General features: G+C 40.4%; 7 protein-coding genes and 1 non-coding gene across 36 annotated transcripts; 4 read left to right on the top strand and 4 right to left on the bottom strand.

The window, feature by feature from the left end:
• Positions 1-1,092: 1,092 nt before the first annotated feature.
• On the bottom strand, positions 1,093-10,007 carry METTL21C (methyltransferase 21C, AARS1 lysine). The gene is made up of 4 exons (XM_055244373.2): positions 9,524-10,007; positions 6,002-6,153; positions 2,122-2,239; positions 1,093-1,613 (listed from the first exon to the last, which is right to left on the bottom strand). The coding sequence occupies exons 1-4, from the start codon at positions 9,711-9,713 to the stop codon at positions 1,219-1,221; spliced, it is 855 nt and encodes a 284-aa protein (XP_055100348.1). The 5' UTR covers positions 9,714-10,007; the 3' UTR covers positions 1,093-1,218.
• A 28,269-nt stretch (positions 10,008-38,276) lies between these two features.
• On the top strand, positions 38,277-38,380 carry LOC129464270 (small nucleolar RNA U13). The gene has a single exon (XR_008651509.1). It is a non-coding gene; the product is annotated as a small nucleolar RNA U13 (small nucleolar RNA).
• A 7,543-nt stretch (positions 38,381-45,923) lies between these two features.
• Positions 45,924-73,339, bottom strand: CCDC168 (coiled-coil domain containing 168). The gene is made up of 4 exons (XM_055244636.2): positions 72,848-73,339; positions 72,691-72,724; positions 72,558-72,600; positions 45,924-64,263 (listed from the first exon to the last, which is right to left on the bottom strand). Exons 1-4 carry the CDS (start codon positions 73,076-73,078, stop codon positions 46,008-46,010), a joined length of 18,564 nt encoding a protein of 6,187 aa, XP_055100611.2. The 5' UTR covers positions 73,079-73,339; the 3' UTR covers positions 45,924-46,007.
• A 6,893-nt stretch (positions 73,340-80,232) lies between these two features.
• Positions 80,233-88,271, bottom strand: TEX30 (testis expressed 30). Of its 5 annotated transcripts, none has more exons than XM_055244430.2 (6): positions 88,138-88,242; positions 84,469-84,543; positions 83,768-83,998; positions 82,406-82,457; positions 81,396-81,601; positions 80,233-80,701 (listed from the first exon to the last, which is right to left on the bottom strand). In XM_055244430.2, the coding sequence occupies exons 2-6, from the start codon at positions 84,481-84,483 to the stop codon at positions 80,522-80,524; spliced, it is 684 nt and encodes a 227-aa protein (XP_055100405.1). In that variant the 5' UTR covers positions 84,484-84,543; positions 88,138-88,242; the 3' UTR covers positions 80,233-80,521. The 5 variants fall into 5 exon arrangements, with proteins under 5 accessions (XP_055100405.1, XP_063474735.1, XP_055100407.1 ...); XM_063618665.1 differs by lacking the exon at positions 88,138-88,242 and adding an exon at positions 86,316-86,624; XM_055244432.2 differs by lacking the exon at positions 84,469-84,543 and having other exon boundaries at positions 88,138-88,271.
• Positions 88,272-99,251: 10,980 nt separating this feature from the next.
• POGLUT2 (protein O-glucosyltransferase 2) lies at positions 99,252-114,049 on the bottom strand. Of its 5 annotated transcripts, none has more exons than XM_055244427.2 (10): positions 113,395-114,049; positions 111,695-111,900; positions 108,528-108,733; positions 108,267-108,344; positions 106,183-106,355; positions 105,826-106,063; positions 103,950-104,159; positions 102,786-102,875; positions 101,199-101,306; positions 99,252-99,484 (listed from the first exon to the last, which is right to left on the bottom strand). In XM_055244427.2, exons 1-10 carry the CDS (start codon positions 113,574-113,576, stop codon positions 99,467-99,469), a joined length of 1,509 nt encoding a protein of 502 aa, XP_055100402.1. In that variant the 5' UTR covers positions 113,577-114,049; the 3' UTR covers positions 99,252-99,466. The 5 variants fall into 5 exon arrangements, with proteins under 5 accessions (XP_055100402.1, XP_063474720.1, XP_055100403.1 ...); XM_055244425.2 differs by lacking the exon at positions 99,252-99,484 and adding an exon at positions 99,491-100,092; XM_063618650.1 differs by lacking the exon at positions 102,786-102,875.
• Positions 113,883-156,027, top strand: BIVM (basic, immunoglobulin-like variable motif containing). Of its 13 annotated transcripts, none has more exons than XM_063618656.1 (12): positions 114,023-114,057; positions 116,320-116,651; positions 120,200-120,283; positions 122,039-122,638; positions 131,249-131,375; positions 135,804-135,899; positions 136,510-136,614; positions 136,831-136,925; positions 145,999-146,131; positions 148,974-149,060; positions 153,149-153,245; positions 154,076-156,027. In XM_063618656.1, the coding sequence occupies exons 4-12, from the start codon at positions 122,161-122,163 to the stop codon at positions 154,367-154,369; spliced, it is 1,512 nt and encodes a 503-aa protein (XP_063474726.1). In that variant the 5' UTR covers positions 114,023-114,057; positions 116,320-116,651; positions 120,200-120,283; positions 122,039-122,160; the 3' UTR covers positions 154,370-156,027. The 13 variants fall into 13 exon arrangements, with proteins under 13 accessions (XP_063474725.1, XP_063474731.1, XP_063474726.1 ...); XM_063618653.1 differs by lacking the exon at positions 114,023-114,057 and adding an exon at positions 114,078-114,427; XM_063618659.1 differs by lacking the exon at positions 114,023-114,057 and adding an exon at positions 114,787-115,619.
• A 4,292-nt stretch (positions 156,028-160,319) lies between these two features.
• On the top strand, positions 160,320-191,144 carry ERCC5 (ERCC excision repair 5, endonuclease). Of its 4 annotated transcripts, none has more exons than XM_063618647.1 (15): positions 160,320-160,857; positions 166,666-166,841; positions 168,290-168,405; positions 168,820-168,906; positions 170,883-170,943; positions 173,142-173,285; positions 176,682-176,889; positions 177,204-178,277; positions 180,802-181,046; positions 181,399-181,518; positions 181,769-181,982; positions 183,258-183,402; positions 187,346-187,546; positions 188,398-188,482; positions 190,459-191,144. In XM_063618647.1, the coding sequence occupies exons 1-15, from the start codon at positions 160,770-160,772 to the stop codon at positions 191,050-191,052; spliced, it is 3,558 nt and encodes a 1,185-aa protein (XP_063474717.1). In that variant the 5' UTR covers positions 160,320-160,769; the 3' UTR covers positions 191,053-191,144. The 4 variants fall into 4 exon arrangements, with proteins under 4 accessions (XP_063474717.1, XP_055101094.1, XP_063474718.1 ...); XM_055245119.2 differs by having other exon boundaries at positions 187,346-187,548; positions 188,400-188,522; positions 190,459-190,626; XM_063618648.1 differs by lacking the exon at positions 160,320-160,857 and having other exon boundaries at positions 166,821-166,841; positions 168,290-168,906; positions 187,346-187,548; positions 188,400-188,482.
• A 103-nt stretch (positions 191,145-191,247) lies between these two features.
• Positions 191,248-257,459, top strand: LOC129464126 (putative methyltransferase-like protein 21E). Of its 6 annotated transcripts, none has more exons than XM_063618663.1 (5): positions 191,248-194,054; positions 196,339-196,418; positions 206,884-207,050; positions 208,126-208,243; positions 210,817-212,162. In XM_063618663.1, exons 2-5 carry the CDS (start codon positions 196,352-196,354, stop codon positions 211,218-211,220), a joined length of 756 nt encoding a protein of 251 aa, XP_063474733.1. In that variant the 5' UTR covers positions 191,248-194,054; positions 196,339-196,351; the 3' UTR covers positions 211,221-212,162. The 6 variants fall into 6 exon arrangements, 3 of the variants coding, with proteins under 3 accessions (XP_063474733.1, XP_063474734.1, XP_055101097.2); XM_063618664.1 differs by having other exon boundaries at positions 191,248-195,465; XR_010115905.1 differs by lacking the exons at positions 191,248-194,054; positions 196,339-196,418 and adding exons at positions 196,434-206,521; positions 212,585-212,731; positions 226,489-226,588; positions 256,987-257,459 and having other exon boundaries at positions 206,884-210,914.
• Positions 257,460-288,358: the final 30,899 nt, after the last annotated feature.

Raw genomic sequence — 288,358 nt, 5'->3', positions numbered from 1 at the left:
CACCAGGTTCTTCAGGAGCATCTTGATTCTTCTTGGCCTTTTTATTTTCACATGATTTTAGACTTAGCTTGACAAATTCCACAGGAAAGTATATTGGGATTTTTACAATGATTTCACGTAACTGTTGATCAATTTGGAGAAAATTGACATATTTACAATGTCTTCCAATGCACAAACTTGGTGTCTCCCCATTTACTTACGTTAGTTTTAATTTGTCTCAGTAATGCTAGATACATTTGCATCAATTTCTTGCCCATCTTTTGTTAGATTGATTCCTAAGTCTTCAATATTGCAATTGTAAGTGGTATCTTCATTTAAATTTCATTTTCTAACTATTTGTAGTTAGAATTTACAAATAAGATTGAGCTTTCACTATTGACATTTGGCAACCCTGCTAAACTCTTACAAATTCCAATAATTTCACTGTGGATTGCCTGCAGTTCCAGCGGTTGGTAAACTGTGAGCTGTGAACCAAATCTAACTCAAGGCCTGTTTGGGCAGGCTAAGAAGGTTCTTACCTTTTCATAAATGGTTGTCAAAGCAAAAAAAAAAAAAATTATATATATATATAATGTAGAACAGTATGTGACTGGAGAGCCTAAAATACTTATTGTGAAAAAAGCAGACAATACAGAAATTAACTAGAAATTATTAAGATAATTGACACAGAGGGAGAGTCTTTGTAAATTAAGAAGTTCTTAAGACAACATTGTTCTCATTCCGACAGTTTTTTCACTTTTAATCAACTTTAAGCCTATTAACTGTTTTCTATCATTCAATATCCTCTTTTTGCTGCAGTTAAAAATCTGCAAAAGTAGATTCTTCAAACTAAGATATAGTGGCTCTGTCGAGCCCAGTTTCAAAAATCATGTGACAAGACTATATTGCCAAGTTTAAACATATGCTCTATAGCAGAAATAGGGAAGAAATGCACTTATTAATTTATCCATGTAAGATTTATTAAACATGTAACTTCTTTGGAACCAACAAAGCTACTTTCATGTTTTTATGTTGTTCTTTTTAGATATTTAGATTAACCAGATAATCTTATCTTAGAAATTAGAAAGTTTCTGCAGTATTGTTAACATTTGTTCCGATATACAAGTTGTTTCTATGCACTACCTTCTCAATCCTATAAAAGAAGTCTTTATTACCAAAGCAATTTCTAACACACTGCTCAAAAGACACACTAACCTTGTGAAAGGCATTTTGTTGGATTTAGTCCCATTTTAGTATCCCCTTAAAAAGTTTGACTGATGACTCTGGATATTCAGCCAACAGTGTTGTGTCAAAAACTTGCTTGAATTTATCTAAAAATTCATAGTCGGTGCTGAACCTGAATTTGTTTGCCCAAAGCAGCACCGTCCCTGGCTGGGAAAGGTACACCATGGTGGCAAGCAGCTTGTCCAGGAAGTAGTGATGGTAGACCACATCCGAGGCTAGGACGTAATCGTAGTAAAAAGCTGACTTGGGAAAGTTTTTGTCCAGGTCTTCCCCCCATACCAGTTCTCTCACTTCAGGCAGATGTGCTGTACATTGTAGTGTGTTTTTTAAAAGATTGTATTGAAGGTTTCCCAGAACATCAGGCAAATCTGTTGCTGTGACTTGAGCTCCTGAGAGAAAAAGAAAAATTGCAACAATGACCTGGAAACATCTGGGCAGCCACAGTGTACATATACCCAGGGAGAAACACAAGAAACAACTGGATTCCTTAGCCTTGGCTCTATTGGTGGGTGGGCTGGACATGTTTGACCTAATGTGGGCTGGCTCATTCTTTCTTGTGGGTGGTCTTGTCCTGTGCACTGTAAGATGATGAGCAGCTTCCCTGGCCTCCAACCACCTGATGTCAGTAGCTCCCTCACCTCACCCCACCCCTGGGATTGACAACAGAGATTCAGAGTCATGCCTCTGGACTCAACCTCGTCCCATGGAAACTGGTTGATTGGAGTTTATTAACCTCTCCGAGACTCAATTATCTCTGTGGATAACAGCAGTAATTCCTGCCGCATGACATTCTGGGTCAGGGCCAGGCACCTAAACCACAGCCTGTCATAGAGTAAGCACTTGCTATTGTTGCTACAGTAAAGGTCTGGATACTAGGTCAGGAATAAATAAACAAACCTAAAATACTGGCCACAATGGAAACAAGGCCTGGTCCAGCACCAATTTCAAGTATTTTTGCATCTTGGAAATTCAATTCCTCAGCATGTTCCTCCAAATATTGACACAAAGCCGTAGCCTAAAAAATAATTATAACTTTTCATGTGGGCATTAGAACATTGGAAGCCAGTAGCAACCCTTTCTGGCACCCAAATTTAAATACTAAAAGACATGTTATTACATATGTTCAGTTTATATTCATAAGAACCCAAATGTACACTCAATGCCATATTTAGACCTCTGAAATAAAGAAGTTACAATAAATTGCATCTAAGAAACTGGGGAAAAAGATTTGTTAAACTGCCTCTTAAATCTCCAAAGAATAGGAAGAACAGTAGATCAGCTTAGCTCTTTCAAATCAGGGCAATGTTGAGCTAAAAAAACAGCAACTTCTTCCACTGGTTTAATCATGTTGGGTCTCCAACTGCTTTAAGAATGTTGTTTTATGTTAGAATTCTTTCTTGTAAGAGAGTTTTTTTAATTATAGAAATAATTTTTTAAAATGTCATTTTATAAACTTGAACACCTCTTTCCTGGCTCCTTTACCAAAATTCCGGTTGGCGAGCGCTTTGCCGTATTGAACAACGGGTTAGTGACTTTTATTGAAGTGGTTCGTCTAAGAAACAGACTGTTCAGAAACTGCTTCTCAGACTTCAGTGTGCAAACAGATCCCCTGGATAGCTTGTTAAAGATGCAGATCCTCATTCAGTAGGTCGAGAGTGGGGCTCAAGATCCTGCACGTCTAAACAAGCCCTGACATGATGCTCATCTGCTGGCGCATGGGCCCACTTTGAGTAGTAGCAAGGAGATATTTTTTAATGTTTCATATATCAACAAATATTGTTAGTTTTTTATACAGGAAATCAAACATCCCTTTTTTCTTTATTCATTCTCTTCTGCCTCCACCTTCCTCTAACCTTCCCACAAAGAGTAAAGGGTATTTGATTTGCATTGATTGCTGAGGTGTTTTCATGTATGGCAATGAGGCATCAACTAGCAGTGCCTTGGATTGGAGAGATTAGGAAGAGTTATGAGAAGAAATGACAAAAAGTTACTTAAATTTGAGTATAAATAGCCCAGAGTGAGGAATGTGAACACTGAGATTTAAAAATCAATGAACTCTATAATTTACTTATACATTTAGGCCCTAGCTAAAGATATGCCCCCATCTTCCTCTGGACTCTACTTTCTATTTGGGGCCCAGTTTGGAGTGGGGACAGCCAGGATGATTGGAGACGTGTCACTCTTAGGATTATGAGTGGTAGGTTTAGTAGCCAACCTGACCCTGTACATCACTCCATTTCATCCTCATCTCTTCATGTTGAACTGCCACGGGCAAAGATGAATATGACGCAGTCACCTCTGCTGTCTGGGAACTCAGTGGTGGGGCTTAGGGGCCATGTCAGCCAATTACAAACTGAATTCTGGGGAGGTAAGTGCTGTAGAGGAGGCAGACAGCAGGTTGAGGGGAGAGGGGTCACCACAGAGCCGCCGAGGAGTCAGGGCCGACTTCATGGGGCTGGGGAGAAGCCAGCTGGTGTGGAAGGCCAGGGCGGTGGGTAAAATAGCAACATGGGTGTGACGTAAATAGCACCAACTGCAGCACACTGCAGGGAGCTCCAGAGTTTAGAAGGGAAGTTTTGAAGAAAGGAGTTCTTTGGTCCTTAAGGAGAGAAGAGAAGTATTCGCTCTGGGGGCTGGGAGGAGGGGGTCAATATCAGGAAAAGAGTGTCACCTAGAGCCATTCAGAGGGCAGCTCTGAGGAACTTCCTGGAGATGCCTGCAGGGGTCCTTCCTGGTGCCCTGCCCTGAGAGGGGCTGGCCCCAGGGTGTCATCTGGAGACAAAGCTTTTCTCGGGGACAGCTATGTCTTTTGACATTGCAAACACTCCCCCCAGCCCCTAGTCCTGTTAGCAAACTCTGAAGAGATCTTTTCACAGAGTTGCACCTGAAGTCTCACAGGAAAAGGGTGCCATCCCGCTCTAGACACCCTTCTTGTGCAGCTTTCAGGAAGCAGGTTTCGTGAGAGGCTAGTGTTTGGTGCATGCGTGATACCTTGTTCAGAACAAAACAGTCAGGTGGACAAATATTCTTTTTTCAATTTCTGATCTCTTTTTTTTATTATTATTATTTTAAAAGAGAGATGGGGTCTCACTGTGTTGCCCAGGCTGGTCTCAAACTCCTGAGCTCAAGCGATCCTCTTGCTTCAGCTTCCGAAAGTGCTGGGATTACAGGCGTAAGCCAAATGCCCAGCCTCTGATCTCTTACTATACCACTTTCTCACTACACCACTGCTGTCGTCTATTTGCCGAATGTGTTACAGTAGGAAGCTGTGAATAGTTTGGTGATTTTCAAACTTGTTTTTAAGGCAAAGAAAAGCCTTTGGTGGAAGGAAATTATGTGCATAAGGTGTGAAAATAGAGCTCCGTGTTTGGGAGTGACTGAAGGTCGACACCTGAGAGCCTGAAGCCCTTTGTCTACCCTTCTCCCCATCCTGTGCCATCGCCAGATGACCTGAGGGAGCCCCGTGGAACCACTAACCAGGACTACTCAATGTGGGGGCCCTGGCCCAGCAGATATGCATCACCCCGGAATGTGTAAGACCTCCTGAATCAGAATCCGCATTTTAACAAGACTGCAGATTGGGAACTTCTGATCTGGAGCCCTTCTAATCACTGACAACATCTGCAGTGGGAAAAGCAACCACGCTGGCTCTGAGGGCCACTGTCTATCTTGGCTCTGCCCTGAACCCCAGTCGGGAGCTTTACCACGCCAGCAGGCTGGCCTGCGTTCCCGTTTCCTCAGCTGAAAGGTGGAAAGAATATTACATTAATGAGGACAGCTCATGTGAGCTTACGCTAGGACTTCATTTAATCTCGCAACCTGAAATTAATTCTCACAATTCTGACAACCATGTCAGGAGCGCTGCAGACATTACTACCACCCTAGGTTTTAAATATGGAAATGAAGGCAAACAGAGGTGAGGTGAACATTTGTGACTACCCAGCCCTGAAATGGCAGCTTTTCTGACTCAAAATCCAGAGGACTTCCCCCATTTCAGCACCATCCTCTCAGGGCTATGGCAGGAGTGACATGCCATGAAGTCATGCTTCCTAAACATCCCTACCGACACAGCCCCCGTGGAAAAGAGATGAATGGCTGCCCGGCCGGGCGTGGTGGTTCACGCTTGTAATCCCAACACTTTGGGAGGCCGAGGTGGGCAGATCACTTGAGGCCGGGAGTTCAAGACCAACCTGGCCAATATGGTGAAACCCTATCTCTACTAAAAATACAAAAATTAGCTGGGCGTGGTGGTGCACACCTGTAGTCCCAGCTACTCAGGAGGCTGAGGCAGGAGAATTGCATGAACCCAGGAGGTGGAGGTTGCAGTGAGCCAAGATCATGTCACTGCACTCCAGCCTGGACAACACTGTGAGACTCCATCTCAAAAGTAAAAAAGGGAGAGAGAAAGAGATGAATGGCTGAGGGTCGATGGGCATGGCTCGGAGATGCCCACTGCAAAATCTGAACTCTAAATCCCTGGATTTTTTCTTAACAATTTATACAAGTTTTGCATTCACTTCCTCATATAGCTGAGTTTATTTAATATAAAAATAATGTTTCAAGAAACAGAGCTTAAAGCAAAACCAGTGTTTCTGAAAGAAACACTGTTTTTGCTGATCCCAAGCACACCACCAACACCCTCCGGGGGCGAGCAATTGAACCTCAAATTGAGAAGCACTGGATATGAAGGAACTTGACAAATTGTCCAAGGCAACTCAGAAGTATGGACTTGTTATCTCCAGAAATCCTGACATCACAAACGTGACAGTTCTCTCACCCCTGGCCACACCACCGCTCCGTAACTCTCTATGGATTCTTGGATGACAATCTCCTTTCCTGCAAACCGATAATGCTCCTGAGTGTAGCTGGCGTAATCTGTAGGAACAAATTTCTGGAGGCTATGAAGAGATAGTTCTATCTTGTTGGATTCTGTGAAGCAGAAAAATAAAATGGAGTTCATGATTTGTTCAAATCCAGTGCAAAGACACACTTGGTATAATTGCTAAGATGGCATTAGATTGAACAACCTTTCCATAAACAGAGGGGATGATGCTATCAAGGAGAACGGCTGCAGATTGGCACAAAATTGAATTATGTGGGGTGATGGGGACATGAAATTTGGATGTGACAGTTTTATCAGATGACAAAATGCCAAAGAATGCTCTGGGCCTTTTCTTTATTTAGGGGAGGACAGAAGGTGTGTGGATCGGTCCCCACCCTACATTTTGCTGATGGAAAAATGGTGAACTTACCAGCAAAATTGCACAAATGAGCTGTCTGGATACAGAGGAACTAGGTAAACACAAACCTGCCTTTCTTTTTTCCTTTTGAGACAGAGTCTCACTCTGTTGCCCAGGCTAGAGTACAGTGGTGCAATCTCAGCTCACCGCAACCTCTGCTTCCCGGGTTCAAGCGATTCTCCTGCCTCAGCCTCCTGAGTAACTGGGATTACAGGCATGCGCCACCACGCCCAGCTAATTTTTGTATTTTTAGTAGACACGGGGTTTCACCATGTTGGTCAGGCTGGTCTCAAACTCCTGACCTCGTGATCCACTCACCCTAGCCTCCCAAAGCACTGGGATTACAGGCGTGAGCCACCACACCTGGCCAGACCTGCCTATTTTTAGGTCTTGAAGTGAAGTAACATCCCCACATGTTGGCTGGAGCATGTTCCTTCAATCTTTCCTACAATTGCTGCTCAAAAGGTAGATGCCCAGCCAGCCCCACAGCCCTGGGGGAGGATGTCAGCTGAGCTCTGGCTATTAAGTTACTATTGCTTTAAATACTCCTTTAAACCCATGACCCACGCTAGCAGCTCTCAAATGGCACATAAAATGAGAGGAAAAGAGCACCTGATCGAGCTGACATCAAGGGATCACAAGTGTTTGCAGGTTTTCTAGAGTGTTTAGGAATAAAAGAGCAGTGAGGCAAAGTGTGTGGAAGAAGGATCAGGAACAGAGAAAAAGGTGTTGGTCCCAGCGGTGGGAAAGAATTAACAGTGCGGAGAGTAGCGGGGAGGAAGTTCAGTTTTGTTTGCATGAAACCTGCCTTTGTGGCCTGGGATATGACTGTAAAATGTTTAACCAGGGATAAAATATGGGCTCTGGACAAAGGTAGAAGGGGCAGCCGGTGAACATTGGAAGTGTTTTAATCTGAAATAGGCACTCAGGGTGGAAGGCAGGAGGAGGTGAATACGAGGCAAAGGGAAGTGGGTCTTGGAAGAAACCTGGTCAGCAGGGCATCCCTCAGGTCGAGGGCAGGGCCTCGGGGTGTTTCAGGTCTCACTCATTCCATACATACTGGAAGAGTTCCATGCCACTGCTCTGCAAAGGCTGGTAACAGCTCCACAGTAAGTAGAGGGATTTGGAGTGAGCCTTTAAAAATAGTCACAACCATTTGACAATGCCTGTTGAATCTAACTACGAACAAAACCCGGAGCTTGTATTTTATATGTCTCTATATATTTTCATTTAATTTCTGTAGAAATTCATTTTTGTTGTATATTACAAAAGCATCAGTGTGCAGCACACTAAAAAAAAAAATGTGAATGAAGTGACTCATTTGTAAATTAGCATCATGGGTGCCTTCAGCTCTTCAGAGTGCTGTTTTAGCCTGTGACTTTGATTTAGTATTTTCTACCACTTTGAAGGAGAATTCTCTGCCCTGACAAAAAAGGCGAGCTTCCAGAAACCTGGGACCTCAGTGAACCTGCAAGACCCCTCTAATAAAGGTAACCAATTCAGTCCTGAGACCTTGTCCTTACCTGCCCTGGTAGGAGGCTGTAGGGAGATTGTAGGGGAAGGGGGGAGCACTGTAGCTTTCCCCACCTCTTTTGGGAAGCCACTGACATCTAACAGAACCCCAGCTCCTACCACAGGGCTGAGAGACTGGCTCTGAATTCTGGTTTAGACGCAGGAGGAAGGCCGAAGAATAGAGTGATTAATGTTTAATTACTAGTTCAGCAAGAGGTGATTGACAGTGTTTGACGATTGCTCTGGAGTAAATACTCCCACCGTGCCGATTTCAGAGAAGCAGCATGACATCGCTGGGGAAAGACGTGCAGTACCTCGCCACTGTGTAGTGTTCCTACCGTACAGACACCACAGACACGATTAACCTTGAGGGCATAGATATTAGGAAGAGGTAATAGAATAATTGATGATGAGTTTTGAGTATTTATCAACTTCGCTTTTAATATATCTTTGTCTTTAATACAATCTATTTAATCATAAGATTCTAACTTAAATTTGAATGATGGTTATATATAACAACCAGCTACAAAAATTGCTGAAATTCAGGTGCCAGTACAAACCATCTCCAGCGCACCGCTGGGTGGTGGCTCAGAGCATCAGGGACCTGTACCAGCCCCTGCCAGCTTCCCTGTCCTGCCCCACTCTCATCCAGGCCATGCCTGTCCTTCCTTCCATATGTCACCATCTGGGGACTTATTTTTCTCTAGAGACTAGGAAGAGTAAGTAGGCTGATTTTGAATGGCTCATCATTTCACAGGTAAATAAACTGACAAATACTAAGCTTGACAGCTACACTTTTCCAATCAACATTGTAAGGAAACATAGACATACACATATTCTCTCATAAGACCCTGTGAGGTTCTACAATGATAAAGAAATGTATGTTTTTGTGCCTGAAATATTTTCATTTATTCTGTCTGTGCTATTCTGACAGTTTTAGAGAGATCAGATTTTCAGATAAGGTAGAGTTGCATTTTTATGTAAACAATTCAGTAAAAATTAAAGTTGGGATATATTTTTACCACCTTTAATTATAAACACTGTAAATGCTGCATCTTGGCTTTTATTAGATCATTTGTTATGTCTATTATTTATTTACACTGAATCCATGCCCAGAAATGTAACCCTAAACTGTTACATTGTCCTAATGGGGAAATACAGTTTGATTTATAAAGATTCACTGTATGACAAAGCTGCCAAGAATGTATTTTGGTGAAAAGCAGAAATGAACCTAGATTTTTTTTTTCTTCTTTTTAAGTTCTTGTTACAAAAATACAGCAAGCTTAGATCTATACATACAGTAAAAACAAATGTGTGAACTTTGATAAGTAAATAATGAAAAAACAGGAATTACTTTCAATAAGTAAATAATGAAAAAACAGAAATTATGTTTATGCTTGCAAAACATTTTTCTGCTAAGCTTCATTATAGTAAAAAATCTAATGTTAAAAGGAAATGGAAATTCTTGTCACTGAAATTTACTTGAAAATGTCATCGCCAGGAAAGCAACTGAGGAAAACTGTTGAAGTGATGAAGAAGGAGGTTACCTTCTAGGACTCCCCCGGTGCTGTCTTTCTGCGGAGCCGCCTTCTTCTCGGCCTCTAACCAGCCACCCCGGGAGCTGAGTCCTTCCCTCTGGCGCCCGGGCTGCTGCGCGGAGCTCAGACACACGTCCATAGCCGGAGCCTGCTGAGAGGAAAGAGCTGGACAAGGCCGGAGTCGCTCGGCCCAAGACATTCCCGAAGAGCTCCGAAAGGTGTAGGTTATCTGAGCTAAAAAGAACGCCTGCTTTTCAGCTTAGTTCCCTGAGTGAGCAAAGCAGCCACCCAAGGAGCTGTTACCCTGGCTTTGCTGAGCAAGATGCGGAGAAACCATTACACATTACTGAACCTATGTGCGTGAAGAAATGCAAAAACAGCACCTTTGGCCTGAAAACCAGTTTTATGTTGCTCAGGGGCCTAGAGCAAGTTTTTGTTCTTTTGAAAAGTTATTCTTTGCCATCCTCCTCCCCACTCCAAATATTGCAGCCCATCACTAAGTTCTGGGACTCTGTACTGTATCTCTAATAACTTTTGGAACTGAATCCTAAAATCTATCCAGACTTGCATACCACTGGGGGTACGTGTGGATTCTGGGGTTAATGACATCATGGATGAGAAGCTGGGATTTGGAGCAAACACAAGGCTACTCTGCTTTCCTCCGAGGCTCTATTGCAAGACAGTAGAAAGCACTGGGCCGGGGCCAGGAGCTCGCCTTGGCTCCCACTCCAACACTGGGCAACGCACTCAGTCCCTCAGAGCGCATTTCCTCATCAGCGAAAAGGCGATCCCAATATCCGCCTACCTCCTAAGGCTGCCGTGAGAAACGGAAGAGTGAACGTGACTATTAAAGTGCAGGAAATGGTACCTGGTCCAGAACAAGACACCTAGATATTGGGATCATTGATTGGTCTCAAGATAACGATGCCTGACGTTGCTGGAGGAATTCTCACATTGTTGTGAGTTCTTGAAGGGCTTGGTGTGTATTCATTGAATCCTCACAAAAACCCTATGGGGTAGACACTGGCATGACGCCTTGCCTCAGATGAGAGAAATTCAGGCTCAGAGAGATTAAAAACCAGCGCAAGACCAGGCGCAGCTGGCCAGGGACGATGCCAGGAGTCAGAGCCAGGATGGGCCATCCAGCTGCAGTCTCCATTCGTACTCAGCAGGCAGGATGCAGCCCGCGTTGCCTTGGTTCTGACTTGGTTTTCCAGCCTCTTTGTCCTGAAACGTCTCATCATGTTTTGTGTATCTGAAGTCTACGCTGTCAGAGTGACATTTTGTGGTCCCTTTTACAAAATGTAAATGGTTCTCATCTGTGCTTACTGTCCTGGGTTTATTCCTCACACACACGAGTTGCTGCCCATCACATTGAGGTTCCATCCAACTGAGGATGGAAGCTGGAAACGCCGGTCACACCACAACTGACTAGCTCACCCAAGACCAGCACTAAATCCAGTCGTGCAGGCACGAAATTGCCCTCAGGGAACAAAGCATAAGACAGAGCGCCAGGCCCCCACCATGTGGGTAATTCTGTCTACACCTGGGAGAGGCTGCGTGCCCCACACATGTCTACACAACAGATTTCAAAGCAATGAGATGGTGGTGGAAGTAATGTGGCATGTTCATTGACTCTGGAATCAGGTCATCAACTATTTGATACAATTTTCCAGCTCACCAAGCCAGCCGAGAATGCTCTACCAGGCTCTGATTCACAGGAGAATTTGTTTCTCTTACAGGCGCTCACTTGCTGCTTCTTTCCAACTTTCTCACAACTGCAGGAAGTGAATTGTTCCCCTAGGAAATAGCAGACTGGGTGTTAGAAACTACCTAGAGGGTCCACGATGTAGACGTCTCAGCGCTGTGGTGAGAAACGAGCCTGCCTTTGACTCTTGGCTGTGCCATGTACAATCCAAGTAAATAATGTAGATGATGGTGACACCTGCTTCATTCTATGGTTGTGGGAATTAAGAGGGGTCGCCCGTGCAAAGCCTCCTGCACATACAATATCAACTGTTGTTATTGTCTTCAAAGTTGCAGAGGAGACACATAGTGTGACATTGTATACGGAATTTCAACCTGTCACCATGGGACCCTGCACACTAAATCCAAGACATCTTCATTTTACATGCAAGAAAAGAACTATTTTCAGTCAAATACCAGTGACAGTGTTCCTTGTGCAATGAAATGATAACCTCCCCATCATTGTAGACATGATAAATTAATTTTTCCCAAAGATAGCTGTGCATTGAAAAGCAATCTACAAAAGAACGACTATAATCTACTGACTGACTGTTATTAGTTCAGCACATCTATGATCTACATCACATGTTCGTACTTAATAAAGAATTAGAAATGACTCCTTGTTAGTATGCCCAAAATAATTTTGAATTGTTACACATATCTTTACCTTATGCAGCAGAAGAGATTTGAGGCTTCTGTGCACTCTTTAATCCCCAATGTTTTATATAGGTCTACACCTGAAAGGATTAGCATTTTATGAACAAAAGCCAGCCAGTGGAAGCCCAAGTTATTTAGGGTAGCATTATCTACCAGTCCTCATAGACACATTACTTTGCTAGAATTCTCTCTCTTTCTCTCTCTCTCTCTCTCTCACTCACAAACACACACACACACACACACGCACGCACAGTCCTAGCAACATTAAATGGAATTCCCTTTAAAAGTTTCAGGAATATCACTGGAATAGAACAGAGGCTGCCCCTGTGGCATCCAGTTGCTGTGATGTGGTTGGAAACGTTAGACATCCAGTTCACTTTTCAAAGAAGTGGGTGGTGGACAGTTGCACAGACTTGCAAATTTTGTGCTCATTTGCCAAATTCCAGTAGCCACAGGGAGGGCATGCCCACCCAGCCTCTGCCTAGGACCCGTATCCAGGCAGCCAGAAAGAACACAAGGATCTACCAAGAGGAAGGGAATGCTTTTAGGAGGAAGAAAGGAGAACGTCTACCCATGAGAGGGGACGGGAGTGAAAGGCTTAACGTTGAATTCGGAGGATTTAGAAAGAGCAGAGGGAAGAGGAAATCAGAAAAACTCTTCCAAGAAAAAGTAAGCCATTGTGATTTATTTAATTGAAATAAGGGATAGTCAAAAGGGAAGGAGGAAAATCATGTGCTCATTTGTGAAGCTCAGAAACCCTTAAAATAGAATATAGGTCATGTAAAGTAAAGCCTCAGACAAATGGGAATGAAAGAATCACTTGTGATAGGCTACATTCAGCCAGGGAGTTGGATGAATGGTGTTTTCACTTGAGTAGATATAAAGCCCATTTTTGTTTTTGTACCCACCCTTGGTACTCGTTTCTCTGGTGTCACTATTTTGTGTTCTTTATGTCAGTTTCTTTTCACTCAGGATGTTCATCCAGATGTGCTGTGGTCCTGTGTAAATCGCCTTTCCCACTTTCTTAAATGATGGGGGATGAGCCGGCATTTGTTTCAGCTCTATTGTTCTAATGCTTTCTTATTCCCCAAATGCATCTAGTTCTATGATTGCATTCTACATCTCTGTGACTTATTTCTTCCAGGTGTCATCAGTCCCTATGAGAAATAGCAAAAAGATAGTCATCAGCACAATTTTACAAAAACCTTTTAAAAACTGATTGCAGTGTATGTGAATATATGTGTGTATATTTATATACATATAGACACACACAGACACACATATGTATTCATTCTACAAGCTTTAAAATGAAGCAAAGGACAAAGGAAAAAATGTTGATCTCCTTTAATTCTGCTATCTAGAGAAAGAAACCTCACTAATATTTTTTTTGTATCAACTTCTAGGCTTTTTTTTTTGTATAAACTTTTTAAAAGCTATTTTACTGAAAATGTGACTTGATAGAAACATGTACCTCTTTAACCTAGCATCTTATTAAGAGTTCCTTTTTAGGATGATTTCATGTCCTTTGCAGGGACATGGATGAAGCTGGAAACCATCATTCTCGGCAAAATAACACAGGAACAGAAAACCAAGCACCACATGTTCTCACTCATAAGTGGGAGTTGAACAATAACACATGGACACAGGGAGGGGAACATCACACACCAGGGCTTGTCGGGGGACGGGGGACTAGGGGAGGGAGAGCATTAGGAGAAATACCTAATGTAGATGATGGGTTGATGGGTGCAACAAACCACCATGGCACGTGTATACCTATGTAACAAACCTGCACATTCTGCATGTGTACCCCAGAAATTAAAGTATAATAAAAATAAATAAATAAATAATTTTAAAAAGAGTTCCTTTTTAACACGTTCTTCAAAGCCATCTTTTAGATAGCTGCTTTAAGATATACATCAGAGCTCTATTGCCTGGAGCTAGACCACGGTAGATCAAAGGCTCTTAAATGCTGGACTTATCTGTAGGCAGAGGCTATGTCTAAACTGCCCGGAAGCTTTAACATGCGTGAACTCCAGGCTCTGGCAATTCTTGTTTGCAGGTGTGAGAGGGAACCAAGAAGTTTGAATTCCCTGACTGAGAATTGTTCCCTGACATATAGTAGCACCTGGCACATAGTAGGCATTGTAGTTGCTGAATTTGTTATTGAGCGAACCTCTGAGTGCCCAAGCAGCCATGGGAAGACTCCAAAGTTTCAGGGAGGGATTGGCGGGGGACATGGCAGGGAGAGAACAGGGCAGGGACACACAAGTTGTTTTCAAATAGTTGAAGTGCAGCCCATGAAAAGGATTAGTCCTCCTGCATGGCTTCAGAGGGCACGTTGATGAAGTCAGTTACTGGGAAGCAGATTTGGGCTCAACAGGAAAGAACTTTCTAACAAGTAGAACAATGGAACAATTGATCCCAAGAAGCCTACATAATGGAAAGTGGGCCAGATTTGGAGTCAGAAGATACAAGATTGAATCAAAGGCTCAATAAGGAGGCTATTCATGTGCTGTCACTCGCCTCTCTACGTCAGGATGGGCACTGCCCTTTTTCCTACAGAATCTGGCTCTCTTGGGCTGTTGTTCTCAAGGGGGAGTCCTCCCCTCTTGCCAAGGGGACATTCAGCAATGTGGGGGAGACATTTTTAGTTATCGCAATAGGGGATGGGATGCTCCTGGGATCTAGTGCATAGAGGTTGCTGCAAAACCTCCTACGATGCACAGAACAGCCCCGCAGAGCAAAGAATTACCCGGCTCAGAATGTCTACAGTGCAAAGGTCAAGCCACCCTGGGCCAGGCAAAGGATCAGCATTGCCATGAAGGGTAAACCACAATTGCCATCCTAGGTGTCTACTGACTGAGTGATGTCAGGTGAGTTGCTCCCTCCTCCCCTGTGTCTCAGTGTTCTCATCTATACGGTGGAGGTGGATTCGCATTGACAGAGGGATTAACACAGGACCAACCCTGAGCTGCATCTTTCAAGCATCCCAGAAGCCCCCATCTTACTTAGTCTGGTTTCTCAAAGAAGCAGACACAAAGGCAGGGATTTGAGTGAAAGTATTTTATTTGGGGAGTGTGAATAACACAGCAAGGAAAGTGGACGCAACCCAGGGAAAGGGTGACATCCTGCCACGTGTGTACCACAAGACCAGCAACAGAAGCAGGCGACCAGAGCTTAACCCCATGGGGACACACTGGGAAAGGAGGCAAAACACACACTTCAGAATTATTCCACTCCAGCTTCAGAGAGATCCGGTGGTATTTTTCCACCAGGACCTCAGCTACACATGCAGAGCAGCAGCCGGGGCACTCCAACACATCTGACAGACATGAGCGAGGCAGGACAGCATCTGCTACAGCTTCATAAGATGCCGTTGTTCCTTTCCAGAATCATCAGGAGCAAGTGAAATTTTATATATCTGAAAGAATCTGGCACAGTGCCAGGTGCTCAGAAGGTCCTCAATAAATAAACGTCTCATATTATCTTGTATGTTGTTCAAACAGAGGGTTGAGTCCACAGGGCTCTTTGGAAGGGTTCTGGATCACTCACCTAATCACATGGAAAAGCTGAGCATCTGAAACCATCCCAATAAACTTTATTAAAGTAATCAGGGAAGAAGGGAGAGAAATGAGACTAAAACAAGCTTGCAGCACACCCAGCATGGATCATGAGGTCGGCCTGTTCTCTGACGTGCTTCCTTGCTGTTGTTTGTTGTCCTAGAATCACATAGACCCTGTTACAAGATTATAGATCCCCTTATCTACTCTAGAGATAACAACTGGAACCTTATGAAATGTTGTTTTCCTTTAAGATATTCTTTCCCGTCCTGCATGCCACTAAAACCACCCACATCAGCAGGTCTGAAGGACTCCACAAGAAGCTGACTCACCAAAGCACGCAGGCCCCACATCCTGATGATTTCATCCTCCTCACCCTGACCAATCAATGACCCCAATTTTCCAGCCCCTCACCCTCCAAGATCCCCTTTAAAACCCCAACTCAGAACTCTCGGGGAGATGGATTTGAGGGTCTCCTCCCATCTCCTTGCTAGGAGCCCTGCAATCATCAAACTCTTTCTCTGCTGCCTCCTGGCTGTCTCAGTGCATTGGCCTGTTACTACACAGTGGGCATACGAACCTGTTGGTCCTATAACACATCCGGCCTTGAGATATAAAGGGTCCAGGGCTGCTCTGGTTCCAGAGATCTCAGCAGCAGGAGTTCATGGACCTTCTGTTTAAACATTGCCATTGAAGGTCACAACTGCAGTCACCATCCATCACTGTGTATCTATGGTCAAGATTCAATGTCTAGGGAAAAAGATTCTGAGTGCTCTAACTTAGTTCTAAGTTCACCCCTATAGTCAGGGGTGGGTTGTGTGGGAAGCCTTCCACCAAATCACAAAGAGCAGGCTGGCAACTCAAAGAAGGGATGCAGGGCCATAACCCATAAAAAGCAAGGGTTATAATAGCCCTCCTACCCTTCTTCTCACCCAGTGCATACATACTTCCTTATTTCCATAAATACAACTTCACAACGGAGACCCACCCTTTCTACAATGGAAAATAACCTGAAGTCTCTTCCAGCTATTGCAACTAAAGTCAATGGAGTTGCACTTCCCAAGTCCAAACCTCTAGATGATGTCCATTTCTTCCCTGGCTCCATTGCTTCTTCCATAACAGGCACATGATCCCAGGGGACCACTGACAACAACTTGATTGGCTGTTTCACCACAGCTCGCCCTGGGCTGCTATTCCTGTTCCCATCCCAGAATATGAATAGGAGGCTCATTGATTTCCACACTGATCTTTCCTAAAGGTCCACAAAGGAAGAGATACTGATCAGACAAATGCAAGACATACCCACCTTGCCTACTTATAAGGGAGACTCAGTGGGAATTCCCTCCCAGAGAAGTGAGGGTTTCATTGGAGACACAGACGTTCTTCAAGAACCCTGGGAACCACTGATATTCAATGTGTGTGATTTCCAGTGTGTAATGGAGAAAAGGTCAAAGTGAAATCATGCAATTTTATAACTTCTGGTCCCTCAATTAGCTGGTAACACAGTGGCCCAAAGGTCAGAACCCTGTCTGTCAAATGGTCCAGGGCTGCTGCAATGCCCCCCGACCCAGCCCTGCATTGGCCAGACTTCTGGGGAAGTCCCCCGAGAGCAGCCGCTGAGACTGCCAGCTGCTTCTATATGGGATGCAAAGATCGAGGCCACTTAGAACACCTGTGCCTCAGGATTTTAAGACGGGATTCTTCCTGCTTTGGATTTGGCTCTGGTAACAATTAAATCCTGTACCCACTCAGGTACAATGTCAAATCTCCACCTGCAGAGAAAGGAATTTTGTAAACTAAAATTTGTCAGACTTGTGAACATGGAAAATTTTACTTCTGTTTCATCTTAGATGACCAACATTACCAGTGAAGAAGGAAATAAAGCATAGGAGTAAAATAATCCAATAGGTTTGGAAACAGCAGTGAAATTATAGTCTTTTTATTTTAAAAATAGCACATGCCTGTCCCTAAGCATTCGAGCCCCAGGCTTCACTGCAGGGGATGGCCTGGCTGTCCATAAATCACCTGCCTTGTAAAGTGGCTCTGATCAAAGGCCAATGTGTTGCCTTGATAGACTTATATGCACTTTGGAGAACAGACATACTTAGTTGTTCATTTCTATTTTTTATTTTCTTTCCCCAATCTAGTCCTTAAAACAGATTTCCCCTCAAATAAATTTTATTGTAATTTTAGAAAAATCTCCAACTGCAACCATGTGTAAATCACAACGGGTAACTGCCGGGTTTCATGTTATCAAAATAGCCAAGAATGCTTTGCAGCTGAGCTATAAGCATGTGATATTAATTACATGGAGGAATGCCGTGCTTGGGAAACAAGTTTGGATGAGAAAATCTGACACTGAAAATGTGCTCGAAATAAGGCATACTCTGGCAACGACATTTATTCTATTTTCCACTTTAATAAATGATACCTTTCTGCAGCTCACTTTAATCCTCAAATAAATGAAGTGAAATAAATGTATCAGTGTGGAAACACCATATCTTCCCAGTGATTCAGCTTTGAAGCTGAGGAGGGGCAAGGATGCCTCGGTTCCTGTTTTACTGTGAGGCCTGGGAAGCAGCAGGAGAGGCTGCCCCATGACTCTGACACCCTACGACTCCCAGCCAGGAGCAGATGCCTCCAACGCTGTCCGTTCTTTCCATAGCGCCGTCCACTGCTTGGACATGACACTTTTGAGAGGGGACTTAGTTGTCACTAATCATGCTCCGATTTTAGCAACAGCAGTTGACCACTGTTCACAAAGATCATTTTTTCCCAACAGATTTCTATTAGGAAAGAATGTGTTTACCTGATGGAACTATTCTGGGATGTGGCACAACGCGGAATTCCTTTCATTCCTTCCCCTGTTCTAGGGGAAGGAATGGACTCGATTGGAGAGACATGTTCTCCCATGAGGCCATGCTGTCAAGGTTTGGGTGGAAATACTCTGAATTATTTAAATATCTATCCAGGTGAGAAGCAACAGAGAGCCTGTTCCTTGGAAGCTGAGCCCTCCCCCTTTCCAAATAAGTGGCCTAGATGCGCCTCTTCAGCTCTGGGTTCTGTTTGCTTCGTCTCTGACATAACACCTTTCACATACCAACTCCACCAGGTTCTGGAAGGAAAAGCCTCTGGGAACTTCTCCAATCTGCTACTCCCCCATTCTCTAGTAAAAAGCAAAGTCTTTGGGTGGAGAAATAATGAAGCCATTCAAGGAAGCTGCCTCCATAGCTGCACCTTCTCATGGACAACCACTGCCCCTTGCGTGCAGATCTTATATGACCAAGACAAACTTTTAGGGGACAAACCACTGAGATGCTGGGGGTTTGTTATCACACATACTTCTAGTCTAGCCTGATAGTGTGTGTGTGTGTGTGTGTGTGTGCGTGCATGTGTGGCTGTGTGCATACTCTTGTCAAATGATTATTCTACAAGCATGAAAAAAAGTACAGGGCACATCCTGCAATATTAGTGGGAGCTGATAAAAAGGGAATTTGTGTGTAATTCCTCCCTTTAACAGACTAAAGAAGAAAAGCTATATGATAACCTTGAAAGATATATAAAAAAGGTTTGGCACAAGTCAACATCATTCATGGTCTTTTAAAACCAACATAAATATTAGGTGACTTTGGCAGGGCCCAGTGGCTCATGCTATAATTCCAGCACTTTGGGAGGCTGAGGCAGGCAGATCACTTGAGGTCAGGAGTTTGAGACCAGCCTAAACAACATGGTGAAACTCGTCTCTACTAACAATACAAAAATTAGTCTGGTGTGGTGGCGGGTGCCTGTAGTCCCATCTCCTCTGGAGGCTGAGGCTGGAGAATCACTTGAACCTGGGAGGCGGAGGTTGTAGTGAGCTGAGATCATGCCCTTGCATTCCAGTCTAGGTGACAGAGCAAGACTCTGTCTCAAAAAAAAAAATGTGTGTATATGTGTATACATATAAATATATATATATATATATAGAGAGAGAGAGAGAGAGAGACTTCATAAACATGACAACATGTGTCCACTGAAAGCCCACATTAAATATATTCATTATTTATACATAATACACACATTAAATGGAGGAAAATTACAAAGACAGGAAAAAGACAACAATATCCACTATCACTGTTCCTATTTAGCATTGTACAGAAGTCTGGACAGTATGATAAAAGCAAGGAAATGAAATAAGAGCTGTAACAATTGGAAACGAATAAACGAAGTTTCATGTTTGTAGATGACATGATTTTCTACATAGAATATGCAATCAATTCTATAGACAAACTATTTGGAAATAATGAAGGAGTTTATCAACTGCGTGTAAGTGTAAGATCCTGTACAAAAACAGCATTCTTTTTTTTTTTTTTTTTGAGATAGAGTCTCGCTCTTGTTGCCCAGGCTGGAGTGCAATGGCACGATTTCCACTCACTAAAGCAACCTCCGCTTCCTGGGTTCAAGTGATTCTCCTGCCTCAGCCTCCCAAGTAGCTGGGATTACAGGCATGTGCCACCATGCCCGGCTAATTTTTGTATTTTTAGTAGAGACAGGGTTTCACCATGTTAGCCAGCCTGGTCTCGAACTCCTGACCTCAGGTGATCCACCCACCTCGGCCTCCCAAAGTGCTAGGATTACAGCCATGAGCCACTGCAACCAACCCCAAAAACAGCATTCTTATATATGAACAACAAAAATTTAGAAAGGGTAATTTTTAAAATATGCCATTTGCTATATAAAATAATTCTAAAGTACCATGGAATAAAATATATTGAAAAATGTTACATGAAATTGTCTTTCTCTCAAGATCTTTCCCTGTAATTGATGGAGAGACAGCTTCAAATAAATACTCTCATTACAGTGGGATAGAGGTAACATGAGCTATCATAAACCACCTGGTTATGACATTTACCAATGACACCTTTCTTTCTATAGCTGATGACTAGATCTTCAGCAAAATAAATCAGAAGCTTTTAGAGCTTCACGTGCTGCCCTTCTCCTTTCCCCTCCCCACCCTCTTCTGCTCCTTCCTCTCCTTTCCTAGAGCTTAGTCAATGGGCAGCTGGAACTTCTAGCCCTGAGGGTGCTGGGTGCCCCGTAGCCAGGCCTGTAGGCCAGAAAACATCAAATCGCATGGTGCTGCCACAGTTAATTCATTGGTGTTCTTTTTCTCTCTCCGTCTCCAGCTCTGTTTGCTTTTTGTTGTCTTTCATTACTCAGTTAAAGTTAACTGCAAGTTTCATTCAGTTTTGTCAAAATAAATGGAAAGAAAACCCTGAAGCAGGAGATGAATGTAAACTGGGAAAATCTTGCAAAATCGCAAAGATAGTTCTTGGCACTTGTGTTAAAGAAAACATTATTCAGCGATGCTCGTTACAGCACAGTGAAGGAGACGTTATTCAGGATCATCAGGGTTGGGGGAGGAACCACGGCAGTGAGGTTTTGTGGTGGGGGGAGACGGGGCTTGTGAAAATAAGTAATTCAAAATCGAAGCTGTTGGAACTTTAAATTATTTTAACCCTTAAAGGAACGTGATTATGGGGCCTGAGTCAGGTAAGCAGGCAGACATAACCCAGGCAACTGAAACCTGTGTTTCTCTGATTAGAGATTAGCCTTCTTCCTTCCCTACATTGTTCTATTAAATGTAAATGACTTAAGGGCCCCAGGGAAGACCTCCTCCCTATTCACTGTGGATCTTCATTATAGATTAGCTTTCTCCCTACCTTTCTCACACAAAGACTTTATGGCTATCACATTGTCTTCAGATGCAATACTAAATATACTGTTTTAAATTGGAAAGAAAATGAAAACAAACAGAAAACAAACTGTCACCATTTAAATTGCTGTAACTCATAAACCAGCTTTGTACAGAAAATGTTATAATCCAACTAAATTTCTCTGTTTTCTGCCTATATAAGCAAAACTTAATTTTTAACATCAGAGCACCCACCTCATTTCTCTGGAGTCTGTGTTTCCCAGATGGATATTCTCAGCTTTTCAAAGCTTCAACAACTTCTTTCAAGCTAGGTTCTAATTCTTTGGTTATCTCAAGTTGACAGGGTCAAGTTCTACCACAGCAGGGGCAAGTAAGAACTTATAGTCAAGGAGCAGGGAGGGGGTCAGTGGATAGAAAATTACTATGAGGTAACATCTGGGTAAGGAGGATTCTGGCTAAACCGACCTAACAGGATTCTTGTTGAAGACAAGTCGGGGGTATGAGACATCACCTAGGGGATGGTGGAGGATGAGGAACCTTACCCTGAAGATGAGGAAGATGGAAGATGATCAGATATCAAGGGTTCTGGCCAAACTGACTTAGCAAGCTTCTTGCTAAAACTAGATTTCACAAAGAAGTGCACAGATAGACTAAGAAGTGGCATGAGGAACCTGGGTCATGCAAGAATTTTTGTCCCTTCCAGAAACAGAGGGCACTGAAATAGATACACTTCTCCCTGACACAGAGAAAGTTAACCTTCTAAAACCTCTAGAATGAAAGATGACATTTACAGCTTCTTATCTCTTAGATTTCAAATGCTATTGTCAAGTGTAATACAAAAAAAAAAAAATGGTCTCTCTCTGTCTTCTCTCTTTTGAACAGGTTGGGGTCTTGCTTGCTCTGTTGCCCAGCCTGGTTTGCAGTGGTGCAATCATGGCGCATTGCAGCCTTGATCTCCTGGGCTGAAATGATCCTTCTGCCTCAGCCTCCCAAGTCTTTGGGATTATAGATGTGAACTACTGCACCTGACTAAAAATGGTCTCTTTATTACATTTTTCTTTTCTTTTTTTTTTTTTAAAGAAAGATGGTCTCTTTTTCATTGGTATAATGAATACTACCCACTGGCCAAAGAAGAAAGAAATAAAAGCATGTGGATATATATGTGCATGTGGTGTGTGTGTGTGTGTGTGTGTGTGTGTGTACTGTCAAGAGACTAGTAATGTCACCTGATAGGTGTACTGCTGCTTTTCAGTTTAAAAACCCCATCTATAAACACCATCTCATTTGATGCCCATGGCAATTGTGTAGGATCCATAGAAATGGCATAATCAATACTGGGGCACAGAAAGAGGAGGAGAGGTCCCTATTAGTCATCAAGGGCAGTGAGAAGGAAAATAATGAGTCAAATAAAAACAAACTAGCCATGAAAGAAAACATTGATATCCTGGACTTCATTAAAGCTTAAACTTCTGCTCTGCAAAAGACACCACCAAGAGAATAAGACACATCACAGACTGGGAGAATATATTTGCAAAAGACATATCTGATAAAGGATTTTTATTCAAAATATGCAAAAAAAACCTCTTAAAACCCAACGATAAGCAAATGAATAACTCAATCAAAAATGGGCGAAAGATCTGAACAGAAACCTCTCCAAACAAGACACACAGATGGCAAATAACCAGAGGAAAAGATGCTCAACATCATATGTCATCAGGAAAATGCAAATTAAAACAAGATACCACTATATACCTATTAGAATGGCCAAAAGCCAGAACACTGACAATACCAAATGCTGGTGAGGATACAAAGCAATAGGAAGTCTCTTTCATTGCTGGTGAGAATGCAAAAATGGTTATAGCAACTTTGGAAGAGAGTTTGGTGATTTTTTTTTTTTTTTTTTTTTGAGACAGAGTTTCGCTCTTGTTGCCCAGGCTGGAGTGCAATGGCGTGATCTCAACTCACTGCAACCTCCACCTCCCGGGTTCAAGCGATTCTCCTGTCTCAGCCTCCTGAGTAGCTGGGATTACAGGTGCCCACCACTACGCCTGGCTAATTTTTGGTATTTTTAGTAGAGAGAGGGTTTCACCATGTTGGCCAGGATGGTCTCAATCTCCTGACCTCGTAATGCACCCTCCTTGGCCTCCCAAAGTTCTGGGATTACAGGCGAGAGCCACCACGCCCAGCCCAGCTCGGTGGTTTCTTACCAAACTAAATAAATGTACTCTTATTATACAATCCAGCAAACAAGGTTTTTGGTATTTACCTAAATGAGCCGAAAACTTATGGAACCCTAAGTTTATGTCCACAAAAACCCTGTGCATGGATATTTATAGTAACTTTATTTTAAAATTTTTTTTGTTTTCGTTTAAGTTCCAAGATACGTGTGCAGAATGTGCATGTTTGTTACATAGGTATACATGTGCCATGGTGGTTTGCTGCACCCATCAACCAGTCCCTAGGTTTTAAACCCCACATGCATTAGGTATTTGTCCTAACGCTATCCCTCCCCTAGTCTCCCACCCCCCGACAGGCCCTGGTGTGTATTGTTCCCCTCCCCGTGTCCATGTATTCTCATTGTTCAACTCCCACTTATGAGTGAGAACAGGCGGTGTTTGGTTTTCTGTTCCTGTGTTAGTTTGCTTAGAATGATGGTTTCCAGCTTCATCTGTGTTCCCTGAAAAGAACATTATCTCATTTTCCTTTTATGGCTGCATAGTATTCTATGGTGTATATGTGCCACATTTTCTTTATCCAGTCTATCACTGATGGACATTTGGGTTGGTTCCAAAGCGACTTTATTTGTAATTGCCAAAACTTCAAAGAAACCCTGATGCCTTTCAGTAGGTGAATGGATAAGTAAACTGTAGAACATCCAGGCAATGAATTATTATTCAGCACTAAAAAGAAATGATCAAGCCATGGAAAGACATGGAGGAATCTTAAACACATATTACTAGTCTGGAAAGGCTGCATTCTGTATGATTCCAACTATATGGCATTCTGGGAAATGCAAAACAATGGAGACAGTAGAAGGATCAGTGGTTTCCAGGAGGTGGGGTTGAGGGGGATGAAAAGGTAGAGCCCAGAGGACTTTGAGGGTGGTGTAACTACCCTATATGAGAGGATAATGGTGAGTGCATGTCATATATTTGTCTTAATGTACATTAAGAGTGAACCCTAATGTAAACTATAGACTTTGGGTGATAAGTGTCAAAGTAGGTTGATCAACTGTGACAAATGTACCGCTCTGGTGTGAGATACTGATAGTGGGGGAGGCTGGGGAGAGATGAGTGGCATATGGGGTGTATGAAAATTCTCTGTGTTTTCTGCTCAATTTTGCTGTGAGCCTAAAACTACTCTAAAAACGTGTTTTAAATAACTTCGCACATAATAAAAGTAAATAGCAGCAATATTCAAGATTTAACTTTTTAGTTAAGAGACTTTATTTGCAATAACAGGTTAGCTTCTGTTTCGGTTCTCCCAGAACAAAATTCCATAAGTCAATATTTTACTAATCCTTTCTCACAATGTTAATAGAAAACCCTGAGTGGAAATCAGAATTCAATCGTCAAGTCTGTGCAAGTTGAAACCCTGAATTGCGGGGTAGCTTAAGTGCTTTACACACATTGAAGATCAGCTGATCTAGTTACTAGTCTTGGATCTCTTCCCAGCACAGCAATAACGATGGCATTATCAGTGGCTCCAATATGGGATCGTCTTGTCATTCCAGACATATGAATCATTCTAGATATTGGAATAACAACACAGGGATTTCTCCCAAAAGAAAGAATTGCAGCATGCCTTAATACAGAGACAATAAAATCAGAAATACTCAGTTACACATGCATAGAAAACCTCAAGTTTATCTTGCAGTATCTCTTTAAGAAGCCCAGGATGAATAGGAGAGAGCAAGGAAATGTCACGCTCCTCTCACTTTAGAGAAGATGAATGTGATAAAAGGCTCATCTCATGAAAGCTGTCTATGTCACCTGTCCCAGAATGTGTTGATTCTAGTCTGAAACGCATGCCAAGTTATCTCAACCACTTAAAACCATCAACATTAGCAGATAGCCAGGAAACTGACTGAGGCCCAAATATAACCTCTCTTTTTTTAGCTTTCCTGGCACAATAGGAGCTGTAGGCTTGTAGATCATTTATAAAAACTTCGACTCCGTCAAACTTATTAATCATTTTATTTAAAATAGAGCTCATCTCTACAGACGTTCCTTATTTAGAGTGTAACCTTTTTCATTCTCTTGGTTTAATTATTTTGTAAGTGACAAGCTGGGCTAGATGTTTTCCTTCCTAGACATTTATTCTCTGGAAAATATTTCCTGCCTCTCTTTACCTAGATAATTCTTACTATTTCCTGCATCACATCTAGGCATCATCTGCATCAGGTCCACTTTAATTATCTGAGAATCTGCCTCTGCCTCCTACCCACTGGACTGTAAGGAACTTGAGGGTTGAGACCTTGTACCTGGTCTGATTACTGGCATAGAAAAAATGCTCATTAAATGTTTAAAGAGTAAATGAATGTACGAATGAACACTGGCAACAACTTCTTTTTATTTCTTCAACAGAATTTAGGTCACGCAAGTTTTAAAAATTCATGCAGATCAGTTTCTTTTTAAGTAGAGAGATGCTTAATACTCTTATACTCACTACTTTAGAAAGATTGAACTACTGTACACCAATCACTTTTTCTCACCAAGATTTTTCTTTGCTAAATTTAAAACATATAGAAAGTTATAAAACTAATACGATAAATACCAAACTTCCCACCACATAGAATTTTAACTTAATATTTTCTCCTATTTGCTTCCAGTTATTTTTTAAAGATACAGATACAAGTAGAGGTCCCTTCCAACAGATACACTGTGTCAATCATGCACTTACCACCTTTCAGCTCCAAATTCACCCTTTCTGCCTGCTCTATGCAAATGGATGTGGGCCCTTTCAATACTTTGCCAGCTGGAACAATGCTAAACTTTGTCAGTAGACTAGACAGAAGGAGGGGGTTTTGCCCCTTGGTTCAGGTGTGCTCCTGCAGACTGGCAGCTTCCCCAGTGTCCAGCTCCTTTAGAGCACATGGTTTCCCCAGGACCCAGCTCCTGCAGAGCTCATAACCTCTCTAGTTCTCAGCCTCTGCAAGGCATGGCAGCCAGCAGCACCCAGCAGCAGCAACTCACCTCCCTACCAGCATCCTTGAGTAGTTTTGTAGCTCAGCCCTTCCCTACAAACAGCTTTCCCAGAACCCTCTGGGGTAGATTTCTGACTAATGTGACTAGCACAGCACCACAGCGACTTCTCCACAATCCAGTGAGCCATGGCCACGCCCTCTCAACAGGCTCTGGATCTCAGCCCTTTTGAGGGGAGAGGCAACTTCTTTCTCAGCCTTAAGCATAGAGGCTGCTGCTTATATTTGTTATTTCTACATTTTTTAGGGTTCTTGTTTTACTAGTCAATGCCTCATTATTCCAATCCCTTGTTATACTTAATTCTTTTACATTCAACTTTCCCTGTTTAAATTACTGGCTGGTTTCTTTCTCCTGATTGGACCCAAGCAGAAATAAATACAAAGGGTCCTTTCAACAGGAATATAAAATTTATATTTTTCTTGTAAGGTATAAAATTAATCAGTATAGCTGCTGTAGCTTCTTCTACATCTAGAGGTATGATAGGAACTGATATGCCTGTACTCTCTGTCCTGCAAGTGCCAGAGGGGATGATTCTGATTGGGAAGAGCCACATGTAGAGACATGCTGGCGCCCTTGGAGATTCACACACTCCTGGTTCCTTTGAGCTTCAGGTCATGGTGACCAATGATTATGCCAAATGGGGTCCCTGGCAATGGGAGACACCCTCCACTCAAACACACACCCAGAAGTGTTGAACTTGTCACTTCCCTGTTGTGACCACCAGGCATACTCCTTCTGAATATCAGCTGTCAGCTTGGTCTTGTCCTCTGGTTGAAACTGCACACCTGACCTATAAAGGCCTTGTGACTCTCTGGTCTCTTTAAACTCAGACTCAGTCGCTAACATGGTGAGAAGGGTACAACAAGCCTAGGCTGGAAAATGGAATTTGGACAGCCTGGCCCCAGCAGCATCTTGGCTGTACACAAAACAGTGGACACAAGCCCTCTGAGGGAAATTTTATCTCCTATTCACCACCTGAGGCAAAGCTGTGGCTTCCTGGGGCCCTCACTTTACAGAGGTTCCCCTAAATGCATGGGCCTGGGTCACTGATGGTTTTTCCAAGCTGAACCCCAGTGGTGTCCCCTGAGCTGCTGTGACTACACAGATCCAAAAACAGATGTGAGCTGTCTGCCCAGAAGGCAGAATGCATGGCTGTTCTTGCAGGTCCGGCCAAGACTGCCCTTGATGCAACTTGCCCTATTTTTAGTCATTCTTGGGCGCTTGTCAACTGCTAAGTGTTTGGTCAGCCACTTGGAAAACTACAGATTCTAGATTAACAGCATCCCGTTTGCAGGTCACAAACTGTGGAAACAAATCGTGACTGCTGAGAGAAACATCTGGGTCACTCACATAGATGGAAATGGTCAGGGCCCCTTCTCTGATGAGACCGATTAGAGCCAAGCTGCCGGTGGAGCCTGCACTAAGCAGATGGCCACGTTGCTCTCTGGACCCATCGTCGTGCTGGATGTGGGAACGCACCCACCACTGTGGATGGCACAACGTGCAGGACTCCACGTTTATGATGCGGGGGCTCCCACTGGAGCTCCTGCCACAAGTTGACTTACTTGTCTCACGATGGGGCGGCCTCATGGCAGGGGATGCTGTCCCTGCTGTCCCCCGCAGCCTGACCTTTGGGCCCTTCATGGGACTATGGTGGTGCCTTGCTACTCTTGGCACCTTTTCAGGTTATGGTGTTATTGTTCCAGTTCCATTAACCAACTCTGGCCACATCATTGTGGCCCTTGAAGTTAATCTTTGCCATATTTTCAGCTCTGTGAACCATCAGCAAATATTTACTTGATGGCCCTTTCTCTCCCTACCACCCACAGGCATCTGATATTGGTGATCATTGGAGCAGCCTCCTAAAAACTTGATTTAAAAGATTTCTTACCCTATCTCCTTCATCTCTTCCTGGTCCACACTCCTTAGTCAGGTAGTTTGGTCATGTACGCGGCTCATTACTGACTGAAATGCCATTATAGGGCATACTAATAAAAGACACAAAGTTGACTTAAACAATTGGAAAAACATAATATGTTCTTGATAAGCGGACTTAATTCCTTAAGATGTAATTTCCCCCTTACTATATAAATTTAATGCAATTCCATTAAAAACGCTGATTTTGCCCTCTGGAGCTAGATTATAGGGTTTGTATTAAAAAAAAATTAATAGACTAGGCAAGGTGGCTCATGTTTATAATCCCAGCACTTTGGGAGGCCAAGGCAGGCGTATCACTTGAAGTCAGGAGTTCAAGATCAGCCTGGCCAACATGGTGAAACCCTGTCTCTACTGAAAATACAAAAATTAGCTGGGCATGGTGGTGCACGCCTATAACCCCAGATACTTGGGAGGCTGAGGCAGGAGAATCACTTGAGCCTGGGAGGCAGAGTCTGCAGTGAGCCAGGATCGTGCCACTGCACTGCATCCTAGACGACAGAGCGAGACTTTGTCTCAATAAATAAATGAATAAATAAGTAAAATTAATAAACAAGACTATCAAAGAAAATTCTGGAAAAAGCACAATGTGGGAGGCTAATCCCATCAGATATTTAAAACGTTATAAAACTTCTATATTCAAAGCTTCATGGCATTGATATGTTATAGAAAAACAGGCCAAAGTTCGCATTTGAATAGGACAACCGGAAACAGACATATATGGTTATGGAAGTTTCATAAATAGTGAAGGTATTATCTCAAGTTATGGGGAAGTTTTGAATTATTTAATAAATAATATTGAGCTATGTGGGAAAAAATACACAGGAATAAATTCCAAATTGATGAAATCTAAATGTAAATAATGTAACTGTGAGTACTAGAAGGCATGTGTTAATTTCTTTATGACTTGAGAATTAAGAAAGCTTTTTAAACCATGATTAAAAATCCAAAACCAATGTCTAAACGATGTACAAATTTTGGCTGAGCATGGTGGCTTACACCTGTAATCCCAACACTTTTGGAGGCCAAGGCAGGATAATCCACTGAGCCCAGAAGCTGGAGACCAGCCTGGGCAACATGGCGAGACCTTATCTCTACTAAAAATTATAAAATTAGCCAGGAGTGGTGGCATGCACCCATAGTCCCAGCTACTCAGGAGGCCGGCACAAGAGGATTGCTTGAGCCCAGGAGTTTGAGGTTGCAGTGAGCTATGATTACCCCACTGCACTCCAGTCTAGGCAATGGAGCAAGATTCTCTCTCAAAAACAGGTATAAATTTGACCACATAAAATTTAAATAATACTGTATGACAAAAAATTCTGTGCAAGCCTGGGCACAGTGGCTCACGCCTGTAATTGCAGCACTTTGGGAGGCCAAGGAGGGTGGATCACCTGAGGTCAGGAGTTTGAGACCAGCCTGGCCAACATGGTGAAACCCCGTCTCTACTCAAAATACAAAAATTAGGCAGGTGTGGTGGCATACACCTGCAATCCCAGCTACTCAGGAGTCTGAGACAGAAGAATGGCTTGAACCCGGGAGGTAGAGATTGCAGTGAGCCAAGATCGTGCCACCGCACTCCTGCCTGGGTGACAGAGTGAGATTCCATCTAAAAAAACAATTCAGATGCAAGATCACAAGATAAATTAACAAACTAGGAAAAGATATTTGCAATTTAAGTCTCTGATAAAGGGCTAGATCTCTGTTCAAGGTGAGATTTGGGTGGGGACACAGAGCCAAACCGTATCAGTCTCTGAAAATTTGTTTAAAAAATGTACATCGAGACCTTCCTGGCTAACACAGTGAAACCCCATCTCTACTAAAAATACAAAAAATTAGCCAGGCGTGCTGGTGGGCGCCAGTAGTCCCAGCTACTCGGGAGGCTGAGGCAGGAGAATGGCGTGAACCCGGGAGGCAAAGGTTGCAGAGAGCCGAGATCGCGCCACTGCACTCCAGCCTGGGCGACAGAACGAGACTCAGTCTCAAAAAAAAAAAAAGAAAAAATGTACAAATTAACTTACAGTAAACAATGTACAAAAATATAAAGTTCAAAGAAAAATAAAAATGGCCTTGAACATATGAAAAAATGCTCAATTGCATGCAGGTAAAATAAATGTAAGTCAAATTACATTGAGATTTCATTTTAATCTGTTTTTTTTCCCCCCAAGACGGAGTTTCACCCTTTCAGCCAGGCTGGAAGGCAGTGGTGTGATCTCGGCTCACTGCAACCTCTGCCTTCCAGTTTCAAGCGATTCTCTTGCGTCAGCCTCTCGAGTAACTGGGATTACAGGTGCCTGCCACCACGCCCAGCTAATTTTTGTATTTTTAGTAAAGATGGAGTTTCACTGTGTTGGTCAGGCTGGTCTTGAACTCCTGACCTCGTGATCTGCCAGCCTTGGCCTCCCAGAGTGCTGGGATTGCAGGTGTGAGCCACTGCGCCCAACTTTAATCTGTCATAGTAACAAAAATTGACAATAAGTTTTATCGACAAGACACTGGAGAAACAGACACTCTAAAACTGGTAGCAATGCAAAATGGAGAATAATTTGTCAATGTCTAGGAAAAATTATATGCATTTATACTTTGACCCAGCAATTCTATTTCCCAAAGGCACACTAGCAAAAATATAAAATGATTTATGCATCTAATTAGGGGACTGGTTACATAAACTATGACGCATTTTCCCAATGTAATGCCATGTAGCAGTAAAAGAGGCATGAGGAGGGCCACCACATGCTGCTGTGGAGTGAGTGGTGGATATATTGCTAAATGAAGAAAGTACACTGAAAATAGCATATATAGCATGCAACCAGCTGGGCACAGTGGCCACGCCTATAATCCTAGCACTTTGGGAGGCTGAGGCAGGTAGACCATTTGGGCTCAGAAATTGGAGACCAGCCTGGACAACATGGCAAAACCCCACCTCTACCAAAAATACAAAAATTAGCCACGTGTAGTGGCACACACCTGTGGTCCCAGCTACTTGGGAAGCTGAGGTGGGAGGATTGCTTGAGCCTGGGAGGTCGAGGCTGCAGTGAGCTGTGATCGTGCCACTGCACTCCAGCCTGGGTGATGGAGTGAGACCATGTCTCAATATAAATAAGTAAATAAAAAATATATAGTATGCAACCCAGTGTGCAAGCAAGCAAGGAGAATGCAAGTACGGCTTATATTTGTTAAAAGAAAGACTAGAAAGATAAAATTAAAGCTAACAAAAATAGCTGCTTTTATGGAGAGGGAGGAAGTAGAATGAACGGGACAGGAGTATAAGCAGGACTCTCTTGAGAGTCATTTGCTATATAGCTTTGATTTCAGAGACAATTCAAAAATAAAATAGAAGTTTAAAAACTAGGCTGGGTGCGGTGGCTCACGCCTGTAATCCCAGCACTTTGGGAGGCCAAGGCAGGTGGATCATGAGGTCAGGAGCTCGAGACCATCCTGGCTAGCATGGTGAAACGCCGTCTCTACTAAAAATACAAAAAATTAGCTGGGTGTGGTGGCGGGCACCTGTAGTCCCAGCTACTTGGGAGGCTGAGGCAGGAGAATAGCGTGCACCCAGGAGGCAGAGCTTGCAATGAGCTGAGATCGCGCCACTGCACTCCAGCCTGGGTGACAGAGTGAGACTCCATCTCAAAAAAAAAAAAAAAAAAAGTTTAAAAACTAAAAATTAAATTCAAACAACAGTAAATGAGTCAATGTGTATGACATACAGACAAAAGAGTTGTTTCAAGTGATTTTAGAAAATAATATTTTGACTATGTGTGCTTATAGAGATATATTCTAAGGGCAAATAGAAGTGCAGGTAAATGTTAGAGTTGACTGGGTAGTCTAATTTTAAGTAGGTATACTGTATTACTAGTATTTTGAAATTTTTACATAGTGTAGGATAATAAAAATAGATAATTAGGCTGATGTTATTAATAACCAAAATTTTCAGTATGACAAAAGAGAAACAAGTATAAAGTCATAGCCAAAAGTGCACAATTTGGGCATTAATAAGAAAAATATATTCATTCAATTAAATGAACACATTGAACATATGAGAGAAAGAGAGCTCCAGCTAATTGGACACCATTGCAAATACCAGGACAGCAATTCCTTACTCTGAAAATTTACAATTAAAAGAGATGAATTAAGCACTCATCTTGTCTTTCAGGATAATTAAATAGCTCTAATTGGAGAGAGAAAATTATTATTTACTGAGGAATTCCAGTTAATAAATGAATAAGGAATGACAGAATCAGAAAACCATCACTTTGCCACCCCTAGTGAAACAATTGAGTCACACAGCAATCACCAGAGGATAACATTACTTCGTGATTAGTTGGTGGGGAAGGAGAATGGAGGGGTCTGGCTGTCACTACTTGAATTCTTTGATCAATCTCAGCATCACTAAAAATGGAAACTGATCATTTAGTGCCTCCTGACGTAATGTGATATGAAGCACACAGCACCAACTGTAACGTATTCTTGCCAAAAAAAAAAAAAAAAAAAAAAAAATGTTAAGCCTGAATCTAACTAAGCCTCTAGGGAAACACAAGAGATAAAGAAGGAAGTTAAAACCACAAGGAAGCAAAAAAGAAATAAAAATATGGGACATTCTATAGGACAGCTTGTCTGGCTTCTTAAATAAGCCAACATCAGAAAGCAAGGGAGAGAGAGAGGAATCAATTTGATTAAAAGAGACTTAGAAATTACAATATGCAAATGAAATGAATGGACTTTGATTTGATCTGAATTTGAATAAACAGTCTGTACAAGTATTTTTTTTTTTTAAGATGGAGTTTCACTCTCATTGCACAGGCTGGAGTGCAATGGTGCCATCTTGGCTCACTGAAACCTCTGCCTCCCAGGTTCAAGCGAATCTCCTGCATCAGCCTCCCAAGTAGCTGGGATTACAGGCATATGCCACCATGCCTGGATTACAGGCATGAGCCACTGTGCCCGACCCTGTACAAGTATTTTTGAGACAACTGGAAGAATCTAATCATGGTCTGATTATAAAATGTCTCTGAAGAATTATTGCTAATTTTATTAGGTGTGATAACATTGGGATTAAGGAAGATAATGCTGTTATACTTTAGGGGCTAAAGTATGCAGTAGAGAAAGGACATGTTGTCTAGGATTTTCTTTAAAATACTTTTAACAAAGAAAAAGAAAATAGACATGGGTTGGTAAGTATGGAAAACTCTTGAGAACTGTTGAATCTGGGGAGTGGTGTGCAAGAGTCCATGTGCTATTCCCTGCAATCTTGTGCATGTTTAAAATTTGTATAATAAAATAAAGCCTTTTACATAACAGATTAAATAATAAACCAAAAGAGAAATTATAAACTAGTGATTTATCAGCTGAAAAGCTGAAAATCTTCTGGAATGAAAATAAGAAACTTACTAAAGCAAAAGATTTGGAGTGATGTTGAATGCCTTGTCTGTCATCACTGGAAGCTAGGAAACAGTTGGACTGCATATATTAACTAGTGCTAGAAAAAGATTACAAGCTAAGGTTTCCATACCCAGCCAAAGTATCCTTCATCCAGGTAGCAACAGAAACATACACGTGGATGTACACGGTTTCAGAGAGTATAGCTCTCATATTCTATGTGATGAATATGCTGGAGAAATCTATTTACAGTAAACCACAAATGAATTAAAAGATTGACTTAAAGATGAAGAAACACTAAGCAAAGAAATACTTTATAGCTATGACCCTTGTGATAGACAGTTAAATCTAAATGGTTGATTATTGATTGTTTAGGTTTCTAGAACTCTGTATAAATGCTAAATAAAGATCCTTGTAACAGAAAAGGCATTCTGCAGAGGAAAACCTGACAATAGCCTGAAAGTAAAATATTCAATTATTTATTGTTATGGACTCAATGTGCACTTCCCCCTCCAAATTTATGTGTTGAAATCTCTCATGAGGATGGTATAATGAGGCGGGAAATTTAGGAAGTGATTAGGTCATGAGGGTGAAGTCCTCATGAATGGGATTAATGGCCTTAGTGGGGAGATCCCAGACAGCTCTCCTGCCCTGTTTCCACCATGTGAGGATACAACGGGAAGACCACAGTTTGCAACCCAGGAGAGGGCCCTCACCAGACCCCCAACCATGCTGGCACCCTGATCTTGGGCTTCCAGCCCCCAGAACTGTGAGAAGTAAATGTCTATTGTTTACAAACCACCCAGTCTGTGGTATTTTGTTAAAGCAGCCTGAACTGATTAAGACACTTATCCATCCCTGATAGTTAGGGAAAGGCTGGGACTCATAGGAAGCAGAGCTTTCTCGAGATCGTATCTGACAAGAGGAAAGTAGGTGAGGTAAAGGTAAGAAAGGATGAAAGTCATGTCAGGAAGTTAGTGCTGCCTTCACACTCCAAAAACAGGGTCCCCTGCTCTGCACACACATCTTCAAAAGCCTGGCTTTTTTTCCATCCAAAGGCCACCTTCCAAGCAAGGAATGCATGGTGTGTGCGAGAGGGGTGAGGGGAGGCAGGAAGTAAGGGGCCACCCACCTTCTTCTGGACCCTACTCTGTGCTCCTGGGATTCTAGAATACCCAGTCCAAAAAGTCCTGAGCCAACTCTAAGCCACGTCTGGGAAGAGGCACAACTCCTGAACATGCCTCTTTTCGGATCTGTTCTCCAAGGAACCCAGTGGTAGGCAAGAGACAGCTGTGTGTGTGTGTGTGTGTGTGTGTGTGTGTGTGTGTGTGTGTGTGTGTGTGTGTGTGAAGGTTGATGGCATGTGTGTGTGTACTGGTGTGTCCACACCTGGGACCCCTCTTCTTGCTGTGGAAACAGAGCCAGGTTGGAGATAAAGTTGGGAGGGCTGCAGGCCAGAGTCCTAGACCAAGAGTGGCTCTGTGTTCACTGTCACTTTCCAGAACAGGCCTCCGGGAGCTCTGAGGATGCTAAACTCAAGCCTGGGTTTTCAGTGCATTCCGAAGATGATTTTGACAAGGTACAAGAACAGAGCATATATGACAGCTAATTAGTTTGATTTATAAATTTTACATATTTAGATAAATGGTACCTGGTTCTCCCTTTATATTCTTGCCCCAGCCCCGCTAAATGTTGGGGCAGCATTTTATATGGCAAGGATGAGTCATGAATTCAGAGCAGAAAGAGATCTCAGTGGGCTGGGTGAGCTATGAAGGAAGGCTTCGTGAGAAATCACTGCAAACTATGGCATTTTAGGGTAGAAAGAGACTGTTGAGATTAAGCTAACTAAAAAGTCAGGTGTCTTTTATTTGGGTTTGGATATAGCACAGCTGAAATCAAGGATCTAGTACAATCCTCTTACTTTGCAAAAGAAAGCCCAGGAAGCTCTGGCTGATAGTAACAGAGCTGGGCCTGACCCCAGGCCTCTTGGTTGCCATCTCAGGGTCCTGCCACTTCCCCATGTGCTTCTGCTGACCTGAGAGGAGCAACAGCTCTGGAAAAGCAGGAGTGTGTTCAAGGACAGGAAAAGAGCCTGGAGCTCCTGAAACTTTTCAGATGGGAAGCGAGTGATTGGCTCTTCTCTACATCTGGAAGCGCGGCCTGAAGTAACTGCCTTTGAAATCTCACCCCGATCTTTAAAGGTGATGTGAATTGTACATTCTGTTCTCTAGTGAGGCTTTGGAATTAGACCAAGGGTGGAACTGAGATGCTGCCCCTTAATTGGTAAATTTGGGAAAGTTATTTGACCTTTGAGCCTCAGTCTCCATGTCTATAAAATGGGAGTAATAATAGCAGGGCTGCTGTAAGGATTAGATGACATCATGTGTATCAAGAGTTCTTTGGTGGCAGCTCACACCTGTAATCCCCGGGCTTTGGGAGGCCAAGGAAGGGGGATCCCTTGAGCCTAGGAGTTCAATACCAGCCTGGGCAACATAGGAAGACTCTGTCCCTACAAAAATAAAAAATTGGCCAGGTGTGGTGACATGCACCTGCAGTCCCAGCTACTTAGTAGGCTGAGGTGGAAGAATCATTTGAACCCTAGAGTTTGAGGCTGCAGTGAGCTATGACTGCACCACTGTACTCCAGCCTGGGCAACAGAGTAAGACCCTGTCTGGAAAAAGAAAAAAAAAAGAGTGCCTTGTGCTCAACACAAGTGGGCTGATGAGCCTCCCAGCTGTGTGGGCGGTCAGCTATCCCTAATGAATGGTCACTCTCGGTATGGTTACTTAGCTTTGCTATGTACATCAAGATGGTATTATTTAGTGCTTAGAATGGATGTTGCAACTTATCTTCTCCCTTTGGAAAATGATATGCCAGCAGCAGCTGAGTTTTGAAGAATTGATGACATGTTAACTTAGAATGGACACAGGGTAATGCTGAGGCCTGGTAAATTTCCTGTGCAGCAGCTCATAATCAGTGCAGATTCTTGGATCAAGGGGAAGCTTCCCTTTCCAGAGTTCCAGTCTATTTCTGTCAGCAAGGAGAGGTGATATGGCTTATTTTGTAATAATTCTTGCAATCCTATGATGATATGCATGATCTAAATAGACCAATGAGCCAGTCGCAGTGGCTCACGCCTGTAATCGCAGCACTTTTGGAGGCCAAGGCAGGTGGATTGCTTGAGCCCAGGAGTTCAAGAACAGCCTGGGCAACATGGCAAGACATTGTCTCTACAAAAATCAAAATTAGCTGGGCATGGTGGTGTGCACCTGTAGTCCCAGCTACTTGGGAGGCTGAAGTGGGAGGATCACTTGAGCCCGGAAGGTGGAGGCTGCAGTGAGCTGAGATTGCGCCACTGTACTCCAGCCTGGGTGACAGGGTGAGACCTGTCATCGTATCATGCTTTTATACATATTTAGGGGAAACATTTAAGTTGCTAGAAAAGTCATGGATATGTTCATATGGTGCACAAAAGGAACCAGGAATACATATTTGACAGTGTTTTAGTAAAACCAGTAATAATCTTAAATATGAAATGTATATGAGTCTCAAAATGAAATTAGAAAAAATGGCTTTGGTGGTATGCTCTCCCTGCGGGGAACTGTGAATTCTAGGAAGAAACTGAATGTTAAATTGTGTAGCTCTATCGCTAGGTTGCTGCAAAGTAACCGAATTGCTCTCCTATGTTTCACCCCCTTTGGATTTTAAGATGGGACTGGGACTGGCCCACCAATAAGGTAAAGATGAACACACACACACACACACACACACACACACACACACACAGAGACAATACTTACATACAGTTAGCCCATAAACCAATACTTCTGACCCTCTCTCCACTCTAACCATCAAGTCAAATTGGGAGAGTTGGTTGGATGATGAGACCAAAGTACCTCTCACTTCGAAAATGATGTGATTCTTTGGCAAGTCAGTGACTTGCCTGTCTTCATGTCAGAACATTAATTCTAGGATTTTACTAGGATTCTTCCAAGTATAAGATAAAGAATAGGGTCTTCAGTCCCAGGCTCCCCCACCCCTACATGTACTTGGTGGCCTTGGTTTTCTGATCATCCCTGAGACTGCTTTGGTTTCAAGATGCCACTGATAAATTGGTAATAAGAACCAAATTCTGCCTTGTCTGACTCAAAAGCTGTGTTAATTTCATTGCACTAGTATTACAGGTTTTCCAAATCTTTCCTTTGAGTATTTTATCTACGATATATTACTCATATTTTAAATGTTCTATTAAAATACTATGGTATCTGGTACAAGAGAGTAAGTACTCTTTATCATCTTGGATAAAAAGGATAAATAATTATTGGGGAAATAATTAAAGAGAGAATTTTGCACCTATCAATTTACTCAGAGGTTATCTGCCCCTGTTTATGTTTCTTTTTTTTTTTTTTTTTTTTTTTACAAAAGAGAGGGAGATAGTAATAGCTTCCACCCCTTGAAGACTCTGAGTTGGCCTAACAGAATATTTTAAACAACCTTTTATTTCAAAGTTGACTTTTCGATATTGATATAAGTCTCAGTGTTTTCAAAATATTTTAAAAGTTGAGATTCTTATTTAAAGGTATATTGAGATCCTTTTGTGGTTCATACATGTGATGATTGGGTTTTCACACTCACATGTGAGATGTGCCTCCCTCCAACCCTGTTATGATGTCAGCACATTACCCATCTGACATGAAGGAGAAAAAAAAGGAAAAAAAATTCAACATTATGCAATCAAGTCATGTCCTGTCAATGGGCAAGCAAAATTTGTTTCCATGTGCTGGTCAGCTCTGCTAACCTCTCTGCTCAGTTGACCAGTCGCCTTTCAGAGCTTTGCCATTGTGTTTGCTCATCCTGTTCCAAAATATCCAAGTGTTTATGTACCAGATGTCTGGGCACAGTGATGACTGTATCATCCACATTTAGACTGAGACACTGGTCTATAATATATTCTTTTCAGCACCATTAATTTGGGATGCAGTTAACATTTCAGTTCTATTTGTAAGGATCCATTATTTATGTTGGTTGTTGATGGAACAGAACATTCTTTGAGCTCCATCGATTTCTGCCACTATTTGGTGTTTTTCAAAGTGCTCTGAGGAGCTCTGTTGCTTCAGTGAAGAAAGAAGAGAGGGTAGAGAGCCAAGTCACCAGGGTCCCATGCCACTTTCCCTTTACCAAGAGCAGTTCTTCTACTCATGTGCCTGGAGAATATCTTGAGAGGTTCATTTCTAGGATTTTTCTTCTTTTCCATGTAATTTCCTCTTTTCCTTCCACCACTCAAGGAAGTATTCAGCTTAATTTTACTCCTTCCATAGAAATGTGTTTTAGGGCTAAAAAGCAAATCCACCTGTAAAACTGTCTGAATTTTGTTTCAAAAGATTACGTCCATGGGAGAGCATAAGAGGCTGGTGGTGGAGGCTGATAGCAGAGAAGGATTTTCTAATAGAGGCAGAATGTCCAGAAGATGCAGAAGGGAGCATGAGGATTCCCCTCTGATTAAAAAGAATGCTTTTTAATCAAACCTTGTGGTTTGGCTAAAAAGAACAGTCTTTTCTTGGGGCATTTCTTTTGTCAGCTATTTGCATGGTGTTTCCAGATTCTGAGATTCCCCAGTCCAGAATATATAAGTGAAAAAGTTAAATAGGAAACTAACCTCCATATCCTTTTTTGAATCCTAAAGTATCTAGCTAATTTTCCATATTTTCTCCACCTTTCAGTCTTCTGATATTTATTTTATGTGTTTTGTCCAGGGTTTTTAGCTGCAGCTGAAGGAAGAGATATGGTAGAATGTGTTTACTACTACTTGTGTGGAACACACACACCCTTGGGTTTTTGACCTGAACAACTGGAAGGATGGATTTACCATCAACCGAGATGGGAAAGACTACGAGTAGAACAGGTTTGCTCACGAAGATCGACACTCCGGTTTGATTATGTTAAGTTTGAAATATCTACTATTCAAACGAGGGGGGATATTGAGTAGGGCAATCACACGTGTCTAGATTTTAGGAGAGAATTTTGGGGATGGGGATGTAAATTTGGTTGTAATCCAGTAGATAGAATGCCTTCCAAATCATGGTATTGAATGAGGTCACCAAAGGTGGAGAAAGAAAAAGAAAAAAACCCAGCACATGCAACTGAGATGTAGGAGCCGATGACGGAGGTCTGTGGTATCCTGGAAGCCAACTGAATAAAAATATTTCAAGAAAAAAGCAGCAGTCACCTGTGTCAAATACTGCTAATCAAAAATAGTATTTTGGAATTAGATCTAGCATTGAATTTCACAACGTAGAGTCTACTGGAGACTTTGATAAGGAAAGTGTAAGTGGAATGGTAGGAGAAAGAAAGATTGGTGTGGATTTATGGGACAACAGGAATAGAGGAATTGGACTGTGAGTACAGATAATTCTTTTGAGGACTTTTGTTGCAAAGAGGAGAAAATAAATGGGGAAGTTGTTGGCAGGGGAAGAAGGGTTAACGGACGATTTTAATTTTATTTATTTATTTTTTAGTTGAAGGAAATAACAGCATGTATGCTCTTGGAAATGATCTGGTAGAGGGTGAAAAAATGCTAATGTAGCAGAGAGAGAGGAGAAATGTTGAAGTGATTCCACGAGTGTATGAGTGCTCTGGTTTGAATGTTTGTGTTCCTTCAAAATTCATGTTGAAATGTAATCCCCAGTGCAAGAGTATTAAGCGGTGGGGCCTTTAGGAAGCTACTAGGTGAATGGGATTAGTACCCTGAAAAAATAAAATGGCTTGAGGGAGCCTTTTTGGCTCTTTCTACTCTTCCACCATGTGAGCACACAGCAAGAAGCTGCGAGTGAGGAACAGGCCCTCACCAGACACTGAATCTGCTGGTGCCTAGATCTTGGATTTCCCAGCCTCCAGATCTGTAAGAAATAAATTCTTGTTCTTTAGTAATTATCCAGTCTAAGGCAGTTTGTTATAGCAGCCCTAGTGAACTAAGACAATGAGAAAGAATGAGATTTGGCACGCAAATGGAGGCATTGACTTGAGATGGTTTTGTTCATCTGTGGTAATAGGTGAAGAGGCAAGTTATGTAGGTGGAGATGTGATGAAGAGAGTCTGTGAAGTCTCTTCTCAGTGAAGTATGAAGCAAGATCATCTGCTTTTGAGTGTGGGTAGAAGGTGTTCAAAGTTTGAGAAGAGAAGCAAAGGTATAAAATAGCTAAGAAGGCCAAGTTCTGTGGCTCGTTCCTGTAATCCCAGCACTTTGGGAGGCCGAGGCGGACAGGATCATTTGAGGTCAGGAGTTCGAAACCAGCCTGGCCAACATGGCAAAACCCTGTCTCTACTAAAAATACAAAAAAAAAAAAAAAAAAAAAAAAAAAAAAAATTAGCTGGGCATGGTGGCAGGCACCTGTAGTCCCAACTACTCGGGAGGCTAAAGCAGGAGAATCACTTGAGCCTGGGAGGCAGACGTTGCAGGGAGCTGAGATCATGCCATTGTACTCCAGCCTGGGCAACAGAGCAAGACTCTGTCTCAAAATAAATAAATAAATAAAATAGTTAAGAGGGTTGGGGAGAGAACGGACTATGGGAATGTACTAAGGCCCACCAGAGTTTTGTCACAAATGTAAAGTGATTCCAATTAGAGTGGCTGTGTGTATGTGGGGTAACCTGGTGGCAGAATGCCATAAATCCAGCTTGAGTCTCTCACTGCTTTCAGTTGTCCCCTTCCCTCACTCATATCACCTCTCATCATCCCATTGTTCTGAACAAGCTACAGAAAACAAAGCATGGCAACAAATTTGAGACAGCAGTTCCAAACATGGAACTGCGCTCTGCAGTGACATGGAGTATTTTTAAGCTGTGAACATAGCGGCATCTGTTGGACACTGTATGAATTATTAGCTCAAGGGAGTTCACAGTTTTATTATTGCATGGTGCTACATTCCTTTCCATTACGTACTTTCTTTGTCGAGCTGAGTTTTCAGCCGTTGCTGAAATAAAAGCAAGTATTGCACAAGAATCAGTGTGGTGTTCCATCCAATTCCAAAGTTTGAGTTGTGTCATGCCCAACAGGCACACACACCTCACTCAGTAATCGTGGTTAAGAATGAAATAGGCCAGGTGCAGTGGCTCACGCCTGTAATCCCAACACTTTGGGAGGCCGAGGCAGGCAGATCACGAGGTCAACCGATTGCGACCATCCTGGCCAACATGGTGAAACCCTGTTTCTACAAAAAATACAAAAATTAGCTGGATGTGGTGGCATGTGCCTGTAGTCCCAGCTACTTGGGAGGCTGAGGCAGGGGAATCACTTGAACCTGGAAGGCGGAGGTTGCAGTGAGCAGAGATCAAGCCACTACACTCCAGCCTGGCGACAGAGCGAAACTCAGTCTCAGAAAAAAAAGAAAACAAAAAGAAAAAGAAATAAAAATATTTTTATTTCAATTTATATGTACTATTCTTTAAGCAACAACTAAGTTGTTAAGATATGAGTAAGGCCGGGCACAGTGGCTCATGTCTGTAAACCCAGCACTTTGGGAAGCCGAGGTGGTTGGTTTGTCTGAGGTCAAGAGTTTGAGACCAGTCGAGCCAACATGGTGAAACCTCATGTCTACCAAAAATACAAAAAATTAGCCAGGCATGGTGGCGGGTGCCTGTAATCCCAGCTACTCGGGAGGCTGAGGCAGGGGAATTGCTTGAACCAGGGAGGTGGAGGTTGCAGTGAACCGAGATCACGCCACTGCACTCCAACCTGGGCGACAGAGCAAGACTCAAAAAAAAAAAAAAAAGATATGAGTAATAATTAAGTTGTTTAGACCTAAGCTACTTTTAGTGCTATTGTTAGCAATTTATTTTGACCTAGAGGTGCAGTGGAAAAATTAGAGATGCTAAGGGCACCTAATTAACTGAGAAAATGTGGGGGAACCTCTGACTTAAAAATGAATTCCTGCTGCTTTCTCTATTTCTTCCATGTGCTAGGTCAAGGCCTCATAAAGTGCAGTTGTATGCAGTAGAACTAAGAAATTCTCATGCCAAAGTCTAAATCTTGCAGGGAAATCGCTTATGACAAACGCTGTCTCCACCCTACTCCACCACGTTCCCTCATTACCTTAAAACTTGAGCCTAAATATCTCTCCCTAGTTTTAATGGCATATGGCTACACCATGACCATCTGTTATAATATGGGAATTTAAAGCCAAGAGCAAACATGTGCCTTTTAGCTCCCCTAGGGACTTACATCTCTAAAAGAAGCCAGAACATGTGGGTCACCAGAAGACTTGGCTTGGACGTTTATCATTTTGTCAACATCTACTTCAAATAGGTAATTCTTGATAGATGACTTAGGCCAAATAATTGTGGCCTCAGGACTGCTTTCTTTTTGCCAACAGAGATACCAGTAATATACGCGTGTGTGTTGGGGAAATGAGATGCCACCAGATGGTGTTTGTTCATATGTCTATGTGTCTATGTGTGTTATGGGCCTTTCAAGAGACTATCTCTCTTCCCTGACCTGACACTGTGAATTTTGCACGTCAAGACTGTGCTTTGCAGCAAAAGAAACTCTCAACAGAGTAAACAAACAATCTACAGAAAGAGAAAATATTTGCAAATCATGCATCCAACAGAGGATTAATATCCAGAATTTATAAGGAACCTAAATAAACCCAGAAGAAAAAGCAACTCCATTAAAAAGTGGGCAAAGGACATGAACAGACACTTTTCAAAAGGAGACAGACAAGCAGCCAACAAACATAAGAAAAAATACTCAACATCAGTAATCGTCAGAGAAATGCACAATGAGATACTACTATCTCACACCAGTCAGAATGGCTATTATCAAAAAGTCAAAAAATAATAGATGTTGGTGAGGTTGTAGAGAAAAAGCAACACTTATACACTGTTAGTGGGGATGCAAATTAGTTCAGCCACTATGAAAAGCAGTTTGAAGAGCTCTCAAAGAACCAAAAATAGAACAACCATTTGACCCAGCAATCCCGTTACTGGGTATATACCCAATGGAAAAATAAATCATTCTTCCAAAAAGACATGTACTCGTATGTTCATCACAGCACTATTCACAGTAGCAGAAATGGAATCAACATAGGTGTCCATTAACAGTGGATTGGATAAAGAAAAATGTGGTACATACACACCATGGAATACTGTGCAGCCATAAAAAAGAACAAAATCATGTCCTTTGTTGTAACATAGATGCAGATGGAAGCAGTTATCCTAAATGAACCAATGGAGAAACAGGCAACCAAATATCACATGTTCTTCTTGGTAAGTGGGAGCTAAATCTTGGGTTCACTTGGACCTGAAGATGGGAACAATAGACACTGGGGACCCCAAAAGAAAGAAGGGAGGGAGGGAGGGATGGAGGAAGGGCTGAAAAACTTCCTATCGGGTACTATGTTCACTATCTGGGTGATGGGAGCAATAGAAGCCCAAATTTCAGCACCATGCAATATACTCTTGTAAAAAACCTGCACGTATACCCCGAGTCTAAAATAAAAATGGAAATTAAAAAATAGATTGTGCTGGCCATGCATGGTGGCTCACACCTGTAATCCCAATGCTTTGAGAGGCTGAGGCGGGTGGATCACGAAGTCAAGAGATTGAGACCATCCTGGCCAACACGGTGAAATCCCATCTCTACTAAAAATATAAAAATTAGCTGGGCATGGTGGTGTGTGCCTGTAGTCCCAGCTACTCAGGAGGCTGAGGCAGGAGAATTGCTTGAACCTGGGAAGCAGAGGTTGCAGTGAGCCCGAGATCATGCCACTGCACTCCAGCCTGGTGACAGATCGGGACTCTATCTCAAAAAAAAATAAAAATAAAAATAAATAAATAAATAAATAAGTATGCTTTGTTAATCCAGGTGTGGTGTCACGCACCTATAATCCCAGTTACTTGGCTTGAGCCCAGGAGTTCAAGACCAGCCTGGGTAACACAGTGAGACCTAGTCTCAAAAACGATAGTTTAAAAAATAATAAATGCTTTAGGTAACAGATACCCTAATTACCCTGATTTGATCATTACACATTGTATGCTTGTATCATAATATCACATCAACCCCATAAATATGTACAGCCAATATGTACTCATAATAATTAAAATTTAAAAAAAAATTTTAAGACTGTGCTTTGTTAATTTTTGTTACATTCAGTACCCAGGACAAGGCGTGGTATATGGCATGCTTACAATATGGAAAATAATTGATATTTGTTGCTTACAATATGGAAAATAATTGATATTTGTTGCTTACAATATGGAAAATAATTGATATTTGTTGCTTACAATATGGAAAATAATTGATGTTATCTGCATAAGCAGATAAACTATAAAAGCTGAAAAAGCTTGAGCTTCAGGGCCTCAGAGATTTGTAAAAGTAAGACAGGTTTTCTGCAATTAGTTAAAAATGTTATTTCCACTTTGACTTACCCTCCATCACATCTGACTTCAAGTCAGTGAGATTGGATAGGTTACCAATATTTTGGGGACTGGATTTAGGGGAAGTTGAGTTAGGATGCATTTAGACTGGGTTATATATTTTTGTGATTGACATTCACTTTGATATATATTTCTGTCAAAGTGTAGGAATAACTTCCAGGAATCCTTCTGCCCACTTTAAAGGACATATCCTAGGTGGTGAAATAAGGGTGCAAAGTCAGGGGCTACATCCCAACACGAAAGCCTCCTACAGTGTCCAGGACCAAAGGATTGTGCAAAGAGAGGAGAAACAGGACTTGAAATGTACAGTATGAGAAACTGGTAGGCAGAAAAAGGCTTCTTTTCATCAGGTGTGTACAATTATAAGCAGGTAAATCTTTCTGTACAGCATCTAGTCAAAAAGGATGTTCCTTTCTGTCAAGAATATACTCAAAAGAGCAGAGCATGAACTATCCATTTACTAGTCTTTCTTTTTTGATGGGAATTGCATGACATAAGGTTCACCAGAGTTTTTGTGTTTGCGCAGTATAAACCCATACCAATATCACAAACAGCAAGGACATCTGTATGTGAAGTCACACATTTTATGCATCCCAACCTATTGGTTTGCACCTTACCGTATCTGATGTATCCCTTTCTGATGAAGTCTGGTGGTTCCTGATGAAATGGTATGCAAAATTGCCAGAATCAGTAAAAGTGCCTGAACTTTCTAAATTGCTAATGATAAATAACAAATTTCAATCTATCACTGGAAGATTGGATGACTTTCTATCTTTATATAAAAACACTTCACGAGGAAGCCATTGGACGTTATATGATTTTATTTTTCACAGAATATCATAATAGCGACCAGCTGTCCACTTCAGAGGAGTTTAGCTATGGTAATGTCAGCTGTGAAAAATGGTAGTAAGGGACCCCGAGAGCGACCCCAACAACTTTTTGGAGGAACTCCATATATTCCGAGAACTTGAAATCTTTGCCACTAGGGGAATTCTGAAGTTTCTTTTCCTTAAGGTTTCAGGGGGAATAGTCCAGCGAATGGTTTGGGGTGTAACCTCCAGTGAGTCTGCTGGTACACAGGCAAAAAAAAAGGGCCGGTTTTGTTTTCTTCCAGAATAGAAGTTGATATCGTCATGATGAGGTTTTGATGCTGATTTATGTTTGACTTGGAAACAATCCAATCTTTCTGACTCATAATCATACACTCTCTTCTTTCTGTCACATTTCTCTTTACTGTGTATACAACTGTAATCGTGGTCCCAATGACTGTTGTCCTTCCAAAATAAATCAGATCTGGCCTTCTTTCTTTCTTGGCTTTCTGGGTGCACGTGAGACTTGCCTTGGTTTTTTGCAAGATGTGATTTAATATTTGATTGAGTTAAGGGAGCTGAAGAGTAACTTGTTCTGCTCATGGTAGTACATGAAAGCTTCTCTTCACTGAATGATACACTAGATGACCTAGACTGAATTTCCACAGTATTTGATGAACTATGACACAACCAGTCAGGAGATTTCATTTTGGAAGATGATTTATATTTCCTGCTTTTGTGGGACTTACAGGAAGGTGGTGTAATAATTAAGGTTTCCTTTCTGCACTCTCTAGTACAATGGGAACCTGAATCTTCACTGTAAAATGATTTCAAATCAGTTGTGATTTTGTAGAGATTTTCCAAAGGAATGCCTGTCTGTAATTCAAATAGATTTTTTTCTGATTCCTGACTTAAATAAGAGTTGGCTTCCAGAAACACACATTCCTCACTCTCACTTACTTCAAGACATGAACATTTGTCCAAGTCAGCTGGACTCTCAATATCTGTCTGAATATCAGTAAAATCTTCAGAAATCTGAGTTTCATATGAAACAGCTGAACAAGTAGCATTTCTCTGGGTCCTTAAATCGACAGATTCGTATGTATTTCTTTCTTGAAACCATACATGGTATTGTTTGTTTTTTTCTGGAGTCACATGGAATTCTGACTCTGAAAGAACTTGAGTATCTTTCTTCCTCGGGCTGTGCAGATCATGGTCAGAAGCACACACAAGTGTTGGCTCTGGGAATTTTCTGATGAGTGACGAGTTTTCGTGGGGACTTTGCTTTTTGAAAGAAATATGTTGTTCTAACAGTTCTGTATCAATGGAAAGACTACCACTTTCTCCACCAGCATCTACATTTTTACACATTGCAATTGTGTTTAACTTATTATGTTTGGGAAGTACATTTGGCTTAGGTAACATGCTTCCAGCTGGAAGCCCCAGGAGAAAATGAAGGTATTTGTATTGTAAATCAAGATCTATTTGATGGAGAGGTTTTTCCTCAAAAAGTAACAAAAGTCTGTTTTGTTGTTTTGGTCCTGTGAAACCAGGATGAATACAGTTAGATAAGGGTTTCTTTCTCTCATGAGCACTGGTCATTGCATAAGATTCTCTTACAATTCTGGGAAAGGCTTTCATTTGTATCTCCAATGTTTTCACAGAAAAGTGCATGAGGAGTTTGCCTTTTTCTTTTACTGAGAGGTTTTGGAGGGTATGAGGCAATAGCATCTCACTAGCAGAAGTCACTGAAGATGTTCCATTTTCTAGCTTATTAATACTCTGTAGCTTTGTGATCGTCTCCTCACTGCCTCTTGAAACATCAACAATCAGTGTCTTCATATTGCTGACAAGAGGTGAATCTTTTTGGTATTTATGTTTGGAGTTAGGTTCTATGGTATCAGTCCCTTCTAGAGACATAAAGCTCATTGTTTTATGTCTCGAATAGAACCTCCAACTGTTATCTTTTGAAATAGTCCCTTTTGGATAAAAGTTGAACATTTGTAAAGATTTTCTTGCCATCTCTGGTATCAGATTCAGTTGTATTTCAAGTGCTTTTGACTCTAAATGATTAGTAAGCTTATTTTTTTCTTTGGCAGTAAACTGTTCTAAAAGGGATTTGTGCTGCATTTGGGGATATATTGCTGTTGATATTGTATCTAGACCCTCTGGAAGAGGTGGTGACTTCAAGTCGTCAGGCTTATAGGCTTGTATGTTATCCAGTTTATGAGAAGAAACTTTGTCTTGAATCATATTTTTAACCTGAGATTCAGAAATAGCTTTGGTTGCTTCACAAATGGGAAGTAAATGTTCTGCATTTGTACTGTCTGCAACTATTTTGACTTCACTACTTTTAACTTGAAGCGGTATGGGCACAGTTCCTGGGAAAGCTTTTTGTTGCTGAACCTTTTGTGTGGTCATGTCCCATACTGGTTCACTCTGATCCCTTTGCTTGGGTAACTTTGGATCTTCAAGCCTAGATGGACACTCTGTGGGTGTCAGAATGCGTTTTAGAATCTTTTCATCCTGTTTGATGATATGTAAGTCTGGTTTTTTAATGATCCTTGAGACATCATGCCCTGGAACAATCCGTTCTTTTGTTTGTGCCTTTAAGTATTTTTTATTCATTTCACTTCTGAGGTTTGCTTGTGATTTGACATTAGGAAGTTTCTGCATTTGTTGTTTGTCCACTGCAAGTGGCTGGGGATCTTGTGGAACTGTGTTTGTGAAATTCTGTTCCCCTTTTACAATTGTTAAAGTGTCTCTCTTAGACATTCCACTAGTGTTTGGTGATTTTTCCTGGAATTTAGGAAGACAGATTCTGTTTTCTCTTTCTAGGTTTGTCTTAGAGTCAGTGTGAGGTGAACGCATGATGGAAATAGAAAGACTTCTGATAAATATTCCTGAGACATCTTTACTCCATGAAACTATGTTCTTTAACTTAACATCATACTCTAATTTCTTTCTATTGCTTGGTGTCCCACGCCCTGTGATATTAAGCATCTGTGGAATTGGGTGATTCTGGATTTTCATAGTTAAATATTTGGTGCTCAATTCTCTTTTCAGATCTCTTATTGTTAATCTGCCTTTCTGGTCTTTACATTTGGGAGAAAGAGGAACATATGAATAAAATGAATCCAGAACATTTCTTTGAAATAATTTTTGTAGTTGAATGCTTTGTTTTGCTTTAGATGTTTCTAGTTCTTTTTTCTGCTTTTGCATGATTAGGCGGCTGTTCTCCCTATGATTGATGACCTGAGTCTTCATTTGAGATTTCTCTGCCTTTAGAGATGAAAGATGCAGGTGTGCACTACTGCTTGTGTCCATTCTTCCTCTCTCCTTCTCCAGATTGGCAGTCCCGGCCTTGTGCATCTCTGTTTTCTCTTCTTGCAGATGTAAAGCTCTGTTTGAGCCTATTTTTAATTTCCCTTCTTTCTGATTCACAGTACTATCATTGTCCATTTCTAATTTTTTCTGCTCTAGATTTATATTGGTGTTTGCGTCTGTTTGATCTTTTTCCTCCAGATCCCCTGGTTGAAATTGAAAAGTCCAGGGAGGGAATAGGGACTTCGGAAGCAATTCCAGAAAACCTTCCTCTTGTTCTGAAATGAGCAATGCCTTCTCCTTTCCCCCTTTTGCAGGGTCAATCTCTGTCATATCCATGTGTATTCCTGGTAGCATCTGTAGGCTGAGGTGCGCTGTTGTTTTCTTGTCCACATCTGTTTCCGACGGTGTCTTCTGCTTTCCACTTTGAAGGAGAAACTTAGAAAGGATAGTGTTTGGCCTGGTCTTGTGCCCATGTTCACACCGTCGGATCACTTGCTTTTTCACGACAATATCTTGTTCTTCTATATTTTGGGGGTCATTCCAATTGGTGACGATACTTATTTTTTTGAGTGATCCCTTTGTCTTTGGTGCTAACACTTTGGGAGAAAACATTTTGCTGATTTTATCATTACTTTGTACACCTTCCTTTGGCTTATCAAATTTACATGAACCTGCAAGTTCTGGAGATACTTTCGATGGAGTTTCTTGCTGGTGAGCATATCTCTCTGAAACAGAAAATCCTTTTGAACTTGCAGGGGTGCCAAGTGTGACATACAGTTCCTCAGATATTTTCCTTATCGGTGAAACTGAAGCCTGAGGACTGATGTTATGGTTTAAGTTATCCATTATTTCAGTTTCTTCTTCCAGACCTCCCATTTTAGTTGCATCCATTGTGGGATAGGAAAGAAACGCAGTAAAAGTGTCTGTTTTGTATTTTTTGGGCTGAGCCTTTTTCCCTGTAAAGAGCCGTTCCAGCCTTTTCCCACCTCTTGTGGTACCAAACCCTGTGAAATAAATGTCCTCATCCTGGGAATTTAAAACTAACTGATTCAAATCTCCTTCTGACCTGACTCGTGAAGGTTCATTCCTTTGCTGGATGCTGATCATGAAGTTTGAGGTCAACTGTTGCTCTGCCTCTGGGCGGGGCACATACTGTTCTGTTTGCTTAATAGCGTTTTTATCATCACCTTCAACTGAGTCTCTGTTTGTTATTTTCTGGGTATTTGAGGGTACATGGAGAGTTCGCTGTGGACAAGATGATCCTGTAATTCCTGGAGTGTCTTTGTCTATTTTGTTCCCTGAATGCAGATAAAGAGGAGGTGCTGATGGTATAGAAAGAAAAGTTCTTGACAGAACCACACATGCTTCGTCTTTATCTTCGTGTACTTTTTTCTCCAGTTTGTTAATATTCAACACTAATTCCTTTGCATTAAGGATATGTGACGTTGGTGAAATCCTTGCCTCTTGGCAGTGTATCCTGACCCTCATATCTACCGTTTTCACTTCATGCCTGTTTTCTTTCTGTGACCTATGTGGTTTTCCTTTTCTTACATCACCATTCCTTGCCTCTGCATCTGCTGTTTTCTCTGTATCTGGTAATGCTGATGGCATTAGTGGAAGTATAAAGGATGTCTTACCTCCAAGCCTCTCTTCATCTGCATGTGTAGCTCTCTCCAGTTTAAAGTTAGATGGCAAAGGTTTGGAAAAGAGTATGCACATTTTTCTTTGAATCATACCTGGTGGTTTATCTTGACCTTCATGTTCCTTTCGTCCTTGCCCTCCAATGTTCACGTGCAGTTCTGTTCTGTGGAGCATACAGGAACGAGGTGACTTCTTTGACTTCAAAGTTATATCTGTGCCTCTCGTATCAATTATTTTTTCTTGGTTCCTCTCTTCTTTTTGAGGGATATGTTGCTTTTCATTTTTAACATCTTTTGAGATATTACCAACAATGGACTCACTATGTACAGTTTCCCCTATGTGTGATATTCTCCGCAAAATAGGTCTTTTAAGCCTTAGCATTTCATTATCTAAATGTGTTTCTTTATCCAATTCTAGTTGAGATAGATTTGGCAATGAAGTAGATTTGGTCAGAACCACACCTGGTTCACCTTCATATTCCTGCATCTTCTCTTCCTGATGTTTGGGGAATATTACGATGCTTACTATTTGCATGTCATCCTCTTCCTTGTTCTGCGACATATGTTTTCCTTTTTGTAGATAGATTAAAATATCACCAGCAATTGGCCTTATATATGTGCCTCCCTCAGTATCTGGTGATACCTGGTGTTTTACTAGGGGAAAAGAGGATCTTGTTAATATCGGTATGCTTTCCTCCTGGAACCCAGTATTCACGTTAAGGTGAAGTGGGGAGGATCTAGAAGGACTCTTAGACCACATGACACCTGGCCCACTTTTAACTTTCTGGACCTTTTCCTCCTCTTGTTCTCTAGTTTTCCACTGAAGATCACTTAAACTGTGTGTATGTGAGACAGGCGATTTCTTTGCCTTCAAATACATTTTGTTGGGATCCAGTTCACTGGTCATATCTGCAACTTTTTCTCTATCCTTCTCTTCTTTCTGTAGCAGGTGTGCTTTTAATTGCTTTACATCAGTTGAAAGTTCTCCATGGGTTGCTTCTGGACATGCTATTCTCCCTGCATCTGATGATTCCTTGGACCGTGACTGTGGGAGAGACACTTTTGCAATTCTTATCATGTTCTCCTGTCCTTCTGTTGTATCAAACTTAAGATATGGTGGAGTAAGTAAAGAAGTATTAATGCTTGTCAGACCTGTAACTTGTTTATTTTTATCTTCCTGAATCTTTCTCTTTTGTTCTTTACTTTTCCACTGCAATTTTTTGGTATTGAGTATATCTGAGAGTAGTAATTGCTTTGCCTTCAGGTCTGTACATTTGGGGAGCATTTTGTCTTCCATATCTATTCTGAGTCCACCTTTCTCTTCTCCCCATGCTATGGGTTGCACTGGTCCTTTTGAGTTGCTTAACGTGTAACCATGCAGTGACTCAGTATATGCTTTTTTGCCTGAATCTGATGAATCCTGAATCTTTAATGGTGGAAAACTGAATTGTGTTTTTCCTAATGTGCCTTCCTTTTCACTCCTTCTAGTGTCACAATTCAGGTAAAATGGAGGAGGAGGGAATGAAGCAGAAGATTTCCTCGGAACCACTCCAGGTTCCTTTTTGCTTTCCTGTACTCCTTCCCCTTGCTCTTCAATGTGCAAAGGGTAGTTCTTTCCATTGCATAGAAGTGCAAGTGGGAATGCCTCTGTTCTCAAATGTATCCTTTTGGGGAGTATTCTACCTTCCCTGCCTTCTATTTTTACTCTGGCCTTTGCCTCTTTATATGGCATTTGTTGATTTGCTTTTAGTATTACTTTATGTGAGCTAATCCCTTCATTTGAATTTGCACGTCTGCTTTTTCCTGCACCTGATGATACAGGAAGCTTTAGTTGTGAAGGAGAGAATCTATGGTGAGAGAGAGAAGGCATGAACGGATGAGTTTTTGTCAGAATCACATGAGGACGTCCTGTCCTGTCCTGCTTCTGTCCTGCTCTTTCTTTCATGCCCCACTGTGGCTCCTTTCTCTTGCTCAGGGGACTGTGCTCAGTGATGCTGAACACTTGTGGAGGTGCTGATGTCTTTGACTTGAAAACGGCACCATTGGGGTGCATTAGGCCATGCATGGATACTGCTTGTACTCTGTCTTCTTTCTGTGGGAGGAGTTGTTTCTCTTTCTTTACAAGGCTCTCTGTTGGCTTTGTAGGTGCTGTTTGCCCTGAAGGCAGTGACTCCTGGATCTCAAGATGTAGCATAAAGCTTTTTGCTATTCCTGGTTCGCCTTCCTCTTCTTTTATTGAGTCTAACTCAAGGAAAGCTGAAGAAGTGACAAAAGGACAAGTTTTGCTCAGAAGCACAACTGTTTCCACCTCACCTTCTTGTGCCTTTTCCCCTTGTTGACTGATGTTCACCTGCAGTTCCTTTGTTTTTAGTATATGGGAAAGGGGTGATTTCTCTGCCTTCATAGCTATGTGCTTGGGATGCATTACACTTTTCTCTGAAATACTTGCTTTATCCTTTTGGATCTTGGCCATGTATTTTGTTCTTTTTGAATCACCTGTGATATCATTCAAATATGACAATGTATATTTTAATTTCCCTGTATCTGATGATGCCGTGTGCCATGAGGGTGGGAGAAAAGATCTTGTTACTCCTTGTTCCTCTTTTTTGCCTGCTGTTCCTTTGTCTAATTTACAGTGAGGTAGAGAAGGTATTGTCAGACACGCATCTAGTTCACTTTTTCTTTCCTGTACATGTCTCAATTTTTCTTTTATGTTTGTTGGTACTTCTCTAGTTTTTGAGCCACTGCTGCCAGGAATATTGAGTGTCTGTGGAAGCGATAATTGCTCTGCCTCAAACATTGTGCCTTCAGGTTGTATTACATAATCCACACTTACTGTTTTTCCTCCATCTACTTCTTTCTGTGGCTTGTATTCTTGTACTGTTTTTACGTCATTTGAGCTATCCACCCCAAATGACTTTGTATGTGCTATTTTCCCTGCATCAAATGATTTCTGCTGCCTTAGTTGCAAAGTAGCAGATTTTATTATTCCTTGTAAGTCTTCCTCTCCTTCTTTTCTTGTGTTCAGTTCATAACGAGTTAGAGAAGACTCTGAAGGCAAATGTAGGAAGAGAACTGTTTCCTGTTTACTCTTGTGTCCATCCCTTTTCCCTTGCTCTGTGCCTACTCCATCTGCTTGCTGTTGCTCTACAGTTTCTCCATCCCTTTTCCCTTGCTCCTCACCTTCTCTGTCCTCTTTCCCTTGCTCCTGGCCTTCTCCATCCCTTTTCCCTGGCTCTTTAGGATTCAGTGGTAGGTTCTGTGAAAGTGCCTTCTTTCCTTTCAGATCTTTGTCTTCTGGATGCATTAAGTCTTTCTCAGCTGATAATTTTACTTCATCCTCTTCTTTCTGTTGCATGTAATCTTTTGCTTTTTGTACTTCACTTGCGATATCACCCTCACTGGGCACCCCATTTGCTTTTTTCCCTGTCTCTGATGATTTCTGGTGCCTTAGTTGTGAAACACCAGGTCTGATTATTCCTCGTTGGTCTTCCTCTCCTTCTATTCTTGTGTCCAATTTATAATGGGTTAGAGAAGAACTGGAAGGCAAATATAGGAACAGAACTGTTTCCTGTTCACTCTTGTCTCCATCCATTTTCCCTTGCTCTGTGCCTTCTCCATCTGCTTTCTGTTGCTCTTCAACTTCGTGATCCATTTTCCCTTGCTCTTTGTCTTCTCTATCAACCTTTTCTTGTCCTGCACCTCTTCTGTCCTCTTTCCCTTGCTCCTCACCTTCTCTGTCCTCTTTCCCTTGCTCCTGAGCTTCTTGATCCATTTTCCCTGGCTCTTTAGTATTCAATGGTAGGTCCTGTGAAATTGCCTTCTTTCCTTTCAGACCTTTGTCTTCTGGATGCATTATGTCTTTCTTAGCTGATATTTTTACTTCATCCTCTTCTTTCTGTTGCACGTAATCTTTTGCTTTTTGTACTTCTATTGTGATATCACCCTTACTGGCCACTCCATCTGCTTTTTCCCCTGCCTCTGGTGATTTTTGGTGTGATAGTTCTGGAAGATAGTATCTTGTTATTTCAGTGACATACTCTGCTTTTTCTCTGCTTGTATCCAGTTGTAAATGAGAAGGAGAAGGAATGGAAGCGCAGGCATTCATCAGAAGCACACTTGGTTCACCTGTAATATGTTCTATCGTTTTCTCTTGCTCTTTGATGTCCAACTGAATTCCCTGTGAAATTGATGATTTCATTTTCTTCAAAGCCCTAATTTTTTCCATTTTTCGCCTCTCCTGTTCTTTTTGCAACATAGATTCTAGGGCCTTTTTTACACTGTTTGAGATCTTATCAGAAATACACTTTTCATATGCTATTTTCTCTGTATCTGATGACTCTTGGAGATTTGGTTGTGAAAAAGAGGATCTCATTTTTATTCCCGTGGCTTCCTCTCCTTCTACTGTGCCCACTTTAGAGTAAGGTGGAAAAGAGATGGAAGCAAAAGGTGTGCTCCAAATCTCAACTTGTTTATCTTCCTGAATCTTTCCTCCTTTTTCTTTGATGTTCAGCTCTAATTCTTGGAATACTGAAGGCTGCTTCACCTCCAGAGCTATTCTTTTGGAATGCATGATTTTTTCCAAAGCGTTTTCCACTCTGTCTTCGTCTTTCTGCGGCATATGTTTTGCTTTTTCGATACTGCTTAAACTATCATCAATTGGCTGCTCACATTTTTCCATTGTATCTGATAATTCCTGGTGTGTTGATGATGAAAGACAGAATCTTGTTATTCCTCTCATGTATACCTCTTTTATTCTAGGATTCCATTCCGAGTGAAGTGGAGAAAGAATAGAAGCACAGAGTTTATTCTGAACTACATTTAGATTACTTTCATCTTCCTGCGTCATTTTCTCTAGTTTTTTATTGCTCCGTTGTGGTTCCTTTCCATGCAGTAAATGTTTAAAAAGTGATTTATTTCCTTTCAAAGTGATACATATGAGGTCCATTATATCTTTCACATCTACTATATTTTCTCTATCTTCCTTCTTTTTCTGTGGAAAACACTTTGATTCTATTACATTACTTAAACTCTGTCTATTAATTGACTCTGCAGATGATACTCTTCTGACATTTGATGATGCCTGGAGCTTTAGTGGTGGAAGGCAGCCCTTTAGAGTTCCTGACTTATCTTTACCTGCTTTTGTTCTTGAATTTGAATTACTATGTGATAGAGATGGTAAAGCAGTACACAAGTTTGTCAGTTTCATACTTGATTTACCTTTACCTTCTTGCATCTTGCCCTCTTGTATTGTAATGTCCAACGGCAAAGGAAATTCCTTTATACTGAGTGTATGTGACAGTGATGACTTCCTTGGCTTCAAAGGACCAGGCTCTCTCATTTGATCTGCTCCAAACTCAGATGGCTGGATACACTGTGGAGCTGTTTGAAACAAAACCTGTTGTCCATATTCTTCCTTCTCCCTCACTTTTGCTTTGTTTAGGGAATTTCTTGTTTCAGAAGATTGTTCATATGTATCCCAGGTACTAGGTGATTGCTCCATATTTATGCATAGTAGACTAGGTATAGAAACACATATAGATTTTGGCTTTGCATTTAATGCAGCTTTATGTCTCTCTACTTCTGTCTTCTGGGCTTTAAAGTTCTGTTTCTGCTCCTTATTAATGCTTACAACAGCATAACTTGCAGTATCAGGTGATTGTGAAACTGCTGATTGCTTTGCCTGCAAAGGTCCACCTTGGGGACTTGACCTGTCAGCCATTTTAAGGCTGCCATTCTGTCTTTTCATTTCTTCTGAAGCAGGCGAATGCCTGCCAACAGAATCTGGGACAATTGCTGCCAAATTACAGAAAGCATTTTCTTTTAAAACAGAATGGCCAATGTTCTGTTTATCATATTTATTTGATATGGCATCATCTGTTGCCTCACTCAGTTCTGCACAATTATCTAATTTCTCCATCCTTGGGAGCCCAACTTTGAGACTTTCTTTTCCATTTTTGGTTTTTTCTATTTTTACATTTTTTTCTGAATTCCCTTTGTAAATCTGACTTTTTGAGAAAAAGGTTTCTCCCAAAAGCACATCTTCTGATTTACCAAGATGACGATCCTTTCTAAGATACGTATTTGCCATGAAGTTTTCTGCACAGAATGGATCCATTTCTGTAAGATGTTCTTGCTTCTCTTCCCCATTTTCTCTATCATGTAGTTTTGCTCCCTTTACCAAGTTGGAAGTCCTTCTCTTGTCAATGGAATCAGAATACCTTGCTATCCCTTCAGCTAGTGACTCTATTTGTGTTGGTTGTGTGTGACTTAACCCTGATATTCTCACATCTATCTCTGTTTGGAATCCACTTTGCCTTTTAATGTCAGAGGAATCTGGAGTGAAGGAAATAGTATTTGGAAATGTATCAGCCACATTTTCACCTTGCCACATTGCTTTCAGTTTGGTTTTTAAATTGGATTCAAGTTTCTTCCTATGTTTTGTAGTAAACTGTCTATTGATTTTATGTATCTGTGAAATTGGTGATTTCTTTTCCTTCATAGTTAAACATTTGGGATTCAATATAATTTTCCTTTCTGATAACTGTATTGTGTTTTTCTGGTTTTTAGAGTCAGATAAAACAGGCATGAAGAAATCTAAAGGACTCAAGAAAGTTGCAGCTAAGTTTTCTTGTACTTCTTCCTCTTCCTCTGTAATATGACCATGATTTTCTTGGCGCATTCTGTTGGATACAGTTTTTAAATAGGATTTAAGTTTCTTCCTACGTTTTCTGGTACACTGTCTATTGATTTTACATATCTGTGAAATTGACAACTTCTTTTCCTTCATACTTAAACATTTGGGATTCAATATAACTTCTTTTTCTGGTAACTGTGATGTGTTCATCTGGTTTTTAGAGTCAGATAAAACAGGCATGAGGAAATCTAAAGGACCCAAGAAACTTGCAGCTACATTTTCTTGTACCTCTTCCTTTTCTTCTGTAATATGACCATCCAGATTTTGTCGGCGTGTTCTGTTAGACAGAATGCCCCTCGCTGCTGTATTGAGTAAGAGTTTATCAATCATTGATTTGGATGGTGGACTCTTAGCATATTCAGTGGCACTAAATAATGCCTCTCCTATACTTGTGCACCATTGCCTCCCTTTCATCTTGTACGTAAAGCGGTGTTGCTTTTTCTTTCTGTGGTTTTCTGTAGAATATCTTATGATATTAAACAACTGCGAAATTCGTAGTTGCTTTGCCTTCAAAGTTACACATTTGGGACCCATTATACTTTTCTTGCCTATAAACTCTAATGTATAGCTCTGGCTTTCGTATTCAGATGACATGAGCCTGGAGAAATCTAAAGGTTTTAAGACTGTTCGTAAGTTTTTTTGATTCCATGCAGTTTTCTCAGAAATAGAACTACCCCATTTCCTTCTGGGATTTTCATCCCAAGGGGTATCACGTGGTATTGAACCAATCTTTGATTTCCCTGTTGTGGGAAATGAAGTCTTTAGACCTTCCATACTTTTTATTGCTTCTTGCATATGAGGACTTTGTTTCATCATGTATCCAGAAATAGGCTCTAAAACAGTTTCTCTAAAGCGTGTTTCTTGCTTTGTTTTTTGCACTATGTGAGACAAATTCCAAGATCTGCCTTCGGGACTCTTCAGTTCAGATCCTGGTTTGCAAGGGTCAGGATCTTTCATTTGATGTGTACTGAAACTGAGGTGTTGACTATAGCGTGGAACTGATTCTGATAACATTTTTTGAATATTTTTATCTTCCCTTTCATGTTGTACATTCATGTTCATTGCATTACTAGATCCACTTTCCATGTCAGTCAAATTTGCCTTCTGTGCCTCCCCACCATGTGGTGATTTCTGTAACTCCAGGACAGTTGCTTGTAGATCTTTATTAAACTCTGCCTTTTCCCCTTTACCTGAATTGTGCTGTTCCCCCATACATTTCCTATCAGTTGGTACACCACATTTTATTGCACCAATTAAAACTTCACCGTTTACTGAGTCCTCTGATTTTAGAGGAAGAAGTTTTGAATTTACTGTACATATTGTGCCATTTTGGGTCTGGAGGCATTTCTTTGTCTCCTCTCCTTGTATTGGCTCTGCAGGCTGAAGTTGCTGTGGGACATCTTGTTTGGTAACAAACAGAATTTTCCTACTTCCTTGGTTTTCTAATTTGTGAAAGTCAAGATCCTTCCCCTGACCTGAACGGAATATGAAATGTTGCAGGTGCTGTGGAATTACTTTTAACAATGCCTCCTGTTTCCTTTCTTCTTGCTCTTCATCTTGAAGACGGGTTTCTTTAATGTCATGTGAAGTAACACTCTCTTCACGTGGAGATGTATCTTGCTTTACTTGAGTAGGACTGAGTCTTTTTTCTCTTAGCGTGTCTTTTTCTGTTTCTGCCTTGCCATACTTGTTAATGTCAGGTGTCATAGTCAGGAAAGCATATGTTTCATCTGCCCCCTTTTTGCCTTGATGCACTTCTTTCATTTTGGTTGTCAAGTTAGAGCTCAGTTCTTTTCTATGGTTGGGACCAGCACCAGCCTTGATATTGAGCATGTATGAAATTGTTGGCTTCTTTGCCTTTATAATTCCACATTTGGGATTCACTAAAGTTTTCATGTCTGAAAATTGTTTTAAGTTTCTCTTCGTTTTAGGTGTAGATAAAGCAGGCATGCAGGAATCAAAAATCACTGTCTCTTTCTTTCCACTACCACCAGCCTGTTCCTTTTGATGGCTAGAATCAGAGGAGATACCACCTTCTCTTGCATAAAATATGATTTCATCAACCTTTGCTTCCCCAGACTTTAGAGGTGAAAACCTAACATGACTCTCTACCTTTTCAAATGGAAATTGATCCAGTGTAGGGCATGAAGTAGGCTCCAAAATAGTTTGTGTAAAATGTGTTTGTGGTTGTACCTGAATATTTGTATTTCCTGGTTGGTTCAGTTCCTCATCTGATTTGACAAGCTCATTATCCTTCTGATATGCATTGAGTATGAAGCCATGGCTGTTCTCCAGAGCCTGTAAAGCTTTGGGAGGTGGAATCTTAGGACCCACAGGGACTTTTATGTCATTTTCTGTTTTGTTGGCTTTTTGTAGTTCTTCAGCTTCTAAAGGACCCATTTGGAGACTAGTCTCTAAAGCAGTTTGTTTAAAACCTGTTTGGTGCTGCAAACGTTGTCCATTAATAGGTAGCTCCAGTGTTAAACAGTTCAGCACTGGGTCTGATTCAAGATGGATTTCCTTCATTTGACCTGCCTCAGACCCCAGGTGCTGGCTCAGCTGTGGCACTGCTTCTAATAAAACTTTATGTTCCTCTTCCTTTCCATCTTCCAGTTTTTCCTCTCTGTCATGGGATATACTATTCTTAGCAAAGACATCAATGTATGTCTTATCTGCTGTTCCTCCTTGCTTTAATTGAGACGCAGGGAGACAGAACTCTCTCTGCAATCTGCTATGCATTGGAGAGCAAAGGGTATTTAGACATTCAGGTACCAATCCTTTAGTTTGGTTTATCTTTTTAAACTTAGTCATAAAGTCTAATTCTGATTTCTTTCTGTGGCTTGTGACACTGACTGTCTCTGAGATTGATGGCTTCACAGCTTTTGTATTTACACATTTGGGCTTTGCTGTACTTGTTGTGAGTGCAAATGTTACTCTCTTTTTCATCACTTTAGAACAAGATAAAACAGGCGTGCAATAATTGAAAGTCTCTGGCGAAGTTGCTGATAAATCTTTTGGTATTTCTGTCTTTTTTTCTGCAAAACAGTAACCCATTTCTCTTGTATCACTTCCATTACTTGGAATATCACTTTCTCCTGTTTGGTTTAAAGGGTCTCCAATCAGTGATTTTCCTGATACTGGAGAAGGCGTCTCTGAATCTGCAGTGCATTTGCAGTCTGTTTGTGTGTTTTGAGTACTCTTCACATTCTCAGCATGAGATAGTTCCATTATGGGAGAGACAACAGACTCCATAATAGTTTCTGTGAATGGGATTGCTTGATGCATTTCTTTCTCTGTTTTAATCTCCTTCTCTAGATGCACATCAGGTCCAAGGTTCCAGCTATCATGCAGGACTGCTTTTGGTAGAGTTTCTTTGATGCCTTGTACTTCATCTTGCAATTTAGCATCTAGTGTGTTTTGGGATTCATTTCCCTCATTAATGAAATATGGATACTTTTCTTCCCTTTCAATTTGGGATTCCTCTTGGACTAGCTTGATATGACTGTGATTCTCTGCATTTAACCTGCTATACATTCTAGTATTAGGCAAAACAGACATGGGAGGGTAAATAACATTCAGAAGCATACCTGCCGCAATTTTATCTTGCAGTATCTGTTTAATTATAATTTCAAAATTGCCTCTGATTTTTTTCCTGTGGTTTGGAGTACCACATATATTGATATAAGGCATCAGTGAGATTGCTGGCTTCTTTACTTTCATAATTACATATTTGACACTGAGTACACTTTTTGTTTCTGATAATTTTTTTTTAATTTCCTGCCTTTTAAAATATGGTAAAGTAAGCAAGTGGTTATTGAAAGACCCCAGGGCAACTGCAGGTAAATATCTTTTCATGTCTTCCTTTTCTTCTACAATATGACTATCCATTGTCTTTTGGAGGTTTCCACCAAATGGGACACTATACTCTGTTGTTTCAATTAAAAGTTCACCAACTGGCAAGTTCTCTGGCATTGTAAGTGGATTCTTTGGATCTCCGGCACTCTCTCTGTCTGTAGGTCTATCTGTGCTTTGCTTCACCTTCTCAACTTGAAATGGATCCATCCTGGGGCATGGACTAGTCTCCAAAACAGTTTGTGTAGAAAGAGTTTGTAGTTGGACCTCTTGCTCTTTATTTGGGGCTTTACTACTTCCTGAACTGATCTGTCCCGTTTCGAATTTGACATACTTGGGCTTTTGCTTTAGATGTATGCTGAAACTGAAGCCTTGTTTCAGCTCTGAATTTGCTTCTTTCTCCTGTTCCTCTCTATCACATTGTTGTGGCTTTTTAAATGTAGAGCTCTTATCAATGTATTCTGCATTCTGTGTTTCCTTCTCATTTAGTAATGTCTCTTGCTTTGATGCTGAATGACTGAGCCTTATTATTCTTAACGTGTCCGTCTTGGCTTTTAATCTGCTATGTGTTTCTGTATCGGGTAGTTGAGAAATGGTATAAGTGGCACTGTGAAATGCATCAGACCTTTCTTTATCTTGATGCATATTTGTTATGTTACTTCCAGTGCTGCATTCCAGTTCCTCACTTTCACGTAGGTCACTGTCTTCTGTAACATTAAGTATCAACGGTTTATTTTCCTTCAGATTTCCACTTTCTGTACGCACTTGAATTTTTATGGCTTCTAATTCTTCACTGCTTTTATGCATTTTGCTTCCTAGGGAAATGAGCAAAGGGACATTTGACAACTCCAGAACAAGTTCCAAAAAATCTTTTTGTTTCTGTGTATTTTCCCTTGGAAAGCACCTTTGCATTTTTGGTGTGCTGGTTGGTAACTTCTCTCCATTTGAAAGTTGAAGATGGGAATTCTCTGAACTTTGTAGGTCCTCCTGTATTTTCATTCTATTGTTCGATTCCATTTCGGGAGAGGACACAAGTTTCTGCATAGGTTTTGACATAGCTTCTTCTAAAGATGTCTTGTGCTTTGGAATATGGAGATCAAATGGTTTTTTTACATGAAATTCTGTAATACCAGTTCCCTTTGCTTGTGTAATTGAGTCTTTAAGAGATTCTTTACTCTTCCCATTTGTTTCTACTAGTAAACAAGGTGCTTTTAGTTGAACAGTGTTGACCATGAGGGATTGTTCTAGCTGAGGTAACATTTTTGGTGAAATGTTTTTTAGTCCTTTGTTTTCTTTGTCATACGCCTTTTCCTTTTTAGTAATACCTGAGATTCCTGTCTCCTCAAGAGGACCTACAGGATTGATTTTCTCTGTATCTGGTGACTTATTTTGCTTCTGCAGAAAATGTCCACATTTTATTAAACCCGGCATGACTTTCACTAGTTGTTTTCTGGAATATTTTTTAACATAAGGCAGAATAAGCTTGGAAACAGAAATAAGATGCAAAGCTATATCTGATATATCTTTCCTTTCATGTAATTCTTTCTTCTCAGTGTTATTCTTGCATCCTAACTCATTCCTATTTTTTAAAGTGCGACATACTGTGATTTGAAATACTTGTGAAGTTGGTGTTTTTTTGGCTTTTAGAGATGGAATGTTAAGACTGAGTTTGCTTTTACTGTCTGGTGTTTTTCTTCTATTTTTCCGCCCTTTAATGGTAGACAAAAGAGGCACTGAGCTATATGCAGAATCCTGGTTCAATTCTGATGAAACAGTGTGTTGTTGGCCATGTGGTTCTACACTCCTTAGTTGTGGCATATCTTCAGTAGCTAAATTTGGATTCGGAGTTAAAACTAGAAGTTCAGCATTCTTAAAAATAGTGTCTTGCCCCTTAATTGAATATTTAATCTTGTTTGAATTTATAAACCAAACAGAATGTTGGTCCTCACCTAAGTGTTCATCAGACTCCAGGCCCTTTACTGAATATTGTGCCTCAACAATTGATGGAACTTCAACAAAATGTTGGTTCCTATCCAAATCTTGGGACTGGAAGGAGTCTTGTGTGCTGCTAGAAAATGGCTTCCTCATCACATCTTCAGTCTGGGCAAAGTTGCTGGCCTTGCTATCAGGCTGGCTGTTAATTGATGCTTGGTTGTGATTTATATATTGGGCTTTACTAGTAAATTGGGCTTCATAAAGACCTTGATTCTGAAAAGCATTTTGTCCTGGAAAAGAATCCTGTGCTTGGACAGAAATAACCATTCTAACAGAAGGTTGATTCTGATTCAAGGGCTCTTGAGATCTTGAGCATTGATAAGTAGTTCTACTCCCTAACTTAGTTCTGGGTTTTGAAAGAATTTTATTTCTCACATTTTCTTCCAGAAGTCTAACTTGATCTCTAGAAAGAAATAAGTGGGCAAGAGGGCAACGTGCCACATCTAGATCTTCATTTTCTACAGTGAATCTAGATGCTGAAAAGCTAAGATCAGAAGAAAATCCTGAATTTTTGTTTTTGTTGGTTTCCATCATTGAAAACAATTTCTTGGAGGAAAATTGTATTGTTTCATATTCTTTGTCTGGATGCTGTGTATGGCTTAGACACATTTCCTCTACTTCTGAATAAAACAATGACAAAGATGAGCTGATTCCATTTGAAGATGGCACATGACTTTCACTAGAGTCACTTACTTGATCTTCACTTACACTAGTACCTGACCATATTATTTCATGTGAGAATAAAATTCTATCTTCAAAGTTACATTCCTTTTCTTCAGATGTAAGTGATGAAGTAATTCTTTTTTCTAAAAAGGTGCCAACTCTGAAATATAAGAAAACAGTGTACAAATGAATACTAGAATATATTTATTCTAGGAATCTAGAATTACCTTTCAGATTTAAGAAAATGCAGCAGTGTATGAAAACAGATCAGCATAGAGATAAATTGGAAAATCATTATCCATATTAAAAAACAATTCATTACTTAGTTCTTCTCACTTAATAAACTAATCAACTGAAAAAGTGAAGTAAATCAATTATATATCTCAGAGACTATATCTCAGCATCTCTAAAAGTCTATTTTTGACAGGATTGGGTCACAGTTGCTGGATTAAGATTATATTATTTTACAAGGAATATCTTTTCTGTTCTCTATATGAAAGTTTTCACAAAAAGAAAACATTCTTATGGAAATGTAATAGGTACAACAGAAGAATACCAATAGTGTAAACTAGCTGTCTATAGATAAACCCAGATTATGTTAACAGTTCTTTGAGATCAACAGAAAAGCCTACATTTTAGGGAAGCACATCTCAGTACAATTTTGGGCTGGAGTACTGATCATGGATGATGTGAACTTGCCAACAGCCATGTACCTCAAATGACCCTAGTCTCAGTCTAAGAAGTGCTCAGACCAACGGCATCAGCATCATCTGGTGTGATGGTTAATTTTATTTGTCAATTTGACTGGGCAGTGATGCCCAGAGATATGGTCAAACATTATTCTGGATGTTTCTCTGAGGGTGTTTTGGATGAGATTAACATTTATATCAGTGAACTGTGAGAAAAGCAGATTGTTCTTCCTAATGTGGGTGGGCATGATCCAATCAGTTAAAGGCCTGGATAGAACAAAAGACTGATACCTCAACCCCCTGACATACTCCAGCAAGAGGAAATTCTGTCAGCAGACAGCCTTTTGACTTAAACTGCACATTTTAGGCTTGCAAGTCACCATAATTGCTTAAGCCAATTCTTTAAAATAAATCTCTCTCTCTCTCTCTCTCTCTCTGTATACAGACACACACACACACACACACATACACATATCCTACTGGTTCTGTTTCTCTGGAGAACCCTGACAATACACCTGGAAACTTATTTGAAATGCATATTCTTTGGTCCCATCCCAGCACGGTGGAATCTGACGTTTTGAAGGTGGGGTCAAAAAATCTGAGCTTTAATAAGCTCTCCAGCTGATTCTGATACATGATAAATTTTGATAGTCACTGTTCGATGCATGAGCAAACCTAAAATCAAAAACTGGAATGCATATAAACTAGGTCAGATAATTCTAGTAGCTATTTGTTTGGAGAACACAGATTACCTCTTACTTTACTGTATGTGTGACTTTACTTTTAAATAACCCTCAATCAAAGTAGTGAAGGCAGTATATGAAATCCATCATGATCTACCCAACCACAAAAATTATTTGTGCTAAATGATTACTTATAGAACTGAGAAATAAAAATGAAATGCTAAGTCCCACAAATGACTGAATTGACATCCTCTTGACCAAGGGGACCCCAAAGAAATCTTGAAAAATGAATTCCTGACCATGATGGGATGGGAGGTCAGACAGGCCTTATTATACCACCTCCCTCCCTCACTACCATTAGGCTTTCTTTCCTAAGGGTAAACAGAACAGTCCTTTGGAAAGGCTTGCACCACCCTTGGTATCAACCAATGACCTGATGCTGCCCCTCCCTTTTGCTTTCAACAAAACAACCAGCTAGCATTCCTTCCTGATAAGAGACCACCAACCACAGAGTGGTTCTGCCCAGTCTAGGGAGGATGTGCAGTGGGGGTTTTCATGTCCCCTGCTTCACCTTTTGATGTCAGAGGGCCAAAAACTCCACCCTCAGATCATGCTAAAGCTGCCATTTTTTGAACATGAGTTCCATGGAGAGGAATGAAGCTCAATTGCTCATGCACACATTTCTCCTTTCATAAATATTCATGACTCCTCCTACGGCTTATTGACTATGAGTATTATCCACCTCATTCAGCACGATTTCCTGTCTTATTCTTCCTGCCCTCCAATGGCCTGTTTCTGGCTTCTGACAGGAGGCTACACTTCCCAGTCTGTCAGAATGGCTACCCTGCAGGCTGCAACCCTTTATGAACACCATCATTCTTTTCAAAACACCATCATTCTTCAGTTGACACAATGAAATCTCATTAATCTGGATTTGGGTAGTTAGAATTTGGGATATTTTAGGCTATACCAATGATTTTGTTTTTTCATAGATAACACAAAAATATTAGGTAAATATTTAAAATATGTTAGTTTTCAAGTTCTCTCAATTTTTAGAGCACTTATTAACCTCTAATGTATAGGCTATTTTATGGGCTGAATTGTGTTTCTCTAAAATTCATATGTTGAGGTCCTAACCCTAGTACCTCAGAATGTGACCATATTTGTAGATGTGGCCTTTAAATAGATTATTAAAGTTAAATGAGGTCATATGGGTAGGCCTTAATCCATATTTGGAGATAAGGCCATCAAAAGGTGATTAACTGCTGTCTTTATTTAGCGTAGGGCCCTAATCCAATATGACTGGTGCCCTTGTAAGAAGAGGAAATTTGGACACAGAGACACCATGGACATGCATATACAGAGAAAAGAGCATGTGATGCACATGTGTGTTTATTGTGGCACTATTTATAATAGCAAAGACATGGCATCAACCTAAATGCCCATCAATGATAGACTAGATGAAGAAAATGTGGCACATATACACCATGGAATACTATGCAGGCATAAAAAAGAATGAGTTAATGCCCTTTGCAGGGACATGGATGAAGCTGGAAACCATCATTCTCAGCAAACTAACATAGGAACAGAAAACCAAACACTGCATGTTCTCACTCCTAAGTGGGAGTCGAACAATGAGAACACATGGACACAAGGAGGGGAACATCACACACTGGGGCCTGTCAGGGAGGTGAGGGGCACTGGGAGGGAGAGCATTAGGACAGACAAATACCTAAAGCATGCTGGGCTTAAAACCTAGATGATGGGTTGATAGGTGCAGCAAACCACCATGGCACATATATACCTATGTAACAAACCTGCACATGCTGCACATGGATCCCAGAACTTAAAGTAAAATTAAAAAAAAAAAAAAGAAAAGAAAAGAGCGTGTGAGGACACAGCAAGAAAGTGGCCATCTGCAAGTCAAGGAGAAACACCTCAGGAGAAACCACGCCTTTCAGCCTCCAGAACCATGAGAAAAGAAATTTCTGTTCTTGAATGCCACTTAATTTGTGATACGTTGTTATGGAAGCCCCAGCAATCGAATACAGACTGTATACACATCTTTGTTATCTGCCCATTACTTTTAGTATATAGTCTTTGGTAGTAAAGTCTATTCTTCAACTAAGACAAAATTTTGGGTTGGATGATCATGATGTCTACTCTCTAGCGCCTGTTCTACCTCAGATTATTAGGCTCAGTCTAATACAGTAATCCCATTTCTGAGTGATTAGTTTAGGAATGGGCATGATCTAATCCTAATATAAGAAAATGCTGAAGCAGGCTGGGCAGGGTGGCTCACGCCTGTAATCCCAGGTCTCTGGGAGGCCGAAGCAGGTGGATCACTTGACATCGGAGTTTGAAACCAGCCTAGCCAACATGGTGAAACCCCAATTCTACTAAAAATACAAAAAGTAGCTGGGTGTGGTGGCAGGCACCTGTAGACCCAGCTACTCAGGAGGCTGAGGCAGGAGAGTTGCTTGAACCCAGGAGATGGAGGTTGCAGTGAGCCAAGATTGTGCCATTGCACTCTAGCCTGGGCAACAGAATGAGAATCCATCTCCAAAAAAAAAAAAACAAAAAAAAAACCCTGAAGCAAACCATTTCCCAAAATCCAGTAATCCAATGGAAGATCAGCAGTTTGCTTTGCTCATTGAGACTATGCCTGGTCAGCAGAGTTCTCTCTAATTTCTCATGTCACCTCCTGACATATAATTTATTTATTATGTTGTCATTTATTGTCTGACCCTCTCTCACCCCCACACCCTGTTTTGTTTGCTGATGAGTCTCAAGGGCCTACAGCAACGCCTGACACAGAGTAGGCGATCAATAAGTATTTGCTGAATGACCATCTCCACCACCAGGCTTCTGATTGCTAACAACAAACTGACCCAACTCTTTCCTCAATTTCAGTGAGAAAAAAATCCCTCATTCACAAACCATTCATATGTGTTTAAAATCATGTGACTGATTTTAGTTAAGACTTGGAGGCAGAAGCAGGAGAGAGTTGACTACAGCCATGCAAAGGGCTCCCATTTAAACATTAGGTACGTCTTCTCATTTGTGAGATGTCCTTTGGCCTCTCCCCACCAAGGAATCTTAATTGGCCTTTGAGATTTTAAAAAGAACTCCTCATTCTCTAGGAAAAGAGGGACAGTTCTAGAGCCATGGTAACCAGTAGCAGAACCATTTGTAAATCAATCAATGGCAATCCTATAGTCATAGTAACAAATAAACACAGAGTCTGCTTTTAAACTGTTTCATCTATCAACGACAACTCCCTTTAGGAAATGCACTTCTGAAACCAACCAGTCAGTGACAAGTTTAAGCTTTGAAAGTCAGGTGGTTGGTGGCAGACTCTCACTCAAGCATGCATCTATGGGTAAGGCCAACCCTAAAACAAACCGTTCCTCAAAATCTGATATAAGGTCAGCCATTTGCTTTGCTTACTGAGACGATACCTGGCCAGCTCGGGTCCCCGGATTTCAGATACTAAGTGGTGATCTCATCCTTTACGCCACTCAGTCCTAAGCCTCACACCACTACACTTGCAACTCCCTCTGTTCTGCTCCCCTCTGCCCCCCAGCTACCCCCTTTCTCCTTTGTCTCATTTCATAAGCAAGATAAAATCCACTCCATCTCTAATGCAGTACATTTTAACCATTCTGATGCTTAGGCTTCGGCCAGTATACCCTTCTATTTCAAAATAATTTATTAAGATGCTGTCCCACTATTTCCAAAAGCAAAGACATGGAACCAACCCAAATGCTCATCAATGATAGACTGGATAAAGAAAATGTGGTACATATACACCATGGAATACCATGCAACCATAAAAAAACGAGATAATGGCCTTTGCAGGGACATGGATGGATGAAGCTGGAAGCCATCATTCTCAGCAAACTAACACAGGAACAGAAAACCAAACACCACATGTTCTCACTCCTAAGTGGGAGCTGAACAATGAGAACACATGGACACAGGGAGGGGAACAACATATACCAGGGCCTTTTCGGGGATGGGGGACGAGGGGAGGAAACTTAGAGGACAGGTCAATAGGTGCAGTAAACCACCATGGCACACGTGTCCCTAAGTAACAAACCTACACGTTCTGCATATATATCCCGGTTTTTTTTTTAGAAGAAATTTTAAAAAATTAAATGAAATAGGCCAGGCGCGGTGGCTCGCGCCTGTAATCCCAGCACTTTGGGAGGCCGAGGTGGGCGGATCACGAGGTCAGGAGATCGAGACCATCTTGGCTAACATGGTGAAACCCCAACTCTACTGAAAATACAAAAAATTAGCCGGGCACGGTGGCGAGCGCCTGTAGTCCCAGCTACTCAGGAGGCTGAGGCAGGAGAATGGCGTGAACCCGGGAGGCGGAGCTTGCAGTGAACCGAGATCACGCCACTGCAGTCTGGCCTGGGCAAAGGAGCGAGACTCCGTCTCAAAAAAAAAAAAAAAAAAAAAAAAAAAAATTAAATGAAATAAAATTATTTGAAGGTGTCAATGGTTAAAAAAAAAATGCTGTTCCAAACATAGTTCTTTTCCAAAAAAAAAGAGTTTATAGATCTGTGTGCGTATATATATATATATATATATATATATTTTTTTTTTTTTTTTTCCCTTTTGAGCTGGAGTCACTTTGTCTTCCAGGCTGGAGTGCAGTGGTGCGATCTCGTCTCACTGCAACCTCTGCCTCCCGGGTTCAAGCCATTCTCAGCCTCCCAAGTCATTGGGATTACAGGCGCATGCCACCACAGCCAGTTAATTTTTGTATTTTTAGTAGAGATGGGGTTTCACCATGTTGGCCAGGCTGGTTTCGAACTCCTGACCTCAAGTGATCTGCCCACCTTGGCTTCCCAAAGTGCTGGGATTACAGGCATGAGCCACCATGTTACACATATTATTTCAACTAATCTTCATGATATTCCTAAGAGGTAATTCTTCTAATCCTTAGTTCGAAAATCAAAAAATAAAAATAAAAAATGGAGGTACAGTGAGTTTAAGTCATTAGCCCAAGGCCATGCCATCAGTAAGAGGTAGAACTACAGGGCCGGGTGCGGTGGCTCACGACTGTAATCCCAGCACTTTGAAAGGCCCAGGTGGGTGGATGACCTGAGGTCAGGTGTTCGAGACCAGCCTGGCCAACATGGTGAAACCCCATCTCTACTAGAAACACAAAAAATTAGCCAGGTGTGATGGTGGGTGCCTGTAATCCCAGCTTCTATGGAGGCTGAGGCAGGAGAATCACTTGAACCCAGGAGGTGGAGTTTGCAGTGAGCTGAGGTCGTGCCATTGCCCTCCAGCCTGGGCAAAAAGAGCAAAACTCTGTCTAAAAAAAAAAAAAAGAGGCAGAACTAGAACTATGATACATAAAGCTAGACCTTTTTTAACTTCAAAATTTATGTTTTTTCACCATAATATGCTGCTGCCATAGGAGCCATATATTTTCTCTAATCCTTTTTCTTCAACACCACCCCCTAACCTCTTCTTCTCCATGAATTTCCCTTAACGCCCCCTAGAAAGATGCCACCCAAGGATTAACTTCTGTCTAGGCTGGAAGGGAATAATAGGACACGGGGATGGAAAATCTTTAAAGTGTCCTTGATTCTGAAGCTGAAAATCCTTTTTTTCTCCATGTCTTCTTGTGAATTCCTCTTGCCTGTTAATCCTCTGGTTTTGAATTACATGTGAACCTTGGGTCACCATGCACACCTAACCCCTCTAATATCTCAAATGCTGACTCTTGGTCTGTCCATTTGGACTTATTCTGATTGCACTACTGACATGCTGTAGCTTGTACTGGCATTCCTGTTCCCAACTGGACCTCACAAGGGTTCCACCTACTCACACCTCCAGATATTGTTACAGCTTCCCAAGACACTCACCTGAGAACTAGAGTTGCTAGTACCCAATACGACAATATAGCAACCGGATTAAATGAATAAAGCCCTTTTATACCCGACAAATGAAAGAAATTAGACGAACATCAAGTAATCCTCTGATTCACACAGCGACTAGTCACACAGTGACTAGTGATCTAGCTGAAACACAAAACTGTGCCACTCTTATGTGTAACCACCACTAGTGGTTATTATCTACAGAATTGAATCCAGGTCTTAACATGGTATAGAAAGCCGTTTATGACCTGACTCCTACCTACCTCTTCACATTCATCTTCCACTACTTCCTGATTCAACCTCAACATTCTAGCAACTCTGAAATAATAGTAATTTCTTCCACATTGCTGCTGTTTCTGTTCATGCCCTGGAATGTCTTTCTTATCCTTCTAAACCTGTGTCCTTTTCGGGCTAATGTTCATTCATCCTTTAAAATTCAGCTCCAGCGTAACATTCTTCGTGAAGCCATTCCCAATGCCCTAGGCTGGCTTAGGTATCTCCTAAATGTTTTAATATTTCTGTCACTGTGTCACCATCTCACAAGGCAACTTTCCTGTATGTATACATCTTCTCCACAAGAATATAAGCTTCTTGAGAACAGAGACTATTTTATGGTTTGAATCCCAGTATTGGCGTCCACTATATAGCAGATATCTAATAATTGTTGAATGGATTTCAATTAAAACAATTAAAATATTGATAGCATCAAGAGTTGTGATTATGTCAGTATTTAATCCCTAGCACGGAGATAACTTTACAATTCTGATAAATTCTGATTTTACAAACTCCTTTCATGTCACTCATGCAGCACCTAGCTCAGTGTTTGCTTGGTCCACAGTAAGTGCTAAATAAATATCTTTTCAGTGGAATTATAAGAACTGGTGTATTGGAGAGAGAGAGTAGGAAAGAAAGTCACTTATCCTCTTCAAGCTTTATTTTCCTCATCTGTAAAAACAATAATAATACTACCTACCTCGAAGGATAATTTCAATAATATACGAAAAGTCCTTAACACAGCTTGGAGCATAGCAACCATTTAAAGTAAATGTTAGATTGAATCATGACGTTGAACAGCTAGGAAAACCCTTCTCTGAAATTCAGAAGTAAAGGCAATTTTGAATAGAGCACAGCCAACCTATTTCATTTAGCTTCAAAATATATATGTGATATATCACATACCTTTCTCTTGAAGATGACTTAATAACTGACCAATTGTCTGGAGCTGAATAGGAATAAAAAAGTCACAGTATCAATGAGAAAAGCTCAGGATGAACAAGTTTTATATTAAAATATGAAATTGTATAATACATACCAAATTTCCTGCTTTTCGGGCAACTGTCTTCCCTCTATTTTAATGGAAAAAAATTGTTAGAGGAGTAATCCGAGTATCAAAGTTCAAAAGTTTTAAAGTTATTCTTATGTCTGATTTTGAAAACTAGGAAAAGGGGAAATCAAACATTTATTCTTACCTCCTGGACATCTGAACTACCCTTTTCAGGAAGTGTGGGCTTCTTCCAAAAGGATGCACAAGCTTTCATGAGTATTATCTCAAAAAGAGTTCCCAGTAAAATTATAAAGAAAATTGCCACCCAATCATTTTGAATAATCCAGGACTCTAGAAAGTCCAATAATGTCATGAATGTATTATCTTCCAGTCCACTCCCTACCCCGTTTTTAAAGGAATAATATTGCTTTGACATTTTAATGTAATATGTGAAAGAGACTGGTGTCTCATTCAGAAGTCCTTGATTTCAGAGGCTCTGAAATATAAAACGTTGGTATGTCCAGCTCATAGCCATGTGCAACATTTGGCCAGTGCTGCTGGTGTCTTATCAAGTGCAGCAGTGGTTCCTCTGGGCCTAAGTTAGGTGAGGTACGTGTCATAGTGGGTATTTAACTGAGCTCATATTAACTTTGGCAATAATGAAAGTTCATAGGTAAGATATGTACACTGTATAAGTAGTTTTTTACTAAAATTCAAAAAATTACCTTCTCTTAACTTCATAGATAGTAACATAATTCTATCATGGATTGTCGCTGCCCTATTATAAATATAGAATTAATTTGGATTGGTAGAAAACATTTGACATAACCATTTCTATTAACACCAGGAACAATGTATTTTATGCTTCTTTGTGGTAACGAAAATATAGTCCTTTCTTAGAATGAATATAGATAAGGTTGACAGGTTTAGCAAATAAAAACAGTAGATGCCCAATTTAATTTGAATTTCGGAGAAATGTCAAATAATTTTTTTGGTCTAAGTATGTCCCATTGCAACTATGTAGAATGTATGATGACTTGTCTTTTATGGGTCTGATTTTTTCTTAAAATAGAACACATTTTATATTTCTTTTTGCTAGCAAGGTCTGTTGGCACCATTTCCCTTCAACAATCTATTGATATGCTGAAAACTAAAGTGTCTTTGGAATAACCTCCTGGTGAATTTCCTTTTCACCCTGTCTACAGTGATTTCAAAGAGCTACTTGTGATGTCCTTTCCGATGTCAGAATTAAGGGTGGGGCAGAGGCAGATGTAAGTACAGTACTGCCCACTCCCCTTCAAAGTCTAGTGGGTAGGCCTGGAAGCTTATTGAGAAAATACAATTTTAGTCACAAGTAGACAGGATAGTCTGGACTAGTAATGAAAAATGTTAACACTACCTTGGATTTAGAGTACTCTTCCTTTGAAGGTGTAATTAATTAATACTTCCTTTGCAGTTGTAATTCATTAATGCTTCACTTTTGTTTTGTTTTTAGTACTTCACTTATCCAAGGTAGGTTAAGCAAAGAAGTATCATTCATTACACTGAAGTATTATTCACTACACTGAAGTGAACCGTTCAGGCCTCTTCTGTCACATCAGTTTAAATAAGTGCAACAAAGATTTACGACTTCAGCTGGGCGAAGTGGCTCCTGCCCGTAATCCCAGCACTTTGGAAGGCTGAGGTGGGTGGATGGCTTGAGCCCAGGAGTTTGAGACCAGTACTGGGCAACATAGGTGGCCCTCCGTCTTTACCAAAAATTTAAAAATTAGCCAGGCATGGTGGTGTGCACCTGTAGTTAGTTTCAGCTACTTGGGAGTCTGAGGTGGGAGGATTGCCTGAGCCTGGGAGGTGAAGGCTGCAGTGAGACATGATCCTGCCACTGCACTCCCGTCCTGGACAACAAAGCAAGAGAGTGTCGCAAAAAAAAAAAAAAAAAAAAAAAAAAAAAAGAAACGAAAAGAAAAAGAGAAAAGAATTATCAGCTCTTACTCTCCCTGAACATTGGAGATCAAGAGATCAATGACATTCTAAATGTTGGAATTTACAATCTTCCAGTCTCCTAGACCACAATGTACAGGTATTTATAATCTTTATTTAAGTATAACTCTTGTCTTGAATTTTGTCTTCGCAAAGAATCGCCCTTTAGAATGCTTGGTAGGTCTTCACTGGCTCTGAAAGAAACTTCAGCAATTCCTCTTGATTTTTCTAGAACTACAGTAAAGTACACCTTCCCCGTATTCCCCTGCCCACAAAGACAATTGAGGTGATTTTAGTCTCCTGGGTTTCTCCATAAAATTCAAGCAGCTGGGCCAGGCACAGTGGCTCATGCCTATAATCCCAGCACTTTGGGAGGCCGAGGCAGGTGGATCACCTGAGGTGAGGAATTCAAGACCAGCCTGGCCAATGTGGTGAAACCCCGTCTCTACCTAAAAATACAAAAATTAGCTGGGCATGGTGGCAGGTGCCTGTAATCCCAGGGAGGCTGAGGCTAGAGAATCGCTTGAACCTGGGGAGGCGGAGGTTGCGGTGAACCGAGATCGCGCCATTGCACTCCAGCCTGGGCAACAACAGCAAAACTCTGTCTCAGGGGAAAAAAAAAAAAAATTAAGCAGTTGGAAAAATACTCAGTTACTCTCACCTACTTGCAGAAATTCTCTAAATCATTTAATGGTAACTATCTTAAAAGGGACTCATTGTTTCAACATTTTCTTCTCTCTAGTTCCTAGATCTTTCCAACATTTATGGTACTGAATCCCTAATTAGTATTCCACTGAAGAGCTCTTAAGGAACTGAAAAGGAACTGCTGCTTACCACTCCTGCCGATGGGTAGGTTTACATAGGGGTAAGTATTATCCCTCTCCAGGGCTTTGTCATGTTTGTTATTTATGTACTTACTACTAACAAAAGTATAATTATCTATTTTTCAGCATAAATGCTTCTGTCCTTTGGACTAGAAACCTCTTAGACCAATGTCAAGTGAACAGCATCAAAAGTAAATGCTAAGCAAGATTTACTTGCTTACAGAGTAAAAAGAAAAAGAGTATCAGAGAAAGCCTATTACAGTAATAAAACATAGACACTACAAGAAAACACAAGGAAATTCTATTAAAGTTTTTTTAAAAACTTCCTATTATATTTACCAATGTTACCATCTTTGAACTATTTTGACATTATGAACTTGGTTTTTGTTCTTAACAGGAAAAAGTCCCAATATTAGACATATAAAACAGCAACATAAAGCCAGAGATTGTTCAAAATTGTTAGCAATTCTTTCTGTAAATATCTTAGTTTAATACATGTGTTGAATAATAAATGTGTAAAGCACTGAACAAGGAACTAAAACGTGCTTTAACACGTTTTGTTAACGTTTTGTTAACATCTTTGTTGACATTTAACAATGATGAGGAAAAAAAATCCCAAACTTGAAGGAATTTGTAATGTAAGTGAGATGGAGATATCAATAACTTAATGAGAAGGTAGAGTTCGGTCAACACAGAAAGGAGGAAGATATTACAGGGGTTTGAGGAGAGATACTTGGTTTGGGGTAATTTCAAGGAAATCTGCAAAGAGGGGAAAAAATTTTTTCCCCCTACTCATTTGGATTTGGTAGCAGGCAAAGATGAACAAAGAAAGTAGGAAGAAGAGTACTTCTTCCATTTTATAAACATTTATTCAGTCCATGTTAGCTATAGCACGGTTAAAGGTGTGAAGTCTGGGAAAAGAAGGCTAAAATGTTGACAGAGCCCTACTGTGGAGCCACCTTCGGAGATCTAACAGTTTTTGAGTTGGAAGTATCAACCGGTGTATCAAAGCAAGGAGACAATAAAATTGCAAAATCAATTAGGCTACTGCACTGATAGATGAGAATTGATAAGGGTCTGAATTAGAGTGATGGTAGTTTAACAAGAAGAGTAAGAGACTAAAACCCAGGATTTAGCAACTAAAAGAAAGCAAATGCCTGGGTGCGGTGGCTCATGCCTGTAATCCCAGCACTTTGGGAGGCTGAGTTAGATTGCTCGAGCCCTGGAGTTCGAGACCAGCCTCGCAACAAAGCAGGACCCTGTTCTCTACAAAAATATTTGAGACCCTGTGTCTCTAAAAAAAGATAATTTTAAAAAGTAGCCAGGTGCAGTGGCAAGTGCCTGTAGTCCCAGCTACTTGGGAGGCTGAGGTAGGACGATCCCTTGAGTCCAGGAGTTCAAGGTTGCAGTGAAGTATGATAATGCCATTGCATTCCAGTCTCCGTGACAGAGTGAAATTCTGTCTCAAAAAAATAAAACTAGGCTGGGCGCGGTGGCTCGCGCCTGTAACCCCAGCATTTTGGGAGGCCGAGGCGGTCGGATCACTTGAGATCAGGAATTCGAGACCAACCTGGCCAACATGACGAAACCTGTCTCTACTAAAAATACAAAAATTAGCCGGGCGTGGTGGCACACACATGTAATCCCAGCTACTCAGGAGGCTGAGGCACAAGAATCGCTTGAACCTGGGAGGCGGAGATCGCACCACTGCACTCCAGTCTCAAAAAAAACACAAAACAAAAAACAACAACAACAAAAAAACTAACATAATTTAAAAAAAGCAAATGGATCAAGGAGGGGGATGGAAGAGTTAATGGTGAGGGAGAAAGGACTTACAGATAATCCCAAATCTGGTTTGTCTAAGATGAGGTTTCCCAATGTGAGCACTATTGACATTTTGGACAGGATATTTCTTTGTTGTGGCTGCAGTACTGTGCATTGTAGGATACTTAGCAACATCCCTATCTTCTACCTACAGAATGCTGGTAGCACCCCAACCCTAGTCGTGACAATCAAACATATTTCCAGACATTGCCAAATATCCCCTAAGACAGGGGTCCCCAACCCCTGGGCTGCAGACCAGTACTGGTCTGTGGCCTACTATGAACCAACAGCAGGCAAGCCAGCATTACTGCCTGAGCTCTGCCTCCTGTCACATCAGCTGTGACATTAGATTCTTATAGGAGCAGGGAACCTTATTATGAACTTTGCACATGGGGGATCTATAGGTTGTGCGCTTCTTATGAGAATCGAATGACTGATGATCTGAGATGGCACAGTTTCATCCAGAAAACATCCCTACCCCCACCACTCCCACCCCAGTCAGGTGGAAAAATTGTCTTCCATGAAATGGGTCCCTGGTGCCAAAAAGGTTGGGGACCACTGCCCTAAGGGGTAAAGGTCCCCCCTGGGTGGGGAGCATTAGTCTAGGTGAGTGTTTATGAGGCAGGAGAATAGGGTCTAGAGGCAGGGAACCTAAGACCGATTCACCCTGGCTTCCTACAACTAAGTTGATAGGAAAACCTCAACTTTCCACGCCTAAGTAACAAAAAGACCAGAGGCTACTTCCTTTGCAAACCCCCACCTTTTCTGTGCAGCAGATGGAAAATTGAAAGTTGGTTGCAAAATTGGTTGCTTTCTGCAAACAGACATTTGCATGGGAGTGTAACTTTGTAACTTCACTTCAGCCTCTGACTGGTTGCTTTCTGCAACCAATCAGACTGATTGTGGACCACCACTTCATTTACATGGGGTGAACACCAAGTAGACAATGGGAAATCTCTAGAGGGTGTTTGGGTCCCAGAAGATTCCTTCTCCAGGGCCCTTGAGCCGCTGCTTGGGCCCACTCCCACACTGTGAAGTGTACTATCATTTTCAATAAATCTATGCTTTCTTTGCTTCACTCTTTCCTTGCTTTGCTGTGCATTTTGTCCAATTCTTTATTCAAAACGTCAAGAAACTGGACAACTTGCAGTCAAGACCCTCTACCAGTAACAGCTATGTCATTAATTAGGGCCTACCAGAAGAGGTGCCAGAATGGCTCTTTGATTATAATCTCAAACTTGAAGGGGCTGAACATTTTCCTGCAAGGCATGGTAAATCTATGGAGCAGAGCAGATGTGACCTTTTTCTAAATGTTCGTTTCAGCTGTAGATATTCGTATCTTTCTCTAGGAGTTCTGTGTTCCCCAAATATGGCTAGCTATACAGTCCTCAAATGTCAAGCCATTACATCAATAAGGAACAGTAGTTTCTTATAGAAAACTCAGGGGAAAATCAACTTTAAATGATCATCTACCTACATTACCCCTATATTTGATGTAGTATCTTTGGTCATCATATTATGCCTATAGTTTAATTTTGCAAACACAAATATTGTAAATTGTATAGCCTGGTCAGTAGCCTTTTAAATGTTTTGTTGTACTCTAACATTATGTAGTAAGTTGTCTTTTGTGTTTTCCTTGTCCCATTAGTATTTTGGTTCACAATACTTACACTCCTCAATGACATAGTGGTTAATAGACGAGTGATTCTATCTTCTTGATAGCTTTGGATATTTTTTATGTTTATAATCTTTTGATACTAGTAGTGTTTTAAAATTTCAAATATTAATTATTGTTTACTTATACAACATTCTTAAAAATTTAGGTTCAGGAAATGACTTAGTCAAAAATATCTATTATAAATAGTAACAGGAATTTTAAATTTATAGTTATACATCACTTTATTCTATAATGTGAAAGATTTGGACATTATTACCTCGGCTTTCATTCTTTTTGTCACATTTAGAAAAATACTATTTTAAATCTACTGATTCCATCAGGGCAGGGGGAATAAGGGGCCTCAAAAATCTGCAAGCTGCCCAGGCCACTTGAGGCTATTTTAATGGCCTAACGTTAAGAGCAGTAGGGAGGATATGCAAAAAATTTACTGTAAAGAAACATTTCTTACTACAAAATTCTATTTAAATTTAACATTAGCCTCATCACCTTTTGTGAATTTTACAGGAAATACAGAAACTATGTTCTTTATATATAACTCAATACCATTCAAGCTCGAGATCAGGTGATAGCTGAACTTTCCAAGGCAAAATTAAGTGCCCCAACTGCATAGATGATATAGCAAAGATGTTAGTACTACAATTTAGCAATTATTTCTCTCTTTAATCAGAGTGGTCTATTGATTTTACATACTATGTTGTGTTTCTGAGACACAGTCTCACGCTGTCGCCCAGGCTGGAGTCTAGTGGTGTGTTCTGGGCTCACTACAGCCCCCACTTCCTGGGTTCAAGCAATTCTTCCACCTCATCCTTCAAGTAGATGGGACTATAGATGCGAGCCACCATACTTGGCTAATTTTCATATTTTTAGTAGAGACAGGGCTTTGCCATGTTGGCCAGGATGGTCTCAAACTCCTGGCCTCAAGTGATCCGCCCGCCTCAGCCTCCCAAAATGCTTGGATTACTGGCGTGAGCCACCATGCCCAGCCTCACACACTATGTTGTAAGCTCCAAGTTTTTATTCATCTTTGCAAACCCAATGAGGTTTGCCTGTAATAAGTCTTCAGTGAACACTTCTTGAATTAAAGATCTTTATTTCATTCTAAAAAGTCTTCAGGGTCCCCATATTTGAAACATATGTCCACTCCTATCCTTTCATTGAGATTAAAAGGTGAAGAGATGTGTGCATTCTATAAATCTGACTAGATTAACCATAATGTTTTCCTTTTCTGAAGATAACGCTGCTCTGCAAAATTTCTCAGTTGCATATCAATAAGACAAAAGCACCTCTGTAACAAAATTCAGATGTTTAATTTTTTTCAAAACTTAACTATACTAATGAAAATAAATTATATGTAGACCACCTTCAATATTTTTACATCATCTTTATACAACTGTAACAGTGCTTTCAAAAGACATTTTGTGAAGGACATTAATTTCACATTTAAAACGTGTTTCAAAAATAAGGGAACATTAAAGAACATCAAATTAGTCTGAAATATATCTCACAATGCTGAGAGGCATACTCTTCTTTATCAAATTAGCTGTATGTGGACTCAAGATAACATGGCTTTTAACTAATGACATTTCTTGTCCATTTCAGTAATTTCTTGGATCCAAAACAAAATCTGTGTATTTATTTCTTTGAAAACATCATTTGTCGACCGTCCTTTCACTGCCATGGAATGATTTGCCTTCTCAATCCAGTGGATTTTATGGGGAGCTTGCATTTTCTGTGCCACTTTCTCCAACAAGTTCTAAAGAGAAAAAGAAGAGGATACTAGACTAATGTTCTGTTGATATTTAATAAAAGGTCCTCTCTCCCCTGCCTATACTGGCATTCATTCCCAAGTATTCATTAAATGCTTTCTCACAGACAACTTTCTAGGCAATAGAATGTGTGAGGAAATGTCCATAGAAGTGGCAGTCCACTTCTCTCAGCTGTAGCAATATCAGATCAAGCATTCATTACTAATAAAATGTTAAATAAATTGGAATAAAAAAATTTCTTCCCCCAAAAATCTTTTTCCCAAGCAAATTATACGCTCTGGGAAATACAAAGTTGTTTCATAATATTGGGCTAATATTTAGTAATGTGTAGACATTGCCAACCCTTTCTCAAGAATGTATTTTATAACAAATAATCTGCCTGAATGTTGAAATGATTAAAAAAATCTACAGTGTAGTAATCCCGAAATCAGATGATTCAGATATTAATCCTTCATTTTCCAAGAAAGGGTCACATTTACCAACTCTATTTCCAGGGAGACAAATTTTGTCACTATACTTATATTTTTAGGTTCTCAAAAGTAACAGAGTAACCAGGACACAAAACTAGCATTAGTCAAATAAGCAATTTTTAAAAGAGACTGTTGCCAGAAGTACCTTGCTCCCAAGATATTTCTGCCTTTCATTCTCTTTCATTCATACAAACATTGAGTTATAATTCACCTTTTCACACATTTCATCTGCTGAGCCTGACACAAACAGTACAGGATCTTTTAAACGAAAGAGGTCTTCATCTCTGAGTTTATGCTGCTGCTTTGGATGGTGCAGTGGGTAAGAAATACAAATGAGACCCCGAACAAAATCATCACCATCATCTGGCTCAATGTGACACATTACAGAAGCAGCTGCTCTTGAGCCCATTGAACGACCTAAAATCAATTAAAATTAAGTTCAGTTTGAAATATAAACTTTCACATAAAGTAGCAGTGATGGTGTAGGCAAATTGGATCTTTTACTGTTCATCATATCTGTTTACCAACAAATTAACTCCAAAAGGCAGCAATTAACAAGTTGCAATACCAGGCCAGGCGCGGTGGCTCACACCTGTAATCCCAGCACTTTGGGAGGCCTAGGTGGGCAGACCGCCTGAGGTCAAGAGTTTGAGACCAGCCTGACCAACACGGCAAAACCCTATCTCTACTAAAAACACAAAAATTAGCTGGGCATGGTGGTGCACACCTATAGTCCCAGCTACTTGGGAGGCTGAGGCAGGAGAATCACTTGAATCCCGGAGGTGGAGGCTGCAGTGAGCCAAGATGGCGCCACTGCACTCCAGCCTGGGTGACAGAGCAAGACTCCATCTCAAAAAAAAAAAAAAAAAAAAAAAAAAAGCTAAAAATTGACCTTAAGTCAAATGCTAAAAAAAAAAAGGCAATTATTTTTCTGAAGAACACTTAAAAGGACAAGGACAATCATTATAAAGGAATCATCATATGCAAGAGGATGATTCAGGGATATGAATAAAAGGAGAGAAGCTCAGATTATAATACATATACATGAGGTTCAAGTTTGCTCTAAGTATATAAAGTGCTTTTAACATTAAAAAGGTGACTTACCAAAACAACAAAAAAATCCTTAAATTAGCTCCCTATGATCAACTAATTTTAATTCTCCATTACCTATTCCTATATTAAAACAGGTAATTAACAAGTATTCACAAGTATTGCACTTACCTCCAAGAAAAACACCTGCAAGTTTGTATTCTCCTGATGTCTTCAGGTAATTCTAGAAAAATAAAAGAAATCATCAGTTCTTCACCTATAAAATATTCCACTGGAAAGGCAAGATATATTGTTTCTCATCATTACTGAAATGTATGAATATCTATGCAAAGATAACCAGAAAATCTTAAGGGATTTTTCTTAAAAGAAGTAAGCAGTCCTTCCTCTTCTGGTCATGCCTTCACTATTAAATCACATGTTACGTAATACAGGCAAATATGTGAGAAAAAAGTCAATCTACCTTTACTAAAATATTTAAGCACTAAACTATTTTTTAGAGAATAAATTATTTTTTAAAAAGGCCAGCAAAGGCTTCCAACTAATACCAAATTTGATAATGTTAACATCTAAAGTTCTTTTTTTTTTTTTTTTTTTTGAGACGTAGTCTCGCTGTTGCCCAGGTTGGAGTGCAGTGGTGCCATCTCAGCTCACTGCAAGCTCCGCCTCCCGGGTTCACGCCATTCTCCTGCCTCAGCCTCTCCGAGTAGCTGGGACTACAGGCGCCCGCCACCACGCCCGGCTAATTTTTTTGTATTTTTAGTAGAGACGGGGTTTTCACCGTGGTCTCAATCTCCTGACCTCGTGATCCACCCGCCTCGGCCTCCCCAAGTGCTGGGATTACAAGCGTGAGCCACCGCGCCCGGCCAACATCTAAAGTTCTAAAAAACTTATTAGTAAGCTTGAAATTATGTAGATCAGGGGTGTTCAATCTTTTGGTTTCTCTGGGCCACAGTGGAAGAACTGTCTTGTGCCACACATAAAATACACTAACACTCATGACACCTGATGAGCTTAAAAAAAAATTGCAAAAAAAATCTCATAATGTTTTAAGTAAGTTTACAAACTTGTGTTGGGCCACGTTCAAAGCTGTGCTGGGCCATATGTGGCCCATGGGTTGGACGAGCTTGATTTAGAGAAACTGCAGTGTTATCCAGGATTTTAAGCAAGGTTTCTAAATAACATACACAGAAAACAGTATCATATTTATACATGCATAATATGGTAGATGAAATATTCTAGAATGCCAAAATGATGTGCTAAAGTTACATAATTCCAGTGAGAAAAATCATAAGTAGCTTCCTTGGCAATATCACGGAGGAACATTTATGATGTAAGCATTCATCTCCATGGAAACTGATGACAAGGGAAATCTGACGACTAAAAAGTTTTCATGTACTGATGCGTTTTCTAAGAATATACTCATTCAAAGATTTTTTAAATTAAACTAGATGAGTACTAATAAAATTTATCTTATATTTATTAAAGATTTCAAACAGAATTCTGTTATAAGTAAATATAAAGAAATTTTCTTACCAAAACTGATTTATACGCCTTAATTCTATGTACAATATTAAGGCCTTTACAGGTAAATCTCAGGCAGAAAAACCCATGAGATGCAAGATGGGATGCCAGTGACATCAAATGAGGAAGATTCATATCTCCTGATGCTCCATGTGTAAGAATTATTCCATATGTTAAGCTCTTGTTAGGTACCAAACAAACGGCATCTAGTAATTTATTTCCAAAAGGTATTTTTAATTTAACCTGGAATTCAAGAGAATAAAGGGATCAAAAATTACTTTCTTGCCTATTAAGACAACTGAACAGCTATATATATGTTTGCTCTGTGAGGCTCATATTTCAAGTCATAGCCTCCAAATAAAAAGTAGTGATATTAATAACAGTATTTAAGTGCTTACTGTGTCGGGTATTATTATAAGTGCTTTATATGTATTAACTTATTTCACCTTTCTAACAATTCTATGAGGCAAGCACTACCATTATCCCCATTTTATAGATAAGGCACAGCAGATTAAGTAACTTGCCCAAGGTTATATAGCCGCTAGCTAGGATTTAAACTCAGGGTAGTCTGCTCTAGATTCCTCGCTCTTAACCACTTATGCTATACTGCCTCCCACAGTGAAAGTTGAAAATAAGATTACTCTGAAGCCACATAATTACAAACAAACAAAAAACCAGGAACCCTGAAGATGCAGAACATACGAAAATATTACCTCTGTATGACTCATTTTCACTGTTGAATAACAAACTTAAAGTGCATTTACATCTGAGAAGCAAAGGACATCTCCCTGAAAAGAAGATTCTGTTGTGAAAGGTGAGTTGGCAGACATGGATATGACACAAAAACTATGAGTGAACACATTCAGTAGCTAAAATAAACATTTAGAATTACTTCCCTAAAATCTGGTGTCTTTACATGTACATTTTTCTATGGGCATTCAGAATTGGTTAGAGGGCCAGGTGCAGGGTTGGTAGATGTTATAGAAGATAAAACAAAGGTGGTACTTTGACATGGAAACTTGTAAGGTAATTCATATCAAAGTAGGATGCTGTATCTTGGCAAAAAATGATAATGTAAAAATGTATAAATACACATTTTTGTAAGAATCTTCATTCTAAACCAACTATCCTAAACTTAATTTTTCAGCATCTTTCCATTAACCCATCTTCTTCATCATTACAGTTCCCAAGCCTACCCATCCACATCTTGTCATGGAACTTCACAGTGCTGCCAGAAGGCAGAGTATGTATGTCTTCACTCTGTTTACTTTGGACTTGGCTATGTAACTTGTTTTAACTAATGGAATGTAGGTAGACATTTCAATGTGTGACTTCTGAGCTGAGGCATGGCAAACTTCCAGAAGCCCTTTTGAACTTTCACCCTCAGCCATGAGAAAAACATGCTCTAGGTGGTTTTGCATTTTCAGCCTGGGTCTCAAAATGAAGACACATGGAACAGATCTGAACCCAAAACTGGTCTGGAGTCCAGACTAGTCTAACCAAGATCTGAACACCAGCTGATCTGAAGATCCATGAGCATGAAATGTAAGCCACTGAAATTTTGGGGTTGTTTTGTAGCATTCCTTCCTATGTTAAGAGCTCTTGTATTGTTTAGGATATTACCAACATCAGGATCTCCATTACCCATTTTTCCCATGAACATTTATTTATTCATTCATTCAATAGGTAACAATAACATGGTTTAAAGTTCAAAAGGTACCAACAATATGTAGTGAAAAAGTCTCACTCATTCCAGTCTTGACTTGCCATCAGATTTCCCTCTCCAAAGGTAATCAATATTATCTGCTTCTTACTTATCCTTCCATATAGCACTGTACTTATTTTCACACGAGTGTATTTATAAGATAAATTCCCGGGGAAGGAATCGCTGTGTCAAAGGGTTTATTCATAATTTTTTACAGAATTTTTTCATAGAACTTCCTGAGGTGAATACATTTCATTTTTGAATAGGTATCATGTGCACACGGTACATTAAAAAAATGTAAACAGAAGTCAAAGTATTTGTTCATAATTTACATAATTTTTTTTTCATAGATCTTCCTGAGGTGAAGAATACATTTCATTTTTGAATAGGTATCGTGTGTACACAGTACATTTTAAAAGACAATGTAAACAGAAGTTTCCTCACACTCTTCCCCCAGTCACCAAGTTCCTTTCACTTCCTAGAAACCACCATAACCAACTTATTATGTACCTCTCCCCATCTGTGTGTGTGAGCGTGCAGAGTTCTCTTATTTCAGCCTGGAGAGCATTAGTCTGATCTGACTGCAAAAGTTTTGGAAGTTGAGTGAGATAAAGGAGATGAAAGACTTCAAGCTTCAATGTCCCTATCTTCATACATGCAGCCCCATAATTATGCCTGGGTTTCTCAGTTCAAAGATCCTCTGTTTTACTTTCTCAAGAGAATAAGCCTCCATCCAGTCTTCTAACAAGGGGAAAGGCAGTCACCCAACAGCGTGAAATGGGGAAGGGGATCTGGATATCCAATTGCTTCTCAGATTTCACCTAAATCATCTTTCTTTAAGCTCCTTACACCCACCTTCTGCACCACACCACCTTCATTCCCAGTACCACAGCTGTCCAGTGCTGCCAGTTTCCGTGCAGTTTGAAGATTCTGTGGTTAATACAGGGTTTGCTAAGACATACATGTTTTAGAGCCCGCTATTTGATTGCCAGCGTTTCCTTTCCTATTTTCCCATTGCTGGAGGTTTATGTTTGTTTTTAAATAACCTTAATGTAAGTTTAGTGAGAAACTTTATGAAGCAGTAAATTTAGATGCATGTAAACAACCACCATCTTAATTTAGAATGCTTCACTATTTTTTTTTTTGAGACAGGTTCTCGCTCCGGCAGACAGGCCGGAAAATTGAGTGGCGCAATCATAAGCTCACTGAATCCTCGAACTCCTGAGCTCAAGCGATCCTCTCGCCTCAGCCTCTTGGGTAGATGGGACTACAGACGCTCACCACCACGCCCGCTAATTATTTGTAAATGTTTTTGTAGAGGCGAGGGTCTCCCTATGTTTCGCAGGCTGGTCTTGAACTCCCGGGCTCAAGAGATACCCCCTGCCTTGGCCTCCCAAACCGTTGGGATCCCAAGGCGTTTGCCACCTCTCCCGGTCTGCTTTACTACTTTTCAGACTTCACGATGCACAGTGTGTTCTTCACGGCTGGTGCACACATGCTGGTTTTCTTCAGAAACATGGAAAATGCCCCATAAGACAATCCCCAAGCAACCTGCTCTAGGTCATCTGGGTTTGTTTTTTTGAGACAGTCTTGCTCCGTCCCTGAGGCAGGAGTGCAGTGGCGCAATCTCGGCTCACTGCAACCTCTGCCTCCCGGGTTCAAGAGATTCTCCAGCCTCAGCCTCCCGAGTAGCTGAGATTACAGGCGTCCGCCACCGCGCCCGGCTAATTTTTGTATTTTTAGTAGAGCCGGGGTTTCACCATGTTGGCTAGGCTGGTTTTGAACTCCTGACCTCAGGTGATCTACCCGCTTTGGCCTCCCATCGTGCTGGGATTACAGGCGTGAGCCACCACGCCAGGCCACTGTCGTCTGGGTTTTCATCTCTGGCTTTAGGTTCAGAGAGGGCAGGGTTTGAAGCCTGGCCCGGCCTCAGTGCCCTCAACGGCGATGGTGAAGATGACCGGCCAGAGGTGCTGCGCCCACGAAACGCCAGCGCTAGTGGCATCCGGAGCGCCGGCTCCACCAGCTGGGCGGTCGGCGGAGTTCTAGGACAACTCCTACTCACAAGGGCTGGGCGATCACCTCCCACGCCACGGGACGGAGACGCCACAGCCCCTTCAACTTTCAGTTACAAACGTTCGTGCCCTGTTAGGTCCACAGCATTACGCTGGCTGTCGTGGGGCAAACAAAAACGTTGAGTCCGAGTCTTACAGGGGGTCGGGTCAACAACCCCAGCGAACATGGACAGAAAATTCAAAGCGGGTCTCACGGGCGTGCGGGGCTCGGCGGCGCTCGGGCACGGGATCCGTTCTCTCCGCAAACGCGCGCTGCCGGGGCTACGCCGCGGGCCGCCCCCGACGACCCCTCTCAACTCCGAGGCTGCTTCGAGCCAGTCACCCGGGACTGGCTGACGTGGTCCAGGTTGGCCCCGTCTGGCTCTCCCCGCCCGAACCAACCCCACATTACGCCCTCCTACTCGGCAAAGCGGACGAAGCCCCCACCGGCTGGTGCCCACGGGCACCGAACTTAGCGGAACGCCTCCCGGCTCGGACCAGACGCCCCTGAGGAGTGACGCCCGCGAGCCTCAAACGCCTCAGGCGGGCCTGCCGGGTACTCTCCCCGTCTCCCAGGAAGCCGCCCGTCAGCCGGCAGCGCCAACCGCCACCGCCGCACTTACCCGGGAAGGCAAAAGTGGCCGCGGGCACCCAATCGCCGTCACTCCCTTCAGGGAGCTAACTAGCGCGCTCGAAGCCACCGCCTTGCCTGCCCCGCCACAGCGTTTGGCTACGACGCACGCGCGCGCAGGCCACGCCCCCGGGTGCGCGGGCCGGGCCGCAGAGCATGCCGGGAGCGTGAGTCTCCCAGCCCGCCACATCCCTGGGCTGTACGCGCGGACGAGCGGAGCTAGGGGAAGGTGCCAGGGTGGCCGCCGCCTCAGTAGCACGCAGACGGCTGGAAAGTCAGCTCCCGTTTCCGCCTCACCCAGGATTGCTCCACTCGGGGCCTTTCCGCATCCCAGCCACCACTCCATTCCGAGGCGCGATCAGCTCTGACCAGTCTCTTCCTCACACCCATAGTCGATTCGTTAGTCCCGTTAAGGTCAAACGCTGACAGAATCCAACCGCTTCGCACACTTCTACATGGGGTCAAGCCCCCCGTTATCTTTGCGGGGATGATTGTAACAATCACTTAAATGGTCGCCTCGTACCATCTTGCCCCCGCCTGGGCCTTGTCTGCGACGCCGCAGCCACGTGGATGCTGTGGAAGCCTATCCCCCCGGATCTTCCAAAGGCTCTGCGCTCATTGCCAAAGCCAGCGGCCGGCAGTGGCCTGTGCTGTGGCACGCGATCGGACCCCACATCTCCCCTCTCCATCTGGCTCCTTTCCCTGGAGGCCCAGGGCAGCCCACACTTCGCTGTCCTCACCACCACCCACCAGGCGGGACCCCACGACGACCGGCTTTTGTCCTGGCTGCTCCCTCCCAGCGTGGGCCGCGTCTCCTGGGGGTTGGCAGGGCGCGTGGTTTTCACAGCGAGGCCTCCCCTGATCGCCTCCCTGCTCTTCCTGTCCTTGCCCGGTCACCTCACGAGCTATGGATGTATCTGTGTCTCCTCACTGCGCTATAAGCTCCCAGGTGAAGACAGGGTTGCTTTTTGTAAATTTTTGTTTTAACCGTGAACCTCTTGTGTATTAATAATGCTCAGAAAAAAAAAAATTTCTTAAATGAATGAATCTTCCCCAAGCCCAGTGCAGTTGGCACCTGCCCTCTTTTCTGTCACGGTACATACAAGGAAATACATTCCACAAAACCACATAGTCACTGTCATTTATAACAAGTGTTTCCCCAAATTACAAAGTCTTAATACTTCTTTGTCTCCTAATTTTTTAGCTGTGTTTTTAAAAAAAATTTCTTTACATGCCATAACATTCACTCATTTGAAGTGTACCATTCAATGATTTTCAGTAATTTTAAAACCATTTGCAACCATCACTATAATTGAAGAACATTAGAACACTTCCATTATCCCCCTGAAAAGTATGTGCATAGTTACAGTTGAGGTAGGAGATCAGCAGGACTTTCCAAACACTGATCACCACCCGCTGAGCAAAACAACATCCAGTCAGAACAGGATGCCCTAAAAAAAGGCCAAAACTGCTCTAAAGAAACAGGCCCAAGCCAGCTAAAACCAGGACAGCGACCGAAGTGACCTCTAGTGCCCTCACTGCTCATTATACACTAATTATAATACATGAACATGCTACCACACTTCCACCAGCACCCTGACAGTTTACGAATGCCATGGCAATGCCCAGACCTTACCTTATATGGTTTAAAAACGGAAGAATCCTCAGTTCCAGGGGAACTCCCCACCCCTTTTCTAGAAAATTCATGAATAACCCACCCCTTATTTAGCGTACGATGAAGGAGTAGGTATAAATATAGTCAGCCAGTGGCCAGGCGCCCTGGCTCATGCCTGTAATCCCAGCACTTTGGGAGACCAAGGCGGGTGGATCACCTGAAGTCAGGAGTTGGAGACCAGCCTGGCCAACATGGTGAAACCCGACATGTACCAAAAATACAAAAATTAGCCAGGCGTAGTGGCAGGCACCTGTAGTCCCAGCTACTCGGGAGCTGAGGCAGGAGAATTGCTTGAACCTTGGAGGCAGAGGTTGCAAAGCCGAGAAGAGCACACCACTGCACTCCAGGCTGGGCAACAAAGCGAGACTCCGTCTCTCTCTCTCTCTCTATACACACACACACACACACACACGTGTATATGTGTGTATATATACATATATGTATATATGTATACATGTGTCTATATACATATATGATATATGTATATATAATATGTATATATGATATATGTGTATATAATGTGTATATATGATATATGTGTATATAATATGTATATATGATATATGTGTATATGTATATATATTATATGTATATATGTATATATATTATATATGTATATATAATATATAATATGTGTACATATATTATATATACATATATTATATGTACATATATTATATATACATATAATATATATAATATATGTATATATGATATATAATATATGCATATATAATATATGCATATATGATATATGCATATATTATATAATATATAATATATGATATATCATATATTATATAATATATGATATATGCATATATTATATAATATATAATATATGTATATATGTATATATAATATATAATATATGTATATATGTATATATTATATATGTATATATGTACATATTATATATGTACATATATATACATACATATTATATATGTACATATATATATTATATATGTATATATAATATGTACATATATTATATATGTATATATAATATGTACATATATTATATATGTATATATAATATGTACATATATTATATATGTATATATAATATGTACATATATTATATATGTATATATAATATGTACATATATTATATATGTATATATAATATGTACATATATTATATATGTATATATAATATGTACATATATGTATATATAATATGTATATATAATATGTACATATATGTATATATAATATGTACATATATGTATATATAATATGTATATATAATATATGTATATATGTATATATAGTATATGTATATATTATATATGTATATATTATATGTATATACATATATATGTATGTATATGCATATATATATTATATATATATATATATATACACACACACATATATATATATAGCTAGCCAGCAATCCATGAGTGTTACTCTGCCTGTGGGGTAGCCCTGCTCAGTTTACCAGAAGCAATTTTCCTGTGCTTTGTTGCTCTAATGTACTTGCTTTGCTTTCATTTTACTGTCAGTTTGCTCTTGAATTCTTTCCTGTGCAAAGTCAAGAACCCTCTCAGGCTGAGCTCCAATTTTGGGATTCACTGGCATTACAGCCATTCTCTGTTCCTACCCCTATCCCCGGGCAACCACTAACATACTTTCTGTCTCTCTGGATTTGCCTTTTCTGGACAGTTCATATAAATGGAGTCCTACACTGTATGGTCGTGTGCCTCTAGCCTCTTGCACTTAATGTTTTCAAGGTTTATCCATGCTGTGACATGCATCAGTACTTTGTACCTTGTTACAACTCATATATTTTTATTGCCAAATAGTATTCAGCATTTTCGAGTATCCATTCACCAGTTGGTGGACATTTGAATTGTTTATACTTTTTGGTTATTATGAATAATTCTGCTGTGCCATTCAGAGGAACAGAAGGCGATGTGATGACAGAAGCGGAGAGATTTGAAGATGCCAAGGTGCTGGCTAAGAAGATGGAAGAGGGGCCTCAAGACAAGAAATATAAGGACTGCAGCTCTAGAAGCTGGAAATAGCAAGGAAAAGTTTTCCCCTCTCAGAGACTCCAGAAGGAATCAGCCCTGCCAATACCTTGACATGAGCTCTGTGAAACTGGTTTCAGACTCTGACCTCCAAAACTGTGAAAGAATAATTTATGTTGTTTTCAACCACATAAGTTTGTGGTAATTTACCATAGCAACAATAGGAAACTAATACAAAGGCTTTATTTATGAACCAAAAATTGAATTTCATATATGCTTCACATGTAATGAGATACTCTTCTTTTTATTTTTTTCAGCCACTTAGCAATGTTGAAATCATTCTTAGTTTGCAGGCTGTACAAACACTGGTGGTGGCTCAGATTTGGCCTGTGGGCTATAGTTTGAAATATCCTAAATTAAATATTAGTGCAATTAATTCAGCCATGTATTAAAATAATAATATGTAATAACCCTGGGTTTTTTTTTTAAACCCTGGGGTTTTATAATGTTTCAAAAATTAGAATGCTATTAATGTAATCCATTACAGATTAATGCAGCAAAAACAAAGCCAAATAAAACATGAGCATTTCAATAGATGCCTTAAAAACATTTAATAAAATTTAATGCCTTTCCTATTGAAAAAGGAAATAAGTCAGTATTAGATTGGAAATGTATTGTTTTAATAGTGGTTGTTTATCATAAACTATACCAAACATTTTACTCAACATTGAAAAATCTGTAGTATCTTTGATGATCCAATCTAAAGTAGCCACCACTATCTACCCCACTTTTTCTCTATAATATCCTGTTTTTATTTATGACAATCCATAATTATCTTGATTAGTTTTTACTTGTTAATTTTCATTCTTTTTCAGAATAGACAGCAGTTGTTCACTTCTCTATCCTTAGAGCACAGTACAATGTCTGGCACATATAAGGTGCTCAAGACTTGTTGAACGAATTCCCATTTGTAATGCTAACTTTATGTGTCAAGTTGGCTGATCCAGGGTGCCTAGATAAGTGGTCACACATTATTCTGCATGTTTTGATGAGGGTGTTTTGGGATAAGATTACCATTTAAATCAGTGAACTGTGAGTAAAGCAGATTGCCCTCTGTAACGTGGGGGAGCCTCATCCAGTTAACTGAAGGAGTGAGTAGAACAAAAGACTAGCCTCCCTTGAGCAAGAGGGAATTCTGTCAGCAGACAGCCTTCAGGCTTGAACTGCAATACTAATCTCTCCTGGGTTTCTAGCCTAATTAATGGTCTTTGGACTTTAACTGCAGATTTTGGACTTCCTAGCCTCCATAATTGTGTGAACCAATTTCTTAAAATAAATCTTTATGAACACACACACACACACACACACACCCTTCTATTGGTCATATTTATCTGGAGAATCCTGACTAATGATATACCACTGGAGTCTGAAAGACAATGGGAATGCTTGCTGTCACCACAATCATTCAACATTATGCTAGAACTTCCAGCCAATGCAGTAAGGACAGAAAATAAGTAAGATTATAAATATGGTAAAAAGATACACTGTCAGTTTCAAATATGATTGTATTTGAGAAAAAAACAAGTGAAATGTATTAGAGCTAATAAAATCGTTCGTTAAGGGGTTGGGTACAGAACATATATAAAAATCTATAGTTTTCTTAGCTACATTAAATAACCAGCTAGTGACACCCTGTCTCTACAAAAAAAAAAAAAACCAAAAAACAAAAAACATAATCTTTTGAGCATTAAAAGACACTGAAATGACAGTCTAAGACATATCATAAAGTAGGATGTATGCAGCATATACCACAAAGTACTAACTCCAAAATATATGTCTATGAATCCAGCAGGAAGTTGAACAACTTAGTAGGAAAATAAGTAAAAATTTAAAAAGATTAAAAATTTTACAGGAAAGGCAACACAAAATGGTCAGCTTCATTAATAATCAGAGAAATGAAAAAACATAATGTGTTACCATTGTGTACCAATCGGATTGGCAAAAAATTTGTAAGTCTGATAGTATCAACTGTTAGCAAGAAAGTAAAACAACTGCAAATTCTGTGGAGCCCTGGAAAGAGCATAAACTGGGACAACCAATTTGGAGTCATTTAACATTATCTAGTGAAATGACAGATGTACATTACTTATAACCCAATAATTCCACTTCTAATCAAATGTGGCCAAGAAACATGAATAGGAATGTTCGCTGTAGCACTGATTGACATTTCCCCCAAATGAGAGGAATCCAAATGTCCATCTGCAATGGAATGGTAAAATAAAGTGATCATATTTATATAGTGAAGTACTGTCCACATATAAAAAATGAATAAGGCTGGGTGTGGTGGCACACGCCTGTAATCCTAGCACTTTGGGAGGCCGAGGCTGGCATAGCACTTGAGTTCAGGAATTTGAGACAACCTTGGGCAACATGCTGAAACCCTGTCTCTACTAAAAATACAAAACATTAGCCGGGCAAGGCAGGCACCTATAATCCCAGCTACTCAGGAGACTGAGGCAGGAGAATCGCATGAACTTGGGAGGTGGAGGTTGTAGTGAGCCAAGATCGTGCCACTGCCCTCCAGCCTGAGTGACAGAGTGTGACTCTGTCTAAAAAAAAAAAAATATAGGCAAGTAACAACAACAAAAATTTGATATAATTCCATTTATATCAATTTCAAAATAGGCAAGAGTAAACTCTACTGCTTAGGGAAGTATATGTAGGTGGTAAAACTAAAAAGCAAGAAAAAGATTATCACAGCCATCATGTTTGTGGTTACCTGGGAGCAGAGAGGAAATGTGATAAGGGGAGGCACTGTGGTCACCTCTAAGCAATGTTCTATTTCTGAACCCGAGTGGAAATGTCGAAGAAAAACAAGAGCTGGACAATAGTTAAAGTGGTAAAAAAACAGATGTTATTCAGGACTATTGCAACAGGGGAAAAGAAACTTCAGTATAGGATTGGACTCAGTTCTGAATACAGCATGGTTAAATGGGCATTTATAGCCAAGGAGCAGGGTAGGGAGTCAGTGGATGGAAAATTACTAAGAGGAAATGCATCAGGGTAACAGAGATTCTGGTTAAATGGACCAAATGGGATTCTAGCTGAAAACAGGCCAGCATGATCAGACATGACCTGGGGGATGGTAGAGGATGAGGAAGCAGATTAGATTCAAAGTGTGGTACATATGGAGGACGGGAGATTTTTGTGAAACTGACTTAGCAGGGTTCTTGCTAAAATTGAATTTTATAAGGCAGTGCACAGATAGGCCCATGACAAGGTTCAGGAGACTGATGAAAGGATGGTGATATGGTTTGGCTGTGTCCCTACCGAAATCTCACCTTGTGGCAGGCCAGGTCTCACTAACACAGGCCTCCATACAACTGTTTCAGTACTGACTGAGTGGTTAAATTAAATGTTAAAAGCCAGTGTCCTTATACAAAGGCTGGAATGTAACAACAGCCCACCAAGAGTTTTGCCTAGGTCTTTCCTGAACCTTAAGGCATGATTAAACAAGTTTTACTGGGGGCCTGAATAAACTCCCAAGGCCTCCACAAACAAGTTTATTGGGAGTCCGAAGGAATTCCCTAAACCTTCGTGATTTAGCAGGAGACAAGATAAGGGTAATCACCCCAGCACCTGGACTCATTTAGATTAAGTACATTTACTGAGGCTCCAGAGGAAGGTCTTCAAGACTCAGACCTTAGTTATAGATTAAAAGAAGTTAATCACTTATGTATTTAGATGAATGCATACTTACACATAGACATATAGCTTGGAAGGTATATAGGCTCTGGAAAACTTTCTAATTTTCAGTTGGTCTGGTGATAATTTCCAGGCCTTCTCCCTGTAGTTGGTTACAGAAATAAAAACTCTCTTCCTCTCCAGTTCATCTGCATCTTGTTATTGGGCCACGAGAAATAGTAGCCTGACTCTCAGTTTGGTCTGGGAACAATCTTGCATTGTAGTTCTTGTATGTGTCATGGGATGGACCCAGTGGGAGGTAATTGAATCACGGGGGCAGTTACCCCTATGCTGCTGTTCTGGTGATAGTGAGTGAGTTCTCACAAGATCTGATGGTTTTATAAGAGGCTTTTCTCCCTTTGTTCAGCACTTCTCCTTCCAGCTGGCATGTGAAGAAGGATGTATTCACTTCCCCTTCCACCATGATTGTAAATTTCCTGAGGCCTCCCAGCCCTGTGGAACTATGAGTCAATTAAACCTCTTTCCCTTATAAATTACCCAGTTGTGGGTATGTCTTTATTAGCAGCGTGGGAATGGACTAATACAGTAAATTGGTACTGCAGAGAGTGAGGTGCTGCTGTAAAGATACCCAAAGAATGTGGAAGTGACTTTGGAATTGGGTAATGGGCAGAGGCTAGAACAGTTTGGAGGGCTCAGAAGAAGACAGGAAAATGTGGAAAAGTTTGGAACTTCCTAGAGACTTGGAGGGCTTAGAAGACAGAAAGATGTGGGAAAGTCTGGAACTTCCTAGAGACTTGCAGAATGGCTTTGACCAAAATGCTGATCGTGGATGGACAATGAAGTCCAGGCTGAGGTAGTGTCAGATGGAGATGAGAAACTTGTTGGGAACTGGAATAAAGATTATGCTTGATATACTTTAGTGAAGAGGCTGGCAGCATTTGGCCCCTGCCTTAGAGATCTATGGAACTTTGAACTTGAGAGAGATGATTTAAGGTATCTGGCAGAAGAAATTTCTACATGGCAAAGCGTTCAAGAGGAAGCGGAGCATAAAAGTTTGGAAAATTTTCAGTTTGACAATGTAACAGAAAAGAAAAACCCATTTTCTGGGGAGAAATCCAAGCTTGCTACAGAAATTTGCATAAACAAAAAGCCCAATGTTAATCATTAAGACAATGGGGAAATGTCTCCAGGGCATGTCAGACCTTCAAGGCAGCCTCTCCCATCACAGGCCCAGAGGTCTAGGAGGGAAAAATGGTTCTGGGGCCAGGCCCAGGGCCCCCTGCTGTGTGCAGCCTAGGGACTTGGTGGCTTGTGTCCTAGCCACTCTAGCTGTGGATAAAAGGGACCAAGGTACAGCTTGGGCCATGGCTTCAGAGGGTGCAAGCCCCAAGCCTTGGCAGCTTCCATATGGTGTTGAGCCTGTGGGTACACAGAAGTCAATAATTGAAGTTTGGGAACCTCTGCTTAGATTTTAGAGGATGTATGGAAACACCTGGATGTCCAGGCTGGTTTGCTGAGGGGGTAGAGCCCTCACTGCTAGGGCACTGTGGAAGGGAAATGTGGCGCTGGGCCCCACACAAGAGTCTCCACTGGGGTACTGCCGAGTGGAGCTGAAGAGGGGCACTGTCCTCCGGACCCAGAATGAGAGATCTACCGACAGCTTGCAGCTTGCACCTGGAAAAGCTGCAGACACTCAATGCCAGCTGTGGAAGCAGCTGGGGTGAGGGGCTGTGGCCTGCAAAGCCACAGGGGTAGAGCTGCCCAAGGCTGTGGGAGCCCACCTTTTGCATCAGTGTGACCTGGATGTGAGACATGGAGTCAAAGATTATTTTGGAGCTTTAAGATTTAATTACTGCCTTGTTGGATTTGGGGCTTGCAAGAGGCCTATAGCCCCTTTGTTTTGGCCAATTTCTCCCATTTGGAACAGGTATATTTACCCAATGCCTGTACCTCCATTTTATCTAGGAAGTAACTAACTTGTGTTTTATTTTACAGGCTCAGAGGTGGAAGAGACTTGCCTTGTCTCAAATGAAACTGTGGACTTGGACTTTTGGGTTAATGCTGAAATAAGACTTTGGGGAACTGTTGGGAAGGCATGATTGTGTTTTGAAATGTGAGATGTGAGATTTGGGAGGGGCCAGGGGTGGAATGATATGGTTTGGCTGTGTCCCCACCCAAATCTCATCTTGTAGTTCCCATAATCCCCACGTGTTGTGGGAGAGACCTGGTGGGAGGCAAATGATTTATGGGGACAGTTACCTTCATGCTGTTCTTGTGATAGTGAGTGAGTTCTCACAAGATCCGATGGTTTTATAAGAGGCTTTTTCCTCTTTGCTTGGTGCTTCTCCTTGCCGCCATGTGAAGAAAGACTTGTTTGCTTCCCCTTCAGCCATGATTCCAAGTTTCCTGAGGTCTCCTCAGCCCTGTGGAACTGTGAGTCAATTAAACCTCTTTTCTTTATAAATTACCCAGTCTCGGGTATGTCTTTATTAGCAGCGAGAGAATGGACTAATACAGGTGGTCAAGCAAAGAATCTTTGTCAGTGATTACATGGATGTTTTCTTGTAATTAAATTGTGGCTATATGTTTAAATTGCAGATATATGTTTTATATTCTTCTGTATGTCTATTTCAAGATTCAAAATAATTTAGAAAAAATTATTTGACTGGAAGATGAATGGAAGAGAGAATATTAGGTAAAGGAATTTGTAGAATATGATATATGGTTTAGTGTTCAGATTTTTAGTTCTTTTTAAATTCTTGTAACTGCATTTCAAAGTGATTTTCATTCATTCATTTACTCATTGTGTTAATGCCATTTTTGTGTTGCTATAAAGAAATACCTGAGGCTGGGTAACTTCTAAAGAAAAGAGATTTATTTTGGTTCATGGTTCTGCAGGCTGTATAGGAAGTGTGGTGCCAGCATCTGCTTCTGGAGAGGGCTTCAGGAAGCCTCCAATCATGGTGGAAGGCAAAGGGGAGCCAGGGTATTAGGTGGCAAGAGAGGGAGCAACACAGAGAGAGGGGGAGGTGCCACACCTTTTAAAACCACCAGATCATGTGAACTCACAGTGAGAACTCACTTGTCACTGCAAGGATGGTGCCGGGCCATTCATGAGGGATCCACCCCTAAGATACAAACATCTCCCACCAGGCCCCACCTTCACCACTCAGAATTACATTTCAACATAAGATTTGGAAGGGACAAACATCAAAACCATATCACCCATTAGATATTTATTCAGTCTTTCTAGTTGCTGGCACTCTATTAGACGTTAGGACTACCCAGAAGAAAGGTCTGGTCTCTGAGGTCATGGCACTTAAAATCTAGTAAGGGTAAACTATGTACTGAAGGATGTCTAAGCCGGATGAAGAAGAGAGGGCCAAGACATTCCAGGACAAGGGAAGGGCAAGAGCCAGGAAGGTAAGGACACAGGCACTGACAGAACTGGGAGAGGACTCGTTCTTCCAGAGGACAGGATTGATATTAGAAAGTGCTGAGAGATTTGACTAAAGATTCGGGTAGAGGCCCTATAATGACTGACCTTGTATGAAGTATTAGCTAGAATTAAGTTTGGCTGAATACCCACAATAATATGGGCTTAAAAGGAGACAGGGGTTCATTGCTTTGTCATTTAAAACCAGTCTGGGCAGGTGGTCTGGGCTGCTGTGCACCAAGGACCCAGATTCCCTCTGTTTTTACTGCTCCCTGTTCCAAACACAGCTAATAATTAGTACAACATAGGCCTTTAAAATAAAGGTGGTTTTATTATAAAATTCTAAAAATGTACTTTAAAGTACAGTCATGAGAATACTGCATAATAAGTAGAAACGTGTCTTCATACTGCAAACAATCACACAGATTTTATATTGTTCATGGAATTAATACTTTAAAAAAATTCTTCTTTTTAGTTAAGAAGAGTCTTCAGAGCACCATTATTTTAATAGAAGTTATTTTGCATATCAGAGTTCATCTTTGGTCTGCAATTAAGAAGCAAAATATTTAGAGCTATCAAGAAGTCTTACACAAGTGAAGAAGACTTACATTCATTTGCTAATTATTTTCCTGTAAAGATGAGAGGGAGCCAAGCTGCTGCTAGAGGCTTTTAGGGCTTGGGACTATTTCCAGAGGCCCAGAGTCAGCTAAGGGTAAAATCACATTGTGTTTCATAGCCTACTGATAAGGAAGCCAAACATCCACGGGCTGTACTACTGTAAAGGCCTCGTGTTATGAACAGTAGTGGTGAAAGGCTAGGAGAGACAATGAGCAAAAAATAAACGAAGCTATCATCTCGCCCCTAACTTCTACTGCTCAGTGGAAGAAACTGGCTGGGTACCTCCACTCAATCACATAGATGAAGATAAATAATTGAGCAGGAGTGCAGCAAGGAAGCTGCCTAGTCTCACTTAGAGCCAAAGTGAGAAGTGTTCTGATACCAAATCACGGATTGGTGAGGGGGAACCTTTTGATTTGGCAATTCTTGTTTTATCATTGGTTTTAACTTATTTTTATGGCCTTGGAGCACTGACAGAGTTAACAATGATGACGAACCACCTCTGAGGGCCAGTTGGTTAGTGGTTAATGAGTTCTATAAAAAACAAAGACAAAAATAAAACAACCAAAATTCTGTCTGTAGCATGGGCTGATTGTCATGGTGTAAATACTCCTATCAGGATGATTCCAAGCTACCAAAAATTTAACCAGTATGCAAAATTCCTGAATATTTATCAATGGGTGAGCTCATATAAGCTGGTTCTGTCACATCACTGGGGCCAGTCTCACCTTAATTCCTTTTACATCCCCTTGAGAGGTAGACATAATGATTGCCAAATCTGACTTCTTGTCTTTAGTTATAATACCACAATTTTGAACTTGTCCATTCAGAAACTTAATTATGTTGCTTAAAATGTCAAGTCAGCATATGTTATACACACACATACACACACACATACACTCTAGTTTATGCAATTTACATTCCTTCAAACAAACAAAAATCATAATCAAAGCAACAGTCCCTTGCCACACTACATCTTTATATACAAACACACACAATCACAATCTGATGATGAGAGATTGGTTTTTGCTTTGCCATAATCCAGCTAGATGATTTTCAGCACAAGTCCTTTTTGGGCTCAGTTTTGTTAACCATAAAATGAAGGCATTTACTGGATGACTTCTAAGGTCCTTTCTACCTTAAAAATCCAGATGTGAATCTGACTTTCATTTTTATCAATGAGATCCTTATGTAGTGGTATCAGCTGAGATGACTTTCAAAGGAAGGATTGGAAAACATCAATAATCGTGGTTACATATTTTTCCTTCTCTAAACTGGGATGATGAACTTTGCCAAACTTATCTCATGAGGAGATGAGGGCATCAGATGATACACATGAAAATATTTTTCAGACTGTAAGCATCCATTCAAATAGGGTACGAGCTGGATTCTCACATTATAAAAGACTTCCCACCACTCTGCCAGGGAGCTACCATGTCTTCTCAATTAACTGCATGGTAGCATCCTTTCTTGAGCACTGCTATCTTTTATACCTATCGCTCTAGCAGACTGAATTGCTTGGAGACCTCGAGAGGTACTCAAATATTTGCTGCCTGATTGAATGACTATAGGAATAAAGGCAAGTTTGGATCAATGTTAGTTTTTACTCTGACACTGGCCATAAGCTCAGTTCCGGTTACCTTTTTCCTGTGGCAAGTACAAGGGAAGAGGTCGTCCTCAGTCTGTGCTTCTACCCTTTTCATGCCCTCTCGGATTTGGGGCTCACTCACTTGTAAATTGGCATATTCCTGTTTAAGCAACAACATAAAAGCATTCCTTATAAAACACTTTATATCCACCCAATGAGACAGGCTAGAATATATGAAGACTATGATTCATTTAACTTATGTCTGTCAAACTGTGATCTGCATAGTCTGTCATATATACCAATTCTGAGAGCATCTGAGAGGAGGCCATCCTTTGAACACTGGCTGCCCGTTCCTAACAGACATCTCTTTATTCTATCCTAAATTTCCATGACTTTTTTTTTAACCATCTTCTGTCTCACAGTAAAAATAATTTTGCACACAATCTTCCCTAGACTGAGAATGTGAAGACAGAGACTATTCTGCTTTCCTTATTATGGTTTGCACAAGCCTCCATCATCATCATCTTCATTTATCATGTGCTTACTCTGAGTGAGGCACTGTGCTAAGTACCTATGCTAAACGAAGGAACACTGCCCCATGGATCCTTAGAAATTCACATGGTAAATCCCCCCAGTTTATTCATTTTACACGGTTTGTCCTCTGCTTCCCTCCATCAAGGGAAGGTTACAAAATCGGGAGGGGCCAGTACAGGCCAGAAATACACCAACTTTGATCTGTAGCAGAGCCTCAGATATGGGGCTCAGTACCTGCAACTGTAGGATAAAAATCTTACTCTAGATCTAGTACTATTATTAGCCAAGAACTTGTTTACTACCTCTTTTTTTTTTTTTTGAGACAGAATCTCACTCTTGTCACCCAGGCTGGAGTGCAGTGGTGTGATCTCAGCTCACTGCAACTTCCACCTCCCGGGTTCAAGTGATTCTCCTGCCTTAGCCTCCTGAGTAGCTGGGATTACAGGTGTGCACCACCACACCTGGCTAATTTTTGTATTTTTAGTAGAGACGGGGTTTCACCATGTTGGCCAGGCTGGTATCAAACTCCTGATCTCAGGTGATCTGTCCGCCTCAGCCTCCCAAAGTGCTGGGATTGCAGGTGTGAGCAACCGCACCTGGCCTACTACCACATTTTTAAAAGAGTCCTTTAAATCATCGGATATGCTTGATTACAATCTCTAAATGCTTGGGTCCATGGAAATAATTTCTAAGGGAAGGCATGGCTCATACGGAGTCAAGACAAGAGGCCCAAACACACCTGGCACTGTTTAGACAAAGAAATGGTGAGGCAGCAGCGATGTAACACAAAGAGAACATATAAATCCATGCACCGTAACTTTGTAGGATCAGAGGCCAATTTCTTAGTCAAATATCACATAGTTCTAATATTAATACTTTTCACTTAATATTGTAACATTTTCCATTAGCTAATCTTTGGTTTTCAACTATTTTTTTATGATTACTTAATATTTGTCTCTGATTTTCATCCACAGAAGTGTATATACATATATATATATATATATCCCTATAGTAACATATGTTTAGAAATTGTTAAGTAAAATATTATTTGTTCTTAACATGTCTACTTATAAGTTATGTGATGATTTTCTTGGAAAATACTGACCTGGAAAAGTTTGAAATAATAACAGAATATGTCATCGCCCATGAGATTATTTCTTGCAAATTCTTGTCCTGCTTTTGCTATCTTTTTGGCCTACAGGAAGAACAACGACAAAGTCCTGTAATAGAATCCATTTTTCCCATGCAGCCATCTGCGAACTGCTCTTCAGAGTATGTATACATTGGGGCAACTGTGGGAAATAATATCTTTGGGGGTAGTCTCACGGTAAAACAGAACATTTAACAAGAGTATGTTTGTTTAAATCAGAGGGAGGTTTCTAAGACTTAAAAGTTTGAGAACTCATATTGGACCTTCTAGAATTAAGCCTCTCTTGGAGAGGCAAGGTTGTACACCAAGCAAACTGACAACTTTGTAAACTCAAGATGAAGCTTAGCGAGCTGCCTTCACAAATTTCAGGAGACAATTAGCTTAAAGTTTATTGCATTCCATCCCTCTTTATTTCTCTATTTATGGCTGCATCTACTTCTGAATCAATCCCTCATTTTAACCTGTAGCCTGTTAGTGACTCCTGCCAGACTGGCCATCCTACAATTTTCACATTGCCAGTGGAGGCAATGCTTGTGGCTCAGAGCAACCTACTGAAAGAGAAAGTGTAATCAAGGCCACAGTTTAGCTTGTTGTTGTTGTTGTTGTTGTTTGAGATGGAGTTTTGCTCTTGTTGCCCAGGCTGGAGTGCAATGGTGTGGTCTCGGCTCACTGCAACCTCCGCCTCCCAGGTTCAAGTGATTCTCCTGCCTCAGCCTCCCCAGTAGCTGGGATTACAGGCACCCATCACCACGCCAGCTTATTTTTGTATTTTTAGTAGAGATGGAGTTTGACCATGTTAGCCAGGCTGGTCTTGAACTCCTGACCTCAGGTGATCTGCCTGCCTCAGCCTTCCAAAGTGCTGGGATTACAGGCACGAGCCACCACACCCAGCCTCGCTTTTTGTTTCACATGCAGAGTGGAGAGCTAATGTAAGATGCAGTGCCCGCTGTGTTCAGCCTAGGGGAACTGCCGTGCCATCTATGGGCAGGCAGCTTCCCATTTACAGGCCAAAGTCTATTATGTGAACATCCTGGATGCTCTCCAGGTACAATACATTTCAAAAGGACCCATGATATTGGGAAACAAGTAGAAATAAGCCTTCATGGAGACTAACCTTACCTCTTCATCGTGATCTTTTGCCCATTTAAGTTTTTCTAGCAGATCGCTCAGGTTGCTCTTAACTGGAATGTAGTGTTTCCAGGGCTGCAGCTCATTGTAAAAATGTTCATAGTAGATGGAGTCCTGCTTCAGCACAACACTGTCACCAACTAGCAAATATGGCAGGCGATAAGCTGCTACAGTGCCATCGATATTTATTTGATACTTATGCTGCAAAACAATGGTAAAGTCTAAGAACCTCCATTAAATTTCCTTTTCTCCACTCTATTCTCCTTCCCATCCCACATATAAACCTTTGCAATCCTCAGACACAATTTGGCCAGGTTCCACACTCTGCCTTTGCCGTTTAGTAAGTGTTATTAAACAACAGGTTGATCTAGAGCTAAATGCTCCTTTTGATGTGCTCCTAAATTTTACAAAGGATACAAATCTAGTGTTGAAGCAGCGAATACAATCATACTGTTGTCCTAAGGCTGCAACATAAGGAAGGATGGATTCACTTGTGACTTTTTGTAATTCTCCTACTACTTTATTGATTGCAAATGTGCCCCTAATAATGGCACATTCTGAGCCATGTTAACCGTATTATTTATGTATTTATTTTGAGGCAGAGTCTCACTCTGTCACTCAGGCTGGAGTGTAGTGGCATGATCTCAGCTCAGTGCAACTTCCACCTCCCGGGTTCAAGTGATTCTTGTGCCTCAGCATCCCAAGTCGCTGGGATTAGAGGCACGCACCACCACGCCCAGCTAATTCTTGTATTTTTAGTAGAGATGGGGTTTCACCACGTTGGCCAGGCTGGTCTCGAACCCTGGACCTCAGGTGATCTGCCTACCTCAGCCTCCCAAAATGCTGGGATTACAGGCGTGAGCCATCACATCTGGCTAACCGTATTTGTTAAACACCCAGACATATGTCTTAAAGAAATTAGCAAGCTCTGGAGCAAGAACACCTATGAATAAAAATATTCATAGAACTGTGGTAATCTATCATCTTTAGTTGCAGAAAATTCAACAGGCAGGAATAAAGCCAAGGCAGGATGCAGCACCCCTCCACTGAGAAAGTTGGCTAGTACCCTTTCACTTCGGTTATAATCATTTCTTTCAAAAATCTTTGGGATATGCATATAGAAAAATACTGACAATTCAACTTTAACATTCTTTAGGTCAACCTGCCTCAACACAACCCATCAAAAGAAAATTTGGTCATCTACAGGGCAGACAGAACTCGTTAATCACTTGTCTTCCCACATACAGAGGACAGATGATGACCTTTTCCCCCCTCTCTCTCTCTACCATGGGGGACTTCAGAAACAACTCCATGGTCTAAAGAGCAGGATGCTGCCCACTGCCTTAAAAAGGGAGTTGTTAGAAAAAGGACTACTCCCCAGGAAACATGGGGAATCCACATTCTAGACACAGAGAGCAAACCCTAATTCCCAGGCAGAACATTTGGATGAGTTTCATGTCATTCCCCACCAGAAGGCCTGATAAGAAACAAGTAGTTTATATCTTCCTTATTCTGTTGTGATAACATGGCTCTGGGGAAAAGTATTTGTAAAATGACTTCCATGTAAGTATTAATAAAAACATATTTGGAGGTGACATGTGCTTATCTGAAGGGTTAGCTGGAAAAAAATTATAGCTCTATCCAGGCTCCAAACTCCCTTGATGCACATTTAATATCAAGACTGGGCAGTGAGGGCAGACCCTGGTTGCCAAAACAGTCTCCAGCACCCCCATGCCTCGATATTCACTCAATTTTGTGCTAACTTCTCGCACCTCTTGTAATTCGCAGGCCTCAATTTCCCTTCCCAAAGCACTATGTACAAATACATTAGAAAAACAAAAAAGATTAGCTACTGATTAAGTCGTACCTTGAAGAAATCAAAAAATGAAATGTGTTTCACAATGGGACCATACAGGCTTTCATCGTGTTTAAAGAAGAAAAAGTTGGTGAAAGCAGCGTCTATGAGTTCCGGGTGTTTTCTACTGAGTTTAACCAGCTCGAGTCTCTCTTTGCGGCTGTCTCGCCCTCTCCAGACAGCAGTGGAATTTTTGCTTTCCCAGGGAGGACCCGTGTTAGCTTGCACGGACATCATATCCAGACTTACCCTAGAAGACAAAGTGCAACAGATTTTCCTCCCAAATCATCATCTCACAAAGGCTGTTGCAAAAGAACTCACCAAAGAAAGAAAACCAAGGCTCTGGGCCAACCCTGACTTATCTCTCACCGGCCCATGGTTTCCAGAACAGAATCAGTCAAGTCGTATGTAGGCATCACGATATCCCTGGAATCTGTGGAGCCACACCAGGAAAAGATTGGATGGATGTTTGAATTGGATTTCTTTTTTTCCAAAGGCCAGTCTCCCAAATTAACAAAGAACTCCACATCTGGCATCTTCACCTAGAAAAAACAAAACGAGGAGCTTATTCACATTTCCTGCATTGGATAATACATTGTATTTATCAATTTAAATTTGAAATTGCATTAATGAAAGGCCAATGTTACATGTTTCAGGTAATGATAATTACCTTGGTTTGAATAGTAGGCAATGTTTCAGAATATGGTCACATGTATAAGTATTCTATGCTCCCTACGAAAGGGATGAAATGGCAAAAGTAATCTCTGTTCTAATACTGCGAACAGCCTCTAAGATGATCAAAGAGAAAGAGAATTATTGGAAACTAATTTAAAAAATAGCACTTGGGACTCTAACCCTAGTTTCTTGCTAGTGAGCCAGATGGTTCCATTTTAAAAAACATATACCAGGTAGGTGGTGGGACCAGGATTTGAACTCAGGAAGCCCAACACCAACAGCAACATAGTAAGTTTCAAGCTATGCTTCCTTCCTCTACTGGCAAATGGCATGAATATGTAAAGAGGGTATGTTTTATCTAGTCACAGAAAATGTTTAGAGTATTTACAAAACAACAGATATACATTTTTAAGGCCAGAACAGCACTGATCAGTCTGAGAAGCATCTTGAGAAACCGAAGTCCTGAAGAACATTCTCATTTTCCCATGGATTGACAAAGAGGAGCAAGAGAAGTATGACGGTACCCTGATGTCTTAGTTTAAAGGAGGCTTAATATTGATGCTATATAACTACCTACATTCAGAATTAACAGACTGTAAGTGCTTTGAAATCTTGAAAAAAAGGCATTATGATTTTCCATGAGTAGTTTAATCAAGATATACATGCAAATTATTCAATAAATAAATATTATAATAGATTATAAATAAATATACATTTGGTAAAAATGTTGGTAGAGTCTTTCACATCCACCATTTTAACATTACTTTCAAACCATTCCACTAGAACCCAACAAAAGCCCACTATCCCAAGGAATGGGATTCAGTACAAGGCAAGTCATCTTTGGACTCAAAGTTAGTTTAGTACCAAAATCATTTTATGATAAGGCATTTTTCTTTCCTCTATAAAATATTGTGTCCCTGCAAAAGATATGCTGAAGTCTTAAATCCCAGTGTCTCAGAATGACTTTATTTGGAAATAGGGTTGTTGCAGCTATTAGTTAGCATAAGGTCATACTGGAGTAGGCTGGGCCATTAATCCACCATGCTGTGTCCTTATAAGAAGAGACCCAGAGACATGAGGGGAGAAGCCCACGTGATGACAGAGGCAGAGATGGGAGGATGCAGCTGCAAACCAGGGAACACCAAAGATGGAGAGCCACTGCCAGCAGCCAGGAAGAGGCAGGAAAGGAAAGGATCATCTCAGAGGGAGCTGGCCCTCCTGACAATTTTTTTTTTTTTTTTTTTTTGAGACAGGATCTCACTCTGTCACCCAGGCCTTGGGAGTGCAGTGGTGTGATCTTGGCTCAAGCAGCCTCGACCTCCTAGGTTCAAGCGATCTTCCTGCCTCAGCTCCCCATTAGCTGAAACTACTACAGGCTAATTTTTGTATTTTTGTGGAGACAGGGCTTCACCATGTTACCCAGCCTGGTCTCGAGCTCCTGGGCTCAAGTGATCCATCCGCTTTGGCCTCCTAAAGTGCTGGGATTACAGGCATGAGCCATGGCACCTGGCTGACATTTTGATTTTGGACATCTGGCCTCCATAACTGCCAGAGAATACATTTCTATTATTTTAAGCCTTCCAGTTTGTAGCACTTTGTTATGGCAGCCCTAGGAAACAAACGCAGGTACCTGAAATAACAGAAAGCTTCAGAATAGTATTATCATAAGGCTCCAGAAGAGAATACCCTGATAGTGTTATAATTTGTATTTTGAAAAATTATCCTGTAAAATCTGGGCTTAAATTATCTATTACAGCTAAGAGAAAATACATACTTACCTTTCTAGTCAAAGAAAGTAGTATGGCATCCATGAAAATTCTAAAACCTACATGTTCACCGTGAGTCTTGATATAAACCTAAAAGAGAATTTACCATTTATTATGTTAGTCTAAAAACACTGGCAGATTTCACTGAGGAAAAGCTTGTCACAGTGCTCATTCGAATGATGTTTATAAAATGATTTCGCTAATTGTAGCCAAATGTTCAAAACAAGAAAAAAAAATCACTAAAACAAACAAGCAAAAAATCATGTGTTGTACCTTGTTATCCTTTAAGGTGTAGTGACATAGGCTCTGCCTCTGTCCAAATCTTTTTGGGATTTCTACTGCAATCTTTTCTGGATCCACAGCAGGGAAATGTGCCAGATCTCTCTGAATCTGAGCAATGGTTTCAGGGCAGTTCATCTCCTGTAGCCAGGCTGCACTATCTTGCAAAGGACAGTCACAATTCTCATGGTAAACCGGCCCTATTTACATAAGAATATGAAAGTACAACAGTGATCATTTCACTCAGCATTTGAAACTTGTAATAAATATCTACAACGTGGCTTCATGAGTATTGCCTAGTTACATAGGAAGAGCATTTTCATTGAAAACACATTTTAAGAGAATTACAGGCCAGCAAGGTCGGCTCATGTCTGTAATCCCAGCACTTTGGGAGGCTGAGGCAGGAGGACAGCCTGAGCCCAGGAGTTCGGGACCAGCCTGGGCAACACAGGGAGACCCTGTCTCTACAAAAAATAAAAATTTAGCTGGGTGTGTTGGCATGCACCTGTGGTTTCAGCTACTTGGGAGGCTGACGTGGGAGGATCACTTGAGCCCAGGAGGTTGAAGCTGCAGTGAGCCATGTTTGCACCACTCCACCCTGGGCAAGACAGTGAGACCCTGTTTCAAAGAAAAAAAAAAAAAAGTAATACATTTTTACTATACTGGGGCATTGCAAGTAAGTCAGCCTTCTACTCTGACAGCTCTTCACAGTGAAGTTTTGTGATATTTTCATAATAAGGTCTACTTTGCATGAGTTCAAAAGAAAGCAAATAGAGGCTGGGTGCAGTGGCTCACGTCTGTAATCCCAGCACTTTGGGAGGCTGAGGTGGGTGGATAACTTGAGGTCAGGAGTTTGAGACCAGCCTGGCCAACATGGTGAAACCCCATCTCTACTAAAAATACAAAAAAGTTTAGCTGGGTATGGTGGCGTGTGCCTGAAATCTCAGCTACTCAGGAGGTTGAGGCATGACAATAGTTTGAACTTGGGAGGTGAAGGTTGCAGTGAGCAGAGATTGTGCCACTGCACTCCAGCCTGGGGGACAGAGCGAGACTCTTGTTTCAAAAAGTAAAAGAAAACCAACAGATACTTGGTTTATGTCTATGGTATGTATTACAGCTCATTATTCCTTATGTTTTGTAGACTGAAGAATAACCAAATACTGGTAAAAGGGTATCAGAGGAGCATACCTATTTTAATGAAAGACAAAAGTGATATGATTTAATATTTTGATGGTCTGTTATACAAACAGGTTCTTAAAGTGTCTAAGGTACTTTTCTCAATAAGTAAATTATCAATAACAGCAAAAATAAACAAGGAGCTCCTATTCTGTTTTTTTGTTTTTTTGTTTTAAGAATTATTAAGGAGCAAAAGTAGGCTGGGTACCCTGGCTCATGCCTGTAATCCCAGCACTTTGGGAGGCCGAGGCGGGCAGATCATGAGGTCAGGAGATCGAGACCATCCTGGTCAACGTGGTGAAACCCCGTCTCTACTAAAAATACAAAAATTAGCCAGGTGTTGTGGCACGTGCCTGTAGTCCCAGCTATTTGGGAGGCTGAGGCAGGAGAATTGCTTGAACCGGGGAGGCAGAGCTTGCAGTGAGCCGAGATTGCGCCACTGCACTCCAGGCTGGTGACAGAGCGAGACACCATCTCAAAAAGAAAAAAAAAAAAAAACCAAAGTAGCTGGGTACAGTGGCTCACGCCTGTAATCCTAGCATTTTGGGAGACCAAGGTGGGCAGATCACTTGAGCTCCAGGGTTCGGGACCAGCCTGAGCAACATGGCAAAACCCTGTTTCTACAAAAAATACAAAAATTAGTGGGGCATGGTGGTGAGTGCCTGTAGTCCCAGCTACTCATGCAGCTGAGGTGGGAGGATTGCTTGAACCCAGGAGGTCGAGGCTGCAGTAAGCAGTGATTGCACCACTGCACTCCAGACTGGGCAACAGAGCGAGACCCTGTCTCAACAACAACAGCAACAAAAAAAAGCAAAAGTAATTCTCAAAACAGTCCACTTCACTAATTTTATAACAAATTAATTTCAGTCTGCACTGAGGTGTTTACTGTTACTCGTTTTTATAACTCTCAGATCCCACCTAACCCAGGCAGTGGCTAACAACGGAGTATCTTTTTAAGGTTTAGTGGCTGATACTGTACCAGGCGGTACCGGCAGAACGTAGGAAAGGAACCTAGACACTCTTAAAAAGTGTTTACCTTTTCTTACTTCTCTGCAGAGTTCACAAAAATAAAAAAAAAGTTTACTTTTCTTGGGGTTATTAAGGGGGACAAGATTTCTGCCTTTGTATATACATGGCTTCCCTACCGTCTTGTGGTACTGTCGCCTGTAAGAGGGAAGGAGATGGCTCTAGGTAACAAAATTGTACTCTCATCCTATATAAGAAACATCAGAATGGCCGAGCATGGTGGCTCATGCCTGTAATCCCAGAACTTTGGGAGGCTGAGGTGGGCAGATCATGAGGTCAAGAGATCGAAACCAGCCTGGCCAACGTGGTGTAATCCTGTCTCTATTAAAAATAGAAAAATTAGCCGGACATGGTGGTGCGTGCCTGTAATCCCAGCTACTTGGGAGGCTGAGGCAGGATAATCGCTTGAACCCAGAAGGCGGAGCTTGCAGTGAGCCAAGATTGTGCCATCGCACTCCAGCCTGGCGACAGAACGAGACTCTGTCTCAAAAAAAAAAAAAAAAAAGTCAGAGAATTTCTCTGGGAAAATGGCATTGGAACAAAGACAAAAAACAACCATCAGTGCCCTCCTTCTCTTTCGAGCTATCTCCCTTCCTGAAGTGATCTACCTAATTTCAATAACACTTACCAGTTACTTAAGTCATATATTTCCAAACAAGAAAGTATCATACATGAGCATGCACACAGCTTGGTTATTCTTCCTAATGTATGTCTTCATGGAGTAAATTCTCTACTAATATGTTCCTTGCTCTTTAGCAAATCAGAATTTCCGTTCAAATCTTGAATGTCGTTTTACCAGGACTCATAACTTAGCTTTCAAGTAGGAAGTCTTTATTTTTTTTCTTTCAGTAAAAAAAAAAAAATATATATATATATATATCACGCCAAGTTGTTTTTGTTGATGGAATAACATATATTTTATTCAAATACTGCTGTTATAAAATTATATTCCAAATTACCTTTTAAAATATATGGGGATTTGGCCACATGTTGACCTTGGAATTTAACTTCCACCTTCAGATTTTTGTAGCTTGCATACATTCTGTATCTTACTATGAAGGACCCATCTTTTCGGTCTAAAACCTGGACTCCAACTCTAGTGAATTGCTCCTCTGGTGCTGAGACTTTCACCTGGAAGACGTTTTCGCCTGGAGAAGATGTGAATCTGTGATGAAACGGCAATGGGGGAGATAAACAGATTTTAACGAACAAACACACAAAGGTTATGCTCTTCAGTCTGGAAACTTGATTATTCTCCTCCACATTCTTCCTCTAACATATGATTGCTTCTTTTTCTCTTATGCTTTTAGTACCAGAATGAATATGATGGATCAGAGATTTAAAAAAACGAGGATGACAATGGCCAAGATAACATGAAACAACCTCATTAAACAATCACAATGGAATATGTTAAGACTATTAATCTATATAAGCATAGAACATACTCATGCATTCCATATAGAAACATATTCTTACCAACTTATTTATTTCATACCATCACATCTGGATATTTGTGATCAAATGGTGCTCCCAAAGATAATGAACTTATTTTGAAAAATCTCTGCCAATGAATCTTTACAATATCAGTACTATAAATCATGCTCAGGCCTGGCACTGTGGCCCATGTCTACCATCCCAGCACCTTGAGAGGCCAAGGAGGGAAGATTGCTTGAGGCCAGGAGTTTGAGATCAGCCTGGGCAACAAGGTGAGATCCTGTCTCTACAAAAATAATAATAATAATAATAATAATAAAAAATCAATAGCCAGGCGAAGTGGCACACGCCTGTAGTCCCAACTACTAGGGAGGCTGAGGTGGGAGGATAGCTTCAGCCTGGGAGGTTGAGGGTACAGTGAGCTGTGATTGCACCACTGCACTCCAGACTGGGCTAGAAAGTGAAACCCTGTCTTTAAAAAAAAAAAAAAATCACGCTCAGCCATGGGCAAAAGCAAAGTAGTAGGTAGTGTATCATCTTTTGCCAAATAACAAAATGTACAACCTGCCTTTTACTTGACAACCTTTTATTCCAGTACTTTTTTCCGTATGAAATACACACAGTCAGCATCCACCAATAATAGAGACAATCATTTCAGAAGTATATGAATTATAAAAATAAGTTTTAAGTATGATGTTAAAGTATTAAATTCATTGGAACAAAATATTTGTTGCAATCATATAGGAGATTAATACTTCGATACTTTCCTTCCGAACCCTAAAGTTTCAAATAGTACTTCATTTTTCTTTTTCAGTTTCAAAACATGCTTACCTGCAGTTGTCTCCTTGAAAATTGAGGGCCGCACCAGAGAAAGATGAAGCCCATCAAGTCTCTAACAACTAGGTTTAAATCCCTTATAACAGCTTATGCGAAAAGTAGTTAGAAACAGTATTTCCAGCAAAGTGGAGGGACTTTGTCTTGCCCTGATAATGTGGGAATCTGAATCAAAATTGCTAGGAGATTATTTTATATGTTATATACAATACATTACATTGCATATATTATAATTCGGAACAATTTCTACAGCTACAGAGGAAAATTGGTAACCAAATATCCTGGAATTTAAACTGCTGTGGAGAAACGTGTTCTTGGAAAGAAAAATCTTAAAGGGAGAAACAGATTTAACCGCCATCCAAAATAGGTAAGGAGCCGTTTCTCGACTTACTTATTCCCTGATGTATCCACTGCCTGAATATAGAAATAGCGGGCGGGAAGGACGACGTCTGCTTTTAGCCCGGGTCCCCATATTTCGCTCTTCTCCGGGCTCAGCTGCCTTTCTCCGCCGTTCTCGGCGAGTGCTGGAACTGTCGCCAGAAAGAAGCAATAAAGTAGCAAAGTGCCAAACATTTACAAGACGGACTCTCGAAATGATCCACGGATAAATGAAGAAGTGTAAGAGGTGGTCAGAAGCAGCCGAGGCTTCGGTAGGGACACGCCGGCCGATCGCAGCAGCCAACGCGACTGCAAAGGGTGCCGCCCGGCGTGCAGGGCAGGCGCGCGGGTCTCCGCGACCCCAGGACAATCAAAGCCCGTGCCCCGGCGCGCCCAGGTGAGGGTCCCCTGGCGTTCTTCTGTTCCGACCCAGAACCGCGCTGCTCCTCTCTCTCAGGACAATGATGAACTTGAGTTGCTCCTGCCACTGGAGCATCATTTGGGAGCGAATCCGTCTCAGGTTCCAGCCAAGGTGTAGGGCGAGGGGATTGGCCCGTGCGTCGGGCCAGGCTGAGTAACGCCTTCTCCAAGTGGATGGCGGGGTGCACACGCGTCCCGGCGCCCCGGGCTCCCTGGGATATGTAGTTCGCGACAGGACGAGCGGAAATACTGCCAGGTTTTTACCACCTCTCGCCCATTTATTTACTTTTCGGTCACCGCTTTCAGGGGACAGATAAACACCACAGATGCCCATCAAAGGGGCGCACGGGTCTGGAGGCGCAGCTCAGGTTTTTGCGTTGGTCACCTTGCCCTCCGCACGTGCAGAGGCCAGGCATAAAGCACCTTGAAAGGAAGGTGCTGTCAATGCTATCCGACGACCTGTCGCCGGGCACCGCAGCATCCTCGCGCGCTCCGATGGAACGAGGGACGCCGGCCCCAGGGTAACCGGAGGCGCCTCGCGGGCCGCGCGCTGGATGCTGTGATCCAGGTCCGGTGACGGGTTCCGCCGCGGCCGCAGCGACCCGACCCCACCCGACAGGCCAGAGGTACCCCGGGGCGGGGGGCAGGGGCCGAGGTGGCGGCCGGCTGTGCGCCCTGAGCGCTTGGCCCTCCGCTGGGCACCTGGGCGCCGCCAGCCCGGCCTGCTGCCACTCTACGCGCAGCCACCTGGGCATTCAAAATTTTTACTTAATTCGATACCGGCCTGGGCTGCCAGGGGTCATCGCCTCTCCGGAGCCCCGTGGCGTCCAGATGGAGGCCACTGCATGGGTGCCCGCTCTCCCGGGAAGGAGTAGGGGGAAGAGCTGGGTCGCAGGGGGAACAGAAGCGCCAGGGAGAGAAGGGCCTAGCCCTCTGGTGAACAAAGCTCGATTAGGAGGTGTCCATGTGGATACCGGTGACCTCTGTGCGGCCGTCGGTCCCCACGCGACGCTGGGCAGGGTCCGGGAACCAGCGCGCGGCGGCCGTCTCCTTCCCCTGCACGCCAGCACCCGGGTCCGGGCCGCCGCCAGGAGTCACGTGCTCACCGCCCTGGTCAGCTCGGGAGTCGGACCCGGAGCCGCCTCCTCTGCCTGCCTCCCTCTTGCCAGCTGCCCAGAAAACCCAGAAGAGCCGGTGGCTCCGAGTCAAGGCGGGCCTGGTCCGGCGCCAGGAGAGGGGGTTTCTTTCCTATTTTCTTTTGTGCAATTGTCATTATTAATGATATCGACTCGTTTACTCAAACAGTCGAATCGGAGCCCCAGCTCTTAGCCCGGAAGCAGCAATTGCCCGTGGGCCCCCTTTAACACCGACAGCGTCCCCGGGGCCCGGGGCAAGCATGTTCTAGGCGGTCACCCCCGGGCCTCGGCGCGCTCCCCCTGGCGGAGAGCCTCGTCTTCCGGCCGGTGAGGGAAGGTAGAGGCGCGGAGTAGGGGCGAGGAGGCCTCGGCGGCCCTTGGGCTCTGCGGGCTGGGGACTCGGGGTGCCCGCGACACGCGCGGAGGCGCGGGCTGGGGTGGCCGCGGGCAGGGGGCGCAGCCGCGCTCCTTCCTCTCTGCCCGCGTCGCCTCCGCGCGCACTGGTTCTGCGCGGCGGGGCTTGGCCTGCGCGACTGTCTCCTCCGTCCCGGCGGCCTCCGAGCCCGGCCGAGCAGCGAGCTTGTCAGAGGACGGTGGTGGAAACGCTCCCGGCCTACCCAGGGGCGCGGAGGACTCCCGGTATCTTTTGACAGGCTGGCGCCTCGGCTCTGGGGACCCGCAGGTCTGAAGGGGAGGAAAGGGCCTGGAGGGCGCGGGAGGACACCGGGTGGGAAGGGTGGCATTAGCTCGGCCGGGGGCTATGCGCCTCTGGTTTCGCCTTCCCGCACATATTCGACCCTTACGAGGTCACCGGAATGCCCCTGCTCCTCAGTTGCCTTCTATACAGGATATCAGTCAGGTTATTGTGTTATATGAAAAAGCTTTACTGAAAAGGTTTTTAGAGATGTTTGGTTCTCTCATAAACTTGATACTTGAGAATACAGACAAAATATAACCTGAAAAGACTATAACCTAGGCGATGAAGATTGGCTTTACAAATGGACTTTTATTTTACAGAACACTTCGTTCAGTGACTTTGAACAATCATGACTCTGGCGGTGCTTTTAAAGCTTGCCGTTTGATAAATTATTGCTTTGCATACGAGCAAACCATATTTCTATTGCTTATGACGTGATTTTATGAGTAAGCTATTGGTTGAGCCTGAGGTCATGCAGTCATTCTTAGTAGTAAATCTTTTTTTTTTTTTTTGAGACGGAGTTTTGCTCTTATCGACCAGGCTGGAGTGCAGTGGTGCAACTGCAGCCTCTGCCTCTGGTGTTCAAGCGATTCTCCAGCCTTGCCTCCTGAGTAGCTGGGCCTACAGGCATGCGCCACCACGCGCGACTAATTTTGGACCTTTTTTTTTTTTTTTTTTTTTTTAGTAGAAACGGGTCTCACCATGTTGGCCGGGCTGGCCTCAAACTCCTGACCTCAGATGATCCACCCGCCTCAGCCTCCCAAAGTGCTGGGATAACAGGCGTGAGCCACCGCGCCGGCTTAGTAAATCTTAATATAGCAACACCTCGCTTGCCTGGAAGAGGGAACCGCAATCAATCAAAATGAGGGCCTACAGTAATGCCTGGCATGATGCAAACACTTAAAAATTATCTGTTGAATGAGACGTCTACAAATGCTAGGCCCTGGGGATACAATAATCCAGAAAACCAGACTTGCAGGATGCAGACATTGATCGTATAAACAGATACACACAGAAGTAAGTGTAAAATTGCCACCTGGTAAGACCTGTGTGAGGAAGGTATTGGAGTCTGTACCGGGTGACCTGGCCTAGTTTGAGAAGCCAAGAAAGTTTCCCCCAGAAAGTGACATTTGAGCTCACTTTGTTAAGATGAATGGGAGTGAGCTAAGTAAGGGAGACAGTATTGGGAGAACCAAAAAGTAACGTGGAGCTTGGGGGGTGGGGGAAGGGAATGAGATGGAGCTAACCAGATAGATCTAGAGACCATCAGGAGTTGGCCTTTTGTTCTAAGAGCAGAGGCTTTCAGGCAGAGGAGTTCTGTGAACATATATATGTAGCAAACTTTATTTTCTAATATCTCTGCACAGGTCAGGTTAGAAGTGTCAACTCACTGGGAATAGTTTATAAATAGAGAAAAGGAGATACAAGATGAGTCAAAACAGTGACAGCTGCAGCCTATAAAGTGGAGGGACAGACTGCCTCTCTATAGCTCAGTATTGTCCATAATGATTCTGTTATTAGTATTATCAGTAATAAATTGTGCTTAGTGTACTTTAAGAAAGCTAGAATCTGAGCATGCAATAATAGAAGCCCCCTTGGCCTCTTGGGGCTACTATAGTGAGAGAATAGACGTGAGACACAGTGTGGAAAGAAAGTAAACACTAGCAGTGTTTGGGTTGTGGGATTTGGGTAATTTCCATTTTCCTGTAATTTCTTTTAGTACTTTGCATTTTTTGTAATGTTTTACTTATAAAATCTATGAATATTACATTTTCACAGAGAAATGTACATAAATATAGTTTCCAATGAGAGTGTTTCCTGCCCTTGGATTTTAGTGACGGTCGATACAAAATGCATCCTTATGTTGATGATCTTCATTTTATTTTTGCTAAAACTTTGACCAAAGAGATCATCTTATTCCGTGACCATTATTTAAAAGCAAACAAACCAAAAACACAAACAAACAAAACCAGACTGTTACTTTTTTCTCTCTTTCCTTTTTTTTTTTTTTTTTTTTTTTGAGATAGAGTCTTGCTTTGTTGCCCAGGCTGGAGTGCAGTGGTGTGATCATAGCTCACTGCAGCCTCAAACTCCTGGCCTCAAGCGATTCTTTTGCCTCAGCCTCCCAAAGCACAGATATTACAGGTATCAGCCATTGTGCCTGGCCCACACTGTTACACTTTTTATTAATCAAGTGCTGTGTTCTATCTTTAGCTTTCAGGAAGCTTACCCCCAACTTTTGTGCTTAAATGCAGTCATTTCCCTTTGCCTATGTTTTTCATAAGAATATTCTCCATGGCTGGGCATGGTGGCTTGTGCCTGTAATGCCAGCAATTTGGGAGGCTGAGGTGGGAGGATTGCTTGAAGCCAAGAAGTCAAGACCAGCCTAGGCAACATAGCAAGACCCTGTTTCTTAAAAAAGAAAAAAATTATTCTATATATGTTCCAAATGAGCATACTTTTACAATCCCTGCTGGGTGCAGTGGCTCATTCCTATAATCCCAGCACTTTGGGAGGCCGAGGCCGGCAGATCACCCGAGGTCAGGAGTTCCAGACCAGCCTGGCCAACATGGTGAAACCCCATCTCTACTAAAAATACAAAAATTAGCCAGGCATGGTGGCACCTGCCTGTAATTCCAGCTACTCCAGAGGCTGAGGCAGGAGAATCTCTTGAACCCAGGAGGCAGAGGTTGCAGTGAGCTGAGATCCCGCCATTGCACTCCAGCCTGGGCAACAGAGCAAGATTCCATCTCAAAAAAATCAAATCAAATCAAATCCCTACACTGTCACACAGAGAGCTGGTCCCACAGGCAAAATTCCATTCAGTGTGAGGAAGGAAGCCCTGGGAAAGTGGAAGCCAAGTCTGAGATAAGGATATAAAAGGGGCAGGGCGTGGAACATTTCCGTCTCCCCACCAAACTCACTCTAATAACCTTTCTCTATTGCCTCTCACCAAGACCATATGCTCTTTCGTTCCTCACCTCACACAGCCCACCCCCACGACCCCAATACCACAAATACCTACCTCTCTGTCCAACACACTGATGTAGAGAAAGGCATGAAAGTCACAGATGAGAAGTAGAAAATGCTATGTTAGGACACCTGCTAAGAATCAGAGCAGCTCTGTCTTCCAAAAAGACAAGAGTTTGGTCTGAACAATGCCAGGTACTGAGCTTCCCTCTGCCATCACCGTTGCACGACCAGATGAATAAGGAGAGGAGAGAGCACCACTTCCACTTGAGGACCCACTACACCTACTCCAAGAATTTTTTTTACCAAAAGAAAGCGAAAGTTTTCAAAGTGAAACCACGGGAGGTTCCACCTTTCGTGGTAATATTCCTATCCAACTGACCCTCCTGCAAACAACTATAAACTCTGCACAAATTATTTTAAAACTGAAGAATTTTTTTGTTTCTTTGTTTGTTTTGAGACAGGATGGAGTGCAGGTCATCCAGGCTGGAGTGCAGTGGCGCGATCTTGGCTCAACGCAACCTCTGCCTTCGAGGCTCAGGCAATTCTCCTGCCTCAGCCTCCCGAGTAGCTGGGATTACAGGCACGCGTCACTACCGCCTGGCTAATTTTTATCTTTTTTTTGAGATGGAGTGTCACTCTGTCACCCAGGTTGGAGTGCAATGGCACGATCTCAGCTCACTGCAACCTCCACCTCCTGGGTTCAAGCAGTTCTCCTGCCTCAGCCTCCCAAGTAGGTGCGATTACAGGTGCGTGCCACCATGCCCAGCTAATTTTTTTGTACTTTTTAGTAGAGACGGGGGTTTCACCATGTGTGCCAGGCTGGTCTCGAACTCCTGACCTCGTGATCCACCCGCCTCGGCCTCCCAAAGTGCTGGGATTACAGGTGTGAGCCACCGCACCCAGCCCTTACTGTCTGGCTAATTTTTAAATTTTCAGTCGAGATGGGGTTTTACCATATTGGCCAGGCTAGTCTCGAACTCCTGACCTCAAATGATCCACCCGCTTCAGCCTCCCAAAGTGCTGGGATTACAGGCACGGGCCACCACACCAGGCCTAAAAACTGAAGGTTCGAATAGAGAAAAAGCATGCTTTAAAAGTAAAGAAAATGGAATTTTGCCTAGCACATGTGGAGTCCTAATACGCAGCTCTATTTCCTTAAATTCCGTGAAAGCCATGCAGTACCTTTGCTAGTTTCTCCTCACAGATCAGGATAACCTAGAGGGCTCTTATGTGAATCGTCTTCTATTTCTTGCGGCCTAACTCATAGGCTTTTGTTGTTCAATATTTGTATGATGGTTTTGATACTATTTTTTTGTAACCCATGACAGTTATTTTTATTTCTAATTTTTTAAGTAAGCAAATGGGCAGAGATATTAACTGTTAAAAGTCCAACTGATCACCTAGGGTGGATTGAATCTCTTGACTGATGCTCTGTTGCCGGAGCCCTGAGAAACCCTCATGGCACCTGCCTGGGGTTGTCTGCTGCGTGTCCTGGGATGGTTCAATTCACCAAGGACTTCCTCTGGTATAAATCTTCAGCTTTCTTGCATGCCCTCAGTTGCTATTTAAGCTTTCTGTTTTCTTCCCTAAAGGAATCAGTTTAGACTTGAAATTCAGTTTTTCCTGAAACTGATCAGAAGTTAGTGACACCTTGATTGGATCCGTTTGTCTGTCAGGTGATGAATCTTTGAAAAATTTACTTTCTGTATTCTGTGTTGATTTAAATCTGTGGCCATTATTCATCATGTATCCCTTATGCCTATGTACGTAAAAAATTGTGCTAATGCATTATTTTTTAGACAACTTTATGGAGGTATAATTCACACACCATATAATTTACCCATTAAGTTATGCAATTCATTGGCTTTTAGTGTATTTACAAAGTTGTATGTTCATTGCCACAATCATTTATAGAATATTATCATTATTACAAAAAGAAACTCCATCACCCCTAAACCCCAAGCCCTAGGCAACCATGAATCTACTTTCTGTCTGCATAGATTTGCCTGTTCTGGACATGTTATATAAATAGAATAATACACTATCTGGTCCTTTGTGATGATCTTCTTTTACTCACTATAATGTTTTCAGGGTTCATCCATGTTGTAGCCTGGGTCAGTACTTCATTTCTTTTTATTGCCAAATAATATTCCATTGTATGGATATACCACATTTTATTTATACATTCTTCAGTTGGTGGACATTTGGGTTGTTTCCATTTTTTTGGCCATTATGAATAATGCTGGTATTAACATTTGTATGAAGATGTATTTTCGTCTGTCATGGATATATACCTAGGCATGAAATTGCTGGACCATATGGTAACTCTGTTTAATTGTTGGAAGAACTGTTTTCCAAAGCAACTGGACCATTTTACATTTCCACTAGCAGTGTATGAGGGTTATGATTTCTCCACGTCCTCACCAACCTTTTTGATTACAGCCATTCTAGTGGGTGTGAGGTGTTATCTCATTGTGGTTTTGATTTGTATTTCCATGATGGCTAATTATACTGAGCATCTTTTCATGTGCCTATTGGCCATTTATTTTTATTTTTGAGACAGTCTCACTCTGTTGCCCAGGCTAGAGTGTAGTGGTGCGATCTCGGCTCATTGGTTCGAGCGATTCTTATGTCTCAGCCTCCCGAGTAGCTGGGACTACAGGCACGTGCCACCACACCTGGCTAATTTTTGTATTTTTAGAAGAGATGGGGTTTCACCATGTTGGCCAGGCTGGTCTCGAACTCTTGACCTCAAGTGATCCACCTGCCTTGGCCTCCCAAAGTGCTAGATTACAGGTGTGAGTGACTGCACCTGGCCTTACTGGCTATTTCTATACTGATTTTGGAGAAGACACTATTCAGATACTTTGCCCATTTTTAAAAATTGGGCTATTTGCTGGCCGGGCGCGGTGGCTCACACCTGTAATTCCAGCACTTTGGGAGGCAGAGGTGGGCAGATCACTTGAGGTCAGGATTTTGAGACCAGCCTGACCAAGATGGAGAAACCCCGTCTCTACTAAAAATACAAAATTAGCCGGGCATGGTGGCGCATGCCTGTAATCCCAGCTACTTGGGAGGCTGAGGCAGGAGAATCACTTGAACCCGGGAGGCGGAGGTTGCAGTGAGCCGAGATCACGCCATTGCACTCCAGCCTGGGCAACAAGAGTGAAACTCCATCTCAAAAAAAAAAAAAATGGGCTATTTGCTTTTTAATTAATTATTGGGCTATTTGCTTTTTAATTATTTAAAAATAATTTAATGCATATTTTAGACTAATTTAAAAAATAAGGTAGTGATTGTGACTCCAGTCATATAGTAGTTGTAAAATTAATATAGAATGAAGGCATATGTATGCATAAAACTTGCTATGCTTTTTAGTGGCTCTTTGTGTATCTGGTGGATTGTTGATCATTCTTTTTCCTTCCTCTTAGGAGCTCATTTTGCAGCTCTCAAGCTTTTATAGCATGCTGTAAACAATTGTCAAAGTTGTTTATCAAGAAACAGATAGAGTTGCAACTTCTTTCTAGTAATAGAAACTTTTACACTGCATTCAATGCCTAACGTTGCAGAAACAGAAAGGTCAAATGATTCTGGAAATGGTGAGCACAAATCTGAGAGAAAGTCACCTGAAGAGAATCTACAAGGTGCTGTAAAATCTTGCTGCACAAGTGCCTCAGGAGCACCCTTGGGTCCCAAAGGAGATGGTCATTATCCATGGAGTTGTCCAGTGACTCATACACGGGAAAAAATTTATGCCATCTGTTCGGACTATGCCTTTCTCAACCAGGCGACCTCAATCTATAAAACTCCAAATCCATCCCGCTCTTCTTGCCTCCCTGATAGTACCTCTTTATCTGCTGGAAATAATTCATCAAGATACATTGGTATCCCGACTAGTACATCGGAAATCATCTACAATGAAGAAAATAGCTTGGAAAACTTATCCAACAGCCTGGGCAAGCTACCTCTCGCATGGGAAATTGATAAATCTGAATTTGATGGGGTGACCACAAATTCGAAACACAAATCAGGTAAGGAGGGAGCCATGAAGTTCATATGTGAAAATAATGAGAAACCAAACACTATGTCTTGTTTAATCTTCCCATTACACATAGTTTCCTTGTATAATACTAGATAAGGAACATGGCTATCATCTTGTCTGTCATTGTAGTTTTAGGAAAGTAACCTTGACATAGGGCATGTAGTTCATTACGGGGCTTCCCCTGGAAACTTCAAGCATAGCCTTTGTATTAACTATTTTGAGAGCTTTGAAAATCTTATAATGTTGTAAAATATTATAAACAGATGGTAGCTTAGAAAAGGTTAATAACATGGCTAGAATAACTTACTACTATTTCATAGTTTTATAGGCACATGAAGTCACATTTCCTGACCAGACATCTCTTTTTCCTACTATATAGTGTTTTAGCTTTTTTTCTTGTTAAATTTTTTTAGGCACCCAGCAAAGCCTCCATGTACCACCAAGTGGGTTGTGTGCTGCTCAATTTAAGAGGATGCCGTTTACCTAGGTTGTGCATAACTTTCACAGTTGCAATGGGGTGGTCCTATGGCAGATAGAAATACTTTACACTTCTTTCTTTTGAATTCAAAGTAATACAGGAATTTTAAGGTACTGTTAGCCCCATTTGTAGGTGAAGAAATTGAGGCTTAGAGGGGATAAATCTCTAGAGCGAAGTTGCAGAGTTAATAAGAGGTCAAACTAGGATTTGTATTTTACTTCTAGGCTTCTCTGATGATTTTGTAAAACCTTAATGCTTCTGCTTGTTCATCTGCAAAATCAATTTGTTTCATAGAATGTTATGTAAATTTGTAATTCTCAAGGGTAGGAGGGGGATTTTGCTTTTTTGTCTAAATTTGTAGGTAATGAGTCTGCAATTTTCTTTTTGTCTAATGCCTTTGTCCAGTTTTGGAATTAGGGCTATGCAAATCTTCTAAGAAAAGTTGGGAAGTGTTTTTTCCTCCTGTTTTCTGAGAATTTTCAGAGAGATTTAAAAATCTCTATTTATAATTATGGAGTTGTCTTGATTTCTGTTAATTTCTGACAAATTTTAATTTGTCCATGTCATTTAAGTTGTCAAATTTGGGGACTTAATGTTATCCCTCTAACATCTAAGGAATCTTTATTGACAACTCCTTTTGCATCCTAATACTGGTAATTAATTTCTTTTCTCTATTTTTTTTAAGCTGATCAGTCTAGCTAGGAGTTTATCAATTTTGTTAATCTTTTCAAATAACCAGGTTTTAGTGTTGTTAATTTTCTCAATTGTTTGTTTTCTATTTCATTGGTTTCTGCTCTTTATTATTTGCTTCCTCTGACTTACTTTGGGTTTACTTTGTTCTTCATTTTCTGACTTCTTAAGATGGAAGCTTAGATCATTGATTTTAGACTTTTCTACCATAAGCATATAATACTCCAAATTGCTCTCTAAGTACTGCTTTAGCTGCAGCTCACAAATTTTGATATGCTTATTATTATTATTTAATTGGAAACATTTTCTAATTTCCTTTGCAATTTATTTGTTGATACATGTATTACTTAGATGTATGCTGTTTAATTTCTAGATATTAATCGTTTTTCTAAATATTGATTTCTAGTTTAGTTCCATTGTGGACAGAGGACATATGCTCTCAGTCTTTTTAAATTTACTGAGACTTGTTTTATGACCCAACATATGGTCTATCTTGGTGAATGTACCATGTGTACTTGAAAAGAATGTGCATTCTGCAGTCATTGGGAGTATCTATAAATATTAATTATGTCAAAGTGTTTGAAATTGTCATTCACATCTTTTGTGTCTCTGCTTAACTTGTGCCTTGTTGTATCAATTACCAAAAGAAGGGTGTTAAAAATCTTCAACTATGATTGTGAAGTTGTCTTTTCTCCATTTAATTTCTTTTTTAAAAACGAATACATGTCTAATAACAGAAAATTTACCGTCTTAACCATTTTTACGTGTACAGTTTAGTGGCATTAAGTACATTTACGTTGTTGTGCAACCATCATCACTATTCATCTCCAAATCTCTTTTCTTTTCTTTTTTGTTTGTTTTTTTGAGACAGAGTCTCGCTCTGTCGCCCAGGCTGGAGTGCAGTGGCGCGATCTCGGCTCACTGCAAGCTCCGCCTCCCGGGTTCACGCCATTCTCCTGCCTCAGCCTCCCAAGTATCTGGGACTATAGGCGCTCGTCACCGCGCCGAGCTCCTTTTTTGTATTTTTAGTAGGGACGGGGTTTCACCGTGGTCTCGACCTCCTGACCTTGTGATCCGCCCGCCTCGGCCACCCAAAGTGCTGGGATTACAGGCGTGAGCCACCGCACCTGGCCCTTCTTTTCATCTTACAAAGTAAACTTTGTACCCATTTAACAATAAATCCTCATTCCTTCTCCTCACAGTCCCTGGAAACCACAATTTTACTTTTTGTCACTGTGAATTTGACTATTCTAGGTACCTTATGTAAGTGAAATCATAAAGTATTTGTCTTTTTATGACTGGTTTATTTATAGCCACCCCTGCTCTCTTCTGGGTACTATTTGCTTTGGAATACTTATTTCCATCCTTTTACTTTCAGCCTATTTGTATCTCTAGATCTAGAGTGAGTGTTTAAGAGACAGCATATAGTTAGCTAATTTTTTCTGTTTCTATTTTTGTATGTGAACCCACTTATACAAAAACATTTTTAAAAAATCCATTCTGCCAATCTCTGCGTTTTGAGTGGGGAATTTAATCCATTTACATTTAAAGTAATCACTGATACGGAGAGACTTTTGTCATTTTACTACTTGTTATTTATATGTAAAAACTGTTCCTATACTGCTTCATCCCCACTCACTTTCAGTTATTGATGTTATAAAATTACATATTTATATATTGTCTGTCTGAAGACATAAACTAGTAATTTTTATGTATTAATCTCTTAAATAATATGGAAAACAAAATGTGGAGTTACAAACCAAAGTTATTATAATAATAACTTTTTTATTTTTATTTTTTATTTTGAAATAGGGTCTCACTCTCTTGCCCAGACTGGAGTGCAGTGGCACGACCATGGCTTACTGCAGCCTTGACCTCCCAGGCTTAAGCAATCCTCCCACTTCAGCCTCCTGAGTAGCTGGGACTACAGGTGCACATCACCACGCCTGGCTAATTTTTTTAATTTTTTTGTAGAGATAGAATCTCACTATGTTGCCAGGGCTGGTCTTGAACTCCTGGGCTCAAGCAATCCTCCTGCCTCGGCCTTCCAAAGTGCTGGGAATACAGGCTTGGGCCACTGCTCCTGGCCTACTACTAGCTTTTAAACTAATAATGATTTTTAAAAAATGTATTAGTCTCATAAATCATATAGAATACAAAAACTGGAGTTGCAAACTAACAAAATAACACTGGTTTTTATAATTGTTCATGTATTACCTGCATTGAAGTAAATTTATTTCTTCCTATGGCTTTGAGGTACTAGCTAACGTCCTTTCATTTCAACCAGCAGGAATCCTTTTAGCATTCCTTACAGGGCAAGTCTAGTGGTAATAAACTCCCTCAGTTTTTGTTTGTCTGGGAATGTCTGAGTTTCTTCTTCACTTCTGAAGGACAGTTTTGCTGGATTTAGAATTCTTGTTTGAATTTTTTTTTTTTATTTTAGCACTTTGAATATATCAGCCCACTTCCTTCTGGCTTCCAAAGTTTCTGATGAGAAATCTGTTGATATTCTTATTAACAGTCCATTGTATGTGATGAGTTGCTTCTCTTGTGTTGCTTTTAAGAGTCTGTCTTTGTCTTTTTGCAATTTTTAAATTTTTTATTTGAGACGGAGTTTTGTTCTTGTTGCCCAGGTTGGAGTGCAATGGCACGATCTTGGCTCACCACAACCTCCACCTTCTGGGTTCAAGCGATTCTCCTGCCACAGCCTCCCAAGCAGCTGGGATTACAGGCATGTGCCACTATGCCTGGCTAATTTTGTATTTTTAGTAGAGATGGAGTTTCTCCATGTTGGTCAGGCTGTTCTTGAACTCCTGACCTCAGGTCATCCACCTGCCTCAGCCTCCCAAAGTGCTGGGATTACAGGCGTGAGCCACTGTGCCCGGCCTTACAATTTTATTATAATGTATATGGGTGTGGGTCTTTCTAAGTTCATCCTACTTGGAAATTGTTGAGTTTCTTGGATGTTTACATTCCAGTTTTTTAAATCAAATTTGGAAAGTTTTTAGCCATTATTTGTTTGGATAATCTCTCTACTCCTTTTTCAGTGGCTTCTCCTTCTGGAACTTCTACAATGCATAGGTTGGTCTACTTGATGGTGTCCCCAGGTCCCTTAAGGTCTGTTCACTTTTCTTCAGACCTTTTTCTTTCTGTTCCTCATACTCAATTATTTCAGTTTTCCCATCTTCAAGGTCACTAATTTTTCTGCCTGCTCAAAACTGCCTTTGAATCACTCTAGTGAGTTTTTCATTTCAGTTATTACATTTTTCAGCCCAATAATTTATTTTTGGTTTTAAGTTTTCTATCTCTTCATTGATATTTCCATGTTCTTCATACATACATCTTTCGTTAGTTCTTTTAGCATCTTTAAGATAGTGGTTTTAAAGTCCTTGTCTAGCAAGTCTACCATTTGGTCTTTCCAGAGATGCTTTCTATTGGTTTATATATTTTTTTGTTTCTTTGAATGGGCCTTATTCTGTTTCTTGTTATTTTTTGTTGTTGTTGTTGGAAACTAGACATTCAAATATTATTTAATAATGTAACTCTGGAAATCAATACCCCTCTTTCCCAGAGTTTGTTGATTTTAGTTTTTGTTTTTTTATTGCCATAGGCTGTTTCTATGCTGGTAATCAACCTGAGGTATACATTTAAGGGCTTCTCAGGGAAAAGCCCCTGCCTTTCTCCGAGTGTGTACAGTGATGTTCTACATTTCCCTGTATAAGTGATTGCTTTTGAATATACTGTTTTGGAAATGTCTGGCTCCCCAAAGGGAAAATGGAGAGAAAAGAAACAGAACAAAAAAACCACACCAAAGGTGCTGGCCCCTTAAGTCCTCTGGAAATTGCTTCAGTTGTAGTGGCAGGGGCTTGCAACATTGGAGGGAGAGTTGCAACAATGGCTGCCCCCCTGTATCTGTGCTTTCAAGATCAGAAGCAGCAGTCAGCAATCAGAACACAGATTTCCAATTGTCATAGGACCTTTTTGCCCACCATGGTTCCCACAAACTGCCTGGAGCTTCTCCAGGAACATATGCACAGTTGCCTGGACTTGGGGATAGGTAGTTGTACCTTGCTATGTGCTGAAATTGACCAAAATTTGCATTTACTGTTCAGGACTTCCTCTGAAAGTTGCAATCCTTTGAATAGACTCTGGAATTCCAAAATAATTACATCAGACAGTTTCTGCCAGTGCAGTTGTCTAGGTGGGGAGACAGATTCCTGGTGCCTCCTACACTGCACTTAATTCTGTTAATTTTTTTAAAAATGTAATTTGAAGCTTTGTTGTTCACATACATTTATGAGATTTATGCCTTCTTCCTGAATTGACCCTTTTATCATTATAAAATATATTTCGTTATTCCTGGAAGTATTTCTTGTTCTGAAAGTTACTTTGTTTGATATTAATAAATCTCCTCAGCTTTATTTTGATTATATTTGCATGGTTTATATTTTTCCATCTATTTATTTTAGTTCTAGAATTTACATTTTTATAGCTTCTATTTCTCATCTGAGATTTGCTGTATTTTTCACTTATTACAACAGCATGTTATCTATGTCATAATGCATAGTTATAATATCTACTTTAATTTCTTATCTGCGAATTTCAAAATCTGGCTAATCTCAGAGTAGGCTTTATCTTTTTTGTTGAGAATGAGTCATATTTTTCACTTTCCTTACATGTTCTATAATTTTGCATTGTATCCTAGCTAGTCGGACTATTATGTTATGGCAACTCTGGTATATTCCTTCAAAGTGTTGATTTTTTTTTGGTTTTGGGAGGCAGTTAATTTGGTTGAACTAAAACTGTAAATTCTGTCTCCTTGGTACAGCTCCAACCATCTCAGTTCAGTTCTTTTAGCTGTGTTGCTTGAATTTGCTCCTTGCATACATGGTCCAGGGGTCAGTCCAAGATTTGGGCCAAATTTATACACAGAATTTGGGCCCCCTCTTCTCTGTGGCTCTCTTCTTTCTGGGTTCCCTCTCACCTCACTTTCAGTGATGGTGTTTGCACAGGACTCTGTCCTTTGGTTCTTCCAGTAAAAAAAGACAGTGGATTTTCTGCTTTTGTTTGCTCTTCTCATACCTTTTTCTAAAAGTCAGTGTGTGGATACATATATCTGTGTGTGTGTGTGTGTGTGTGTGTATTTGGTGTTGAGGCTGTGTGTGTGTGCTGTGGGTAGGGTGAGGAATGGAAGAAGGAACTCAGTAATGAGAAGGAGCAGTGGGCGAAGGTTCTTGAAGCTGATGTGATGGGAGGCAGAAGATGCAGGTGTTACTCTTCTATGTTCCCATCTCAAATGGAGCTTTCACTTTGATGTGGCTTCTTTCCCTCAAATCGAGTCAACTTTTGCCTGTGGGACCAGCTCTTTCTGTGGCAGTGTGGGGATTTTATGAAGTATGCTCATTTGGACCTTATATGCTCATTGATCCCAGGGGCAATCCTAGATTCAACAAAAAGAGAATGGGGGCAAGGTCATGGAACCCTAGAGGAAAGTGTGAGTACAGACTGTTTGCAGAGTCTGTCAAGGTCATACATTTCCATGTTTCATTAGCCTTAAAATTTTAAGTGGCTGGGAAAACTACTTGGGGAATTAAGTCATTGTTAGGCAGTGAAGACATCTCAAGAAATGTTAGAAACTCATTCTTCTGTTATCTGACTAAGAGTCATTTTACCAGTCAAGGAAATTTGGCACCATTAATGAGATTTGGCACAATTGCTCACCTTTGCCAGTGATGTTCAGCTCTGTGAAAAGTGTGTTCTCTGTAAAAACTAAGAAAAAATAATTAAAAGGGTCGAGCACGGTGGCTCACACTTGTAATCCCAGCATTTTGTGAGGCTGAGACAGGTGGATTGTTTGAGCTGAGTTTGAGACCAACCTGGGCAACATAGCGAGACCCTGACTTTATTAAAAATACAAAAATTGACTGGGCCTGGTCGCACACACTCGTGGTCCCAGGTACTCCTGAGGCTGATGTAGGAGGATTGCTTGAGCCCCGGAGGCAGAGGTTGCAATGCGTGGAGATTGCGTCACTGCACTCTTGTCTGGGCAACAAAGCAAGACCTTGTCTCAAAACAAACAAACAAACAAACAAACATAAAGAATAATTAAAAGGAAGGTGAAACATTGTTTCTTGACTTTATAGTCTTCATTATTATTACATTTTTACAGAAATTCCCTGTGTAATAATAGTTCCTGAGTTCTGGCTGTTCGTAGGTGTCAAATGGTTTCCGTGTATAGTATCTTGAAGGAATAAAACCGATCTCTTTCCATGTTTGCTTACTAGGCATATATGTATATAATCTATTTTGTAATTTATGAATGACTCATAAAAATGAAATATTAGCCTTCAGTTAATTTTTATAACAGAACTGTTGTAAAATAGAATATGTATGAAAGATTAAAGTATTTGAGCATAGCTATCTGAAATCTTAATAGTATTTTAATGAAATGAGGCTTGGATGTTATTTATTGATATTTTACTTTATATAATTTTTACTAGATACTTCACTAAAAATTTAGAAATAAAACATATAAAAAATAAAAAGTATAGGGATGGATACCCCATTCTCCATGATGTGGTTATGTCACATTGCATGCTTGTATCAAAACATCTCCATGTGCACCTACTATGTACTCTCAAAAATTAAAAAGTACAAATTTTCACTCTTACTTTTGGCTCCCTTTTGTCTGGCTCCCAATTCTCCTTTCCCCAGTAGTAACCACTGTTGTTTGTCTTGAGGGTCTTTTGGAGAATGTATGTATTTGTGTGCATGTATGAGTGTGTGTGTGTGTACATGCATACATACATGCATACATGCACACAGGAGGCTTGCTTTTCATTCTAGTTTCTGTGCTAAAGTTGCATCTTAGTAATGTACATGTGTGCATCATTCTTCATTCATTCCGTCGTCTCTGTAGGTCCAGAGATATTTTTAAACATCACATCATCACATTAATGGATCCAGTGCTTTTACTTTCTTAACAGAGTTGCATTAATTTGGTTTTGTTGTTTTATAGAAAGCCTTCATTTTCTGGAAAGTGATCTAGTTAAATTTTTTTGCTGTCGATAATTTGATTTTCTGGATATGGCTAAAGATTTAGTGATTGTTTCACCAGCTAAGTGACTAGCTCTGGAATTGGAGTATAAGAACCTGACACAAAATAGGATTCATGGTTGTTTAAATTTGTTTTTATTCCCTCTTTCTCTTTAAGGTAGGGGACTATTATTGAAAATACATGTATTACTTCACTGTGTTTGCAAATATCATTTTTAGAACCTGTGGCAGTTATTTATTTATTATTTTTTCTTTGCACTTTCTCAGCAGAATTATTAAGGCAGTTACTTCTTAATTTTGGTGCATAATTACTTTTTGTCGTTTCAGTTTACTTCATCTTAAGCATTTTGCTTATTTTATACTCTTGTATTCTAGGCAATGCAAAGAAACAAGTTTCCAAGAGAAAAACTTCAGATAAAAAGGGAAGATATCAGAAGGAATGTCCTCAGCATTCTCCTCTTGAAGATATTAAACAGCGGAAAGTATTAGACCTCAGACGATGGTGACGTTATCAGTTTTTATTTTTTTATTTTTGAAATATGGAATATATGTTGGCAGTAACTTAGCAGTTTACAAATTAGTACATTATATGTATCATAAATATTTTTATTTCTAAAATTATTACCAGGATTTCTGAATATTTAAAGTCTACCACAAATGTTTGAAGTAGATTAATAATGAGCTATGCTGGTCTTTCCCAAACTCGGCTGATCATTAGAGTTATCTGTGTGACTCCACATAACTGCCATCTAGATTTAACAATGATTAACCTTTTGATGTAGTTACATACTTAGCTTTTCATTGCTGAAGAATTTTCAAGTAAGTGACTGATTTTTATCGTATTTCATCTAAAGTTACTTAAGTATGCATCTCTAAAAAATGACTTTTTTCTACTTAACCACAATACTTTTGTCATTCCTCATAAGATTAACAATATTTCCCTAGGCTAAATTCACATTTCCTAGATTGTTTCGAAAAGGTCTTCACATCTGTTTGTTCAAAGTGGGACCCAGTTGTGAACCACGTGTTTGCTTGTCATGACCCATAATTCTCTCAATCTAGGACAGTCTCCACCCCTCTTTCCCCCTTGTCTTTTAAAAATTCTATTATTTTAATCGACAAATGAGAATTGTAAAGATTGGCTTATTGAAGAGACTTGGCCAGATATTTTGTAGAATGTCCTACATTCCAGATTTGTTTTTTCCTTTTAGTTTCCTAAATTATTCATCTAACCTCAATATTTCCTGTAAACTGGAAGTTGAATATAAAGACTTGATTAAATTCCAGTACAACTTTTTGTGCAAGAACACTGCTTAAGTGGGCCCTCATACTTCAAACGTTTCACATCAGAAGGCACATGGTATCTGATTATCCAGTATTAGCAATTCTAAGTGATTACTGGGTTAAGGTGGTGACAGCTGTATTCTACATTGACGAGTTCTTTCTTTCTCCTTTGCTACCCTCAAGTAATCCGTAGGGTGACAGAGTGGCATTAGGTAATAGCCAGGTTCCATCAACTTTTTACCTTATGGTTTTAGCCAAATGTATTGACAGCCCAAACCCATTGATGATCCTTGTCTGAATATTTGTTGCAAAATGGTTATATTTCAAAATTCCATTTTTTTTTAACTTTTATTATCCAGCCTTCTTCTGTAGCTTTCATTGATCAACTGGGGCTATTTGGTTATCTTAAAATACAGTTCCTAGTCTAATGAAAACAAGTTTAATTCATGACAACTTTTATGTATTACTGACCCTGATTTGGGTTTTTAAAATTCCTTTGTACGACATTTTAGAAATATATTTTTATCACTTCTTTAATAAATATTGGACCCTTTGCTGTAGGCTGAGAAACAGAGATGCACACAACATGGTTTTTGTTTTCCCAAGGTTTACAATCCAGCTGAGGTGAGGGGACTAAACAGAAAAATGTTAAATATCTTAGGCAGTTTGTCACGTGATGGGTATGAATCACTAATTAACCGTGAAAGGAGGTAATGATCACCAAAATGCTTTACTAAGGTCCTGGGTCTTAAGGGAGGAAATATGAAGGATTGGAGGGGTGAAGGGTCTTTGAAAGGATTACAGCATAGTGTCTCTGAAATGTGGGTAATGAAGAGTAGAATAGCTTGTCTAAAGTGAGGCTTAGAGAAGCCAAGAAACCTGCCAATGTCACATGGCTAATAAGTAGAAGACCTTGTGTTGAAGCCGAAGAGTCAGACCAACATTCATGCTGTTTGCGTATAATACGCGTCATGATCTGTTTCTTAGATATCAGGGCTCAATATTTAGATGTTTTTTTTCTGAGTTAAAGATAAGCCATGGACGATTTCTTAACAAAAGGAACTTTTATAAAGATAAATTTGGAATAGTTAGTATGTAGGGAATAATGGAGAAGAGACATTAAAGTCAGAAACATTCATTTTAGTTTCTTTGAAAAGAAGGCTCTGCTCCTTTGTGCTTCTAATCACTTAGATTTACGCTTTGTTTCAACAACAAATAGTATAACATGTGAGGCCATGAAGGCTGGGACTGGGAAGGATAGATGGGAGAAATGCCCTGAGGGGAAAACATCACCAGGACTATAAGCCTGTTTTCCACTGAGAATATTACAAGATTAGGTTAGAATGGAAAGTCCCATAGAAGATAGTAGAATGTTGGTAAACATTTTAACCTGGTCATAAACAAGACTAGGAAACAAGTTTAGATTGATGAAAAAGTATGAAAAATCTTAAGAGAAATTCCCCTTTCCCTCTCCTTTTTAAAAATTCTTTCAGGCCAAATTTAGTGTTATGAGAAAAAATATACACATGCATGTAATACTTTGTTAGTAAATATATGTAAACATAAATGTTATAAAACAGTGTTAGTATTGGACTTGTAAAATAATACCCAAAATTGAACTCTGGCAAAAATATTCACAGCAGAAAAGAAAAAAATCAGTAAATGAGTGAGTTGCTTGTGTTTTATCAGCATGGGCCATATAGCTTATGATGACAGAGCTGTTAATAATCACTTGTCCACAAAGATCTCCTAGGTTGGAGTTCACGCTCATATTTAAACAACTAGGGCAGATTACTTGAATAAGGACATTAGTAAATTGCTCATATGTTTCCAGGGATGGGGGAAAGAGGAAAAAGGGAGTTGTGTTGTTCACTGGGTAAAGAGTTTCATTTTTGCAAGATGAAAAAGTTCTGTTGCCTAACAATTTGCATATAGTTGACACTACTGACCTGTACACTTAAAAATGGTGTACGTGATAAATTTGATGTTTTATGTTTCTTACCACAATTAAATAACAAAGCAAAACTGAGGGAGGACTCAATAGATTTGACAATGAGGTGTTGAAGACAGCACTTAGTATGTTAAGTGACAGTTATTAGCTTTTGTGTGTCATTTTGTGTAGTTGAGTGTACAGATTTAGGGCTCATGGCACACATTCTCACTTATAAGTGGGAGCCAAACAATGTGAACACATGGACACAGGGAGGGAACACCACACACTGGGCCCTGTCAGGGGGTGGGAACCAGGGACAGGAGAGTATCAGGAAAAATAGCTAATGCACACAGAGTGTAATACCTAGGTGATGGGTTGATAGATGCAGCAAACCACCATCACACACATTTATCTATGTAATAAAGCTGCACATCCTGCACGTGTACCCTGGAACTTAAAAAAAAGAGATTTAAGGGTCATGGTTAACTTGTATGTGTGCCAATATGCATAGTATATATACATATACAAATGCATATATGTACACATGCATATGTCTAATTTTTCATTTTGTAATTAATTTTCAGATGACACTAAAGTTGCTCTTAGTGATGATAGGTCTTGTTTCTTTGTTTCATTGTGGCTACTTCTTAGCACCTTCTTTAGAAAGCAGTTAGGAGAAGATCATTTGAAAGCCAACGAGTGTTGTGGGTTATTGTTAAGCTGATTTAACATTGTCTCCCCCCACAACCACGCATGACTAGCTTCTTGTTTGGCCAGGTGCAGTGGCTCATGCCTGTAATCCAGCCGAGGTGGGAGGATCACAAGGTCAAGAGATCGAGACCATCCTGGCCAACATAGTGAAACCCTGTCTCTACTAAAAATACAAAAATTAGCTGGTTGTGGTGGTGCACGCCTGTCGTCCCAGCTACTTGGGAGGCTGAGGCAGGAGAATTGCTTGAACCTGGGAGACGGAGGTTGCAATGAGCTGAGATTGCGCCACTGCACTCCAGCCTGGGCGACAGAGTGAGACTCCATCTCAAAAAAAAAAAAAAGAAAGAAAGCTAACGTATTTCTTCTTAAAACAGAATAAATAAATAGTCTGTCTCTTTCTCCTTCTGTTCACATTCACCCCAGTTTCTTCTCTTGAATCATGACGGTTTGGAAAATTGTCTGGGTTGCTTAGTGCCACTGAATCATGCCATGGAAGGATTTTGTATTTCACTTTTAAAATTCTCTGTGACAGGAGAAGCACTGCTTTGTGGCTTCTTGCCCAAGGATTCTAGATGGACACAGTGGGTAATAAATGGATGATTTTTAGTTTGGGTTGAAGAATCTCTCTGAGAAGTTGACACATGGGGGCAATGGTTTGTTTCTCCTGTATTTCTGAAGTTGCAAATAATCATGTAAGCAATTCAACCAGGAGTTTACACCAAACTTTTAATAGGTGATATATCATTACTTTTTCCCCATTGGTTTGGATAACATCCACTTTAACTGGTAGTTAGTCATACTTAGCTATTTTTATTAAAGCAGGTGATTTATGGTTACTTTATATTATGACATGATTAATAAGTGAATATGGAAGATTTTACATTGACTTAGGGGATCAAAGTTTTCATTATATTAACACCTTTAATTGCCATGAGTTTTCTATTTCTAGCATGCATATTTTATATTCATTCAAGTGAAGAAAACAGTCTTTTGTTTTCTCAGGTACTGCATAAGCCGACCACAGTATAAGACTTCTTGTGGCATCTCCTCATTAATTTCTTGTTGGAATTTCCTATACAGCACAATGGGAGCTGGAAAGTAAGTATGTCAATTTATCAGTATCCCCAAACTCCAAAGTAATTCAATGTTGCTTTTTCTATAACAGAAAAAAATTTAAGAATAGATTTTTTATAAATTTAAAAAAACCCTGCTGTATTTTAGTGTAAGTCTTTTAGCTTAAAATATATACATGTATTATTTTCAGTGAAATAAAAGTGGCCTGGGTACAGTGGCTCACACTTGTAATGTCAGCACTTTGGGAGGCCAAGGTGGGAGTATTGCTTGAAGCCAAGGAGTTTGAGACTAGCCTGGGCAACAAAGCAAGACCCCATCTCTACAAAGTAAAAAAATAAAAACAACTAGCCAGGGACAATGGCATGTACTTGTATTTCTAGCCTCTTAGGAGACTGAGGCAAGAGGATCACTTGAGCCCAGGAGTTTAAGGCTGCAGTGAGCTATGATCACGCCACTGCACTCCAGCCTGGGCCACAGAGTGAGACCCTGTCTCTAAAAAAATAAATAAAATAAAATAATGAAAAATATTACTAAAATTATTTGCAAATCAGACAAACATATTAACATTGCGATAGGTTGTATTTGCGTATGATTGGAATTGAAAAATGAAAGGCAATGAATATTTCTTTTGTAGTCTTCCACCTATTACTCAAGAAGAAGCTTTACATATTCTGGGCTTTCAACCTCCATTTGAAGATATTAGGTTTGGTCCTTTCACGGGAAATACAACACTTATGAGGTATGAAGACCCTCTTAGAGGCAATACCGTGTTTCTAGTTTTGCAAAATAATAATGATGTAGATGTGTGTTGATAGTAAACCATGTATCCAGCTGCTGGGCTTCAACCTCTCATAGGTATACCAACTTTGGGCTATGCCTGAATTTCTTTAGAATTGGAATAATGCCATCTTTTTGTAGAATTGTTGTCATGAGCAAATCTTCTTGTTATTTTCAGGTGGTTTAGACAAATTAATGACCACTTCCATGTAAAAGGATGCTCTTATGTTCTATATAAGCCTCATGGGAAGAACAAAACAGCAGGAGAAACTGGTAGGTAAACATATAGAAGATTTACACACACACATACACATATGCACACACACACACACACATACACACACACGGTTTAGAATTCATCTCAAAGACTGGCTGTTTAGCTTCCTGGGACATTATGTAAACCCTCAACACAGTCTGTTACTTGCATGTAATCTGTAGGGCACTTTTTAATATGCAGTTTAATATTTTATCTCTTCTAACCTTTTTATGTAGAACCTTTAGAACTTTAAGGTATATCACAAACACTACTCTAACACATTGTATTGTTTGGGTCCATGGTGTGTGTGTGTGTTTGTGTGTGTATGTATGTGCACGTGCACATGCTAGTAAAACTCTAAGGAAGTAGCATGGAGTTAGCAGTTTTTCTTTCTAAGAAGGAATGTAAGGATTTGAGAATATTTGATGTTAGACCTGTGTGGTAACATATAATGGCAGGAAAATAGACTGTTGAAGTGACAAAGTTCTGCTATAAAATAGTCTTGTTTATAACAGAAATATTAATGGAGTTGATCTCAATCATTATTTTAGTTATGTGCTAATTAAATAATTTGTACTATTTAGCAATTTCCACTTTTAAAATTGTTAGTCTTTTGACTGTATAAATCAGAAAATCGTAATACATTGTTAAAGAAAAAATTATTCTGACACTTGTTAAAAGGGTGAGAAGACTTTATTTAAGACTTGTGAAAGGCCTACCGTAGTAGGAATGAGAGATCAGGCTCAACTCTGAATACAGCAAAGACAACAAAGACAACTGTGACTTTATAGCCAAGGGACACAGTGAGGGGTTTGGGGGTGGGAAATTACTAAGAGGGTCAAGGGTATGGGGATTCTTGCTAAACTGGCCTAACAGACTTCTTGCTAAAGCCAGGTCAAGGGCTGAGACATCAGGAGTTGGTAGGGGAGGCCCATGAGGAACTTGATTAGATATTAAGGGTTATGGGTTCTCTCTAAACTGACTTAGCAGGATTCATGCTAAAACTGGACACAGAAGTCTAAGGTCCAGGCCTGTTTGAGAAGAGGACTCAAGGATTAATCAGGAAGAGAATTGTTATCAATAGAGGGTATATGGTTTACCAAGGTAAAAGACTGAGCACAAAGGCAGATATATTTCTGTTGATCTATATTGGGCATATCAAGTTGGTTACTTGGAGGCAGGCTTGGAGATTACATGTTGCTTTCTACACATACTAGTTTTGTGACCTTGAACAAGTCACTTGCTGAGCCTTGATGCAGACCTTTTATCTTTCTGTATTTGTGTAGGGTCAGTGTGAGGATAAAAGGAGACATATTTGTAATGTACTTAGCACGCTGTGTTACAGAGTAAGGACTCAGTAAGTGCTAGCATTTATTCCTACTGACTAAATTCTATGCATTCACATGGGGCCTGTCTATCCCTCTGGAAAACATGGCTTTAAATGCTGTGTTGCTATTTATTTCTGTTTCTAGTGAGACTGTCACTACACTACTCTCAGTAAGTGATCAGGCAACAAAAAACTAAGAAAGGATATATTATCCTGTTTGGTAATTTTCTCTTTAGCTGTGTCTAGTTTGCTTTTTATACTGCCTATTGAGTTTGAGTTTTTTAAAAGAGGTTTTCAATCATTTTTATTCTAAAATATGTAGTTCTTTTAAAAATTGGTTTTTAAAAATAACCTCATTCCTTACTCATATTTTCATACCCTTTTATTTTTTAAATCTATTGAAACTTTTTTCCTCCATATTTGGTGTAATTTAGGAAATGTGTATATATCTGATTTTGCTGTCTCTTGTTTCTTCTGGATCTTATTTGAGGTGCCTTCGTGTGCCATGAAAAGAAAATGCATAATTTGGCATTGTCTTTTATAGTTCTTGAATGTGTACTTCCACAGGATGTGCCAAACCTTTTTCTGGTCCAAAAGATTTTCACAGTCATTCTCCAGTTATTAGAAGGTATAATAATGATTCTGTCAGTTGTGTTCATTAAAAGTTTTATAAAATGTCTGCCAATGACATTTTGCACCCTGTAAACTGAATACATAGCAGTTCAGTGAAAGCAAGTGAAAGGGTAAGAGGTGTCAAGGCATAGTAATTAGCAATCTGAGCCGGCACCACCATGTGGAGTTCCTGCCCTTCTCTCAGGATAGCACATGTGTGACCTGGGACCTTTGGATGTAGGGTTGTATAGTGTAGACAGCATCCACACTCAATCTACAGAATAAATACTAGTAAAGCTTAATTTCTTTTTAAAATACGAGGATCACTATAAACAAATGTTCTAATATTTTGTTTCTGTGCCCACAAAGGGGGTCATCTTGTATAACCACCTGGATGTGTCAGTACTGAAAATCATTAACCTAGAGGAGCAGTAGTTGGCAAATGTTTTTAAATAAAAGACTTGATAGTAAATATTCTTGGCTTTGAGAGACACATGGTTCTGGGGTAGTCACAGCTGCTTGATGCAGCTGCTTGGATCTTGAAGGCAGCCATAGACAACATGTAAACAAATGGATATGGTAGTGTCCTGGGAAAACCTTACTGATGGACCTGAAATTTGAATATCACATAATTTTCACATGTCACAAAATATTATTTTTCTTTTGAACTTTTAAAAATTTTATTTTTTATTTTTTAGAGATGAGGGTCTCATTCCATCCACTAGGCTGGAATGCAGTGGCTGTGATCATGGCTCACTGCGGCCTTGAACTCCTAGGCTCAAGTGATCCTTTCCCCTTAGCCTCCCAAGTAGCTAGGACTACAGGTTCATGGCACTGCACCTGGCTAATTTTTAATTTAATTAATTAATTAATTATTTTTCTGAGACGGAGTCTCGCTCTGTTGCCCAGGCTGGAGTGCAGTGGCGCTATCTCGGCTCACTGCAAGCTCCACCTCCCGGGTTTGTGCCATTCTCCTGCCTCAGCCTCCCAAGTAGCTGGGACTACAGGCGCTCGCCACCACGCCCGGCTAATTTTTTGTATTTTTTTTAATAGAGATGGGGTTTCACCATGTTAGCTAGGATGATCTCGATCTCCTGACCTTGTGATCCGCCTGCCTCGCCCTCCCAAAGTGCTGGGATTACAGGCGTGAACCACTGTGCTTGGCCTAATTTTATTTTATAATTTTTTTCGATTAAAAAAATTTTTAGAGATGGGGTCTCACTATATTGCCCAGGCTAGTCTTGAACTCCTGGCCTTAAGTGATCCTCCTACCTCGGCCTCCCAAAGTGCTGGGATTACAGGCATGAGCTACTGTGCCGGGCCCATTTTTCTTTTGATTTTTAACAATGTAAAAACCATTTTAGCTTGCTGCCCATTTCAACACAGGCCGCAGTCTGGAGACTGGATTTACCTGTTGGTGGGAGTTTGCCAAACCCTGACCTAGAGGATGAAGCCTAAATTCCTGAGCATGGTGTTTGAGGGACTGGCTTTTGAGTATCCTGCTCCAGCCTACCTCCCCTGGTGTTCAGCCATGCTGGGCTCCTTGATGTCTCCCTGTTCTTCACAAGGTACGGGTCATCCTTAGGCCTGTGTGTCTCACTGATGGGATGTCCTGCTGGGGAGCATGTGGAATGTGGGATTTCGTATCTTTGTGATTGGTGGATTCCTATTTATTTGTCCATCCTGGGCTTCAACATAACAGATAGATATGGTGGTATCCCAGGAAAACCTGGGGGGATGGCTTTTTCTTCTGCTTGCCAGGCAGGATTCAATCCCTTCCTCTCCTGGGTTGTCACAGCACCACGTGTGCCTCTGGTAGAACTTTGATTTCGTTGCGAGGTAATTCTTGGTGCACCATATAGTTTCATGCAGAAAAACTAGAGTTGCCTTTCTTGAGGATTAGGCCAAGTTCTTACTTATTTGTGCATCACAGTGCCTGATACTTAGGTGCTCAATAGGAGTTAATTTAATGAATTCTCAATTGAGGAAATGAGGCAGGAGGAATTCAGGAGATTGGGGTTAGGAAACTTATAGGAGATAATTTTGTTGTCCATTCCAAAGCTGGCATTCTTCTTTTGCAAGAGTTCTCTCTTGTGATGTGGAAAGGAAAATGTTTTCAAAATGTTTTCTTTTTCCCTTTGTGTAGCTCATCTTTCCTTCTGGCTCCTACCTGCTCTCCCCTCCCCACACTCCCAGACACACACTCACCTGCACCTGTGTGCTAGTTCTGCCCTGCTTTCCATCAGAACCTAGTGTGTCCTCCTTCTGTCTTCTGGAGTCCCTCAGTTGACAGTTTTTCACTTGTTCCTAAGGACAGGAAATGAGCCAATTCATTGAATCTGATGTTTTCAACTTTACATCTTAGCAGTGCCTTGAACATTGCCTTTTACATTATAAAAAGAGATTAAGACTGTCTCAGAATAACTTCTTAACCGATTCACAGGGTGGCTTTATATCTCTTTTAATGGGGTGTGGACCAAAATGCATGTCTGGGATTATAGAAATGATCACTGGAGTGAATGTCATACTTACGTGTCGGATATAATGGAAAACTATTACAATACAGTTCTCAGTCTTGTGTCCCAAGACTGCATTATGAGTAGGGCCCTGGGAGACACCAGAACAAGACTCATAATTCCTTTTATTTGTTTTCTTTTTGCCTGCTGATTAGAAGAGGACTTCATTTGAGTAGTTAATGGCTTTCTATTAATATCAGCAGTATCTAGATGGAGTGAGAGGATAGATGAAGAGATGGGTCAGTCAAAGTAAAGGAAATTAGGGGAAGCAGGAAGACCCAGAGAAATTAGAATAAGAGAGAAAATCTATCAAAGAAACTCTGGGTATCAAGGAAACATCAGCTATATAAATTTAATCAAATTCCCGAAGTAAGAACATATAATTTTTAAATTAATGGAATGGAATAAAACACTAAAAGGGCCATGGAGAGAGTTGACTTAGGAACCACTATTCTGGAATTTTAAAAGATTTTTATCAACTGTCCTGTCCAATTTTAAGATTTTATACTATAATTTTGCTAGAAATTCTCATTTGTAGATCTTTTGAATATCTGTACTTTATTTATTTTATTTTCCAATAGTCTGGCACCTCCCAAGTTCTTTGTGACTTATTTAAATGTAATGATTTGGTGCATGTGTTAACCAGTTCCCTTAATAATCTAGGATGTGTAGCATTGGGTCCCAATGACTTTTTTTTTTTTAACCTATTTGTTTAAATTTCCTCCAGCATACATCCTCGCTTTTCATTGAGGAATGGGATAAACTACCTATTTTCCTTAAATTTGTTTTCTTTTATTTTGTTAGGGGGTTGAGGTGGTTACTATAATTTCTTTGGGTAAGTTTTAATATATTTTTCAAGTTTTATTCCTACTTTCAATTTTTTTTCCAGAATATTCAACTTCTTAGTGCTTTTCTGTGTCATTTCCTGAAGGATAATTAATCTTCCTACGCCTCCTGGAATATTTTTGTCTTTACCTTTGCTAATTGGGGGACCCAATTAAGCCCTGCTTCATCTCTGATATGTTCCTTGGCCACCTTAGCCCTGGATTCCTCTAAATTCCTGTAGTACTGATTATTCACACCCATCATTTTCCATTTGCTATGTGCTATGTTTTATAATGTTTCAGGGACTCCCCGGTGCTTATTTCCAGTGGGCTCTCAGTAACTGTAAACTAAGCACACTAATGGAATAAAAGTGAAGTCCAGGGATTTTGATAAGACTTAGCTGTTAATATTAGTGTTGTTTTCAGAGATGTCACTAGTCACAATGAAAATTTATTCTAGGAGTTGCCAACATTAGGTCTCTGTTCAGATAACTTCAAAGTATGGGTTCACTTAGCCACCAACATTTGTGCCAAGCAAGTCCAGATTCATTCTTTTTAATCAGCTAGCTTGAAAATTGCATTTATATTCATGTATTTAGTTTTTTCTAGTGGGTATTGCAGTTCATAACTTTTGCTTAACAGAGAAGACCCGTCTCTGGCCTCATTCCTATATAACTCACACATCCCTTCACCATGATTGTTGTTACCAGCTTACTGCAGCACCTCAGTACATCTCAGGTGGACAATGCATTAGTATTCTGTTTTCCTCATGTACTGGTTTTCTCCAATTCATATTAGACACAAATAATAAATCTCTTGAACATGCAGTGCTAATATACCCCTTTCCTCTTTAGGAGCTGTCTGGTGCTTGCTTACAGCATAAACTGCTTAGTGTCTTTCCAAGCTGACACAAATTGGCCTTCCCCTGCTGTCCTCCATGTACGGTTGTATTTAAAAGATGCCAGGGGAGGCTGGCATAGTGGCTCACGCCTGTAATCCCAGCAGGTTGGGAGGCCGAAGTGGGTGGATTCCTTGAGGCCAGGAGTTTGAGACCACCCTGGCCAACATAGTGGAACCCCATCTCTAAGAATACAAAAAATTACCTGGGCATGGTGACGTGCACCTGTAATCCCAGCTACTCGGGAGGCTGAGGCACGAGAATGCTTGAACCCAGGAGGTGGAGGTTGCAGTAAGCTGAGATTGTGCCATGCACTCCAGCCTGGGCATCTTTTTTTTTTTTTTTTTTTTTTTAATTAAAAAAGATGTGAGGGGAATAAGGACCTTGCAGAGTAATGTTAGGGTGCTGGATTACCTGTCAGAGTTTCAGAAGCTATTCTTGTCTTTGAAGGTGTAAAAATATACTCTAGTAAGTTCTTCTGGAGTTATCTAACATTCCTCTATAGATGATCAGGGTCTACAGGACAAGCTCATACTAAGCAAACTCAGAATGTCAGAATGTTAACGGAGTAACTTGAAGTAAGAAACATAATCTCAAAGGGACCAGAATTCTCTTGTTGGCTGCTCAGGATACCTGCTCTTCTCCATGCAGCAGGCCAGTGAATTCCTGTAGTTTTGTTCTCCTTTCTCTATGCCGTGCAGATCATGGCTCTGCATTTGGTGGTGGTTGCTTTGTTGCTTAAGTTTCAGATTTTAAAGATATACTGAAGTACAGACTCAACTTCATTCTGAATTTAGCTTCCTTCAGTAACACATTTGTGTCTTCTCATACACAGAATTACTTTCTTGGACGACTACCTTAATGTGTTAAATGCTGTATTTACTGGCTTGGCACAGTGGCTCACACCTGTAATCCCAGCACTTTGGGAGGCTGAGAGGGGTGGAACACTTGATGTTGGTAATTTGAGACCAGCCTGGCCAACATAGTCAAACGCTGTCTCTACTAAAAATACAAAAATTAGCTGGGCATGGTGGTGAGTGCCTGGAATCCCAATTACTTGGGAGGCTGAGGCATGAGGATCATTTGAACCCGGGAGGTAGAGGTTGCAGTGAGCTGAGATTATGCCACTGCACTCCAGCCTTGGCGACAGAGCAAGGCCCTGTCTCAAAAAATAAAAAAATAAAAATATATAAATAAATAAATGCCGTGTTCACTATCTTTTATTTCAGAGGGTGATCTTTTTCTGATTTTGGCCTGAAATTGTTGGGTTGTCCACAGTAGGCTTCTCTATACCATCGTACCCTGTATGCTATAAACTAGATCATGGGCTGTTCCCTGAGTATATTCCTACTTCCCCAGTGGTTTATTCTCCTAATGCTCTTTCCTCTGTCTAGATTGTTGAAATCCTGACACTTCATTAAGTTTCATCTTGAATACTACTTCTTCTTGACTCCTCAAACCTGATGTGCTCTTTCTCCTTTGAATTCTATGCCCCTTTTGTGGCACTACCGTATTTCACCTTATATAAAAGTTACTTGTTCCATCTTCCCTACTAATGCACTTGAGGGACCATGTATCACTCCTTGGCTCTCTGCTACGGCCGTGGACCTGCTGTTCCTAGTGGTCTTCAGCTATTTCAGTGGCCAGAAAGTCGATCATTGAAACTATGACTTGCAAGCTTTCATCTGCTTCATCTATTTTTAGGATTTCTAGTTTTAATGGGCTGTTTATGAATAAATAATTTAGCTTCTTCTAGGACATGCCAGTTAATGAAACCTCAGTTAATGGCTTTGAGTACTAAGTGCTGGTGAAAAGTCATTTCTTATGGTAATACTTTTGAAATTGACCACTATTATAGTTATGGCAAATGTCCAAGGAAGAGTGGGTATAAGAGGTTGTGGTGGTACTACCAGCCTGTCTCTGTAGAGATGTTATCTTGTCACTTGGCTTGTGAAGGCTACTCCTCTAGCCTCCATAACTTTTGTGTAAAGATTAAAGTGTGTGTTAGTGTTGTAGAAAAATCTGGGTTCTTATCACACAACAAGGAAAGATTAGGCTCACAGATACTTTGAAGGGTGAGAGGGAACAGAATTTATTGAGTGAAAAGGAAAAAACTCAGCAAAGCGAGAAGAGTTCCTGCTAACAGGCCCCCATCTCACAGACTGAATCCCAGGTTACCACACAGGGACAGGAGAGGCCAGGCTCCTCCCCACTGCAAACAACGGGCACTTCCCGAGGCCCAACCCCATCCTCCCACCACGCAGGCCAGGTGGAGATTCTCCAGGAAGCCCTTTTTACTTGACTGTCTCATTAGTAGGAGAAGTTTGCATTTTTAGAACTTGTTTATTACCTGGAGCTTATTTTTATTTATATACACCAGTAGTCTTTTAAGTTGGGGTGTGTGTACTGCATATACATTAGAACCTCTATATTTTAACCTAATTTTAAATTCCAACTTTTTGTATATCTTTTATAAAGACATATTAGTACAGTGGTATATGTATATACTTTATAAATGCATGTGCTAACATTGGGCATGCTTGTTCAGAATTTTAAGTGATAGCTGTGTACAACCAGAAAAGTTGAAACCATTGCTGAATACACTAGGTATTAGGTTTTAGACAAATTAAATTTCATAGACAACTATGTGTGTTATTAGAAGGTTTTGGTAAGCAAGGACATATTTTAGTTCTTTAGTTTGCTAATGAGCTTGCCTGAATTTCAGTTTAAAGAGTAAAACAGAATACATTTAACATTTTTTGTACCTATCAATAGCTTCTTGTTTTTCCCCAGCAGTGTCAGTGTGTTCCAAGTCATGTCTTTTCTGTCCTTAAGCCCTTAACCGGTCCTTTGTGCAAAGCAAGGACACTGCTTTATGGGCTTTCAGTTTGTTTGTTTGTTTGTTTTTAATAGCTTCAGGGGCCCTGTCAAAGTTAACCCGTGGATTGAAAGACGAATCGCTGGCTTATATCTATCATTGCCAAAATCATTATTTTTGTCCAATTGGCTTCGAAGCAACCCCTGTTAAAGCTAATAAGGCATTCAGGTAAGCATTGACATGTTTTAGAAAGTGCATTTTAAGAAATATTAAAAAATAGATGGGCGCGGTAGCTCACGCCTGTCATCCCAGCACTTTGGGAGGCTGAGGTGGGCGGATCACGAGGTCAGAAGATGGAGATCATCCTGGCTAACATGGTGAAACCCCGTGTCTACTAAAAATACAAAAAAAAAAAAAAATTAGCCGGGCGTGGTGGCGGGCGCCTGTAGTCCCAGCTACTCAGGAGACTGAGGCAGGAGAATATCGTGAACCTGGGAGGCAGAGCTTGCAGTAAGCTGAGATCGTGCCACTGCACTCCAGCCTGGGTGACAGAGCAAGACTCTGTCTCAAAAAAAAAAAAAAAAAAAAAATTAAAAAATATTTGAAGTCTCTGAAATTGGAAGGCTTGGTGATCTGCTTTCCTGACATCAAGCTAGACTATTCTTTAAACATTATGACTTATTCTTCTGCAGAATTGCATTTAGTTAATTGTGCTGTTGAAAATATTCATTTAGATACTTTTGTTCAGCCATTATAGGAAAAAGTCATTGAAAAGTCACTTGTTTTTCCCTTAGAGACAGGGTCTCACTCTGTCATCCAGGCTGGAGTGCATAGGTCACTGCTGCCTCAAACTCCTGGCCTCAAGCAATCCTCCTGCCTTAGCCTCCTGAGTAGCTAGCACTACAGGCATGCACCACCATGCCCAGCTCATTAAATTTTTAAATTTGTGTTTTCTATAGAGACAGGGTCTTGCTATGTTGTGCAGGCTGGTCTCAAACTCCTGGCCTCAAGTGGTCCTCCTTCCTGGGCCTCCCAAAGTGCTGGGATTACAGGTGTGAGCCACCACACCCTTCCTGAAAAGTAATTTTTACATTTATTATAAAACAGTTGCAAAGGATTTTACAGACTATGTCACAGTGCCTCATCCAACGTCTCCCGTGAACAATATATTACAGAATCTAATGTCAAGAAGATTGTCACAACTGAGTAAATTAAAAAGCATCTTCTTTTCTTAAAGTGAAGAACATGGAATTTATCTGGGTTCCCCCTTTGTCCTGATTGCAAGGAAGCTCTGAGCCAATTTTTATTTCCAATGTCAGAAACTACATGACTTTCATGGCTATATTTCTTTTTTGCCTAATCTAGAGTTTCTGTTTTATTAACTATATAACTTTACTGGTAAACTTGCATCTTTTTGGAAGAGATGATCCCTAAGAAAGAGAAGGTGATTAAGTTTTAATGGTTTTTTTCCTGCTTAGCCACTTTTCCTTATGATGGGTTGAGATAATACCAGGATGGTTCAAAGCCAAGGGAGAAGTATCTAGTTAAGAATTGGTGAGTGGGGTGCAGTGGTGTAATCCTAGCATTTTGGGAGGCTGAGGCAGGCAGATTGCTTGCACCCAGGAGTTCAAGACCAGCCTGGGCAACATAGTGAGACCCTGTCTCTAAAAAAACTACAAAAATTAGCTGAGTGTGTTGGTATGCACCTGTAGTCCTAGCTACTTGGGAGGCTGAGGTGGGAGGATCTCCTGAGCTGAGATCATGCCACTGCACTCCAGCCTGGGCAACAGAGCAAGACCCTTTCTGTAAAAAAAAAAAAAAAAAAAAGAAAGAGTTGGTGAAAACACAAGCCATGACTACTTTGAGCAAAGGGATTGGCTTGGTCATGGGGATAGGATGGGTTTTTTTGTTTGTTGTTTTTTGTTGTTGTTTTTTGAGACAAGGCCTTGCTGTGTTGCCCAGACTGGAGTGCAGTGGTGAGATCATAGCTCACTGCAGCCTCGACCTCCTGGGCTTAAGTGATCCTCCCACCTCAGCCTCCTGAGTAGCTGGGACCACAGGTACACACCACCATACCTGGCTAATTTTTCTATTTTTTTTTTTTTTAGAGACAGGGTTTCAGGGTTTCACCATGTTGCCCAGGCTGTTCTTGAACTCCTGGGCTCCAGTGATCCGACCACTTCAGTCTCCCAAAGTGCTTGGATTATAGGCGTGAGCTACCACACCCAGCCAGGATGGGTTATTTGGGGCTGGAGGCCATGTGGCCTTGGAGTCCTACTCAAAGGCCCCTCGGGTTTGGGGAAGAGAGGGATTCTGAGACAGGTTGGAATGACCTGGGAGAACTAGGAAGCTGGAAGTTGTGTTTTGTGAATAGGGAGCAAGAGGGAACTCTCTTGTTCTCTCCAAATGCTGAAATGCTTTATTCATCTTTCTGGAGGTGGAATTTCTTGTAAGTGAGGTATACTGTGTGTTTCTTTTATGATTTCATCCTGCAGCTTCAACTTATTTCAGACATTTATCAAATATAAATCATGGTTTGAAACCAACTTTGTACCCTTTAAAAGAGAGTTCCTCACTTCTGCCTGTACCTAAGAATCATGTGAGATTTTTTAAAAAAAACTATACAAATCCCCAGGCTCTACTCCAGACCTATTTGAATTAGAATGTCCAGGGATGGGTTTAGGATATCAGTGTGTTTAAAGACTTCATTGCTTTAGGGTTTTATTTTTAGGAGGCCTTTTGAGATGTCTTGAATTCATAGTGAAAGAAGAGTAGTGGAAAAATGCAGATAGCATTCCAGCATTTTTTTTCCTCCTAGAATTTTAGAGGTGGTATATTAAAACATTTTATAGCCCTGGATTTTGAATAGAGGATTAAGGCTGAAATTTAATTTGTGAGTTCTCTTTAATGGCCTGTAGAAATTTGCCCTCACCTAAGCTCTAATGTCTATTCTTGATGAATGAATGCCGGGTTTGAATACACTCTAGTATGCCTTTTATTAATATATAGTTGAAGCAGTATACTCAAGGAAGTAACTATTAAACTTACTGTGAATGTATTTTATATTTAGCAGGGGACCTCTCTCACCACAGGAAGTTGAATATTGGATCTTAATTGGAGAATCAAGTAGAAAACATCCTGCCATTCACTGTAAAAAGTATGTTAACTTCCCTTTATTTTCTTTAATTGAGGTAACATTTAGATACAGTGAAATGCACAGATCTTAGTTGTATATAATTAGTTTGATAAATGAATGCACCTGTATAATCACCACCCAAATAGGATATGGTACACATTCATTGCCATGGAAAATACTCTCACTCTCTACTCCTATCAATCTCCGTAGAAAGCCCCTCTTCTGATTTCTGTCACCACAGATTTGCTTTGCCTCTTCTTGAATTCCATGTAAAGAGAATCATACAATATTATTTTTGCATCAATATCTTAAGTAACATTTTTGAGATTCCTCCATTGTGTCACGTGTATCAAGAGTTCATTATTTTTTTATTGCTGAGTAGTATTCTGTTGCATAAGTATGCTGTAATTTGTTTTCCATTTTCCTGTTGATGGGCATTTGGATTGCTTTGAAGTTTGGTCTCTTGTGAATGAAGCTCTTAGGAACATTCATGTACGAGCCTTGAAACAAATTATATAAAAATTTTATTAAAATATAATTCACATACCATAAAGTTCACCGTACCCACCATGCACGGTGGCTCATGCCTGTAATCCCAGCACTTTGGGAGACTGAGGTGGGAGGATCGCTTGAGCCCAGGAGTTCGAGACCAACCTGGGCAACATAGTGAGACCATGTCTCTACAAAAAAATTAAAAAATGAGGCAAGAGGATTGCTTGAGCCTAGGAGATTGAGGCCGCAATAAGCTGTGATCGTACCACTGCACTCTCGTCTGGGTGACAGAACGAGATCCTGCCTCAAAAAAAGGGAAAAAAATGTACAATTCCATAGATTTTATTATAGTTACAGGGTTCTTCACCAATCACCACTATATAATTGCAGAACATTTTCATCATTCCAGAAAGAAACCCCATACCCCTTGGCAGTCACTCCGTATTCCCTGAGCCCTGGCAACCACTGATCTACTTTCTGTCTCTAGGGATTTGCCTATTCGTTTTTGTTTGTTTGTTTGTTTTGAGACAGAGTCTCTTTCTGTTGCTTAGGTTGGAGTGCAGTGGTGTGATGTCAGCTCACTGAACCTCTACCTCCCAGGTTCAAGAGATTCTCCTGCCTTAGCCTCCTGAGTAGCTGGGATTACAGGCGCCCGCTACCACGCCCAGCTAATTTTTGTATTTTTTGTAGAGATGGGGTTTCACCATGTTGGCCAGGCTGGTCTCAATCTACTGATCTCAAGTAATCCACCCCCCTCAGCCTCCCAAAGTGTTGGGATTATAGGCGTGAGCCACCACGCCTGGCTGGGATTTGCCTGTTCTTGACATTTTGTGTAAATGGTGTCATACAGTATGTAGCGTTTTGTACCTGGCTTCTTTCACTTAATACAGTGTGTTCAATGTCATCCATGTTTTAGCATGGATTAGAACTTCATTCCTTTTATATGGCCAAATCATTTCTTTTGTATGGAGAAGTCGCTTTTGTTGTACAAGTCTTTTAGAGGACATATGTTTTGTTCTCCTGGAAGATACCTAGGACTAGAATTGCTGATTCATAGTATAGATGTATATTTAAGAAACTGTGAGAAAATTCTCCAAAGTGGTTGTAAACCTTCTGATGAACAGAAGTTCTGATTCTAATTAATTTTAATCAAATTTATTTTATCAGTTTTGTTCTTTTATATGTTTTGTGCCTCTATAAGAAACTTTTGCCTACTCCACGACCTCAAAGATGCTTTCCTGTTTTTTTCTAGAAGCTTTATAGATTTTATGTTTAGATTTCTGATCCATTTCTATTATTGTTTTGAGACAGGGTCTCTCTCTATCACCCAGTCCAGAAAACAGTGGTGTGATCATGGCTCACTAAAGCCTCGACCGCCTGGGTTCAAGTGATCCTCCCACCTCAGTCTCCTGAGTAGCTGAGACCACAGATGTGTGCCCCCATGCCCTACTAATTTTAAAATTTTTTTGTAGAGACAGAGTCTTGCTGTGTTGCCCAGTCTGGTTTCAGACTCCTGGACTCAAGTGATCCTACCTCCTTGGCCTTCCAAAGGGCTGGGATTACAGATGTGAGCCACCATGCCTGGCCTTAATTACCTTTTGTGTGTGGTATGTGGTAGAGCTCAACTTTGATTTTTTTCCCCCAGTGCTTATCTAGTTATTCTAGCACTATTTGTTTACAAGGATTTTCCTTTCCTTATTTAACTTCTTTGGTGCCTCTGCTGAAAACTGTATGTGTGGGCTGTTTCTGGACTCTGTCCTACTACTCTGTCTGTCCTTTTACTGATGCCACACTCTCAATTGTTGTTTATACTAAATCCTGAAATTAGACAGCACGAATTCTCTGAATTTTTCTTTTTCTTAAAAATTGTTTTGGCTCTTCTAGGACCTTGGCTTTTCCATAAGAATTTTAGAATTTTTCTTTTTAATTACAGCCTGTAAAGATTTTGATGAGGATAGAATCTATAGAATTCATAATTTCGGCTGGGCACGGTGGCTCACGCCCGTAATCCCAGCACTTAGGTGGGAGGATCACTTCAGCTCAGGAGTTCGAGACCAGCCTTGGCAATATGGCGAAACCCCATCTCTACGAAAACTACAAAAATTAGCCAGACATGGTGGCATGTGCATGTAGTCTCAGCTACTTGGGAGGCTGAGGTGGGAGGATCAACTGAGCCTGGGAGGTTGAGGCTGCAGTGAGCTGAGATTGCACCACTGCACTCTTCCCTAAGTGACAAGGTGAGACCCTGTCTCATAAATAAGGAAAGAATTCACAGTTTAGTTTTGGGAGAATTGACATCATAACAACATGGACTATATCTTTACTTAATTAGAGCTTTAATTTCAACTTTTTTTAAAAAAATTTTTCAGTATGGAGTTTTCTGTCTTTTGTTAAACATTTTTTCTCAATGTGTTCTTTTATACTGCTGGTGGGAATGTAAATTAGTACAATCACTATGGCAAACAGCATGGAGATTCCTTAAAGAACTAAAAGTAGATCTACCATTTGATCCAGCAATCCCACTACTGAGTATCTGCCCAAAGGAAAATAAGTCATATGAAAAACACACAGGCACACACGTTTATAGTGGCACCATTCGCAATTGCAAAGATGGAGAATCAACCTAAGTGCCCATCAACCAATGAGTGGATAAAGAAAATGTGGTATGTATATACCACGGAATACTACTCAGCCATAAAAAGGAATGAAATGATGTCATTTGCAACAACTTGGATGGAGCTGGAGGCCATTATTCTAAGTGAAGTAACTCAGGAATGGAAAACCAAATATCATATGCTCTCGCTTTAAGTGGGAGCTAAGCTATGAGGATGCAAAGGCATAAGAATGATATAATGGACTTTGGGGACTCCTGAGGGCAGTCTGGGAGGGGGGTGAGGGATAAAGACTACATATTGGATTCAGTGTACACTGCTTGGATGATGAGTACACTAAAATCTCAGAAATCACCACCAAAGAACTTATTCATGTAACCAAAACCCAGCTGTACCCCAAAAACAATTGAAGTAAAACTTAAAAAAGATATTGCAATAAAAAGGTTTTCCTCAGTGTGTTATACTTTTTGATGCTATTGTAAATTGATTTTTAAAAAAATTTCATTTCCTCATTATTTGCTGGTTGAATACAAAAATACAATTGATTTTCCTACGTAGACCTTGAATCTTACATCTTTACCAAATCCTGTTAGTTCTAGTAGTTGTTTTGTAATTCCCTTGAATTTTCTGTACAATTGTGTTGTCTCCTAATAGAGACATATTAACCTTACATTCTTTTAAAAGTGGACTTGACTGTAATTGAAAAGGAAATGTAGCATATTGCTGCTTCAGCCTGAAGGATGTCATCTAACATGTTGGTATTTATTTATTCTGTAGGAAGGGTAACCAATTGTATACTGAAAACCTTGGCAATGGTTGGATGAACAGAATTGTCATAAAACTAGAAGTTATTACAGTTTAGTGGATGAAACAATGTTGAGATAAGAGAATTACTGCCAATTATTGCTGTGATAATATTGCAGCAACTTGCTCATGAAAAATTCCATTGCAGTGATACTTTGGACCTAAAGAAAATTGTGCTTTATCCTTTCTTCTTAACTATAGATGGGCAGATATTGTTACTGATCTAAACACTCAAAATCCAGAATACTTGGATATCCGGCACTTAGAGAGGGGACTGCAGTATAGGAAAACAAAGAAGGTAAGAAGAACACCATTGTGTTTGAAGGCATTTCCCAGCTGACCAAAATGCAGTGTTTTACTTAGCACTCTTTAGGTTGTAAGTAACAGAAACCTATATTTGATAGAGGAGTGAAAATTATTTTAAGGACACAGGGCTGTCTTTAAAACCCAAGGGCAAGGAGTATAACCTGGAATCTTAAAGGAATGGTAGATGGTAGCAGGTATTGGAATGATAGCAAGGGCCAAGTAGCTGATAGTCTGCTTCACTCTTTTGGGGGCTATATATTGTTCTTAGCTCTCCTTTTGTCTGATTACTTTCTTCTTAAGATCATCATCTTTCAATTTATGTATCTATTTTGGATGAAGTCTAGACTGAGACTGACCTGTCTTGGATTCAGTTCCATAGTCTTAGCCCAGCTTGGGCCAGGTTAACTGTGGCCTTGTGGCAGAGTCATGTGTACAAACAAGGCTTTGGGAGAGGCTCTCAGGAAATGATATCCCATTGATGCAATCTTACTCATATAACTATATGAAGAATAGGAGAGAGAGCAAAAGGAATGATCTTGGTGTTTGAATTAGGCAGATGGGGAAGTTCTCTAGTATGTGTTGGGAGTGAGTAGTAGAGAGGCACGGGGAGGAAGGTGTTTTGGCTCCGGTGGGCATTGTTATATTTTGTAAAGGCAGCTGTTAGAAAAGGTGCAGGATAAGGTGCTCTGATGGTGCCTGGAAGGAAAGTACCATTTTGAGGCAGGTGAAGTAAAAAAAGAAACAAGGGAGTTCATAGGGACCTACAGATTAGTACAATTAATTTCCCTTTATTTTCTTCACCCAACTTTTTTTTCTTCTCAGGTTGGGGGAAATTTGCATTGTATCATAGCATTCCAGAGACTTAATTGGCAAAGATTTGGCCTTTGGAACTTTCCATTTGGAACCATTAGACAAGAATCACAACCTCCAACACATGCCCAGGGAATTGCCAAATCTGAGAGTGAAGACAATATTTCCAAGAAGCAGCATGGGCGTCTGGGCCGGTCTTTCAGTGCTAGTTTCCATCAGGACTCGGCATGGAAAAAGATGTCTAGTATCCATGAGAGAAGGAACAGTGGTTACCAGGGTTACAGTGATTACGATGGGAATGATTGACTATGCTTGGTACTGAACAGCTGGCATTATATATGAAACTGCTATATACAGGACTGTATAAAGACAGTAGAAGATTTTAGTAAGCCTACATTAAATAGGAGCAGATCTTGTGGTATAAAAAATAACCTTGTAGTTCTCCAGATACTAAGGGTGTATATGATTATGATGGGTGATTTCAGATATATAAGCAGATAAGCACAGATTATTGTCCTTTCAAGTTAAGAGTATATAATCTGGACAGAAATTTTCACAAAATTCAATAAAATTACAACGGTTGTTTAAATAAGTGAAACACAAATTCACTTAATAGCATCAAGATTTGAAATACTTAAGCATGAAGTAACTTTTTTAATGACTCGATCCCTAGACATTTGTTACAGATAGTTTTATTCCTAAGACCAAGATGTAAAGTACCATCTGCCCTTAAAAAAAAAAATTGGGGCTGTCAATTTCTAGTTTTCACTCATGGTTAACGCGCATTTAAAATTATTTCATGAGTCTAGTAGTTCTTTGATTTATAGCAGGATCTTGCTTGCCTCATTTGTTTCCTGGTTACGTTCTTAGGATTCTGACTAAGAGGCAAAAGAAAAGACTCAAGAAACTGATCCTGGAGATCGAGACCATCCTGGCTAACACGGTGAAACCCCGTCTCTACTAAACATGCCGGGCGTGGTGGCGGGCACCCGTAGTCCCAGCTACTCGGGAGGCTGAGGCAGGAGAATGACGTGAACCCGGGAGGCGGAGCTTGCAGTGAGTGGAGATCGCGCCACTGCACTCCAGCCTGGGCGACAGGGCAAGACTCTGTCTCAAAAAAAAAAAAAAAAAGAAACTGATCCTTTTTTTTTTGGTGCAAATGGGTGACTTATTGCATTGATTTAGATTTTTTGACTTTCTTGATGTAGTTTGTAATAATCAAATATTGACAAGAACCTTAGATCTCGAAAGGCTTTTGTAAGTCTAGATGACGTTTGCCTTAGGGATAAAGTAAAAGAACAATTGGCACCTTAAGTTTCTATACCCAAGGTTATCTGTGAAATGAGATTTCCTGATATTTGATTGTTCTCTCAATATGGAGTCATATGTTGATAACAGTACTGAAGATGCATAAGAAATGCCCAAGTCACTCAGAGGACAACTACCCATATTCCAGACTCTGAGCTGTTTCCTTTTTTAAATCATATAGACAATTAGCTGTTTGAAGTGAGTATTAAATATTTCAGAAGTGTGAATTTCATGTATTTGAGCTCTTCTAGTTGCTGTCGGTTTTTCTTCTGCTGCCAACCTGTGACTCACAAATGACTAGGATCTCTTGTTCTTTAATTTTAGGGTCTTGATCCAGGACTCAAATCAGTAACTTGGTGATTACAAGGTGCTGAATGTGTTGGTAACCATATCGCAATACACCTCAAGGAAAAGGTTCAGATTTTTATTTTTAAAATATTTTCATTTTTTTCTTGAATTTTATATCCACTTGTTCACTCATACATGCCTAGCCTACAGAAGGGGATATATATTATGAAATGGTCATTTTTCTGAAGAGAATATTTTGCTTGAAATGCAAAGGACTGAAAGAGATTTGTAGGTTGTTGATTTTGTTACTTCATACTGGAACTTTTAAAAAAGTTTTCATCAAATAAAGTTTTGTTTTCTACTTTTAATTATATGAATGTTTTTAAACCTTTGTTTTAGGTAGAAAGTACCGTTATGTCTTTGAAGTACATGATAATTTGTCAATTCTGCTCAACTGGTACATTATAAGAAACCATCTTGAGTCTTTTATAATTAATGAAACAATATGCATTATGATGACTGTAATTTTAGATTTCTAATTTAATAGGAAATAGAAAATTTGATTCTTTTATTAGCTTGAACCAAATGAAGTTGTCATCTTTGTAGGTCAAAAATGGTTGAATATCAGCAATTTCATACAGTTCAACTGAATATTTCAGAGAAGAGGTAGGTAGGAAGAACCAAGAGGAAAGGAGAAAAATGCAAAATAAAATAAGAAATTAATGGATAGGGAGACACCTAGTAGAAGAGGATGAGTTATTTAGACTATTGACCATAATCAATTTTTATAAAAGTCTTGACCTGTTCTAAGTTTGGCTTCCAAGTTTGGCTTTCCAGTTATTAAGAGCACAATGAGGTTTGAGTTTAGTGAGATTATCTTTCCCGCAGAAGCTGTAAGCAAGAGTTACTGCATACTTCTCTTAGAAGATTAGTAAAATTCCCTTGATATTTGATTTCTTGGTCAGCTGTTAGGAATCCCCATAGATACAATGAAAGTTCAAATACTGGCTCTGCACTTACAAGCTGTATCACCTGTAGTGATATAGGCAAGTTATGGTTAATTTTTTTTTCTGTGCCTATTTCGTCATTAGTAAAGTGGGGGTAATAGTATCTACTTTATAAATGATTTTGAAGAATAAGCTAATACATGTAGTGTTCAGAACAGTGCTTTGTAGATAGAAAGTGCTATTTAAGAGCTTGCTATTATTCCAAAAGATGTGAATTTTACTATTCAGAGTCTTTAGAGAGAGCCCTTTAGATAGCATCTTAAGGAGCTAATTCCTTTTAAATCACATATGCACCCCTTAGTTGCTGTTTCTTCAAAAGAATATTTCATATTCAAGAATGTTGCTTTATTTTTTTGAGACAGAGTCTCGCTCTATCGCCAAGGCTGGAGTGCAGTGGTGCTCTCTGCAACCTCCGTCTCCCGGGTTCAAGTGGTTCTCCTGCTTCAGCCTCCCGAGTAGCTGGGATTACAGGCATGCACCACCATGCCCGGCTAATTTTTGTATTTTTAGTAGAGACTGGGTTTCACCATGTTGGCCAGGGTGGTCTCGAGCTCCCGGCCTCAAATGATCTGCCTGCCTTGGCCTCCCAAAGTGCTGGGATTATAGGCATGAGCCACCATGCCCAGCCTTTGCTTTGGTTTTAAAAGTCACTTACAATACTCAAATGCCTATGTTGGCTATTTATTTTTACCCAGCTTACGGGCAGAAAAAAATAAAAGTTTATTTAGATCAAATTCTGCAGCAGTTCCTTTCCCTACTGCTATTACTGTTAAAGAACCGTGTGCCATCATTAGGCCAAGTTGGTGCAGCACCTACAATACTTCCCAAATTGTCTTCTCCCAGACTGGAGGGGCTCAGGCAGCTCTTCTAGGATCCATCACATTCTGCATCTCAACTTTACCCATAACACTCCTACCCTTCTTGTACCAGCGATTCACTCAACAAACTAAATAATACACCATTACCAGGTCAATTCTTCAATAGCTCAACAATAACAACAACAACAACAACAAGATGTTGGTGGCATTCTCATTTTACTGGCAGAAACTGAGGCTTTCATTGGTGAAGAAACTTGCCTAGGATCACAGGGTCTTAGTTTCTCAGGGCTACCATAACAAAACACCACAGACAGGGTGGCGTAAACAACAGAAATTTATTTTCTCATGGTTCTGGAAACTGGAAGTCCAGGAGCAGGCAGGTTTGGTTTCTTCTGAGGCCTATCTCCTTCACCTGCAGAGGGCCGCCTTCTCACTGTGTCCTCACATGGCCTTTCCTCTGTGCCTATCATCCCTGGAGTCTCTCCCTGTGGCCCAATTTCCTCTTTCTACAAAGACACCAGTCAAATTGGATTTAGGGCCTATCCTAATGGCCTCATTTCAATTTAATCATTTTTAAACGCTGTGTCTTCAGATAGTGACATTCTGAGGTACTCAGGCTTCCACAAGTGAATTTTGGAGGACACAATTCAGACCACAACACAAGGCAACATATGTCTCGGATGAGCTCTGAACGAATTATCAGCCTAACCTCCAAGCAGATTCTTTCAGCAGACTGCAAGGTGCACTGGAGAGCTTTAGACTAGAGGCTTAAGAGGTCATTTAGGCAATATTTACAGAACTGCTAAGTGCCAGGAGTGGGGGATGTAGCAGTCAACAAAATCGTTCTTCGTTTCACTAAGTTTACAGTCTACCATGGGGAAGAGACAAATACTGAACAGTATTTGTCATATTACTCTCAGTAAATGACAACTGGGAACGGTTTCTGGGGATTACTTTACATATGGAGGAAATGCAAAAAACACTTTGTCAGGATCATTCCTGTAGCAAATTAGCTGTGACTAGGTCAACCAAACATGGCCACTGTGAATCATCTTGTTGGGCATAGAAATGGTTTTGCTAAAAATGGATTTCTCCACAGAGCATGGTGGCTCATGTCTGTAACTCCAGCACTTTGGGAGACTGAGGCAGGAGGATTGTTTGACACCAGTTTGGGCAACAAAGCAAGACCCTGCCTCAAAAAAAAAAAAAAAAAAAATCAGGGCGTAGTGGTGGGGGCCTGTAATCTCAACTACTCCGGAGGCTGAGGCAGGAATATCACTTGAGCCCGAGAGGTGGAAGTTGCAGTAAGCTGAGATTGCACTACTGCACTCCAGCCTGGGCGACAGAGTGAGACCCTGTCAAAAAAAATAAAATTAACAATCAATCTCCCATATACTTCTGTTATAAAGAAGTCTTAAAAAATTGCTCCCTTAAATCAGCCTTTTCACTGAGTTTAAATTTAGTTCAAATTCGTACAAATATGCATGCTAATAGTATTTATTGAGTAGTTACTAGTGCGTTGCATGTAACACCTTGAATCCTTACTCAAGTCTGCAAGGTTGGTTTTATGCCCTGATTACTGATGGAGACACAAATTCTGAACAAATGTGACTTCAGGAATGCTAAACACCATAGTGAGGCACGATGGGGGGATTTGAATCTTGGCCTGAGGGTTCCAGAGCTGTGGCCTTTCCTGGGGTTACTCTGTTAATTGATTTCTAGTCGTTTCTGATCTACAAGCCGTGGCATTATAAATTTTAGATGCTGAAGAAAACTAAACTATATGTCAAGGATTAAGGCTTGTGAACCCCCAAAATTTGAGACAGGTCTCAGTTAATTTAGAAAGTTTATTTTGCCAACGTTAGGGATGCGCACCAGTGACACAGCCTCAGGAAGTCCAGATGACATGTGCCCAAGGTGGTCGGGGCACAGCTTGGTTTTATACATTTTAGGGAGACAGGAGACATCAATCAATATATGTAAGTACACTGGTTCCTTCCAGAAAGGTGGGGACAACTCGGAAGCAGGGAGGGCTTCTAGGTCACAGGCAGATGACAGACAAATGGCTGAATACAAGTTTCTGATAAACCTTTCCAAAGGAGGCAATCAGAATATGCATCTATCTCAGTGAGCAGAGGGATGACTGACTAGAATGGGAGGCAGGTTTTGCCCTGAGCAGTTCCCAGCTTGACTTTTCCCTTTCGCTTAGTAATTTTGGGACCCCAACATTTTCACAGGCTTTAAATTTTATTATTCTTTAGTTACTACGTGCTAGCATACAAATAAATAGCACAAAACCAAGAAGGCATCCACCTTTCGGTTGTCTCTTCACGTGTAAAACAACACTTTAAGCATCTTCACAACTGGCGGCGCAAAGGTGAGAACCGATACTAAAAAAACGCATAGAAAATCGTCACCTCCCAGCCTGGGCAACACAGGGAGACCTCATTGCTACAAAAATAATTCGCCGAGCATAGTGGTGCGCGCCTGCGGTCCCAGCTACTTGAGAGGCTGAGATGGGAGAATCCCTTGAGCTCGGGCAGCAGGAGTTCCGGGCAGCAGGAGTTCCAGGCAGCAGTGAGCTAAGAAGGCGCCGCTGCACTCCAGTATGGGCGACAGCGTGAGACCCTGTCTCAAACAAAAACAAAAACCCGTTACCCCACCAAGAAGGCGCTTTTGCGCGTTGTTTTAATGCTTAATGCCTTCAGGATGCCAGCGTGGCGGAAGCAGGTAACCACCAAGAGCTCAACACTAGGGCTAAACCTCTCACTTCCGGAGTGCTGCGAGCGCAGAAAATATACGTCATGTGCGGAGGCGGGGCTTCCGCCCTACGCGTCGTATTAGACGGACACCGAGCGGGCCCATTTTTCGTGGGTTTGCGGACCCACCAGCGAAGGGGAGCGTTGTCGCAGGGACATCTTCTGGCTGTTTCCGTCGCCTGCGTGGCCCTTGCATCCCGGTCGTCCATTAGAGGCGCAGACGTTTGGGCCTAAGCGCTGGGTGAGGCGACGCCCTGCCCCTCCCCGCCAACGGCCATTCTCTGGACCTTTCTTCCGGGAGGAGGTGACAGCTGCTGGGACGTGCTGCAGCCGGAGTCTCTCCGCTTTAATGCGCTCCCATTAGTGCCGTCCCCGCTTGGAAAACCGTGGCTTCTGTATTATTTGCCATCTTTGTTGTGTAGGAGCAGGGAGGGCTTCCTCCCGGCGTCCTAGGCGGCGGTGCAGCCCGTCGTAGAAGAATTAGAGTAGAAGTTGTCGGGGTCCGCTCTGAGGACGCAGCCGCCTCATGGGGGTCCAGGGGCTCTGGAAGCTGCTGGAGTGCTCCGGGCGGCAGGTCAGCCCCGAGGCGCTGGAAGGGAAGATCCTGGCTATTGGTATCCTTAACGCCGCGTTGGGACTTGGGGTGCACGGATTCGGGGCTGGATTCCTCGTGGGGCTCTGCCTTGGGCACAATGGCATCTGCAGGATGGTGGTCTTGGGTCGGGGTCTGGGTCACTGTAGAATCTCTGTCACTAGGTTTTCTAAGTACAGTCTTCCCTCGGTATCCCTGGGGCTTTGATTCCACCCCCCCTCCGCATACCACGATGGTCAAGTTCCTTCAAGTCCCTTATATAATGGCGTGGTATTTGCATATAAACTACGCACTCCTGTAATCTTTTAAAAAGTTTTTAGCTTACTTGTAATGCCGAATGCAATGTAAGTGATCTGTAAATAGTTGTTATACTGTATTTTAAATTTTTCCTAGTTTTTATTGGTATGTTTTATTTATTTTTTTCCACCGCAAATATTTTTGATCCGTGGTAGGTTGAGTGCGGAATCGGGTGATGAGGAGGGCCGCCGTGTCTGCTTTCCCCAGCTTTGCAGTCTTAGCGGCCTGTGCATCCTGGTTTGTCACTTTGTGGCAGTGCTTTATGTTCCTCTCTGCTTTAGTTCTCTCATCTGCAAAGTAGAGGTGGTGATAGTATCTACACACAGGATTGGAATGAGGAATAAAGAAATTACCTAAATGAGAGAAGTTTAGCGCGATTAATACAGTAAATCTTAAAGTTATTATCCCGTCCGGGAGGTCAGTAAGGAGAGAAGAGTAGACTTCGACCATTAGTTTTGCTTGAGTCTTGCCCCATTTATGTTTCTTAGAGGAAGGATAGTGTGGACAGGTGTTTTACCAATTTTTTTTAATTGACTTTTTAAGGACTGTTGTTTCTGTACATGTTTGGCTGGTTTTGTTTGTCATTGGAATTAAATTCTTTTTTCATTAGCAAAACGTGATATTGCTTTTGAAATTTTTATCTTTTTCTTTGTTACGTAGTCATTTTTTTTTGAGTATTCTGGCGCAGAGTCTGGTGATACCTTACACCAATTTCCTAAATGGGGATCTATGAGTCTAGGGGCTCGTGGGCTTGTGGAAGGAGTCCTGTAAATGATTGCGGGGGGATTGGGGACGGGAAATGGAGTGCAAGAGTGTGTGGGCGTTCAGCAAAGGAGTCCATGACTGTGGAGCCCTAATTCTTCAGTAGGTACAAAACTTATAAATAAAACTACATTGATAAGTTTTAAAACATAATGAGATTGTTATCATTTTTTGCAAGTGAATAATCTTTAAATACATCTGTAATTGATTTTTGGCTTAAAAGTTTTTATACAGGGTACTTTGAATTGGGGAAAGCCAAAGGGTTTTTTGTTTTGTTTTGTTTTTTGTTTTTTGTTTTTTAGAGCATATGCGCTGTTGCTGCCCTCAAGCGGTTCGTCAGTATCATTGCAGTCTAGATTTTCTCAGAAATAAAGGGTAAAGGTTAGTTTTCAATGACAAGAACCCTTAAAACTTCAGCAAAGATTTAGATCATTTTATGTAGCAGCCCTTGTGAAGAATTACTAAAGAGGACTGTGGCCAGGCTCAGTGGCTCAGGCCTGTCATCCCAGCACTTTGGGAGGTCAAGGCAGGAGGATCATTTGAGTCCAGGGGTTCAAGACCAGCCTGGGCAACGTAGTGAATCCCTGTCTCTACACACAGTTAAAAAATTAGCTGGACGTGGTGGCCTGCACCTGTTGTCCCAGCTACACGGAAGGCTGAGGCAGGAAGATTGCTTGGGCCCAGAAGGTCAAGGCTGCAATGAGCCGTGTTCATGCCTGTCTCTGAATAAATAAATAAAGAGGACTGTGAAAGACATTCTAGTCATAATGACAACCTCATATATTTATAATAACCTCGTTTATGTCAAAGGAGTATATCTGATTACTTGTTCTACAATTGGTTTTGCTTTATTTCATTTTCATGGGAGTTCAGACACCTGAAATTATTTAGATTTTATTCTATTGTTTGTTAATGACAAACTTACCCGTTATTATACTAGTTTCATAATTTACTCTTGTATCTCTATAATAAATTGTTTGGTCTTTAAACCATCTATATAGCTTAGTGTCTTATTTATACCGTCTAAATATCTGTGTCAAATAATGCAGAATTAAGTTACACTTTTGTCTCTTAACAGATTTTAATGTTTGTAAGATGCATTTAAGTGTATTAGCAAGATATTACCATCTCTTTAGGCTATGTATACTAATGGAGATTAATTACATTTTAAGTCACCTAACTAAAGAACTAAAGAAATTTATTTTTTGTATTGAAATGTTATTGGTCTTTGGGTCTTATACCTAAAGTGATTTTTGGCTTTGCTGCAGATTTTAACTTTTCTGTCCGCAGAAATTTAATTTTGCATATATAAACTTACTGAAATTAGACAAGTCAAATTATCCAAATATTTTCAGATTGTCTCATTTTTCATATCTCTTGTCTAACAATTTATGTGAATATTTTCAGATCGTCTGATTTTACATATTTCATCTCTAAGAATTCAAGCCAAAATTCTCAACCCTAGCTGAGAATTGGCACTACCTGTAGTTAATTGAAAAATAAAAAATAAAAGAAGACCTACCTCAGTCTCTATGATTTAGAATTTTAGGCCCATGGGGTTTAATAATCCGTATGTTTCAGAAGCTTCATATCCTATTCTAATGGATAGCAGGGATGAGAGCCACTGATCTGGAACTAGATTTCCTCACTTAAGTTAAAGTTTAAAGTACTAGGCCAAGTAGAAACTAATTTAATCCTATGTAATAGTGAGCTCCATGGCTTTTCCAGACTATACTTGTAGCAAGCAGAAACATCAATCTAATACAAGACAGATGTGCATCAACACCAAGTTCTACCTCTGAGATGTATCTTTTATCCGACCTCTTCTCATGGTCTCCACCACTACTGTCTGCGTTAACTTGGGCTATTGTAACTCATTTTAGAACTGGTTTCCGTATAATCTGTTCTTCACATGTTCATCAAAGTTATCCTTAAATCACATTCTAGAAACTTCCCAGTGGCTGTATCACCTCCTGCCATTCCTTTTGTCCTGCTGCACTGGCTTCGTGGAGATAGGGACTATCTCTGTTTTGTTCATGGCTGAATTGTTTGGTGCCTATCCCTAGGGTCTTGGATATGCCTGGCCCATGGTATTGCTAAATATTATAGAAATAAGCATAGCAGTAGCTTGCTTTCCACTAGGTATTTTGTTACATAATGTTTTGTAAGTTAATTGTTGATGGGCCTACTTTTTTTTATGTTAGTAAAAGTTAGGCTATGTACATTCATTTAAATACTAAACTGTTCAACTTATTTAATAGCAGATATTTATTGTGTGTAAGAGTCCCTGTGAAAGCGAGTGCGGTGCACAAATTGCCTGGGCAAGCCATGGAGCACACAGGCTGCGTTTTTTCTCTGCTAGAGTATAACCTCCATAGGGCCAATACTGTGTTTTGTTCAGTGCATTGGATATGCCAGTGCATAGAAAAATTGCTGCCACATAATAAAAACAGAAATAACTTGATAGGGATTCCTTCAATGTTCTTTCCTGTATTAGAAATTTACCTGCAAATATTAGTATCAGTCCAGGTTTCTCTCTGTTTTTTTTTTTTTTTTCTTTTCTTTTTTGTTTTTTTGTTTTTTTTAAGACAGAGTCTCCCTCTGTCGCCCAGGCTCGAGTGCAGTGGCATGATCTCGGCTCACTGCAACCTTCGCCTCCCGGGTTCAAGCGATTCTCCTGCCTCAGCCTTATAGGTGCACACCACCATGCCTGGCTAATTTTTGTATTTTTAGTAGAGACAGGATTTCACCATGTTGGCCAGGATGGTCTTGGTCTCCTGACCTCAGGTGGTCTGCCTGCCTCGGCCTCCCAAAGTGCTGGGATTACAAGCGTGAGCCACCACACTCGGCCTCAATGTATTTTTTAAATAGGAATGTATATAAGGAGGAGGTCTTCATCTAGACTGAGGAAGGGACCCATGGACTGAGACCTTAGAGTAGGAGAGAACTAGGCGGAGAGAGGGAGAAACTGTTCAGGCAGAGGAAGCAGCATGTGAGAGGAACCTGGAGGCAGGAAGGAGCTTAGTGATTTCCAGGGTTTGAGGAAAGCCCAGGGGCAGAAAGTGAGCAGAGGCCAGATCATTCAGGGCTTCCTAGACCAGGAGAAGAAGTTTTAGATAGTATCTTGAAGGCAGTGGGAAGCTTTGGACGGTTTTCACCAAAGATACCTTGGTGAAATCTAGTATATACCTTCAAGATATATTAGAAGGTAGAATTGATAGACCTGGTAATAGCTATAGGGGGCGATACCTTGCATTCTGCCTCGGGTGAATGGCAGGGACATTCACTGAGATGGGGGCATGAGCAGCTGAGTGGAGAAGACATGGAGTTCAGTTTTGATCATGTTAAGTTTGAAATGTCTGTGAGGCATGGGGTAGAGATGTCATCTGGGCTCTCTGTTCTGGGGTCAGGAGAGCACTCTGGGCCAGACATACACATGGAGTCAGTGCGTGGTGTATGTGGAGGGGAGTGGAGGTTGATAGTTCAGACAGGAGGAAAGAAGACCTGAGAAAGATCACTGACGAAGTGAATACTTTAACAGTGTTACAGGAGCTGGCAAGTAGTCTGAGAGCAGGAAAACCAGCAGAGCGTGGTGTCACTCTTTCTTTTGTACAAATATAAAATTTTTTGAGAAGCACCTTTTAGAAAAGTTAAAAAATGTAAGAAAACTTCAAGATGAAAATATAAATTATGTTTAATCTCAGCAGACATAATATCTTAATATTTTGGTGTGCGAACTTCTAGTTTTTTTATATTTAACATATATACTGTATCAGAAAATGGAGTTATACTTTATATATTTTTACAACCTGTTTTACTATCTTTAATAATATTTAATGACTGTCTTCCTTATCATACATGTTCCTGCAACTTCCATTTTTAAGGGCTTTTTGGTATTCTAGCAAATAGGTCTCCCATAATTCGTTTTTTTTTTTTTTTTTGAAACGGAGTCTGTCGCCAGGCTGGGGTGCAGTGGCACGATCTCGGCTCACTACAACCTCTGCCTCCTGAGTGATTCTTCAAGTGATTCTTCTGCCTCAGCCTCCTGAGTAGCTGGGACTATAGGCATGCACCACCATGTCCAGCTAATTTTTGTATTTTTAGTAGAGAGAGGGTTTCACTATGTTGGCCAGATGGTCTTGATTTCTTGACCTTGTGATCCACCTGCCTCGGCCTCCCAGAGTGCTGGGATTACAGGTGTGAGCCACTGCGCCCGGCCTATGATTAGTTTTTTAAAAAGACCTGCTGTAAAACTTTTAAGTTGATTTTTATATTTTCATTATTATAAACAAGCATTCTGTAAATAACTCTCATTATATATCCATGATGATTTTCTGAGGATCGATGTCTGGAAGTGGTAAAATAGACTGCAAATTTTTAAAAAGTTTTTTTCACCTTTTAAATTGTGAATTGACAATTCACAATTTGAATTGTCAAATTGTCCTCCAGAAAATTTGTGCTAATTCATGAAAATTCTTCAGCAATCACTTATTTTTTTTAAAGAAGCAATTCTTTGCAATGAGACTTCTTAAAAGGATGTGTCTGTCTTTGTATGATTTTCAAATTCTGTATGTGAATAGGGGTAACAAGAGCTCAACTAAAGTTAACTGACTTTAGGTAGATCCCATGAGAGCTAAATGTTTTTCAATTTTAAATGAATAGTGATAAATATTTAGTGTTCAACGTTTGGATAATATCAGTTATTAGGAAATTGAAGTTGTGAGGATGAACAGAAAAATTCCAGAGTTTTTTCCATTAACAATTCTCCCAGATATTAGCATTTGGTTAAACCAAGCACTTAAAGGAGTTCGGGATCGCCATGGGGACCCAATAGAAAATCCTCATCTTCTCACTTTGTTTCATCGGCTCTGCAAACTCTTATTTTTTCGAATTCGTCCTATTTTTGTGTTTGATGGGGATGCTCCACTATTGAAGAAACAGACTTTGGTAAGTGTCATAGAGTTTTTGGTGTCAAATAATTTTTTTCTTTCTGCATTCTTAGAAAAGTTCACATAAAATTTTTGTTTTCTCTTTAGAATTTTAGAAACAGACTTATTTTGACACATAATTTAATTACATCTACTTTTTTATCTTGAACAATTAATTTTTCTTTTAAAAAGTTTTATGAGAGTTCATCATGGGTACAATGACAAAATTTAACTTTTAAATAAAACTAACTACTAAAAACCTTGCCGTTGAGGGTTTTGCCCTTAGAGGATCTTGTTAAGTGTTCTATATTTATTTCAAGGATGCGGCCATCACTCAGAACACTGTGGAAACCCTCTTTGGGAAGTGCCTCCCTGAATCTGAGATCAAGTATCCTCCGTGATAGCAAGCCTTCTTTTAAGGGGAATTGGATTTTAGGAGTAAGCAATGTTATGTGGTGCGAAGTGGTAACTAAAGTGGATTATCTAGGAAGGAAATTGACCATGATATAGAAGAGTGAGAATGAGTTGCTGCTTTATTGTTCTGGAAGTAGTTTTTAAAAATGTTTTCGGAAGGCCGGGGGCAGGAGGATTGCTTGAGCCCAAGTCCAGCCTGGGCAACACAGGGAGACCCCATCTCTAAAAAAATGACATAAAATAATGTTTAAACAGTCCAAATGACAGCACCCATTTGGATATATGACTTTTATTTGTTGAAAATACCAAAGTAATGAAGTGATGACTTTGTAATCATACCAGACAGATACTCTCTAATTAAGTGAGGATATGGGATAAAAGTAAGGTTTTATAAATGCTGGGGGACCTTTGTTGCCTCAGTAAGTGTGTCTAGTCTTGAATGTTGCAGTTTTCAGTTACCTGAGGCATACTGTAAATCAGGTACTTTGTGGAAGGATTAGAAAGGAAAAGAGAATATCTTGGTTATTTTCATCCGATATTCAGCCATAAGCACAGGGACTATCCATTTGTCACTACTTGAGAATTTCTTACAAGATATTTCTATACATTTTAGAATTTCTTATGATATATAATCTTGAATATTGAAGGGCCGAATTACATGTAAGTAATGCATGTTTATAAAAAGCAATATTAGAAATTGTTTTTGGTGTCACTGTGACATTTTATAGAATAAATAAATAATTCCTTTTGGGAAGCATTTAAGCTTTCCACTTCTGGGGCATATTAAAGGATATTTAAAAGAAACTGAAAGTAAATTAATAGTTTCCCAAATATATTGTATAGTAGCCCATTAAGTAATAGATGGAAACTCTGGGTGTCCATTATGTAGCAGCAACCTGAAGATATTCGTTGATATGGCAATTAGGAGGAAATGCTAAAGCAGCCATAGTCTGAAAACTCAGACAAACCAAATTCTCTGGGAAATAAAATCACAGCAATGTTTCTAGTGGTCTAATATCCTGAAGTGAGATCTTACATTCTTTCTTCTCATAGGCGAAGAGAAGGCAGAGAAAGGACTCAGCATCCAGTGACTCCAGGAAAACGACAGAGAAGCTTCTGAAAACATTTTTGAAAAGACAAGCCATCAAAACTGCCTTCAGAAGCAAAAGGCAAGAGGAAAATTATAGTCATGTTAGAGATGAAGTTTTAAAAAAGTGATTTTTGTCTTGATTTCCTGCGATTCTCTTTCCCTATCTAATTTTGACTCTCAACAGAAAATAGAGAGTGAAATGAGACAAGTAGGCTGCCATTTGACCTGGTAATTTGGAGTTGTGGCAATTCTCCGTTCTGTGAGAATCAACTTTGCTAATGAGAAAAAAAAGCTGTCGTGTTGCATCATGTACACTTTTTACTTTGATTATGCTGTTCTTGACTCTAGGTGAGCAGCCCCGCCACGGTTCCTTCCTTTCTCTCGGCTGCATTTATTTTCCACAGCAGTGGCCTGAGGGCAGCCAGGTCAGGTCCCTGTTCACCATCCTGAGCAGGGTCTGCATAATCTGTTTAAAGATTTGTGTACTTTCCAGAGATGAAACACTACCCAGTCTTACGCAAGTTCGAAGAGAAAACGATATCTATGTTTTGCCTCCTTTACAAGAGGAAGAAAAACACAGGTAAATGTTTAACTACTTAAGAATATTATTTTAGTCATTGCCATATTCAGACACATTTAAACCTTGATGTGTTATCTGCATGATAAGGCGTGTGAACATTTCTTAATGCATCTGAAATAGGCATGCTCTATACCTTTCAGAATATTTTTCAAAGACTAAGTTTTTTATTTACTATTCTTTGTGTTTTGGTGATTCATGATTCTTATTCCTCTTCATTCTAAAGAACTTCTGCCAGGGCTGTGGATTTAAAATTCTCCAAGGCATGAATTTTAGTTTTGCTTACACTTTGGTTACACATGCTGTCTGTAGCTGCTTTTCAATCCAATATGGTCTCTCTCACCATGATGCGAAAATACCACAACCCATGACATTCTTGTTGCTAAATCTAGCAGACGCTTTGCACTTCTTAGTGTGCTCAACTTCTCTGCCCTAAACACCATGCCACACTGCCCCGCTCCCCCGGCATCTCTCTGGCCCTTTCTGCTCAGCCTCTCTCTGGACTCCACTTCCTCTGTCTGTCTCTTAATGGTTGGTGGCTTCTGTGTTTGAAGTGAAGGTGGAGAACCAGAAGCTTGACAAGAACCAGAAGCCTTTGTCTCCTGTCCTTCCCTCCACCTCTTCCTTTCCCAGGAGTTCCCAAGAGCAAACTTAGCTTTTGTATCAGCTCAGTTCTATTTGTCTCCATTGCTACCACCGTTATTTTTTCTCCAGGTTACATTATTAGCTTTTAAACTTCTTTCTGTCTTTGTTTTTGATCTTACCCTCTTTGTAATAACTCCTCCCACCAAGCCCAATCTCTGTTTTGTGTTATAGTCTGTTTAAAATCCAAATCTGATATTGTCATTTCCTTACTTTAAACACTTTCTAGCTTTTCATTTCTTTCTTTTTTTTTTTTTTTTTTTTTTGAGATGGAGTCTCTGTTGCCCAGACTGGAGTGCAGTGGCACAATCTCAGCTCACTGCAACTCCCGCCTCCTGGGTTTAAGCGATTCTCCTGCCTCAGCCTTCGGAGTAGCTGGGATTACAGGCACCTCCACCACACCTGGCTAATTTTTTGTATTTTTAGTAGAGATGAGGTTTCACCATGTTGTCCAGGCTGGTCTCGAACTCCTGACCTCAAGTGATCCACCTGCCTGGGATTACAGGCATGAGCCACCACACTCAGCTTAGCTTCTCATTTCTTTTTTTTTTTTTTTTTTTTTTTTTTGAGACGGAGTCTCGCTCTGTCACCCAGGCTGGAGTGCAGTGGCGCAATCTCGGCTCACTGCAAGCTCCGCCTCCCGGGTTCACGCCATTCTCCTGCCTCGGCCTCTCCAAGTAGCTGGGACTACAGGCGCCCGCCACCACGCCCGGCTAATTTTTTGTATTTTTAGTAGAGACGGGGTTTCACCGTGCTGTCGATCTCCTGACCTCGTGATCCACCCGCCTCGGCCTCCCAAAGTGCTGGGATTACAAGCGTGAGCCACCGCGCCCGGCCAGCTTCTCATTTCTTTAGGGTAAAACTTTAACTCCTTAATTACACTTTCCAGTCTTATCCCTTCCTTTCTTCACATCATCCACAGGCAGGCTTTCTTTTCCTTGTTTCTATATGGTTATAAAACTTAGTTCTTTTGCCTGGAACACTCTTCTCCATGAACCTCCCACTCCCTACAACTAGACTTCTCACTTATTCATGGCTAACTCCAACCAGTGTAATTGCAGGAGATCCTGAAGCTTTCGTGACTCCTAAACTGGGTGAGGTGACTCCCTATTGCATCTCTAGCGACCTGCCCTTCCCTTGTGGTGGAAGTTATTAGATCCCTCTCTAATTGCTTACTTACACGTGTCCCCTGCCAGACTGTGAGACCGGTAGTGGCACAGATCTTGCTGTTTTATTCACCATTGTAGCCCCTATAACGAGCAGCACCTTGCATACAAGTATTTTTGTAAGGAGTCATTAAAAATCATAGATATTGTAAAAGTATGTTTGACTTTCAGTTCAGAAGAGGAAGATGAAAAAGAATGGCAAGAAAGAATGAATCAAAAACAAGCATTACAGGTATTTAGATCATTTTTGAATTCAGAATGTATTCTGTTATTTGAGATGAATGACATGAAAATGAATATTAATGAGGCATATCAAACTATGAAAGTTCCTGATAAAAAGTAAAGACAGATGGCTTTTTTTTTTTTTTTTTTTTGAGACGGAGTCTCGCTCTGTCGCCCAGGCTGGAGTGCAGTGGCGCAATCTCCGCTCACTGCAAGCTCCGCCTCCTGGGCTCACGCCATTTTTTGTGCACATATATATGTGTACAGGTATGTATACAAATACTCACCTATACATGTGTGTGTGTGTGTGTATATATATATATATGGAATTTGCCATTATGCACATCTATATATTCAAAATAAGCCATTTTTCTTTTACAACCAACCAACCAACCAACCAATAGTAATGTGTGCTTACATAGAAAATATAGAAAACATATCATTCATAAATAACTTGTAGTAACATTTTGATATATTTTCATCCATTCTTCACCTGCCCCATATAGTTGAATACCTCTGTATTTGTATATATGTATCAAAGATATATATGTGTACACATATGTGTGTATGTTCTAGTTATCTGTTGCTGTGTAACTTAGTGGTTAAAACATCATTTGTTATCATCATCTGTCTGGGTTCCAGGGGTTGATGAGCACAGCCAGGCAGTTCTCTCTGGGGTCTCTTGTGTAGATGCAGCCAGTCTGTAGCTGGTGCTGGAGTGACTTAACAAGGCTTCCTTGCTGCCGTGGGCAGTGGTTGATGCTGGCTGTCAGCCAGTCTTCCATGTGGCCGGTGCCAGAGCACCTACTTGTGGCCTCTCCACGTGGCCTGGGCTTTTTCCCAGCATGGTGACTGTGTTCTGAGGGTGGGCATCCCAAGAGAACGTTCTAAGCAGAAGCCTTGTTGCCTTTCTGACCTAGCTGTGGAAGTTGTGTAGCATCCTTCCCACCACATCCTGTTCCTCAGAAGCTAGTTACTAAGGCCAGTCCCTATGGAAGGGGCAGAGAGTTAGACAAGAAGAGTGTCCCACACATATTTTCATGAGTAACATTTTTACAAATTGAGATTATGCTGTATATATATGTTTTTTTATAGACATTTTTCAAGTTTCTTAGTGTCACAGATAGCATTTTTTGATTCCCAAATTCACTATTTCTTGTTTGTTCATATTGTTTTGTTATATCAGGTAGAAGACTTTTGAGCTAAAACCTCGAGATCCTTCAGGTTGTGGAGGTGCTGTGCTGTTAATGCAGCTAGTGAGAGCAATCTTAGTTAAGACCATGGGCCTCGTGGTCAGAAAGACCTGCATTCAATCCAAGCTCCACTGTTCACTAGCTGTGTGATCTTACACAGATTAAATTCTCTAAGGCTTTATTTTTTTTTTGTAAAACGAAATTGATATCAATGCCTTCCTGATAGGGGTGATGGGAGCATTAGTGAGGGAAAGCACAGGAAACCCTGAGTGCAGTGGCAGGTCTGTCCTACATGTTTGCTGGTTGGTACGTACACATGTAACATACAGACATGCAGGACAACAGGTTGTATTAGCTTATCTTTTTTACTAATGAAAGATTTTAAAGTACTTTTGATAATGAGTTAAAGTTGAGAAAAGTTGAATTCCTAAGGCTCATTCTGTCTTGGCTTCTTGCATTTTCTGTTGTCTCAGCCTGAAATGCTCTGTCCTCAGTGAGGCTCTTTGATTTCTTCCAAGTCCCTGCTCACACATCCTCTTTTTAGTGGGGTCTTCTTTATCTATCACATAAATCTTTTTTTCCACTTTCTGTTCATGTAATCACTCTCATATCAGATAAATCTGCTTTATTTTACCATTATCTTGTTTGTTTGTTTGTTTATTTATTTATTTATTTATTTATTTATTGTCTTCTCTCCTCTACTCCTAAGAGCAGGGACCTTATCTGGCACCTCATCTGATCTCACAGTACCTTAGCACCTAGAACGGTGCCTGGTGCCTTAGAGGTACCTGCTAAGTATTTTTTTCTTTTGAATGAATTAAAGAGTGAATGGCTACATTCCCTAATTTGCCTCCTCACTTTGTTGCCTGTCACAGATTATATGCAACTGTGTTTAGCCAATTGTTGATTATGTAGAACTGTGTTTATTATATAAACATAATACATATCCCTAATGGTGAATAGAACTAAGTGTGCGAAATGTAAATTTCATGGTGCTGTGTTTTTATCTTTACAGGAAGAGTTCTTTCATAATCCTCAAGCGATAGATATTGAGTCTGAGGACTTCAGCAGCCTGCCTCCTGAAGTAAAGCATGAAATCTTGACTGATATGAAAGAGTTCACCAAGCGCAGAAGAACATTATTTGAAGCAATGCCAGAGGTGAAATACACAACAGTACATTCATGCTTAGAATTAAGAACTTCAGCAAAACTTTTTATTAGGAAGAAGAGAAAATTGATAAGCAATACTTTTTTTTTTTTTTTTTTGAGACAGTCTCGCTGTCGCCCAGGCTAGAGTGCAGTGGCGCGATCTCGGCTCACTGCAGGCTCCGCCCCCCGGGGTTCACGCCATTCTCCTGCCTCAGCCTCCCGAGTAGCTGGGACTATAGGCGCCCGCCATCTCGCCTGGCTAATTTTTTGTATTTTTAGTAGAGACGGGGTTTCACTGTGTTAGCCAGGATGATCTCAATCTCCTGACCTTGTGATCCGCCCACCTCGGCCTCCCAAAGTGCTGGGATTACAGGCGTGAGCCACCGCGCCCGGCCGATAAGCAATACTTACATGATATCTCAGTTAACTGTAAACAGCATTTCTGTATCTCAGAGATTCTAAGAAGCATCGTATATTTATATGTTCGAGCCTATAAACATTTACTCTAAGAAGTTTTTCTTGACTTTTGACCCACGACTAGGTCTTTTCTCCTGGTCTTTGTTCTCCCAGCACCCTGTAATGTCACTTTATAGTTCTTAGCTCCAAAACATGCTTATCTTGCTCACCTCTGTATTTTCAGTGCCTAGCTCAGTATTTTTCACATGGTATGTGTCCAGTAGATGCTTACTGACTCAATTCTTAGGTTAGGTCATAAAATTTATTGTAACCTATAATATACATTGTCTATAAAAACTGATAGTAATATAGAATCTAATCACAGTGGAAAAATAAGTTCTAAATTGAAATTCCAGGTATGTCTTCCTCTGCTGCAACCCTAGAGATGCCATTGGCTCTCCACATTCCCTCCCCCTCTTCCTGGACAGTGGGAATGGGGCTTCTTCACCTTGGAACATCTTGTAGCTCGGCAGGCCCAGAAAGCTAGAGTGGAGGTGGTGTGTGTGGTTGGGTGCTAGCAAATATGTCTCCTGATCATGCTACCGTTGATACTTAATGCATGTTACTATTGATGACTCCCTGTCTTAGTTGCCAGTGAGTGAGTTCTTCTTCTCTTTCTATTGCTACTACCTGTTATTTCTACCATAGTTCTCCTTTCACCCACTGTAGGACAGAATAGAAGTTTCGCAGCATCATTGGTCTTAGTGCATAGATGGAGTGTTTTTTTATTTTCTACAATTTTTGAATATTGCTTAAATTGTTAGCGGAAATATGAAAAAGGAAGGGTACATTTCTTTTCTCATCACTCCCTGTGTTGCCCACAAAGAATGTGAAGTAGCACACACTAAGGTGCACAGAAGTGACATTCTTGGGTCTTTGGATATACAAAGGACAGAAGTAAATTGATTTTTATTTCAGGAGAAAAATCCAGGCTCAGTCTGTCTATCAGGCATTTTATTTCTTGAGTATGAAAGGATCTCTGGGTGGCAGTTGAGGAAGTAGAATTTTGGTTGTGTAAACACTAATAGGAAGAAATGGGAGAAAGAGAGACAGTCCCTAATGATTTACTCTTCTTTATTTTCTTTCTGCAACCATGAAGTCCCTGGAAGTGGTGGACTATAGGGTGGTGTGGAGTAGCAGCTTATTGGATCTGTAATTTTGATAGAGATGTTCTAAGTCATCCACGTTGGGCCTTTGTATCATCTGTACGTCTTGCAAATGTAATGTTGATAATAGTAGTGATGGTAGGTAATAATAGCAGTAGTAATAATCATAATACCATAGTTCCATCTTACTCAGGGTTTTGGTTTCTGCAGTTTTCCGTGACCCGTGGTAAACTGTGGTCTGAAAATATTAAATGGAAACTTTCAGAAATAAACAATTCATAAGTTTTAAGTTGCACACCATTCTGAGTAGAGTGATGAAATCTCACACCCTCCTGCTCCATCTTGCCTGGAACGTGAATCCTCCCTTTGTCTAGCATCTCCGTACTGTAGACGCTTCCTGCCTGTTAATCACTGAGTAGCTGTCGCGGTGAACAGATCGACCGTTGCGATATTGCAGTGCTTCTCCTCAAGTCACTCTTACTTGACTTAATGATGGCACAACAGTGCAAGAGTATGATGCTGGCAATTTGAATATGCCAAAGAAAAGCTGTAAAGTGCCTCCTTTAAATGAAAAGGTGAAAGTTCTTGAATTAATAAGGAAAGAAAAAAATCGTATGCTGGCTGAGGTTGCTCAGATCTATATAAAAATGACTTTTCTATCTGTGAAATTGTGAAGAAGGAAAAAGAAATTGGTGCAAGTTTTGCTGTCGTACCATAAACTGCAAAAGTCATGACCTCAGCATGTGATAAGTGCTCAGTTAAGATGGAAAAGCCATTACTTTTTGGGGTAGAAGACATGGAGAGGAACATGTTCTGATTGATGACAATCAGGTTTGGTACTTCTGCAGTTTCAGGCATCCTCTGGGGGTCTTGGAACATACCCCAGGGATGCGGGGGCTGTCTACTATGTTAATAGAATCAATTATAGTAAATCGACATGCTTTTGATCCCAGATCTACCACTTATTAGCCCTGTGACTCTAGGGAGGCCTAACCTATTTAAGTCCCGATTTCTTCATTTATAAAATGGAGGTGATATCTGTTTCATAGGATGATTGTGAGAATAAAATAAGGTATTATATGTAAAAGCACTTAGAAAAATGCCCTCCATGGGAAATGCCTTATAATGTTAAGTATTACTATTAATAACTGTGATTACTATGATTTATTGTGTCTTTTATGGGATAAGGTTGTGCAGGGCACTTCACTTGCATATTTACCTGCATGCTAGAAGATTGTTTGTTAAGCCACAATCAAATGTCGTAGTGACTGCTATGCATTACATGCTCAATGCATGTTTATCGAATAATGATTAAATCATAAATAGTATTCATGATTTTTTTTTTTTGAGAGGAAGTCTCGCTCTTATCCCTCAGGCTAGAGTGCAGTGGCACAATCTCGGCTCACTGCAACCTCCGCCTCCCCGGTTCAAGTGATTCTCCTGCCTCAGTCTCCTGGGTAGCTGGGATTACAGGCGCCTGCCACCACACCTGGCTAATTTTTGTATTTTTAGTAGAGACAGGGTTTCACCACGTTGGCCAGGCTGGTCTTGAACTCCTGACCTCCGGTGATTCACCCACCTTGGCCTCCCAAAGTGCTGGGATTACAGGCATGAACCACCGCACCTGGCCATAGTATTCATGATTTTTTTTTGCCCAACTCTTTCGAAGATTTTTTTTTAAAAGGAAGCTGTAGTTTTTCTTGTTATTCAACTTTTATAATATGAAACTACCATCAATGAAAAAAGCCAATTGTTCTTTGTTCCCTGTTGGGGAAAGGGTGGAAATATGATAATATCTGTATTTAATATAAAACAGTAATTTTGTTTGTTTATTTTGCCTTTAGGAGTCCAATGACTTTTCACAGTACCAACTGAAAGGCTTGCTTAAAAAAAACTATCTGAACCAGCACATAGAACATGTCCAAAAGGAAATGAATCAGCAACATTCAGGACACATCCGAAGGCAGTATGAAGATGAAGGGGGCTTTCTGAAGGAGGTAGAGTCAAGGAGAGTGGTCTCTGAAGACACTTCACATTACATCTTGATAAAAGGTATCAGGCACCATCATTTATATATTTACATTAAAAATCAAAGATATGTCATGACTCTGAATTCTATAAACTAGCACCCCTGGATAATATTAATGAAATTCTATTTATGTAATAACTGTATACTGCCATTAATGGATTAACTACTATAGTGCCAAACCACTTTAAAATTAGCTAATGAATTAACTCCTAGTTGCCGATTAAATGAAAATGTATATAGTTATTTATGAGAACCAGTGTTCTCTTATTCATCTTACTAGAAGTGTATTGTCACACTGTAAAACTGCATGGTGAGAAGTGTTTTAATTCTTCTTAAGGTATTCAAGCTAAGACAGTTGCAGAAGTGGATTCAGAGTCTCTTCCTTCTTCCAGCAAAATGCACAGCATGTCTTTTGACATGAAGTCATCTCCATGTGAAAAACTGAAGACAGAGAAAGAGCCTGATGCTACCCCTCCTTCTCCAAGAACTTTACTAGCTATGCAAGCTGCCCTGCTGGGAAGTAGCTCAGAAGAGGAGCTGGAGAGTGAAAATCGAAGGCAGGCCCGTGAGAGGAACGCACCTGCTGCTGTAGACGAAGGCTCCATATCACCCCAGACTCTTTCAGCCATTCAGAGAGTGCTTCATGTTGATGAAGATGTAAAAGCGTGTGCTGGGGATGATGTGCAGACGGGAGGGCCAGGAGCAGAAGAAATGCGTATAAACAGCTCCACCGAGAACAGTGATGAAGGACTTAAAGTGAGAGATGGAAAAGGAATACCGTTTACTGCAACACTTGCGTCATCTAGTGTGAACTCTGCAGAGGAGCATGTAGCCAGCACTAATGAGGGGAGAGAGCCCACAGACTCAGTTCCAAAAGAACAAATGTCACTTGTTCACGTGGGGACTGAAGCCTTTCCGATAAGTGATGAGTCTATGGTTAAGGACAGAGAAGATCGGCTGCCTCTGGAGAGTGCAGTGGTTAGACATAGTGATGCGCTTGGGCTCCCGAATGGAAGGGAACTGACACCGGCATCTCCAACTTGTACAAATTCTATGTCAAAGAATGAAACACATGCTGAAGTGCTTGAGCAACAGAAAGAACTTTGCCCATGTGACAGCAAATTCGATTCTTCTGTTCTTTCAAGTGATGGTGAAACAAAATGTAAACCAAATTCTGCTTCTGAAGTCACTGGCCCTGTCAGTTTGCAAGAAACAAGTAGCATAGTAAGTGTCCTTTCAGAGGCAGTAGATAATATAGAAAATGTGGTGTCATTTAGTGCTAAAGAGCATGAGAATTTTGTGGAAACCATCCAAGAACAGCAGACCACTGAATCTGCAGGCCAGGATTTAATTTCCATTCCAAAGGCCGTGGAACCAATGGAAATGGACTCAGAAGAAAGTGAATCTGATGGTACGTGTCTGTGCTTTTGTACAAATTTGGAACGGTAGCATTTCCCGTCTGTAGGAATTCAGAGATCCTTTAGTGTAGTCCCGTTTTAACTTTTTACAGATGAGGAACGAGAGACGTAGAAAGAAAGGTGAAATGACCTTCCCAGGGACTCAGAGCTAGTCATGAAATCTTGACCTTCCCTGTGTTGCTCTGCTTTTTGTTATCATTTTTAAAGGCATGAAGTGCCTTAGTTGGGGAAGGTAAAGTTGAGTTTCCCTCTAGTTTTTAGGAACTTTTTATTTTGAAATAATTATGAACTTTAAAAGGTTGGAAGAATATTATAAAACACTGCTTCCTTCATCCAGTACCTCAGTGGCTAGCATGTTACCACATTAGCTTATAATTTCTCTTGGTCTGTCTGTGGCCCTCTATATGTATATCATATATCTCCAAATCTGTATACATATGTATACCGTTGATCCTCATTATTTGTAGATTCCATATTTGCAAAATTGCCTGATCACTAAAATTTATTTATAACTCCAAAATCAGTACTCACTGCAATGTCTTTGTGGTCATTTGTGGACATTTGCAGAGTTGGGGAAAAGCTTGAGTTGCCACACTGTCCCCTGCTGAGGTTAAGCAAGGTGACACTCTGCCTTGTTCCCATGCTCTGAAAGAGATGACCAGAGGGTGGGGACAGTAGGGGATTATGCAATGGAGAGAGAGCCAGAAGCTCCGGCCCCTGGCCAGTTGGACCAGATTTGAATCCCTATTCTGGCACCTGTTAGTGTGGCAGCTTCAGGCAGGTCACTAATTTGTTTCTTGAACTTTGTTTCTTGTTTATAAAATAAATGGAATCTATTAAGATGGTGGTTTTTTAGGATTTAAGATAGTATATATGAAATATGTTCATATATATGTTATATATGTGTATGTGTGTATATGCACATATATATGTTTAGGAGCAATGACTCAGTATTGGCTAATTTAGTGTTCACAGAGACTTCATAGATGATGGCCATTTTGAATAATGAGAATCAACCACACACACACAATTTGTTCCTGGTATCTGCTAGTTTTCTTCATTCGAAAGTTACTATTTCCCTTTTGTAATTAATAAGTATTTTATGGAAAAGGAATTTTTGGAACTATGTAAATATGATGTTCCTGAACAAACTTCCACCCACTTGTTAGCATCCATTGATGTTTACCTGAATAATTTGTTACTACATGGGTTGCCAAATGATGGTTTTTCTAACTCCATCATTCCTTATATATTATCACTTGACATCCTCCTATGAGGAAGATCTTTTCCTTCTCCCCATTTATTTTTATTATTTTTAATCAGTGTACACTCCTGTATTCCTATTTTATTCAGTGAGTTATAATCCAATACTGTCATAATTTACTTTGTTACTCAAATTGTCACAGCTTTGGCCAGTGGGGGCTCCTTCTAATGGCTTTTGGCAGTTTTTTCATTATATTTTGAGCTTTTCCTTGCTTTCTGGCCAAGCTGTTCCAGGCATATCTTGTACTCACTCTGCCCTGGTCCTGGAACCAGCCATTTCACCAGGGAGCTCTGGTTCCTTTCAGTGGAGCATGGGGTTTAGACACCACAAGCTGGATGTGAGTGTGCTTATGGATCCTGAGGTGTAACTGTCTCAGGCCCTTTCAGCAACAGTGCCAGGAAGTATATTTATGTATACATATACATGCACACACACAACTATATTTCTATGTCTATCTGTACTAAAATCCATGAGTTTATACTGATATCTGCAATTCCATGGAGTTCAGTCTAGCCTCCTGCTTCTTTATAGTTCCCTAACAATGAGAAACATTGCTCCCCTTATCCTCAATATATTTACATCTGCTTATTCTCCCTTTATTTGTAACCATATCCCCCTCCCACTGGCCTCCTCCTTGGCCCTGCTCTCTTCTTTGCTTCAGCTGTGTCCTTGGTGCCAGCTCCCAGTCCCTGAGAGCCCTCTCTGTTCCAATTGTCTCCTTAAACCCAGCTGGACAGGCCTTGCCAGCCCTCTCCACCTACAGGGAAGGAAGGGAACCAATAAATATATTTTATGGAGAAGGAAAGACAGTAAGAGAGGAGAGAAGGGAAGTGGAAGAGGAAGAACTATTTCTTACTCACAGCTTTATTCTGTGCTGTGTGAATAGCATAAAAACATATTGAACAACTTCCATGATTGTTTATATACTTCGATAATTCTCCTTTTTGAATTTGTAAAACAATGTCAGTTAACTTAGAACATATTTATATAAAGCGAATATGCAAATCTTAAGAGTTTCCCACTTTCAAAGACAGTGCCAGTTTACCTAATTGAAAAGGCTTGTTTTGAAGTTACAGGCATTTGTGATTACATGTATTTAATAATAACGCTACTATTACATGTATTCTGTTATAGTCATATCTTTCCTTTTTAGGATGTAGCATTTTTCAGGTTCCTCCAGAAAGCTCTTGATGATTGCAGGATCATTTTAATGTTTTGGTTGTAGATGAAGTGACCTTTTAATTTTGGTACAGGAAGTTTCATTGAAGTGCAAAGCGTGATTAGTGATCAGGAACTTCAAGCAGAATTGCATGAAATTTCCAAACCTCCCTCAGAACAAGGCGAAGAGGAACTGATGGGAACTAGGGAGGAAGAAGCCCCTGCTGAGTCCGAGAGCCTCCCAAGGGACAACTCTGAGAGGGAGGACGTGGATGACGAGCCACAGGAAGCTGAGAAAGATGCGGAAGATTCACTCCATGAATGGCAAGATATTAATTTGGTAATACTGTAACATTGTGCTTTGACTTCTTGCTGAGGAAGCCGGGTTAAGTAGGTTTTGAGTTTTAAGGAGTTGCTGGATGAGTATTTAGTAGCTATTTGCAGTACAACTTGTGGTTGCTGATGGCTTCGTTTTTGTGTAGGTTACTGACTGGGATAGACTCTGTTTTCTATGTGGTTTAGTGATGGATCTCTAAAGATATTGCAGAGTCTTGGTTAGAAATCCAGTGGAGTACTTCCTAAGGAGAAAGAGCTTATTGGTAATTTCAGTCAGACTAAATGCAGGCTTTTTGTAACAGATGAACTCATTTGGATTATTAATATAAATCTATAAATGAAAAAAAATTTTATAGGAGGAGTTGGAAACTCTGGAGAGCAACCTCTTAGCACAACAGAATTCACTGAAAGCTCAAAAACAGCAGCAAGAACGGACTGCTGCTACTGTCACCGGACAGATGTTCCTGGAAAGCCAGGTGGGTGCAGACAGCTTGGGCTTCCTTTACCACCTTCCTCAGACCACGGGGGGAATGCATTGCATGAAGTGGGTATGCACTGCGCCCCCTGGTGCTCAGGGCCTGGTGATGCCCCTCCCTGGGTGTCACTGTGTGTCCCTAACTCTGCAGGAATGAATGCATTACGTGAAGTGGTAGGCACTGCTCCCCCTGTGCTCAGGGCCTGGCGGTACCCTTCCCTGGGGGTCACTGTGTACCCCTCACTCTGCAGGAACTCCTGCGCCTGTTCGGCATTCCCTACATCCAGGCTCCCATGGAAGCAGAGGCGCAGTGTGCCATCCTGGACCTGACTGATCAGACTTCCGGAACCATCACTGATGACAGTGATATCTGGCTGTTTGGAGCGCGGCATGTCTATAAAAACTTTTTTAATAAAAACAAGTTTGTAGAATATTATCAATATGTGGACTTTCACAATCAATTAGGTAAGACTTCAGAGTCTTTTTGATCACTTTCTGACACTTACCTTCAGAATTTGTCCTAGAAATTTTTCTTTCCACGGAACTAGTTTGATGCATTGATGGAAATCGCAGGTCTACGCAAATTTTCATATAAGTGATCTTTGGCTTATATAGAGGAATAGGATTTTAAACATTTGAATTAAGGAATTAAAGTCCTAGTATGTTTAGGTAGTTAATCATCTGACTTAGTTAAACTTTGACTAGTTACCCAAGATCTCCAGAATGAACCAAAGATGGTGGAGAGCGGAAGCAGGGGGAGTCACTCCTTCGCCTGGGCCTGTATTCGGGTTTCTGGCACTGATCGTCTTCTGTTCATCCAGCAAATATATGTTTGGTGACTCCTATATGCCAGTTGTTCTTAACAAGGGGGAAAGAGCAGAGAGTAAAATAGGAGAAACAGATGATAAGCAGATACAGAAATCATAATTTGACAGTTGGTGGTATGTGCCGTATAGAAAAATATAGCAGTAAAGGAGAGAGTGAACTTCAGGCATCGAGAGTGCGGGTGCTGTTTCAGAGAGAGTTGTTGGGAAAGGCTTTACTCACGTAACTTCATTCCTGCAGGGGCCTGCAGGAAATAGGAAGCAAGCACTGTAGATAGATGCCTCGGGACTAGTGTGTGAAAGGGGCTGAGGCAGAAGCTTGTGGGCTGTGTTCTAGGGAAGCAAGGAGGCCAGTGTGAGAGGAGGAGGGAGGAAATGGCAAGGGCTAATGTTAGAGAATAGGAAGACCCTGAAACCCACCAGGGTCTGGTGTGCTAGGGTGTGCAGGCAGATTGAATGTGGGGCGGGAGAAGAATGAAGTTGAGGAGGATTCCAGATACTGAGCAGCTGGTCGAGTGGACCTGCCTTCAGTAAGACAAGGAAGGAGCACAGTGGAGGAGGAGAAACGAAGCGTTCGGGTTTGGATATGATAAATTGGAGGTGCTCATTGGATACCCAGTGGAGGTGTTGAGTTGATAGTTGAATATATGTGACTGTGGTTCAGAGAGACCCAGGCTAGATAGCTGACTTTGGGGGTCAGCGTATAGAGGGTATTTAAAGCTATGAGAATGGATGGCACTTTAAAAATATTAACAGAATGCCATTGAATAAAATAATTTATTTTCAAATAATAAGATATTTGTGGTTGTTGGATATAGATATAGATATACACACATATATAATTTATATAATAAAATGTTTATAAATGTTATATAAGAAATCTTAATAAAAATTTAAAAATATTGTTACTCTTTAGGATTGGACCGGAATAAGTTAATAAATTTGGCCTATTTGCTTGGAAGTGATTATACCGAAGGAATACCAACTGTAGGTTGTGTAACCGCCATGGAAATTCTCAATGAATTCCCTGGGCATGGCCTGGAACCTCTCCTAAAATTCTCGTAAGGTCTTTTATTTCTTTAATTTGGATAATTGTGTAAATACCCAAATAAGCAAATAGAACTATTATTTACAGCATGAACTGTCACAAATCATCGTTCACTGAGAAAGCAGCAGGAAGTATTGGTTGTTTTCCGTTTTCTAGAGATGATGAAATCAGAGTCAGTTCTTAGTGGTACTGGGCTTATCCTAGTTCAAGGGTACAAAGCCAGTCCTGTGGATTTCACAGGAATGTAGAAGTTGCGTTTTCATTCATTGACATATTTATAGAGCAGCTATGATGTGTCAGACACTGTGCTGGCCCTGGGGAAAGGAGAGATGAGTAAGGCATAGGCCATACCCTCAAGGACTCCCCCATATTCTGGAGGTGATGGAGAAGCAAAGCAAATTGTACTTGTCTGTGTGTTTGGTGTCCTGAGAGAGGTCAGCCAGGAAGCGACTTGGAAATATAATGCCAGGAATGTTACCTCCAGCACTCCTGTCCTGTTTCTCACTGTGTGAATCCCGTGACGTGTTCAGTGGTGAAGTCTTGCTCCATTCAGAACCCAGAGTCGTGCTATACTCAGGGTACATTTATCATTTTGAAGATTCTGAGATGGTAGGAGTTATGAGTATGTCTGGGAAAGTAGTTTTTTCTTTGTCCTTGATGGCATCTTTTTAAAAAGTTGAAATATAGTCACATACCACAGAGTTCACCGATTTAAAGTATACAGTTCACTGGTTTTTAGTATATTCACAAGATTGTGGTGGCATCTTTTAACCATCACTGTGTCGTGAGATGCTGTTTGGTGGTGGCTGATTTAATGATCCTTGAGTGTTCTCTCCAGTTACATATCCTGTGTTTGAAAGATGCTAGGATGCTCTGGTCTGAAGAGTCAGTGATTGGAATCACTGAAATGAACGGCAAAACTGTTGTAGTGATTGCAATCTTCCAGTCATAGCACACTTACCAATGTGTTGTATTTTATGCTTTCTTCATTTATCTTTTTCTGATTTTCTTATTGTTGAGGAAATTTATATACCGGGAATGAGTTATGAGGTAGACATACATTATGGTAGGTAAATAACTTGAAAACCTACAGATAATTTTATTATACAAATAAAGTAAATACATCATAGAAAATTATAAATATGTATTAAAAAGATGATTACAGCTTACAATTTGTTTATGTAGTTTTAGACTTCTCTTCACACATATATATGTATATACATTGCATATATATGTATACTCATTTGAGTGTGTGTATTATATTTTTTTACAAGAATGGGATGATGCTATATACTTTTTATTTTACCTGTAGCCCATTTGGTATTAGAACAAGGCCTATTATCAACGATGATATAGATTTATATCGTTTTAAATGGCTCCAAGTAGTCTCTTTTTGGGTCTGTCAGGACTAATTTAATCAAATGTCTTTTGTTATTTCTATTTTTAAAAAGGTATTAACAGACATTGATTTGAGTGTCCTTAATCTTCGGGTTCTTATCTAATGATTATTTCAGGATAAGTGAAATAGTATCTGACTTTTCCATTTGGTTTCTTGATAACTACTGAGAGTGAATTTTTTATGTTTATAGATGGTTTGTGTTTCTGATTTAGCGAATGACCTGTTTATGCTGCGCCACGTTTCTTTGTTCAGCAGTTTTTGCTCATTTGTTGCCTGCTGAATCATTTTCATATTTGAGCAGTTTCTGCCTTTGGTCCTTCAGCTCCTTGATGCCAGATAGGAGCAGCCTTCTCTCTGCCTGGCTCAGGATATTTAGGATGAATACAGAGTAAAGAGCAGGAAGGATGGTGGGAAACCAGTAAAATCAGAATGTGGCCTCACTTTCTTTTCTGTTCTCCTCTCCTGAGGGCACCCTGGCTGGTGAGTCATTCTTAGAGTGGGGCTGCATTGGGCCTGCAGGTTGAATTCAGCTGTAGTCACATTTGGTTTGGACTTCACGGTGTATTCTTCTCTTGAGTTTAATTTTCAATTGGCTACCAACACTTACCTTTAGGAGATTTTACACAAAATTATGGATTCTGTTGGGGGAAAAAGGAGATCTGAAAATACTGGGCCTAAATTTCTGGATAGCCCCAAAATAGCTGGCATGGAGCAACAGCAGTTCCCCTCCTCTACCCCAAGGCCTTGGACCGGGCATGAATCCTTCAGTTTCATCACAGTTGCCTCCACTCCCCCAGCTCAGCTGATTGACAGACACCTTCCTCCTTTCATCTTTATGTGAAGTGCCTGGCCCTCCTGCTTGAAGGAGTAACCATAGCTTTGGCTTGATGAGCTCACAAGTGCGCTGATTCTAACTGGCAGTCACGATTACAGTTTCAAAAACGAAAATCTGCAAGTAAAGTAGAGGAGAATTATCGGTATTCTCTCAGTGCACTCCTGGAAAGAATGTTGTAAAAGTAATGAAGAAAAATTATTTTTTCCTTTTTGCATTTTGTTGCTATAATACAATGAAGACCGCAATTAGTCATTTCCAACGCTAGATGGCACTCCTGCATCGGTGAGGCAGACCCTGGCCCTGACAGCCGGTCTGGGTGGGTTCCTAATGTTGCACTAGCAAGCTTGTGAAGCCGGGGAGCCTGAGCTGCAGGCGTTTTTTCAGGTTCCATTGAGTACATGGATTGGTGAGGATTATGTTAGTAACTTTGATGGCATTTATTTTTTCCTAATTGTATAAATGTTTCTGGTCAGCTGTTACTGCATTACAAACTACCTTCAGCCTTAGTGGCTTCACACACCAGTAGTCACTGATTTTGCACATGCCTCTGAAGCTCGCTCAGGCCTCGTGAGGGTGTCTTGTCTCTGTTCCATGTCGGCTAGGACAGCTCGGCTGGGCTAGGACCCCTTAAGATGGCTCGCAGGGCTGATGAGGTGGCTTCTGCCTCGGGGCCTCTCCGACCTGGATGGACAGTTTGTGAGCTTGGCTTCCTCGCAGCATGTTGGAGCCAAGAGCAGGAGGTCCAGGGGACAGGAAGTGGCGAGGGCCTCCCTAGGCCTGGACGGCTTGAGTCACACTGGTCAGCCATGGCCGCCCTGCTCAAGAGGAGGCCACAGGGACCCCCTTCGTGATGGGAGGAGGGTCCAAGAGTGTGTCACTGTCTTTATCCGGCCGATTTAGGCTTAGAATGGAAAACATTGAAAAATGAATAAAATATAAAGAAGAAACTGAATGGCTGTGTTCTCACGTAGAATATTGCCTAGCACACAGCCAAATAATAGTTGTTACTGTTATTTATTTTAAATATCTGTTTACTTTTCTCATATATGTGTTTTTTCCAAAACTGGAATCATACTTTAAGTAGAGTTATCTCTGTTTTTATATATATTTATCTGTTTTACATACATATATATTTATACATATAAAATGTTAAATTTTAAAAACAGATACATATATCTGTTTTTACAGATTTGTTAAATTTAACATTTTCTTGGCATATTTACATTTTATTAAATATTCTTCGATCCATTATTGTATTTGATTTGAGGTAAATAATACAGATACATTACTTCCATTTTACTGCTGAGAAAGAGACCCAGAGAAGTTGTAACTTCTGTGGTATAATTACGAGTGTGGGCTCTAGAGGAAGACTGTACCAAGTCCAGCTGTGAAATCTTGAGCCAGTTACTTATTTTTGAGTTCAGTTTCCTCCTCTGTGAGGTGAGGGTAACGATAGGACATGGCTTGTGTGATGATTGGGCATGTGAAATATTTAACACAGTGCCGAGCACAGAGGAAGCCTTCCATAAATGTTTGCTAATAGTACTAAATAGTTTGCTAATAGTACTATTGTGGCTAATAGTACTAAAATTAATAAAATATTCTATATATCATATAATTTCAGTTAGAACTTGAGTTTACATGTTCTAAGTTTAGTTCTTCATCCATAGTGCATGAACTGTAATGTCTTATTGCTGTGTAAGTGTTTCCTTTACTTTACAGAGAATGGTGGCATGAAGCTCAAAAAAATCCAAAGATAAGACCTAATCCTCATGACACCAAAGTGAAAAAAAAATTACGGACATTGCAACTCACCCCTGGCTTTCCTAACCCAGCTATTGCCGAGGCCTACCTCAAACCTGTGGTGGATGACTCGAAGGGATCCTTTCTGTGGGGGAAACCTGATCTCGACAAAATTAGAGAATATCCTTTGCTTTTAAAAGAGAAGGAAACACCTTGTCAAATATATGTTTGGTTTGAAACTTACGGAAGAGAAACTTGGATCGTTTTTTTCTTAATATCCCATTAATCGCATTTTCTTAATATCCCGTTCTTCTTTTCACTCCTTTTTTCCTCTCCTTAGTTGTTGTTTTTTGTTTGTTTGTTTGTTTTAAAGGAACAGTGTATCACTCTGTCACCCAGCCTGGAGTGCAGTGGTGCAATCATAGCTCACTGCAGCCCACTTCCTGGGCTCAAGGGATCCTTCTGCTTCAGCCTCCTAAGTAGCGCAAGCCACTGCATCTGGCCCCTCTCCTTAGTTTTAAAGAGGGTCTTTGTTTGAATAAGCAGTGATAAGCATTCATAGATATAACCACATACTTAAATATTATTGATTCTGAAAGAAAGAAAGATGACTAATCTTGTCCTTTTTATTACTGGTTGTCCTTTCTGTGTATATTTAAGTAATCATTTAGATAGATGTTTCAAAACTTGCACTAGAATTAATCCAACTACATTTTATTTTTTCTTTTAATGAAGTAGGTAAGATATCTGAAACTTGTTTTTATTCCAGTTAACCTTTTTTCATAGTCACAAGTCTTTGATGTCCTAAAGTGAGAGCTAAGTGTGTTTTATTTTAGAGAATTGAAAAGAACATAGTCCCAGATGATTATGCTGGAGTCATTTATTTTGTTTCTTTTAGCACTCTAATCTTTATAAATAGGAAAATCTTAGGAGATACGGGGAATTGAATCAAGAATGGGTTCTTTGGACCTTTTTATTTATCAATTGTTTAAATATCTTTCAAAATATTTATAAGTCTTAACTGCATGCATATTTTGTCAGCGGTATTTCGGCTGGAACAGAACGAAGACAGATGAATCTCTGTTTCCTGTATTAAAGCAACTTGATGCGCAGCAGGTAATCATGGTGGACCCTTCTCCTAAGTTCAGGATGAAGGGTAGGCTGTGGTTGACAGCTGTTAAAGACCAGTTAACTCTTTTATTTTAGGGCACAGAGCAGACATTTTGATGTTAGGATAATTTAGATGAGAGAAGAGAAGAAAATAGAAAAAGAAAAGTTAGACTTTGGCTTCATTTTTTATGATCACTCTTAAGGCTGAACTTTGGAGTCCTTTCATATTCATTTTTTTTCTTTGAAAAAACCAGTCTAATAACTGATTTCACACTAAGGTGTTTCTGACTAAATACGTTACCCCTTGGGCATTACTTTCATTTTTTAATGAAAGGAAGTGTTCAATCCAAAGCAATTCTGATCATTTAAGTTTTTATAAGTACTAATATTTTTAAAGTCTATAAATGAATCTTGAAAGGTAGAAGTTCAGTCATTATCGTGTATCAGTAGGAGAGGTTTTTGTGGGGAAGGAGCCCTTTTGTATGATCTTTAGTTCCTCTAGGTACGTACTTCTTGCTTTATCTGTATGTTCTGACTCACACAAAACAAGCTTTTGCCCACACTAGAAACAACCCACAAAACATACGTACAAATAAACCACTTAGCAGAAATGAGAGTGTAGCTTTCGTGATAATATATTTAAATTAAACCTGTTTTCATTAGGCTTGGATAATTTTGAAAAACATGAACAAAACTGAGACAACATTTCTACAAGTTTCTCTTTGTTTTTTGGATGACTATCTACTGGAAACATTATAAACCAACCAAAAAGGAAAGCTGTTTGGCTTAGTGTCTAGTGACTTCTTAATTTCAGATAAATTTGGTTGTAATATTTATCTCCCTTTTCATTCTAAAACTTAATGTGTTTATTTTTCCAAAATTAGAAAATGAAGAAAATGAATTAAAACTACTCATTAGTTACCTCCTCTAATACAGATGTTAACATTTAGGTTAAAAAATTTTCCTACATTTATTTGTGACCATACTAGATGTAACTTAATAGATCTAATCCTCCCCCCAACTTATTAGCGTATTTTCTTCTATGTATTGTGTGGTTTTCTTAATTCCAGATGACTAGATTATATTTCGTGAAAGAGATTTAAATAATTAGTTCAGTTTATTTGTTGGACCTTTAATTTTCAAGTTTTTATAGTAATGCTGTGATGAACATTGGGCATATAGGTTTACCCATATATATATATATATATTTTTTTGAGACGGAGTCTCACTCTGTCGCCCTGGCTGGAGTGCAGTGGTGAGATCTCGGCTCACTGCAAGCTCTGCCTTCCGGGTTCACGCCATTCTCCTGCCTCAGCCTCCCGAGTACCCGGGACTACAGGCGCCTGCCACCATGCCTGGCTAATGTTTTGTATTTTTTTAGTAGAGACGGGTTTCACTGTGTTAGCCAGAATGGTCTCCATCTGACCTCGTGATCCCCCCCCTTGGCCTCCCAGAGTGCTGGGATTACAGGTTTGAGCCACCGTGCCCGGTGGCCAGAGAATATCTTCTTAAAAGTGAATTTGCTGAATAAAAGGCAAGAATATTTCTTACAATTGCTAATATATACTGTGAACTTGCCTCTCAAAAGTATTGTATGATGATAATGTTTTTAAAAGAAAGATATAGTGGGACTTAGAAACAGGCCCCATGAAGTTGTGTCGCTCCTGAGGAAGATGAAATGTTTAGCTACAGAAAAATATTTAACGCTCTTTAAGTATCTTAAGAAGAGATTTCTCATTTGAGATGTGGACTAAAGATTTAGTTGACAGAGATGGTACAAGTACTGCTTTAGGTATGATTTAGGAAGTGAAAATTACTATCAGTAATTCATTAGGAGAGAACTGGGTTTTGGGAGATAATGAATTAATATTTTCTGACCTAGTAATCCAATGTGAGTGATCAAGGTTGAGCTTGTTGATTTGGTTTAGAAACTTGACTTACTTCTCTGATTTATTATTGTTATTCTTTTGTTATTTTTTTAGACACAGCTCCGAATCGATTCCTTCTTTAGATTAGCACAACAGGAGAAAGAAGATGCTAAACGTATTAAGAGCCAGAGACTAAACAGAGCTGTGACATGTATGCTAAGGAAAGAGAGAGAAGCAGCAGCCAGTGAAATAGAAGCAGTTTCTGTTGCTATGGAGAAAGAATTTGAGCTACTTGATAAGGCAAAAGGAAAAACCCAGAAGAGAGGCAGAACAAATACATTGGAAGAGTCATCAAGCCTGAAAAGAAAGAGGCTTTCAGATTCTAAAGGAAAGAATACATGTGGTGGATTTTTGGGGGAGACCTACCTCTCAGAATCATCTGATGGATCTTCAAGTGAGGATGCTGAAAGTTCATCTTTAATGAATGTACAAAGGAGAAGAGCTGCGAAAGAGCCAAAAACCAGTGCTTCAGATTTGCAGAACTCAGTGAAGGAAGCTCCTGTGAAGAATGGAGGTGCGACCACCAGCAGCTCTAGTGATAGTGATGATGATGGAGGGAAAGAGACGGTCCTCGTGACCGCCAGATCTGTGTTTGGGAAGAAAAGAGGGAAACTAAGATGTGCAAGGGGAAGAAAAAGGAAAACCTGATTAAAAAATATGTATCCTCTATAATTAGTTACGACAGCCATTTGTAATGAATTTGCCGCGAAGACATAATAAAATTAACTATTTGCACGGTCTTTGTATTTAGTGTGTGGTTCTTAAAAATACAAATGCTAATTTCACATTTGTTTTTTAATGTTTTACTTTTCTAGTATTTTTTAGTTGAATATTTCAAGTATCATTGGATATTATCTTGTATTCACAGGCTTTGTCTTTTCATGTTTTCATTATCTTACAATGTCTGATCCTTCCTGGCCACATGTAAAAAAAATGAAAAAGATTTCTATTGATCAGCACTCACTCTCAATAGGCATTCCCTCTGACATTCAGACGTAGCTGAGAAGAAACACGTGCATGTTTCTAATTCCACAATAGTGGCAGTTTTACACAACTGTTTAGCCCTGCTGCCCACGGCTTTGCGTTTTCCCTCAGGTTCCACTTAAAAGCATAGCAGGAGGGAGCCTCACTGCTGGAACATATTTGAATATGTTTGCTGTGGTTTTAGCAAACAATTAGGAAACCTAAATGGTGTGCATCATTCTACCTGTGAGCATTAAGTGTATGGGAACCTCTGTACCATTGTTTGGCTTTTAAATGAGACTTCACTTATCAGAAGCTGACTTCTGTGTAAATGGATTTGGAGGCTCAGGGCTGGAGTTGAACTGGGGTAGGTGGGTCAGCTTTAGGAGGGGCCTGCAGGAGTTGATTGTTGTTGACACAGTGTTTGTTCAGAGTGGACAGGGAAGGTTATTTTAAGACTGCTCCTGTGGAGACCTCTCCCAAGAACAACCCCCAAGCTCCTATTTGCTTCGAGTTAAGAACGATTGGAGGAGAGTACTACCAATTACTTTGAGCGTGGGTCCTCTGCCTTCAGAGCTACCTTCCCAAGTCTGTGTCTTTTTGGCATCTTTAGTATTTCCATCTTTCCTGACTTTTTCCTTCAGCCTTCAAATTGAAAATCTTCACCAATGAAAACAAAATCCAAATAGATAATCTCCAGCAGTCTTTCAACGACTCCTAGATGTGTTGTTTTTTAGGTTCCCATTTATGTTGACTTGCCAGCCAAACTTCTCCAGTACTTGGACTACAGCAGCTGCTTTTCTTTGCACACTATCTTTTCCTAATTTCAAATAACGTCTTCTGCATCCATCATTCTTCTCCAGCAGCTTCCTTCTAAAGTCAACAATGATTTCCACATAAACTCAGATCTTTTCTTCATGCTTTTCTCTGGAGGTACTTGGAGCAGAACATTTTTGGAGGCAAGGGGAGGGGAAAATTAACTTTTTTTGTGTTTTTCTCATTTCTCAGAATTACTCGTCACTGGGAGTTTTCTGCGTATATATTTGCAGGTAGAATAACAATCTTGCTAACAAATTTAATTTGATGCCTTTAGTAGATATTTACATTTGTTTTTCACTGCGTTAGCTGGGGGAAAGGATAAGCCACTGTAACAAAAGATGCTCATATACAATGGTCCGAATAAGCTAGAATATTACTTCTCTCTTACTCAACATGTCTGGCCAGTCTGAGCTGATGAAGCAGTTGTGCACCTTGAGGTCATTCAGTCCTGTGTTCAGCCAACCCCTAGGGTGCCATCTTGCCTGAGTGGTCTGTACTGGGTGATTACTTCATCTGCATTGCATCCTGCCAGAAGGGGTAAGAACCAAAGTCCGGGGCAAGCAGAATATCATGTTAAGGGTGACTAGGAACATCGCTTTTCTCCCATCTTGTCGACCTGGGCTGAGCATATGGCCACAGCTGGATACGCTCAGAAATGGAATTTCTACCCCGTCTATGTGCCTAGGAAGAAGGGGAAATAGATGGTCAGGACCATGAGAAACCTGTTCTGTAACACTATTTATATAACAGTTTGATATATCTTTTTCTCTTAACCCTGTGACCAAGACATAATGCTTTTACAAGGGGAGAAACACGTTTAAAGACATTAACTAGTTTTGCCAAATTTACCCATGTAGTAGGTAAAACTTCTTGCCTGAACCAAAATCTTCTAACTCAAAATTCCAGGGTGCTATTTTACCTATAAAAGAGGTTGCCTGTTTAAAATAATCAGCAGCTGAACAAATTTTTTATTGTTCACATCAAGTTGGTGTACCTGGACTTATTTAGGATGATGACCATCATATGCCTTTTCGATTATCTTCCAACTCATTAATATTTTGTTTAGCTTCATCTATACTTGCTGTTAAACCCATATATTGAGTATTTTATTTCATTGATTGTTATTTTTCAGTTTTATTTGACTTTTTTTTTCAATTTGACTCATTTTTATAGATTCCAGTTCTCTGGTGTACTTCTTGTCATCTGTTTTTGAGCATCTTAATCACAGTTACTTTAAAGTCTGTCGAATAACTCCAATATCTAAGTCACCTACGAGTTTATTTCTGTTGTCTGTTTCTTGGTATGCTTGGGTAAATTTTGACTGAATGTTGGACAGTCTATGTGAAAAATTATAGGTACCCTGTATCTTCCTCTAGAGAGGATTCCAGAATGTATTTGGACAGGCAGCAGAGGGGAAGATCACCTCAATGCATCCAGCGAGGACCAAGTGGATTGAAGGCTAGTTTGCAGTTTTTTCTGTAAGACTCCAGCTTCTAGTTTCACCCGTATTCCAGGAAAGTCACTTTCCACGAGTGCCCTCATGTTTCTTCTTTTGCGCTTGGATCTGCTTTTGCCACTGAATGCTTCAAAAATTAGCCTCTTGCCCTAAACAGCTTAATCTGTCAATTCTTCAACTGAATGGTCAGCACTAAGTGTCAGGCTTCTCTGTCCCTTTTTTCTGGGATCTTGGGCCCACAAATCTGGCTGTCTCGGTAGCCACAAACACTTCTTTTGTCTCCACGGTTCTGTGAGATTGCCTGATGCGCCGCTGCCATCCTTACATGCGGTCTTCTCTCTTTGGCTTCAAGAAACAGCAATGCCTGGAATTCGTGGCTGCCTTGACAGCTCTCTGATACTTTATAACAGAGGTATGTTTGTGTGGGGTGTGTGTGTGTTTAAAAATCTGCTTTTCTCATTCTTAATAGAAGCTGAGGTTTGCTATAAGCTATTTACAGCTGGAGGCAGAAGTCAGTATGTAGTTGCTCAACAGTCATGTTGGTTAAGATGCTTGATTTAGGGATTCTGCCTCTTAAGAGATGTAACAGTGAGGATTGCATGATCTTTCAAAAAAATCCTTAAAAAAGACAATGGTTTTTATTCGTCATTTATTTTGTTTTTAAAAAAGCCCCAAAGAGAGAGTATTCTCTGCCCCAAATTAACTGCTTACGAATAATAGTTCGCATTGCTTAGGATTTTGAACTTTCCAGAATGTTTTTACCTATAATATTCACCCCACAAATATATGTTGTATGACCTTTGTATCATTTTTAAAAGACATTTATATTTTTTTGAGACAGGGTCTTGCTCTGCTACCCAGGCGGGAGTTTGGCGGTGTGACCACGGCTCACTGCAGCCTCCATTTCCTGGGCTGAGTGGTCCTCCTGCCTTAGCCTCCCAAAGGCTAAGGCACCCTGCCGATATATCCTTGTTTTATAGATGATGAAACCAAGAAACATACTAAGTAAATGGCTTAAAATCACAATCTAATTATAGGCAGGAATAACTAAAATCAGGCTTCCCAACTCCTAGCCCTTCCAATACATTCAAGTGACCTCGATTCATCTGTGTATACATCATGGACCTGTAGTCACACTCCTAAGTTTAACTGCCCAATATTGCTTCATCTTAACTCTGTAACTTTCTATCAGGGAGCTTTCCAGTGGCATGGGAAATGTGTATGTCCTCTGAGAGGCACATGTACATGCACTTGGGCAGGTGCACAGGTGGATCTATATTCTCAGCCTGCCCATTCAGTCTGAATAAAAAGGAATCATGGTAGTTTGATTCCTGAGTGCAGAGCAATGCTACACATATTCTAGTATGGTTGTTGGAATCTAAAAACAGTGTTCCAATGCAGATAGGTGCCATGAAAAATATGTAGCGTTCATTTCCTGGAATGTCATAGCCACGGAGTCTTAGAATAACTCTTGGCATCCAAGATAAAAGCTGGATCACTTCCTCCAAATAGTCTTCACTCACTTCCAGGAGTGGGTTGTATTCACCTTTAGCTCTGTTCATGAGACATTCACGTGGGATATTCCTAGCCTTCTGCCCCCTTAGTTACGGGCATTGCAGCTTCACTGCTGTATAACCAGAGGCATGGCAGCTGCAGCTGTCAGAATCCTAATCCTTTCTGCTTGGACTCATTACCAGTGTGTGTAGTACTAAACTGTGTGCTGTGATGCTAGCCTTTCAGTTACTACCAGAGGTCTCAGCAGCAAAAACAAAAATTGTGGATGATACATTTTAACCTTCTAGAAACTCAGCTAACTCGTTTAGGTATGTCCAGGCTTTCCATTTAAATATCAGCCTTAAGGCAGACACGTCTTTCTTTAATGGAAGAGATCTAAATTGGGAGCAAAACATGTGACCACTTTTGCTATCGTTTTAGCTGTGTAGCCTCAGTGACATAATTTAACCTTGGTTTTCCTGATTTGCAAACTGTAGGGAGAATAATGTCTTCTAACTTGCTGAAGTATGCTGTTAAAGAAAATGTGGTGGCTGTAAAAAGTGCTTTCAGATTCTCGGAAGAAAGGAGTGCTATATTAATTCACAGTACTGCAATTGTTATTTTACCCCAGATTGAGAAGTAAAATATCAAATTGTTATTTTCTAGTTTGAATAACTGTTAAATTTATTCAGATAATCTGCTCTATTCAAGAGGCATAGTTTCTTCAGTTTTAAATATATCGGCTGTGATAGTATGGACTCCTTAAGGTAGACGCTGCTCAAAAGATTATCTGGCAGTGAGGCTGTTTGACATTGCATAGGTGCTAATGATGCATTGATGGTAACAAGTGAACTTTCAATGTTTTAATCGCCTCTTAAATTTTAGGATTGCAATCTTACTAGTCAATATGAAGATGATGCCTTTCTTTGTTACAACTGAGGTAGTCTCTGGTGAAGAATATGTTTTCTTTCTGTAGTAGCTTTTTAAAATTTCTAACTCAGAAGCCTTTGTTCTCATTTTAATTTCTTCTAGATAGTGTTTAGATGGTCTTTCTTAAGTCATGCTTCGTTAATATATGATATTTTAATATAATTTTGTCTGCTGTATTTGAAGTTAAACTTTATTAAGAAAATATTAAAGCACTCCATACATATTTTGAATTAATTATTACCATTTGATATTTTAATGTATTATCTGTCTAGTTTTCAAGAAATAATGAAGAAAACATCAATATATCACCTACCATCATTTCATTACTTGATGGATTCAGAAGCTCAAGAAGGTAAGTCATTTTATGTTTATGTAGCTTACCAATTCTAAGAAGACAAATAACTAATAGAATATAAAGTGTCACCTTTGCAGTATTCATTAATGTCTTAAATGGAGCTGGGACTTTTATCAATGGCATATTATGTCTTGGTTTATATTTGCGAGCCTGCAAACATCTTGAATAATGTTTAAGTCTATTACTATAGCATGATCTTGATGATATGTTAAAGATACTTTTGACAGATTAAATTAAATATATAGACTTACTAAGCATGTACAGGGTTTTTGATCTTCAAATAAGGAATACATTTTTTTCTCAAGTGCTGTACACTAAATGTATGATGTGATTTCTAAGCAAATTTTATTTCAGATAAGAAGCTTGTAAGAAAGATAAAAATAGTTTTATGTAAAAACTATAAGTTTTTACTAGTAGTTGGATGAAAGGTGAATTTAGGCTATACAAACATCTGTAGCCTGAGTTTATGGTTCCTCTAACTATTTATTAGAGGCAAATACATAATGTAATTTGACCTCTGGATGTAAGGAGATTAAGTTTGAATTCTACTATCAGTGTGGTTATTTGAAATTGAACCATCATTTTTATATAGTCTTAAGTATCAAACGTGACTTTGCATGGGTTATGTAATATAACTGTCCTCATTGTCTTGAGATCAAAAGTACAGACATACACTCTTGACAGACTAGAAAAATTACCATATTTTTGTAGAGCGGTTGTAATACAAATCTAACTATCTTGATTTCTTTTGTTCTGTCCTTATCTGCACACACTGTAGATGTTTTCTGAACACTATAGTCCTGGTTTTTCTGTTTTTGGCCATTCCAGGTGGCTTCTACCTAGGAGAGCACATCTTTAGGCCAAGAGAGCTGGGTGTATGCCCAGTGTTGGCAGCCTACCTGGCTTAAACACAAATAGTTTAACCAAGCGATTCTTGCAAACCTAACCATTTAAGTTGATCACTTAGAGAACCTAGCCATTTAGATGATTTGAATGAAGATGCAATTTCTGTGTGGTTTATGAATAAAATTATATCATTATCATTACCATTAGTAACAATTCTTGGTTTCAACTGTGTAGAAGATAATTTGGCAAATTACAAAGGAAATGGAAGAAGTTCAAGGTAAGGTTGAGACGGAACTAGCATTACAATGTTTTACAACACAAACAAACACACTCTGTAATCATCTATATAGCCAATTAAAGCTTTAAAAATGTGTTCACACACACAGAGCTAAGGGAATTAAGGATGTGTCCTTGGAGAGATCAGGTGGCATTTGCTTGGAAAGGCATCACCAAGTAGAGGAACACTCAGTTCTCAAGTACTGAAGGATACTGACTTTTCCTGCGCTAACTCTTTTATACTTAGAATCCTGTGCTTGGAAAGGATGGAGCAAACCCATAGCTCAGTGCTCATATTTCAACACTGGCATGAAGATCCAAGAATTATAGGATGTCACTTATTTATACACAGATTAAAATTAGGGCTATGGTGGGTGCTAAAAAATTCTTCTATATGTGTTTCTAAGGCTGTATTATAATCTAAGGTGACTAAAACCTTACCCACATTAACTATTCTAAATATCCTATGTTGCCTGCCTCATGCCAACAGCCTCTCTCCAGCTGTTAGTACAGGTAGCAATCTGTTATAGAACAGTAGGGTCACCTAAGGACCTGCAGCCTTGGGGCAGATTCATCCTTGCCCAAGGCTCAGTGATTCTGGCTCGCAATGACCCTCAAGTCTGTCATGTCAGCTGCTTACTTGACATCCTACTTACTACCTCTTGTCAGTTTAGGGCCTTCAAGACATAGATGCCAAAATGGGGCTAAGCATGTAAGGGATTTACTGGGGGAAATGTTTGTGGAGGATAAGGAAGAAAACAGAAGTAGGCAAGGGGAGCCTTCAGAGCCCAATGTGGGTCCAGTGCCCGTAAGAGGAGAGAGAGGACAGATTGGGTGGGAAGAGTCTCCAGTTGCAACACAATTCTGAGACAGTCTCAGGTGGGCTGATGAAAATCCCTGAGCAGGAGTTGCCCACTAGAGGAGTGTCCTATATGGAACAGGAACCGGCTGGCTTGAGTAGGCAGCCCCAGGAGGAACATGGTCTCCCAGGAGCCACAGGTGCAGCAGTGGGCAGTGTTGGGCAACTCTGCTCCTTGTGGCAGGTTCCCTTAATCTGAGTGGCACACCCAGAGTAATATGTATTTAAAATAATTTTCCTTTACAGGTTTGCCCTTCCACCTATATTTTCGATCTCAGTCAATGGCAACATCACGCCCCAGGCTACCCAGAAACCTGGAATCATCCTGATTTTCTCCCTTTCCTTCACACCCTTCATCATTACATCTCATTGACTTTACATTCCTGATACATTGCCCTACCCCTTGTTCCATTTCCACCATCACTTGCCTTGATTCAGGTCTTCATTATCTCTGCTCCTGACTGCTGTTAGCCACCTTCTAATTGGCTGTCTCACTCCGGGCCAACTCCCTTTCTTTACCCTCACTAGTTCTTTTTCCATACTGTAACCTGCACTGCATGATCTTTTAAAAATCCAAATCTTGTCACATTTGTCTTCTGCTTAAAATTCTTCAGTGCCTCATTATTTCTTATAGGATAAAATCAAGGCTACTTAGTATGGTGTAATGTGTTTTACCTTGTGCTACTACTATCCTCATTTATCCTGTATTCTGGTTCTCAGGATTTCCAAAGTTGGTCAGGAGACTTTTTGCCAGTGGGCTTTTGCACATGTCATTTCCTGTGTATGACAGGTCTTCCCTTCTCCTATTTGACAAACTCATAATTAGGAAGGCTCAGATAATTCTTTCCTGAGCTCTCTGAGAGGTAGAACTTCCTATTTTTGAGTTGCCTACTGAAGCCTCTGTTATAGCACTTTTACTGAACCTCTGTTATATAGCACTTGGTCTGCCTTCATAGTGCCCAGGTACTTAATAAATGAGTGAATGAATGAATGAATTAGCTATAACATAACCCTATTGGCTGACTTAAATTTGCTCATTAGCGATGATGTTGTATTTCTGATCATCAGTCAGTTGACTCCCTTCAGGACCTAATATAATGTTCTATTCAAGGTATCACATTAAAAATTTTCAGGAGCATCTTCATGAATCTTTGCAGAATTGGATTAATGGGTAATATGGTTTTTATAAACAGTATTGCATTAATATATATGGAAATTTGTGTAATTCTACCACTGTTTTAAGAAACCTATCAAACTACAGTCTGAGGCAATATATTTAATATACTAGTTGGAGTACTACAGCACATATAATTACTAATGTGAGAATAACTTATTAACACATTTTAAACATTTTACAAGTAACATGAATAATTTTCTTCCAGATAAGACTAATAAATTTTCTACATGTTGAATAAAAATAACTCTTGAATATACCAGTCTACTTCAGATGTCTTCAAAATTCAGATTTGAATGTCAAGTTTGAATGTCATTTGTTGCCCCTAGGGGAGGCATACCACCACTTCGAAAGCACACAAGTTCATACTTGGCTCCTTGACCCAAGGCCTTCATTTAGACTCTTGTCATTTTTCATCTAGATTGTTCCAATAATCTTCTAATTAGCTTGTAAGGTCACCAGTTCTTCAGCTACTGCTGTCAGATGTAGTTCTTAAATATCAAATCTGATCATGTCAATTCCTGTTCTAATAATCTTTATTAGCTCCTCCTCACCTTATAGAACAAAGGTCAATGTTGCACATAAATTTAATTCCAACCTACTTCTTCAGGCTTATTTTCTATAGTTCCCCTGCGTGCACCTTGTGTAATGCTGATTATAATCCCTAAAGACACAATCCCAAATGCATGATCCTGAATGTTGAAATCTCCAAAGAACAAACTCCCTTACATCTAACTGAATTTCCAAACCATAATGATAGATTTGGAATTAGGTGCCATCAAAACTTCTAAAGGTGGATTTCAAGGTGTTACCAACAGTTTCCTTTTCCATTCAGCTCAATACATTTGCCGGAAAAGTCAGATGAATGGATTGCCTGTAGAATATAGTAACATGGAAAACTTCAGTTTATAATGCATTATTTGTCTGCATTGGCATTCCTTCTAGCTGATGAAATTCTAGGAGCTCTTCATGAGTTAAAGCTGAATTTGCCTGATGAAGCCAGCAAAGTTACTGACTCTAAAATAACTATGTGCACGGTAGGATAAGAAGGCACCCAATGATGTTGCTGTTCGATCACCAATATTGTTTCAGCCAAATCTGTGGTCTGTATATGAGTACATGAGCAAAGGATTTCCGTGTGCCCAAAACAACATAGAAGCATGACACAGAAGATAGGAAATTTAATAGGAAATGCTCATGTGAGTGTATATTGAATCAAACTAGAATTTCAAAAAGAGCAGCATCATGTAGAAAATCAGTGTGAATGTATTCTTCAAGAAGAGCCATGTCCTAAAAGAAAAGAAACAGTTACTCATCTCCATGCAAGACTTCAGAATAGAGTTAATTATTATGGAAGTCGGCCAGCTCTTATGGGCTACCTCCGTGCAGTTACCCATAATTTATCCCTGTAATACACTTTTTCATATGTTGAATTTTCTTTTTAGTTTCTTTGGGAAGGTTTTGTTTTTCTTTTTCCTTTTTTAAAGTTTTTTTCCTCACCATTTTAAATCATCAGCATTATTTTTTACAATTCACTATGGTATGCTACATGTTTCATCTTTACACTTCCAAATCTAGAGGTATAAATTGTATGAGCTTTTAGAGAGTTCTAATTTGTTTTATGCACTTTTTTTTTTGCAAATTTGACTCCATGGAAGCACATTTTAATAACACTGACTTTGTGTGTAAGCATTGTGTATATATATGTAAAAACCTTAAAACTTCCTCAATGAATAAAGGGATGTCCTTTTTCTGCATGTGCATTTGTGAAAGATAACATTTTTCAAGATCTCAGCTCTTTAGGCAACTGTATATGTGGTGGTGACTCATTGTTGGTATTTAATTTTAATTTTTTTAGCAAGGGGTGTCTCACTATGTTGCCCAGGCTGGGCTCTAACCATCCTTCCACCTCAGCTTCCTGAGTAGCGGGGACTACAGGCATGAGCCACTGCATCCAGCTCCACTGTAGGTTTGGATCAGTTTCATCAAAAGACTTAGGTTGTTCATCAGGATATTTCAAGTGACCAAACTATATAAGTGATTTCTTTATGAACACAATTTTTCTACTCATAACTGTTATGCCCGTGTAACTGTGGGTAGCACACCTGAGTGCTTATCATTGCAAAATTATGTATATTATTATTGCCAATTTTATTGTATAAAGTAGCCCACAAAGTGTTCTGTTGTGTTTTTATGTTTCTAAACTCTTTTAAAAATGTAAATATGTTTTAAAGAACTTTTAGAATTATTTTTATCAGAATTATGTATTTGGGGTTTTGATCTTTCAGGATTCAACACTGGGGATTATGGCGTCAGAAACTGTGTCTTTTGGGATTCTGGCCCAAACCCCTAGCCTTGTACCCTCGCTCCATAGATCTTCTAACAGCTCCTGGGCTTACATATCTCATCTTTTATGATACTTCTCCTGATTCAACCAACCAGTGGTGCTTCCCATAGCATTTTAGAAAGACCTGTTTTATAGCATTTATCAAGGTATTGACATTTGTTTAGTTGTCTGCCCCTTCCGTGATCCCAGTAGCAAACTTGTAGTACAACTAATTTAGGTTCTTTGTTTTTCCACTTGCATCCTAAGCAATCTCAATAAAAGATGCATTTTCTTTCTTTTGTAAAGACAAAATGTAGCATTGTTTGGTTTACTTGATTAGAGTTACAACCTCCGTACATTCTTGAAACTAAGAAGACCAGCAGTCAGAGAATATTTGTAGAATCTTCTCAAGAATTGGTTTCAACATAAGGGTCCAAGACCTTGGCATTGCTAAGATTTTCAGAATTCTGTCTTTTAAGTTAAGCCTGTGACTATTTACTAATTTGAAAATATCTTTAACTTCTTTTTTTTAATCTGTAGGCATTTCTAAGAAGCACATGACATTCATCTTTGAATAGAAGATTCATTTGAATGACAGTTTCTTTCATTTAGTAGAGGGGATTTTACTTTAAATTTTGCTGACAGGTTTTCATGACAGCCCTCAAATGGAAGCTTGAATTCACTTGTCATAGCTATTAAAGAGTTGTTTTTTTGTTTTTGTTTTTGTTTTTTTTTGGTGGGGGATGCATTTCCGTGATCTGGTCCTTCCACTTATTATTGCTATTATTGACCTTAAAGGTATAGAAGAGAAGAATATAGACAAAGCCTCTATTTTTGAAGGCTTGCTGAAGGCCAGCATTGAAGTTAATTCACTGTTGAATTTTCCTCTTAAAATTCATCATCATAATGTGGCAGAATCTTGCTACTTTTCACTTTATACTTGAAACCCCTTTAATTCTCAGGAGAACAAGAGCATCTGGTAGATTGTATTCACTATCAGCAAAGACTGAATAGCAGGAAAATGGTGTTAAGACTTTTTTTGTATCAAAAGCATTAAAATAGATAAGCCCAAGATAGCAACATAATTGTAATACTCTGTCTTGACTGTGTTTTATTTACAATCTATTTTAATATTTGTGTTTTTTTTTTTTTTTTTTTTTTTTTTTTTGAGACAGAGTCTCGCTCTGTCGCCCAGGCTGGAGTGCAGTGGCGCAATCTTGGCTCACTGCAAGCTCCGCCTCCCGGGTTCACGCCATTCTCCTGCCTCAGCCTTTCTGAGTAGCTGGGACTACAGGCGCCCGCCACCACGCCCGGCTAATTTTTTTGTATTTTTAGTAGAGACGGGGTTTCACCGTGGTCTCGATCTCCTGACCTCGTGATCCACCCACCTTGGCCTCCCAAAGTGCTAGGATTAGAGGCGTGAGCCACCGCGCCCAGCCAATATTTGTGTTTTAATATTAAATTCACCAATAAAATAGTGTTCTAAAACTATAGTAGATAGCTTTTATCTGAAGATACAGTTATCAGAGTTTTCTGCTTTTCATATAGGGAAGTCGATGTACAGAATCTTGTATAATATTATCTGGTTTTTGTTATTTTCCTGGGGGCTAAGTGCTAGATAATGAGGAAAGAATATATGTGGAAAAATTATTCTTGAGAAATATATATTAAAATTCCATTGTATGACAATGCTATTAATTTTTGTAGGAATTGCTCTTCAAATCTTAAAAACCAGAGTATCTACTAATTCACCAGTCTTCTCAATATTTGGCTCATATTCAACAACTAAATAAGCATGCAGTTTAAGGGGCATGTTCTTTGTAAATTATTTGGAGCATAGATTTTTTCCTTTTTATTACAACAAGGCTGCTGTAGGGATGCCTTTATAATAGGGCAGCTCTTTCCATTACATTCTAATTTGGAGATTCTTATTATCAACCTTGAAATGGGTGGTGTTATTGTTAGAGCTTAATATTAAACATGTCTTGATTTACATACATAATTACCATTAAAACTATCACCTCAAGGCCGGGTGCAGTGGCTCACGTCTGTAATCCCAGGACTTTGGGAGGCTGAGGTGGGTGAATCAATTGAGCTCAGGAGTTGGAGACCAGCCTGGGCAACATGGTGAAACCCCGTCTCTACGAAAAAAATAACAAAAATTAGCCAGGCGTGGTGGCGCATGGCTGTAGACCCAGCCACTCAGGAGGCTGAGTCACGAGAATTGCTTGAACCCAGGAGGCGGAGGTTGCAGTGAGCCGGGATTGCGCCACTGCACTTCAGCCTGGGTGACAGAACCAGACTCTGTCAAAACAAAACAAAACAAACAAGAAAGACAAAACCCTCAAAAAACAAAACAACAACAAAAAAACCAAAAAAACTATTACCTCAAAATCTTTAAATAGAAGTTCACACTGGAAAACAGCAACCAATGTTTTAAGATGGAAATAATTGTGTGTTTATGTGTATATGTTTGCTTTTAAAATTTTACACTTTTAGACAAATTATTTTTTTCCTTGTCATAAAGAAATTGCATTTTAATCGTCATTCTTCTAAAAGAATTTTTTATGATTTTATCAGCATGATACTTACAAAGAGCATATCCCCCTTTAGACAAATTATTTTAGGCAGCCAAGTTTAGTTTATTTGGGTTTCATGCTATAAATTATGCTAATTTATGAAGGTTACTTCTTGTTGGATGCTTGTATTATTCATATAATATTTAAATGCAAAAGAGAATATTAATATAAAGCATTATCAATTAAATTTTATTCAACCAGATGTTTTCTGTGATACATGATCATCTTAGGTGTATAACTAATTTTGCATTACCATTTATGAGTGATATAGTTGTGTTCTTTTTAAAGTGTATATGCAATTAGTAGTGGTTATATTCATTTCATGAAATCTCTTTGAAGGTCGTTTGTTTTAGGAGTATAAGTAATTTTCATTATAATATATTCATATATTTTTAAATCTCATTTCCATATGAAGGTAAAGATGGGGTCATTCTTAGAATGAAATAACTCCTTTTCAGAAGGACACAGTCAAAAGCTAGGAATTCATTTGTTATCCCTCTGCAGTTGTTAGGACAGGAACACTAATCTGGCCAACTTACCTTTAAAAGAGCATACAAAGTCAAAGATGTCGGGTTGTACCAGTAAATATTCACCAGCAAAGTTTTTATATCAAAGACTGGAACTTTCGAAGATGCTCCTGGGACTTAGTGTACTCTAACATCTATTAATTCCTGATACCTTAAGTGACTTGTCATAGAAGTGCTACATTTACAAGTAGTATACAAGGAGGCCCAAGAGAACAAATTCAGTTAAAGGCCAAGGAAGCAATTAACGTTCTCTACTTTTCCCTAAAGAACTTCCATAGCAAATGTTGCCCTCCCCCTGCACCCCCAATCTTAGCAAGGCAAGTGCATATAGTGAAATGGAAGTTAAAGTTCAAATAAAACATGTTTCCAATATTATTTGGTTCTTAGAGCTCTTCCTGAATGTGAATGCATACAGTTGTTTAAGGTGAAGTACAGTGAAAAATATTAGAAGAGATGGCTCTTGCTGAAAAATACCAAATTTCTATTTCTTTGTTTCCCCTGCATCTCTGTCAAGGGTCAGTGTTTGCAGTAGTGGTAGAAGTGGGTGGTAGGCTGGGTCCTTCCTGTGTATATGGTTAAATTGGAGTGCTTTTGAGGAGCACATGATTCTGTTTGTATTTTAAGCAGGACACACACACACACACACAGACACACACACACGCATGCACCCCAACCTTCTATTTTCTAGTCCTTCAAATTTTGAAAACTCTTGTGTTCACTCAGGTCTTTTCTTCTTTTTGATGAACATGTTGAACTCCCCGAAACTGTCCTTATAAGGCCAAGTTTCAAGATTTCTCACCTCCCAGTTGCTACAGTTTCTAAGTGTCCCTCTAAAGTGGGCCTTCCCTAATTGGATGTACAAGTATAATCTGACTGGTGTAAAATAAAGCCTCTACCTCCCTGATTTTGGAAATTATATTTTTAATGTGGGCTAGGTGCACTGATTTTTTGATGGTCATATTAAACTTTTGACTTATATTGAGCTTGTGGCCAAATAAATGTATCTGTCTGTCCCCACCCCCTACACAGTGCTGCTAAACTCAGGCTGAATATGGTCTTTAGACTTATCTTTATTAAATTTCACATTGTTAAGACCAATCCATTGTTATAACTGAAGACATTTTCCTTCACATTTAGTTTTCTGTTATACTTGTTGTCCCCATCACGTTTATATATTCTGAAAATTTTATTATACTTGTAATGTCATCAGTTAGTCAAACCATTGACAAAACTGTTCATCAAGGCAAAGCTGAGAACACACCATTTATTAGAAATGTCTATCCAGGTGGGCACCAAAGCCAAGAGCCTTGGGAGTACTGTGGAAAAGCACTTTCATCCAATCCAACAATTCTTCATAGGGATGCCATGAGATACCACATGTTTGTGTCTATGGATTTCCAATTTTTCCAAGGGCAGGGACCATGTCTATTTGGCTAGCTACTATACTCATCACTCAGCACCGTGCCTGGGACACAGAACAACTAGAATTGCACTGGGACGCCAATATGAAGAGGTGGGTTCTTATATTCCATCACCAATCTCTCTCTTATTCTATAGGAACTGATTGGTGGCTCTTAAAATATATTGCTTTAAAAAAGTACATCAATTATTATTTGTTGCGTGTAGCATTGCAGAAGTAGATAATGGTGGTTTGAACTCCCATGAAGATAAGAAAGATGTTGCCACCCTGAGGAATGGAAATATTAGCTTATATTGAGAGTCATTTGCAAATAGTTTACCTCATTATTTCTCACCTAAAGTCACTGAATATTCAAAAGTTCCTTAGACTAAGCAGAAATGCTGTATTTCCATCAAGTTCTTTTCTCTTTTCATGGATTTACTTATACAACCATTACCTTTTTCTTTTCCTTTCAGAGACCAGAGAAGACTATGATGACAAGCAGGTGGTCACAGAGATCGTGGCAAGATGTTTTATTCCGACTCTGATAACAACTACTTCCTGGGAAAGTTTTCATTTTATTGGTCATGAGATTCGAATTACTGAGGCCATGGATTGTTATGGTGCTGTTGTTTGGCCATCGGTATAATTTCATACAGAATTTGTTACATTCCAATTATTTTTCCAGTCAGTTTTGTTCATTATTATGTTCTATTTGGAAGAAGAAAACAGATTCCATATTCCTTCTTTGTGACCTCAAATAGTACTATGTTTTAGAAATTGTGTGACTGGGAAATTATGTCTCCCAATTAATTCTGTAATTCTATTTCTTTCTTTTTTTTTTTTTTTTGAGACAGAGTCTTGCTCTGTCACCTAGGCTGGAGTGCTGGGCTTGATCTCAGCTCACTGCAACCTCTGCCTCCTGGGTTTAAACGATTCTCCTGCTGCAGCCTCCTGAGTAGCTTGACTACAGGCGTGCACCACCACGCCAAGCTAATTTTTGTAATTTTAGTAGGAATGGGGTTTCACCATGTTGGCCAGGCTGGTTTTGAACTCCTTGCCTCAAGTGATCCATCCACCTCTGCCTCCCAAGGTGCTGGGATTACAGGCATAAGCTACCACGCTGGGCCTCAATTAATTCTATTTCTGACTTTCTTGAAATTTGTAGGATTAATACAGGATGTTGTTTACTTCTTCAGTTTTTAAAATAAGAGTTTAGAGCAGTAAACTTTTTTATTTCCCCTTTTATTAGCTCCATTTGAGTTAAACGATTACAATGAAATCTATATGAGTCTCACATGTAGAATGTCCTCAAAGACCCTCAATCCTTTACCAACTGTCCCATGAAGAGTAGTGGACCCACCACCCCACCTGCCCCAATCGCACACACCACTTGGAAATGACTAGTATTATCAGAAGTTGCTTCCTTTAAAAATGATCAAACCTAAGCGATTGAACTCCACATTTTTAGTTATTTCTCTTTCCCTCTCAATAATCCCCAAGGAATTTTTCTAGCAGAAATGTTGAACCTCTCAGAGGATGCACTTTGGTTGATATTTTTTGGAGTGATGTACAGGTACACACATGGGTACTCTCACGTACTCATGTGCACGCATACATATCATATTATTAGCAGCATATTTATCCAATAAAGTTTAATTTTACTTTCTGTTATTACTTGCCAAGTATCCCTTTTTTCTTTTTTCTAACTTTCATAGGCCCTTGTTCTATGCTATTTCCTGGAAACAAATGCAAAGCAGTATAATATGGTTGACAAAAACGTGATTGAAATTGGAGCTGGAACAGGGCTAGTCTCCATTGTGGCAAGTTTACTTGGTAAGCAGATATTTTTGATTGAATAGAGGGAGTGTCAGAGAATTTAATGATCAAATATTAGTTGTTTTACTATCCAGTGTACTATGACCTGCGCCTATCTGTGACTCCTTAACTGTTTGAATGGCCTTCATCTAGAAACTACAGATTTTAAAGTCTCCTTACCAGTTTCTTTCATAGTTTTCTGCATTAAGTTGTGTTAATTCCGGTCTCTTTCATAGTTTTCTGCATTAAGTTGTGTTAATTCTTCTTGTGGAATACTGTGACAAGCCTCAGATGAAGTGTTCTAAATAAGAGGTGCACGGAAGCATTCTGGTTGCAAGAGGAGAAATGTGAAATACCAGGCAGAGGCAGATTCTATTGCTGCTGATTCAGATGCACTTTAGATTTTAGCGCCATTTCAGTGTTCCCATGTAGCTGTAGATTCCTTTTGAGTTTTGAAGTGCTATGCTTTTATGAAAAAGCACGTGTCAGAATAGGGAGATAATATTAGAAATCACATAAAAATCACACGTCTGCTTCTATTTTCAGGTGTTTGTCCTTGAATTTGTTTTCTCAGTTCATTCAATTCTTTTTTTTTCCCTCTGTCGCCCAGGCTGGAGTGCAGTGGCGCGATCTCCGCTCACTTAAACCTCTGCCTCCTGGGTTCAAGCAGTTTTCCTGCCTCAGCCTCCCCGAGTAGCTGGGACTACAGACATGCACCACCATGCCCAGCTAATTTTTTGTATTTTTAGTAGAGACAAGGTTTCGCCATGTTGGCTAGGCTGGTTTCGAACCCCTGACCACAGGTGATCCGCCCACCTGGGCCTCCCAAAGTGCTGGGATTACAGGCGTGAGCCACTGCGCCTGGCCTATCTCCATTCTTTTTTATTGTGACCCTGAGTTCTCTCACCAGCATCTTTTCCAACTGAGCATGTGATAGTTTTTAATGTATGCCTGAGCCTGTTTCAGTTCAGTCTTTTTGTTATTGTTATGTATCTCATTGCCTTAGTTTAGCTCCTTCTCTGATGTGTGCTACCCAGATCCATCCTGATTTCCTTGATCTTCAGAAGTGCACGCCTGCCACTCTAAAATCTTGAGAGGAATTGAACATTTAGCAATTTATGACTTTCAAATACTAGAGATTTATAAGACTCTTGGAGTCTTCCCAAATATATTTTTTAGAAGTTGCTGTGTCCTGATATTGTTTTCCAAAGTCACTATTCCATTTAGTAAGGATAAGTCAGAGTCACTATTCGATTTATACCTGAAAGCCTTACTTAGGAGCAGAATTTGTGCTTTGGGGAGTCATTTGTTTTTTTAAAAAGAATTGGTCCCTTGAGTCCGCTTGTCTAACTTGAAACAAATATTAAAATATAGAAACTTTGTTTAGTCAGTATTCTGAAAGTGGCAGTGTTTATCTCTCTAGGCACAAAGATATTAAGTATAAGGGAGAGTTTACATTCAATATGGGCAAAGGTATATTCCTTACTCTGAGATTTAAGAAAGATTTGTTGAAAATGATAGACCCACCCATAGTAGAATGTAAAGGCTTATATCTCTGTGAGTGTACCAATATGATAGGCATATTCCCCTCCCATTTTAATATTTTCACAAAATACAATTGATGCCAAGAGACTTGTGATATTGCAGCTGAGGAGTGGCTTCTGATTTGGTCTGAGCTGAACTAGACTTCTCTTCCATTTCTGCTTTCTTGTTCTTTACCTGGTCTGTGCTTTTCTGATGCTGTAGAATTGGACAATCTTAGATTATTTGCAGATTATTTTTAGCCTTTGCTACTGCTCAAAGTTTACTTTAGTGACCAAATTTCTACAAATTTGCTTCTGCCGTATTTCTTCCTCAAAAACCCATCACTATTCACTTCTATCTGGAAATTGTTTACATCTTCATCTATGAGTGGTAGCTTTATGAGCACTATACACACGTTGTGACTAGGTTTTTAGCATGTTTTGGTGGGAAGATTTACACTTGTGATGGGCCAAGTTGAAAACCTGGGCATAGCATGGATGTCATAATACTTTTCAGTGAATGCCATTGAAAGGTCTTCTTTCTTCCCTCCACTTCTCACATGAGCACTTCCTGTTCAACTATAGGATGTCTGATGTTACATACACTCATTTGGTCTCACATGACTGAGGCTCAGAATTCTTTTAGGGAGGTACCTATTCTTCCATCAATGACTTCTCATTGGTCCAATGAGGGTGCCAAATATTTTGACTTTCTCTTTCTCTCGATTATTTTTCTCCTGGTATGTAGTAGATAAATAGCAAACAAAAGCAATAGTAACAGCAAAACATACCAGAACAAAAACCAGGAGAACATAAAAAATGCAATGGTGCGCAAAAGTACCATGGGTCTCTCTCTCTCTCTCTTTTTTTTTTCTTTAAGCAGAGGCATATAGCTGCTCTGCATCCATTTGAATGGGATTCCCTTTTTGTGTAGAGGTACTGATGAGTGTTTTTTTAGGGGTGGATGAAGAACTGTGCAGAATTGCAAAGTGCATGTTGGCTTGAAACTTTTGATTGTTCTACCTTATCTCATGAGGGTTACTTTCTCTACTATCCTTTGCTTCACAGGTGCTCACGTGACGGCCACAGATTTACCCGAATTACTTGGAAACCTGCAATATAATATTTCCCGAAACACCAAAATGAAAAGCAAGCATTTGCCTCAGGTTAAAGAACTCTCCTGGGGAGTAGCTTTAGATACAAACTTCCCCAGGTCTTCTAATAATTTTGACTATATTTTGGCAGCAGATGTGGTCTACGCTCATCCTTTCTTGGAAGAGCTCCTCATTACCTTTGACCATCTGTGCAAAGAAACCACCATCATCCTGTGGGCCATGAAATTCAGGCTGGAGAAGGAAAATAGATTTGTAGATAGATTTAAGGAGTTGTTTGACCTGGAGGAAATTTCCAATTTCCCTAGCCTGAATATTAAGTTGTATAAAGCTGTGAAGAAAAACCGGAGGAGTGTATGACATCCTCGATCCGACGTGGAAATGCTAAGGCAATTTTTAGCAAATAATCACTTTAAAGGAAACCCTGAATAACTTTATGTGCCACTGAGTTTCCCAAGGGGAAATACACACACAGATGCACGCACACACACACACACACACACACACACACCACTGCAAGAATAGAAGATATTTTCCTAAATTTGCCTCACCCCAGGCAGTAATTTTTCCAGGTACTGCATGTGAGTCTGTAGGATTGGGGGTAACTTGTTCCTAGTTTGTCTCTATCAGCACCAGGCCCTGGGCCTGCCTTCTACTCATGCGGTAATAGAAGCTCTTGGCAAAGTCACACTGTGCCGTCATTGTCTGCTCTCCTTATTCCTTATGTCATCGTTTATTATTATTTTAATAATGGTGCAATTATTATTTTTAATGTATAATCACAAAATGATAGTTTTTAATAGTATCTCTTCAGTGAAACTTGTTATTCTTTTAAACATAAGCGTATATGATTCTCTCTTTAGAAATAATGAAATTGACTACAGTGGGATCTGCAAATAAATCTGAATAGGCAGATACATAATGTAATGGTAAATCTCAGACTTTTGTGGTTTTCATTAGTGCCAGCTTATAGGTGGTCTATCATTTCCGCCTGGCAGAGTAGACCTCTGATATAACCTCTGATGAAATCAGTCAAACTTGTGGATTTGAGGTCATGGATGAGGACATTTTATTCTACCAAATGAAAAATGAATGAACGTAAGCAAAAATTATTGAGACTTTGGAGAAGTTACTGTTTTAAGCCAACTGTCATTATTTTGTATCACAAAAACAGAAATAAGTATAAACGCTTTGGGTTAAAAATATATATGAAAAGATTTAGGTCTCTAATCTCAGATAATCAGACATATAGCTGGTTTTAAAGTTTAAAGCTCTTCTGACGAACATATATATATATATATCTAGATACTTGAAATATTATGTGATTTTTTCACATATGCTTTCCTTAGAGACTAGAATAAAGTCTGTAGTAATTCAAGTCAGTGCAAAAAGAGCAAAGAATTAGGATTTTGTACTATGTAACTGCCTAGACGACACTGGTTGGCAATTATTCTGCCATGTCCCCAGTAACATTTTTTAGGCTGTTGCTGTGCCCTCGGGGTGATACTTTCCTTCCTAGAATCAGTCCTTTCTGCTTTGCTGAAAGTTTTCTGTCTACTCCAGGTTGAGTATAGTTGAAAAGAATATTTTCTAGGACTCTGATCAGTAAGTCAGGATACAAATATACTCCAGTGTATTTTATTTTATTTTTTTAGTACATGTGGTTCATAGGACCATCTCTCAATAATTCCCAATATTTACATGGATCTTTGTCATTTTCACAGTCTTTACTTACATAAAGTCATTTAATCCTCACTACCTTTCTAAGAGGTGGAAACTATGCTATCCCTACTTCACGGATAAAGAAACTGAGGCTGAGATGTCCCCTGGCTACACATCTGCAGAGTGGCAGTCAGGACATTCAAGTCCAGGTCTGTATGAGCCCAAAGCCTGTATTAACCACTGCACTGTCTTTATGTATTTAAAAGAATAATTTTCAAACTTTTAAAAACAGGTAAAGTCATTTCTTTAAAATGTAATAAATATCCAGAAAGAAAAACAAATACATTAGAAAAAAAATGACAACTGTTCCATTTTAAAACTTTTATTTCCTATATGAGTAGGTCAGGGTAGGCTTGTTTTGAAGGTGATATTTAGGTGAAGCTGACAGGAGGTAGCAGTGCAGGTGTCTGGGGAAGGGTGTTGCAGGCAGAAGGAACAACCACACAGGGATCTGGAGGCAGGAGCCAGCCGATCCTCTGGAAATATCAAAGGCCAGAGTGCTTGGCACAGAGTGAGCAGGAGAGGCTGGTGCAGAGTGAGCAGGAATTCAGAGAGGCTACAGGGAGCTAGATCACGTTGGACTGTGTTGCAGGCTGGGTTCTCTAGAAACAAGACTCTGAGAGGGAATTGGGTGAGCAGGTCATTTTTTAGGGAGTGCCGTTGAAATGAAGACCTGTGGAAAGGAATGGAAGGAAGTAGGGCAGAAACAGGTCGAGCTGCAATGCAGGCCCAGTAACAGTCTGAGGTGACCCCCACATGGAGCACTGGCCCAAGAGTGGCCTCTGGAGTTGTCCTGACTGGGGAGATATGTCTGGGCCTTTATGACCCCGTGTGGCCCAGTCATTGGATATGTGCTGCCCTGGGAAGACTCTGTGACCTTGGATGAGGTGACTCCATTTGAACATGTTGACAGCTGTGGGCTGCCTGCCACCAGCTCCAGCAGCAGGGGTTAGGTCACCCTCAGGATCTGGGTGGCTTATCACAGGGTCCAGCATGATCTTTAGGCCTCAGAAAGAGCTCTGGTTTGTCTTCTGGTGGAACGGAGAATCTCTGAATGGTTTTGTGAGTAGAGGAGTGAAATAAACTTTCCTCATGTAAGGACCACTGTGGCTGGCATTTTGAGACTAGAATGGGCTGATGTGGCAGCCTGCGTTGGGGTGGCGAGAAGTGGCCAGTTCTAGACGTGTTTGGCTGCCAGAGCCAAGAGACCTTCCCACCAAGTACAGTGTAGAGTGTGTGGGAGAGAGTCAGGGCTGAGCCACTGTGCATACATTTAGAGTCAACAGCTTAGAGATAGTTTGTGAAGCTCCCTCAGGGAACAAAAAGACTAGACAGGGAGTAAAACAAGGACTAGGCCCCAAGTCCTTAAGAGATCACATATGGGTGTATATACTGAGATGATTTTGAAGGTTCTACACACTCTCCCCCACTCCAGTTATATGAGTATCTGTTGACTCTGAGCAACATGAATTTAATACCACAGTGGTTTTTGAACTGGTCAGTAGAGTTCCAAGGTTCCTGAAAGCTGCCTCTAGAGGCTTCTAGGAGCCTGAGAGTTGTAAATGCAGCAGGAACCTTGGGGTAACAAATGAAAAAATGGCTCCTCTGCTAAGAAAATTTTCGAATATCATTACTAAGTTATTTTTAGGTAGAATACATAAGGTGTCCTTTCAAAGACAGCATTAGGACCAAACCAACCATACAATTCTATAAAGTTCCTCTTTCTCTATGTGCCAATCTGTCAAACGCAGTGTTCCAGATTCATTGTTTTATTCTGTTTATAGCATTCACACCCAAAGTTTAACACCCAGCCACACACATCATGTCCCTCTTTTCCACTTCATTCTATTATCCACTTCGTTCTTTTATTCTTTTGTCTTTTTGCTGGAGTTTCTCCATACTTTTTAGATCCAATTTTACAATAATTTAATTTCAAAAGATGTAATTAGAGTAGGCCTTTTCTACCTAACTTTTTTTTTTTTTTTTTTTGGACTGGGAATTGATTTGTTAACTTCCATCCAAGGGAGTTATACTGTGAATTTTCGCACCTTTTTATCTGGCTTTTTGACAAGTTAGACTATGTTATTAAAAACCTTAGTCCAATTCTTTCAGTAACTTTCTGGATTTTCAATAGAATGAACTTACTTATCGTCAAGGTTTTAATATAGGTTAATACAGAATAGCTATCACTCAACAGAAGACGCCCCAACCTGCAGGAGATTCTCTGCAGCTTAAAATTACACACAGGTAACCATGAGAGTTCTGTTCCCTAGACCGTATCAACTGTCTTTGGAAACTAAGTACTGCACTAAAACCTTCTATCTTGGAATGTAATGATATATCCTCTTTTATTTGTACCAATTTTTGTCTACCAGAATTTATAAAAAAAGTTTTTTTCATTCCATATTCATACTCTGTTCCCTTTCTTTTGGATAAAGAATTGGTGACATTGGGTAACTTCCTAACATATCTGCAGCCAAATAGGATGCTCATTATATTGTGGAAGAGATGAGGAAGCATAACAGAATGGACTGTTCCTTTTCTTCATTAAGGCCTCAGAGTCTAGGAGCTTGGCCTTCTCAGTGAAAGCCTGGTCTTCATAGACAGAGACCATGTCTCATTTGTTTAGGTAGCACCATTTGCACATGAGCAGACAAATAATTTCTAAATATCATTTGGAAGTGAAACACATCCACTGAGTAGAATTTTGATACAAGAAGAGATTTCCAGGTATTAAATTTGAAAACTAGCTGGTGACCTTGGGTTGTAGATATAAAAGAATTAAAGTCAACCATAAGTAAATCAGACAAGTAAGCTTATTGATAAGGCTAAAATAAATTTAATATACTGTGCTTCTTCATACTTCATTTTAATTTAGTTTTCATGGAAATTGTAGGTGAAGAAAATAAAAATGGTCAAAAATATGTATTTTTAAGTCATATATAAATTATAAGGTGATAATAGGAAATAAAATTGGGAATGGAGCAAGTGAATAATTTGCAAAAGTGTTAATAGGAATACAGGCACAGCAAAATTTAAAAATTATAGGCATTTGTGTTAGTGTGTATGTGTGTGGACCCAGTTCCTTCTATCTTCCTTATGAAGCCTGGAAGTGGTTTGCGAATGAGTTCCACACCCAGGTATCACTGTGTTTGAGTTTGTGATGTGAAATTAAGTCTAGGATATTACCTGCAAGTCCAGTGTCAATATTTGCTTTGCTTTGAAGTTCCATACAAAATCAAAGACAGCGTTCTGTATAATTATACTGTAGTATTAACAGGATAGTTGTGTCTTAGGTGCCTCGGTTAGCATCAGTTAGTTCTGTGGTCATATTAACTCCTTTTTGAAGGATTCCTGAGCTGGACATTTGTGTTTACTCAGTTCGCATATGGCTGTGTGGTACTTAGATTGCTGGGCATACACTGTTGGCTGCTTATTCTGTTGAACTAACCTTTGGTCTCTATCATAAGCAATGCTTTTACTCTCAAAAGTCCTGCTCAAAGGCAGGATTTTTCCTCTCTATTCCTTGTTTGTTTCTTTATTTCTAAGGCAATTGTCTTTTCCTGAAATCCAATCAAGTTTTAGAATTGGCATTTACCATCAAGCAATTTCAAGGGATTACTAAAAACAATAACAGATAATCCAGGTCAGTTTTGTGATAAATGGTATTTTTTTTTTTTTTTTTTTTTTTTTTGAGACGGAGTCTCGCTCTGTTGCCCAGGCTGGAGTGCAGTGGCGCAATCTCGGCTCACTGCAAGCTCCGCCTCCTGGGTTCACGCCATTCTCCTGCCTCAGCCTCTCCGAGTAGCTGGGACTACAGGCGCCCGCCACCACGCCCGGCTAATTTTTTGTATTTTTAGTAGAGACGGGGTTTCACCGTGGTCTCGATCTCCTGACCTCGTGATCCGCCCGCCTCGGCCTCCCAAAGTGCTGGGATTACAAGCGTGAGCCACCGCGCCCGGCCGATAAATGGTATTAATGGAAAAAACATAGAAAAATATTGAATATCTTCTGCCAACAACGAACACTTTACCAAATCAAAAAATATTGCCTGGTGTTTCAAACAAAAGCACAAACAGAATAAGATTAAAACATGCCATTAAAAATATTTTAATAGCTGGGCATTATTTCATGATGCTACAAATATAAGTATAAAATTTTTAAAGTGACTTATTTGGCAAATGCTAGATTTTGTAGTTTAGGTTTTGAAAATTTCTATATTCTTATTGTCCATAGTCTATAATGCCTATACGCTTTGTTTTAATTTTAAATTACCTTTTTTTTTTAATTTCAGTGTCATGATTTAATTTGGGTGTTCTTATCTAGTGCCATGATTTAATTTGGGCTTCCTATCTACTTCTGTGTTTTCTTCGTTAGTAGAGTATAAATCATAATGGCAAAGGTTGCCTCTTTGTCACAAACCATCATAAATAAGCCCAAAGGACAGGACATAAAAATGTAAGAAATTCTTAGATTAAAAAACATGAGTAATGCTTCTACCTACCTGGCATGCAGAGGTAAAAGTACAGTTGGCAACTGGCAAATTATTAACAGTTTTCTACCAAGGATTTCCTCATTCCTTAGTGTCTCTGTGATTAATAGATAGTCAATTTAAGAATTAGAAGATGTAAAACATAATAAACACATTTTGTAATCACGTATTGGAAAGAAATTAAGGAAACATTTTGTGCAACATTCAAGGGGTCAGGGGAACAAAGTACTAGAACTCTTGAAAACAGATTTCATATTTTTTTAAGAAATAATTCAAGGAGGCTTAAAGGGAATTATAAGAATACGACTGTTAATTAATGCATAATAAATAGTTGAATAAAGAATAATTAATGCAACTACCTTTTACTTTACTTGAATTTTAGTTTTTCTTCTTTTGGAAGCCTCTAATGGTTGTCATTCACTCATTTATTTATTCAGTATTTACTGAAAACCCACAGTGTGCCAAGCAGGGGCTGCAGATACAATAGTGAACAGACAGACAGGGCCAGTCCTCACAGAGGCCATGAGCCCAGTGCAGATGGGCAGAGGCAGAACTGGGGATGGCCTGGTAGGGGGAATACATGAAAACCAATCAGTGCTAGGTGTCCTGGCAGGGGTAGCCTAACCCACAACCAGGGCATAGTGAGGGCTTCCGGGGGAAGGTGTAGCTGGGTGAAGGAGATGGAGGTGAGGGCAGAGAGGAGAGACAGGACATGTCCTAGGCAGAAGGAAGTGTGTGTGCTAAGCTTTGGGGGCAAATAGGAGTGACTTGTTCCGATGACTCGCTGGAAAGATTGTAGCTTCTACGAACCTTTGCTGAAGTAATAACCATTATTAGTGGAATACTCACTGCTTTCAGGACTGTTTTTAGAGATTTCCAATATAGCATCTCACTGAATCATCCTGACAACCCTGGCGGCATTAACCCACTTTATATATGAAGATATTGCGGCTCAGCAGAAATAAGCCTCCTCCCAGGTTACACATGGGTGGCAGTTGGGATGGGAACCTCTGTCTCTATGGCACCAAAGCTTGTGCTGTTTACAGAGTATGGCCTTGTGTAAGTCTTCCACTCTGAGCCCTGCAAGGAAATCCCGAATTTTAATTTTATTCTAGCTAATTTGGAGCTATCCAGTTTTGTAAACCTTGTCTTCATTTGCCACCTGAGCACAAATTAGCTTAAAGTGGGCTACTCTTGAGATGAGCCTGCAGAAATGTACTCCTGTTTATAATGTCTCCAAGAGTAGAATTTTATGAATCCACATACATACCCAGCAAAGACTTCACTAAGTTTTTCTTTGCAAGGAATATGGAGCACATATTAGAGCAATTAATTTAAAGGCGTATGTTGATCTTAAAACAACCAATGTGGGAAGCGAAAAAGACCTTATTATATAAAGGAGGTGCCGAGGTGGAAGCAAATGCTGTTCTTTTGCTTGGGCAACAGCTCAGGAAGAATGAAATGAATGAAATGCGGGCTGCCCTCTGGTGACTTTTCAGCAGAGAAGGTCAAGGGGGTGGGGATGAACTTTAAAACCTCATTTGATCTGTTTGTGGCCATATTCTGTGAACGTTGCTGATGTTTATAGGTCTGTTACTAGGCGGGAACTCTCCCTGAATCAGCAGAGTTAAGCCATGGGGTGATGTGAGAACACCAGTTCTTGGAAACCACCTTTCAGCAATCTTTCAACGGGAGGGCCCGCATGGACTCAGGCAGCAGAGCCTTCCAATGCCAAAGACCAGGCCAAAGGGGCCGAGTGGGAGAATGGAAGGACACCAATATCTTTGGCAGCAAAGTGCTTGTCTAAGTGGAAATGGCCTTTGGTGCCCGTTAGCCTGAGGTTGGCCAGGCACCTCTGTCCCTGGAGGGCGATATTGCAGAGTAAGCCGCAAGTCCTGGCTGCAGCCCTCCAACAGGTGACAGGATGTAAGCTGATGCAGGAGCAGGGTGGTGGGTGAGGGGTGGTGGTCGGGGGTGGCTCGGAGAGCTGCCACGATGTCAGAGGCTGTCCTGTGAGCATGAGATGCAGAGGGCGGTGCTGACTGCCACAGGAGAGCAGAGGCAAGGCAGCCACTGAATGTTCCAGAATGGAGAGGAGGGAAAACGTTGTATTTAAAACTTCTTGTGGGAAATGGCTACCCGGCACAGGCACAACTTCAAAAGCAGGATGGTAGAAATGGAAACCCGAGGGAGAGATCCCAAGGTTATTGAGGAAAGGAATCACAAGATGTTTCTCTCTGATAGTCTCTTTATTGTCCTTATTCCTGGTTGATTTTTGAGCTGACCAGCAGAGCCTGAAGCCTGCCGATTGTCATCTCTACGAAGCAGATGACTGAATACGGAGTTTGATAAATGCAAGAAGTCAAAGCCAACATCTGAAGAAATTTCAGCTGGGATGCTGATGCAAACTCTCTTAGACAAAATGCTTGCTTTGCTTCTATTTCATGCTCCTACCAAGTAGGTGAAATTCTAAGGATTTAGATACCATTTCCCTAGAGCTCCCAGAATAAAATTCGAGTATGAAATTACAGATGATCGCCACTTGGAGGCCCCGGTGATCTGCAAAATGAACTTTTCCTTCTGAATAAATAAGTGAAAATAAAAGAAATGATTTAAGCAAGTGAATTGAATTATAGAAGATGATATGCAAATGCATCAAAAGCGGCAAGGGGTAAATGCACAACAACGTAATGTGATAAACGTGTGGTGTTGTCTTCTTTAATTAGGTATTGTTTAAATTCCGCCCCTTGCCTGCGTACTATGCACACATTATAAAATACATTCTCCAAGTAAAGGAGAAGTGGGGGCTGGTTTCTAGTTCTTTGAACGCTGTACAGGTATTCGTTGGTGTGTGGTGAGGCGGAAGGGGTGATGAGGGAGGAGAGGGAAGAGGAGGCGAGTGTAAGGGAATGAAGACAGGGAGCAAGCAGAGAGGACACTGGGGTGGGAAGAGAGGTTTTGATTCTTACAGCCTAAGAGGAAATGTCTGATCGGACTTGTCAGATTTCCATTTCTTGTAATCTAGTGGTTCTCAAACCCGAGGGTATATCTGAATCACCTGGAGGTTTTGTCAAAACACAGGTTGCTGAACCCTGACCCCAGAGTTTCTGATTCAATGATTTGGAATGCGGCCCGAAGATTCGTGTTTCTAAGTTCCTGGTGATGCTGATGCTCCTGGCCTGGGAACCAGACTTTGAGACACACTGTGTGGCTGTACACTACATCTCCATCTTCAGAGATCATCATTTGAGACTGGGGCACGTTGGTACAAAAGGGAGATGCTTCCACCTACCTGCTCCACTGTATCCTCCACTCATTTCATCTGCTGTGTCTGATGATTCACATCTCTAAAATGCACCTCTTTCTGGAAAGAACACCTCCCCAAGAGGCCTTCTGTGAACCACCTGGACAAATTCCTCTAGGCTCCATCCTTCCCAAGTTCTTGCAAGATTGCATGATACAGGCTACCATTTTTGCATGCACTTAATATTCTTTATGTGCCACATATGCCCATTTGAGTCTAACACTTTAAGCATTGTTACAGTCTATGAAGTGAAGACGAAGTGAGAAAAATTGTGCAGAGATTATTTGACAGCCAGAGACTAAGGGGATATTTCTTAAAATTATAATTTGGGGACTTTGAATATGAGATATGTGTCAGCTATTAAAGAACAGAGAGTGACAGTGTTTAATTTTATTGCTACAGTGTGTAATAGCTCCAAATTCAGACAGGCTCTTAATTAAAAATGTGCTCCTAGTACCAGAGATTGGATTCCCAACCTTTATATGGTCTTCAGAGGTATGATTCTGATATACACGAACAGTGACAATGTTGAGTGTGGGATTTGTGGGGTACAGAGGAGTTTGTAAGGGATGGGGGAGCATGGTGGGGGAAGCTCAGTCAGAGTTTTTGATTTCGTCATTGTAGGGGTGTACCTGGGCATGCACTTGTTTTCACCCACCTTCACCACTTGCTGGATAAGCTAGAAGATGATTGGCATTGGTGAGATTTTTTTTTTTTTTTTTTGAGGTGGGGTCTCACTCCTACAGCCTTGACCTTCCAGGCTCAAGTGATCCTTCCACCTCAGCCACCCCAGTGGCTGGGACTACAGGTGCGTGCCACTACACCTGGCTCTTCTTTTGTATTTTTTTTTTTTGTAGAGATGGAGTTTCACTATGTTGCCCAGGCTGGTCTCGAACTCCTGGGTTCAAGCAATCCACCCACCTTGGCCTCCCAAAGTGCTGGGATTACAGACATGGTCCACTATGCCCAGCCTTGCTTGGTGAGTTTTCTTTTTTTTTGGTCACAAGTGAAATAATCTGGCAGCAGTGGAGTATAGTATTTTTTGTTTTCAAATTTGGGATGAATTCAGAGCATATTCTTCCATGAAACTGGCATCAATACCTCCAACTAGATAATCTCCATTAAGTAATTTAAAAAGCTGAAATTCATCATTATCATTGTAAAAAATAATTTTAAAATAAAATAAATTTCAGAATTTTGACAGTGGAGGTGAAGGGAGGTGTTCATTTACTCTTTCCTATATGAAGGGACGGTCATCACAGTGAAATACACCAGCCTGAAGCAGTAGTTCTCAACCTTGGCTCCTGAGTGGAACCTCGTGGGAAGCTTTATGGAAATTCTGTTTCTCTGGTTCTGCCTTAATCCATTGAATTTAGAACCATCAGGTGTGGGGATGGGTGTATTTTGCTGCCGAAATCTGTGTTTTTAAAATGCTCTCCACAGTATTTTGTTGGCCATTTTTTGGGAAATATTGGTGAGGTGAATTTGGCTAAATGCCCAGACTTTCTCTCTTTGGCTCTTCCTGTACTCTTCATGGCTTGTGATTTACTGAACCACTTATGAATTCAAGTTTTCTCATTGCATGTAATTGCTAAGTAGAGAATTTTCCACATGAAAGACTCCAACTGTATTGAAACCAACCTCAGCTATATCCTAGGAAACATTTCCCCTAGAGCTCAGTCAATACAGAGTAATTGTTTTTGGAGGAAAGAAAACATACTACCTCACCCCAGCACTAGAATATTAATTGATCTAATCAATAGAAATTGGAATATTCCAATGTTGAACACAAACTACACCCTTTGCCCAATGAACCACAACACCACCATTTTCCAAGAACCCGAGTAGTTCAGCCTCACAGAAAAGGGCTCTGCTTTTCACCAAGCAGTGGTCAGGGGTTCTCTAGGAAGGAAGACTCAGCAGGGAGTGACAGTGTCTCAAGCTAAAGTGAAAAGCTGAGAGTGACTGCACAGATCTCCAGGGAGAATAGTCCCAGGTTCTCAGCGCTTTCACAGCTCGGTCCACTCAGCAACATTTGTTATTTCCACTCTTCGTCTGCATCGGTAAATTGGATGGAGGACAGAAAACTAACAACAAATCCTCACAACATAAGAAAATAGATAGATTACATAAAAATAGCTGGATTACATAGGTACGTGTAAAGAGTACATGTGTCTCTCTGTATTATTTCTTATAACAGCACGTGAATCTACGACTATCTCAAAACATTTAAAAAAATAGTTGTGTGTTTAGATGTATTTATGTATTGGCTTATGGACTATGCATAAAAAACTTTTGTGTCCCTCCCCTTCCCCATCCATCTTCCTCTATGTGTATATTTCTAGTATGTCTTGGGGCATGTAGAAAGTATTCAAACAGTACAGGGAAAAAGCACATTCCAACCTCATGTTGTAGGGATGTGGTAGGTATGATGTCTGATAACAACTGCCCTATATGAAGGGGTTTCTTTGAGCAAGGAACTTTGCCTAGTTCTTTATGTTTATTATCCTGAGGATAGGGATTGGGGAGAAATGGGGGAATGACTGCTGCTGGGTACAGAGTTTTTGTGGGGAGTGATGAAAGTTTTCTGGAATTAGTGGTATTGATTGTGCAATGCTATGAATATACTGAAAACCACTGAATTGTACACTTTAAATACATGGCTTGTATGAATGTGAAAAAAAATCCTTACAACAGTCTTATGAGCTAAACACTATTATCCCATTTTACTGATGAAGAAATTAAAGCTTATTGAGGTTAAGGGACTTGCATAGGTCACATCAGGTTTTAAATGGTAGAGGAGGGATTTGAACCTAAGCCAAACATTGAAGTTTATGCTTTCACAGTTTTAGCAATCTGTAAGGTAATGGGGATCATATCTACCGGCATCAAATCAAGTGTTTCTGACTTAACCAGTTGCTTTAGAAGAAACTTTTGGTTCCAGAATGACTCAAAATTCTCATGCAAAAAATGTGTTTAGTATGTTATGAGTTAACCAAATATACAGATTATTAGGAACCTAGAATTTAAAGCTACCTTAAAGGTTAGGAGTCCAATCTCTTATTTAGTACAAAAGTATTGGTAGCAGATGGTGAATGGGAATTCTTTCAGGAAAGTGACCCTTCTCTTTGACAAAACAGTGTATTCTAATTATGAGAAAGTACTTCCTTATATGGAGCTGAAATCTGCTTACCTCTTATAACCAAGAAAAAAATGAGCCTTTTTCCATGCAAAAGGAACCTTTTCTATGAAATTGCAATGAGAAGAGTATAAGACAGTCTTTTTTTTTTTTTTTTTCCAGGCTGAATATCGCCAGTTCTTTTTCAATCATTTGTCATTTGAAGTTACTTTCACAATCTTGATTACACTCTTTGGACATACTCCAGTTACTCAATATTGCCTCTTAAATTGTGGTCTCCAAAGCTCGAGGCAATGGTGTAGACGTGATCTGACCAAGACAGGAAGCATGCTTTCTGAACATTCTTAATACCTCAGTAATTGGATGTAGGCATTTCATAGATATGGTAGGAACCAAGAAGTGTTCCTTCCGGGAATCTGACTTTAGTTGGTTCATAGGAAATATAGTATTGGAACACATTGGTGTACCAATGTGGATCCACCCAGGGTGATTATAATATGTGGGATTTCCCATGGAAATTTTTGCCGTTTGTGAACCCAAAGAGTTATTTGCTTTGCAAGATCAGAGTCCAATGCTTCACTTTTGGTAACTGATGAAATTACTCAAATCTATGCACAGGCTGAGTAACAGGTAAGAGGGAGTGGTCATCTACCAGTAGCTGAGAAGTTGTAGGTACCCACCTGAATTTGGCTCCTGGATGAAGGGTCAGGAAGGTATATGACCTTTATATGTGGCATTAGGCATTTTTTATGTATATGTAGGTTCATTTAGGGATTTTGAAAGCCACATTCAATATTTTCTTAAAACCAGTATGTTTTCTTCAGAAAGCTCAAGTTAAGTCATAACAATAAATGTGCTTTGGAACTTGCCTTTTAAAAAAGATCTTACCATTCGACACAGACTGATCATTTCAAAATAGCGCAGAGCCAAAGACAACCGTATTGACTCTAAAGAGTTGGCATATTTATGTCCATGTTTTATTTGAGTTGAATTTCCTAGGTCTGTTTACGTTTCACTATTGAAACATATATAAATTATAATACTGGTGTAATAATATTATACTTCTCACATTTTTTAAAAGATTAAGAAAAAATTGGTATGCTGCAGTCTGCCTGGTTAGCAGAAGAATATTACATTGGTCTTATTAGGGCTCTACTCTTTGAATTGTTCAAGAACTTTAGACGCTTGCTTGGTCTTGAAAAAAAAACGATGGAGGAGTTTTCATCCAAGGCAGTTGATACTGTTACTATCATGCAGGCAATGCTCTTTGGCTATGTGTAGGACACTGACTCTCCCTATGGACAACAGAGATCACCCACTCTGGTTGGGAACCATAGGAGCCCTCATCCTTGTTCACAGGACCTGTGTTAGGTGCCTAGCCCCTTGTAGTTACTGATCATAGCCATATTTCTACTGACAACGTAGCTTCCAAGCAAAGCATAGGCCCCCATATCTCCAGAAAAAGATTTTTATTTTTTAAAAAGATTCTTATTTATTTATTTCTTTATTTGAGATGGAGTCTCGCTCTGTCCCCCAGGCTGGAGTGCAATGGTACGATCTTGGCTCACTGCAAACTCTGCCTCCTGGGTTCAGGCAATTCTCCTGCCTCAGCCTCCCGAGTGTCTGGGATTACGGGTGCTCACCACCGCGCCCAGCTAATTTTTGTATTTTTAGTAGAGACGTGGTTTTGCCATATTGGCCAGGCTGGTTTCAAACTTCTCACTCAGGTGATCTGCCTGCCTCGGCCTCCCAAAGTGCTGGGATTACAGGTGTGAGCCACCACGCCCAGCCTAAGATTCTTATTTTTTAACTTTAATTCCTTTTAGAGAAATTATTTCTCTTTCTACATCATCTTACCATATTACCTTGTTTTAAACTCAAGTCTTTTGTGTAAATAGATGCATGCAAATGTTAAACCTTTAATTTACTTAATTTTCTCACAGTGCTAAATATCATCAAATGAAAATGGCCACTTAGGTGAAAGATCTTTAATAGAAATAACTTCTCTCCTTTGTCTTGGCCAATATCTGCATGCATGGCATTTTATTTTTTATTAGGAGAGATGTTGTTGCTACAGTGAATGACCCCCATATTTTTTTTGTTTTCCTTTCCCTTGATAGCAATTTAAAGATGAATTATCTGGGTTTTTGTCCCTTATCACTTTGATGCTTTTCAGCCTTGTTACTGACTTAAAAAGAGAATTCTGTTGGAATTCTTGTTTTATTCACTGAAGAAATACATAAAGATACTAATAAGCCGATTTGGAATTTTAATAGACCATTATTAGCAATAAAACCAGGCAGCTGTGATTAGATGTCAAGAAATCTGTTGCTTTGGGAGTTAGATCCTGAAAATGTTTTGTACAGGGCTCAGGAAGAGAAAATTGTTTACCCCTAACAAATGCTGTCCAGGCAGAACTGAGCGGGGAGATGGCCTGGCCTTCTGTTTAGAAAGGCTCTCCACAGGGTGCTCAGTTTCGTGTCTCTCTTCTGTTTTCTTCAAAGTCTCTGTAAGAGAGTTCATTATAAAAGCCCTTCTTGAAGGTAAAGACAAAATACCATTGCTAGGGATAATTCATAAGGGATTTAAATTCGCTCATGCCTCCCATTGCCTTTGGTGTATTTCAGATAAGAAGTAGAAGAGAAAAAAGAAAATAGCAGAGTAGATCATGATATCTATTGGATTAGCTGACTTGACAGGTATTACCAGGAAATATAGTAAGAAAAATTAAACGCTTCACTGTGGGTATGATACATGTGAAACAATTGAGCAATTCAGTTTATTTGAGTTACAAACTCAAGTCAACAAAAGCGAAAATAAAGATTCTTTTGTAAGTGGGTTTATTCTGACATATCAATTCCTCAGTAGAGGAATATTTGGAAAACAGGACAAGAATATATAGCTTTTACTTGAGAACAGCATAGATGAATAAAATGACTATTAAATGTTTCCCTTTTAAAATGCTTCCTAGGCCAGCACGGTAGCTCGCGTCTGTAATCCCAGCAATCTAGGAGGCCAACGTGGGAGGATCACCTGAGCCGAGGAGCTTCAAGACCAGCCTGGGCAACACAGTGAGACCCTGTCTTTACAAAAAAATTTAAATATTAGCTGCATGTGGTGGTGCATGCCTGTAGTCCCAACTACTTTGGAGGCTGAGGTGGGAGGATGGCTTGAGCTCAGGAGGTCGAGGCAGCAGTGAACTGTGATCATGCCACTGCATAGCAGCCTGGGCAACAGAATAGGACTCTGTCTCAAAAAAAAAAAAAAAAAAGAAAAAAAAGAAAAAAAGTAAAAAACAGGAATGTTTAAAAGCCTTCTTGACTTTCCTCTGTTTACATTTGTAACATAAACATTGTTAATACTCATTTTATCGTTAATTTCCTGAGATTCTGAGAGAAAATACAAAGTAAGGACATAGAATAAAACCTTTGCCAGATCTAGTTAGGAAGTAGTAAACATTTTACTGTCTAGTTTTGATACAGATTAAAAACCAAATGAAACAGCTTTTTGTGCAAAACCGTATTTAAGCTGCTTATAACTTTTAAAAAATACTTTCTCCTTTTGGAATTGAGTAAAACTCCTGCACAGTAGGGTATTTGTTAACTTCAGTGTAAAATTGAAAAATTTACCTGGTTTTGAGTATTTAAAATGCCTGAGGGAAAGCCTGGGAAGATGTGGTTTTCAGGTGCATTTTGCAGTGGGGAAGTGACTACTAGCATAGCTATGTCCATCCATCTGTCCATGCGGTTGAAAGGTGTGCTCTGGGTGCCAAAGGCAAAATGAATAATGTACAGGCCTGGATCCCCGAGGCCTGCGGCAGAGGAGGCAAATATCTGCAAGGCCAAGGCGGAGGGAGGGGCCGCTGCTGGCTCAGACCTGCCATCTCACATTCCCGTGAAATGTGTTTCACCTTTCTATCATTGTTCATTGTCTCTGGACCTTGAGTAGTTGCACAGGTTTCTGAGTCAAACTTTAATAAGAAAACCAAATGCACACTCTCGTTCTTAGGTGAGATAAAATCAAGATTGCATTTAAAACCTGGAAGTTAGGAGTGAATGAATGTGGAGCTTTATCACTGAAATGATTTTTCATCCTTAATTCCAAGGTAGCCTTTGCTTTCTCATTCACCAAAGGCACCGAAAACACAAACTAGACCTCTGAGAAATGATAATATTTTAAGGTCATAGTTTCCTTGATCTCTGCGAGGCTCCTCTGTATTAAAGTATTTTTTGCTATTTTCTGACACAGCTCGGAAACATGCCATTTGTTCCTACCTTTAAGTATATAATAGTTCAACATAGTGATGACAATTTTGAGACTATTTTGATGGCCAAGTGTCTCTTTTCTGGAGTTAAAAGTAGAGGTTCTAGTCTTTCAAGAAACATTTCAACCACTCAGTTGTCCTGGCTGAAAACACCTCCATTATTATCAAGTCCATTTTTCCTTTTAGCTTTTGAATTATTTCATCATCAAGGGTTATCAATTTTACCTCCTAAACTTTGCCCTTAAAATAGCTATCAAACAGTCTCCTGACTTTATTTTTCTTCTGCTCCAACCCATTCTCACAGTGTTATTAAAAATATTATATATATACACATATATTTAATTGACAAAGTATATGTTTATCGTGTATAGCATGTTTTTGAAATATGTATACTTGTGAAACAGCTAAATCAAGATAACTAACATACTCATTCCCGCACATACTTATCAAGTTATTGTGATGAGAACACTTAAAATCTACTATCTCAGCAATTTTCAAGGATACAATACGCTATTAGCTACAGTCACCATGTTGTACAATAGATCTCTTGAACTTATTTCTCCTATCTAACTGAAATTTTTCATCCCTTGACCAACAACTTCCATACACTGTCTTTTTAATTTTTTTTAAGTCTTTTAGTATCATTTGGAAACATTCATTTAGGCAAAGCTTCCAGAAGCACGCTCAAGGACTGAATGGGGAATGAAAGGGACACTGCTTTGTGGTTAATTACATTGTCTTCCTAGACAATCTGATCTTGTCACTGTCCTGGTTAAAACTTGTTTGTGGTACCCTGTTGCCTTAGGTTAGAGTCCAGACCTATATTCTAGGTAGAACACAGGCCCCTGGCCAAATGATCACAGGCCAAGCTCTCTTAGTCTCCATCCTTTTTCTTTTCTTTTCCTTCCACCCCCTCTACCTCCTTTCTTCTCCACCCCATCCCATTTCCCTATCAACCTGATGCTCAGTGACTTCCTCTCCCTCAAACCCATTCTTCATCACAGCCATTCTCTGCTTTGCCATTGCTCTCTGAGCCTGGAATACCCACCTCTTTCCCATTTTGGTTCCCTGCTTACTCTTCAAAGACCCAGCTCAAATGTCCCTCTATAAATTCCCAGAGTGGGCAGCCTCTTGCTCTGTACTCTCCATGATGTAGTCTAGGATGGCTATTTCACATCTCTTTGTCTTTCTTTATGTGTTCTGATCTCTGCCTTTTCAACTAAACTGAACTTTATGAGGCAGAGTCTATGTTTTTCATTTTGTGTACAATTGCCTTGCATTGGGCCTGGCATGTCACAGATGTCAATAAATGTTTGTCAGTTGAATAAATGAAAGTGTGTCACTTTTCTGGCTAATGTCATATATTTTTCATTTTGCTCTAGGTCTCTAGAAAAGAGCATCCCTTGAGCGGAGTGGAATGAACTCAGTTAGTTGCTATAAAGTCTATACCTCTTCTAGCCTTTCAGTGATGATTCATTTATCCATTCTTTCATATAACGCACAGTTGTTGAGCATTTTCTATCAGGTGTTTTACTAGCCATTGAGAATGAAAAGATATCTAGGCCAGATATCACATCAGCTTGTCTTGGAGCCCTTCTAAGAAGGGAAAGGAGCTACAAAAATCAGACTTGCCGCCTTACATGATCTGTGGCACCTGTGAGCCTTCTGGCAGTTTGTTTCTAGGCTCTTCTTTCAGTTTCAGCAAAAACTCAAGTGAGCTAAGGGCAGGACCAGTTGACGTATCGATCTAGTTATAAATTCTTCTAAAAGGTCCCTCCTGGCTTTGGTAATGTCTGGGCTCGGACATCTCTGCAAGGCTGAATTATTTCTAGGTCAACCATTTTGAGGTTCCTTCCTTCCAGATGAATGGTTAAAAACTCAGATAAGAAGTATTTTTTTAAGTAATGCAAGGTGGAAAGTGAATGGCTTTTGTTTAGTTTCAAACCGATTCCTCATCTTAGGAAGACAGAAGAGCACAGATGATATCCTGGTGCTGTCGTTTATTTGTTGTGAATTTGCTAATCAAACGCCCACTCCCTTTTCTATTCCTCTCTGCTCAGCCTTCAGAAGAGTGCTGGCATCTGACTTAAGCGAAAGGGAGGAGCGAGTTTTCTAAGGTGGCAGAATGCCAACATCCCTTTGCCTTCTGTTGTCCTGTGAGGGATGCCAAGTCATCTGGTGGCTACTTGTAGCAAAGTAAAGGATTATTAATTGTTCTCTGATAATTCTGTCAAGGATTCTTTAACCCCTTGACTTAAAGTAGCTACGGTAGAGATATTAGAATGACAAACCCAAGGGCACGTAGTAGAATTAATATTCTGCAAAGACCAAAGTTTTGCACAGGTCCCATTTTACCTGTTTTCACGTCACTCCCGTATCTCTGGTGAAGTGGACAGGATGAATTGATAGAGTAGCAAAGCGAAGACAAATGACCACATCTCTTCCCAGCCACGGGGTGACCCGGGTTGCACAGTAATGAGAATAAACAGCAGGCACTCTGAGGCTAAGGAGAGAAAAATGCTGATAGAGCACTTGCTTTGATTGGATTTATAATATTATAGGGAGAAATGGAAAGCGAGAGGGAGAGATAGGAAGGGGTGAGGCAATACGGAGTGAGGACGGGAAGACCTATTTATGGCTGTTTCGTGGTCATAACTCAGCTGCTTTGTTTTGCCCACTCAGTGAACTGAACTTCTTCAATCCTTTTGTTTGACAGCCTCAGGGAATAAATTCCTCCTTAATCCACTTCCTAGGCCCAGCTGAGGTAGTGGGAACAGAGCAGCTTCGCACAGAACCAATAAGTTCACTTCCCAGAGGCGAAAGGGTAATTTGTCCTGCCTGTTCACTCCATCACTGACCTTGCTGTTCTGCGGGTGCCCAGGGTACCAATTAGTGCTAATTGCTGCCGATGGTGGTGAAAGATTCTGTGACAAGTCTCTGCTGAGAACAGGGCTGACACCTAACTCATTTCATGTAGAGCATGCCCGTGAGACCAGGTACTTAGGGATAGTACAACAGTATGGATGGGCGGGGAAGAAAGATCCTTGGCAAGAGCACAGGCCTGTCCTGCTACAGTCCACTAACAGCTACTGAAAACCACAATTAATGTTTCCAGAAAGAGGAATTTTGCTATTGCTTCTCCAGATCTTACTTTGATGTGGAAGGATCCAAAAGTATCCCCAAAGTAAGAGTCAATCTAATTATATGTGGAGTACAAATTCACTGCTTCACTTCTGCCTAGCAAAGCAGCCAGAGATCTTTATGCCCAGTGAAATAAATTTTTAACAGACTTGCTATAATGTGTCAAAGTTTCCTGAATAAAGTTGAGCGAGTAAGCATGGCTTTTAAGATCTTTCAATGTGATGGACAAGAAAATATCCACGTAGAGAGAAGTAGGGCTGCTTATTGCAGTTAGCCACATTATTGCATCTGGAAAATCCTCTCCATGGGGGATCAGTGGTCCTGGCATCACACATTTAAATTAATATAAAAGAGGTGCTTTGCATTAGCCAAGAAAAAGTTGAGAGTTTTCTGATTTGACCACTGTACTCTTGAAAAAGGTAGTTCATTTCGTATCTAAAGTAGCCAGAGCTAGCTTCAACAATTGCCAGCTACCAGTTATAAATAGCTTTCCTCTCTGAAACAAAGCCTCATCTTTCAAATTGCTACTTTCTTAAGGAAAAAAAAAACCCTGACATTCTTTTAGCACTCGCCAGCTGTTCCAGATGTTATGATTCCACATCTAGGGCCACGTTCCGAACTAAAAATATATACATTAGCTTGACTTCCAACTTCTTCACTAAAGTAACATCATAAGTTATCTTATTTGTCCCTTTGTTATGTCCTAGAAGTGTTGGTAAGTAGTTTTTAAGGGGAGAGAGAATTTAATCCTCATTTTTTTCCGTGAAACCTCTTATGACAAATAGTAAATTTCACTCATAAAATTGTAACCTAGTCCATTAGAGTGTAGTCCAGACTTCTTTTTACTTATACTGAAAAGTAACAAAATATCCTATTGTTATCATATTCACAAAACAAGAGAAAATAAATAAATTGAATAACAGAAACTTTTGAAAGTGGGACTTAAAATAATTTGATTACAGACAGATCTTGCTGGTGGTCTGAAAAGACTTGGATGTTTCCAGAGCCCATGGAATCAAACAGTTCCTACTACGGCCACCAGATGGCCCTATGAGACCAGAGCTTTTCGTGTAGATGCTGGCGGTGGTAGTGGTAGTGGCAGTAACTATAGTTTCAGGATGGGTTGGGAATCAGGCAGAAAGCAGCAACCGCCCAGCCTTCACGTTGGCTGCATCTCCTCCAACAGTTCTCCATCTCAGACATTCACCAGCTAGTGTGACATTTTAAAAATGGAACTTGGATGATCACATTTTCTTGCTCAAAACTCTCGAATGGTTTCTCAGTATGTGTAGAATAAATTCCAGACTCCTTATCCTGGTTTACAAAGCCCTACATGATCTGGTACATAGTTACTGTTCTGACCTTACTGAGGCCCACTCTCCCTCTAATCTTTTTTTGAGACGGAGTCTTGCTCTGTCGACAGGCTGGAATGCAGTGGCGCGATCTCGGCTCACTGCAACCTCCACCTCCCGGGCTCAAGCGATTCTCCTGCTTCAGCCTCCCGAGTAGCTAGGACTAGAGGCATGTGCCTCCACACCCGACTAATCTGTGTATTTTTAGTGGAGACAGGGTTTCACCATGTTGACCAGGCTGGTCTGGAATTCCTGACCTCAGGTGATCCGCCTGACTCAGACTCCTAAGGTGCTGGGATGACCGGCGTGAGCCACCGCGCCCGGCTGTCCCCCCTTAATCTTACTCCAGCCACACAGCCTTTTCGTATTTCTATTTGTTTATTTACTTTAAGTTCTGGGATACATGTGCAGAACCTTTTTGTGTTTCTTGAAGGAGCAAAGCTCCTTCAGAACTTGTGCATTAATTGTCTCATTTGCCTCAGATGCTCTTATTCATATCACCAAATGACTTAGATCTTATCCTTCAGCCCTCAAGTCAACATCTGTGTAGAGTAAAGCCATCCAATCCAAGCATTAACTCAGCTGCTCTCTGATCTATCACTTTAGTTTTCTGACTAAGCCTTAATCGTGATTTCTTTCTTCCTTCCCTTACTTTCTTTCCCCTTTTCTTTTCTTTTCCTTTTTTCCTTTCCGCCCTCCCTCCCTTTCTCTGCCTCTTTCTTTCTTTCGCTTTCCTGCCTCCCTCCCTCCCTCTCTCCTTCCTTCCTTCCCTCCCTTCCTTCCTTCCATCTTCCTATTTACTTATCTAATATATGATCTATGTATTATCAGTTTATCTCCACTGGAATGTAAACACCATGAGAGCAGGATTTTTTTAAAAAAAGTTCATTGTTATTTATCTCATCATCAGGACCATGGCTGTTCTTGTATAGAGAATGAATAAATGGATGTTTGAGATATTTGTAAGTCAGGCATTTATAGTAGAAGTACGGTACATCCACAGATTACTAGCATTTGGATAATTTGTAATGGTAAAATTTATCATAAATTAGTTAAGTGTTTTCATTTTCCAAACAGTTACTGAGCAGTAACTAAGTGCCAGGCATTGTGATGGGAACTAGAGATAACCCAGTGCTGAATGCTAGCAAGAAAAGTTATGTTCTGAGATCTCAGGCTCTATTCCAAGGGCTTTTACATATTATCTCATTTAGTACCTACAACAATATTCTGAGACAAGTGCTTTAGTCTCTAATTTCATTTTACAGAGTAAGAAACAAATTTAGTCAAGATAAGTAATATACCCAAGATAACATGACTGTTGCATTATGGAACCGGACTCAACCTGATATGACATAGTCCATCCTGAAGGAATCAACAAAGGCAAACAATGGGACTAGACTCCATGCATGTCTGGCAATAGAAGTATCAGGCAGAGATAACGGCATGATTAAAGACATAAAACAAGTTACCAAAATGTGAACAAGACTATCAGAATAGTCCAGATGTATCTAACAAAGAACCACATAGAATTTCTAGAAAGAAAAAAATAGTAATTGAAATACAAATCTCAGTGGATAAGATAAAGTCTAGCTAGATTTAAAGAGAGTAGTAAACAGATGAAGAGAGAATTTGTGAACTAAATGATTGATCTTAGGAAATTTCAAGATTACAGCACAGAAAGATTAAGTGATGGAACTATATTAAAGAGAGGTTGAGAGATGTGGACAACAGAATTAGAAGGCCCGATATATTTCTAGTAGATATTCTAGGTGAAAGAAGAAAAAGAAGGGAAAGGCCAATAGTTAAAGAGTTGATGGCTAAAACTTTCAGAAAATTGATTAAAGCCATAAATTGACTAAATTTCTTTCTTTTTTAAAAAAAATTCTATGTTAGGTTCAGGGGTACATGCACAGGTTTGTTACATAGGCAAATTGCATATTGTAAGGGTTTGGTGTACAAATATTTCATCACCCCTGTAATAAGCATAGCACCTAATAGGTAGTTTTTCAATCCTCACCCTCCTCCTACCCTCTGCCCTCAAGTAAGCCCTGGTGTCTGCTGTTCCCTGCTTTGTATCTCTATGTACTGAATGTTTAGCTCCCACTTACAACAAATATGCAGTATTTTGTTTTCTGTTCCTGTGATAGTTTGCTTAGGATAATGACCTCTAGCTCCATTCATGTTACTGCAAAGGACATGATCTCATTCTTTTTCTGGCTACATAGTATTCCATAGTGTATATGCACCACATTTTCTGTATCTAGTCTACCATTGATGGGCATTTAGGATGATTCCATACCTTTGCTATTGTGATTAGTGCTGTGATGAATTTGCATGCATGTGTCTTTATGGTAGAATGATTTATATTCCTTTGGGAATGTACTCAATAAATAATGGGATTGCTGGGTCAAGTGGTAATTCTGCTTTGAGTTCTTTGAGAAATCATCAAACTGCTTTCCACCGTGGCTGAACTAATTTACACTCCCACCAGCAGTATATGAGCATTCCCTTTTCACCACAACCCCACCAGCATCTGTTATCTTTTGACTTTTTAGTAATAGCCATTATGACTGTTGTGACATGGTATCTCATTGTGGTTTTGGTGTGCATTTCTCTAATAATTAGTGACACTGAGTATTTTTTCATATGCTTGTTGACTGTGTATGTCTTCTTTTCAGAATTATCTGTTCATATCCTTTGCCCACTTTTTAATGGGGTTGTTTTTTTCTTGTAATTTTGTTTAAGTTCTTTGTAGATGCTGCATATCAGGCTTTGTCAGATGGGTAGATTGCAAAAATTTCTCCCATTCTGTAGGTTGTCTGTGTACTACTTTGATAGTTTCTTTTTGCTGTGTAGAAGCTCTTTAGTATAATTAAGTCCCAGTTTCAATTTTTGTGTTTGTTTTGCAATTGCTTTTGGAGGTTTCATCATGAAATCTTTGCCAGAGCTTATGTCCAGAATAGTATTTCCTAAGTTATCTTCTAGAGTTTTTATAGTTTTAAATTTTGCATTTAAGTCTTTAATCCATCTTGAGTTGATTTTTGTATATGGTGTGAGGAAGGGGTCTAGTTTCAATCTTTTGCATATAGCTAACCATTTATTCCAGCACCATTTATTGAATAGAGAGTCCTTTCTCCATTGCTTGTTTTTGTCACCTTTGTCAAAGATCAGATGGTTGTAGGTGTGCAGCATTATTTCTGGGCTTTCTATTCTGTTCCATTGGTCTATGTGTTTGTTTTTGTACAAGTATCATGCTATTTTGATTGTGTAGCCTTGCAGTATAGTTTGAAGTTGGGTAATGTGATACCTCCAGCTTTGTTCTTTTTGCTTAGGATTACTCTGGCTATTTGAGCTCTTTTTTGGTTCCATAGGAATTTTAAGATAGTTTTTTTCTACTTCTGTGAAGAATGCCATTGGTAGTTTGATAGGAATAGCATTGAATCTGTAAATTGCTTTGGGCAGTATGGCATTTTAACAATATTGATTATTCCTATCCATGAGCATGGAATGTTTTTCCATTGTTTGTGTCATCTCTGATTTCTTTGAGCAGGCTTTGGTAATTCTCATTGTAAAGATCCTTTCACTTCCCTGATTAGTTGTATTCCTAGGTATTTTTTTTTATGGCTACTGTGAATGGGATTGTGTTCTTGATACAGCTCTCAGCTTGAATGTTATTGGTGTATAGGAATCCGACTGATTTTTACATTGATTTTGTATCCTGAGACTTTGTTGAAGTTGTTTATCAAGTCAAGGAGCTTTTGGATAGAGACTATAGGGTTTTCTAGGTGTAGAATCATATTGCATAAATTGACTAAATTTCATAAATCAGATTAAAAAATGCAACATGTCCTGAGCTGAATAAATAATTCCACACCTAAACACGTCTTGATGAACTTCAGAACACCACAGGCAAACAGATCTTATAAGCAACCAGAGGAAAAGACATAGCTCTCCTACAAAAGGATAACCATTAAACCAAAAGAAGGCTCATCAGCCAAAATAGATGTTAGAATATAATAGAATAATATTTTCAAAGTGCTGAGGGAAAATCATTGTTAATAAATATTCTATACTTAAACTATATTTCAAGAGGCAAAATAAAAAAAGACACTTAAAGACTGAGTTAGTTTGCCACCAACAAAGTTCTTGATTGAAAACATCCTGTGTAAGAGGTGCTTCAGGAAGAAGGAAACTGAACTCAGAAGGAAGGGGTGAGCTGTGAGAATGAAGGTGAATGTGCGGCTCCATGTGTATAAGCATCATCCACGTAAAACCACGGAGGCGGTGACTGTGAAGGGTGGCAAAGTCAAGATGGAACTCGATCGCTGCACAACATAATATGTCACATGGGAAGAGGATGTCTGTACTTAAATCACTGTAAAGTCATCTAAGGTTAGAGACATTGACAATCTTCAGACTTTAAGTATGTTTTTGACTATGCTGAGGTAATCAAGAAAATCTTAATTTCAGGGTAACTTTGTTTAAAGGGATGACTTAGCAATCCAGGCTTCTTCCACTTAGTGAGGCCACTGTCTTTGATGCACCCACAGCTGCTGTGCATGCTGCTAACAGCGGAGTGAGTGCAAGATTGCGGAGGACATGTGCAGCTAGGCTTGGAAGTGCAGACATCAGGTGTGGCCTCATCCTTTGCCAGGTGCCATTCTCATCATCCCAAACTCATTGCCCTACTTTTGTGTAACTAGAAATAGGGACAGCTTGTCAAAATACTAAAACGCTAAACACTAAAAGAATAGAGGTAGGATCTGTAGCTTGCAAATAAGTAGAGGAAAGAAAAAGAATAAATAAAACTTGGTGAAATTGGTGAAATCAATAGAAAGCAAAAAGGAGGAAAAAAGCATAGAAAAAAATGAAGAGAAAGTGCAAAATAAAATAGCAGAATAAGCACAATAAATAACAATTACATTAAACTTACCAGTTATTATGCAGAGATTATCAGAATAGATAAGAAACTCTTTACAGTCAAAGGCAAAAACTAAAACACAAAGCCAGCTGGATGTAATTTGTAAGGAACAAATCTAAAAAAGATTGAAAAGTAAGAATATAAAGAATATAAAGAAGATAAAGATATACCAGCTAAATAACCAAAGAAAGCTAGTCTAACCATATTCATTGCAATAGATCCTTAAGGCAAAAAACACTGTTAAGGCTGATGAGGGTTACTACATTTGGATAAAAGGAATAATTCAGGAGGAAAATATAAGAATTAAGAAGTCTGAACTTTTAGTCACCTAATAATGCAGCTTGTATTTAAACGGCTAAAATTGTCATCATCACAAGGTTAAATTGACAAATCCCTGTTGTAGTGAGAGTTTTTTAGCACATCTGTCAGTGATCAGTAAATGATGCAAAATAAAAATTGGTCAGGCTGTAGTAGATTTGAGCAACACACTTATTTTACCTGTATAGAACCTGCTCCCAACAGAAAGAATACACATTTAGGAGGATTCTGCCATAATTTTTTCAAGAGATGAAATGAACCTCGACCAAAACAATCACAATGAATTAAAAGCAAAGAACTGGAAAAGTAACAGGATTTGCTATTTACTAAATATGGGAGTTGAGGAGGGAAAAGGTGGAATGGAAAATTATTAAGGCCAGCCGGCTGGATCGTGATGCTGTAAACGGTGAGAACAAAAAGGATTGAGGAGGAAGTTTGGGCAGAGGGGAGGATGATGAGTCCAGGGGAGATCTTTTGAGTTTAAAGTGCATTTTATGGAGAAAGCTGAATATCAGCTCCCCGGGCTGTTCCATTTGAATAATCTTCTCTGGCTTTCCATATACGTGTGTTCAGAAATAATATTGCTGATTCATCCGTATTTAATAGATAACTCTTAGTGGAAATGCTACTTGATCAATCAGGTAATACTTAGGGGGCTTATGTTGGAACAGCTAATTTTATTATGCACTATTTATTATTAATTGATTAGGGCTCTTAAGTGGGTAAGAGCTTTTCCTTTCAAGTGGGTTATAGAAGTAACTATTGATGCCCTAAAGCTGATCTATAAGATGAATCAGATAATAATAATAAGAAGAAGCTATCATTTGTAAGTATGTACAAGCTCTTCCACATATGCTATTATTATTTTCACAGCAAGGCCAGGAGGTAGATAGAATAGGATATATATTACTATACTGATTTTGCAGATGAGGAAATTGAAGATAAAATCACACAAGTGTATTCTCTGACCTTCAAATCCTGTTGGTTTTATAATTTAGACTTTCCAAGATGGTTGCAGCCTGAAAAGGTTGAAATGAAAAAAACAGCCACTTCTGTTTTTCTTTGGTGCTTAATTCAGGGTGCTTTGCTCCCCATCTTATCTCTTGCCCCGGGCTTGCTGTTTTGAGGTCTTTATTTCTCAGGAGGCTTTTTTTTTTTTGAGAAAGACTCATGCTCTGTCTGTCACCCAGGCTTGGGTGCAGTGGCATGATCTCTGCTTACTGCAACTTCCGCCTCCCGGGTTCAAGCAATTCTCCTGCCTTAGCTTCCCAAGTAGCTGGGATCACAGGTATGTGCCACCATGTCTGGTTGATTTTTGTATTTTTAGTAGAGACGAGGTTTTGCCATGTTGGCCAGGCTGGTCTCGAACTCCTGACCTCAAGTGATCTGCCCACCTTTAGCCTCCCAAAGTGCTGGGATTACAGGCATGAGCCATCGTGCCTGACCTCTCCTGAGATGTTTTGATCCTGGAGCTTGTGGATAGGTTTACATGTATGCAGATATTTTTGCATATTTTTTTATTCACTCCTTTTTTATGCCTTTTTTTTTTTAAAAAAAAAAACCGCAAACCTCCTTTCCTCCTTCCATTGCGCCTTCCCCTACCATAATGGGTGGAAAGATAAAAGCTACAGTTTCTGGGGGGATTCTGTTCTCTGCACTGAACCCTGACCAAGAGTGCCTATGTGATATTTTCTAAAGAGAAACTCGACAACTTTCATCGATTCTCAGAAGTCTCCAGAACCACTGAGGAGAGAGAAGGGAATAGTAACAGGAAGACGTGCTTTAAGCAATCATTAGATTTCTCTCTTGCATTTCACTCTCCTTTGCATTTCTCCGTTTTTCTCTTTAGGGACTGTAAGTCCAATTAGAGTTATATATGACTTGATGACGTAGCAGAAGCAGGGGAGGTTTCCAAAACTCTATCCTTTTTATTTGGGAACAAACAATACCTATGTACTAAGTTTCTCTATGGTTAAGCTAAAGGAAAATGCCCCTAATATCCTATACTATTTTTGATATCTCTGGAATGAAATCTATATTATACAAATGCAGCTTCCAAAGGACAGAAGTAATTATACTCGTCCTTACATTTGTTCATTTCTGTATACTTCAGAAAAGTCACTTGCCTTTATTGGAATTAACACAGACGGATGGCTGAGAAGACTTGGATGTGGCTTTCAGCCTCTTTATGCCTCTAGGTCTTAATTCTTCCTCTTCTTTCATTTGAAATTTTCTCTCCTCATCTTCTGCTTGCCAAACTCATTCTCATTCTTAAGAATGAGCTAATGTCCCTCCTTTGGGAAGGTAGCTCTTAACTCACCCCCAGTCTGATGTAATCACTTTCTAGTCTTCCTCTCTAGACTGTGTGCTCCTTGAGCACAAAAGAACTGGGTCTTTTCGTCTTCAAAAAAAAAAACCCTTCTCTAGCACCGAGCATAGTGTCTCACATAAAAGGAAATTTATATATATTTTATTTTTTCGTATTTGGTGTGAGTAAATATTAGCAGTAAAGTGTGTAATTCTTAAAAGTCTTTTTGAGGCCATACACATAGCAAACAAGCATATGAAGAAAATATTCAACATTACTAATCATTAGAAAAATCAAATCAAAACCACAATGAGATACCACCTCACACCAGTCAGAATGGCTATTATTAAAAAGTCAAAAATAACAGATGTTGGTGCGGTTACAGAAAAAAGGGAACACTTATACACTGCTGTTGGGAATTCAAATAGTTCAGCCACTGTGGAAAGCAGTTTGGAGAACGTAGAACTACCATTTGACCCAGCAATCCCATCACTGGGTATATACCCAAAGGAATAGAAATCGTTCTTCAATAAAGACACATGCAGGTATATGGTCATCACAACACTTTCATAGTAGCAAAGACAAAAATCAATCTAGATGTCCATCAACAGTGAAATGAATAAAGAAAATGTGTAAGTATACACCATGGAATACCATGTAGCCACAAAAAAGAATGAAATCATGTCCTTTGCAGCAACATGAATGCAACTGGAGCCCATTATCCTAAGTGAATTAATGCAGGGACAGAAAACCAAATACAGGCTTGCACTTCCCTTCCCTCCCCTGCCGATGCCATGCAAAGAGAAAAAGGAAACTGAATCCGACATGTTCTCACTTATAACTGGATGCTCAACATTGAGTACACGTGGACATGAAGAAGGGAACAATAGACACCGGGGCTTACTTGAGGGTGGAGGGTGGGAGGAAGGTGGGGATTGAAAAACTATGTATTGGGTACTATGTTCACTGCCTGAGTGATGAAATCATTTGTACACCAAATACCAGCAACACGCAATTCACCCATTTAACAAATCTGTGCATGTACCTTGTGAACCTAAAAGAAAAGTTGGACCAAAAAAAAATTTTCTCTCAAAGATTTTTGAAAATGCACCCATAATATGCATGAATGAGGGAAAGAAGGAATGAACTAAAGATTTGGCATGCTGGAGATCTGATTGTGTTGATATTGATTGGGAATCCCAACGTGCTGTCTCTTGTAACAGTTCAGAAAAACAGTTCCCACTAGTCTACCTCGCTGCTCTGCCTCTGGCTGGACATTGTTCTCTCTGGGTAAGACCTGAGCACAGAAAACTCCTGTTAGCAATAAAGAATTCCCACTTACCATTCGCTCACATTCATTCCAAAGAGTTTATTGAGTGCCTGCTAGGTTCTAGACACTATTTTAGGCACTAAAACTCAAGAACAAAACCGAGAAGAAACATCTGTCTTCTCATTGAGTTTACATTCTAGTGTAAGGAGATCAAAAATTATCCATAAATACAAGAAGTGAAATATGTTAACATTTACGTGTTATAGAAAAAAATCGAGCTGGGTCAGAGGCTTTGGGGGGTCTGGGTGATAGTGGGGTGCTTTCATTTTAAATAGGGTGGGCAGGAGAGGCCCCTCTGAGAAAGCGACTCTTGAGGGAAGATGTGGGGTGAGTTGGCCATGAAGACATCTGGGAGAATAGCATTCCCTGCACAGGAATAGTCAAGGCAGAGGCCCTACAGCAGCTGTTGGGGCTGGAGCAGGGTGGGCAAGGGTGAGAGGGAGGGGGTAAGGGGGAGGGATTAGAAGGAGGTAGTAAGGGCCTTTGATGGTTTGGCTGTGTGTCCACCCGAATCTCATCTTGAATTGTAGCTCCCATAATTCCCACGTGTTGTGGGAGGGACCAGGTGGGAGATAATTGAATCATGAGGGCAGTTTCCTCTCTACTGTTCTCATGGTAGTGAATGAGTCTCATGAGATCTGATGGTTTTATGTGGGGGAACCCCTTTTGCTTGATTCTCATTTTCTCTCTTGTCTGCCATCATGTAAGATAGGCCTTTTGCCTTCTGCCATGATTGTGAGGCCTCCCTTGCCATGTGAAACTTTGAGTTCATTAAACCTCATTTTCTTTACAAATTACCCAGTCTCCGGTATGCCTTTATTAGCAGCATGAAAATAGACCAATCCAGTCTTCTAGGCCATTTTAAGGACTTTGGCTTCTTTCTCTGAGGGAAGAAGGAAGCCACTGGAGGGCTCTGAGCAGAGGAGGAATATAACGTGGCTCAGAGATTTCAAAGACTTCCTCTGGCTGCTGTGCTGGGAATGGATGGGGGGTGAGCAATGGTGGAAGACAGAGGAGGTACTGCAGTGAGCTGGAGACAAGGGACAGGCAGCAGGGGACTAGTAGCAGGTGGACAGGCTTGGGTCAGAGGCGTCTGGTGAATGGTGCTTTTGACTAATCCTGATCAACTGTGAACTTAAACTGAAGACTCAAGTATCTTTTGAAAGGCTTCTATAAAAGTGTTGATATGGGTAATAATTGGTAAGGCTTTTGGATGACAGTGCCTATGCTCCACATAGACTCATATCTTGCTTTTTTTAAATGTGGGTTATCTTCCTATAAAAGAGTTGCTATTGATTCAACATCCATACCATAAATTGAAAGTCATCTTGGTTGTATTGTGTGAGCTCTGTGGAAGGAATGCTTCCTGGATTTGATCAAGAAACATCGCATCTGAGTAATTTATTAGAGGATTGTGAAGAAGTGTAGGTCCTAGGGGATAATGTTTAGACTTTTCAAAAAGTTCTGGACAATATTTTGTACTGTGGGCTATTGAAGTGTAAGTGTTTGAGTAAGAAAATGTTTAAAAAATAAAAAACCAGTGGTATAAGTAAAATTTTTGTTGGGGGGCTCATTAAGAAAATTCTAAATAGCAAGATTCTCGGTGAATTCCACAAGTCTATGGTAAGAGACCGTTTCCAGAGAAACAGGAAATACTTTTCACATGGGTAATATGCTAACAGAACACATTAACCAGAAAGCCGGAATCTACTGAAAATAGTAGTAGATCTTAAAAGTCGGAAATAAATTATTTTTGTGGATACTTTTCTAGTTTGACACAAGAGATGTAAAGACATTTGTATGTAAGCCTTTGAGATTGAACCCTAGAGAAGACCAAGAAGTTTCTGCGTGGATAACTCACAGATAAACCTCAAATTCAGATACCCCTTTCCCTTGCTCCAGGCTCTTTATCTTGGAGAACTGCCTCATCCTCTCGGTCTATTGCTCAATCCAGAAGCCACGAATACTTCTGTTTGCCTGTTCCCCTAACAGGTGCACAGCTCGGCTGAGTCTTCTATTCTCATCTGTTGCACTCCCTCCTTGGTATTTCTACCCCCAGCATCCTCCTTGGGTCTCTGCCGTTTCCCTCTTGGAATATCCCCCTGGCCATCTGGCTGGCTTCGTGGCCTCCATTCCAGCCCCACTCAAGCTTGTCCTCAGATGGGACACCAGGGTAAGGGTTCTCATCCACAAATCTGATAATGTCAGTTCCCTCGGAAAACCCCTGCATGGCTTCCCCTTGCCTTCCAGATGAAATCCGAAATCCTTAACGTGGCACACAAAGTCTTCTGTTATCTGGCCCTCGCCTTCATATTCTCGATTCCCCTCTTACCACTCCCTTCCTCGAACCCTGGAACCCTAATTGGAACCATGTGCAGCTCCCTGTGTGTCCTGCTCATCACAGTGAGGGGCTTTGCATGTTTAATTTCCTCCAGCAGCACTGGGCTTCCTGCACGGTTCATTCCTCCTCCTCCTCAACATCCCAGCTTGAGGTCACTGCCCTAGGAAATCTTTCTTCTCTGTCTCTGTTTCTACATCAGGTATCATTCCTGTGTGTTCCCGTAGCATTTTGTGTCTATTGTACTTATTTCTTGAATTGTTACTATTGTTGAAAAATTTTTTAAATCTTAGTCTCCTTAAGCTTTAGAAAGTCTCAGAAATGTGAAACATGCTTAGTTAATGTTTGCTAAAAGAACTCAGACCTTCCATTACATATCCTTGTATATGACTATCAAACACATCTCTATTTTCAGGATTTTTTTTTTTTTTCGAGACAGAGTCTTGCACTGTCGCCCGGGCTGGAGTGCAATGGCTCGATCTCAGCTCACTGCAACCTCCGCCTCCTGGGTTCACGTGATTCTCCTGCCGGGTAGGTAGGATTACAGGCTCACACCACCACACTTGGCTAATTTTTTGTATTTTTAGTAGAGACGGGGTTTCACTATGTTGGCCAGACTGTCTGGAACTCCTAACCTCGTGATCTGCCCACCTTGGCCTCCAGACTTTTGGTTGAGTGTGCTTGTAGAGATCTTATTTTTATGTGGTAGTATTTTAAATAGGGGACTGAAAGGACAAATGACCTCAGTACCTATGTTATCTTTTATTGCATTCCACTAACATTCCCATGTTTCTCTTTTTTGCCTTCTCTCATCTTCATTTAGCATGTCAATATTTTATAAAATAGGTGATAATGCAAAACTCTCAAATATATATCCCAGAAAGGAAATAAGATGGAACCTGGAGTTGGTCATGAAGAATTCTTGAGAGCCAGTATTCTGTTTTTCTTCAGTGACCCAATGTAAATCACTTTGAAAGAAGAGAGACAAAGAAGTCTGTTTTTCATTCCATCTCTTTGCCTGTGTAAATAATTACTATCAGTTTCTAGGCTTTAGGACCAGTGCCATAAAGGCATTTTAAGGTTCAATTTCACAGACTCATTTCTGACTATCTCAGGACACCATGGGAATGATCTGTGTACTGTGTTGTTTTCTGGAGTGACTTGGCCATGCAGCCCTTTTGCTATGACACAGCAGCAGAAATCGGGCCTGTTTTATTTAGTGCCTCCTTCTTTCTTCCATTGTTCTCATGTGTTTCAGACCCTCACCACCTGGTGACCGGCTGTAACCCCCTCTCCAGCTTCCTTAGGGGGCAACATCCCTATGAGAATGTGAGTCAGGGCCACAGTGGCCACTGGATACAGCATTGCTAGAGACAAGCGAAGATCAAGCAAGCTGAGGTCAGCACAGGTAGACAGGTTCAGCTGGAAAAAGGGCTGGGTGAGCTGTGCTTGGAATGAGACTGGCAAGTCTGATCTGGCGTTAGGCAGAATTCTGGACTTAAAAGTTGACAACAGGTGGGAGAAAATTTCAATAGGGCTGGACATACTACGAAGAATACACAGAGAAATTACTGGCTTTGATAAGGATCTCTGCAGATGAGACATTTTATCTAGGGCAATTCAGATATATTAAATTAGCCCTACTCCAGGTAGAGACTTATTGGTCTTAAAGGGCTCTCATCAGTTAAGGAGAATCCAGTTCCCTTAAAAGGAAAGGCGTTTGTTCATCTAGCTGTGCTTCTTCAGTAGGTGAACAAGAGGGGGAAGGCAAGTGAAGAAGACGGGCATGAAGCCCGTCCTCCTTGTGGACTTGGGCTTCTCCAGGGAATGCTTGTTCTCGGGGATGTGGTTGGATTAGCCCTGGGAGGTGGGGAGAGGAGGAGATCGGTGGAGGGCAGTTTTCTTACTTTTCCCTTTGCTTGGGTTTCCCCCTCTGAGACCAAGTCACCATATGGCGCCAAAGGGAGAGGTTTGGCCCAGGAACATAGACTTCTCATTTTCCAGTTTGCACAGCTCATCCTGCCCATGTAGATCTCTTCTGCACTTTCAAATAAAGCTTCCAGAAATGTAATTTTCATTGTATCAAAAGCCTTTAATGACTTCTTATTGTTAATAAATTGCAAACCCCTTAGGCTGACATTCAAGGATCTTGACTATCTGGCCCCAACCTACCTCATTCTTCCCAAAGCAAATCCTTGACTCAGTGAAGCAAGTGTACTGGCTGTTTCTTGAAGACACATGCAGTTCCTGTCTTCAGGATTTGTCCAGACTACTATCACCCATCTAGAACACCTCTTCACTCTTCTCCATTGATGTGAATTTTTAAACACAACTGCTCAAATCCTACCTTTTACACTCTTTTTTTTTTTTTTTTTGAGACGGAGTCTCGCTCTGTCGCTCAGGCGGGAGTGCAGTGGCGCCATCTTGGCTTGCTGCAAGCTCCGCCTCCTGGGTTCATGCCATTCTCCTGCCTCAGCCTCCCAAGTAGCTGGGAATACAGGCACCTGCCACCATGCCCGGCTAATATTTGTATTTTTGGTAGAGGCGGGGTTTCACTGTGTTAGCCAGGATGGTCTCAATCTCCTGACTTTGTGATCTGCCCGCCTCGGCCTCCTAAAGTGCTGGAATTACAGGCATGAGCCACCGCGCCCAGCCCCTTTTCCACCCTTGACCCTTCTGAAACCAGTTGGGTTCTTGCTTTTCTTTCCATAATGTCTGAGTTTGGTGATCTCTGGTGAGAGTAAATGAGTGAAAAGAAAACAAAATATTAATACCAAAAAATGTGTGGAGGGACTATGCTTTCCAGAAGTAAGCTGTCTAAACTTCCTCCAAGAGATAAATGCCTTCGAGATATGCATCTCTTACTTTGCCCTCTTGAGTATCAGATATCTTCCTCTCTCAACGTGGCACTTGTTTAAAATCCACTGGGGATATTTTTGCATCACTGACTGAACACACTTAGAGGGCTCACGTAGCAGAACATTCTCAGGGCACACTCCGTGTCTTGAGTCCGGGACATTCTCAGTGACTTGCAGCTATCAGTTTTCTTTCCCAGCATGCAGACACTACTTATGTAATTCTGGCCTCAAGGGTATTTCCAGGACACTTGTCTGCAGACAGGAGCAGGATAATTAGCACATACACGATGGCCCATACAAGAGGGGGACAATTAGGATAAAAGTTGGAATGGTCCAGATTTTAAACTGAAACTGCTAGCTTGAGAAGGACTCAAGACAAGGGCTCTACGGGGTATGGGCCAGGAAATGTGGGTTGGCGTGGTGTTAGAAAGTACCTATGAAAACACAGGATATGATTTATTTTATGCTTTCTTTTATTTTTTGTTTTTGAGATGGAGTCTCGCTCTGTCACCAGGCTGGAGTGCAGTGGTACAATGTTGGCTCACTGCAACCTCTGCCTCCCAGGTTCAAGGGATTCTCCTGCCTCAGCCTGCTGAGTAGCTGGGATTGCAGACGCCCACCACCACACCTGGCTAATTTTTGTATTTTTTGTAGAGACAGGGTTTCACCATGTTGGCCAGGATGGTCTTGAACTCTTGACCTCAAGTAATCCACCTGCCTTGGCCTCCCAAAGTGCTGGGATTACAGGCGTGAGCCACTGCACCTGGCCACGAGGATATGACTTAGACCCCTAGCATGTTTGCAATGCACACTGGACACTTGCAGATCTCATGTTTGAATGATGGGAATTGACTAACTTTCCAAAATGCTAAGACGGGTGGACTTTGGTTAAGGGAGGTCAGGAGCATCCAAGTAGTTGAAAGAGTTCTGAAGTCGTTGTGTAACTGCTTCCTTAATGCAGCAAATGTTCTGTGGATAATATCTTCCTGCCGAGTTACATCAAATGGAAATTGAGCTGTGTATTTTCTTAGCATCTTAGACCACAGTGCCCTGTGCGTTTAACTCAAAACTCTTTAAGCTATAATGGAACGCCCTTAATGGATCATTTGGCATATGTGGTGATGCTTACATGAAGCAAACTTCTAAAAAATTTAAACTAAACCTTTTAGAACTTCCCACTAGGGAGAACAGTTGCGTTGAAAGGCAGTATAATTTGTGACATCAGAAGACTCTTGTTAGTCTCTTTAGAAAGTGTTCTTCTTTTCATTTTCCTGACTACGTTTTCTTTTTTTTCCGAAAGAAAATCAATTATTTCATTAGATGAAACATTTTAGGATGCATTTATGTTTTTCAGGAATCACATACAAGGTAATAGACTGTTATGGTAATTTCTATCCAGCACAAGCTACATACAAGTAGTATTCTATTGAGGTTTTCTGGCGCATTATTTTTATAGGTAAAGTTATATTTAGGGAGGGGTAATGGTGTGTCAGGGGAAATGGATGCTGAGATATTATAATTAACTTGCATTTTAAAGAAAGGCGAGTTAGACACTAGTCTTAGTGTGTAAGTTGTAACAATTAGAAAGAGATCTTTATTCTAAAATTATTAACTGCAATAATTAACTTTTAATAAACTCTGATTCTGAGATACTATTGGTTGGTATGACTAAATTTAAAAGTCAGCGTTTTGTGGTCGCACACATGTATCTATGTATTTATTTTACTATGATGCAATTGGTAAAACTCTCATTTTTCTTCTTTTGAGTAGAAGTCAGTAGTAGTTTGTAACATAAATCCAAAAGAATTTAGCAAGCAAACTGTTCAGCATGATTCTGTCTTTCTATTTGTATGAGTGAGGTTTGATGACCCTTGGACCACAAAGACTTCACTTGGAGACAAAGTGTGACCCAGTACACTCCTGTAAACTTTTAAATGATCCAGCCTGATGACCTTAGCTACAATTATAAAGAATATTATAGTTCATTTTTCATTTGTTTATATATACACAGCAACTTATTTTATATACAATCTTGATGCATAACTCAGTAATTATGACACAGTTACCCCAAAATATCTGGGCTATGTGAATTAAAAACTGTTCTTAATAAGCTTGTATTTCTTTCAGAAGAACCTATAAAAAGGAATGATTGCTTTTCAGAGCAGCAAAGGATAATCAGAGAGCCCGGAGTGGGGGAAATCTCTTCTCTTGGCCTTTGCTTGGGACTCATCCATCTGCTGTCTCTGTTCTCAACTCTCTATTAAAGCAAACGAGCACACTCATATTCTGTTTCTGTGGAAGAGCTCATTACCTCCCACCTTTAGGATGAAGCTCTAACTTCTTACATAATGCTCAGTGCAGTAATACTGGGGTCAAGACTGGAATTCTTCCTTAAAGCAAGTTATTGGATTATGATACTATAGTCAGGGACCTCAGTAATCTTTGGTGTATCTTTTTTTTTTTTTAAGGTTTCCTTCAAGCCTGGAATCCAGAGCAGACTTTCTTGGTAAAGAGATGATGCTTTATTGCTTCAACCACTATTTTAGTTACCAGGTGCTTAAATAATGCTGACTCTTTGCCAGATGCGTGAAAATGTCTTGGAAATAATTAACTCCGTTAATCCTCACCATGACTCTAAGATAGACTCTGACTTTTCCTATTTCACGAATGAGGAAGTCACACGCCCAAGGTCACAAAGGTAGACCAGGAGCAGAGGCAGGACGTGAGCACAGGCATTGGCTCTGGAGTCCATGTCCTTGGCCACAGTCTCTGCAGCCATTAAACCATCCATACAGGTTACCTTCTGCAACCTAAACTCTCACGTGCCCTGGCTGGTGTCTCTAAGCCTGTCCTGGAGGATGCATCACTTCTCTTCACTCTACTCTTATGGGAGGCTTTTTCCCTTTTTATTCATAGGATATTCTCCCAGCGACTTTTCAAGATATAGCTCTTTTGACCATTGCCTCCTTCTGGCAGATTGAAGCATGTGCTTGGTCCACACCACGCCAGTGCTTCCTGTTTGATCATGGCCCTCTTATGCCAGCTTTCAGCCTGATTTGAGTCCTTTTGGACTGCATCTGGGATTTGGGGCCTGGCTCAATAGGCCCTGGGGCCTGATAATTCTGGGTGGTGAGTGTGGGGCCAAAGTCCCACCCCCTTCCTTAATGAAAGCCTATAGAATTTTTAAGAGCTGGCCACCTTTTGAGCAATGCTTATTATCGTTATATGCTTGACATGCTCCTTCTTAACTGGATCAGCCAATCTGTTGAAATGGCTCTCATAACTATAATAAATTGTCTGGGGTGTGAGCTTCAGAATACAGATATATCACTAGAAAGATCTAATTGAGTTTAACTTTTATTTTTTACAATTTTTTTAACCAAGCAGCAGCACTGATGGGTTTAACTTTTATAGACATATGTATTTACAAGACTAGGACCAAAATGCTAAAAACAGATATGAAATAACACTCCACCAAAACATTACATTGAAAGAATATTAATTTCATATTAAATATGTCTATCATAGCCTCATGAATACACAGTTATTAGTATTTCAATAGGAGCTGAAAATGCTGAATAGTTAAGAATTTCCTCAGCAATTTATTTCTTGTTAGGATTTCTCCTGTAATCTCTAATAGTTTTGGCAAACTGAAATAACAATATATTGCTGTAATCACATAAATCTCTAATAGTTCTTTAGTCAGCCTGGTTTTGATATTTGAAAAATAGATATATTATTTTCACATGCAAACTGAGGATAAAAAAAAGTGAGAAAAAATCAGTTCATAAGCCAAGTGTGTATTACAACAAAGTTTTTAATGTTTTAAAAAAATCTTGGCCGGGTGCGGTGGCTCATGCCTGTAATCCCAGCACTTTGGGGGGCTGAGGCGGGTGGATAACTTGAGGTCAGGAGTTTGAAACCAGCCTGGCCAACATGGTGAAACACTGTCTCTACTAAAAATACAAAAAAATTAACCTGGCGTCACGGCACATGCCTGTAATCCCAGCTACTCGGGAGGCTGAGGCAGGAGAACCGGTTGTACTCGGGAGGTGGAGGTTGCAGTGAGCCGAGATGGCACCATTGCACTCCAGCCTGGGCGACAGAGTGAGACTGCATCTCAGAAAAAAAAAAAAAAAGAAAGAAAAAAAATTTCTTACAGTCGGTACCCTTAGGTGCACCTCATGTGACTAATTCCTAACTGTTTAATACACTATAGCTACCTTTTAATTATCTGGGAAGTGAAATTTCTTAATAATTTTAACAAAAGAAAAGGAAATAAATATTTTGGGTAAATAAGCTACCTGTCTGGAAAATCTTGCTTTAAGTAGAACCAGCACTCGGAATCATTGTCTACATCAAGTACGTTTCAGGTCAAACAGAAACAAAAGTGCTCAGAAATGGGGAGAAACTAGTACATCAACATAAAAAAGTCCTCAGGTGTGTGCTTGGGTGAATGTATTTGTGTTGTCTCATAGGATGATTTCAGGAGCAGTTGAAATATTACCAAAATATTCCCTTTCCTTTCATGCGCAGTCAGTGTGGGGCAATAGTTTGAGAAAAACTGAAGAGAATAATTAAATGATCAACTGAAAAGATATCAGGAATGTTTGAACAGTGTCTGTCAAGAAGTTACCTTGGCTAAAGAGATTTGAGTTTTATTCTTTACCACTTGCTAGGTGCTGTTAAAGTTAATACATGTTTTTGTTTTTTTCTGAAGTTAAGTGTTTACTTGGGGATTCTGGTGCATTTTGATGTGGAGATGTTTGAAAAGTAACTTGAGAGAAAAAGGATGAACACATTACTATAAAGTGAAGTACACTGTTTCCAGGGATGGTTGGCTTTTAATTTTTACCTTGACTCACTTCGCTATTGAATTGAACATAAACTTCTTTTGTCAACAGATGAAATGAAACAGAATGACATCTATATGCTACATGTGTTTCTTCCCAGAAAAAAAGAAGCACTTTATTGCTAACTGGTGCAGTCAAAGAGGCGTTTGTGTCTTATGTTTCATTTACTGAAGTTCTTGGAAATGAAGTTTCTTTAAGAGCCTTTGTAAACATTCCTCTTCTGCACGATAAAGGTTTTCTGTGCAGATTCATGAACTGCTGTATGAAGGAGGTTTAAATCTATTTGCTGGCACTTGTAAATTAGAAATTTTGCACACATTGTAAGTGCAGCCGTGCAGGAAACCACCACTGATCTCAACTTGAATTTATTCTATCCAGTTTTTACCTGGGAGGCTTTGATTTCCAGTGCAATTAATTAAGCAAACAGGAAGAAAGTTGGTACCTTTTATAAAACAAAGGCCCTTACATTGAGGCTTTCACGGGTCTTATAAGTAGACAGTTCTCCTAAATCCTGCTTCACAGATCTTTTGATTCTCCCTCAAAAGCTTTATCCTATTCCAATTGATACTCATCACCACAGGAGGCTTGCTACTTGCAAATTTCTCTATTGCTGCTTTCATTTCCTCTTTAGTAATAGAGGCAATCAGTTTCTCATTATCCAGAAGATCCAGTTTTGGCATTTTAATTTTAGCCAGAATTTTCATAATCTGTTATCAGCTGCTAAGTGTGATGCAAATATCAGTTTGGAGAACAACAACAAAAAGAAACTTTTTACATTATTGCCATCTATTGATAAGATACAGAACCTACTAAAATAAAACTGTGGTCTTTCTGATTTTGATTCTTATTAATATATTTGTTACTCCTGACATTGGGATACTCATTTACAAAATTTAATATTTATTAAGAAAATCATAGTACATAATAATACTAATCTTTAAGATTCATTAAATTTCTGCTTTGGGAATAGAACCACATCAGATATTATCAGGATCATGGAGAACAGGTTTGGGTCCTAGTGGGAAGAAATTAGTGCCCCTCAGTGAGGGTGGTATTGTGCTGAAAGACTGCAGTATAGTTGGGCCTAACTAGTCTCTAGTAGTTTTGGGCCAATCCCCCTCTCACTCTAATCATTAGCCTTGTGTGTTTTTGAAGAATTAGAAGTTAGAAGAACTACCATTTAGGAGAAGAGAAAAGAACAAATAAAAACTGGAGAAAAAATTCAAGGGCTTTATAATTCATGTTAGTAGACAAATTTTACAAAAACAAAGAAATGACTTTCTTGTTATAAAATATATAGTGCTTCACAAAGAACGTTGGAAAACAACCTGTGACTGTAGTCTTTGACATTCATTTGGTATTTAGGGGTCCAGGGTCTAATTTTAAACTTACTTTTTAACATTAATTTGTATAAACATGTTTGAAATTCTATTTGATTTATTTGTGTAAGCTTACTTTTATGTGCGTGTGTGTGTGTATGTGTGTTTGTGTGTGTTTAGAGACAGGGCCTCACTCTGTTGCCCAGGCTAGAGTGCAGTGGCATAATCAGGGCTCACTGTAGCCTTCATCTCTGGGGCTCAAGTGATCCTTCTGCCTCAGCCTCCCGAGTAGCTGGGACCACAGGCATACACCACCATGCCCAGCTAACTTTTAAAGTTTTTTTTGTAGAGACAAGGTCTTGCTATGTTGCCTGGGGCTGGACTTGAATTCCCGGGCTTAAGTGATCCTCTTGCCTCAGCCTCCCGAAGTACTGGGATTACAGATGTGAGTGACTACACCTGGCCTACTTATGTTATAATTTCACTGATTTTATTAATTTAATTCGTAAGTGATTCATTTTTTATTTTTTGGACCTGTGTTCCTGATGGTACATCCATCTGCTTTGGGGCAACATTTCGTAGACTCTGAGAGCTGTGAGTTTCTTTAACATGCCAGTCTGTCTAGTGGGACAGCAGCCTATGGGCTTGAGGGCTAGGCAGGGGGCACTCTAGCGTCCTTGTTGGAATCTTGGACTCTTTCATTAGTCAGAAAGGCAGCAATGGGAGACTGTAGTTATTAGGAAAAGCAGGCCGTCTTTCTTGCCCCCTTGATAGCTGCAGCTGCTTCATGCTGAGTTAGGAGGATATCACTGTGGCACAAGGAAATGTATTTTACATAAAAGGAGAGAGGCAACTACCAGTCAGGCCTTCTGTGTGACTAAGGCTCAAAGCGCCAATTCTTTTTAAATTCTGCTGACTCCTGCTGCAGGCCGTCCTGGCTGATCCTCAGCTGAGCCGACAGGGACGTTCATCTGAGAAAGAAGATCCTGATGGGGGTGGGAAGCAGTGGTGCATGGCGGGGTAGGGGGTCCCCAGGGGTTGTGGTCTAGAAGGGTCATGGTGAGTTGTAGAACAGAAGTACTCAGCATAGGTTAATTCAGTACCCACCGTGAGAGACACATTGCTGTCGGCATGGCGGATGTTTGTGAATGGCATGTGGTCTTCACACATTAGAGACGCTTCCCGTGGAAGACTGCATATCCACATGTTGGCGGTGCTACAGAGGGACGATTTCTGCCTGAGGGAGTCAGAGAAGGCGTCTGGTGTAGGTAACTTCTGAGTTGAGGTTTGTGGGGCGAGGGGCTCACCAGGAGAGGAAACATAGGGATGGGAGGGGGTGACAAGAGCATTCCTGTTGGAGCTTCACCCCATGGCATGAATCGTGAGACTCCAAGGTAGGTTTTGTGGAGTGCAGTGGTGACCTGGTGTGGCTGCAGCATAAGGGAGGGGTAGGGAAGGAAAGTGGAAATGTGGATTGGGGTGAGAGTGGGAAGAATCCACTATCAGTGCAAGTGAGTACACATTCTATGTAGACGGAGCGGGAACTTTTACTCAGTGGGAAGACGTGATCCATACCTGTTTGGAGAAGCTAGCTCTGCTGGCCTCAGAGTATGGATTGAAACTGGGGAGAGACTGGGGGAGGGGAATGACATAGTCATGTGTATGGCCGACGCAGAGGACCTGAGCTAAGATTGTAATATCCACTCAAGATGCTGGATTTGAAATAAAATTCAGAGACAGAAGCAACTGGGCGTAGAAAATGCAGCAAAAAAGAGAGGGGCTGACCCTGAGATCTTGAACTTAGGGATCTAGGAGATGGTTTTGCCATGAACAAAGGGAATGCAGGCAGGGGCAGGTTGGATTAGTAGGGAGAGATGATTCCAAATGGTGGAGCCCATACTCCAACTCAATGCAAATACAGAAACACTTCTATTTCCAGCATCTGAGTCTATCCCAGCATGATCACCATTACTGACAGAGCCTCAGAAGACTTTTTTCCATGATAGAAGCATATTGTTTAGAACTATTTTAGATTTACAGAAACTTGTGAATATAGTATAGCAATTTTCTATATACTATGCATCTAATTTCTATTATTAACATCTTAGATCAGTATGGTACATTTGTTACAATTAATGAAACAATCTTGATTTATTATTTTAACTGAAGTCTGCAGTTTATTAAGATGTCCTTAGTTTTTACCTAATGTCCTTTTTCTCTGTGGCAGGATCTCATCTAGGATACCACAATACATTTAGTTATCATGTTTTCTTAGGATCCTCCTGGTTGTGACGCTTTCTCTAAGTTTCCTTTTTTATCCTTTTAGAGACAGGGTCTTTCTGTTGTCCATGCTGGAGTGCAGTGGCATGATGTTGGCTCACTGCAGACTTAACTTTCTGGGCTCAAGTGATCCTCCCACCCATCTCAGCCTCTCAAGTAGCTGGGATTACAGGTGCACGCCACCATGCCCATATAATTTTTGCATTTTTGGTAGAGATAGGGTCTCACTTTGTTACCCAGGCTGTTCTTGAATTTCAGGGCTCAAGTGACCCTCCTGCCTTGGCCTCTCAAAGTGCTGAGATTACAGGTGTGAGCCACTGTGCCTGGCCCAAGTTTCTTTGTTCTTGACAACCTTGATAGTTTTGAGAATGCCAGGTCAAATGCCATCCCTCAGTTAGGCTTTTCTTATGGTTAGACTGGGCTTATAGGTTTTTGGGACAAAGATCACATAGGTAAAGTACAACTCTCATCACGTTATATCAAGGGAGCATACTGTGAATGTGACATAACTAGTTTTTTGGTTTTTTTTTTGTGAGATTGGATCTTGCTGTGCTGCCCAGACTGGAGTGCAGTGGCTATTCATAGGCATGATCATAGTGCCTTGCAGCCTCAAACATATGGCATCAAGCAATCCTCCTGTCCCAGCCTCTTAAGTAGCTGGGACTATAGGTGCAGGCTGCCATGCCCGGCAATGATTTATAAGTGATGTTGACCTTGATTACCAGGCTGAGGTAGTGTTTGTCAGATTTCTCCACTGAAAAGCTACTTTAAAAAAATCCCTTTTTCATAATGCACTCTTTGGAAAGAAGTCACTATGGGTGGCTCAGAGTTAAGGAGTAGGGATTGACACTCCACTTCCTTGAGGGTAACATATTTACATAAATCACTTGGAATTTTGCACAGGAGATTTGTTTCTTCTCCCTTATTCATTAATTTACTCAATCACTTATTTATATCAGTATGGATCCATGGACATTCAATTTGTACTTTGGGTTATGAAACAGTACTGCTTTATCGTGTTGCTAAATTGCTTCTGCCCTGGCCATTGGGAGCTCTTTCAGTTGGCTCCTGTGCCAGCAAGGGGCAGTTGTAAACATACGCTAGGTTGTGGCACCATGGTCTGTGTCAGAGGGAGGGCTGGGAGCTGTCAGGAGAGCCCTTGAGGTTTGCCTGCAGGAGGCATGGGGAATGGATAGCGGAGGTTGGTGGGCCCAGAGTTCTGTGTTTAGCAACTCAAAGGTTTTGCACATTCTTAAGCAGGAGGGTGACATTATGAATAATGTCTTGGATGATTACTTTGGAAGCTCCATGCATTGCATAGTTTCACTCATTCATTCATTTAACAAACATAAAAATCCTATTCTATCACCTGCTGGGGAATGAGGGTGGAACATGATGGGGAAAGAGAACTAACACTTACTGAGAACCTACCTGCTACACGGCATTTTATACCCTCAATTCCAATTAATTCTTATAGCAACCCAATGAGTTAGAGATTGCTTTCAACATTTTACAGCTAAGGAAACTGAGTTTTTTCTAAGAATAGCCAGCTGCCATGTATGAAATCTAACTACCCTGCAACTGCTGTCCTGTGAGGTAGAATAAGCCAACCATATGAAACATCTGACCAATCCCCAGTTGTTCCAGTGTCTTAGCCCCAGCACCAGAAATGTAAATAAAGAAACCTTCTGATGATTCCAGTCCCTGCCAGCAAACAACTGCAATTGCACAAGGGACCCTGAGCAAGAACCGCCCGGCTGAGCCCAGTCAACTCTCAGAACTATGAAAGATAATAAATTATTTTATTCCACAGAGTTTTGGAGTAGTTTGCAGCAATACAAAACTGATAGGTAGCAAACACAGGTGTTTTTTTCCTCTGCACTATCTTCCCTCTGGTAGTGTCTGCTGTTCTGACAGGGATTCTAGTTTGAAGCAAAGAACGTGGGAAGCCATTACATTTATCTATTGAGGATGCCGTGTGGGTCTGGCTTGAGCTGGGCGCTTGTGGATGAGAAGAGGCAGAACTAGGTGCCATCTTAAGAGAACTTGCATTAGTGCATTGTAGAGGGAAAAGATAGTGAGTTTGTTATCAGATAGTATTGAATTAGCAATTGCTTTCTCACTTCCTGGTAGTCTAACCTTGGGCATATTCTTTAACTCTGATTCTCAGTTTCCTTATCTTTACAGTAGGGATGATCTGAGGATAACAACAGATCCAATGAGGCAAAAGTAGTAAGTACTCAATAATTGTGTTCCCTTAGTTTTCTAAACATATCTGTATTATAGCACCCATTGCATTGTATTTTAATTGTTTATTTTCCAGTTTGTCTCCAAAATACTCAAGTCAAGTAGACTCTGAGCTTCCTTAGGAAAGCTTATATTACATGTTTTGTATTCTTGCTGATTAGCACAGTATACAGAACAGATATAAATAGCTGCTGAATGAAAGAAGGAATTGATGAATCAGTGAGTAAAGATGAATTGTGGAATGAAAGAAGGATAAAAAAATAACTTGAAGGTAACTAGCCTCTTTGGTTTGGGGTTTGAAGGTAGCATTTGTTAAAAGGGGGAAAACCAAGGTGGAAAGAATTCTAAGAACAATAGAAAGTGATTGGTAGTAACAGATGTAATACTAGGCTGAGAAACAGATCTGGCCAAGAAAAAAGTTTCAATGGAGTGTTCAGAAGCCCCAGATGAAAGTGTTAAGGAAGAAATGGGTGCTGAAGGAATGGAAGCAGCATTGGAGTCCTCAGGGTTGGCTGGAGATACCTGTATCCACACATATAGAGTACATGCTTTATCCCCTGAGGAGTTTATTTAGCAGAAGGTAGACATATTAGATTTCATGATACTTAAAGAACACATTTTCTACTCATCTAATCATCAAATATTTATGAATCATCCAATGTATTCTAGCAACTGTGCCCAGCATGGGAACATTGTGCTGATCCAAGTATGTATAATGTTTCCCCCTTATCAAGCATATGTTCAAAAGAGAAGAGAGTCATTGAACAAATTATCAACCAAATAAATAGGTAACTATTAATTGAAATATAACTTGTGAAGAGAAAATATAGAGACTGTTAGCTTTTTATCAATTCCATTCTGTCCATCTTTAATCAGAGAATGCCTGAATTTCAGCCAGGAACACGACCAAGCATCTAGCATCTTTTGCAACTTGCCCAAGCGACTAAGTTCTGGCCAATGGTAAATAAACAGAATTATTATTATTAATTTTATTATCACTTCTTGAGTGTGCCTCAAAAAGGAATCATCTCTATTCTCTTGGTCCTTCCCTGCTTCCTGCTGGCTGGAAGATAATGACTGAAACTGCAGCCTTCTACTGCAAGATAGAAACCATGAGTTGTAGACTGTAGAACTTCCCATATAGTCTTGGACTATGGATTATAATGAGGCAGAAGAATGAATTTTCATCTTTTTTAAATCACTGTATCTTTTGATCTATTTATTATTGCTGTTTAGCCCATATCTTAACTAGGAAAACTACCAAAGAGGGTGTATTAGTTTGCTCAGGTTGGTGTAACAAAATACCATAGATTGGATGGTTTAAACAGCAGAAATTTATTGTCTTACAATTCTGGAGGCTGCAAGTCTGGGATCAGGATGTCAACATGGTTAGGTTCTGGTAGGGGCTCTCTTTTTGGCTTGTAGACAGCCACTGTCTTGCTGTGTCCTTACATCATGACTGAGATAAAGAGAGAGAGAGAGAGAGAGAGAGCAAGAACAAGAGAGCACTCTGGCCTCTTCTTATAAGGGCACTGATTCCATCATAAGGGCCCCACCCTCATGACCTCATCTAACCCTAATCATCTCCCAAAGCCTGCATCTCCAAACATCGTCACACTGGGGGCTAAGGCTTCAATATATGAATGTTTGGGGGACACAATTCAGTTCATAGTAGAGGGCAAGGGGAGGACCCAGTTTAAATGGGAGTAAAGGGACAGGAATATCCCATGAGGAAGTATCTTTGAAGCTGAATGAAGAAGAGTGCTCCAGATAGAAGGAATAGTGTGTGTAAAACCCTTGAAGTGGGAAGGAACTTGATGTTTTCAAAGAAGTATTAGGGAAAGCAGGTCAGAAAGGACCGGGGTAATCCCAAATGAAACAGGAAGTAGCTGATGGGTTTTAAGTAATGAGGTATCATAAACTGATTTGCATTTCCAAAAGCTTCCTCTCTACTGGGGGGATTGGAAGGAAAAGGAATGGATGAGGGGCTATCACTCAGCCTCATGGGAGGATGATGGCAACTAGCCCTAGAACTGTTGTTGGAGCTGGAGAGAAGTGATGAATTTGAATGATATTTTGAAAGTAGAACTAATGGGTCTTTTTAATGGATGAGATGTGTGTCAGGGAGAAGCAAGGTGCTTTCAGGGTGATCCCCAAGTTTTGAGAGGGAGGAGACTAGAGGGCGGAAAAAATTGGCAGATTCAGACCACGTGTCCAGTGTCTTTTGAAGATGTTATATGGAAAAAGAGCCCCAAATCCAGCATTCAGCACCCACCATTGTCGATTATTAACCATGACTTTGGGAATGTTACAGTTTTACCAACAAAGAAAACAAGGTTTTGAGATTAAGAAACTTAGTCAGCATTTTGAACTTAAAATCCACAAAAGTAATATGTCATAGTAGAAAGCATGGGCTGTGAAGACTGGTGTCCAGTTATATTTCTTCCTTATTGGGTGACCTTGAGGAAGTCACTTAAATTACTAGAACCTCAGTTTTCTCATGTGAAAAAAAATTAGTGGGCTTGTCCTGTGGATTAAAACTGATAATTTCTGTAAAACAGTAGCAGGCTGTCTGGCAGGTAAGTGCCAAGTAGATATATGCTTAATTGCTCCAAGTAACTTACATTTAGTGTTCAATATGTGTAGAAATCAGATAACTTAATTGTATATTTATATTCCAAAACTCAGAAAGGGGAAGACTGAGAGACAAATACAGGCTGATTTGCCTGAACTGCTGCAGTCATTACACAGCCCTCTTTCTCCCCGGGTCTGAATATTCAAACTGGGAGGTGAGTCCCTGAGGCGTATTGGAGTTGGACCCTGTAACTCACTGGTCAACATGTTCTGTTTTACAATTTTCCAGAAGGTAACGGTGATCTTCTGGAAAAGTTTTCAAGCACCAATAGTAAGCTCTGAATGCAACTTCAACAGTTGCCATTATTTTTTAGATTTTTCATTTATAGAAAGTCCATGCAGCTTCCTGGAATTTGGGGGTATTTGCTCAATGTACTGTGGGGAAGTGGTCTGAGCCTACAGCAAGAACACCACTTTCATAGTTAATAACTAAATAGTCAACAAGGCACCCACCCAAAGGGGAAAGCTGGCCAAGGTATTAGGATTTATACTCAGAAAAATGCCTAAGGTATTTCATGGATATTTGATGAAAGTACTTGGTCATCACCATGATTTTAAGTTCAGTGACCTGGAAATTCTGAAGGATGATTTTAAAAATGTTTTTACTCTTTTTCATCTCAGTGTGTGTTGGATGGTACAGAATGCATTCCTTCTGTAGAGTTACCCACAGGTGGTAGCCTTCTTCTCAGTGTAGCAGAAGGGACATGGCGGGAACCCCTGAGGTAGCTGGACATTTATCTGGACCTTGGTGAGAGAGCCTGGCCCCCTGGTACTTTGAAAAGATGTGCAGTTTAGATGGAAACCTTTGGAAGTGCAACACTGGAGAAGTGGTGGGACTTTGCCTCCGTGGGGTGTAACTTGATCCTACTGGGAAACAAGGATTTGCCATTTACAGAGTTTTGCCTCTATCAGATGATTATAATGAGATCCTTCAGCTTCTCCTTAGGCATTACTCTTGCACCTGTTGCTTGTGGGGCTTGAGATTTTAATATGCTAGATACCACTTTATGTCTCATTCCCAGTGATGGGTTTTAGCAACGCACAGGCAGAAAGCCTGACGTTCTATAGCCATATGCTTGCATCGTTACTTAAAGAGAAAGATAGAGTGGAAAACTCTTGATGTTTGTTATTTTAATTTTTCAAACAAAAGGAGCAGAATGAATTTCCAGAAGAGAGAACAAAACTAAATCATGCTGAAGAGAAAATCTATTTTTCTATCCTTTGGACTTATTTTTTTGTACAAGTAGATCATACGTACATTAAAATAATTACAAAACTTGGAATTTATCCAGTTGTGTAGTGGGTAATTACAGAGTTGCTTTATTTAATGATGTGGTATTTTATAGAAGGACATTTTTAACCTTTGTCACTAGTGCCAAATGGAAGGGGACACAGCCCTTCATAATAAGTATCATAATTCTAATTGCATCTAAAGTTTATTTAGAAGCAATTCATTTTTAAAGACGTGTTCCAGTTTGTGTACTTTGTTTTTAGTAGGTAAATATTGTGGAAGTAAATTGGTTTGTGGTAACAAAAGTAAAGTAAGAGCAAGTGCTTGTTAATAATCTGTTTCACTATTCATATTTCCAAAGTCCAGCTCTGGCTAACAGAGACACTGCAAATTCATTTCTAAAACACAAGGCAAGGCCGTTATGTAATCAAGTGTCTCATTAGAGAAGAACAGAGGATTTCAAAGTACACTTTAAAAATCAGAACTAAAGTATTGCATTTAAAAAGAAGATCAAAGTGGACATCATGTCCGGAGATCCTTTGCCTATATTATCCTTCTGTATTATTATCAGAAGTGACTTTCATTGACATTCACTGTAAGTCCATGCACGTACTAATGATAGATTAAACAGTTAAACCACCACATTTATTCATTTGACATGATTATTGGGTGACTTATGTGCAAAGTGGTGTGAAACCCAATACCGCATATAGTGCCTGTCTTTTGTCTTTGAAATGCTGCTACTGAAGTGGCACTTTCAAAAGAGAAGTCATGACACCTTGAATGTTGTCTTGGGGCCAGGATCATTTAAAATAATTAATAGAAGTGGAAAATGTATTAAAATTTCTAAAGGCTTTAAAATGTGAATTTAACTAAATTCAAACATTTATTGAGCACCTCATGCACAAGGTACAGGGCTAGACAAAGTGGGTTGTGCAAAAAGGAATAAAACGTGGTCTTTGTCCTTGAGAAGCCTTTGGTTTAATGGGGAGACAGTATATGCAGATCTATGATATTATAGGAGTTCTGAGAAAGTGAGAGGCAAGATTCTGCATGATCACAGAGGTGAGAGGAATGCTCTGTTCAGGGGCAGCAGGAAAGGCTTCATGTGGAGACTGGGTCAGACCCTGAAGTACAGGTTTCAAAGCATATAATGAGGGGAGAGCCTTCTCCATGGGTACTACTCTGGACAAAGGATGGAGGTGAGGAAGTGCACTGTGCATTTAAGGAAGCATTTCCATGTAGCTGTGCTAAATGTCCCATGAGGGGGATCATTGCATGAATGGCAGAAAAGGAAGAGGATGAAGTGGAAAGTTTCAGTGATCTGAAAGTGATGATCTGAGTTCATAGTCTGATATGGTTTGGCTGTGTCCCCATCCAAATCTCTGTTCTCGTGACAGTGAGTGAGTTCTCAGGAGATCTGATCATTTTATAAGCGGCTCTTCCCTTTTTGCTCCTCACTCTTCTCTCTCCTGCTGCCATGTGAAGAAGGTCCTTCACCTTCCACCATGATTATAAGTCTCCTGAGGCATCCCACAGCCATGTGGAACTGTGAGTGAATTAAACCTCTTTCCTTTATAAATTCTCCAGTCTTGTAATGTTTTTGTAGCAGTGTGAGAATGGACTAATACATAATCCTTCTACTTATTAACCATATGCATTTGGGGGTCATTTGCCTTTTGGAACCTTAGTTTTCTCATGTCTAAAAATATGTAGTTAATTTCTACCTGAATGGTTAGAATAAGCTAGCTTACACTGCAATAACAGACAAACTCTGAAATCTCATGGACTTAAAACAATAAAAATGGAATGTTTTCTAACATCAGGGTTTAACTTGGTTTCTATGGGTGGAAGCTCGGCTACAGAATGAGTTTTAAGTGCTTCATCTTGAGATGCTTTTGTCTCCCACACAGGTCTCCACATTCACCACCAGAGGGGAAGAAAGAGGGAAAGAATGTGGGCAATCTTTTAGGGAGCAGGTGCAGAAGTACATTAAGTCTGTCCACATTCCACAGACCAGAACCAGTCCCATGGTTCCACCCAGATGTCAGGGGCTTAGAAATAGTCTTCAGTGTGCCCAGGAGGAAAATAAACTGTGTTGGGAGACACATGACAGTGCTCTGTGAATCTCCAATGTTACTGTGAAAATAATTCATAGGGCACTGCGTCTGAAATAATATGTATGAAAGGACTAGGGCAATGCAAGTCACTCCTGTCATGTTAGTTTCTTAAAACTGGAAATAGATACGGGCCAGCATATCAAGGGGCTTCAACTGTTGTCAGAGAATTTATAATTTACTTCCTAGGTTGTGGGGTTAAAAGCTTTTGAAGAGGGGAGTTGAAAAAATTGTGCTTGAGGAAGATTGGGCAACTACTTATAGGGCTGGAGGGTCCTGGGGAAAACTGTAGGCAACGGTCTTTCGTGGTTGTTGAGGGACTATACAGCCTAGACATAAGCCAAAGCCAGGGTTCTGGAAAGGCAGGCAGGGAAGTAGGAGGATGGCAGTAGACCGAGATATTTTATTTGTCTTTATATCCACAGTATCTTCCACAGAAGCAGTACCTTCACATGCGGTAAATAAATGTTGCCGAATGAATCAATAATGACTTAATGAATGGATGAGGAAATGAATTCCATTTTGCAGAATAGTTAATTTTGCATTTGACTTTCTCTCCATATAGGTAATAAATCCTTTGAGGTTGGGAATCATTTTTTTTCATCATGAAAGGTCATGATATGGGGCTAATATGCACAAATAATTTATGGCTCTGGGTGGCAGTGAGTCCTCATGCATGCAAATCGGGGAAGAGAAATTTGCAGCTGGGGATTATCCTGGTGGCGCCAAGACTAACAAACAATGGAGGGACAAAGCCCATGGACATGGGGAGACAGAATCATTGTGAGATAGGAAAAGAAAACTGGCCTATGCAGTTTAAATCTTTTATTGATTTCAGCATGTTTCTCACTCATCAGCATGACATTTTAAATAACAAAGTATTCCTTTGTTAAAATCCAGAGGATTATATGAAATAAACACTACTTCATATGAGAAACTCAGAGTTGAAATAAATGAAAATTGTAAAACCCTATCCATGATTTTACAAAAGAGAAACTATAAAGATAATTTTGTTTGCTTTTCAACTTAAATGTAATATCTGTGTAAACAGAATGTTATCTATGTTTGCTGTACTGTATTGTTTCACTCTGTATAATCCTCAGGATTTTTGCAATTTAGTTATTGCTTCTGATAAATCATTTAAACATTTCTTTTGTATTTTCTCTGTTTCTCTAACAAACTTTTTTAGTCGTCTGAATCAGCTGGATTGGTGGTAAAGAATTTCATAAAAATCAGCAAATGTGCTCAAAAGAGTACAATACAGTTATCAAATCAATTATAAGGTGAAACATTCATTTATTGATTTAATAGACATTTTGACTGAATATCTTCTACATGATAATATGGTGGTGGTGGGGGGATTCAATGGTGAGGTAATGATAGATTAGAATCCCCTTTTTTCAAAACATTGGCGAGCCAGTGCATTGAATTTCTGCCATTCAGCAGGCTGAAGCAGATGATGACAAACTCTTCCAAACATTTTTGGCCAGTGGAGCTTTTCAATTAATCCTCCCTTCAACTTTAAGGAAACAGTATTTGCTTTTTATTTTAGTGTGTGCTTATAACAATAATTAAGCCATTTTTCAGCTATAAAATAGCCAACAATCAAAGGGCTATCAAATTTGCCCTGCTTGGCTTCCTAATTCTTTTTGTTTTAGAGTTAAGAAAAACTTGTCTAGGTATTTTCAGTGTATATATAATATATATGAATGCAGATATAATACATATATTATTACATATATAATATATATATTTCCATACTAAAATGATATGTGTGCAATACTATATTTTCAGTGACCTAGAGTGTAATAAGACTCTGAAGGCATTCTTCAGCAAAGTAAATAATGTCTGAATTATACAGGGTAAACCTCCAAACTTCTGTGTTCTATTGTACTATACACACACACACACACATATATATATATTTCAGTATTATGTAAATTGTTCTTACAACAATTTAGTCAACTAGAGGTTAGGTGTATGAGTTAACATGTTCCTGTGCAATTAATGAAATGATTTATTATGTTTCAAGTCATTGGAGCAGAGAACAGATGCATGCAAGCCTCTATAGAATTTCACTTTCTTTAGGTGATCAAGGCTAGGATCACAGAATCCTAACCCATAGATATATTTTCAAACTAAATCCAGCTAAAGATTGATTTTACTCATTTGTAATTTTATTTGTTTGTTTATAATAATGATATAGTGATTTTTAAATGGATAGACAGACATTACTCATATCAGGAGGAGCAGAACAATGATTCTGGGAAATGTTAATTAGGGTTCCCCAAACAAAGGGTATCTGATCAGATTAGCTGGGGCTAGCTAGACTCCATGCTACAGTTCCCATCTGGTGATTCAAAATATTGATTGACATTTTAAAGTATCCAGAAGGGCTTCAGTAAAAAAAGTATCGAACTTCGCTTGCCGTTAACAAACTAACTTAATTGTGCAAGGAAAGTCTATTTTTCTTGGCACAGGATTAACGCTACATTAGAAGGAAAACTACAAAGTTTTTCTTTGACACCAGTTTGGGAAGCACTGCATTAGCTAATTTAGACTATGCTTAATGCTGTTAAAAATTTTAACTCAAAATGAACCCTAAGTCTAAATCGAATACATCAGTTTAGTTTCACAGCTGTCTGCGAAATCTTTGGCGATGATCTGGCCATCCTGTTCTACTTGAATTTTCCTAAATGTGTCATGAGGTGATGCCGCCATGCCCTGCTATGTGCTTTTCTCCTTGTCTTCTAGAATGTCCTTACGGCTAACTTACACAAAGCCTGTATGTCTTAGCTCAAGTGGGACGTGTGAAATAGTTCCCCGACCTCCTCTAAATGTCAAGAACTGTGTTATTTTACCCCACTTTTGAGCTAACACTTAAGCCTGCCACTGATTCACAGATGCTGATAGAAGGCACAACACTCCTGGGTAAGAGACAAAGGACTTTTTTCCTAAGGACTTCCTGCATAGCAAGTGGCATGCAATGAATGCTTGTGTCAGTTCCCTTCGTCTCCCAAGTCCCACGGGGCCACACAGAGGGGTCCTGGATGTTTAATTAGATATATTTATTTATGTATTTTTATTTTATTTTATTTTTTAAAATTTTACTTTAAGTTCTGGGATACATGTGCAGAATGTACAGGTTTGTTACCTCGGTATACATGTGCCATGGTGGTTTGCTGGATCTATCAACCCGTCATCTAGGTTTTAAGCCCCACATGCATTAGGTATTTGTCCTAATACTCTCCCTTCCCTAGTCCCCCACCCACCGACAGGCCCCAGTGTGTGATGTTTCCCTCTCTGTGTCCACGTATTCTCCTTGTTCAACTCCCACTTATGAGTGAGAACATGCGGTGTTTGGTTTTCTGTTTCTGTGTTAGTTTACTGAGGATGATGGTTTCCAGCTTCATCCATGTCCCTATAAAGGATGTGAACTCATGCGGGGCCCTGGATGTTACACGTGTATTTGAGAAACCCTCAGTTTAGGGAACACCAGTATTTGGTAATGAATGAAGTGCAAGCAAACCTACCTAAGTTTTGCCGAGGAGGGAGACATTATCTTTTTTTTTTTTTTTTTTTTTTTGAGACAGAGTTTTGCTCTTGTCACCCAGGCTGCAGTGCAATGGCACGATCTCAGCTCACTGCAACCACTGCCTCCTGAGTTCAAGCGATTCTCCTGCCTCAGCCTCTTAAGTAGCTGGGATTACAGGCACCCTCCACCACGCCTGGCTAATTTTTGTATTTTTTTTTTTAGTAGAGATGGGGTTTCACCATGTTGGCCAGGCTGATCTGGAACTCCTGACCTCAGGCAATCCAACCACCTCGGCCTCCCAAAGTGCTGGGATTACTAGCGTGAGCCACCATGCCCTGTGTGGAGACATTATCTTTATTGTACTGTACAACATTCTTCCCTCTGCTCCAGAAGAAGACACTGCTCCTACCTTTCAACTGTTCATGTACATTTCTGAAAAGAGAAAAAAGGCAGTCATGCCTCTGCTGAGAAGATGTGTGAAAATGAGAAAGACCAACGGAGAATTGTCTCTCAAGACTAAAATCCTAGTCACCAACTTAGTGCTCTTCCTTGAATGACCCCAACCACCAGTACAATCCCACAATCCTGGTCTTTCTTGAACGGCTCCAAGTGCTGCTTTTCTGGTGGGGATGTGCTTTTCTTTCTGCTTTTATTGCAGCCAGCTGAATAACAGACAGGGTGGGTGTTCGGCAAAGTTGATGAGATACAAGGTGGTGTCTTTAAATGTTTTCTGAAGCTGTCTTCAAGTGCATTTCCCCAGTTACCTAAGGAGAAAGGAGAGAGGAATGGAATAAGCAGGCTTTCACTAAAAGGCTCAAATGGCTTTAGTAATTCAAGAAGAAATCTTCCTTTCTTACAGAAGCACCAGTGCTGCAGCAGTGTTGGTGGAGGCAGCAGGACTCAGTGGCCTGCAGCTGTTAAGGCAGGGAGAGACCACACTAACCAGAGAGCTGGCAGCCGTACAGCAGTGTCGAGGAAGGTGATGACAACCAACCATCGTATCAGGGATGAAACAGGGCCTGGCAGGCAGCTGCAACACCGAGTAGCAGATAGGAAGACTATAGATCATGCAGCATCTGCTTAGGAGTTTTCTGGTCACAAAAATGTGAAGAGGAAGAGGAAGCAGCATGTGGGAAGGAACGGAGATGGATTATACATTGGGGGAACCCAAGTCAATAAATAAATAAATAATATGTAAGTGGATGAATGCACAAATGCATAAATAATATTTTGCAGGAAGAGTTGGGGTGTGGGGGAAAGGGTAGATTGGAGGATAAGATTAGGAAAAAACTAGCTGGACCTAACTTATGTGCTTCTTAAAGGGCAGCTCTCAGTCCAGTAGCTGTTTGTCAGGGGTCCATGAAGAGATGAGTGGAGAAATCGGGACTGTGTGTTTAGAAAATTTGCAGCAATTTGACAGACTCTTTTCTTTTTTTTTGAGACAGAGTCTTGCTCTGTCACTCAGGCTGGAGTGTAGTGGTATGATCTCGGTTCACTGTAACCTCCACCTCCCAGGTTCAAGCAATTCTCCTGACTCAGCCTCCTGAGTAGCTGGGATTACAGGCATGTGCCATCATGCCTGGCTAACTTTTATATTTTTAGCAGGACAGGGTTTCACCATGTTGACCAGGTTGGTCTCGAACTCCTGACCTCAAGTGATCTGCCTGTCTCGGGCTCCCAAAGTGGTGGGATTACAGGCGTGAGCCACCGTGCCCCATCAGCAATTTGACAGACTCTTTATGCCCATGACATGTGACAATTAAAATTTGAGGCTTTTATTTTGTATGTGTTTTGGTTTTTTTGTATTAAATTTTTCCAATAAATACTTTTACTGTTTTACACATGTATGTTCTGTTACTGAAACTTGGTTAGGAAACAAACTGATCTTCAGTCCTAATAGTCTGAGAAGACAGCAGTAGGCTTTTAGAAGAAAAGTGGCATCCTGGGCTTGTCCTTTTTCACTGATTTCCCTGGTGCCTGCGGGGAGGATGGATTAGAAGAGGTGACATCAGGTGCTGGATTTAAGTTAGAGGGTGATGAATGGCACTCACACCCAAGAGGGATGGTGAGAGCCTGAACTGAGGTAGCAGCAAGCAGAGATGGAGAGAGAAGGAAGGACTTGGGGGCCAACAGAAGGAGCTAACCCTATCAAAGTACTGGGTAGGTAGTGGGCACAGTCTAAGTGCATCCTGTACTGTTATTATCACTCCCATTTTACAGATGAGGAAACCGAAACAGAGAGATTAAGTGACTGGTCCAATGTCAATCAGTGAGTCAGTGGTGGTGATGAAACTGAAGCCAGGTAGTTCTATTAGTAGGACTTTGTGGTGAATTATTTGAGTGAAGCAGATGAGAACCATGTCAAGGAGGACTCTCAGGGTCATGTCCTGAGGCCCCTGGTTGTTGGTGCTGACAGGGGACAGACATGGAAGATGGAGGAAGATGTGTAGCTTTGGTAAGAGACCCAAAAGATGACAAGTTCATCCCTGATACTTAATGTTTGTTGAGTAAAATTGCAGAAATGCAATGAACTGATTTTGATTATTAACAAGCCTTTTAAAAATGAAAAAAAAAATACAGAGAAGAACTATGATTTGATAGGCACTTTGTTACGTGCTTCAGTGTAATTCTTCATGATAACCCATTAGGTGGGCAGGTTGAATACGAATGGGCAAAGGAAAAGGAAAATGTGAAAATGGCCATAGTGTTTCCATCAGCCTGGATGAGTGAGAACACGTCAATAAAGAAATTTGAAAAGGGTAGTAGGTTTCTCTAGGTAATGGGTGGAGAATACAAAAAAATTATTGAATGCCTACTGTGTGTTAAGGGTTGACAGTACACTATCTTGTTTAATCCCCATAGTAACTATCAAATATTTATTATTATTTTTGTTGAAAATAGAAGGAAGCCATTCTCAGAGATCTAAGTAGCTTAAACCGAAATCTCACAATAAGTAGAATTCAAACCCAGAGCTGACTAGAAGCCTCATTCTATTCATTATCCTGTGTTGGCTAAAATATGATGAATTTCATACAAGTGAAATTTGAAATTCAGGGAGGACACCATGAAGAGATGTCTAGCAGGCAGTTTAAGTAGGATGAGAAAGCAGAATTAGAAATGGAGATTTGGGAGTGTGCTGGCTTGATTGCTGTAATGACACCCAATATTGATGCAGTTTGATGGGGCCTTCCTACATTGACCCTGGGCTTGTCTGTGTGGCTTGCTTTGCCAATGGAACAGCAGCACTTGTGAGGTGAGCGGAGACTTGAAAATGTGGAAGATGTGCATGGGGTTTACTATCTATGTGCTTTTAGAACCTTGAGCAGCCAGGGGAAAAAACTCAGCCTAGCTGGGTAGATGATAACAGATACATGGCCTAGTTGCCTTCGTGGTTTCAGCTGACAGCCAGGCAATCCCCAGAAGCAGGGGCTCCCAGTGGGACTGGCAACTCACTGAAAACGCATGAGTAAGCCCAGCCCAGCCTAGCAGAAGAATTGCATAGCTGATCCCATTCAATGTTTCTGACCCATAGAATTCTGAGCTAAATAGATGGTTGTTATTTTAAGCCACCATGTTTTGGGGTGATTTGTCATGAAGCAATAAGTCATTGATGCAGAAAGCCATTGCATTAATGGAGTAGTTGCAGACTTTGCAGGTTTGAGAGTGCATGAAATCACAAAGAAAAGTATTGAGATTTAAATGATTTATTTTATTGAGTTTCTTTTATATAATTTTATTTATTTTTAAAACAATCCCCAACTCAGCAAAGTTGCGAGAACAGTAAAAAGAACCTCTTCTCTTTCTTCTTCCTTTCCTCCTTTCCCTCCTCCTCCTCTTTCTTCTTTCTGTATCATTTAATGCCCGTCATTTCAAAATACAACCATTAAAGTCAAGAAATTAACACTGATGCATTACTAACATCTAATATTCAGGTCCCACTCCAGCTCTCCTGTTGGCCCAATAACACCTGCTAGAGAAAAAACAATCAAATTCCAAATTATAGCTTGCTTTCAGTTGTCTTATCTCTATGTTCTCCTTCATTCTGGGATCATTTTCCAGCATTTTATTTCCAGCGTTTATAACCTCGAAGAGACTTACTAATCAGTAGCAGCATTTTGAATAGTAATATCCAAAACGAATGCCAGTAATATTTCCTAGGTTCTAAAGAAGAGCTACACCACAGTCTAATTGTTATCAAAAGGAATTCAAATATTGCCCAGAGCCCAGTTACAGGGAAAAATGATTTTAGGTTTATTTTCTCCATGCCACCCCTGTCTGCTTTCCAACGGTCATATAATTTAGTGGAAGGTCATCTTGCATTCCCCCAATGACCCCAGGGAGATCCCACCTTCGATCTGGGATCTTTCCCATTTCTCCACCCTTGGTGCACACAGATGGAAAAGAACAGTGGGGCGTCAGTGATGGGTGGAAAGCTAAGCTATTTTACCAGGTGGTTTTAGAAGACAAACAGTATTCAGATTTCAGGAAATGGTGAATTTTATTTTTTTTTTGGTAAATACTTCTGGAAGTAAATAGTTTTCAGAAAGGGAGGTGGGAGAATTGCATTGATCAGGGAAGTGTTTTTCTCTTTAAGTTTTGGGGGCAGTTATCACCTCTGGCTTTTGTGCCATGTCTTGCCTGAATGGCTGTTGTCTTATTGACTCTGCCGGTATAATCTATCTGTATTTTCAGGTACTTCATTAAACATTTTTGGGCTACTGACATCCCCTGTTAATATACAACACTTTTATTATTGAATATTTAGTAATGTTTTGGAGGATCAGATTAAGGATTGAAAATGGTCCCACTGTCTCCTTATCTGATCAAGGAACAAGTGCAAGGATAGCAAGAATGTGCTGGGAATAAGATGGTTTACATGAATCTTTGTGCTCCGTCTGAAATTATCAGCTGGTTTCAGCAGACACTATGGACCTTATCACCTGGAGGGAGCTCTGTGCACTAAAAAAGAAAGAGTAGAGTGAGTGTGAGTGTGTGTGTGTGTGTGAGAGAGAGAGAGAGAGACAGAGACAGAGAGAGGTTTGTTTGTTGGTTTGTATTTTCCCAATAGCATTTACTTGATGGCACTTTACTGTACTCGTTATGTTCTTATGATCACTCCAAACTTCTTTCCATTTTCATTTTTTCTTCTCTCAGCTTAAATTAAGAAAAGTGAGAGAGTTTGAGATAGTTAATTTACAGTTAATGTCTACATCTTGAAACATAGCCCACTCTTCTTTGTATATGTAACAGTTATGTTTCAGTAATTCCATTTAGGAATTTTTGAGGCAAAGGTAGAAATTTGCTGTGTGTTTAGTCACAAGATAAATACACAGTCTTCAGTCTTCTTCAATATCTTCTAACTGCAGTCACTTTCCTCTAATGGTAACTCACAGAAAACCAATAACATCCCCAATAAAAGGGTTAATGATATCTGATTCTCCTCTGGGGCCCTTAGATTCTGCTGAGTCTCTTCTCAGATCTGGGGAAATATGATTAGCGGTGAAGTCAAGGCAGAGTATCCTGCCGCTGATGGACTCACTCTGTCTCTGCTCAGGGAGGATGGCCAGGGCTGTGGCTCCTTCCAGAACCCATCTGAGAGTCAGTTTTAATCTATTCCTATCAAACTAGGATGTGACCAAAGGCAGGATGTCCTGGTCAAGAAAGCCCAGTGAATAACAAAATCCAGCTTGCAATTGTTCAAGGATGCCAAACATTTTCAAGGCTGAGTTCACGGGGAGATTGCCCCCTTTTGTATTAAAATTGAGTGTGAGGGTGGGTAAATTAAAGCCAGCTGAAGAGACAGTGCAGAAATTCTTTACCAACTTCACAGGTAAGATACCTTTCTCCACCCTCTCACACAAAAGGGCAATAACTGAACAAAAAAAGACCTGTGTCTATCTAAAAGGTTTTTAGAATAAATAAAACATAAATTACTCCATTACTTTTCCCTGTTTTTAACTGTTGTAGAGCAATATTTCTCAGACTTTGATGTGCACCAAGTTACCTGGGGATCTTGTTAAACTGCACCTTCTTACCCCAGTAAGTCTGGGAGGAGGCCCAAGGTCCTGCATTTCTAACAAGCTCCCGGGTGAGGTTGATGCCATGAACCGAACTTGCAGTAGGAGCAGCTACTGTATAGACATCCTCAAAGGATGGATCAGCAGCATCACATCAGCATCGAAGATAAGTTTCTAACATAAAAAAACTTGTTAGAAAGGCATATTTCCGGGTGGGTCCCAGTCCAGGATCACTGTAGCAGGTGGAATGGCCCCTCAAAGATGTCCACCCCCGAATCCCTGGATTCTGCAACTATATTACATGCAACAGGAACTTGGCAGAAGATTAAAGTTTCTAAACTTTTAAGATAGAAAGTTTATTCCTGATTATTCTGTGGGCCCAGTCTAATCACAGTAAATCCTTAAAAGTGGAGAACTTTCCCTGACTGGTGTCAGAAAGGTACAGCAGAGGTGTCAAGAAAATTCAAAGTGTGAGTGGAACCATGCTTGCTGGATAGGCCACAGGGAGAGCATGAGAAGGAATGGAGACGGCCTCTAGCCTCCAGCCATTCACCAGCAGCCAGCAAGGAATGGGGACCTCAGTCTTATAACTGCAAGGAACCAAATTCAGGCAATGACCTGAATGACCTTGAAAGGAGGTTCCTCCTCACGGCCTTCAGAATGGAACACAGCCTGGCCAGATGTGGTGGCTCAAGCCTGTAATCCAAGCACTTTGTGAGGCCGAGGTGGGAAGATTGCTTGAAGCCAGGAGTTTGAGACCAGCCTGGGCACATGGCAAAACCCCATCTCTACAAAAAGCGTAAAAATTAGCCAGGCTTCGTGACGTGCACCCGTAGTCCTAGCTACTCGGGAGGCTGAGGTGGGAGGATTGCTGGAGCCCAGGAGTTCAAGGTTAAGGAGAGCTATGATTGTGCTGCTGCACTCCAGCCTGGGCAACAGAGTGAGATCCTGTATCTATTAAAAAGTAATAATAAAGAATGGAACATAAGGCCAGGTGTGGTGGTTCACACTTGTCATCCCAGCACTTTGGGAGGCTGAGGTGTGAGGATTGTTGAATCCAGGAGTTCAAGACCAGCGTGGGCAACATGGCAAAACTCTGCTTCTACAAAAAAATACAAAAGTTAGTGGGACGTGGTGGCATGCATCTGTAGTCTCAGCTACTCGAGAGGCGAAAGTGGGAGGATCATTGGAGCCTGGGAGGTTAAGGCTGCAGTGAGCTGTGATTGTGCCACTGCACTTTAGCTGGGGCAACAGAGTGAGAACCTGTCTCAAAAAAAAAAAAAGAAAAAAGGAATGGAACCTAGACCTGCTGACACCTTAATTTCTGCCTTGTGAGACTCCGTGCAGAACAGCCAGTTGAATTGTGCTGTACCTGAACTTCTGACCTACAGATCTGGGAGATAACAAATTTACGTGTTTTTAAGCAACTAACTTTGTGGTAATTAGTTGCAGCAGCAATAGGAAACTAATATTCTGCCTGATGAGAGACTCGGAGTGCAGGGCTCAGCAATCTGTTTTAACAAGCTCGGCAGGTCATTCCCATGCATTCTGTAGAAAGATCCTGCTTTGCAGTCCAGCATCAGCGAGGTGCTGCCACTTAATAATAGCCATTGTTTTTGTAGCACTGGCCAATCTTCCTAACATCCTTAAACTTGAGTTTTTTTTTTTCACGCATAAAATGGGATTAATAAAACAAAGGGTTAGTAACAAACCTTTGGTCAGAATCTCTGGTGGAATATTTGACAGTTCTTATTACGGCAGGCCCTCCAGTGTTACCTTCCTTCCACATTTTACCTCCATGGACACACTAAATACTAACAGTATTGATGATTCTGATGTCAGTTTTCTGAGGATTAGGGCTTGAAACTTGACCTTAATGCTCATTGTGTAAGTATGAGCTGGAAAGGAAAACATGTCTAATTTATAAGTAATTGCCCTGCTCAGCTTAATTGCTACTCTTCAAAGAGAGAACAATGAATATGTGTCCTTTGCTTTTAGGAAAACATTCAACATTATTCAAATCTGGATACAGAACATTTGGTTCTAAATGTGAGCTTTTAATCATAGCAAGACCGTAAGCTGGTTCTTTACATCCCACAATCTTTGCGGTGAGACCACAAAAGCTAAGATATATTTATATTCTGCACATTCTTAGAAGTGCAATGTGCTAATTCTAATTTGCTTGTTTACTGGAGTGCTCTAATAAACATTAATTTTTAAAATTTCAAGTGCATTTTTTTCACTTGTGTCCATTTCTGAGTTAAAAATATTCACTCATTCCCTCTTCTTTAACCACTCTTCAGGGTGCACTGCTTCCTCAGATGATTACGTATTCTTCTCCTCCATAATCTCTACAGCCTTTCTTTCTGACCATCAATCACTGTGAGATGAAACTGGTTGATCAGGTTTATTTTGCAAATAATGCAGTTTGCAAAGTCCCAGGTTCATAGTCATTTTCCATTGCTGTCTAGACCATACTAAGACTCTCAATCAATCAACACTTGCAGATTAATTTTTCCCTCTGTGAAATAAAAAAATTAAGAGTTAAATTAGGCTTCCTGGCTTATGTATTTATTAATCAATCAACCTTCCACATAATACTAAATTAATGTTTATGGTACAATATCTGCATACCGATTTCTGTGTCTGCCAGCTCTAAAATAGTGCAGTGCTGAAGCAAGATTCTATCTGCTGTGAACATTTTTATAACGAGCTGCAGCCCTGGAAACATTGAAACTCATTTAAAAAGTGACCTGAATAATCTCTCAGAGAAAATTAAATGGGTGAAAATCATGAATAAGAAGTAAATATATATTTGAACAGCATCAGGATGGCATCTATTCTTTACTGTGCCGGCCTTGCTTTTACTAGCATAAAACTCTAGGTAATTCAGAAAGGAATTGTGGTGGGGCGTGCGGGGGGGTTGTTCTACGACTTACAGATGCTCTTTCTTCAAATATATATATAGCACAAATCTCCCATGTCCAGATCATATTTCTTCTTAGGATGTGTACTAAATGTTCTTAGTGTCCAGAGAACAATACTATTTTTTTATGTCTAACAAGATTTGCTTTTCTCCAACAATGGGGTCTAGAATAGAGGTGAGTTACCTAGAGTGTAGTCCTGGGACCAGCATCATTGACATCACCTGGGAGCTTGTTAGAACTGCTGAATCTTTCAGATTCCATCACTTCTAGCCAGAATCTTCTTTTAACAAAATCCTAGGCAATTTATATGTTCATTAAAGTGGGAGAATCACTGGAGTAAAAAACTGGCTGGGAGGGGGAATGTGGGAACTATGGAGGATGTGAAGAATAGAGGTAGCGAGAGACAATATTGAATCGAAATGTGCTTCTTGCCTGCTCACCATCGAGTGGAGAAGGGTTGGGGAGGCATCCCTTGCTCTCCCTTGCCTTTTTATCCTGGAGTTCGGTAGAATGCATGTGTTAAAAGGCTGAGTAGATTTGAGGGCATAGTTTATAAGTACACACTGATGTTCTGTATGGCTTGCATTCTCTAATGGAGTGTCTTCAGATTTTTACTGTGACCTTAAATGAGAAGCAGTGTAGGGTAGTGGAAAACCCAAGGGTTTTAACTCTAACTCTGATAATGTGTCAACAGTTTATAAACAAAATTGGCAAAATAGCCATGCCCATCACAGATGGATTACATGAGATAATGCCTAGGAAGCTCAAAGTTCAGTGACCAGGGTAAAGTAGTTATCTACAAAGTGTGTCTTTGCTACTTTTTTTCCTTCTGATCATCCACTGGTCCATCCATCTGCACATCCCACACCTACTGCCATTTAGATATAAATATAGTGCATCTATCTATCTATCTATCTATCTAGCTGTCTATCTATCCATTCTGACACTGCTATGAAGAAATTCCTGAGATTGGGTAATTTATAAGGAAAAGATGTTTAATTGGCTCATGGTTCTGCAGATTGTGCAGGAAGCATGGCAGTGTCTGCTTCTAGGGAGGCCTCAGGAATCTTACACTCATGGTGGAAGGGAAAGGGGAAGCAGGCAGTTCTTACCTGGCAAGGGCAGGAGGAAGTGGGGCGGGGAAATTCCACACACTTTTAAACAACTAGATGTCATGACAACTCACTATCACAAGAACAGCACTCAGGGGAAATCCACCCCCATGATCCAGTCACCTCCCACCAGGCCCCACCTCCAATGCTGGGGATTACAATTCGACATGAGATTTGGGTGGGGACGCAGATCCAAATCATATCAGTCAGTCAATCCATCTACCTACCTACCTACCTACCTACCTACCTACCTACCTACGTGCCTTCCTACCTACCTACCTAGTAGATTTATCTTTCTTTCTACCTTGTTTTTCTGTCTTCTGATATCAGTAATGATTTTCTGTCTTCCCGTCAGGTATCTCCACTCACTCCCCTTTCCACCTACTCAGGTGAAGACATTGAGGGAAGTCAAAGAGCTTGGGAAGAAGTATTCCAAACAGCTGAGCTTGCAAGGTATTGAATGCTCTCGGGTTAATATCACGTGTACATTATGTCCAGCTTCATGGGCTTCTATCCTTTTCCTCCTAAAAGATGAGTGGCACTTCTCAGGACCAATCTTATTTCTTCCAAAGTGTTCTTATGACACCGATCTGGATCAGATGAGGCCATGCACATTTCTCTCCAGTCGGCTTCCTGGTCCCTGCATACATTTGTTACAAGGTTGGATACTCCCACAAATCCTGGTGAGGAGGGCGAGACTCAGTTAGGTTTTGTTAGAATTTAAGCTTTGAATACAACCCTGATAATGTTAGACTCTCAATTCCCCCCTCTCTATTGGGATGTGTGGGGAGGGATGAGGAGGGCATGTACCTTGTGCTTGTGTTTTCACAGGGATGGCTCTTGAGCCCAAGTGTCTTCAGGTAATTGGTATCAAGGATCCTGACATTGAGAGAATGAAATTTTGATACTGAAACTGATCCTTCAATATGAACTGGAATTATTCCCTGCTGAGCCAAACTGCTCATTTATCTCATATATGACAAAAAATCTGCTGTAGCATATGGTATCACCTTTTATTGAAAAAAAAAGAGTCATTTTAATTGCTAGTTAAGACTGCTGGGTTACTTTAATTTGCAGGCTTTTTATTAACTGTGATCTATTTCATTTAAAACAGCAATAAATGAGATTTTGTGTTAGCCTCCTAATTATTAAATTTCACGGGCACTGTTAGAAGACTCGAGGTCACCGTTTTGAGAGTCTGAGCCATTTACATTTAAGGATTTAGTATACTTGAAGTGAGGGCAGAGTTCTGACACACAGCAGGTTCTTAACACACGTTTGAAAAGTTGAAAAAGTAGATGTGCACAAGCTTGTCTCCATTTCCCTTTGATACTCTTGTTCCCACCGTCTAAGGGTGGGATATACTTTCCCTCCATTGTATCTCTCAGATGGAAACATATGTGGCAACAGTTGCTTAAAATATCTGCTGCAGGTATTGAAAGCTGTACATTTGCTCATTGAGGGTTAATCTGACTAATTTCTTTACTTTTATTTGATGAAGGCAGGCAGGAGGAGGAGCTATTCCAAATATTAATAGCATGGCTATTATGAACAGAGATTGAATGACAGTTTTTAGTTTGTGGAATGGAAGTCCCATTCAACTATCTTAGAAGAGAGACAACATGATTTGATGGAAAGAATTCTTGAGAACGGTATTTTTTTTTGAAATTTAGAAGTAGAACTTTTTGTTTTTAATCAGCTTTTTGTTTTAAAATAGCTTTGGACATACAGAAAAGTTGTAACAATGGTACGGAGAATTCCCTTATATCTCTCATCCAGTGTCTCCCGTTGTAATCATCCTATATCACCATGACACATTTGTCACAAGTAAGAAACAAGCATAGGTACATTATTCTTAATGAAGCTCAATACTATATTCTGATTCCATCAGTTTCTCCCAAATGTCCTTTCTCCATGCCTGGACCCCATCCAGAACACCACTTACATTTAGTTATCATGACTCCTTAGCCTTCTGCGATCTCTGACGGCTTCTTACTTTCCTTGTCCTTGATTACCTTGATGGTTTTGAGGAGTGCTGGTCAGAAACCTGTATTCTTGTCTCGATTCTACTCATCATTGAATCGTGACCTTGAGTAAGTCACTTATCTCTCTAGATCTCAATGAGTTTACCTGCAAAACACGAGGCTGGAGATGAAAATATTGTTTAGGTTTCATCGAGTTTTCAAACTCTCATTCCTTTTCATATTACAGGCAGGTATCAGAACCTGAAGTGTCATGTTTTTTAAAAAAAATTTTTATTAAGATGGGGTGTCACCACATTGCCCAGGCTAGCCTCTACCTCCTGGGCTCAAGCAATCCTCCCACCTCAGCCTCCTGAGTAGCTGGATTACAGGCACATGCCACCATGCTGAGATCCATTTTGATTTTATCTCTAGCTTGCTGTTTAACTCTGGCTAGATATTCTAGGTCTCCAAACTATAGTGCTGTGAGGAATATTCCAGTGTTTTAGCCTTCAAGTGGTTAATTGGCCATATTAAAAAATATTATGGGAATCTTAAATGTGTTGTGTTTACGTGTCTCTTGGTTACTGTAAGAGACAGAACATAGCTTACCTGCTTTTGATGACTCAGACATTAGCTGAACATCAGACATTAAACTGACATGTTTTGATGTTTGTGTGCCCTTGGGGTCGTGGAGGTGTCTCAGCCCATTAACCTCAATCAAGGACACAGGATTGTTGTGGTGTTTTGTTTCTTTCATCTTGTCGTTTGCTGTCAGTTGTCACTTCTTATGCTGTTGGTTACCAGAAGAATACAGGTAACTAAACTTCAAGTCAGTAACCTGAAATTTGTACATCATACTAAGCTCATGGCCTCTCACTCAAGGGTGACTCTATTTCTTTTTCTTCAGAGCAAAGTGCGTTAACTTCTTGACAACCATTTTCTTTGCAGCCTTCTGGCCTTTTTAACTGATTTACATAGTTGATAGCAATGACTTGAATGTCTAGATTTGCCAGAAATCGACTTCATGTGATCTAAGTTGAAGTTAGGGAGGAGTTGTTATATATGAATGTATGCAAATACATATTCAATGATATATCATGTTTGGTGTATAAAATAACTACACTTACAACGTCTTTATTTTATTTTTTTTTTGGACGGAGTCTCGCTCTGTCGCCCAGGCTGGAGTGCAGTGGCGCAATCTCGGCTCACTGCAAACTACGCCTCCCGGGTTCACACCATTCTCCTGCCTCAGCCTCTCCGAGTAGCTGGGACTACAGGCGCCCGCCACCACGCCCGGCTAATTTTTTGTATTTTTAATAGAGACGGGGTTTCACCGTGGTCTCGATCTCCTGACCTCATGATCCGCCCGCCTCGGCCTCCCAAAGTGCTGGGATTACAAGCGTGAGCCACCGCGCCCAGCCTAAAACATCTTTATCATCCCATACAGTACTTAGCACAGTGTGCTATATGTAAGCAGACAACTAATAAATTTTGTTAAAATGCAATCTGAACTTGATCATATGGGTTGTAAATCCAGATTCACAAGTATTTGATGGTCATTTAAAATTTTTATGTATTATAAAGGCATGTATATAATCTCTTGAGTTTCCTCAGGCCTCGTTGGATTGTGGGTACACAAATGGGGCACTTTAACAGGAACAATCCAAATTTCACTTGTCCCACGATGCTCACAGAGGACTTTAAATACATAGAAATTCCTCAGGTGTGCTTAGAAGTGTGTCTATCACTGCCAGATGTGAACACAGTCCTCCGGCTTTAACAAGGCAGCCTCTGGGTTGGGCTGTGTTTGCAGATCGCTCCCATCTCTGGTACATGTGAAGTCCTGGAGCCCAGGGGCGATGGGATGTGCATGACATTTTATTGTGGAGCAGAGGGAGGAACTGCTCTCTCTCTTCTGTCTCCCTCTTCCCCCATCTTTATTATTATTATTATTATTATTTAATATTGATGGGGGAAAAGGGGGTATTTCCCTAAGCTGTGTGTTTTTAGTGAAACAGCTTTTCTGGTTCCCCTCCCCTCTCTCTCACACATACTCTCCCTCTCTTGCTACGGGCCTTAGTCAGGTGTTTACTGTGGCCTAATTTGGGAGACAAAGCCGAATAATAGAACCCTTTGTGCTCGGAACCTCCTGACATTGAGACACCGAGTTTTTCCTCCCAGCTCATGCTCATTCTGCCTGTATTCTCTTGCTTTTGGTGGGGTCTCTAAGAGGCAGCTCCTTCGCACCTCTTCCAGATGTGCTTCTGATGGGCTCACCCTGCAAATTCACTGGACATGCCTAGGTATTTGTGACTACCAGCCTAGGCTCCTGCTGGGACCCCAAATATACAGAATCTCCAACTTGCTGGATATTGTACACTTCATGTAGGAGCATACACTTCATGTATGTCCAGCAGGTTACCTATGCTCAATATGGACAACCTTTGGCAATTCCAGGTTTGAGGAACAGTTTAGATATCATTCGGGCCTTATTTTACTTTTGTTATTTCATGCCATGGTGTCCACCTCATGGCTGAACTCCTTTACCAATAGAAGGGCAGAAGCAGATACAGAAAGCAGCTTAAATATCATTTTAGCAAGCAGCTTAAATACCATTTTAGCAAGGTGTATGGTGAAGAAAGAGAGTAAAAGGATTAAATCAAATTAAATGTTTGAAATCAGTGATAGATTTCAATTATACATAGATTCTTTCCTCTGAGCACAGGGTTAACAGCAGATTGAGTGTATGTGCACGTATATCTCCACATACACACCAGTTCCCAAATATAACATGTTCTTTTCATTCTACCTGTAATATGGCTGTGAGATCAAAGACTAACTCCTGTTGCTTTTTTATTTCTCAGTATCTGTTGAGAAAGTGCCTCTGTTGTTTCCAGTTGGTAGAATAGATCTTGTAGAATTTCAAAAGTAAGCCAAAATGTTAGTGGGAAAGATGGATGTGTGTGTGTGTGTGTGTGTGTGTGTGTGTTTTCTATTTTCCACAGCTGTCACCTGCTTTGCAAAGATGTTCTTAAAAGGTACAGAGAAATCCAAGGCATTGCCCATGATACACTTAGGCACTTAGCCTTGAACCATACTCAGAATGACCTTCTCAAATCCAGTAAACAGTAGCTCTGTGACTATTTTATTACATGTTGAGATGCTCACAGTCATAAGTAGTTACCCTGAACTTTGGCCCCTTTTTGGTTTTTGAAGTTGTGAAACAGTGAACTTGAAGTGACATGTATAGAGGAAACCCACCTTAACCTGCTCCTAAATGGCTTCCCTTTGCACAGTGTCCTGAACAAAAGTGAAAACATATTCTACAAAGTGGTTATATTTTTGATCTAACTAGTGGAGAAGAAAAGAGGCTAAAAAAATAAAATTCAGAGGAATCATATTTTTATAGATATAAACCTTTTTCTTTCCAACTTTTATTGTAGGTCAAAGGGATACATGTACAGGTTTTTTACATGGGAAAATTGCATGTGACTGGGGTTTGGTGTACAGATAATTTTGTCACTCAAGTAATCAGTATAATAGCCGATAGATAATTTCTCAATTCTCACCCTCCTCCCACCTTCTACCCTCAAGTAGGCACTGGTATCTTTTGTTCCCTTCTTTGTGTCCTCAAATAGACATTTTAAAAATTCTTATAAAAACATTAGGTTATGGCTGGGTGCGGTGGCTCATGCCTGTAATCTCAGCAGTTTGGGAGGCCAAGGCAGGCGGATCACCTTTGGTCGGGAGTTCAAGACCAGCCTGACCAACATGGAGAAACCCTATCTCTACTAAAAATACAAAATTAGCCAGGCATGGTGGCACATGCCTGTAATCCCAGATACTCGGGAGGCTGAGGCAGGAGAATCACTTGAACCCAGGAGGCGGAGGTTGTGGTGAGCCAAGATTGTGCCATTGGACCCCAGCCTGAGCAATGAGTGAAACTCTGTCTCAAAAAAAAAAAAAAAAAAATTAGGTTTTTGTGATGGTTGATAGTTCCCTAAAAAATCACCCTGAAAATGTTTGATTTTCGTGGAGCTTTATCAAGCACTCATCAATCAACCAACAAACCAATCAGTAAATCAGTAAATACATATTTTTGAGTACCTATTATATGTCCAGGATTTTATTAATTAGTGAATAAATCTACTTACTTGGCAAATATTTATTAATTTCCTTCTTTGTATAAATAAGGCATAACTAGGTATTACCAACACTACAAAGGGCAGATACTTTCAAGAAACTTATAGTTTATTAAGGGAGACAGAAGTGTGAATGCAGGGTTTAAATACTATGTAACAAGTATAGTCATAGAAGTATTTTCAGGGTAGTGAGATTCACTCATTCATTCATTCAATTGCTCATTTGCTCATTCATTCAACTTTGGCTTATGTTGTAGACAGTGTGTTAGAGTCTGGAAATAGCAGTGTTAGACAAGACAGAAAACTAGCCACTGTTCTCATGGAGGTTATATTTTCGTGGAGAAGGGAACTAAACAAACAAAAAAATAAGTAAATGCATTATATAAATAAATGCATTTTAGAAAAGTAAATAACATGAAACTGTGATAAGTACCATGAAGGAAAGCAGGAGGATGCATGAGAATGTATAGCAAATGTCCTTAGAGACACTTGGAAATAAGCAACTAACCAAATAACTTTGCTTTTAGCTTCCAAGTATTCGTATGTGAGGTCATGTGTGCAGCTCTGAGTGGGGCCACCATCTGAAAGAATATCAAGACGCATTAAAACCTTGACTGCACACAATTGGGCTGGGTAGTGGGACAGGAGCTGGTGCAGGAATCAGTAGCTCTGGTCTTCAGTCTTGGCTTGGATATTAATTGACCTTAAGATATCACTGAACACTTCTGGGTGTCAATTTTCTCACTTGTAGATCAACTACAAGTTCATCACAAATTGGGCTGGGTGATCTGTAAAGCCCTATAATTCTGCATTCCCAGTAGGATAGATGTTTCCTCAGCCTTTTACAGAGGGGCTAAGTTTTACATTGAGACAAAATATGTACATATTTTGTATGTACATATTTTGTATGGCATGTCTTTGTATGTACATATTTTGTATGGCATGTCTTTGTATGGACATATTTTGTATGGCATGTCTTAGCACACTATACAATATAATCACTGAAGGAATTAGGCTAGACAGATTCATGTGCACATGCTCAGGACTCATCCGTATGGGATTTGGAAGCAGAGGTAGTTCATCAAAGGCACCCCTGTTCCAAAGACCATGTGCCTTACACAGTTCCTAGGTCTGCCCGCTTTTAAAGATTTGATGGAAGAATCACCTGTGCACCTTATTTCACTTATGCATTTACCTAATTGGAAAAAATAACAATATACTTCCAGAGCAGGAGTAGAAAGAAGCAAAGGAAATGGTGGACAAAGGTTCCAGATGTGCTGGTTGGGCTCTGGACCCAAAATCCAAATTCTTAGGTTCCAATCTAGGCTTGCCACTTTCCAGCCTTGACTCATTGGGCAAGATACTGAGCCTGGCATTCTTACCATCCTCATATAAGTAAGTGGTAGAAGTTGACCTGAATTAGTGGCATTCTGACTTCATCTTTAGCATTAGATACTCCTTCCAAACAAACCAGGCATGAAATTCCAGCATGCCTGACAGAAAAAAGGGGAGCCACACTGGTTGAAGGAAAGGTTGAAGACCTATGGCCATGCTAACTGGGCCTTTGCCTCTCACTTCTTTTTTTTTTTTTTTTTTTTTTATTATACTTTAGGGTTTTAGGGTACATGTGCACAATGTGCAGGTTTGTTACATATGTATCCATGTGCCATGTTGATTTCCTGCACCCATTAACTCGTCATTTAGCATTAGGTGTATCTCCTAATGCTGTCCCTCCCCCCTCCCCCCACCCCACAACAGTCCCCGGAGCGTGATGTTCCCCTTCCTGTGTCCATGAGTTCTCATTGTTCAATTCCCACCTATGAGTGAGAACATGCGGTGTTTGGTTTTTTGTCCTTGCGATAGTTTACTGAGAATGATGTTTTCCAGTTTCATCCATGTCCCTACAAAGGACACGAACTCATCATTTTTTATGGCTGCATAGTATTCCATGGTGTATATGTGCCACATTTTCTTAATCCAGTCTATCGTTGTTGGACATTTGGGTTGGTTCCAACTCTTTGCTATTGTGAATAGTGCCGCAATAAACATACGTGTGCATGTGTCTTTATAGCAGCATGATTTATAGTCCTTTGGGTATATACCCAGTAATGGGATGGCTGGGTCAAATGGTATTTCTAGTTCGAGATCCCTGAGGAATCGCCACACTGACTTCCACAATGGTTGAACTAGTTTACAGTCCCACCAACAGTGTAAAAGTGTTCCTATTTCTCCACATCCTCTCCAGCACCTGTTGTTTCCTGATTTTTTAATGACGGCCATTCTAACTGGTGTGAGATGGTATCTCACTGTGGTTTTGATTTGCATTTCTCTGATGGCCAGTGATGAGGAGCATTTCTTCATGTGTTTTTTGGCTGCATAAATGTCTTCTTTTGAGAAGTGTCTGTTCATGTCCTCTGCCCACTTTTTGATGGGGTTGTTTGTTTTTTTCTTGTAAATTTGTTTGAGTTCATTGTAGTGCCTCTCACTTCTAAAGCAGTCTTGAGGCAGGAAATCAGGACTTCTGGAAATCCAGTTTGGAAGCCCTTGGGCTAAAGAGCATCTGCATCGATGACAATCTGGTAATATCTCCATGCATAGTCCTTTGAAGTCCCCTCATTTGTCACCAATGCACCCACTGACTTTTCCCCTGCTTCTACTAACTTACTACGTAAAAGGACACGAGTGAATAAAAGAGTCTTTCTCCCTCGGTTTCTGACCTTGGTGGCTTTGAGTACTGGAGAGCTCAGCTGCAGGTCCCCGCCTTGCTGCTTCTATATTCCAGCCACTCTTCTTTAAGTGAATGCTGGCTGGCATTTAGGGCAATCTGGAGGGTTAATTAGAACCCACCAGGGCAATTTAATCCTGCATTAGGTAAAGACGCTGTACAGATTGTGGAACACTTGACTTATGCAAATATGACCTTACACAGATTGTTCTATGAAGCCCATAATAACATTTTAGATATGGAAATTTTCACTGTGGGCGGAAACACAAAGTTCTGCGGTGTGTGGCTGATTGCCAGGCAGCCAGAGTGCTGGGCAGGCAGGGCCATACAAGGGGAGGGTCTTCGGACTTTGCTTTCACGTTGCTCTGTTTTCCTATGGATTTTTGCTAGGCTACGTATGCTATTTCAGTATTGTTTGTGTTGTTACTCCATTTATTGCATTCTAACTGTGACTGAATAAACCAGGTAATAGCAAGGGGGTACATTAGAAGAAAAAAAAAGAAAGTTTAAAGGTTCTTAAAAATGCCAAAGCCTTTATTCCATTGTATGTGGATTTTATTTGGCTACTTCAACATTGACAAGTATTTTGAACAAAAGCGCAAGCATAAAAGAGCACATAATGTTTTCTGCACATGGTGCAATGCTTAAGAGTCTAGGTTTTGGAGCTAGACAGATGGATTCTGAGTTTTGTCTCCTCTTCACTATGTGACCTTGTCAGATTGCTTACTGTCTTCCAGGCCAGTTTATCTTCTGTAAAGTGGGTGTGATGATTCTGGAGTCTCTTAAGATTTTCCTAAAGATTAAATAATACATGTAAAGTGCCTAGCTTTTGGCCTGGTACTTACAAAATCATACAACTCACAATTAAATTTCATTTTTGCATTGTTGGTAACGTTTACATTTCATAAATAGCACCTGCTGTGATAGCACTATGGATGTTTTTGAGTACTTACAAAAGCAGGATCTAAATGAAAAGTTAGCAATAATGCAGATAAAGGATGAAATTTAAAAATGTATACTATGTACTCAAATGATGATTTAAACAAAGAAGATAGAGAGGGAAGATATAATGCTTATAATGCAATGCTGTGGGAAGCCATGGGTGGTTCAATAGATTTAAAATTTGTGCCAGTGTTCAAAATGTGAAAGTGAGAGGTTGAGAAGGCTAGTGCAGTCATTAAAAGCCATAAAAATTATCCTAAAATATTATGAATAATTATAAGGAGAACCTGGTATGGCACATAGCAACTTTTTGTTGTGAATTAAATTGGGATCCTTTAGGGAATGATGTCAAAAAGGGGCAGACAATAAACTGTCAGTATTAAAGACCACATAAGCCAGTGATGCATTACTTTTCCTAAAGGGTTCATGTGTTAGTTAAAGCTAATACTGGCACTGGTTTATCATTTATAACATCCATGTGTACTCGAAGGCCTGGGCAAGCTTGCAAATGTGTATATGTTTGAGCCAAACGTGCTTTGCAAGACAGTGGGAGCAGCATGGCTGAAAAAAGTGAGTAGATCTGGGCCTCTATGAGGAGACTCAGGACTAGGCCATGCTTTTGTCTTTTGAGATCTTTGGCAATAGAATAACCATCAGTCCTAGTGGCTTAGTGTTGCCTGATGCTCTCTTTCCATTATGTAAATTTATATTTTTATCTTCTTGACTTTCAGTTTCTGATAGGTTCTCCCTGATTGACTTACTGCATTGCTGTTTGGCCTATATTTACTTGGCGTACACCTGTATCCTTTTGAGAGAGACCTTCTTAGTCTTGCTAAATTGAAAGCTTCATTTATTTACTTTTATTTGTCTAGAAGTTGGACTGGCAAGGCCTCTGAAGTTGTGAGTTGACTCCGCCTAGGCTGCTTGTTCTCCAGTCTCAGAACATCCTTAGCCACAGGTCATCTTTAAGAGCAATTTACTTGTTTCATCCGGGTGAGAAAGAACACTTAACATGAGATGGACCTGCTGGACACATAGGTGCAATATTGCATAGCACATCTCTAGAGCTTATGCTTGCTGAGCAGCAGGTGTTCACCTTTGTAACTGTTGGTACTTTACTCTTGTGGAACAGTCACTCTCTGTTTCCCTTTCCTGTAGTTTCTGGCAACTGCCATTTTACTTTCTGTTTCTATGAGTTTGACTATTTCAGGTCCCCCACGTAAGTGGAATCACTCAGTATTCACCCTTCTATTGCCACAGATAAACTTGCATCCACTGATGCTGTCTCGGATAATCTGGGATTTTTTTTTTTTTTTTGAGACAGAGTCTTGCTCTGTTGCCCAGGCTGGATTGCAATGGCATGATCTCGGGTCACTGCAACCTCTGCCTCCCAGCTTCAAGTGATTACCCCCAGCTAATTTTTGTATTTTTAGTAGACAAGGGGTTTCGTCATGTTGGCTAGGCTGGTCTCGAACTCCTGACCTCAGGCGATCCACCCGCCTCAGCCTCCCAAAGTCCTGGGATTACAGGCGTGAGCCACTGCGCCCGGCCAGATCACCTGGGATTTTAATCTTTCAGCCTAGCACAGTGCCTGGATTGTAGGAGTCATTCAACATATACTCTTTGAGAGAGATCTTATTTAGAGTCATTGAATTAAAAGGTATATTTGGGCTGGGTGTGGTGGCTCACACCTGTAATCCCAGCACTTTGGAGGCTGAGGCAGGTAGATCACCCGAGGTCAGGAGTTCAAGACCAGCCTGGCCAACATGGTGAAACCCTGTCTCCACTAAAATTACAAAAATTAGCTGGGCATGGTGGTGGGCGCCTGTAATCCCAGCTACTCAGGAGGCTGAGGCAGGAGAATCGCTTGAACCCTGGAGGCAGAGGTTGCAGTGAGTGAAGATTACGCCACTACCCTCCAGCCTGGGAGACAAAGCGAGACTCCATCTCAAAATAAATAAATAAA

The sequence above is a fragment of the Symphalangus syndactylus genome, chromosome 15, assembly GCF_028878055.3.
Source record: "Symphalangus syndactylus isolate Jambi chromosome 15, NHGRI_mSymSyn1-v2.1_pri, whole genome shotgun sequence".
NCBI lineage: Eukaryota > Metazoa > Chordata > Mammalia > Primates > Hylobatidae > Symphalangus > Symphalangus syndactylus.
Note: the sequence above shows the minus strand (reverse complement) of the source record. Positions and strands in the feature narration are given on the sequence as shown.

What these genes read in the sequence shown, in the direction of transcription:
- POGLUT2 (XM_055244425.2), bottom strand. Translation starts at nt 113,576, where the DNA reads ATGTTTGGCACTTTGCTACTTTATTGCTTCTTTCTGGCGACAGTTCCA. An exon ending in ACACCTTAAAGGATAACAAG is followed by an intron (nt 108,345 to 108,527) that starts GTACAACACATG and finishes ATTCTCTTTTAG; the next exon opens with GTTTATATCAAGACTCACGG. An exon ending in TACTTTCTTTGACTAGAAAG is followed by an intron (nt 106,356 to 108,266) that starts GTAAGTATGTAT and finishes TGTTTTTTCTAG; the next exon opens with GTGAAGATGCCAGATGTGGA.
- CCDC168 (XM_055244636.2), bottom strand. Translation starts at nt 73,078, where the DNA reads ATGTCAAAGCAATATTATTCCTTTAAAAACGGGGTAGGGAGTGGACTG. An exon ending in GTAGTTCAGATGTCCAGGAG is followed by an intron (nt 72,725 to 72,847) that starts GTAAGAATAAAT and finishes CCATTAAAATAG; the next exon opens with AGGGAAGACAGTTGCCCGAA. An exon ending in CCCGAAAAGCAGGAAATTTG is followed by an intron (nt 72,601 to 72,690) that starts GTATGTATTATA and finishes ATTCCTATTCAG; the next exon opens with CTCCAGACAATTGGTCAGTT.
- METTL21C (XM_055244373.2), bottom strand. Translation starts at nt 9,713, where the DNA reads ATGTCTTGGGCCGAGCGACTCCGGCCTTGTCCAGCTCTTTCCTCTCAG. An exon ending in CACCGGGGGAGTCCTAGAAG is followed by an intron (nt 6,154 to 9,523) that starts GTAACCTCCTTC and finishes TCTGCTTCACAG; the next exon opens with AATCCAACAAGATAGAACTA. An exon ending in CATTGTGGCCAGTATTTTAG is followed by an intron (nt 1,614 to 2,121) that starts GTTTGTTTATTT and finishes TTTTTCTCTCAG; the next exon opens with GAGCTCAAGTCACAGCAACA.
- ERCC5 (XM_063618647.1), top strand. Translation starts at nt 160,770, where the DNA reads ATGGGGGTCCAGGGGCTCTGGAAGCTGCTGGAGTGCTCCGGGCGGCAG. An exon ending in ACTGCCTTCAGAAGCAAAAG is followed by an intron (nt 168,406 to 168,819) that starts GCAAGAGGAAAA and finishes TGTACTTTCCAG; the next exon opens with AGATGAAACACTACCCAGTC. An exon ending in AGAAGAAAGTGAATCTGATG is followed by an intron (nt 178,278 to 180,801) that starts GTACGTGTCTGT and finishes ATTTTGGTACAG; the next exon opens with GAAGTTTCATTGAAGTGCAA.
- LOC129464126 (XM_055245122.2), top strand. Translation starts at nt 206,703, where the DNA reads ATGGAAATATTAGCTTATATTGAGAGTCATTTGCAAATAGTTTACCTC. An exon ending in GTGCTGTTGTTTGGCCATCG is followed by an intron (nt 207,051 to 208,125) that starts GTATAATTTCAT and finishes TAACTTTCATAG; the next exon opens with GCCCTTGTTCTATGCTATTT. An exon ending in CATTGTGGCAAGTTTACTTG is followed by an intron (nt 208,244 to 210,816) that starts GTAAGCAGATAT and finishes TTTGCTTCACAG; the next exon opens with GTGCTCACGTGACGGCCACA.
- TEX30 (XM_055244430.2), bottom strand. An exon ending in AGGCGTATAAATCAGTTTTG is followed by an intron (nt 82,458 to 83,767) that starts GTAAGAAAATTT and finishes TTATTTTTCTAG; the next exon opens with AATTACCTGAAGACATCAGG. An exon ending in TGCAGGTGTTTTTCTTGGAG is followed by an intron (nt 81,602 to 82,405) that starts GTAAGTGCAATA and finishes AATTGATTTTAG; the next exon opens with GTCGTTCAATGGGCTCAAGA.
- BIVM (XM_063618655.1), top strand. Translation starts at nt 122,161, where the DNA reads ATGCCTAACGTTGCAGAAACAGAAAGGTCAAATGATTCTGGAAATGGT. An exon ending in AAATTCGAAACACAAATCAG is followed by an intron (nt 122,639 to 131,248) that starts GTAAGGAGGGAG and finishes CTTGTATTCTAG; the next exon opens with GCAATGCAAAGAAACAAGTT. An exon ending in AGTATAGGAAAACAAAGAAG is followed by an intron (nt 153,246 to 154,075) that starts GTAAGAAGAACA and finishes TTTTCTTCTCAG; the next exon opens with GTTGGGGGAAATTTGCATTG.